The 202,589-nt window shown below is 37.6% G+C and overlaps 2 protein-coding genes and 2 pseudogenes across 2 annotated transcripts; 2 read left to right on the top strand and 2 right to left on the bottom strand.

Annotated features, from left to right (window-relative positions):
* Window positions 1-12,131: 12,131 nt before the first annotated feature.
* On the bottom strand, window positions 12,132-13,704 carry LOC124994968 (importin subunit alpha-1-like; annotated as a pseudogene).
* A 25,536-nt stretch (window positions 13,705-39,240) lies between these two features.
* Window positions 39,241-115,364, top strand: Wdr19 (WD repeat domain 19). Its single transcript, XM_047566150.1, is given in 38 exon segments — window positions 39,241-39,296; window positions 41,405-41,496; window positions 41,787-41,852; window positions 44,160-44,285; window positions 48,567-48,682; window positions 52,718-52,833; window positions 55,586-55,666; window positions 57,301-57,413; window positions 57,698-57,871; window positions 61,764-61,834; window positions 62,289-62,461; window positions 62,551-62,665; window positions 63,492-63,598; window positions 64,564-64,686; window positions 70,503-70,587; window positions 70,590-70,651; window positions 74,028-74,175; window positions 74,305-74,509; window positions 77,355-77,514; window positions 77,708-77,818; window positions 80,651-80,760; window positions 84,987-85,044; window positions 86,635-86,775; window positions 86,856-86,938; window positions 87,567-87,650; window positions 88,849-88,995; window positions 89,324-89,448; window positions 91,766-91,878; window positions 93,344-93,412; window positions 97,513-97,590; window positions 99,144-99,240; window positions 100,720-100,844; window positions 103,641-103,722; window positions 105,162-105,312; window positions 106,928-107,051; window positions 107,864-107,940; window positions 108,463-108,587; window positions 114,784-115,364. Coding segments are annotated over 37 exon segments (4,023 nt in total). The 5' UTR covers window positions 39,241-39,290; the 3' UTR covers window positions 108,572-108,587; window positions 114,784-115,364.
* A 1,351-nt stretch (window positions 115,365-116,715) lies between these two features.
* Window positions 116,716-187,345, bottom strand: Rfc1 (replication factor C subunit 1). The gene is given in 27 exon segments (XM_047566151.1): window positions 116,716-117,344; window positions 118,573-118,764; window positions 121,027-121,065; window positions 121,067-121,241; window positions 124,792-124,937; window positions 126,996-127,113; window positions 127,228-127,382; window positions 129,155-129,253; window positions 129,628-129,723; window positions 129,829-129,966; window positions 130,151-130,242; window positions 131,599-131,713; window positions 133,761-133,870; window positions 135,354-135,759; window positions 137,569-137,673; window positions 139,462-139,641; window positions 142,576-142,683; window positions 145,230-145,506; window positions 147,620-147,705; window positions 149,352-149,429; window positions 149,918-149,943; window positions 149,946-149,994; window positions 150,839-151,071; window positions 165,578-165,700; window positions 167,834-167,909; window positions 172,239-172,367; window positions 187,226-187,345. Coding segments are annotated over 27 exon segments (3,438 nt in total). The 5' UTR covers window positions 187,229-187,345; the 3' UTR covers window positions 116,716-117,260.
* Window positions 177,117-178,102, top strand: LOC124994804 (hsc70-interacting protein-like; annotated as a pseudogene).
* Window positions 187,346-202,589: the final 15,244 nt, after the last annotated feature.

Genomic DNA, 202,589 nt, shown 5'->3' with positions numbered 1-202,589 from the left:
AAAAATAAGCATTATTGCCAATAGATTAGATAACCTAGATGAAATGGACAAATTTCCTGAAACATCCAAATTATCAAACCTGATTTAAGAAGAAATTTTTTTAAAAAATCTGAACAGACATAACAAGAGCCTGAATCAGTAATCAAAAACCTCCAACAAAGAAAGTACAGGACCAGACGGGTTCACTGGTGAACTCTGCCAAACATATAAAGAACAATTGACACCAATCCTTAAACCCTTTGCAAAAATGGAAGAGGAGGGAATAATTTGTAACTCATTCTCTAGGGTCAGCATTACCTTGATACCAAAACCAGACAAAAACAACACAAGAAAACTGTGGACTAATATCCATATGAATATAGATGCAAAAAATTCAACAAAATACTCTCAGGCCAAATCCAACAGCACATTAAAAGTATTGTATGACCAAAGTAAGATTTGTCACAGGAATACAAGGATGGTTTAACATACAAAAATCAATGTAATATACCACATTAGTTTAAAAAAAAATAGAAAAAAAATCCTTCAATTGATAAGAAAAACACTTGACTAAATCCAATTTCATTTCATGGTATAAGCGGGCGGGGGGACTATGAAGAGATTGGGATTTCTTTAACCCGATAGAAGACTCTCAAGAAAATCCTGACAGCTAACAGCATACTCAGTGGTGAAAGACTAAAAGCTTTACTCCTGAGATAAAGAAAATGCTTTCTTCCCCAGTGGTGTTCAACACTAATCCAGAAGTTCTAGCTAGAGAATTAGGGCATGAAAAGAATTCTGCTTAGAAAGAAAGACGTAAAACTGTCTCTATTGGTAGACAATATAATCCTGCATATCCTAAAGATTCTACAAAAAAGCTAATTTCAGTAATGTTGAAGAATGCAAGATCAACACACAAAAGTTACATTTCTGTACACTAACAAAAATTAAAGTAGGAAATTAAAACAATTGCATTTACAAGAACATGAAAAATAATAAATGAAGGAGTAAAGTTAACTGAGAAGGCACAAGGCTTGCACACTGAAAATTACGAAACATTGGTGAAATAAGTAAGAACTAAATAAGTGGAAGACATCTATATTCACAAGTTGGAAGACTCAATGCCACTCCCAAAATTAGTCTATAGATTACATGCAATCCCCACAAAGATCCCAAAGGCCTTTTTGCAGAGTTAGGAAAGCTGATCCTAAAATTTATACGGAATTGCAAGGGACCCAAAAGGACCAAAACAGCCTTCAACAAGAATAGTCTGGGGACTCAAATTTCTAATTTCATAATTTCCTGCAAAACTACATTAATCAAAAAATTGTAGAATTGGTATAAAAAATAAACACACAGACCAACAGAATAGAATAGCAAGTCCCAGAAGTGAGCTTTGACCGATACTTTCTGGAGTGCCAAGACCACTTAATGAAGAAAGAACAGTCTCTTCAACAAACGGTGCTGGGACAACTAGTTATTCACAAACAAAAAGATGGACTTGAACCCTTACTTCACACCCTGTACAAAGATTGACTCAAAATTGATGAAAGGTTTAAATATAAAAGCTACAACCATAAAACTCTGAGAAGAAAACAGGCATAAATCTTAATTACATTGGATTTAGCAGTAATTTCTTGGATATAGTATCAAAACTCCGAGCAGCAACATACATAAATTAGACTTAATCACAATTAAAAGCTTAAGTGTATCAAAGGACACTATCATAAAAATAAAAAGCTAACTCACAGAATAGGAGAAAATATTTGTAAGTCACATAGCTGGTAAGGGACAGGTATTCAGAATATAAAAGGAACTCCTACATTTAACAACAAAAAGACAACCCACTTTTAAAATAGGGAAAGAACTTAAACATTTCTCTAGTGAAAATATACAAAGGGCCAAGAAGAACATGAAAAGATGTTCGGTGTCATTGCTCATTGTGAGAATCAACACCACAATGAGATACTACTTCAACTAAAATGACTATAAATTTAAAAATATAAGTGGTGAGCAAATTGGAACTTGAATTCATTGCTGGAAGGAATGTGAAATGGTGCAGCTGCCATAGAGAACAGTTTGGCAGTAACTCAGGAAGTTAAACAGAATTACTATATGACCCAGCAGTTCCTCTCCTGGCTGTGTAGCAAAATAAACTGAAAACGTGTTCAAACAAAAACTTGCACACAAATATGGTAACAGTAGGCAAAATAGCCAAAAGGTAAGAACAAACCAATGTCTGTGAGCTGATGAATGGATAAGTAAATGGTACATACACTCAATGGAATTTATTCAGCCAAAAAAGTGGAATGAAGTACTAACACCTACTACAAAGTGGCGAAGTCCATACAGAAAACAGATCAGGGGTTGTCAGAGAAAAGAGGAAGAGGGAGTGGAAGGTGACCACTTAATGAGTAAGGAGTTTCCTTTTGGGGCGATGGGAATGTTCTGGAACTAGGTTATTGTGATGGTTTTACAACATGGTGAAGGGAACTAAATGTTGCTAGTGGTAATTTTTATATTTTACCACAATTTTTAAAAAACTTGTATTAGATACACTACAAATTGTTTTTTTAAATGTAATGATTTAGCGTCCTATACACATCACTAGAATTAAAACTCTGGATTTATACGCATCCCAAAGGTTTTTTTTTTTTTTTTTCCAGTGTAATTTACAAATAAACAAATTTTTTAAATCTGACTGGAAGACTCTTTAATTCTAGTCTAAGAGAGTGAGAGATGGTGACAAACATAAGGGGGAAGTTGGACCGGGAGCTCTTCCCAATGCATGGCAAATGACAGGCATTTCAGAACTGTTTCTAAGTCAGATGATACCTTTCCGTAAACTGTATATTATTTGAAATTATTAATACATCTTAACTCTTAGAAACAAATATGCAATAAAATGACAGTTTTGTTGTGATTGGATTATACATTTTCTTGTGATATTTTTATTATATTTCATTTTGTAAATGGAGTAAAAAAATATACCATGAAGAATTAAAACCTATTTGGGATATTTTCATTCTTCTGGCTCTTAGACAACTTCTGTAGATTTATAGGAATGCACCAAGTCCTCCATCATAGCCTCTGTCCTCACTCCTAAGGCCTATGAAAGGCCATATTTGTTTCTGTGTCTCCTAGGTCTGAACAACTCCGACATCCTGTGAATCTCAGGAAATGCAGTACTGATTGATGTGGGCATTAGCATCATGACTGCATTTGACTGCCACCCTCCCTTCCCCCTAGCCCTGAGCAAGGGTTTTCCGGGGCTGGCTAGTGAGGGGAACTCTAAACAGCAAAACCAGGGGTGCTTGGGAAATAATCTGCTTTTTTTCCACCCTGTGGTGCTGGGATTGAACCAGGGCCTCTGGCTTGCTAGGCAAGTGCTCTTCCACTGAGCTACATCCCAATCCCAGGAAAGAAATGTAATGCCCTGGATCTTGGCCCAGGCTTAAGTTGGTTCCATTTGATTATCCACGGTTCTTTGTGAATAATAATTATATGTGAGGTATTTTAAGATAGTTTTATGTTGTTGAACTAATATTACTTGCATAATAATAGGCTTGTAAAAGTAGGTTGGGCAGGCAGATGACTCAGTGACCGTTCAGTTATGATGGTGAGTGGCAACATACTTGAAGTCATCCCCACAGCACCAGGTTTAAAAACTTGTCAGATTGTTTAATATCTATTTTTCTGAATAAATTCTCAGTAAAGGTCTGTTGCCATTTTTTCAGACAGTAAACACAGCTGAGTGCAACCTGGGAGGCTGAGGCAAGAGGATCCCAAGTTCAAGGTCAGCCTGGGCAACTTAGATCTTTCTCAAAATTAAAAATAAAAAGGATTGGGGATGTAGCTCAGTGGTAAAACACCCCCCGGTTCAATCCTCAGCACACACACCCCCAAAGTAAAAGCATTCCACTTGAGTTTAAGAACTAAACTAAATTTTAAAGACAATTTTCTCTAAAATTATGCATCTTTATAAATCTATATTATATGAAAAACTTCAAAAAAGATGGAGTACTGAGGTTAAGGAGAAACTGTCATTCAAAGAGCTGTCTGTGCAGTGACAAGAATAGCTATGTGAGAATGCTGAAGGAAGAAAATGCTGGGTAATAAGTTTGGCAAGAGTTGACCTACTTATTTGTCTGATTCAGTATCAGAAACTCAGTAGCAAAGCTGCAGAGAAGGACTGGGAAGTGAGTTAATCCAGCAGAAAGCTCTTTTTTCTCAGAAATGTTCTGATCAATAAGGCATTGAGCAAGACAGAGGGAGACTAAAATCTCTACATTAATAGGTGATAAAGGAGGAAAGAATGCTAGTTCCTTAAAGGATATACTGGAGTACACTTCATCCTTTTATTTGCCATGACGCTTTCTTTTTTCTTTTTTTTTTTTTTTTATTGTAAACAAATGGGATACATGTTGTTTCTCTGTCTGTACATGGCGTAAAGGCATACCATTTGTGTAATCATAAATTTACATAGGGTAATGTTGTTTGATTCATTCTGCCATTTTTTCCCTTCCCCCCTCCCCTCCCACCCTTCCCCTCCATTTATATAGTCCTTCCTTCCTCCATTCCTGCCCCCCTCCCTAAACCCAACTCCAACCCCAACACTAACCCTTCCCACCCCCCATTATGTGTCATCATCCACTTATTAGCGATATCATTCTTCCTTTGGTTTTTTGAGATTGGCTTATCTCACTTAGCATGATATTCTCCAGTTTCATCCATTTGCCTGCAAATGCCATAATTTTATCATTCTTTATGGCTGAGTAATATTCCATTGTATATATATACCACATTTTCTTTATCCATTCATCAATTGAAGGACATCTAGGTTGGTTCCACAATCTGGCTATTGTGAACTGAGCAGCTATGAACATTGATGTGGCTGTATCTCTGTAGTATGCTGATTTTAAGTCCTTTGGGTATAGGCCAAGGAGTGGGATAGCTGGGTCAAATGGTGTTTCCATTCCAAGATTTCTAAGGAATCTCCACACTGCTTTCCAGAGTGGCTGCACTAATTTGCAGCCCCACCAGCAATGTAAGAGTGTACCTTTCTCCCCACATCCTCGCCAACACCTGTTGTTGCTTGTATTCTTGATAATTGCCATTCTAATTGGGGTGAGATGGAATCTTAGGGTGGTTTTGATTTGCATTTCTCTTATTACTAGAGATGTTGAACATTTTTCCATATGTTTGTTGATTGCTTGTAGATCTTCTTCTGTGAAGTGTCTATTCATTTCCTTAGCCCATTTGTCAGTTGGATTATTTACATTCTTGGTGTAGAGTTTTTTGAGTTCTTTATAGATTCTGGAGATTAGCGCTCTATCTGAAGTATGATTGGCAAAGATTTTCTCCCACTCTGTAGGCTCTTTCTTCGCATTGCTGATAGTTTCCTTTGCTGAGAGAAAGCTTTTTAGTTTGAATCTATCCCAGTTGTTGATTCTTGCTTTTTTTTCTTGTGCTATGGGAGTCCTGTTGAGGAAGTCTGGTCCTAAGCCGACATGTTGAAGCTCTGGACCTACTTTTTCTTCTATAAGATGCAAGGTCTCTGGTCTGATTCCGAGATCCTTAATCCATTTTGAGTTTAGTTTCCTGCATGGTGAGAGATATGGGTTTAGTTTCATTCTGTTGCATATGGATTTCCAATTCTCCCAGCACCATTTGTTGAAGAGGCTATCTTTTTTCCATTGCATATTTTTGGCCCCTTTGTCTAGTATGAGAAAATTGTATTTATTTGGGTTTGTGTCCGTGTCCTCTATTCTGTACCATTGATCCACCTTTCTATTTTGGTACCAATACCATGCCATTTTTGTTACTATTGCTTTGTAGTAGAGTTGAAGATCTGGTATTGCGATACCCCCTGCTTCACTCTTTCTGCCAAGGATTGCTTTAGCTATTCTGGGTTTTTTATTCTTCCAGATGAATTTCATAATTGCTTGCTCTATTTCTGTAAGGTACATCATTGGGATTTTAATTGGAATTGCATTGAATCTGTATAGCACTTTTGGTAGTATGGCCATTTTGACAATATTAATTCTTCCTATCCAAGAACATGGGAGATCTTTCCATCTTCTAAGGTTTTCTAGAATTTCTTTCTTTAGTGTTCTGTAGTTCTCATTGTAGAGGTCTTTCACCTCTTTTGTGAGATTGATTCCCAAATACTTTATTTTTTTCGAAGCTATTGTGAATGGGGTAGTTTTCGTAATTTCTCTTTCTGAAGATTCATCGCTTATGTATAAAAATGCCTTAGATTTATGTGCATTGATCTTATATCCCGCTACTTTACTGAATTCACTTATGAGATCTAAAAGTTTTCTGGTGGAATTTCCTGGTTCCTGTAAGTATACCATCATATCATCAGCAAATAGGGATAGTTTGAGTTCTTCTTTTCCTATTCGTATCCCTTTAATTTCTTTGGTCTGTCTAATTGCTCTGGCTAGAGTTTCAAGGACGATATTGAATAGAAGTGGTGAAAGAGGGCATCCCTGCCTTGTTCCAGTTTTTAGAGGGAATGCTTTCAGTTTTTCACCATTTAGAATGATATTAGCCATTGGTTTAGCGTAGATGGCCTTTACAATGTTAAGGAATGTTCCCACTATCCCTATTTTTTCTAGTGTTTTGAGCATGAAGGGGTGCTGTATTTTATCAAATGCTTTTTCTGCATCTATCGAAATAATCATGTGATTCTTGACTTTAAGTCTATTGATATGGTGAATGACATTTATTGATTTCCTGATGTTGAACCAACCTTGCATCCCTGGGATGAAACCCACTTGATCATGGTGCACTATCTTTTTAATATGTTTTTGTATGCGATTTGCTAAAATTTTGTTTAGAATTTTTGCGTCAATGTTCATTAAGGATATTGGTCTGAAATTTTCTTTCCTCGATGTGTCTCTATCTGGTTTAGGAATCAGGGTAATATTGGCTTCATAGAATGAGTTTGGGAGAGTTCCCTCCTCTTCTGTTTTCTGGAATACTTTGAGAAGTATTGGAATGAGTTCTTCTTTAAAAGTTTTGTAGAACTCGGCTGAGAACCCATCTGGTCCTGGACTTTTCTTTGTTGGAAGGCTTTTGATGACTTCTTCTATTTCATTACTTGAAATTGGTCTATTTAAATTGTGTATGTCCTCCTCGTTCAGTTTAGGCAATTCATATGTCTCTAGAAACCTGTTGATGTCTTCAAAATTTTCTATTTTGTTGGAATATAGATTTTCAAAATAGCTTCTAATTATGTTTTGTATTTCGGTCGTGTCTGTTGTGATATTTCCTTGTTCATTCCGAATTTTAGTGATTTGGGTTTTCTCTCGTCTTCTCTTTGTTAGTGTGGCTAAAGGTTTATCAATTTTGTTTATTTTTTCGAAGAACCAACTATTTATTTTGTGAATTTTTTGAATTGTTTCTTTCGTTTCAATTTTGTTGATTTCAGCTCTCAGTTTAACTATTTCCTGTCTTCTACTACTTTTGGTGTTGGTCTGTTCTTCTTTTTCTAGGGCTTTGAGCTGTAGTGTTAGGTCATTTATTTTTGAGTTTTACTTCTTTTATTAAATGCGCTCCATGAAATAAATCTTCCTCTAAGTACTGCTTTCATAGTGTCCCAGAGATTTTGATATGTTGTTTCTTTGTTCTCGTTTACCTCTAAGAATTTTTTAATTTCCTTCCTAATATCTTCTGTTATCCATTCATCATATAGTAGCATATTGTTTAATCTCCAGGTGTTGGAGTAGTTTCTGTTTTTTACTCTTTCATTAATTTGTAACTTCAATCCATTATGATCTGATAGAATACAAGGTAGTGTCTCTATCTTCTTGTATTTGCTGACATTAGCTTTGTGGCATAATATATGGTCTATTTTAGAGAAGGATCCATGTGCTGCTGAGAAGAAAGTGTATTCGCTCTTGGTTGGATGGTATATTCTATAAATGTCTGTTAAGTCTAAATTATTGATTGTGTTATTGAGATCTATGGTTTCTTTGTTCAATTTTTGTTTGGAAGATCTGTCCAGTGGTGAAAGAGGCGTGTTAAAATCACCTAGTATTATTGTGTTATGGTCTGTTTGGTTTCTAAAATTGAGAAGGATTTGTTTAACATACATGGATGAGCCACTGTTTGGGGCATAGATGTTTATGATTGTTATATCTTGCTGATTTATGCTTCCCTTAAGCAGTATGAAATGTCCTTCTTTATCCCTTCTAACTAACATTGGCTTGAAGTCCACATTATCTGAAATGAGGATGGATACTCCAGCTTTTTTGCTGAGCCCATGTGCATGGTATGTTTTTCCCCATCCTTTCACCTTTAGTCTATGGGTATCTCTTTCTATGAGGTGAGTCTCTTGCAGGCAACATATTGTTGGATCTTTCTTTTTAATCCAATCTGCCAGTCTATGTCTTTTGATTGATGAATTCAGGCCATTAACATTCAGGGTTATTATTGAGATATGATTTGTATTCCCAGTCATTTCATTCATATTTAAAATTTTTGACACATCTTGGTTCCTCCTTTATTTGACAGTTCCTTTAGGATAATTCCTCCCTTTGCTGATTTGCTTCTTTGTTTTTTATCTCTTCCTCATGAAATATTTTGCTGAGAATGTTCTGTAATGCTGGCTTTCTTTTTGTAAATTCTTTTAGCTTTTGTTTATCATGGAATGATCTTATTTCATCGTCAAATTTGAAGGTAAGTTTTGCTGGGTATAAGATTCTTAGTTGGCATCCATTTTCTTTCAGAGCTTGAAAAATGTTGTTCCAGGCCCTTCTAGCTTTTAGGGTCTGGATTGAAAAATCTGCTGATATCCATATTGGCTTCCCCCTGAATGTAATTTGGTTCTTTTCTCTCACAGCCTTTAAAATTCTGTCTTTATTTTGTATGTTAGGTATTTTCATTATAATGTGCCTTGGTGTGGGTCTGTTGTAATTTTGTGTATTTGGAGTCCTATAAGCCTCTTGGACTTGATTTTCCATTTCATTCTTCAGATTTGGGAAATTTTCTGATATTATTTCTTCAAATAGATTGTTCATTCCTTTGGTTTGTTTCTCTAAGCCTTCCTCAATCCCAATAATTCTCAAATTTGGCCTTTTCATGATATCCCATAGTTCTTGGAGATTCTGTTCATGATTTCTCACCATCTTCTCTGTTTGTTCAACTTTGTTTTCGAGGTTAAATATTTTGTCTTCAATATCTGAAGTTCTGTCTTCCAGCTGTTCTATCCTATTGGTTATGCTTTCTATGGAGTTCTTAATTTGGTTTATTGTTTCCTTCATTTCAAGGATTTCTGTTTGTTTTTTTTTTTTCAATATCTCTAACTCTTTATTGAAATGATCTTTTGCTTCCTGAATTTGCTCTGTTAACTGTCGATTGGTGCGATCGTTCAATGCCTGCATTTGCTCTTTCATCTCATCGTTTGCTTCCCTAATCATTTTAATTTTGTACATTCTGAACTCCCTTTCTGTCATTTCTTCTGCCATGCTGTCGTTGGATTTTATTGATGTAACATCTAGATTTGTTTGGGGCATTTTCTTCCCTTGTTTTCTCATATTGTTCAGGAATCAGTGGGTCATTAAGATATTGCAGATTTCCTCTATCAACTTATAATGTCCCTGAAGATTGCTAGTATATCCCCTCTTATCCTTCAGTAGCCTGAAGTCTTGGAGGAGGTTGATAATGCGGAGCTCCACGAAGAAGCTGCCTCTCTAGGGGTGGTAACCCTCAGGTGGCGTATATTCCCTGCTAGTGGGCAGAGGTGCCTCCACTTGTTGACCAATGGTCATCCAATGGGGAACTAGACTGCGGGCTGAGGCAAGGCCTGTTTGTGCCTATGTCTCTGGCTTTACCATCCCTGTGGGAAAACCTCCCCCCGCCGGGAAGAGTCACTCGGTGGGGACGTCTCGCTGGTCAGTTGCCCTCCTAGAGGTTCCCCTCAATCTACAACTACCACCTGGGCTGGGCTGTCTTCCTCTGCAACGATCCCAGGGGCCTGGACCTACGTCCTGGGCCTGGGAGCCTCACACTTCGCAGGCGAGTCTCCTTAGGCTGTCTCTCCCAGAGAATCTGCCCGCCGCCCTGGAAACTTCGCTCCGCCCCTAGGCGTGTCTCTGTGCGGCTCTTCCAGCAAGAAGCCGGTCCTGGGACCCTGCTCTGCACCTAATCACCTGGCTATGTGGCCCCTCCTCTGAGCCGCCACCTGGAGCCCCATACAATAGCTCCGAGACCCAGAGACCCGCCACACACCTCCTCCTCCGGACAGCCACCCGGTTTCCGACACAGTCACTAGGAGTCCAAACAACTCACTTCGGGTCTCCTCCTCCCGCCAACCACCCGTAGCCCTAGGCAGTCACTCCAAGTCCAAGTGACCTGCCCTGTTCCTCCTCCTCCTCCTTGGGGTAGCCCCCCGGGTGTTCAGGAGCGGTGGCTCCGAGACCAAGTGACTCACCACGCTCCTCCTCCAGGCAGGCCACCGGTGTTCAGGAGCGGTCGCTTTTAGTCCAATCAACTCACCACTCATCTCCTCCTCTGGCAACCGCCTGTGGTTCTGATGCAGTCACTCCCAGACTAAGTGTCCCACCGCTCTCCTCCTCCAGGCAGGCCACCAGTGTTCTGGAGCAGCTGCTCCGAGTTCAAACAGCTCGCCACACAGCTCCTCCTCCGGCAACCGCCCGCGGCTCTGATGCAGTCACTCCCAGACCAAGCGTCCCGCCGCGCTCCCCCAATTCCCCCGGGCAGTCCCCCGGTGCTCAGGAGCGCCCACTCTGAGTTCAAACAGCTCACCATGCAGCTCCTCCTCTGGCAACCGCCCGCGGCTCTGATGCAGTCACTCCTAGACCAAGCGTCCCGCCGCGCTCCTCCTCTTCCTCCGGGCAACCCCCCGGTGTTCAGAAGCGGTCGTTCTGGGTCCAAACAGCTCGCCACGCAGCTCCTCCCCAGGCAGCCGCCCGGAGCCCCAGTTGCTGCTCGAGTGCAAGCGCTATGCTGAGCCGTCTCCTCTACGATGATCCCAGTTGTCCGTGTTTACCGCTCCAGCGGGGGAAGGGGCGTCTCGCCGAGCAACTCCACTTCACAAATTCCCTGCGTTCCGGGGCTACTGCCCCAACCGGAACGCCTCCCCAACAGGAGAGACTCACCCGGCAGCTTTGAGTTGGTCCCAAGTCTCTCACTATCTCCTCTTTTGAATCTTGCGTCCTGGAGCAGCGTGAAATGCAGCCGCCCTCTAGTCCGCCATCTTGGCCCGCCGCCATTACGCTTTCAATGAGCACTTACTAATCATTTGTTGAACATAAATATGAAGTAGACTTGCTTTAAGGTGAGCCACTTCCAAGTTGCTGGCATGTGAGTTAATGATATCATAGATTCTGAAACACAGTAGAGAAAGAACTCATGAGTGGTCCTTGTTTGGGTATCGGGGGTGGAGGCAGGTTAGGAAAGAAGTGGAAAGGTTGAGCCTGGAAGCAGGATACCAGGAAGGAGCACCCCAGGGTGACTGCACATTCGAGCATATACAGAAGAATGGTGAGAACTGCCAGCCGATTTTTAAAATAAATTTTGTAATGTTTCAAATTCAGGATGTCAATCATCCCTTCTATCTGTACATGACTCCAAAATATATGAAGACACTGCAAGCTGGTCGTAATGACTGCCAGAGATGCAGTGTGGCAGCAGGCTCACATTCACTCCGCCCACCTGTTCTTGCCTTCGAGCTTATTGAAATAGCCATTTGGACCACTGGCAGCTAAAATATATATTTGTTAATAGTTTTATTTTATCCCAGCAAGATTACAATGGACTTTCAAATGAACTGGCATTTTACTCAAAATTTGGGTTGTGGGGAAATTAACTTCTCTGTTACATAATGAATAAGTAATAGTCACATAAGAAATAGACTTTTTTTTTTAAAGAAGAAAAGGGTGGAATTTAATCTTTTACTTATAGGACACTGTAAGATATGAAATCCCACCTAGAAATAAGAAACCCATTTAGAAGACAAGTTTCATACAGTATGTACAGTTTGGAACTGTTCAAGTATAGTTTTGTTGTAAAAAGTGCTACAATAACAAACCACATTTTAAAAGAGCTCTTAGTAAATAAACAGTAAGATGAAATTATACCGAACATAGTACACAACAAACTTTATGCCTCAGTTGTACAGCCTAGAAGTTAAAGGTCCCAGGAGTCCCATCCTGAACTTGGAAGGTATAGCCTCAAAGGGAGTTTCTGGCACCACATTTTGTTCTTCCTCTTCCTTTACTGAAAAATACTTCTCAATCAAGTTTAATGAGGCCTTGTACTCAGACTCATTTTCATGGTTCTGTAGAGCTTCAGTTTTGTCCAAGCCTCCACATTCTTCAATCATTATACTCAGTTTCTCAGTTTCACCTAGTTTCTCAGCAACCTGAAAGATATTTGAAATGGCATCCAGAATAACCAGAATAATTTTGGTATCTTTCGCAGTTAAGAGGTTCATCAATGGTTCTATTATGCCACAATGAACAAGGTATACAATCTGTTCAACTGTCCCACCACTTGTATAATTGGTCACAGCCCATACAGCTTCCTTTTGTGTCTTAAAGTCTGCCTTAAAGAGAACACCAACGAGGAATGGGACTAATCCATGATTGACAAATTGCTGTATCCGGCCTTGTCGGCCAACTGTGATGTTTGACATTGTCCATGTAGCTTCCTTCTGAAAATTAGTTTTGGTGTTGGTTAGTTAGGCTGGGAAAGACTGTGAGTGCACCTGCATCTATCACAACCTGAGTCTGTTCATCTGTTCCAGTCACAATATTCCCGATGGCTTGTAGAGCAGGAGTCACGATTGGCAATTCAGAAGCTTCCAGAAGCTTTACAAGTTGGGGCACAACTCCTGTTTTCACAACCATTTCAATGCGTTTGTTTGGACCATCAGTAAGGTAGGAAATAGCCCAGCAGGTATCAGCTAGTACTTCTGTATCATCATGATGCAGGAGAGGAACTAAAGTGGGAAGAATTTGCTCAACATCATCTAATGGGGGTGCAGGATTCTTGTTGTGACAAAGATTTGAAAATGTCCAAGTGAGATTACATAAGTAACCACATGCTGAAGTTGACAGATCAGGAACTGCAAGAAGAGCCAGCAGTGGGTCCACTGTGGCATATTTGATAACCAAGTCTCGGGAAACTGAACCATCACCTGCAATGTTTCCTGGAGCCCATACAGCTTGTTTACTGATGTGAGCGTGCAGAGATGCCAAGAGAGAAATGAATGCTGGGATAGTACCTCCATCCACCACAGCCTCAGTCTGATGTCCCAGAAGCAAAGTTAGTGACAAACAGAATGGGACTACAATCAGTTTTGCCCAAAAAGGACACAAATTTCAGATCAAAACAGCCCGGATTCTGTTGTCTATGGGGGGGGGTGGGAGGCTGTTTTTCCCAAGAAAGCAATTTCCTAGCAGCTCGAGAAGCTTGGAGTTGGCTTTCCAGATTGTTGCTCTTTATGCCTTTGACAGTGTCATCAACAGACTGATTCACAGTGCCCTGGTTGTTGCGGTTTTCCTGTAGAGGTGAAGGAGCATCGTCAGGAAAGGAGCTTACACTTCTCCTTTTCAGCATCTGTCATCCTTCTTAGCCTTCCTCAGCTCCACGTCGTTAACTTCTATTGGGCGCTGCCTCATTTCTGTGCTGTCTTTTCCCTTGTTCTTGAATCTAGTGAGCTGGCAGATTAGCATTCTCATTGGTGGACATGGTTATGAGACAAAGGGAGAAAGCTGCAAGGCTGGCTCGGGCTTCCACAGGAGGCGGCTCGCAGGTTGCGCATCAGCTGCCCTGGAAATGTCCACCGCGGCTCAGCCCAGAGACAGGGTCAAGAAATAGTCTTTACAGAGATTACACCAAATGATCGCTCAGGTCCCTTCCAGGCTCCAGTATTCCAAAATGTAGGTTGTCTCTTGTGAGCCCAAACCACCATGACATCTTTGGATACCAGACCCAGCCAGAACGCAAATGCAATAGGAGTTCTCACCATATTGCTTTAAACTGCTGAGCTCAGTGACTCTGAACCGTGGTGTCACAGTTAGAGTTACTTGATGTGTTCTGAAGTTTGTAGATGCCTGGACTCCACTCCAGGGATGACATCTTGGGATGTGAATCCCAAACAGAACCCAGGCAACTCTAATGTGCAACCATGATTAAGAACTTAGCTCACCCCACACATGGGTGGGGTGACTATCTCGCTGGCTTACCACCTTCTTCAAATCAAGGCCCTCTGTGTTATTCCAAGAGCCAACTTTCCAAGCATCCTTGAGCACTTTACAGCACATACAGGGACACTGGAGCCTGAAAGGACTTGAGCAATCATTTAGTACAAACTTTGGAAAGACTATTTATTACTGTGATTATTTCTTATTCTTTTTTTTTTTTTTTTTTTTTTTGCGTTACTGGGAATCGAACTCAGGGCCTTGTGCTTGCAAGGCAAGCACTCTACCAGCTGAGCTATCTCCCCAACCCTATTTCTTATTCTTTATGTAACAGAGAAATTAATTTCCCCACTACCCAAATATTGAGTAAAATGTCAATACATTTGAAAATCTGTTGTACTATTGCTGAGAGAGTGCTTTGTTCACATAATTATAAGATTATAAATCATTATTATGTGCTTAAGTTCCCTGAGGGCCAATACAAGGAACTTGATTAGTTTCATTAAGCATGTGCGGGAAATACAACTTAATTTATTTTAAAACATCATACTCGTTAGAGTTGTCTACTAATTTAGATGTGTTTTCCCCAAGTTATACCGAATCAGGGAGGCTGAAAAATAATAGTAATTTGTAGAATAAATAGGTTACTTTTATCAAAGGTACTTAGGAGAATATTTATAATAGTTTAAAATGAGAACTAGATTTTTGAAACATGGACAACTCTGAGCGGACAACTGATTTTCAGATAAGATATTTGAGTAATTATTCAGATGAATCATCCTACTTAAAAATTCTGAATAAAATATTTATTTAAAGTATTAAATAACAGACAAAGTGTTCAGGATTATCAGGACAAATATCTTAATGAAAGGAGACAGACACATGGAAAGACTCACAGAGCACTGAAGCTGTTGCCCGAGGGCATTTACCAAACAAAATTCCCTTTTGGTTTGCTGACTTCCCAGAACAGGAATGAAGAAGCCAGAACTAGGACATGCGCAAGGTGGAAAGGCTTCACCTCTGTGAAGCTCAGACCTCTAAGTGCTACAGCTTCAGGGTAAGGAAACCAAAGGAACATCCCCTAACTCCCCACTGTCAGGAGACACACACACGCCCACACACACACACATGCCCACACACACATGTCAAAGTGACTGACAAGATGTGATCACATGCCAGTCATCCATAAAGTCACAGCCAGGATTTACATTACCTGGGGAAAAAAAAATAGACCTATAGTTATTTAAATAATATCTTCCCATAAAGAAACTAGATGTTTTTACTGGCAGTTTCTACCAGTCAGGAAGACAAACTTATTTGAAACTTATTTGAACAGAATAATAGATGCCCCAGAAATTAGATACAAGAAATATCATGAAGTAAGGCCATATCCACACAATTTCAATAAAACATTTCTGTAATTGTACCTTCACCAATGCTAAAACTTGTTTATTACAATATACTAAGCAATATGGTGAAGATCTTTTTTCCTCTAATTCCGTCAAGTGTTCTGTGGGAAGCCATCCTTATTTAGCAGAATCAGACTAGGTTGAGCCATGGGATGCAGAGGCCTGGCTTCCAAGAACTAACTGCAACAGAGGTCTGTCCCGGATTGCCAGGAAGCATGTGGTGCTGTGTGAGAGTGGTTCCCTGTCTCCTTCTAGAATATTCTCCCTAAGAGAATGACTCCCCTAACTCCACCCTATCCTGTCCATCACAGAAGAAGTTCCTCCCAGTCTTGCCCCCTTTACCTGTGTGTTATAAATAAAAGAGAGTTGGGCTACTCCATGTTGTTGTTGTTAGAGGCCAGAGCTGGTATGGCCAGATCCGTCACAGCTGCCCTCTAATAAAGAGTATTGGCTCTTGTGTTTTTATTGAGTAGATAAGTTCTTGCATAATAGATTAAAAATACAGCCAACATCATCCTCCAGCAATTAACCCTTTTCTCATCCATGCAGAACGTGGTTGAGAGACCCCAGCCACGGTCTTCTATGTTGCTCACTACATTGATTGCCATTACTGTTATATTATTTAATGTTTGAGCATTTTAGAAAATGTTGTAAAATCTATGAAGAGTCAAAAAGTAGTTTACTTACAAGAATCAAAATCACAGTACAGCATGACTGCAGAAAGATGACAAGTCCCTTGACTATAATAAAATAATGATTTAATTAATATTAACATTTTCATAGTTTTTCATCATTTAAAAACTAGTCTGTATTATTGGTAATAAAAATTATTCAAGTCCATTTTTCTTTGACTTACCCAATAGACATTTTAGATTACATCAAATTTTTAAAAATTGTGCCAATTCACCATTCCAGGTGTTTACTGATACATGTAGTTAATGCTATTTGCTACATGGTCCTTTCTTCCATTAATTACATTGCATTTTAAGATTGGAGCTAAGGAAATTTGCATAATTATCTACATGCATATTTATACTCTGTGCCTATAGAATCACAGGGAGCAGGTGGAACTATTCAATGAAGTATGTGACAAATGCTATTGGAGTAAGTAATATGTTTAAAACTAAGATTTTTACCTTGTAGCAAGGCAAAGTTCCCCAAATAAGTACATATTTGAAATGTCTCTTTTTGAAGACCAAAGTTGAAGCAAATGCCCAGTATAAGATTATATCTGAGCACTCTAAGTCAAAAAAAAAAAAGAAACTAAAGTCAGAGCTACTGCTATATGGAGGGAGTTTAAGCTGTCTTGATCACATAGGATGATGTACACTTGACGCCAAGGTCACCACACTGGCAGGGCATTTAAGTATTTCCTTTTCGTGGGTAATGACAGCCTGTATAGTTCTGCCTGTTATGTGTGTGAATGAATACACACTCACACACATACACACAGAGCCGTTAATAAGTGCCTTTCTATGGTGGAAGGACAAAAGAAGGACATTTTTTTAAAAGATGACATATTTAATGTCCTGGTTTCAAGAAAGAATTGTTTCTATCAATAGGACAAAGAGCAGGGATGCTAAGTAGAGCAACACTAAATGGAAATGGCAGAAAGAACCATTAGTAGTAAGTCATAAATCTATTGTTTTAAGTTTAATATAATATGAGGGAGGGAAATGGCTTCAAAATCCTAAAGAAGATGTACAGTTAAGTGAGAGAGATTATTCTGCTACTGCGATGTAACTAATAGTCGGGGACCAATCAGGAAACAGAAATCACACAGTATCTGAAGAGGGGAGCCTTAATAAAATGAATTATGTACTAAACAGAGAATTGGACTCACAAGGGATTGACTGGTTTTCAGAGTCTGAGATTTTATTTTCTCCTACTTAAGCTGATAAATTATCCTGTTATTATTTAATGGATGCTGACAGAAGACTTCCATGGATCAGAGACAAAGAATTTTATCACTTATGACCCAGAAAGCGATATAGGTATCATGTTTAGGTCAATTCTAGCCCCTCAAGTCCCACAGCAACAAGGCAGAGAATCCCAGGTGGGAACCCACTCCTTTGTAATCAGCAGTAGGTAACCCTGCTCTTTGTCTTCCAGGTGTCTTACTGTAAACACCACCCTGAGAAATGAGCCAGGTAAATAGTAGTGGCAGAGCCTCTTTCCTTCCTTCTGCAATTCCTCCAGCACCACCTACGACAATACACTGTGCCAGCTGCAGAGAAAAGGACCCACGTCCATGTTCACAGAGCAGGTGATCAAGGTTGGATTTAGAGATGAGAAGCAATAAATTGAGAACTGGAAGATAGGATTATCAGTAGTACCAGGCATAACTGAATTAAGATATTGTCTGAAAATATAGAACAAAAAGGAAGAATGATTCGATTCATTTTAACAAGGCTGTGTGTGTGTGTGTGTGTGTGTGTGTGTGTGTTGTGTGTGCATGCGCATGTGCATGCAGCTGCTGTGTTCTGAGAGTTAAAGTAACTAAAAGACATGGTCCCTAACTCATAAGAAACCTTAAAGAGCTCACAACCTGGGGCACAGAAAACTAATCATAAAATAATGTCTCAGGCAGTCTTTTACATCAATGATTTCCTTTCATACAAAAGGGGAAAATAAAGGGAAACACCTTAGAAAAAAAAGAAACGTGTTATGGATAAATTGCCCTACAAGAAGATAGGTAATAAATAAGATTATGAGGCATCAGGAGAATTCATCGAAAGAAATATGATAACTAAAATTTTAAAAATATGATTTTCTTCAATAATCAGTACACCCCCAAAAATAAGATTTATTATATAAGCTTAAACAGATTATGGATGGCAAGTATTTTCAGAAATTAGTTCAGTTGGGTTAAGTTCAGTGGTAGAGCGCTTGCCTAGCACGTGTGAGGCACTGAGTTCACCACTCAGCACCACATAAAAATAAACAAATTTATTTTAAAAAATAAATAGTTAAGTTTAATAAACATTTGTTGATGACCTAGAATATACCAATTAAAGAATGCAATAAATTTTGTTAAATAACTAACATTAATATGTAATCCTTTTCTCCTATATTTTCTGTTACTTATTGATCACCTCATCATATGGCAGCAAATTTCTAATATTTTCCACAGAAGGAACAGGTAGATAATTTACTTTCCTCTAGTATGACTGATCATAATTTATTATCAATAATTTTAGCTTCACAACTTGCTATTGATAATGTCTTATAAATTTTTAGAACTGTTACCAAATTGGGGGAAACATTCTTTTCACACTTAAGTGCTGTTTCTCCTCTGCTTTCCCTTACTGCTTTGCTGCCCTTACTTTTTTTAAAACAATTTTTTAGTTGTAGATGAACACGATATCTTTACTTTATTTATTTATTTTTATGTGTTGCTGAGAATCAAACCCAGTGCCTCACACATGCTAGGCGAGCACTCTACTACTGAGCCACAACCCCAGCCCTGCTTCGTTTACTTTTAAGATGTATTTCTATCATGATAACAACTCCTGCCCTGCACCTTCATTCCATTGCCTAAGTCAGTTCAATAGCAATAACTTCATCATACATGAAAGTCAGGGACTGACAAGGGACCAGTGGTTTTTGTCAATAGGCAGTTTCTATGAAGCAGAAACTGTTGTCTTGGTAAATGTCTGATGGTTGACTCTGGGGGGATAAAAAAAATCTACAGTTTGTACCATCTGCTAATTTTAATGGTATAAATACTCCCCCACTAGCTACCAACATGACTTCACTAAATGCAAAGTTAGGAAGTGACAGGCACAATCAACTGTCCTGAGCCAGCATGTATGGGCCCCAGCACACCAGGGAGTAGGAGGATCAGCTCACCATTGCTCTACACTGAATACATAGTGGAGAATGGTACTTTTCTCCAGGGAAAAATAATGAATCTAAAATCTGATGAGACTGTAATTTTATTGATTCTCTCTCTCTCTCTCTCTCTCTCCAACTTATTCATTTTTTTCTATTTATTCTTTTTAGATATACATGACAGTAGAGTGTATTTTGATGTATTATAAATACGTGGAGTAAAACTTGTTCTAATTAAGATCCCATTCTTGTGGTTGAACATGATATGGAGTTTCATGACTTATTTATTTTTAAAGCATCTAAAAAGCAGCTTAATTTTTTCCCTGTTAAGTCATGAGTTGTGGATGTTGTCAACAAAGCAAAAGGAATTTGAATGCTAAAAATTGTTTCATCCTTTAAAATGCAAAGCAGTCTTCTTATAGTCACAAAACCTGTGAAAGAAACATGCTGGACCTGATCATTTCCCTTACATTTCCAGAGAGTGCTAGTAGTTTCTGCCCCACTCTCATATTTGTCCAACTGAGTTGATACCTCACTGCATCAGAGAGTGAGTGAACTAATGCCACTGCCCACCCCCAGGGCATAAGAAAGCACCTCCTCATGATTTATGTGTAGAAACCTGCTTTAAAAATGGGCAAACACTTGAAAGCAATTTACAAAAAGGAATATCAAAATAGCCAATATAAATATGCAAAGGTACTCAAAATCATTCATCAGTAGGTAAATGCAAGTTAAATCTATTGACAGCACTGAACACCACACTAAAATAGATAAAATTTTAAAAGATTGGTAATACCAAGTATTGGTGAGAATAGAGCAATTAAAACTCTTATGCATTGTGGTGGGAAATTAAATCAACATAATCACTTGTCAGAACCTACTGATGCTAAATGTAGATATATCCTATATTCCCATAATTCCATTCTAGAATATACGCCAGTAATGGTTCATTTGAACTGTCAGCTTGATTGGATTAAGAGATGCCAATGATTAAGAGGCTTCTGGGTGTGTCAATGAGGGCATATGTAGGAATGATCGGAATGTGGGATAGCGAACTGAAGTGGAGACCCTCCCTAAGCATGCGCAGCACCACCTAATAGGATGGTGGCTTGGATGGAATAAGGGTTGGAAGGACAAGAAGCAGATGCAGATGAAAACTCGACTCTTTATGAACGGGTTCTTGATTACTGATTTGATCATCTGAGAATATCAGACTCTTCGCTTCTTCATTCTTCCAAAGCGGACTCTGCCAGTGATTTGGTAGTTTCCAGAAACCTTGGTCTTGAACTAGGGTAGCACTGTTGATCTTTCTTGTTCTGGGGCTTCTGCATCTTGGACTGTGCAGTTGCTGGTTCTTCCAGTTCTCCAACCTGCAGAAGGCCATTGTGGACTAGCCAGCTTCTGGTCATGGAAGCCAATCTAATAAATACCATTTTTATAATCATACTTCCTGTTGATTCTGTTCCTCTAGAGAACCCTGACTAATACAATGCCCGACCGAAATAAGTGTCCATCAAAAGACATGAACAAAAATGTTCATAGCAGCTTAATGTAGAAATGACCCCAGTGTCTATCAACAACAATAAAAAAGAATAAATAAATTGTGCTCTTTCTCCACTCCCAGTACTGGGGATTGAACCCAGGGCTTTATGCATGGTAGGCAAGCACTCTACCACTAAGCAACATCCCTGTTGGGGTCTTAAGCCCCCTTGCTCTTCTCAGTGGCAAGGGAAGGGGACACTCCCCAACAAGGCCAGTCCCAGAAAGGTAGGGCCAACTGACCACCCGCACCCAGTCCTCGGGTCGGAGGACAATCAGACAAGTCAGGGAGACCAGTCACAGCAGGAACTCATTTATTGAGGAAGTCACACAGCTTTTATGTAGCTGTGGGGGCTAGGCGGGAACCAATCAGCTTAAAGGTCAGCAAGTCACGGGGGTTCACGCAGGTGAGAGTCCCATAGGACTATATGGCAAGCATGAGCTGATCACGTTCACGGAACTGTTGTTAACCAATCCCTGACGGTGGTCCGATTTATCATCATTAACTATTGAAACCGCCTTTGAGGCCTTGATCTTGCTCGCTCTCCAGGGAGTAAGGAGTCAGCCTGAGTTAGTTAACGTGTCATTAGTCCCAACACATCCCCAGCTCTTTCTATTTTATTTTGAGACAGAGTCTTACTGTTTCCCAATCTGGCCTTGAACTTTCAATCCTCCTGCCTCAGCCTTTTGAGTAGCTCCCAAGGAATTATAGGCCTGTGCCACCACTCCAGGCTCTTAATTGTGGTATATTGATACAAAAATGAATCACTACCTATCCATAAAAAAGAACCAACTGCTAATTTGCACCAAAACATGATGACTCTCAAAGACATAATGCTCAATTAAAAAATAAATAACACAAAGGAGTATATGCTTATGTTTTTTAATGCTTCCATGGATATAAAATTCAACAGGAAGCAAAACTGACTTTTGCTATTGCAGAAGGGTGTTATAAATATGGAAAAGAAAAAACTAAAATGAACCCTGTGGTATTGAATTGGAATTAGCATAAACTCATGACTTTCAAGAAAGATAAATAGAAATAGAGAAATCAGTGTATTTATAAATGTGTGTGTGTGTGTGTGTGTGTGTGTGTGTGTGTGTGTGTGTAGACAGAAAGAGAGAGAGAGAGAGTAGATAGACAAGCAGATATGCCCTAGGTCTGTCTAGTGAGAGAACCTGGAAATAGCAATACCCACCCACACCTTATGTCCAGATCTTGGCTTCTAAATACCGTTTTCTACCAACAGGAAGAGCTTGGCAAAATGACTGACTCCAGAGCTGGGGCAGGAAAAATGAAAAACAAACATGGAACAACCTACTAAGTCCAAAAAGGAGGTCGGGCTCAACAAATGATAGGGACATGGCAGAAGGTCACAGGATCCTCTTGATGGGCTTCCACAGGTCCAGCTGGAGACAATATAAACAGAAAAAAATAGAGTAATGAATTATAACTATCTGAATAAGACAGGAATTCATACAGATTGAAAGTTTTCTGTGGACCGAGATGTTCACACATGTTTAAATATTCAAATCTTTATTCTAAAGATCAAAGAACAACTCTATTGTTGAGAAGACTAGGAGACTCCTTGTTAATCAAGTGATCAAAGTGAATTCATCACTTTGTAACAGGATAAATAAAAATCTTATGTCTAAGCTATGGAGACAGAAGAGCGATGTTTGAATGCTAGGGGTTGGGAGGGATAAACAGGTGGAGCACAAGGGATTTTTTTTTCTTTTTTTTTATTGTAAACAAATGGGATACATGTTGTTTCTCTGTACATGGAGTAAAGGCATACCATTTGTGTAATCATAAATTTACATAGGGTAATGTTGGTTGATTCATTGTTATTTTTTCCCTTCCCCCCCACCCCTCCCACCCCTCTTTTCCCTCTATACAGTCCTTCCTTCCTCCATTCTTGCCCCTCTCCCTAACCCTAACCCTAAACCTAACCCTAACCCTAACACTAACCCCTCCCACCCCCCATTATGTGTCATCATCCACTTATCAGCAAGATCATTCATCCTTTGGTTTTTTTGAGATTGGCTTATCTCACTTAGTATGATATTCTTCAGTTTCATCCATTTGCCTGCAAATGCCATAATTTTATCATTCTTTATGGCAGAGTAATATTCTATTGTATATATATACCACAGTTTCTTTATCCATTCATCAATTGAAGGACATCTAGGTTGGTTCCACAATCTGGCTATTGTGAATTGAGCAGCAATGAACATTGATGTGGCTGTATCTCCGTAGTATGCTGATTTTAAGTCCTTTGGGTATAGGCCAAGGAGTGGGATATCTGGGTCAAATGGTGGTTCCATTCCAAGCTTTCTGAGGAATCTCCATACTGCTTTCCAGAGTGGCTGCACTAATTTGCAACCCCCCAGCAATGTATGAGTGTACCTTTTTCCCCACAACCTTGCCAACACCTATCATTGCTTGTGTTCTTGATAATTGTCATTCTAATTGGAGTGAGATGGAATCTTAGGGTAGTTTTGATTTGCATTTCTCTTATTAATAGAGATGTTGAACATTTTTTCATATATCTGTTGATTGCTTGTAGATCTTCTGTGAAGTGTCTGTTCACTTCCTTAGCCCATTTGTTGATTGGATTATTTGTAGTCTTGGTGTAGAGTTTTTTGAGTTCTTTATATATTCTGGAAATTAGTGCTCTATCTGAAGTATGAGTGGCAAAGATTTTCTCCCACTCTGTAGGCTCTCTCTTCACATTACTGATAGTTTCCTTTGCTGAGAGAAAGCTTTTTAGTTTGAATCTATCCCAGTTATTGATTCTTGCTTTTATTTCTTCTGCTATGGGAGTCCTGTTGAGGAAGTCTAGTCCTAAGCCGACATGTTAAAGATTTGGACCTACTTTTTCTTCTATAAGATGAAGGGTCTCTGGTCTGATTCCGAGGTCCTTAATCCATTTTGAGTTGAGTTTGGTGCAGGGTGAGAGAAAGGGGTTTAATTTCATTCTGTTGCATATGGACTTCCAGTTTTCCCAGCACCATTTGTTGAAGAGGCTATCTTTTCTCCATTGCATATTTTTGGCACCTTTGTCTAATATGAGAAAATTGTATTTATTTGGGTTTGTGTCCATGTCCTCTATTCTGTACCATTGATCTACCTGTCTATTTTGGTACCAATACCATGCCATTTTTGTTACTATTGCTTTGTAGTAGAGTTGAAGATCTGGTATTGCGATACCTCCTGCTTCGGTCTTTCTGCTAAGGATTGCTTCTGTATGATATTAAAGCAGTAGATATAGTTGGGTTTTTGTTTTTGTTTTGTTGTAACATGTGTCCAAACTCACAGGATGTACCGACCAAGAGGAAGCTCTAATGTAAATTATGGACTGACTTCAGATGAAATTGATGTCAGTGTAGATTCATCAATGGTAACAAATATACCACTGTGGCCAGGGATGTGGTAATGAAGGATCTGCGAGCATGGGAGGCATTATAGAGACTCTCAGTAACTTCTGCTCAAATTTCCTGTCATCTCTAAAAATTATTGATTTTTTAAAAATCTCCTGCCACAGGGTAGGATGAATGCAAACACAGCAACACTTTCACGATATTCCTACCAAATGCACATGATCTGAATCTGATCATGAGAAAACATCAAACTAAAATGGAGTGTCATTCTACAAACCAACTGGCTTGGGATTTTCAAATGTGCAAAAAGGCATGTGAGTTGAGGAAAGACTGAAAAACCATTCCAGACAAAGAAAAGGAAGACAAAGGAAACTTGACAAGTTTAATGTAGCCAAGCCTTTCAATGGAACCCAGGGCCTCATGCATGCTCAGCAAGTTCTCATCCACTGAGCTACATCCCCAGCCCGTGGAACAAATGTCTTGCCTTCCTCAAGATGCACAGGAAACATTAGTGCGACTGAAAATCACCACAAGAATTGACCATTGAAAACTGCACATCCAGTCTCAGAATTGCCAATGTCAGCTTCTCTGCATATTACCCTCAAATCTTTATCCCAGGGAGAGGAGATATGAGTTTATGAAAATGATCCATATTTGAGATATTGCAAATGAAGCAGACAAAAGTCTAGTCTCCATTTTCTTCCTTTGGGAAATTCATAGAAGAAAATTGATACCCTTCCCTGCAGAAGAGATAAGCCAAGGTGAGCACAAGGTAAGAAGTGCTTGCTAGACATGTGGAATTATCATTTTTATGAGTTTGAGGAGGTGTTTGCATTAAAATATCTCACTAGTTAAGGGACAAATGAAGGGAAAGCTTATTTTTCAGATAGTTATGATTTCCAGGGCAGAGAAAATGTTCAAAGGAGTTGGGGTCAAAGGAGGTGAGAAGGTATATAGAACTTTTAAAGTTAAAACTTGAAGAAAAATCAAAAGACCAAGAAGAGGTTAATTTGTTCTGAATATTCTATTTCCCTAGCCTCTCGTCTACCTCATTCCATTTAAGTATGTCTCTATTCCTGACCTGCATTAAATATTCCCTCCTTGGCCTCACTTCTTAGCCTTTAGAGGGTGTTGATTGTGGGAGAAGCCATAATCTGCCTACGTGAAGTTTCACGCTACTGAATCATGAGAGCAATTTACATCTCATTTAGAATTTTGAGACCAAAATTCCATATTTATTGTCCTATAAATCTTTGAAAATATCGTTTTAATGATTCTTTGTGCCAAAGCATCTTATGAAATATTACTTTCATAATATTTTCAACCATTAACTACCCAACAACCATCTCTACTGTCTGTTTAGGAAACCCTAAGTTCACAAGTCACACACAAGTAGCCACTTTCTGACAACATCAAGATCATTTCAGAGCAAGTAGAGAAACAAATTATCTGAGTACAGTATTTCAAATCTACATTTTAAGAAAAAAAAACTCCTTTTCCCCTTTTCCTTAAAATTTTTACTTATTCGGGGAAACATGGGCAGTTTCTTTGAGAAATTCAATATTTCTTTTTTTTTTTTTTTTTTTTTGAGAAAGTCAATATTTCTGAAAGGGAATATTTTCTTCTCCTAAAAGTCTGTGTACACTGTGGAAAACTGTTTGATGGTTCCTTTCAAACCCAAAATGGATTACAATTCAGTCATGGCTTTTGTTGCCACTCATGGTGCCCCAGAGAAACGAAGATTTATTTCCATACAGAAACTTGTAAACAAGTGTTCATAGCAGCTTTATGGCCCAACACTGGACACACCTAAACGTCCTGCAATTAGTGAACGATGCAACAAACTGTGGTACGTCCATACCACGAACTATTACCCAGCAATAAAAAGGGACCAAGTCTTGGTACATGTAACAAACTGGATGAACCTCAAGGAAATTATGCAGAGTTAAAAAAAAAAAAAAAAAAACCAACCCAAAAGGATACATGTGACATGGTTCTATTTATGTAACTCCCCAAAAATAACATTATAGAAGTGAAGAACCATCAATTGCCAGAAGTTAGAGATGGTAGGGAGGGGAAATACGGCTATAAAGGGATGTCAGGGGAGAGTCCCATGCTGTTGACAGAGTAGAACACCTTGACGGTGGTCTTGGTCACACAAAGCTTTTTATATGATAAAATTGCATCAGGCTACCCATACATGCATGCACAAATGCATGTCACTGGTGAGACCTGTATAAACTGTATGACTTACATCAGTGTCAATCTCTTGGCTTTGATATTTTATTACAGTTAGATGATGCTACGTTGTAGGAGGCTGGGGGAAGAGTACATTTCTTTGCAAACTTCTATAAATCCATAATTATTTCAAAATTAAAAGCAACAAAAAAGTCAGAGTCCAAACATTAAATCTTTCAATTTAATGTGATTTCTTGGAAATACAAACACTAGCAGGGAACAGGAAGGGGATGGCTAGCTGGGAAGTGTGGTCATGCACTCATGCCATGTCGCCCTGGCAACATGGTAGCATTTCCTGTGTGTAGCATATTTTATACACATTAACCAGGAATATAAAAATGTGTTCTGTGTTTAGGTCTAACCTTAGGGTTTAAAAGACCCGATGTAACCTGGGTATGTTAGGGCCTCAGCTGTGTGTTCTACCTTCCATCTTCCTAAGGCTGTTGGGATTAACCATAACTCTAGGGACAGGTCTTGGAACTTCTGACTACTTGGCCACCATACGTCTGATCTTGTGTGTTTATGGCAGAATGTTGTCATTTATCAGTTCTGCTACTTGCCTATTTTTTTCACTCTTTGAGAAGATTGCTTATCAAATAGTAACAACATTTTCCTAGGTTCCGAATATATCTCATCACTTGGCATTTTTTAACAAACATTTTTAGTTGTAGATGGTCATAATACCTTTATTTATTTATTTATGTGGTGCTGAGAATCGAACCCAGTGCCCCACACATGCTGGGCAATTCTTCTACCACAGAGCCACAACCTCAGCCCAACTTGGCATTTTTTAATACCATAAAAGCATTGTTACATATGCATACGTGCGTACAATGTAACTATATGATTTGGTCAATGTCATTCCCCAGTATTTTTCCTAAATACTTGTGACATTTGCCTATCTCTCAACCTATCATGCTGTTTTTTTCTATTCTTTTCTTATTTCTTATTTTTTTCTACTCCCTTTGGGATGCTTCTCCTCTGTCCTTTTCCTTTTTTTTTTTTTTTTTGTTCTAATTAGGTATACATGACAGTAGCATGCATTTTGACACACTGTACACAAATGGAGCCTAACTTCTCATTCCTCTGGCTGTACATGGTGCTCAGTCACACCAGTAGTGTAGTCATATGTGTACATAGGGTAATCACATCTGTCTCATTCTACTGTCCTTCCCATACCCACCACCCCACCCATCCCCTCACACCCCTCTGCACAATCCAAAGTTCCTTCATTCTTCCCTACAATCCCCCACTATGGGTCAGCATACACTTATCAGAAAAAACATTCGGCCTTGGGTTTGGAGGGATTGGCTTATTTCACTTAGCGTGATATTCTCTAGTTCCATCCATTTACCTGCAAATGCCATAATTTCATTCTTCTTTAAGGCTGAGTCATATTCCATTGTGTATATGTACCACATTTTCTTTGTCCATTCATCTGTTAAAGGGCATCTAGGTTGGTTCCATAGTTTAGCTATTGTGAATTGAGCTGGCCTTTTCAAGAAGAGTATCTTTAATTTTTTTTTTTAGCCATAGAGGACAGGGTCAGAGGCTTTACAATTACTAACACAAATTGCTGGGACAAGGAATAGCATTTGGTCCCTGTGTGTTTTATAGAGAAGACAAAAGAGTTTCAAATAAATTCAATTTTCAGGTAAAGTATGTTTTTAGGTGTATTCAGAACTCAGGTAAGTCACAAATTCTACCTTAGGCTATTTATGAGACAAACAAAAAACTGGATCCCATAATTTTGATTGAATTTTCTGAAATGTGAGTTTAGTCAAGAAAATTGCACTAAATGTAAAATTGAATGTACATAGGTTTATTTTTAATTGAGGCAAAATTCATACAACATAAAGTTAACTATTTGAAAGTGAACAATTCAGTATTATTTAGTACATTAATAATGTTCAACCATCTCATCTATCTAGTCATCTGGCTCCAAAACATTTTCATCAATCACAAAGGAACATCCACACCCAGTAAGCAGTTACTCCCCATCCCTCCCCAACCCACCACACCTTCTAGAAATCACTATTCTACTTTCTATTTCTATAGATTTGCCTATTCTGAATATTTTTCATAAAGACAACTTCAGTCTTCTTTCACTTAGCATGATCTCAAGATTCATCTATGTTATAACATGTTTCAATGCTTCATTCCTTTTTTGTGACTGAACAATATTTCATTGTACATATATAACACAATTTGGCCATTCATGGACATTTGAGTTGCTTCCTTTTGGTTATTGTGAAGAGTGCTGCTATTGTATTTGTTTGAGTATCTATTTTCAATTCTTTGGGGTTTATATCCATGAATAGAATTGCTGGGTCATATGTTACTTCTAAACTTTTTTTTTTTTTAAGAAGCCTTCAAACTGGTTTCCAAGACACAGAGCTGTTTTACATTTCATGCACGGGTTTTTAAAGAAAAGTATGAATCTTCAAAACTGAAACACGTTTTCTATCTCCTTCCTTGGATTTGGCATACTCTAGAATAAATCAGTGGTTCTCAACTCTGGAACGACAGCACACAGAGTATAAAAGGAGGAGAAAAGGAGAAGGAAGAGGATGGGAGAAACAGGAGGAAAGGGAGAAGCCAGAAGAGGTAGTTGGTGGCCACCACCAGTCTCCAACTCTAGAAATACTAACGCAGGGCCTTACGCATGCTAGGCAAGCACTCTACCAACTGAGCTATATCGCAGCCTCCATCAGGTAATTCGGGTGGCAGTGGGGCTGAGGACTACAGCTGCTCTATATGAATTCAGGATGAGCAGTTCGACAATTTCCCCCTAGAGAATAGGAACCATTAAATTGTCAGGAAACCAGAATTTCAATTTCTTAATTTCCTTAGTTCTTGATTCATAGTCATGTAATGCATCTAGAATCTTGGTTGGCACATAACTGGGCAAAAATATTGGCTAATATTGAACATCCAATTTTATTTTAAGCTTAAAATTAATCAGTGTAACAGCAATCAATAATTGTTAAATGATATCAGTAATTTTCATCCCCAATATTAGGTAGGAAACCAGATGGAAAAGTGGAAATCTCCTGATCAGATAATATTTTTAGCACACTGTCTTTTGTTATTAATAGCTATTTTATTAGACTTTCTTTCTGTATAATATTGGGAGAAAATTATTTCCTCAGTCATCATTTTAAAGTATGAAAGGGTAAACAATAAGTTGAAGGCGAAAAATAAGATGATCAAACATTCACTGCACTTGTAGTGTACAGTCAAAAAGTTCCCTACATTTACATTTATTTATTTTTAAAATGTGAATTCTACCTATATTTTCCAGTTTTGTGCTCAGTATTAAATGTCATTATTTCCATCCCCAGTCTCACACAATTCTCTTTTCTCGTCAGCCTTGGAAATTCTCCTGATTTTTTCCGACTTGTAGCAAACTGTTACTGATATTTTCAGTATCTTTCTATTGAACTTCACGCAGTCCTTACCAGAGCAGATTCTGGCAAATACTTCTTTATGTTTTTACCAGACTGGGGCAAAGTGGAGATCTGCTTGAGTGGAAATATATTCTGACATGTTATATTAGTCAACTCTGTGTCATTGTCATGACCAAAATACCTGACCAGAAAAGTTAGAGGAGGAAAAGTTTATCTGGGGCTCTTACATAACTACAACACAGTTATGGGAATAAAGAAATCTAACACTGATACAAAACTATTTGGGGGGCAGTGAGGGACAGTTACTGGGAAGTGAATCTGGAAGGGAATAACCACTAAGCCACATCCCCAGCGCTTTTTAAATTTTATTTAGAGACAGGGTCTCGCTGAGTTGCTCAGGGCCTCACTAAGTTGCTAAGGCTGGCTCTGAACACACAATCCATCTGCCTCAGCCTCCCAAGCCACTGGGATTATAGGCATCTTGCCACCATGTCCAGTCAAAACTATTTTCTAATCAGTTGTCCATGTTTAAATTCCATCAATTACCCCTATAATGTTCTTTATAGGTGCCATTTTCACCTGGAGCAGGATCCAACCCAAGATTATACATTACATTCAGTTTTCAGGTTGCTTTAGTCTTTTTTTTTTTTTTTTAATTTTGAAACAGCTCCTGTGTTGATCAGCCTTGACATTTTTAAAGAAACCAAGTCAGTTCTGGGTTTTTGTTTCTTTTGTATTTTGGGGGGTGCTGGAGGTGGAACCCAGGGCCTTGTGTATGCTAGGCAAGTGCTATAACGCTGAGTTGCACCCCCAGCCTTTCTAAAAAATTTTATTTTGATACAGGATCTCACTAAGTGGCCCAGGCTGCCTTCAAACTCCTGAGCCTCCTGCTTCAGTGTCCTGAGTAGCTGGGATTACAGGGGTGCACCACCACGCCCAGCCTAGAAACTTAATGTGTTCGTTAACTTTTTTCTAAAACAAAGCATAAATTAGGGTCTTCTAGGGTCATGGGGGTAAAGGAGAGAGAAAAAACAGAGAAACTCTATGTAACAATAAATGCTATATGTGGGGGAAGGATACTGGCCAAATTATATTGTACATTGTGTGCCTGAATGAATATGTAACAACCAATCATTATGTGTAGTAACTATAATGAAACAACAAAAAATGTGGAGAGAAAAAAAATGAGGATCAAATGAAAAACAAAGTTGCCAAAGATAAAAAAATGCTACAAAAAGAGATTCTCTTATAAAAATGTTTCTACATGCCAGCAATATTTACTACCCCAAACATCTAATAAAGTAAAATATGTGGGGCAATATGTTTTAAGCTTCACATGCATAAAATTGTCTTAAGTGTTAAACTCATAATGATGATTTTACATACATGAGTAAATCATAAGAAAGTAATCCCTTCTTTTTAAAAAAAAAACAGGAGGCGCGCACATAAAGAAGAAAGGAGGGAAGGAAGGAATAAGAAAACAACCCAGAAAGCCTTTCTCAAAGCTGAACTATGAACTTACATAAAAGGTGCACAAGTTAGAAAAGTTGTCTTTCAAATGCTTTTCAGATAGAAGCAGAAAGAAAAAGCAATCGTTGCTATTTTATGTGACTTGCAGCATCCTGAAAAGAAACAGTCATTTAGCATGGTGGGCAGTGTAGCATTCTACTTCAATCCTGGGTCAAATTTTCTACCAGAAAATATCTTGAATTTGTTCGTATCTTTTAATTTTTACTGCCAATACTCTGATAGAGCCGATAAATTAGTTCTCATTTCAATGGGTTTTAGTAGCAGCCTAATTAGTCTGTCTCTGGTGTCTTCTCCATCCAATCCTTCCTTAACTTGCAATTGGTTGTGTTTCTGACATCTGTTACCTTGAATGTGGTAATGATTTCATGGGTGCGTGCATATGTCCAAACTCATCAAGTTGTATACATTAAAGAGTGCGTTTTATGACTTACCAACTATATCTCAATAAAGGTTTTTTTTTTTTTTTAAAGAAAATTATCCTTCTGAAAACACATATCCAATCACATCCTTCTCCTAATCAAAACCCTTTGATTGTGGAAATATACTCCAGATTCCTCACATGTCATTACAAGTTCCCCCCAACCCAAGTCCCCAAGGCCAACATATCAGAAAAGGTATCAATCCTCAAAACATGAGAACTTTCGTTTCACTATGCTTTGTTTAGATTGGTCTGTCTGGAATACCCATTCTAACCTCTTTTCTGTCTTCCAAGCCTTCCTCATTCTTCAATGCCCATGTGAAATGTTCTCAATGTTTTAAAGCTTTTCCTGAGTCCCTCCCCAAACCTGACTCCACTGAGATCAACACCTTCCTCCTATGCTTGGCATTTCCTTCATATTGAATTATGGGTAGCTGGAGAACAGGGCACTTAACAAGTGCTCAAAGAACCTCAAGTGTAGAATTGAATGGGATCATCAATTTAAAATAACTTTTATATATATATTTTAGTTGTTGATGGATCTTTATTTATTTATTTATATATGGTGCTGAGAATTGAACCCAGTGCCTCACACATGCCAGGCAAGTGCTCTACCCCTGAGCCACAACCCCAGCCCATAAATAACTTTTTAATTATAGAAACTTTCAAAATAGGTGAGACTAGATACAATGGTACTCTAATAAATTCCCACGTGACTATTCCCCATCTTTCTTTTTTTCTTTTTTTTATTAGAGCTTTACAGTTACAGCTATCCCATCTTTAAAAATTAACATTTTTCTGTTCAACTGCATAAGCCAGAAACCTGAGTCCTGACTGATTTACAATATTTCAATTTTTTTTTTAATTATCTGTGCAAGAGTGTAGTTTCTTGAAGACTGACGAGGTGTCCTTTGATCTCTGTACCTAGCCTGGTGTAGTGTCTGGTACACAAGAAGTTAAACACTTATTGACTGAAAAACAGTCATACACAAATATCAATGGGTCATTCCACTTCATTTTCAAACTGACTTCAGAGTCTAAAATTGCTTATCACTTGCAACATTCCACAACCCCCAAACTTAGAAAGAGTCCACTAGATTCTTGCCATTATTTTTTCAATTTTTTTTGTTTTATTTAAGTTGTAGGTGGACACAATACCTTTATTTTATTTTTATGTGGTGCTGGGGTTCGAACCCAGGCCTCATGATGCTGAGCGAGTGCTCTACCGCTGAGCCACAGCCACAGCCCCTCTTGACGTTATTCACTTTAGAGACCTTAGTGAACACACATTGAATGTCAACAGTTGTACAGGTTATGCATAATTTTTTTTCCACTTGAGAACTATTTACCACAAAGAAACAAATTGGATGCACTTATTAATTCATAATGATAACGCATGGAAAAAAACAAATTCCAATCAGGTTGCAAATGCCAGACAGAAAACTAAGCTCAGTCAATAGGTAAGTGACTTGGTGCCACACATCATCCTCAAAGTTTATGATGAAAATACCAAATTCAGCAAAATTACTTATTCCCATACTCGGGGGACTTTCAGAGTCATTTGCAAACAGCAGAGATTGCACATATTAGATCTATAATTGTTAATCAGGTAAGTTTTCTTACAGGTTAAAAGAAAACAAATGTACTATGCACAATAATGCATCAACTTTTCTGAATTCTTCATTGAAAAGACAATTATTTTACTCTGTCTTAACAACCATTGAAAATCAATTGGCCACAGATGTACAGTTTTTCTCTCAAATCCATTGATCCATGTATCTATCTTAATGCCAGCATGACACTGTAATAAGTTTGAAATGGGAGAATGTTAGTTCTTCAGATTTGTTCTTCTTTTTCAAGATTATTTTGCATGCCCTTGAAATTCCCTTTTAACCACAGTGATAATATTGGATACCACTGATGAGTCTACACTGACACATTTTTATCACTCAAAGTCCCTAGTTTGCCTCGGGATTCACTCTGGAGGTTGTACCTTTGATGGGTTTTGACAAATGTATAATGATACGTATTCACCATAGTAGGATTGTATAGAATAGTTTCACTGTCCTAAAAACCCTGTTCTCTGCCTTGCCTATTCATCTTTCCCTCCCCACTAACATCTGGCAACCCCCAATTTTAATCTCTGTAGCCTTATCTCTTCCAGAATGTCATATAGTTGGAGTCATATGGTATTTAGCTTTTTCAGACTGACTTCTTTCATTTAGCAATTTCCCTTTAAGACTCCCTCCACATTTGCATTATTTAATACCTCATTTCTTTTTAGCGCTGCATAATATTTCATTGTCTGGATATACTATGGATTATTTATCCATTCACCTACTGAAGGACATCTTGGTTTCCTCCAAGTTTTCACAATTATGAATAAAATTGCTATAAACGTCTATGTGCAAGTTTTTGTGTGGAGAGAAGTTTTCAGTTCATTTGGGTAAACACCAAGAAGCATGATTTCTGAATTGTGTGATAAGTGTGTGTGTAGTTGTGTAAGAAACTGACACACTACCTTCCAATGTAGCCGTACCACCCTGCATTTCCACCAACAATGAATGAGAGTTCCTCTAGTTCACATCCTCACCAGCATTTGGTGTTTTCAGTGTTTTGGATTTTGGTCATTCTAAAAGATGTGTAGTGGTAATGGTTATTTTAACTAATTATAATAATTAATTGCCAAATGACAACATTTTAAAAATATTTATTTGCCATCTGGATGTCTTCTTTAGTGAGATGGCTGTCCAGGTCTTTTACACATTTTTTAAATCAGGTTATTTATTTTCTTATTGCTGGTTTTAAGAGTTCTTTATATATTTTGGATTACAACCCTTTATCAAAGGTGTATTTTGCAATATTTGCTCCCAGGCTGCAGTTTGTCTTCCCATTCTCTTAACATTGTTTTTAGCAGAGTTTATGCTTTAATTTTAATGAAGTCCAGTTTATCATTATTCTTTTCTGGATCACGCTTTTGGTGTTGTATCTAAAAAGTCATCATCATACCCAAGATCATCTAGATTCTCTCCTATGTTATCTTCCAGGAGTTTTATAGTTTTGCATTTAACATTTAAGCCTGTGATCTATTTTGGGTTAATATTTGTAACAGATCTGTGTCTAGATTCATTATCTTGCTTGTAGATATCCAGTTGTTTGAGCACTATACATTAAAAAGACTATTAGATCAAGTAACTAAATTAATAAGGATCTTTTCTGGGCTATTATGTTCTATTTGTCTGTTATTTCACCCACACTTTCTTGATTACTGTGGCTTTACAGTCAGTCTTCCAACTTTACTCCTCTCCTTTAATACTGAGTTGGCTATTCTGAGCCTTTTGCCTCTCCCTATTACCTTTAGAATTAGTTTTGATAGAGATTGCACTGAATCTGTAGCTCAAGGTAGAGAAAGTGACATCTTACAATTCTGAGTCTTCCTTCTCATGAACATAAACTATTTAATTCTTTTATGTTTTTATCAGTTTTTTTTCCATTTTCTTCATATAGATCTTGCATATATTGTTAGATTTGTAGCTGTGTATTTCATTTCAGAGGTGCTAATTAAATAGTATTGCTTTAAAATTTCTTTTTTCAACTTCATTGATTTCTTCTTTAGCCTGATGATATGTATTATATCAATTGTTCTCCTTTATGGAATCAGTTTTGCACAACTGAGATAAATTCCACTAAATTATGGTATATAATACTTTTTACACATTGTTGGATTCAGCTTGCTTTTATTGAGAATTTTGCGTTTATGTTCACAAGAAATACTGGTCTGATTCAGGAATAGTGATACACACTTGTAATCCCAGCAACTCCGGTGACAGAGGCAGGAGAACTGCAAGTTCCAGGACAGCCTCAGCAACATAGCTAGACACTCAGCAACTTAGTGAGACTCTGTCTTGAAATAAAAATAAAAAGGACAGGGGATGTACTCAGTGGTAAAGCATTCTTCTGTTCAGTCCCCAGTGGTCCTATGTGTGTGTATTTCTTACAATAGTTTTTGGGTTTGAAATTAGTGTAATGCTGGTCTCTTGAATGAGTTTGAAAGAATCCCTTTATTTCTATTTTGTGACAGAGACTAGAAATCTGGTTAAATTCCCTACTTAAATATTGGCAGGATTCGCCTGTGAATTCTTTGGGGTCTGGTACTTTCTTTTTGGAAGGTTAATCATTGATTAGTTTTCTTTAATAGATATAGGCTATTCACATTATTTTTTTTATTGTAAACAAATGGGATACATGTTGTTTCTGTTTGTACATGGCATAAAGGCATACCATTTGTGTAATCATAAATTTACATAGGGTAATGTTGTTTGATTCATTCTGTTATTTTTTCCCTTCTCCCCACCCCCACCCCTCTTTTCCCTCTATACAGTCCTTCCTTCCTCCATTCTTGCCCTCCTCCCTAACCCTAACTCTAAACCTAACACTAACCCCTCCCACCCCCCATTTTGTGTCATCATCCACTTATCAGCGAGATCATTCGTCCTTTGGTTTTTTGAGATTGGCTTATCTCACTTAGCATGATATTCTCCAGTTTCATCCATTTGCCTGCAAATGCCATAATTTTATCATTCTTTATGGCTGAGTAATATTCCATTGTATATATATACCACAGTTTCTTTATCCATTCATCAATTGAAGGACATCTAGGTTAGTTCCACAATCTGGCTATTGTGAATTGAGCAGCTATGAACATTGATGTGGCTGTATCTCTGTAGTATGCTGACTTTAAGTCCTTTGGGTATAGGCCAAGGAGTGGGATAGCTGGGTCAAATGGTGGTTTCATTCCAAGTTTTCTAAGGGGTCTCCACACCGCATTCCAGAGTGGCTGCACTAATTTGCAGCCCCACCAGCAATGTATGAGTGTACCTTTCTCCCCACATCCTTGCCAACACCTGTTGTTGCTTGTATTCTTGATAATTGCCATTCTAATTGGGGTGAGATGGAATCTTAGGGTGGTTTTGATTTGCATTTCTCTTATTACTAGAGATGTTGAACATTTTTCCATATGTTTGTTGATTGCTTGTATATCTTCTTCTGTGAAGTGTCTATTCATTTCCTCAGCCCATTTGTCAGTTGGATTATTTACATTCTTGGTGTAGAGTTTTTTGAGTTCTTTATAGATTCTGGAGATTAGCGCTCTATCTGAAGTATGATTGGCAAAGATTTTCTCCCACTCTGTAGGCTCTTTCTTCGCATTACTGATAGTTTCCTTTGCTGAGAGAAAGCTATTTAGTTTGAATCTATCCCAGTTGTTGATTCTTGCTTTTATTTCTTGTGCTATGGGAGTCCTGTTGAGGAAGTCTGGTCCTAAGCCGACATGTTGAAGCTCTGGACCTACTTTTTCTTCTATAAGATGCAAGGTCTCTGGTCTGATTCAGAGGTCCTTAATCCATTTTGAGTTTAGTTTCCTGCATGGTGAGAGATATGGGTTTAGTTTCATTCTGTTGCATATGGTTTTCAGTTTTCCCAGCACCATTTGTTGAAGAGGCTATCTTTTCTCCATTGCATATTTTTGGCCCCTTTGTCTAGTATGAGAAAATTGTAATTATTTGGGTTTGTGTCCGTGTCCTCTATTCTGTACCATTGATCTACCTTTCTATTTTGGTACCAATACCATGCCATTTTTGTTACTATTGCTTTGCAGTAGTGTTGAAGATCTGGTATTGCGATACCCCTTGCTTCACTCTTTCTGCCAAGGATTGCTTTAGCTATTCTGGGTTTCTTATTCTTCCAGATGAATTTCATAATTGCTTGCTCTATTTCTGTAATGTACATCATTGGGATTTTAATTGGAATTGCATTAAATCTGTATAACACTTTTGGTAGTATGGCCATTTTGACAATATTAATTCTTCCTATCCAAGAACATGGGAGATCTTTCCATCTTCTAAGGTTTTCTTTAATTTCTTTTTTTAGTGTTCTGTAGTTCTCATTGTAGAGGTCTTTCACCTCTCACATTATTGATAATAGTAATTTGTGTCTTCTTTTATTCTTATCCTGGCTAGAGGTATCTCAATTTTATTGATCTTTTCAAAGAAACCAATTTTGGTCTTACTTTTTTCCTATTGATTTCCTTTTTCAATTTCATTGATTTCTGGTATAATTTTTCCTCATATCTTTTTCTTCTCTTACTTTGGATTTAATGTGCTTTTCTTTTTCTAGTTTCCTAAAATGGAAAATTAGATTGTTAATTTTAGCTCTTCTCTTCTAAAATATTACAGCAGTGCTAGAAATTTCCCTCCAAGTGCTGCTTTCACTTCACCCCATAAAATCTGATGCGTTTTCATTTTCATTTACTTCAAAACATTTTAAAATTTCTCCTGAGATTTCTTCTTGACCCATGTGTTATTTATAAGTAAACTGTTTAACCTCCAAATATTTGGAGCTCTCTTTCTGTCACTAATTTCTAGTTTAATTCCATATGGCCTGAGAACAGGAATTAACCAGGGCAGAGAAGTAGTACCCTACTTTAAAATCCACAAACATCCATCATTAATTATTTTAAATCATTATTTAATTTTCTCTAGGACAATCTGATTCCTAACTGATTGTAGAAGAAAATACTAGTTTCAACACTTTCATACTACAAGTATTGAAACATAAATACTATGGCAGGGCATACTACTTCGGGAAAGTCTACAGGGCTTAAATTTTAAAGGAAAGCTCATTTTCCCCTCCCACCTTAGGTGTCCAATTTAGTTGAAACTAAAAACAAACAAACAAACAAGCCCTACCTTAAGAGAAACTACCTCTTACATCTCATCTCTTCAAGCTCAGAAAGCTGAAGGGGGGGGGAAATGGGGGGCGGGGAATGACACATAAGCTCGTCCAAACTCTTTTGCATGGACTGCGTAGGAATATTTGGCCCATGAGACAACTTCCTCCTATTCGCCAACATTTTGTGTCTTCTTTTCTTTTCTTTCTTCCCCGACCCTACCCTACCCTGCCGGCTTTAACCTCTCTGCTCCCCCTCTGCCTATCGCCCGGCTCTTGGTCACCGGCGGTTCAAGATGTAGGAGCTTTTCAGGGTTCACAGATCCCGCCTCCCTGGGACGAGTCTCTGGGTTTCATCCAATCAGAGCCCAGGCAGGAAGATGAGGCACTGCAAGACCCCGCGTCGCCCAACTTCTCGGGGCTTCACTCCGCCCATGTCACGTGACCCAAGTCCACGTCTCCCACCTTTCCCGGGAGTGGTGGGCTCCTTCTAGGCACCGCCCCTCCAGGCACCGCCCTCGGATGGCGCTCGCGGATTGGTCGCTGCTCGCTCGGTCTCCTGGGTGACGGGAACGCGGTAGCCCTCTGGCAGGAGATCGGGTGCGCCTGCGCACTTACTAAATCGTGCGGCTGCTGGAGCTTTGAGATGAAGGTAAATAACTTACAAATCCTGGGGTTGGAAGGACGCGATCACTGGGCCTTCATCAGCCCGCTAAGCGTCCCTGTGAGGAGAGGGTCTGTGCCCGCTTCCCTTCTCTGGAGTTGTGGGGAGGACAGGCACGAAATGGAAGGAACCAGGGGAAAGAAAAGAAAATAGCAGAAAAGAAGGCGGAGAGGCCTCTTTTTGCCGGAACCGCGAACCGAGTAGAAGTGTGGGAAGAGGGAACCCCGCCACGGTTTGAAAGGAGCAGACTGGGTCTGAAGACACCCGAACTTCACGGCAGAAAGAAGGGGCCACGGTGAAGTTGACTCTGTCGGGTAGCATGATCCGCATCATTTCGAATCCCCTGACAAGCCGGGCAACTGCCCGGCGCCCTAAAAAGAACGAAAAGTCTCCGAAGGAATAGTCTTAAATTGCATTGCCGGTGACGGTCCAGACTGCCTGGTAGCGAGAGCACTTTATTCATCAACAAATCTGCTCCCGCACGCTCAAGTCTCATGCGCATCATCTTCTGCACGCAGGTTTTCTAGGCTTGGGCTTCTCGTGAACCCCACTCCCTGGTCACTGGGGAGGATTTACCTCAGCAATACCTCCCGTCCTCCTCTGTGAAGAACTGGAAAGCTCAATTTTAAAATTATTTTAGACTCTAACCCTTCTTTGTGGCTATATTAGCGTGGAAATTGGAATTGACAGATTAGTGATCATAACTCATATTTCTAAAGCTCTTCACAATTTATGAAGTATTAGAAGTAAGGAAGTATTCTCCATTTACAGTTGAGAATTCTATGCTTGAGGTAATTTAGTGACTTGCTTTAAAACCCTACAGTTAATAAGTGAGAAACAAAATTTAAATCTTGGTTTTCTGGGTATGAAGTTAGTACTTTTCCCTCTGCATTGTACTTGGAGCATTCTAGAGCTCCACAGAAGAAAAATAATATGTAAGATCACAGCCAGAGGCAGGTCTGCCATGAAGATAATAAAATTTAAGTTTAAGGGCTCCTCGCTTGCATAAAGGGTTTCCCACGTACAAAATTGCAAAAAGTAAGAGGCTTTATAAATACTTTTGTTTTCCCCCTCATGACTGTCTCCATGCTCTACTAAACCTAAGTGCATCTGTGATTATAGTACGTCTCTGCTTTCGATCACGATTATATCTCAACTGCTTGTTTGGATGAATTTTCCTTTGCCTTTGGTATATGAAATGCTCACGGTGTTTAATTTTGAACATTGGAAGTTTTGTGTTGCCGCTGATCAATGTTTCATGTAGTAGTAGTAGTAGTAGCTAAACTTCATATGACTAGATATGAGCATCATTGTTTAATCTGTAACTTAATATTAAAATCTAATTATTTTTCACTTGAGTTTGTTACAAGATCAGCACTGCTTGATATTAAGTATAATGTGAGTCAATCTAAATTCAAAATTTTAGTAGCCACATTAAAAATTATAAAGAAATGTATAAAACTAATTTTAGTAATATGTTTTATCTTGCCCAGTATATCCAAAATGTTATTTCAACATATAGTCAATATAAAAATTATTAAGATAGTTGCAACCTTTTTTTTCATAGTCTTTGATATCTGATTTTAAACTTATATCACATCTAAATGTGAATTGCCCATATTTCAAATCCTCAGTAGCCACATGTGGTTTGTGGCTTCCTTATAAAAAGTTATACATTTTTGTATAGTTAACATTTAGAAAAACAAAGGCCAGCCTGGAGCAGTGATGCACTCCTGTCATCAGGATGATCACAAACTTAAGGTCAACCTGGGCAATTTAGGAAAATCATCGCAAAAAAAAAAAAAAAGGAAGGAAAACAGTTTTATAATGAACACTTTCCTATATCTTGAGGTCCATACTGTATTAACCACTTCTGTTTGGTTGTGTTTTGGTTGGTTTGGTTTGGTTTATTTTATTGCCTTATTTATTTATTTATTTATTTATTTATTTATTTATTTATTTATTTTGGATAAGCACTAACATCAGACTTCACTAACCTGAATCCTACTATTCTCATGATCACAGTTTGACATTTTTTCTGACCAACACTTTTTTTTATATGTTTTAAAAATATAAAAATTGTGTTTATTTTTTAGCGTGTTTTCTCTCTGCTAGAAAAGACTTGGCTTGGCTCACCGATACAGTTTACCTGGCAAAAAACATCAGGAAACTACCTTGCAGCAACAGGGTAAGAACCAGCGAATGTTTTAAGTAATTGTATCATGCTCTTATAACCAAGCCACGTGTTCTACCACTTGAAGTTCTTATGTGACAGTAGTATGGTGGGAAATGAATATTCTCACTCCATTAACATCACAGTTCATAGAACCTTTTCCCTGGTAATAACTTTTTAGATACAAGTTATGAAAGTACCATGAAAGAATGCTGAAATTACTTGAGTGGCAGCCTAATTTTTTATATCTTTAGATAAATAAAAGAAGCAATTAAATCATGTCTTCATATTCTAATTGCTTCCAGAGCTGATCATACAGTGAAAATCTTTGATCGTCATGGGCAAAAAAGAAGTGAAATTAACTTACCTGGGTAAGTACAAGCTTTATTGCCTAAAAGATTTTTTTTTAATTTAATTTAATTTTATTTTGGGGGGGTACTGGGGATTGACTCAGAGGCACTCAACCACTGAGTCACATCCCAAATCCCCAGCCCTTTTTTGTATTTTATTTAGAGACAGGGTCTCACTGAATTGCTTAGTACCTCACTGTTGCTGAGGTTGGCTTTGAACTTGTCATCCTGTCTCAGCCTCCTGAGCCACTAGGATTACAGGCATGCGCCACCCATGCCCTGCCTAAAAGGTTTTTTTTTAAAGTTGCCTAAAAGATTTTTTAAAATAGTATTTTCTTAAAACTATAGTCAAACAAAATTACAACCTATATATATCCCTCATCTTTTGCCTTCTCCATTTACAGAGGAATTTGTTTTCTTCTAATTACCACATGCAAACTGATTATACAACTAGAGCTCCAAAAGGACTTACTTTCTTCATGACATAAGTAGTTAATGAATTATGTAGATGTATAGTGTATGAGTTAGTGTTTATATCTATAAACACACATAAATTCAAAGGGAGGCTTTACAGCAGAATCATAAATGAGTCCAAAATAAGGATTTTGAAATTAGAGATGCCCAACCTGCATCTATTTTAGTAATTTCTTCTCTAATAAGTTGAAAAATAGTTACTTTCCACATACATTTTAAAGAATGAAAACTTTATTTTATCCACTTTCATTAAACCAGTCTGGATTAAAATAAGTATAATTTAGGCACTTTTAATGATTTAGTGTAGTCATTACCTGTATTAGTTATTCTGCTGATAGTAGTTATTCTGCTGTCCCAGTAGTTAAGATGTGTAGAGACCTTCACCTAATTGGCCTTTTGCTGCAATGCTTTTAAAATTTGCATGTTTTCTGTGGTTTATTGACCATTTTTGCAAACCAGGTAGTTTTATTTCTCTTGGTCTCAGCCTTTCACACCCCCTGTTCTGCCCTACTCATAGTGCTACCATTTTGGAATTAACAATTCTCTCAATTGTCCCTTCTGATTTTTGTAATCTGGGAAACAAGAGGTCAGAGTAGTCCCATGGTCTTCATGTCTAAGATAAGACACTCAGTGAAAAACCAGTTTGAATAAATCATATGAGATTAATTGCCTAATCTCTAATATCAATATTGGTTACATAATGTCATCATTTCTTCTGAATTCTTTTGCTGTATTCATGATAGTCGAATTTGACCAAAAATGATCTCCAGATAAATAAATTGCTGTTATACATTAACTCTTTAATTGGCAGATGATTTTATCAACAATTTGAAAGCTTCCCTCTTCCATACTTCCAAGATTTATGAGGATATTATGGAAAATTAAGATCTTAAAGGGCTAGGGTTGTGGCTCAGAGGTAGGGCACTCGCCTAGCACATGTGAGGCACTGAGTTTGATCCTCAGCACCACATAAAATAAATAATAAATAAAATAATTATTTATTGTATTGTGTCTACCTGTAACTAAAAAAAAATTTAAATATCTTAAAACTTATTTTAAGTTTGAAGAATAAAAGAAGTAATTCCCAACTTAAATGTAAATCAAAACATGGCTTAGCCAATACCCAAGAGCAGAGTCTCAAGATGAAAAATAATAGCATTAGAGAGGAAGAGTTCTTAAGGATTTCAGAAATTTTAAAGTTTTAAAATTATAGCAGATATTCTGGAATAATCTTAAACAGTAAGAATCATGTTAAATAGTGCATTTACAGTTTAGAACTATGTTGTGACCTCAAGTGAATCTGTTCTTATTCTATCAAGATATAAAATGAAAATAACTTTTCTTACCACTTCAGAATTCAGTCGTCCCATTCTTTGTGATCTTACATCTACTTGACCTTGATCTACTTGATTTTCAGCTTATCTGGATATAACTTCATTTCTTATCGTTGCCTTCTTTACCTCTCTGTAAATCTGAAATGACCTTTCAAAACTTGATTGTAACAATTTACCTGTCGATTTTAGGTGCGATTTGATGAGTATGTTTTCCCAGAAGGCCAGGTTCTTCATAGGATGCAAGAAAATCTGTTAATTTATTAGATGTAATTATATTTAACATAGTACATTAAAATGGTATTAAAAATAGAATTAAAAAATTATCCCCTCAACAAAATATGAACTATTAGCTAAGCAGTGAATAGTGAGTTACATTTCTCATTTTAGAGTTTATGACCTATTCAAAATAGATTGAATAGTTTTGTGATAAACAAAAGTCACAAATAGGTATTTAAATTTCTTTCCCCCTACTTAAAAAAATGTACAGAAATGCTCTGCCCTCCTTTTTTTTTGTTTAAAGAAACTGTGTCGCTATGGATTGGGATAAAGATGGAGATATCCTAGCAATGATTGCTGAGAAATCCAGTTGCATTTATCTCTGGGATGCCAACACAAATAAAACCAGCCAGCTAGACAGTGGAATTAGGTAAGGATAATTTTATTTATTTATTTGTTTATTTATTTTTGTCAAGTGGTGATCTCAGTTCTTTGTTTTTACTTTATTTTTTGACTAACATCTATTCATTGTACATATTATTGGAGTATAGTATGAAATTTCAATACAAGCATACAGAATGCATGGACCAAATCAGAGTAATTAGGATTTCCCAACTTTTTAATTTTTTTAATCTTCATTTAGAAATTTGATTATTTGTAGGTTTGTGCCAGCAATACTTAATCTTAATTTTAAAGTACTTTAATTTTAAATATGACTTGAGTTTCCTTCTTATAAATGAAAAAGCTCATTTGTTATTATATTTATATATAATCCTAATCTAAGCCAGTTTATTAGAACAAAGTTGTTGTAATTATGAAATAGAAAGAGCTTCTAAAAAAGTCACTTTCAGTGAAACACTAAAAATCACAAAGATGGGTTCAGATATACATGGGAAAATCTGGAGATGGAGTTGGCTACAGCAATAGCTGTCTATAGGAGGTCTAATGTTGCAGTCCGGACACTCCATCTGTCCATCTCCTTTCTCTGATTGACTTCATTTTAAGTCAGACTCACTTTGGGTCCTGTTATTCTTCACAGCAAGTCATTTCAGAGAAAAGAGTAAGGCCCTTTACATTCAGAAGTTCTGTCTCTGAATGAAGCAGAAAAGTCCATGGGATTGTCGGTTCCACCCGGTGAAGGGTGGGGTAAAAGATTGGGTTGGGGGCTGGGGATATAGCTCAGTTGGTAGAGTGCTTGCCTTACATGCACAAGGCCCTGGGTTCAATCCCCAGCATGAAAAAAAAAAAAAAAGGTTGGACTGTTTTCAAGTGAAAAAACTCTAGGTCAGAGAGAATAAATCACACACGCTGCTAAAATAGAAAACATTTTTTACCATATGGAAAAGAAAAACTTACCAGTATTTGAACTAAAACTTCATCATATTGACCTGGGATAAGTTGCTTAATTTCTGTCTAAGCCTCAATTTCTTCATCTTTATGGAATGGGTAGTATATCTGCTTGATGGCTTCATGTGGCCTGCAGGTGGGCAGGAAGAGATCATATACACACTGTAAAAATAAATGATAAATTTAGTTACTAGGGATAAATTTATTTACTAAGGAATAACAGAACCCAGAGGAAACAAGGTGGCCTTGCCCAGCCAGACCAAACATAACTTCAGTGCAGTGTCCTTTGACCCTGCAAAGTGACTCTGGAGCCACAGAGCTGTAGAAGATACTGTCCGCCCAGTGCCAAGTCTCACTAGATCTAAGAACCTTCATCTCTTGCCCTGTCCTTTTTTGGGGGGAAGATGGGAAGGACTGGGGATTGAACTCAGGGGCACTCAACCACTGAGTCACATCCCCAGCCCTATTTTGTATTAGAGACAGGGTCTCACTGAGTTGCTTAGGGCCTCACTAAGTTGCTGAGGCTGGCTTTGAATTCAAGATCCTCCTGCCTCAAGCCGCTGGGATTACAGGCATGTGCCACCTTGCCATGGTTTGTCCTGTCCTTTTGCACTTGGGTTTGCATCACTTTTCAGAAAGATTTTACACACTCCACACAAGGGAATGTTCATAAACATTGAATACTGATTCCAGAACCAAATTCAGCAGCAGTGAAGTCATACCCTCTCACCCAGAGAATAATGTATAACTAATTACCAGGTGTTTCTAATTGATATGTCACCCAGCTGTCTCTCTTCCCACAGAGTCCATTTCCCCACGTCATCTAAGGGTTGTGATGTTTAAATGTGTGTTATGACCAGGCAGGAAATTAAGACCTGGGGAAATGGTATATGTTATTATAATTGTCATTAAGATAAAATTTAAGATGTTTTACTCTTGGTATTAATATTTAATGTCTAAAGATATTTGGTATATACAAATATATAGCTTCTACTTTTTGTTCTTTATGTAAAATTGAATCCTTTATGTAGGTATGTATGTTAAGGTGAAGCTATTAAGTTGGAATATCAATATTTTATAAATATTTTTATTTTTCCAACTTACATGCCCTTAAACATTTTAGATTCCATCTATAAATTTGATCTGAAATTATTCTTTTGAGGACTTCAAACACCTTAAAAAGTACACAAAACATATTCAAATAGAATTATTAGAAATTTACTATGATGCTACTTAACTAAAAAACTGCCTTAACATAGTAGGCTGAAATTATTTCTTCATTTTTGTCATCTGTATTTTTATATCTTCTTAGGATTTTACCAGTAATTACTCTGTTACTGGCTAGGCCTACAGCAGTAGTCAGTTAGGCAACTGAGATACAGCCATCTTTTCAGAGACAACCCTACATACAACATCTGGTTCATTAACCAACTCATTCTTGACTGGATCATGGCACATGGATGCCTCTCCCAGGGCAACACAGCCCTGACTACTTAATCATCCTGCTTAGTCTGTTTTTTGATTGATCCTCAGTTATCATATTAGTAAGACTCTTCTAAACCCACACCTTTCCTATAGGTTGCAGGTTTTTAATAGTCTGTGCATTTCTCTAGAATGAGCTGTTCTTTTTTTTTCCCCAATATTGGGGTACACATTTTAGCCAAGTGCTCTGCCACTAAGCTACATGCTCCACCCAAATATTTTCTTTGGAGTTTTACTTGACCATCGATAACTTAAGATTATCTACATTGGCGTGATCTGTTAATATTATTGGGAACTTTTGTGTCTTACTTTTTATAAATCGTAGGCCCCTTTAGAGATCTGATCTCCTAAAAGAAGGACAGAGGCTGTTCAGTCAGCTCTTCTTTTGAGGCTATTCCAGTTTCTTGATCTTCTTGTAACGCCCTACTTACCCTCTGTAGGTGGTGGGGGTGTGACCATTGTTACTGATAGACGGTTGAATAGCCCGGTGTTGCCTTATTCCTATCGAACATGAGCACTGGTGCTGATCAAACCTTGTTCTTGTTATACATGCCCTCTTTTCTCTGTTACTATTTAACTTGCTCACAATTCCTTTTATTCATGTGTTCTGAGAAGCAGATTCCAAGACAGAATTAACTGGATAAGAGATTTATTACAGGGAACGCCTAGAGGGGGAAAGAGAAGACATTGGAAGAGCTGTGAGATCCCAGTGCATGTCCAACCTTTGTGAAGGAGAGGAAAGGAAAGTTGAGGAGAGACATCTTAGACTGTAGCACAGTTCCAAGAAAGTTCAACTGGGCCTACGGGGAATCTCTGAGGCAAAGGAGTCCTGGGTCTCCAGGAATGGGCCTTGGAGTATCCCTGTCGTGTTCTGTCATTGTCTGAAAACAGTCCATGGGAAAACATAGCTCGCTCATGGAGGTGATGGATTCCAGTGCTGAGCCGCTGGGGCCCTAGGTCATTCTGCAGCTGGGGATCTGAGAGAGGCATTCTCATGGCTGCTACACCTGTTTAAATAGGTAGAGAAAAATGCTTGTTTATCTTTTATAAAACATTTCTAACAAGTTCCCAGGTGATGCTGCTGGTTCTGGGATTGGATTTTGAGAGCTGCTGTTCTAGACCCATTGTAATTTCTTTCCTCAATGTATGGGATGAACTATTTCCCAAACAGTCCTGATTCCCTTTCATAGGGAATTATATAAAAGTCCAATCCATGAGTCTTAGATTGTATGTTATAATCGTGGTAGGTAAAAGTGCTTTCTACCTGCTTCTGAGCTATTCTTAATAGTGACAGAGAAGGCAAAAAAATATATCCTTTTTAAAATTTTTTTTTTATTTTTAGTTGTAGATGGACACAATACCTTTATTTCATTTATTTATGTGGTGCTAAGGATCCTACCCAGTGTCTCACACATGTAAGATGCGTGCTCCACCACAGAGCCACAACCCCAGCCCAAAATACATCCTTTTTAAAATCACAAATTTCCAATGATTTTTCCATTTCAATACATTGTTATTTGAATACTACTTTTTGAAATCATGAAGTTTCATCATCCCCATTAAGATTTTTACTACAATTAGAGTAAACCCATCATTAGTAAAGTAATATCATGAGTCATTTCATGAAATTTGAAGTTGCATCATAACCTAATGGAAGTCTTTATTCATTATATATTTGTATTTTGAGTCTGACCCTAAGATCATCTTATAGCATCTGCATAATTTCTTTTAATACTTGCTTTTTGCCCTTAAGCATTAATTTATAATTTTGTGCTTCAGCTTCTAAGCAGAGGTTAAAATTATTTCATGAAGTACTTTTTGAAAGGATTATTTAGAGGTCATGATTGTGAATTGTTTAGTAATTTGTATCTTAATGTTACAGGGATCAAATGTCTTTCCTTCTTTGGTCAAAAATTGGAAGTTTCCTGGCTGTTGGAACTATTAAAGGAAATTTGCTTATTTATAATCATCAGACATCTCGAAAGATTCCTGTCCTTGGTAGGTTGTAGCTGCAAGCACTGCTAAATATTTGAGATGCTTTACCTAAATGTAAATTCTTTTGCCTTGGATTTCCTTGATATTACAAAGGAAATTTTATAATAGGAAGGTCCTCCCTGCTTCAGTCTCACAGCTAGTTAAACAGAAAGATCCCTCTTCACTGTTTATGAAGAATTTCCCAGGGCATATATAGTAGACCAGGTAAAGGTCAGTCTGTACCTTTGGGCATCAAGACTATAATGACATGGATTCCATTTGTCCCTTTCTCATCCAGCTTATACCTTTCAAGGTGACTGGTTCATATGCATGTAAACACATATTGATCTTATTTGTTCATTATTAATTTTAGTTAATTTAGTTGCATTATAATGTAATAATTTTAGTCTGTGTAGTAGGTGAACCAAAACACTTGGTGATTGCTTGAATAAAGTATCTCCAGATTTCTAATTCTGACCTCTTGCTATAGCCAAAAACCAATTAAATCTAGGTGTTGGGCTGAGTTCTTTTTTCTTAAATAATGTTATTGTATTTTTTATACCTTTATTTTAATTATTTATTTATCTTTTGTGGTGCTGAGGATCAAACCCAGTGCCTCACACATCCTAGGCAAGTGCTGTGCCACTGCCCGACAATTCCAGCCCCTGGGCTATGAGTTCTGTTTGCCTCAGGTGTGTGGCTAGTGGGTGCTTGTTTCTTGTCTGACCTTGCTTCAGGCTCTCTGCACCCTCTGAATATCCTAGAAGATTCCTAGAAGATTCTTTTCAGTCAACATCATGCTGATGAGTGGTAGAACTATTGGGCTTACTGCAGGTGGCCAGAAAAAAAGTATAACTTACTGCTAACAAAGGTGTTAAACTCAGAGGTAATGGCACCTACAGAATATTTGAGAACCTTTCCATTAAGGGTAGTTAATCATTTCAAATTGTCTTCACCTATATGTATCTCTTTAATACTAATTTTAATTCTGCAGCTAAACAGTAATGTCATTGACCTATTTGAAAGATTAAACTAAAATTTTTGAAGTTATCATATAAATTTATCATATAAATTGTCTGTTTGACTTCAGTAGGCATTTTCTGTTTCCCACTTCATCTGCAGGTGTATGCTATCAGCTAATTTATAAGCCCCAGAAATTGTGACACTTGAAGAAGAAAATAATTTGCCAGAACGTGATTATTTTTTAATAAGGCATTTGTCATATATACATTATTTTGCTCTTCAATTTAATATGAATATTGATGCTGCTCACTTCCTTATTTAATAACTTTATAAAATGGGCCTTAAGATATTCAGATTAATTACAGATTTTAGGTCCTTGAGCTAAATTTATGCCTGCCTCTCTCACAGGTTACTCTGACTTGTGGCTGCTTTTTTCCCTAACTTGCTTTCTAGAACAGCCATCCTGCTTCTGATAGCAGCTGATGGTTGCATGATCTGTCAGCACTTTGCAGTAACTAAGGATCTGTGACCTTGTCCCATGTTGCACTTACTTATTTCCTTGAACTAGACTAGATACAAGCAGTTCTTGCTTTGCCTGGTTCTACTATGCATGAATCCAAGTTAGAACAGTTTAACTAAATAATGCCAGTCTCCTGTAACACAGTTCCCATTTCAGTTACCATAGCGTGTTAACTGTTAATTAAATGAGTTAATATTAATTAAATGAGTCAATAATATTAAAGTGCCCCAGCACTACAAATGGAGACACAGGTTGGCTTTTATCATAAGGCTAACCTGAGTTCTGAGCACTGGAAGCAAAAGGACCTTTGGGTTTATAGGAAGAAAGAGGAAGACCTTCTTATCCCTTTCTTGGGTAGGAAAAAGAGTTCGTCTTGGCATATCTCTTTACATAGCTTTTTTTCCCTCCTACCTCCACTGTATACCCTAGTCCTTCAACAAAATCCTATTTCCCCAGTCTGTTCTCTGAATGTTCCCTTCACTTTAGTTCTGTGGTCTCCTGATTTGAAATACTCCCTGTACCCTGAAAACTCCTTAATTTATATCTCTTCCATACTGTACACTCACACATCCAGGTGCTTCCTCAGCAATCTTCCATGAGATGTCAAGTAAATGCTTCAAATTTAATATCTTGACCCACAGCTTCCCTCTTGCTGTTGATGACATTTCATTGTGAAGCCAAACTTTACGTCATCCTTGATCCTTTTCTTTCTCGTATTTCCATGTCTAATTTCTCAGAAACTCTCATAGGTTCTACCTCCAAATATTCCCAGACTCCAGCCTGTCTCATCACCTTATCTGCCGCCATCATGGGGTGGGCCTTGGTGTCTTCCACCTGAATTTCTGCAGTCTCCTCTTAATTAGTCTCCCTGCCTCAGCTCTTGCCCTGCCATAGAATACAGTTAGTCCTCCATATTGGGGGGTTCTACATCCTCAGGTTCACCCAGCCACAAATCAAATATATTTAGAAAAAAAATTCTATCTATACTGAGCATTTACATATTTTTCTTTTCATTATTCCATATATAATATGGTATAACAACTACATTGTATCAAATATTATAAGTAAAATAGAGGTGATTTAATATAGACATAATTTAATATAGAGGTGATTTAGCATATACAGGAGATCCTACACTCTTTTATATAACAGACTAAAGCATCCAGGGATTTTGGTATCTGTGGGGGGTCCTGGAACTGATCCTATTGTGGATGCCAAGGACTGCATGCTCAAGCTAGAGGCCAGAGGGAACCCTCTGCTTAGAATCCTTCAGTGGATCTCCCATGGATATCAGAGCCACTGTCCTTACAGTGGACAGCAAAACCCTCCAAGATCTGGCCTCTGCCATTCCTCTGATGTCATCTCACGTCTCATCCTCTGCTCCACACTGTGCTCCTTTCTGGGCTTGCTACACTCCAGGCAAACTCCTGAACCAGGATCTACTTGCTTAACCATTTATTTAACACCTGCTTTCTGCAAGGGTGCTATGCGGGTACAAAGAATAAAATAACATGGTTTCTGCTCTCAATAACAGCTAAAATAGCTCGCACTGGCACCACACTTAGCTTGTGCCTAGAACTCTCATTATTGCTTTAATTCATTTGCTCCTCAAGGAAATAGGTCCTATTACTAGCCCCCCACTTTATGAATGAGGTGACTAAAGACAGGTTAAGTAACTTACCCTTGGTTTTGCAGTAAGTAGTGCAGCCAATATTCAAAGCGAGGCAATCTGATTCTGGAGTCTGTATACTTAACAGACTCCAGAATTAATAGAATTAACCTTGGGACTCTTGAAGATTTCTCTATTTCAAGATCTTCATAAATGCCTACACCATCAAGCCTGTGAGTACCCCCCACCCCACCCCTGCCACCACCACACAAAAAAATAATAATAATGTAGTTCTTGTGCTGACTAGAAATCTCAGTGAGAAGAGTTTCTGATCCTTAGTGGTTATCTACTATTACTATCTAAGAGACTCACTTCTTAACTCAAATCTCACTAGGGTGCATTCATATTTGCAGCTCAGCATTACCATGAAGTGTCATGAGCAATTAAAACTGTGAGTGTTTTTCTGCTTCAAGGTTTACCACACCATGGAACTGATTATAAGTGAAGATGACGTCTCTGCTTTGGGATTTACTTAAGACATTGTCATTACAGGCTTTGTTATGTAGTAAACAAACAAAATTTGTCAGATCAGAATATCTTTTCTTATGTGCTGATATCCAGATAAAAAGTTGGAAAGAGCATTACCCATCTGTACCTTTTTCTTTTTTTTTTTTTTTTTTTTTTTTTTTTTTTTGCGGTACTGGGGATCAAACTCAGGGCCTTGTGCTTGCAAGGCAAGCACTCTATCAGCTGAGCTATCTCCCCAGCCCCCTTTTTCTTGATTTACAACTTAGTAATAAACTGTTTTAAATAAGGTTGTATAGATACTAACTGCTTGAATGGGATTCTGAATTCTTTGTTGTTTAATCCCATATCACTTACATTTTCAGACTGTCATCATAGATTTATTTATTTATTTATTTTGAGAACTCCATGTGGCTGTCCAAAAATCATCTCTTTTTTTCAGGAAAACATACTAAGAGAATAACATGTGGATGTTGGAATACAGAAAATCTGCTTGCTCTAGGTGGTGAAGACAAAATGATTACAGTTAGTAACCAGGAGGGTGATACAATAAGACAGGTAATACAGTAATGTCTCTATGGCTTGATATATTCAAATTTTTCCTCGAAATAGTTTGTCTATCAAACTAACCTACAAAATTTAAAAGTCTCTGTGTGGTTTATATATGCAATAATTTCATATTTTAAGTGTCAAAAACCTTTCTCTATGTAGTATTAGGACATTTTTCTTTAATATGAATACATTATCCAGATATTCTCCTTTGTATATTTCCCTGTTGTTTTAGCATAGATTATCTGCTGTGGTTATAGTAGTATGTTTGTGAAATAACTCATATTTGATATATGTATATTGACAATATAAATGTTAATAACTGGTAGATCCTAATCAGGCCTGCCTGATTCTAAGGTCCATATCTTTACCTGATATGTTAAATTACTTCCAAAGTAATCCTGATTACATTTAATTTCAAGATTAAATTTTACTGTTGTTCAAATTTCCCAAGATTGATTAGATTTTCAGAGGCTTCTTCCATGAGAGAATTTATGTTGCCAATAGCTACATAATCAATAGGAAATAACCAACAGGAAAATTTTTCTTTGGACAACTGTTTACAATTTAGTATTGCTAGAGTAATATTAGCTAACATCTTCTGTCAGGAATATAGCACTGCTATGTGTTGTAGAAGCAGTATGAAATATGACTGTTTTAGTCAGCTAATACTGCATAACAAATTAGTTCAAAAATGTAGTTGCTTAGATATCTGTTATTTCATAGTTTTTGTGGATGAGAAATCCAAATACAGCTTCTCTGGGTGCCTCTGTGTCAAGGTCTCTCACAAGGCTGCAAACATGTTGCCAGACATGGCTGTAGTCTCTTCTGAAGGCTTTATGGGCAGGTGGAATCTGCTTCTAACCTCATTCATGTGATTGTTGATAGAGTTCAGTTCCTTATGGGTTGTTAGACTTGGGGTCTTAGTTCCTCTCCAGCTATTCACTGGAAGCCTTCCTCATTTCCTTGCCACAATGGATCTCTACATGGAATGTGCTGTGGTTTAAATGTGGTTGGTCCCTCAAGGGGTCATGTGATAGAAGCTTGGTCCCCAGTGTGGCGATGTTGGAAGGTCGTGGAAGGCAATGGAGTCTCAGGGGACCAAAAGAAGTTAAAGTGGTTCTCAAGGGACCCTGGTTAGCCCTCATGAGAAGGTTGTTATAAAAGAGTTGCTCTCTGACTTCCTGTCCACCTAAAAGAGTTGCTCTCTGACTTCCTGTCTCACTGTGTGATTTCTCTTCCTCTCACACATTCCCTTCATGATGCCACAGGCTGCTGGCAGAAGGGCCCCACCCCAAGAAGACATTACTAATCATTCTAAAACATGCATGACCTTACATTATGAGTTATCAAATTTTGTGAAACAATTTGCAAGTCCTATAGCATTTAGGAGATGGGGGAAATCAATAAAAGTTGGATTGTGAATATTTAAGAGACAGAAGGCAATCTGAATCAGTCAGGGTATAGGCTAAAATGTTAACAGACCCCAAATTATACAGACTGTAAGAATATGACAGTTTGGGTGGTTTTTTTCCCCTCTCTCTCTTACTCATATAACAGTGGAGAGGTGGGCAGGTCGTTTAGGTCCACTGCTTCACAAAGTGATACAGAGTACCAGCTTCCTTCCGTCTTAGTTATCTGCCATTTTGTAGGATATCATGTTCTCTGTCAAAGTTGGTACACCAGGATTACATTTGCATTTCAGTCACAGAGAAGGGAGAAAGAGCAGAAGTGGAGTGCAAGAAATTTTTGAAGGGCTTAATGTGGAAGATACATGTTTTATTTGCATTCATATTATACATCTAGAACCTAGTTATATGGCCACACCTCACTGTTTCCTGGAAACCTGCAAATTTAGTCTACTGAGAACCACGTGCCCTGCTAAAACTTGTTTTAGTGAATAATGCAAAACATTTAGCAGTCTGTGTCATTCAGTCTAAGCAGACAACATGAACAGAGATAGGAGGGGACACTTATTGTAGTTTGTCCTAGTGTAACAGAAGGTGAGTTTTGACTGAGAGAGTAAGGCAGAAGAAAGTTGGTTCTGTATCTGGAAAGCTCAAAGTTGGATAGAAGTAAATCCTTCTATCATGCTGAGCATCACCATAGCATGTTTAAAATTGATCTTCAGGAAGATTAATCTAGCATAAAAGTTGTTTGTTATGACACAGTTTTTATAAATATTATAATTCTGATCATTCTGTTGGAATGCCTTTTAGACATAGAATGGTAGATATACAATACAAATGCCATAATGCCCCTTCCCCACCATGTACCCATACCAGACATCACCAATAAAGAACTGAATATTTTTCCTCCACTCACCCAACACATAACCTTAGAATATTTTTTCCACAGAGCATCCCAGTGATTCACTACAATTTAGCCATTATTCACACACAAGATAACTGTTTCCCATTTCTACTCCCTACGAAGTCACCTTCCAAAATTAGATATACTTCTTAAGTCATCACGTGGTAGGCATGCATACATTACAAGTATTGTTTCATCTGATTTGCCTTCAGAACTTTGGTATTCTGCATATCACTCCATCATTACTTGTATGAATTTCTTTTTATTTATCCAACATTAGAAATAAAAGCAAGCTACCTGTTTTGTTAACATTTTTACAGGTGGTATTTTGTTTTATGTTTTGGGGTTCTGGGAGTTGAACCCAGGGCCTTGTGCATAAGACCTAATTCTCCTAGAAAGAATTTGAATATCAGTTTTGTTCACGGTGTTGATATTTTTACTCTTGTAGACATCGGTGAGATCAGAGCCAAGTCACATACAATTTGCCACGATAAAGACCGATGACCGAAGTGTTGCTGCTGAAAACACAGTAAGAATTCCAGATCAAATCCATGCCCAAATCTCTGGTCATTTTGTAGAACATACTTACTCCCTCTTCTTGGATGGGGTTGATAAATAAATTATGTTTGTCACTTATTAATCCAAAGTATGGCTCAGTTTCTCAGGCCTGAAAATTGTTTTTGCCTCTGCTGACCTGGTATCAAAGAAAATGAGACTAGCTTCCTGTTAAGTTGGTGGTGTTGCTCTGTTCATTCGTGTGGTAGCAAAAAAGGGAAGATTAGTGATTTGTGTGACTTTTTTTTCTAAGATTGGGTGAACAGATCTCAGAAAGTTGTAATTTTTCATTCCTTAATACTTAGATACATTCTCCCTTCTACATTTTGACATTCCAAAATCCAGATGCTTTGCATAATCAGTATGCATATATTTAATGAAGAAATGCATCTTTATTTCCTCAAAGCAATTTTTATGTTGATGCTGACTTACTGTTGATAACATCTTAGAATCGGGGAAATTTTAAAAGTGTCACTCTTGATGAAACCAAATAAATAAACATGCTCTTTTCTCTCCCCAACACAAATATACCTTCCACTGAGAGTTATGTTAAGTATTAACTTGTGTCAGTAGAGGAATGCTAGTTTAGCCATGCTCACCTGCAAGTGATGGAAAGCAATGATATAAAAAGCCAGGTTATATAATTTGGTTGATATTTCACTATTTAATTTTTAAGAAACCTATTTTGCTAGTGTTTTATATGAGAAAGAATACTGCAGAAGTTAAACCTGTGTTGTATTTTTTCTGAGATGTTTTGTTTTTAGGTAACAACTACTGAGATACTTTTTGCTCAGTTTTTATATTCCAGATACAGAGAATTTATAGTGGTCCTAGCAACTTGCAAAAAGACCAAATGAGGGACTGGAGGGGAAGACACACCTTTGGGCTGGTGAGGTGGTGGCCTCAGTGTTGGTTGAAGTATGCTTTCATTTGACTACAGAACATTAAAGCACAAAACGTAAAAAAAAAAACAAAAAAAAAACAGGCTAGTGTATCCATAGAGGTATGGGGATCTGTAATCACAGTTGGTTCAAAAGCAGAGTGGCCTCTTAGAAGACTCTTTAAACTCTGAATATGAAATAACTACAGTGAAGCAATATCAGACTTAAATTCCCACATTGCACAGGGTTCCAATGAGAGATGTAGAGTTTAAGAGGCTATTCTAGCCAGGTGTGGTGGTGCACACCTGTAATCCTAGCAACTCAGGAGGCTGAGACAGGAGAATTGCAAGTTTGAGGCCAGCCTCAGCAAATTAGCAAGACCCTGCCTAAAAATAAACTCAGTGATTAAACACCCTTGGGCTCAAGCCCTGGCTCAAAATTAAATAAATAAATAAATAAATAAATAAAAATAAAAAAGAGTTATTCCACAAAGATATTTTAGTATACGTCACAGGGCATATTAAAGATGTATAAAGCCAAGGATGCTTACCAAAATATACCTCACTAGATTCATTTTTTTGTTAAATCACGTTATCATGCTAATTTAGCACATTGAAATTTGATTTATTGTTTTCCTAAATTAGGTTCAATTGTTTGGATTTGCTTATTGGTGTTTTCAAGAACTACTAAATAATTTATTTCACAATCTTCTGATCTTTTTTAACAGATAAGTGCAGTGATTGGCAAGAAAATTTTGTGTATTTTTAATATAAATGATCCAGATAGCCCAATTGATCTGGAATTTCAGCAGCGCTATGGCAGTATTGTCTGCTATAGTTGGTATGTACAAAGAGCTCATTATAGAAAGAAATCCATGTGTTTTCCCATGCTAATTATATGTACAAAGCTCTATCTGTAACATTCATTTCTCTCTATAGCATTTCTGAGTTACACTCTGTGATTTAGTATGTTAAACTACCTAGCATATGATCTGATATTTAGTTGGTCCTTGATAAATTATATTCTTTAAGGTACTTGCTGATTTTCCATATTGCCAGTAATATGTGAATCTCCTTTTTTAAAATTTGTTTTTCTTTACCTTATTATTGTCTTCGTTGCTGCAGGTTTGGTGATGGCTACATCATGATCGGTTTTTCACGTGGAGTTTTTGTGGCCATTTCTACTTTCGTTCAAGAAATTGGGCATGAGGTATTTCAGACTCGCAACCATAAAGATAATCTAACCAGTATCGCAATATCACAGACTCTTAACAAAGCTGCCACATGTGGAGATAACTGGTAAGTTACACCCTCCTATCACTAGAATAATTTATATAAGGAATACTCAAGAAAATCAACAAGACTTTGGTAACTGATACATGTCAGACATGCATACTTTCTTGGACTCTTAGAACATGTTTACAATTGCAGATTTCTAAAACACCTCACCCTCTGCTGCCTTGAATACTCAGGGCAAAAATATAAGATGGAATATACTAGAAAATCGATCTTAAAAATAATATAGGCAACCTCAGGTAACCCAAGTCAGCACACTGCACCCTGTCTCTCAGGCTGTACACAGCTGGGAGACCTGAACAGAATGATGGAGCAGCTATTTAAGGACTCTCAAAAGTAAATATTAGCAGGCAAATTAGAGAAGGCCAGAATTCACAGTACCACTGAACCAGCAATGAGGCTTCTATTTCTCCTCCAGTCTCTTGACAGGCAGCCCAAATCCTCGAAGTAGGTACCAGAGCACAGAGAGCTGTAGAACAAGCCCTCTGGTTTCTTGTTCAAGTTGCAGAAAAGGAAGGACCTGGTGGTCAGAGGTAGTTTGGGAAATCTCCTGATTTTTGAGTTTTCGTTCTTTTTTTTCTCTCATGCTCTGGCCACCAAGCAGCCTCACCATGACAGTGGCAGCAAAAGCATTGGCACCAAGGACCCAAAGGCACCTAAAACTCAGATGGAGGGTAACCTCCTTCATCTGTTGGGGGAGCCGTGGTCCCAAGAAGGTTGAACAAACCCTGTTGTTTATTTTTCTTTCTGCTCGCAGATGCTGGTGCAGTTGTAGGAACTACAACAGAGTATAGGGTATCTAGGTCCCCAGAGTTCCAGAAGGACCACCAAGGGAACCCCCAAGGAACCAGACAATGAAGAGGGAGGAACTCAAGAAAGCCATCTGAAATAGATGTTTATGAACCCCTAGGTTTACCCCTCAGCTTATTCTAACATTTACCAAAGACTTTGAGCATTGAACCCAGGTCTAATACTGACCACTGAGTGGGCCCTACAGGGACACATCTAATACTACTGCACAAGCTTGCAAAATAGAGCTGACACTGAAACCATAGCCCACAGAATACTGCTTGAAAGCTGTGGCCTGAACCCAAAGGGATTGATTGCCTGCTAAAACAAAGATATTAACCTTCTCCAGAGGAGTTAGGTTGGACACAGAATCTCAGAACATAATATTCAAAACTTCCAAAATATAACCCAAAATTACCTGGCTTCTGAAAAATCAGGAAAAGTTCAACTTACTTGGGAAAGGGCAATCGGGAGACACCAATGCCAAGAAGGTACAGATGGCAGCCAAGACTGAAATACTCCAAAAGGGCTAATAATCTAAAAATGGAAAGAGTGTCTAAGAAAAATAAATAGAACCTCTAAAGAAGAATCAAGTGGAAATTTTAGAACTTTAAAAAAAATGCAGTAAGTACAGTGGACTAAATAGCCAATGGAGATCAAGGTAAACAGTCAGTGAACTTAAAGATAGATCAACATAAAATGTCCAGTCTGAAAAAAAGGAAAGTGAAAAAAAAATAAATAAAGAGTGCTAGGGACTTGTGAGACAATACCAAAAAGTCTTACATTTGTGTTATCAGAATTCCAAAAATAATGACTGGAAACTTCTTTGTGGTAAAAAGCATAAACTAAATATTATAGAAGTTCAGCAGACCCCCAAAAGGATAAAAGCAAAGAAATAAATCTTGACAAAGAAAAAAATCATGAAAGGGCCAGAAAACATTTTAAATGACAGTGAGTTTCTCATCATAAGGCATGGAGGCCAGAAGGATCACAGTGTTCTTAAACTGATGAAATAACAGTACTATCCGTTGAAATTCTATGTCCAGTGAAATTATCTGTTTAGCAATGAAGATAAAAGCATTCTCAGAATAAGAAAAAAGAAGAGAATTTTTTACCAGGCAGCAGACTTCATCTAAAATATTTGCTGAAGGAAGTTCTTTAGAGAAAAGAGAATTGAAGACAGGAGGAAATTTGGGATGTTAAGAATGAAGGAAAAACCTAGTCCAGTAGTACAAACCTATAATCCCAGTAACTCAGGAGGCTGAGGCAAGAGGATTGCAAGTTTGAGACCAGCCTCAGCAACTTAGCAAGACCCTGTCTCAAAACAAACAAAACAAAACACAGAAGGAAGAATAGGCAAGGAATGTAATTTAGTGGTGGAGCACTTTCCCAACCTAGCATGTATGAGGTCCTGAAGTCTATCCCCAGCAACACGCACACAAAGGAAGACCAAATATCTGGGTGAATATAATGGATATTTTTTTCTTTAACATAAATGTGACTTTAAAAGCAAAAAATATAAAGCTGTTTGATAGGGCCTTCAGCGCATGAAGATGCAGTACACAGGACAACTGTAATACAAAAAGGAGAGACTAAAAGGTTACATATGTAATAAGATCTCTACATTCCACTGGTAAATGGCAAATGATAAAATATTGGTTCTAGGAAGATTATGAAAAATTAAATATATGCATTGTAATCTAGAGCAACCACTAAAAAATCTATTCAAAGATATTTATAAAAACACAATAGATAAATTAAAATGGAATACTAAAAATCAAATATAAATGAAGAAAATAAAAGGAGAACAGGAACAAAAGGCAGAGGAGACAAACAGAAAACAAATGTCATAGGCCTAAATTCAAACCTATCAAGAACTACATTAAATATAAATGAAGTTATTAGGCTGTTAGAATGGATTATTTAAATGACCATATTATATGCTGCCTGTAAGAAACTTACTTCAAATATAATGATATAACCAAGAAAAAGTAAAAGGATGAAACAAATTAGAACATTCAAATGCTAATAAAAAAAACTCCAGCAATATGAATATGTAACAGCAAATCCCACCGTTGTGTATTACTATAATGCACCAATGCAAAAAAGAAACCCCAGCAAAAGAAAGATGGGGCTGGGGTGGAAGGAGGCAGCATAAAAGATCCTGGAGTCATGAACTATGTGTGTCCTGATTGTTGTTGTGAACCTCAGGGATCTCACGTTAGAAAATTACACAGGACTAAACACAGTGCACACACTGGGTACCAGTAGAGCTGGGGACATCTGAATAAGGTTTGTGGATTATATCAATGTCAGTACCCAATTGCCATAGTATGCTGTAGTTTTCCAAGATGTCGCCACTGAGGGTAAGGGTATATGGAATCTCTTGGAATAACTTCTTACAGCTGCATGTAGATCTACCATTATCTCAAAATAAAAAGATTAATTAAATTAAAAGAACAGGGGATATATGTAAGGGGGAAACATTTGGAGGGAAGAGAAAGAGGAGACAAGGAGGGAAGAAACGTTACTCCTGTTGGGCTCCAGTGTTGGACTGTACAACTTTCATTTTCATTGACCTGCTTATTCTCCCCAGTAAGCTTTGGAAGTAGTATTAGGCCACCATTTGTATCAGAGCTTTCAATCTAGACCCTCAGATCCCAAAGCTACTGCTCTTTCTATTGTACCTCCCACTTTTTGTATGAGCCAGTTCTGGGCAGGGGAGAAGGGTGATGTGTTATAAAGAGAACCTGTGTCATCTTAACAATGATTAAACTGCTTAGAAGAATGTTCTTCTACTCGAACTTCATCAGAACCATTCGAACCTCCCTTTGCAGTAGCTATAGATCAGAGAATCAGTGGGGTACAGTTCTCCTTCCTGTGCCCACAAACACTCAAATAAGCAAATAAACCTAACCAGAAGGAAATTTCAAAGATAAATGAAATATAGAAATTTTAATATTTTCTTACTTTTAACCCAATAGATCATTCCTGTATGTCCTATCTGGGAGACCCTTGATCCACTCCGCAGTTTATAAATTTTTGTGTGAACTAAAACAATTTTTCATGAAGCTCATATATATTTAAAATATTCTCTTTTTTTCAGTATTAAAATCCATGACTTGGCAGAATTAAAAGACATGTATGCTATAGTCAACCTGGATGATGAAAATAAAGGTATTGATTTTTCTGAAGTAGTTGACATTTTGTCATTTCAATTACAGAGAGTAATGTTGTTTGTTGTTGTGTGATATGCATTCATTGTAGGAGGAATAAAATTAACACCCTTCATTAGAGTTCCCTAAAATAGTCTCCTTATTTTAGTAATTATGTTAAATCATACTACTTGACTAACAATATTCGTACACTCTAAACCAGAGATTTATAGTGAATTGTATCCTCATCCTAGTTGGAAAATGAATATATACTTTCCATTTGAGTCATATTGGATGAGTTTGCACTCATATCCTTATGCCCCTCTATGGCGAATTACCTAGTTTAAATAAAGACTATTTAGTAAAGAAAATATTTGAAGATTTTTTTAAGCCTTTGCTAGCTTAAGTGAAAGTATGCACTTGCTTGCCTGCAACAGTATATTGTTTTTGATTGTTTATGTTGTGGATTTTTTCAGGGTTGGGTACCTTGTCCTGGACAGATGATGGCCAGTTGCTTGCCTTATCTACCCAAAGGGGCTCACTCCATGTTTTCCTGACCAAGCTTCCCATACTGGGGGCCGCCTGCAGCACGAGGATTGCGTATCTCACCTCCCTCCTTGAGGTCACCGTAGCCAACCTGGTTGAAGGAGTATGAAAATGGTGTTATTTTTATTTTATTTATTAATAAATCAAAACAATTTTAACAGTTGATTCATCACTCTTGCATCTCTGTTACAGGAGACACCGATCACAGTCTCAGTTGATGTGGAGCCCAACTTTGTGGCAGTAGGTCTCTATCATCTGGCTGTGGGAATGAACAATCGAGCCTGGTTTTATGTTCTTGGAGAGAATGGCAAGTCGAAATCCATTTGCTGTATTGTTACCTAGCATATCATTTCTATATTATTTGGAAAGCACTGGAAGTTTCTCTTAAGATTAGGTCTTTCAGTCATTTTTATTCAAACATCTCTTTCTTAACTTGAGTGGCTTTATGAATCCTCCAAAAATTTTGTGTAATTTTTAGAAAGATTTTATTCTCTCCCTTTGAAGTGAACATAGCATGGTAGAGGGGTACATTGGTTCTGGGTTCTGGGTTCCATTTCCCCTTCTGCTTCAAGCAAGCTGGGTGAATTGTAGCCTACTTACTCTACCCCAAGAGCCTTAGTTTTCTCATCTGGAAAATGAGACTGCTACTGAACGCAAGGGATTGTGAGGCAGACCAAATGAAATCTCACTTTGCACGGTGGCTTTGTTAGGCACACCTAAGCCTGGTAGGTGCTCAATAAACCAAGGCTCCCTCTCCCCTTTTATTCTTTGAATAATGTCTAATAGCGTGTGAAGAAAAGCTTTCCTTCCTCTTCCTCTCCACCCTTTTCCCCACTTGTAGATCAGAAAACCTTCAGAAATAGGAAAAAACCTGCTAAGTAACCTGTTAAATAGAAAACCCCATTAAGCTTCTTGTTATTTAAGGTTTAATTCACTTATTTTCTATTGTGTCATATGAACCATTATGGAATTCCTGAAGGCAAATTTATTTGGCTACTATGATTTTCTTTAGAATAGCTAAAATAAGATTTAAGTTCAGAAGATTTTTTACACATTTAAAAATTACTTGCAAATACTTATATGAGGTAATTTTGCCTAATTTTAATGCGTTTAATTTTTTTACATTGCCACAGGTGTAAAGAAATTAAAAGACGTAGAATATCTTGGAACAGTAGCTAGCATTTGTCTTCACTCTGACTATGCTGCTGCACTTTTTGAAGGCAAAGTCCAGTTACATTTGGTAAGTATAATTCTGATGTCTTGGAAATCTGCCAATCTAAGTAGTGATAATGGATAACCTAGTGTCCCATTATCAAGAACCTTGGTCAGGTGGCAAGTGTGTACAGAGCCAGGTGTGGGTAAAGATGTACAAAACTCTTCCCATTCTGTATGAGATGTTCAAGTGACATTTTATACCTGTTCTCTAGAACCTTGATAAATATCAGCAGTGCACCCACCACATTGCTCATAGTAAAAACCATGCAGTTGATAAATTGCATCTAGAAGGAACTACAAGTAAACCATAAACTTCTGGCCTCTCTGCAATGCATTGACTCTTAGATTTGTGCATGTTACATGTGAGGGTATGTCCATTGACGTACCCTCAAAACTATATTGATATACCTCAAAACTGTATCCATTGACTCATTCAACAGATACTGGCACCTGTAATGATAGAGCGTCTAAACCAGGGCATCTGCCACATAAATAAATAAATAAATAGATAGATTTATCATTTTGAAAAAAATTTTTTTTTTTTTTTGTACTGGGGATAACCAGGGGCACTTAACCACTGAACCACATCCCCAGTCCTTTTTAAAATCTATTTTGTTTAAAAAAAAAAAAAAAAAAAGAAAAGAAAATATATTTTGTTTAGAGACAGAGTCTCACTGCGTTGTACAGGGCCTCACTAAGTTGCTGAGGCTGGCTTTGGACTTAAGAGCCTCCTGCCTCAGCCTCCCCAGCTGCTAGGATTATAGGTGTGCACCACCATGCCCAGCTCACATACATATCTTGACTCTTCACATCTGAGGAGCCAAAGAAATTATTGGGAACACCTAATGCTACCCTGCAGACCAGCTGTGGTTTCTGAGTAAGCAGGCCTAAGGTAGTCTTGAGATTGCAAATGTGTAGTTGAACTTGAGAAAAAGGACACTTTTCCCTGGATGTACTCTACATTTATGCAAACAAATCTTTACATTTTAGATAGAAAGTGAAACCTTGAATGCTCAAGAAGAACGTGAGACTCGACTCTTCCCAGCAGTGGATGATAAATGCCGTATTTTATGTCATGCCTTAACTGGTGATTTCCTCATCTATGGGACAGATGTATGTATTGTCTTTTTTTTCCTCTCTCTCTCTCTTTTTTACTGTAAACAAATGGGATACATGTTGTTTCTCTGTTTGTACATGGAGTAAAGGCATACCATTTGTGTAATCATAAATTTACATAGGGTAATGTTGTTTGATTCATTCTGTTGTATTGTCTTTTTTAATAGAGCATAGAGGACTTCTAATTTTTACTTTGTGACTTCGACTTTTTCCTACTAGTTTTTTTTCTATATTGAATTCAATATGAGGAACAAAGTTATCCATGATTAATCATATACACTTACGTAGAACATAGATGGCATGATCTGCTAGTATAAATGTTTTATAATTTTTAAGCAATTTCAATGGCATAGTGAAAGGGCAGACTCTGGACAGTGCCATACATCACTGAAAGCAGGTGAGAAACTGCTTCATGACAACTTCCCACAAGTCAGAGGTGAATGAGAATTGACTTGGGACAGCTCTTCTCCAGACTGCCTGCTCCGTCATGTCCCTGCCAAGATGAGGGTGAGACTAGGTTTGAGCCTCACCTCTGTGCCTGGGTGCATATTGCAACGTAGCCATGGTGTGATGATGGAGCTCTTCCCCACGAAGCCACCTGGGCCTGGACTTCTCTTTACAAAAAGATTTTAAACTACAAATTCAATGGTTTTAATAGGTAGCAAACTATCCAGGTTATCTGTTTTCTTCATTGGTGAGCTTGAATAGTTTGTGTCTTTGAAGGAATTTGTCCATGTAAGCTATGGAACGTTTAGGCATAAAATTATTCATAATATTCCTTATTTTTCTTTTAATATTTATAGAGTCTGTAACAATATCACCCATCTCATTTTTGATATTATAGTTTGTGTCTTTTCCCCCTGATTGATCTACCTAAAGGTTTATCAATTGTGTTGATCTTTTCAAGTAAGCGGCTTTATGTTTCATTGGTTTTTCTCTGTTGTTTTCCTGTTTCCTATTTCATTCCTCATTCTGCTCCATTCTTTATCCTGCTGATTCTGGTATTAATCTGTTCTTTTCTTAGTTGTTAGGGGAGAAGTTGATTTCATTTACTTGAGACCATTCTTTTCTAACCTAGTCCTTCTGTGCTAGGAAATTTCCTCTATGTCCTGCTTTAGCAGCATCCCCCAAATTTGGTATATTGTGTTTTTTTATTTTTATTCAGTCAAAATACCTTATAATTTCCCTTTTGATTTATTCTTTCATTCATGGATTTTCTTATACAGTGTTGGTAAATTTGCAAACAGTTGAGATTTTCCAGATATCTTTCTGCTACTGATTTCTGATTTCTTTCTATTATCATTAGGGAACATAATTTGTATGACAAATTCTTTTGAATTTGTGAGACTTATTTTATGATGCAGAAAGTGATCTATTTGGTAAATATTCCTTTTGTACCTGGAAGGAAAAAGTATGCTATTCTAGAGATCAAGTTGGTTGATAATATTCAAGACTTCTGTATTCTTTCTGATTTTATATTTTCTTATGTAATTGATCATTGAGAACAATTGTGAATTTCCCTTTCTGTCTCTTTGTCCCTGCTGTTCTCTAAGTGTTTTATGTATACTGAAGCTCTATTGTTAGGTACCTAATCATTCAGGATTTTTATATTTTCTCAACAAATTAGCCACTTTAGAATTTTGAAATGACCTTTTTAAATCTCTGGTAATAGTTTTGCTCTAAAATCTATTTTTCCTGATATTAACATAGACATTTCTGCCTTTTGGAATGTTATCCTGCTAGGTATTTTTTACATTTTTTTCTACTTTTAACTTATTTGTATCTTTACAATAATGTAAACTTTTCTCTTATAAGTAGCATATAATTGGATCTCACAATCAGACAATCTCTCTGCCTTTTAATTGGGGAATTTAGACTTTCAAGTATAATGGGCTTACCTCTCTGCTTAGTTTTGAGTCTGTCATCTTGCCATTTTCTACCTGTCCTATGTGTTCTTTATTGCTGTTTTCCTCCTCCTTCACCTTCTTTTGGACTGTGTATTTTTATCATTATATCTCATTTGTTGACTTATTAATTATAACCTTTATTTTGTAATTCCTGTCTGCATTCAAGTGATGACACACCATGTAATGCATTTGAACCTAGAATAGCATATGCCCGTTTCTCCCCTCCAACTTCAGTCCCAATGTCACACATCTTACTTTTACCATTGTTATAAACCCCTTTGTATGTTGTTGTTGGTTTCGTTTAAACAATCAACTATCCTTTAATGAGATTTAAGAAAGAAATATCTTAAATACTTGTTCCCGTAGTTGACATTTTTGGTGTTCTTCATTCCACTGTGGACCCATGTTTCCACCTGGTATCTTTTCCTTCTGCCTGAAGGTTTTCCTTTATCATTATTCACCATACTGGTTTCCTGTCAATGAATTCTTTTAGCTTTTGGTCTGAAAATGTCTTTATTTCGCCTTTCTTTTTTTTAAGATATTTTCACTAGGTATAGAATTCTAGGCTGACCACTTCTTTCTTCCAGTACTTTTTCTGCCCCTCTATCTTCTCACTTGCATTATTTCCAACAAGAAACCTATCATCTTTATCTCGTTCCTCTGCGTGCACTGTTTTTTTCCTCTGCTTTTAATATTTTATCTTTATATCTGGTTTTGAGCAATTTGATTGTCATGTGTCTTGATATCATTTTCTTCATTTTTCCTGTGCTTGAAGTTGTGGAGCTTCTTGAATCTGAGAGTTTATAATTTTAATAAAAATTAGACCTTTTTCAGCTATAATTTCTTTAAATCTATGCTACCACTCTCTAATTGCAGGGATTCTAATTACATGTATATCACAGTACTTAAAATGTCCCAAAGATGATACTCTTTAAATTTTTAAATTCTCTTTCTTCTTTTTCATTTGCAATAGTTTCTACTGCTGTATTTTCAAAATCACTAACCTCTGCTTTATCATGTCTGATCTGCCATTAATGCTATCTAATTTTTTAAAATTTTAGACATGGTAATTTTTAATTTTTCAAAGATCTATTTGGGTCTTTAAAATGTCTTCCGTGTCTCAAATTAACTTTTTTAAAAAATTTTTTTTAGTTGTTAATGGACCTTTATTTTATTTGTTTGTATGCAGTGCTGAGAATCAAATCCAATGCCTCACACATGCTAGGCAAGTGCTCTACCACTGAGCTGCAACCCCAGCCCTCCAATTAACTTTTTAAACACATGATGTACAGTTATAATAATATCTAATGACCGTATCTACTGATCCTAATATCTAGATCCATTCTAGGTCAGTTCTGATTAATTATTCTCATTATGGGTCATATTTTCCTGTATGCCTGGTAATTTTATCCTTCACGTTCGGGCTATATTTGTATTTCCAAAATATTGTTGAACTTTGATCTGAAATACAGTTAATTTTCTTGTGTCTTGCTTTTATCATTTGTTTTTGGCAGGTATGAAAGAGTGCTCATGTATAACCAATTATTTCCCCTCCTGCAGCATGGCTTTCCTGAGTACTCTACCCAAGACCCTGTGGGATTTAAGTTTTTAGAATGTGGCTGTTGGGAATAGTTTTCCGTGAGGCCAGTCACTGTCCACTCTGTTCCTTTTGGATGGTTCTTTCCTGGTCTCAGTAATTTCCTCATATGCGTGCACTGGTCAGTACCACCTGAGTCAAGGTGGACTCTCTGTAGATCTCCAAGTTCTCTCTCTCTGCAGCTTTGTCCTCTCTGGGACTCTACCCTGTCAACTCCAGCTACCTTCTCCCTCTGCTCTCAGCTCCATCTCCACAGCTTGGAATCTGCTCTACCTGCAGCCTCAACCCCCTTGTTATGGTTTGAAGTCTCTCTGAAAGCAACAAGCTGGGGCTGTCCTATGACTCCCTTGCTGACCGTCTCTCAGAGATCAGGTCCTTTGTTGCCTAATTTCAGCATCTTGAGAATGGTTGTCTCCTGCACTTTGTTTATTAAAAAAAAAAAAAAATACAAGTGGTTGTTTTGAATAGAAAAGGAAACACAGTGTCTTACTCCATCTTGGCCTAAATGAAGTCCAAGACGTTATCATATGTTTTTATTTCAATTAAACTTTTTTTTTAATTTGAGATCCTTACAAAATTACATGCAGTTGTAAGAAATAAGAGAGAGATCCATGTACCCTTCACCTAGGTTCCTAGGTTTGTATAATAGTGTACAATTATAGTCCAGCCTTACAACCAAGATATTGACATCCATAGTCAACACAGAAAATTTCATCAGCACAAGGATCCCTCCTGTTACTGCTTTATAGCCACACTCACTTCCCTCCCAACCCCACCCATCCTTAACCCCTGGTAACAAGTAATCCATTCTTCATTTCTATAATTTTACCATTTCCATAGAAATCATACACTATGCAGCCTTTTCAGATTGGCTCTTTAGCACTCCATGTACTTCCAGGAGGTTCAGCCAGGTTGCAGGTATCAGCCATTTGCCCTTTTTATTGCCAAGTAGCGTACCCTGGTATGGCTACACCAGTGTGTTCCACCTCTCACCCACTGAAGAGCTTCTGGCTTGACTTCTAAGTGAGGTTTCTTTTTCAGGTGATGAAATGTTTTAAGTTGATTAAAGTATTGCACAACTCTGTAAATATGCCAAAAGTCATAGCCTTTGAGAGGGTGAATTGCCCAGTATGTGAATTATATTTCCATAAAGCTACTGAAGAAAAAATAAAAGTGCAAGCACCTTCAAAACAGGAGCAAGAATCAGTTGAGCACATCCATGTCTATTTCTGGTTCCTCTGTTCCGTTCCATTGACCTGAGTGGCATCCCTCCATCTATGCAACACAGTCTGAATCATCCTAACTGTATGTTTTTTAAAAATCCTTGAAATTGGGCAGACTAATTCCCACTTTATTCTTTATTTTCAAACTTGGTTTAGCTCTTCTAATTGCTTTGCCATTCCATTATAAATTTTAGAATAATTTTGTATCTACAAAGAAATCTTATTGAGATTTTTATTGGGATGATGTTAAACCTGTATATCAGGTGGGAAAATTAACATTTCTACCATGGCGAGTCTTCTAATGCATTATGAGCATAATGCACCTCACTGTTTATTCAGATCTTTGGTTTCTTTCTTTAGTGTTTTCAGCATGAAAGTCCTATGCATGTTTTGTTAAATTTACACCCAGACATATAATTTTTGAGAAATTATAAATGTGGATTAGCCCTTAGTCAAAATTTTTGAGACCAGAAAAAAATGCTTCAGGTTTGGTTTGGTTTTGTTTGTTTTGTTTCAGATTTGGGGATATTTACATAGATATCACTAGTTGAGCATCCCTAATCTGAATCACTCTAACATTTGAAAACTTCTGAGTGTCACGTTGGCAAAAACACAAAAAGTTTCAGATTTCAGATTTTCAGGTTAGGAATGTTCAACCTGTATTGTTTTGAGATGCTCAAGTTCATTGCTAATATATAGAAAAACAATAGATTGTATCAGGTGAGATTTTTGTTTTGTTTTTATCTTAAAACTGATTTTCTAATTTATTAAGAGAAAAAAATTTGAAAAAACATAATTTGAAAGTTTCTCTTAAGGAGTAAGGGGATTTCAGCAAGTAAGAAATCCTATGAATCAATTATTTCACATCATTAAAAGCATATGAATTAAAAGAATATTGAATCACTTGTACATTCTCATTTCATTTATTTTCTTGAGTCTGTACACTTCACATATACTAAATATTCTCAGGTTCCTCCTTCATCAGAAATAATGACACTGTAAAAATTAGAAGGGTGTTTAACTTGAACACAGAAGTCAATATTTCCTTGACCACCTCTTATATTTTCATAACTGGGTTTTTTTTAGACTGGCATCATTCAATATTTCTATATTGAAGACTGGCAATTTGTTAATGATTATCGACATCCTGTTGGTGTGAAAAAGATTTTTCCCGACCCAATGGGACCAGATTAGTTTTCATCGATGAAAAAAGTGACGGATTTGTTTACTGCCCAGTAAGTCTGGAAAAATTTTAAATGCTTGTTTTTAAAAATATAAGAAAAAAAAGTGTTTTTAAAGTATACCTCACATAAAATTTTCTCTCTTACATGGTATCAAAGATTGTAGTACTTGCTATCACCTATCATGTTGTTATAGTTTATGGAATTTTTAGCCTTATTACTGCACAATGTAATCATTACAGCATACCTTCCTGCACATGAGCTTTCTCCCCAGATGTACAGGAAATCTCAGAGGCAGAGGCTATACTCTGCCCTTTCTGCCCACCTTAGTTGATTAAAAAGTTGTTTTATATTAAATGATTATTAAAAAACAGATAGAGGCTGGGCACAGTGGCACACACCTGTAATCCCATGGCTCAGGAGGCTGAGGCAGGAGGATCAGGAGTTCAAAGCCAACCTCAGCAATTTAGTGAGACCCTAAGCAACTCAGTGAGACCCTGTCTCTAAATAAAATACAAAAAGGGCTGGGGATGTGGCTCAGTGGTTAAGCGCCCCTGAGTTCAATCCCTAGTACCAAAAAACAAAAACAAAAACAAAAACAAAACAAAAAAACGCATGGACCTATCTAAAAAGTCAGTTACTCCTATTTTTGGACATCCTTAACTTTTATGAAAATAGATTTAGAAAGAGGAAGTGTGCTTTGTTATCATTACTTGGGTTTCTTATTTACTATTTTTAAAATTTTTTTTAGATGTTGATAGACCTTAATTTTATTCACTTATTTATGTGACTTTTGATGTCCCCTTAATGGTTTCATGTGCCTAGATCCCAGCTTGCAGGCCTGCAGCTGCTCCTGTACCGCCTATGGCCCCTCCCCGGGGTGTAGGTGTTCTCCTTAGTGTCTGCCCAGGGAAGCGGTTTTCCCTCACTGCCCTACTTGCCTTGATATGAAGATTTCATTCCTCCTTCCTCCCCCTTCCTTTCTTCCTTTCCTCTCCTCCTTTCTGTCCTCCTCCTCTTTCTTTTATTTTTCTTTCTTCGAAAAATATAACGGGATGCCTGGATCATTTAGGCCAGATTCCCATTGTGTACTTCCCACTTAACCCATCCTCTCCACACCACATAACAGAGGAGGAAGAAAAAATGTGAAGATGACATTGTATTCCTCCACTTGTGTGGCACAGGTTCCCCTGGTAACAGGGTGCCAATCCTAGCTGCCACCCCGCTTCCTGCCCCCATGGGTTTGCCTACTGCTTCGACAGGGCATGCACTTGTGGAGGGCGCTGTTGGGTGCCTGTCAGGAGGTCAGGTCAGTGTCTGGCCATGACTTCTGGGAAAGGGTGCAGAGTGAGACCAGCCCTAAACATGTGGATGCCATTGATCATTCTCCTTTCACAATTCTCTTTTCCTTGATCATTTCTGTGAAAAAGCTAGATGATTGGATTCCCGGTTTCCCTATCTTTCTAAATGGAGATATGTAGGGTCGTTGGATGAAAATTAAATGGGGTGATGTGTGTAGGTTTTTGTACATAACAGGTGCTCAACAAATGGCTACACATAAAAAAAAAAAAAGTTCGGTATCCTCCGCTTGCTGTGCTCATCCATACAAACTGAGCCTTAGTGTAACCTAGAGGTGAGAAGCTTGGACTGGAGCAGGCTGGGGTTTAAATCCTGTCTCTCCAACTAATTAGCTGTGTGACTTTGGGCTGATTTTTCTGTGCCTGAGTTTTCTCATCTGAAAAATGGGGCTAATTAAAGTACCTGTCTTGGAGAGAATAAGGTTACAATTAAATGAGGTTACACATATAGGAATATACTTATGCGTAAGTAATACAGTGCCTTTAAGTAAGGCTGTCAAATTGGAATTTAATGTGAACCACATAGGAAATGTTTAATTTTCTACCAGCCACATTTTTTAAAAAAGATACAAAGAAAGGGATTTTTTTTTTTTTTTTTGCAAAGCAGGGGATCAAAACATGAAGTTAGGAGCTGGGGTTGTAGCTCAGTGGCAGAGTACTTGCCTAACATGTGTGAAACACTGTGTTCAATCCTCAGCACCACATATAAATAAATAAAATAAAGGTTAAAAAACATGAAATTAATTTTCATGTATTTAATATGGCCCAATATTATCATTTCATTATGTAACTAAACATAAAAATTATTAATGAGATGCTTTACAATTGCTTTTTTTCTTTAAGATCTAGTGTATGTTGATTGGATTAGGTACATTTCAGTGCTCAATACCTGTATATGGATATGTTACCTGGGCCCAGGCCAGAGGCAACTTGAGTTCTGACTAACTGGTCTTAGTTTCCTGCCCACATCAGAGATAGGAGAAAATTATATAAAAAGGAAAAATGAATTAATTGCAGTTTGACCCAAAGTAGGAAGATAATCTGCCTTCCTTGTGCTACAGAAATGTCACAATTGGTAGGAACAAAAAGCCAGGAAATCTGCATATGTAGATTTACCCGGGCCATGCTAGCCAGTTAGGTTACAGTTCCAGTTTTGAGATTTTGTTGTCACCAGGGCTTTGGGGGTGGTTTCATCTCCCATTCTCAGCATGAGGTGATGGACGATAGAAAACTGGGATGAGGAAATCGTTTAACAGATTAGTAGGGAATGGAGAAGAAAACCAATTTGGAGCTTCTAATTTTAAATGGGTTCATTACAGATGTTATAAAGCAACTCCATATCATATGACACAACTCTGTAGTGTCAGTCATTATTTGCAGGGATCTTAAATATCATTCTCATTTTGAGAGAAGATGGAGTAGGAAGAACACATGGTTCTCCATTTAGGATGTAACCCTATCTGCTAAAGTTCACTGAAATTATATGGATTGATTTTTAAATAGTTTATATTATTATACTAGTATATTTATATTTGCTGGAATTTATTATAGAGAAGTTTTTTTTTAAATAAAGCATTCCCAGCATAATTTTTGGAAATTTCAAATCATATATGAATTCATTTCCATTTCTTAATACCCAGAATTATTGACTACCCATTATTATTAAAAAGTTCCTGGGGTGATAGCCTAGCATGTGTGAGGCCCTGAGTTCTCTCACCACCAACATATACACATGCACGTGTCCAGGAACTGGTGTGTTTGTAGTTTAAATTTCTGCCATCTTGAGCAGCTTCTATATGTTATTCTTAACCTGAATCCATTGTGTCTATAAATTCACCATATTTTAGATCAAAACCTTGATTTGCCACATAGCTGCAGCTTTTCCAAGTCTGAGGTGGTACAGGACTAGGAAGAGAAACTTCCCTTCCCGCTGTGGTTAGAGTAACATCAGAGTAACATTGGGTCTAAAGGGGATTGGGAAGCTCTGCCAGTTAAGGCTGTAGACAGGCTGTTCCTAAGGCAAATGATAATGATTTAAATGCAGATGTGAGTCTATAAACCCTATGTTGTAGGTTAATGATGCTACCTATGAGATTCCAGATTTCTCACCAACCATTAAAGGTGTTCTTTGGGAAAACTGGTTGATGGATAAAGGCGTATTTATTGCTTACGATGATGATAAGGCATACACTTATGTCTTCCACAAGGACACCATACAAGGTACTGAATCGCTTTTTTGTATATTTGTTGATAAACAAATTTCCATTGCAAAGACATTAAAAACCTTTCTTTCTGATGTTTATGCTAAGTATTGTCTTTCGGCATTAAGAAGTCTGCTTTATAATATAGGATCTAAGGTTATTTTGGCTGGTGGCACCAAAGTTCCCTTCTCTCATAAACCTTTGCTGTTATATAATGGTGAGTTGACCTGCCAGACAGAGAGTGGAAAAATAAACAACATCTTCCTCAGCACCCACGGCTTCCTCAACAGTTTCAAAGACAAGGCGCCGAACGAACTAAGACAAATGCTGGCCCAGACTTTAATGCTCAAAAGGTAGGGTTGAAACACTTCTTTTGGAGCTTCTCACTTGCTTTTGTGATTTTTCAAGGTCAAATTCAATTCAGTAAATGTGTATAACACCAATTGCTTATTTCACAAGGCTGTTGTGAGACTCAATAAAATAATGAATAGAAAAATGTATATAAATTCCAAAGGAAGTACCATTATCAGATGTTATAGTTAAAAGTATTTTATTGGGGCTGGGGTTGTGGCTCGGTGGTAGAGCACTCGCCTAGCATGCGTTGAGGCCCTGGGTTCAGTCCTCAGCACCACATAAAAATAAAATAAAGGTAATGTATCCATGACAACTAAAAAACAAAATTTTTTTTAAAAAAGTATATTATAAGAAAAATCCTTCAGAGTAAAAAGGTTTCTAAGCACCTACATAGCCCAGTTGTAAAATTCTAATAAACTGAATTTTTTCAACAATATCTTTGTGTGTGTGTTTTAGATGTTGATGGACATTTACTTTATTCATTTATTTATATGTGGTGCTGAGAATCGAACCCAGTGCCTCACACATGCTAGGCAAGTGCTCTACCACTGAACCACAACTCCATCCCTCGACAATATCTTGACTTTATCATAATGAAGTCTGACTTTGCCTTGCTCCAAGATTTCCTTTTCCTACTTTTTTCTCTTACATCTTAGGGCCACGGGGAATTCTTTGGTGGTTCTGATTCTTCTAACCATCTCTGAGGTGGAATGTTTCTCAGCATCCCCCATGAGCTCCTGTATTCTCTTCTCACTCTGTTTCTCCTGAGTGAATCTTCTCTCCTTCCTAGGCATCAATATGGTCCACATGAGGCTGACTTCAAAGTCTGTCTTCATCTTAAACCTGTTTACAACTGCCTTCCACTCATATGTTCTCGGAAGTCCATGAGCTCCTCAAGCTTGCCTGCCTAAAACTGAGCTTTCATCTTCCCCTGACCCGGGTCCCCGTCCTGATCGACTTGCCCAGGGCACACACAGCACCTCTACCCCGCGATCCTTTTCTCCTCTCATTTTCCTTTGTCTTAATTCAAGCACTGACTCGGAATGATGGGTAATATAAACACTTATCACTGGTCTCTTTCCAGATAGCCTCATGATGATCTGTTCTGTCTTCACACAGTTTTAAAAATATGAATCTGATCTTCTCATGGCCCTGTTTCAAGATCTTTCAGTGGGCCTGGCCGTGTAGCTTTGTGCCTTGTACACACAGAGGTCCCATGTTCAATTCCCAGCACCACATGAGAGAGAAAGAGTCAGGGGGCAGAGAGAGAGAGAGAGAGAGAGAGAGAGAGAGAGAGCGAGGAGAGACACTAAAATGGCAAACTTTTTTTTTTTTTTGATACTGGGTATTAAACCCAGGGGCACTTAACCTCTGAGCCACATCCCCAGACCTTTTTATATTTTATTTTGGAACAGAGTCTTGCTAAGTTGCTTAGGGCCTCTCTAAATTGCCAAAACTGGCTTTGAACTCACAATCCTCCTGCCTTAGCCTCCTGAGCAGCTGGGATTACAGGCATGTGCCACTGGGCCTGGCTAAAAGAAAAAAAAAATTTTTTCATTGACTTCCAGTTGCCTTTAGGAACTCATGAGAGATCCCAGTGTGACATACTCAGCACTGGATGATTTAATACCAGCTTCAACTGCCCCCACTCAGCCCTGTCTCTGCTCCGCAGGTGGCTTGGATTTTTTATTTTTCATGCTTCTTCCTGGAATGCCCTTCCCCTATCTCTGGAGGATAGAACTCCTCATTCTTTAGCCACCAGGAAACCTTCCCTGACTCCCCACCACCTCGCAGTCCCAGTCAGGGTCTTCCAGCATGTTGCCTCAGGGCCTGGATGAAGTGTGGGTCAGAACACGTCACTACTGACCTGTGTGACTTGGGCCAGTCTCCTAAGGTGTCTAAACCTCACTTCTCCATCAATAAATGAGAAATAATCACTTGTAGTGGGTAGAGTGGTCAGGGTAGTCAAATAGAATACTTGCAAACAGCACAAAGGTTCACATACCCAGAGCACCTGGTCACCTCTGTCCACCGTGGTTTGCTCATTTGCCACTTCCCTGTCTCTTCTGCCTTCCCCAGTGATCACTGCCCTGAGGACAGAGACTGTGTGTTTGACCTTGTATCTTGGTTCTATGCACAGAAGTGCTCAGTAAGCGTGTGTTGGATAGAAAAATGGACAGGTGAGCAGGTGGATGGCTGAGCAGCTGGGCGCCTGTGAGGTTTTCACTGAGGCAGAGGTTCTGTGAAGTTTAATTGGCATTTATGTTCATATTTTAAGCTGGTGGTCAGCAAACTTTTTCTGCTATGGACCAAATGGTATTTCAGGCTTAAGGGCCATAGGGTCTCAGCCAGAGCTGCTCCAGGTGACTCTTGGAGCACAGGATTATCCAGAGACAATCCATACAGGAGCAGACTGCCGAGCAGCCATGTTTCCCTCATACTTCACTACCAAAAACTAAGAGTGGATTGGATTTATCCTTTTGGCCAGTTTGCCGACCCATTTTAAACTTATAATTCATAGGACTTTATTAGACTTAAGTATGAACAAAAATAATTTTCACCTATGTGTGAAATAAAAATACAAAAAAAGAATTAATTGAGTTAATTGGGCAGAAGAGCTGCTTACAAAGAGTAGATGCAAATTAATGAAAAAAAATTCAAGGGAAAATGTTTATTGTTCAAAAAAGAAAGTTTATATATTTTCTCATTAACAAGTGACGATTATGAGTTTAAAAATGTTTTGCAAAATTTATTTAGGACATGATAATAGATTATATGTAGTCTGAAAATCGCAAATAGGTGGCAACAGAGCTCTCCAGTGAAGTGTATGTCCTCCAATACCAGGTTTTCTGATGCTTGGGAAGTATGCAAGATTCTGAATGACCATGCTGCCTGGAACGAGTTGGCCAAAGCTTGCCTGCATCACATGGAAGTGGAGTTTGCAATCCGTGTTTACCGGGCAATTGGAAATGTTGGCATAGTGATGTCCCTAGAAGAAATAAAGGTATACAGCATTTTATGAGAATTATCAGATTAAGATTTAAATGCTATCTCTTCAAATAATTTAATTTCTTCAGTTAATCTTACCTAACTCAGAAACAGGCACTTAAAATATTTCCACTTCCTACTGAGCAAAAGTCTTTTTAAAAATGGAGTTAAACCTTTGTATTTCTTCTCAAAACTGCTTTTCTTTGCAGGGAATAGAGGACTACAATCTTTTGGCAGGACATCTTGCTATGTTTATGAATGATTTCAACCTGGCTCAGGACCTGTACCTTGCATCCAGCTGTCCTGTGGCTGCCCTAGAGGTATGGCTGCAAATAAGGAGGGAAAGAATGTGCAGAGTGCCTTCCCCCACCTAAAATGTTAACACTTCAGCTGGAAGAATCCCCGAGTAGCCGGGCACAGTGATACATGCCTGTATTCTCAACAACTCGGGAGGCTGAGGCAGGAGTATCATAAATTGGAGGTCAACCTCAAGCAACTTAGCAAGGCCCTAAGCAACTTAGTGAGACTCTGTCTCAAAAAAAAAAAAAAAAAAAAGGACTGGGGATGTGACTAAGAGGTAAAGCACCTGTGGTTTCAATCCCCAGTTTAAAAAAAAAAAAAATCCTAAAGTACCATTAACTTGAAAATACTTTCATTCTTCACTTGAGAGCAGCATAAAAGGCATAATGTTGCAACATTACTAAATAATTTAAAGTCTAAATGTTCAAAGAAAACAGATTGTGTTACTTACAAATGCATTTGCAAAGAAAAATAGCTGCCATGTATTGAGGGCTCATATGTGCCAGGCACTTTGCTAAGCCCTTGACATTTATTAGCTCATTTAACTCTCACAAAATCTTGTAAGATGGTACTATTATTTCCTCTATTTTCCACATGGGAAAACTAAGGCACATTTATCTTTTTTCTATTTATGAAATTCTCTTATGTATTGAGAGTTATAGGAGAGGGACTAGAACAGAATGAAGGACCACATTCAAGGGCAGCGTAGAAGAAGACATGGCAATTAGAAAAGTGATTGAGAGCCCAGACTCGAGAGTTGGACACTTCGGGGCTCAAATTTCAGTTCTGTGTGACCTTGGATGAATTATTCAACCTTCTCAGCCCCGAGATCCCTCTTCTTTTTTAAAAATCATTTTAATATGTATATATTAAATTATATATAAATTTTAATATATATTAATATATATATATTTTTTTAGTTGGCAATGGACCTTTATTTTATTTATTTATTTGTTTGCAGTGCTGAGATTCGAACCTAGTGCTGTGCATGTGCTAGGCAAGTGCTCTACCCTCTACACTGAGCCACAACCCCAGCCCTCCCTCTTCTTTAGAGTTACAATAACAATATCTAGCCCACATGGGACTTGCAAATTTTTTCAAAGGGAATTAGACCTTTTAGCATAGTGACTGATCAGTAGACACAAAATAGTAGTTATTGTAATTATTAATGTTCTTCCAACCCAAACCAGCATTTCTATAAAAGGGATTGTTTTGAAAATATATTTGTTACTAATTTCACAACTTTTCTTTTTCATATTGTTCTACAGCAGATTTTCATTTTCTTTTCTGCGATGCTGGGATCAAACCCAGGGCCTCCTGCTGCTTGGCAGGCGCTTTACCACTGAGCCACATCCCCAGCCCTAAATTTTCTTTGCATTTTATGTTTATGTTTCATTTTCATTTTTACAGTGAATTTTAATTTTTGTTTTCGTTGTAAGTAAACTAAATTCATTTTAGGAAAAGAAAAACTAGATTATTTTACCATATTATTTGAGATAATAGGCGACACCCTGAGAAAGTCTCACAACTTGGATGGGTACTCACCAAAGCGGACTATGACTACAAAAAGTAAAGGCAATGACATCATCTTGGCTCTTCTGCATTTACCTGGTCCTGTGCCCCTCGCTTTGGAAAGGATTTGAGGGATGGCTTCCAAATGAGGGGTGGTTGCAGTTTGCTAGTCTTTAACCTCACTTGGAGTGTAAGTTAGCCAGGCAGAGAGGGCAGGGGCAGAGCCCTACTGCTGGCTCTGTTGTGAACTAGCTGTGTAGCCTTGTGCAAAATCTAGCCCCTCTCTGTCTCAGTATCTGGATCTCTAAAATGACAAGTTCATTACAAAAGGGTAGAATGAAAAGTAAAATCAGCCAATGCCCTAGACCAGTGTCTAGCAAAGAATAACACTTGGAAAATATTAGTTATTCTTAATTCTTTACAAAGTGTAAATAGGGTGAGGAACAAACTTAAAAGATTCTATAATGTTTAGTGTTTATTTGGAATTGCATAATGGACCACAGGAAGGACAGACGCTGGTAAAAGATCACAGGGAACAGGAAGAAGGAAACTTTATATTTTACTTATGTTTTCTATGTTTCTTATGTTCGTGTTGCCATGTAGCTTCAAAATGTCTGAGAGAATAACATTAATTCCTATAGTAAAGTGTTTCCCAACTTTTTTGTTATTGTCCCTCAAATGTGAAAAATGAAATTTAATTGATCACATTAATTTTTACTGGAACATTATGATTATACATAATAGTGGGTTTCATTATGCCATACTCAAACACATATATAGCATGATTTGATCAGTCTCATTCCTCAGTACCTTCCCTTTCCATCCCCTCCTCTCTCCCCTGATCCACATACTTTACTGATCTTCCTTCTATTATCATTTTTCAACTAGTGCATTATAATTATATATATTGATTATATTAATTTTAATTTACCCCTACTGAGAAAAGTTGAATACTAAGGAATAAGATTTCATTAGGGAATGGGGTTGTGGCTCAGTGGTAGAGCACTTGCCTGGCATGTGTAAGGCACTGGACTCGATCCTCAGCACCACATAAAAATAAACAAAATAAAAGTATCCATCTACAACTAAAAAAAAAATTTTTTTTTTAGAAGATTTCGTTAGGTAGGATTGGGTTTGGGGAGGGCCACAAACCACTGTAATAGCTAAATTTAGGGCTCTGTCACACCACTGAGAATGCAGGATTTAGTAGTTATCCTTGTAAATGCCAAGTTATACTGTTTAACAAAATTTTTTTTGTAATTAATTTTATTAAAACTGACACTATATGGTGACTTTGCAAAATAGTGTGCTCTTTTGAAATTAAGGTCTCTTCCTAACAGATGAGAAGGGATTTACAGCATTGGGATAGTGCTCTACAACTGGCAAAACGTTTGGCCCCAGACCAAATACCATTTATATCCAAAGAATATGCTATTCAGCTTGAATTCACGTAAGTCCTCCTTGTTACATTTTTTCTCTGTGTGTGTGTGTGTGTTGATACCAGGGATTAAACCCAGGGGCACTTAACCACATCCCCAGCCCTTTATTTTGTATTTTGAGACAGTGTCTCACTAAATTGCTTAGGGCCTCACTAAATTGCTGAGGCTGGCTTTGAACTTGCAATCTTCCTCCCTGAGCCTCCCAAGCCATCGGAATTTCAGGCATGCGCCATAATACCTGGCCATCATTATGTTTTCATGGGTAGCTAATTGCTACATATTTTCCATTTTAAACTGCATTTAATTATAAATACCTTGATTTAATAACTTTTTAAGAGAGAAAAAAATGATGTTTACTATACATTCAAAAAGCATTTTATCTAGCTGGGAACGGTGGTACACACCTGTAATCCTTGTGACTCCAGAGGCTGAAGCAGGAGGATCGCGAGTTCAAAGATAGCCTCAGCAATTTAGCGAGGCCCTAGCAACTTAGCAAGACCATGTCTCAAAATTTCAGAGCTGGGAATGTGGATCAGTGGTTAAGTACTCTGGGTTCAATCCCTGGTACAAATAAAAAAAGGTTTATCTGACTAATGATATCCTATCTGTACATTTATCCAATTTGATTTTCAACATCAAAATCTAAGTTTGGGTCTAAGCATTTTCCACATTTAGAGTGATACGCTTTCATAACCTGTGTGCATGACCCTGATCTCTTTTAACACTTTGAGGATTTGCAATGTAATTTCAAGGCAGAATGAAAAATACTGAAGTTTAGTCTATATCTTAGTCCATTTGTGCAGCTATAACAGAATACCTGAGACTGAGTAACTTATGAAGAACAGGAATTTATTTTTCACAGGTCTGGAGGCTGGGAAGTCCAAGATCAAAGGGAGTTCTCCCTCTGTCTTTGTAAAAATGTTCTGATGACTTAATCACCTCTTGAAGTCCCTGTCTCCCAGTACGATCACATTGGCAATTAAGTTTCAACATATGTATGCCATAGCAATCTGCATCTTCCATCAACTTAAAATCATAGATTTTTCTTTTCTAAATTGAATTGCGTATGGATGAAAAATAGTGTTGAAAGTCAAGACCGAAGCTTTTCAGAGTGATGCTCAGTGCTTGAATAGTAGTCCTTTATGGTGCATAAGTAGGCTTTGCAAATCTCTCCTACCTTAGGAAATTCCATAATCTATGCTGAAAAGTTTAGAATTTTCTTATACTCTTAATTGCTAGCCCATCTTATTTGCCATTAGTTTTGTTTGTCTGTTTGTTTGTTTGGTACTGGGGATTGAATCCAGGGGTGCTTTACCACTGAACTACATCCTCAGTTCTTTTTGTTCTGAGACATGGTCTCACTAAATTCCTGAAGCTGTTCACAAATTTAGGAAATTACTGCCTCAGCCTCCCGAGTTGTTGGGATTATAGGTGTGTGCCACCACGCCGTTGTCATAGTCTTAATCAACAGTCAATACATTTTTATTTCAGTGCTATATACACTGACATTCAGCTGTGGTTACTTCTACCAATGCAAATAGCTGCAAAGACTATAAATGAATAATTTATTTGCAAATATAAATTCACACAGTTCACATGTGTATGTGTGTATGCAATGACAACATCACAACTGTGTAATTTCTCTTGACATTTATGGTAAGATACATTCAAATTCCAAAAACATTAGAATGTAGAAAAATACTAGTCTTTGATGAACAAATAAAATATGGTTTTAACATTTGACTATTAAAAAACATTTTTATATAGTTGCACTTTGTTTTCATACAGATGTTTGAGAATGTTGACATACAAATTTTGGTTGTGGAAATTATTTAATCAAAAAGTACTCATTTCTGTTCAGGATACCTAATTTAAAATTTTCTGTTTTACAGTAAAAAAACTTCGTGGAGGTGTTATTTCTTCATAGTCAGTCTTGTTTAAATTTGCCATGTTTCTGTCCCTTAAGTTATTCCAAGGGCTGTGGGGGGGCCGGTGTAGCTCAGTGGTAGAGTCTATGCTTCAGCATGTATAAGGCCCTGGGTTTAATCCCCAGCACCACCACCCGTTAAAAAATCCATGTACCAAATGGACATATTAGAATCTTAGAATATAACACAAGAGACAAGGCCCTAGTACCTTGGCCCTCCATCTCCATCCTGAGAGTATATCTTAGAGTATAAAACTTCTGTGCTGAAAAGAAAAAAATGATCCAACATTTCCTGTCAGAGAACAAACAGAAGGCTTCCAGAAGCCCTCAGGGAAATTGATGCTTTTGGAGCAAATCCAAATTTTCAGATGTTCTTGGTGGTGGTAGTGGCAGTTACTTTAATCCTCACTGCTTGACAATTGAGAGCCACCAATTCTCAAAACTTTTACTGCTTTTTATACGCAGACCATTTGACTCTGGTCTTGTATATTCCAGCCCCCAACCATCAGAAGAGTTTCTCTTGTGGTAATAGTGACTTGCCACCTGGCATGGTGGTACATGCCTATAATCCCAGTGACTAAGACAGGAGAAGCCCAGAGGCTAAGGCTGAAGATAGCAAGTTTAAGGATAGCCTCAGCAATTTAGCAAGGCTCTAAGAACTTAGCAAGACCCTGTCTCAAAATAAAACAAACAAACAAACAAAAAGGGCTAAGGATGTGGCTCAGTGGTTAAGTGATCCTGGGTTCAATCCCCAGTATCAAAAAAAAAAAAAAAAAATCATGACTTGCCTAAGTGTGCCCTACCATCATGGGGTATCAACTACTGATTTTGATATCCACAGCCCAAGGCCTGCACTTAGTTCACAGTCTGTTTCATTGTGTATCCAAGACAGAGATTAGGTCAGAGCATGGCCAAATCTATCAAGTCTGGAAGAGATTTAGCTCTCCAGTGTGAGATTAGACTAATGAGCTAGATCCATGTGAGAATTCCATAATAAAATAATAAAGCAAGTGAACTAATATAACATAAAAATGAAATTAGAGTTCCAGAATCTCAATTTAGCATCTCCTAATTGAGCAGGCTCCCAAAAAGGAGTTATCATTTCTCTTGTCAGGAGACATCCCTGGGTGGGTTCATACAGTTGGACGCAAATTAGAAATTTCTACCTAAGAATATTGCTTATTGCGAAGCCCTGGGCTGACAATAGAAAGTTCTCAATCAGCAAAACAACTTAACTTCCCAACAGCAGTTGAGGGAACAGTGAGGCCTAGAGAGGTTGAACAACTTACCTAAACTGATGAAGTGGAACTAAGATAGATCCCAATGTCATTTTCAGAGCTGATTTTAGTAAAGGAGTTAGTTTCTCAAAGGAAGATGGATGTCACCAAAAAGGTCTTAAACAAATCATTGTCCTAAATAATGAAAATTGAGATAATAAATACAGCTTCTAGATTTGCAGATCTATGTTAGTGTTCATCATGGGAACAGAGCCTGTTATTAATTATTGATATGGTTAGGATCTTAAATGTCCCCAAAGGCCATGTAGTAAAAGGCTTAGTCACCAGCCTATAGTGCTATTAAGAGTTGGCAGAACTTTCAGGAGGTGAGGCCTAGTGAAAGGCCACTGGAGCATGCCCCTAAAGGGGATATTGGGGCCCCAAGGTCCTCTTCACTTGCTTCCTGGCTGCCATGAAGTGAGAGGCTTTGCTCCACTGCACATTCCCTGCCATGATGCTCTGCCTCGCCACAGGCCCAAAGCAAAGGGTCCAAGTGACCATGGACTGCTCTGATGTGAGCCAAAATAAACTTCCTCAAGGTTCTTTTTCTCAGATATTTTGTCACAGTGAAGGAAAACTGACTAAAACAATTATATCATGTATGATATGTTTTATTGGAGTAAGATCCAGGGTCCTCAATTCTGTAATATCAGGGTATTCTTCCATTTCTGTCTTTAAGAAACTAATGGTAACCATATTCTCGCTATACATATTTTTATAAATATTGGGTCTTTGGAAGAAAACATTAGTTTTTATGGTCCATGATTTGGAAATAATTAACCCAAGGTAGTTCATTAGGCCTACCAAATGCCTAGCATATCACATGGTAAGTACCTTACAGTGCAGTGTGATCCATTTTAATATTTTTGAAGTGACAAAATAATGATGGACTGCACTCTGAAATAATGCTTGCATCTATGTTGTTTATTACATCTTTTGTGAACTTAAGCAACTCAGAGATTATCTTTTAAGTTTTACACATATAAATAAAATACATAAATATGAATTAAATTCACTCTGATTTTTCTTTCAGGGGTGATTATGTAAATGCTTTGGCTCATTATGAAAAAGGAATAACAGGTGATAATAAGGTATTCTTAAATAAAGATCTTTATCCTGTTCTTATTTGCATTGTACTTATTCAATATCTAGTAGGTGATCCTGTTTTTCAGTTCATTCACAAATTTGCAAAAACATAGTTGAATTATTTTAAACACTTTTTAAACTCTTAAAAATTAAAGATGGCAATATTTTACCCATCTGAAAATAAATGTTTTCATTACATCCTAAATATGAGCTTCTAATTAAGACTGGAAGTTAAAAATTGGCCTGTAACTTTCCAATGCATAGGCCAATATAATTCAGTAAGAAAATGAATGAAAAAATTATGGTACATCCAAACAATGGAACATTAGAAGAGTATAACAGATTTATATGTTTTAACGTGGAAAGTCTCTGAGCAGACAAATGCTTTGCACAGAGCAGATACCAACTCAAGAAGCTCAATTTTGCAATAAAATGGGTCTTTTTAAGTTAGTTGGTGTTCTAAAGATTGAGAATCTTTTTTTTTCTGTTTATATCTAAGTTATTACAAAAGGAATGCAAGTTCATCATATTCAATTTTTTAAAATCACCCAAGGATATTAATGTGAAAAATGAGAGTCCAATATTCACTCCTCCATCTGTATAACCACCATGTTAATGATTTCATATGCTGACATCCAGAATCTTATGAAGCACACAAATATGTATGTCATATGGGATATTTGCTAAACATAAAATCACTTTTTCCGTTTCATTGAGCAAAGAGTAACTGGGTGTCCATTCTCTGCAAAGTAGCATTTTTGCTTGTTCCTGGCCTTTCCAATATATGAGTTTGTTTATTCTTTAAGAGAGCCTATGTTCCATTGCTTGGGTGTACCATAATATTTTCATCTACTCCATACTAAATAGGGTTTTCTTTCCCTGTTTTCAAAAATACTACAAACACTGCAATGAATATCCCACCCGGTACATATTTTTTAGCTACCAAAAATGGTATTTCTTTTTTTTTTTTAATGAAGGATATATTCTTGCAAGTAAAATTTCTAGGCCATAAAATGTTCTTTTAATTTTTGATATTGCTAAATTGCTCTCCAAAAGAAATTATAGTAATTCACAAACATATTGTTCATGTATGAGAGTGTCCATTTCCCCATATTCTCAACATTAATGAACCATTTACTCAATTTAACAAGCATATATATATATATATGCATATATATATATATATAAATTTTTATTTTATATGTATTTGACTGAGTGAAGTTGAGCATGTTTTTATTTGTTTATTAACCAGTTGTATTTTTTACTAATTGCCTGATCTTATCCTTTGCTAATTTATCTCTTGGGTTTTTTATATTTTCTTTGACTACTTCTGCTTTACATCATTCTTTATGTGCTCTATCAAGTACATTAACCACTAGCCACATGTAGCTGTTGAATTAATTATTTAATCTAAATAAAATTGAAAATTCAGTTCCTCTTTCATACTAGCCACATTTCACATGCCCAGGAGCCACTATTGGCTACCATGTTGAACAGGGCAGACACAGACTTCTAGCATCACAGAAAGTTCTACTATACATGCTGCTTTAGATAAAATAGGATCTGACTTGTTAGTCTTTGCCTCATCGTTGCAGGAGCATGATGAAGTGTGCCTGGCCGGGGTGGCCCAGATGTCCATAAGAATGGGAGACATACGCAGAGGGGTTAACCAAGCCCTCAAGCACCCCAGCAGGGTTCTTAAAAGAGACTGTGGAACCATATTGGAGAATATGAAGGTATTCTTTTCTCTGCACAAATGTCACGTGGTTCTTACACATAACAAATTTAGTATCTTAATGATCCTGTATTATTTTAGCAATTTTCAGAAGCAGCCCAACTGTATGAAAAAGGCCTGTACTATGACAAAGCAGCCTCTGTTTACATCCGCTGTAAGAACTGGTAAGGGCTGGTGATTTTTGATTTCCAAGCAGGTTTGGAAATTAATGTGTTGGGATTTCCCCACTTTTTTCCTTGCCAGTCTTCCTACCTGTCCACTCTGTTAATCCAACTGCGCCTGCCATCTTGTTTTTACTACTTAGATAAGTTCACATGAATAGTCTTTTCCTAAGAACAACACTTTCTGCTAATTTGATATGAGGATATCCCTAATTAGAAAAATTACTAGGAAAAAACAAACAAAACCCAAGAGAGTTAATGAACTAACCTTTATCTTCCCACCTAGGGAACTATCAGGAGGAAAAGCAATTAAGTTTACTTTTACCTATTGCAGCCAAGATTTTTGAAAAGTTCTGGATATTTTGGTTTTGTTTTTCACACCAACTATTAAACCCAGGGGCAGGGGTGTTCTACCACTGCATTATACCCCAACCCTTTTTATAAACCCAAGCTGGCCTTGAACTTTGCGAGCCTCCTGTCACAGCCTTCCAATTGACTGGTATTACAGGTATATGCCACTATGCCCAGCAGATAGTTGTTTTTTGAATCCTAAAAACTAGCATTTGTTTATATCCAGCTACTTGAGGAGGGAACACAGTACTGATATCATTCCTTGTGTCTACCTATCTAGGGCAAAAGTTGGCGAGCTTCTGCCTCATGTTTCCTCTCCTAAGATTCACTTGCAGTATGCCAAAGCTAAAGAAGCAGATGGAAGGTATGTATAATTTCTTAAATTTATACAACCCTAAAGAAGTAAGTTTGATAAGTTAATCATTAACATTTACAATGCTCTAAAAAAGATGGAAAATATCCTTTATATATAACCTTTGCTGGTCCAAAATGACAGTCTTCAACGTCTTCCTGTATCTCATACCTCATACCTTCCTTTATGTATTCAGATATAGACTATGCTATCTTTTTATTTGAGGGTTAAATGGAGGAAGTTGAAATTTGACCTAATGAGGCATAAAAATGGAACTAAGTGGTCATTTTATTAAGGAGGATAACTTAAGAGATAGAAGGAAATAAAAGTAAAGAACCATGAATTCCACACACATGGCTGCACTGTTTAAACCATAAAACAGTATGAAAAGATAGAAGTGAATAATTAATATTAAGTATGCCAAGATCTTCTCCAGCTTTAACATAGTGTAAGAAACTCAAAAACACTAATATTAGAAAAGAGGCTCAAGACAAGAAGGCAAGTCTCAGAGGAATAAATACAACTATGAAATTGCATTTGTGTAAACTTGAAGAATTTTCATCTCATGAATAGTAACAAAAGCATGCCACCATATTTGGAAAATGTATTTTAAACTAATGATGAAAACACATTTATTTTATATGAGTGATGAAAGTATAATTTTCACTTTGGAAGAATCTATTAAGAGACTTTTAAATGTTAGTGATACCCCTCACTTATAGAAAAGTAACCTTAGGAACTAGAGATAACTAATAGTCTTGTTGAAATGGAAAGAACCAGAGAATTAGTCCAAGCCAAAAAGAAGTCCTGAGCGCCATCTAGAGGTCAACACAAAGACTTTATATCTTTGTTAAGCATATGTAACTGAAAAATTCAGTTTTCTGTTTTATAAATAATCCTATATTGCTGTTATAATATTCCAACTCAAAAAGGAAAAACCAATAACATATAAAGAAATTCTATAACTTTGATTCCATTGAGAAAATAGAATTCAATGTTGGCCTTTTACTCTTAGTTTATCAACCCCTTAAAAAGAACATATTTTAGTAGGAGAATTCCTGCTATATTTTTTCTGATGAAAGAAAAGGAAGTTCAAGAAAAACAAGCAACTACTGTCAACACATTGGAAAGTGACCTGAACATTTACTGACATTTCCCTCCTAAACTGGCAGCGTTGGGAAAGTTAATCTCAACTAACTATTTCTTACAGATACAAAGAAGCTGTCCTGGCTTATGAGAATGCAAAGCAGTGGAACAGTGTGATCCGCATCTATCTGGATCACCTCAACAATCCTGAGAAGGCCGTCAGCATCGTCAGAGAGACCCAGTCTCTGGACGGGGCCAAGATGGTAGCCAGGTAGCTCAGTACATTAACATTTTTGGACTTCCAAAAACTAACTTTAAAAGAAGGGTCCCGCCTCCCCTCATCAAATGCATAAATTCAAAAAGGAATGTTTATTCTTTTTGATTTTTTAAAATCAGGTCTAGGTATTTAAATCCAAAGGCTGTTTGTTGTGGTCAGCATATGAGCGTTTGATTGTCTAGAGTAAGCATATACTATAGGACTACAGTTTATGTAATAAATTTCTATTTTTAAGTAGAAAATAGATTGAAAAAGATTTTATTTTGTAACTCACAGATTTATTTTATATGAGAGTCAAGCTAATTAAAGTACTTTATTTTAGGTTTTTTCTACAACTTGGTGACTATGGGTCTGCCATCCAGTTTCTTGTCATGTCCAAATGTAACAATGAAGCTTTTACCCTGGCTCAGCAACACAACAAAATGGAAATCTATGCAGACATTATTGGTAAATATCATTGTTTCCCTACATTCTCTAAAGGAGTCTTGAAATCTAGCAAGATTCCTACAACTTAAAGGTGAGGTGGTATTATAAAAAGGACTATTTTAAAAAATGAAGGTTTTTGCACCGTTCAACAAAGACCATATTTCCCACATCTTGCTATTTATCAACTAGTAGAGGTAAATTTGATTTCGCTATGAAATGATAAGAAATGCAGGATAATTTTAGAAATGTAAGTATTTTCATAAATTTAAAAAATTGAGTTACAAATTAAGAATATATGATTATTGCCAGGTGTGGTGGTGCACTCCTGAAATCCCAGAGGCTCAGGAGGCTGAGACAGGAGGATCACAAGTTCAAAGCCAGCCTCAGCAACTTAGTGAGGCCCTAAGCAACTCAGTGAGACCCTGTCTCAAAATAAAAGATAAAAAAAAAAGGGATGGGGATGTAGCGCCCTGGTGAAGCATCCCTGGGTTCAGTCCCTGGGATGTGATTACACAAGTTGGGCGCTGAAGGCCTGTAGTCCCAACTACTCAGGAGACTGAAGCAGAAGGACTATAAGTTCAAGGCCAGCCTCACCAACTTGGTGAAACCCTGTTTTAAAAAAGAAAGAAAGAAAAAAATATATATGAATGTATATATGATTATTTTTATGAAGAGTGATATTTTCTTGCCATGCTTTCCATTGTTCCTAGACACTACTGAAATAACTTTTAGATCCTAGTTTCATGAGCCACATATAATTTATTTGTTGTCTTGCTTTAGCCTTTTTTCATTGTGGTAAAAATATACCTAATACAAAATTTCCATTTAAAACTGTCCAGTTCTGGGACCAGGGATGTGACTCACTGGTAGAGCACTTGCCTTGTGCACACTGAGCACACATGTGCATTACCGCTGACCAAGCTGCAGTACCTCAACCTGAAATCTTCTCTCTCCACACCCTGTCCCTGTCTCCTTCACTCTTGTATGTGTGAGGCCTCGGGTTCAATTCCCAGCATTAAGTACATCCACATTGCAGTGCAATTGTCAACACCACCCACTTGCAGAACTTCTTCATCAGCCCACTCTAAAACTCTGTACCCATGTACTCTCTCCCCGTTCCCCTCCTGGCAAGCACTTTCTGTTTTCTGTCTTTATGAATTTGACTATTCATGGTACCTCATATAGGTGGATCAGAAAATATTTGCTCTTTTGTGTTATTTTCTTTTTTTAAAATTCACAAAATGACCCTAGGAATTGATAAGACTCATGAGAAAATTTCTGTCTCCATCTCCAAGAGAACATTTGTTGGGAAGTCATTAAAATAATCGGAGAAAATAAAGTGCTAAAGAGAAAAAAAGAAGTAGAGATAAAAGCAACTTTAGAACTGCCAGTGTTCAACTTGACAGATGTTTGTCCTAACTTACAAATCACCATTGCACTAAATCATCTAAGTTTTCACAGACAGATAGATAGATAAGTATCGTCTCATGGGGTACAGTGTCAAGTTACGCCTTTCTCTTCTAAACTCCATATCTGCCTTGGGCTGGACTTGTAGAGCTGTTGTTGAACTTGATCCCACTGAGCCGCCAGGGGAAATGTATAAAATGAGTTGGAACCACAGGGGATGTGGAGCTCATCCTTGTTTGTGCTTAATATACTTAAAAGCCCTAAACCAAAAGAAAACAGTAAGAGAAGAATATTAATGGCTGTAACTACCACCTACTGGCCATTTTGAATACCCACTTCCCTGCTGTCTGGCACACACAGAGACTTGCTCAAACCAGGCAGTGCCAGGAAAGGGAGGTGGGTCTCATCTGTGTTGGGTTGACTTGGACTCTGTTCTGAATCTTTTTTTTTTTTTTTTTTTTTTTTGCGGTGCTGGGGATTGAACCCAGGGCCTTGTGCTTGCGAGGCAGGCACTCTACCAACTGAGCTATATCCCCAGCCCTCTGTTCTGAATCTTTAGGCAGATTGAGGTTGTGGTCATAGTGGTCCTGGTACCTGTCGTTTAGGAAATGGGATTGCAAGACTCTAAGAATGACAAAAGATCAAAGGCTAATAATGAATCATAACCTGGATTCTTATAAAAGCTTCATTTTCTCTCCCAAGTCCTGTTTAGAGTGAAACAAAGATGGAACAGAGTTAATATCCAGGGTGATGTTGATGAATGTCTTAGGATGAAAACAGATACTAATAATAACATGGATGCTGGCTATTAAAAGTTTTTAGTCTGCAATTTTAACATCAGTCTTCTTAGATCTTTTTTTTTTTTTTAGGTTGGCAATAAAAGGTAAACAGGTTCTGCTCAGGTATTTTACTCAATCAACTTATGTTTTAGGTTCCGAAGACACGACTAACGAAGACTACCAAAGCATCGCCTTATACTTTGAAGGAGAAAAGAGACATTTTCAGGCTGGAAAATTCTTCTTGCTATGTGGCCAATATTCACGAGTTAGTATTTGCCAAGAACACATTCCTGGACTCCACAGGAATGATTATGGGAAATAGTTAAAATGCCAGTATGTTTCCAAACACCCAGATTTGGAATCTGTCCTCCTTTTCCTTTGTCCTTGACCCTGGGGATTGTACCCTTTACCATGAACTGAGCTGCAACTACAGCCACTCAACCTTGAAATCGTCTTTCTCCACACCCTGTCACTGCCTTCCTAAAATCTCTCACATCTGTCCCTTTCATGCTAACTGCATCAGCCCAGAGCCCAGATGTCCTTGCTTCTGATGATCCTGAGTTTCCTGTTTCCCTGTTTTTAGTTTCTCTGCCTGAAACTCCATCCTTCATTTCGTTCCCCTAAATAGGCCTTGCTTTGCCTAAGGCCTGGGGGACAGGTTCAAACAAGAGGCGTGCTAAGTTCAGCTGTGGGTGAAGCTGGGTGCTGACTGGGTCAGGCTGGCTGGCACGTACCTTGTCGGAAGGGGACAGCTGCTGCCCACCTCCAGCACGTGAGTGCCATTCAGGAGTCTGAGTCCAGTCGTGCCAGATCATATGATTTTCAAGAGAAACGGAAGTCTGGGTCTCCCAGTTTTAAAATATGGGTTCAAATATTTGCATAATACTTCACAGGCCAAAGAAAACACGTGTGCATGAATTTAGCCTACAGGCCACCAATTTACTGTTTCTGCCCTGTTAGAAAAAGGCCCAACTCTTCAGCTGGCACTCAAAAGGAATTTCCAGAATTCGACCAGCCAGCCTGAGCCTCCCAGTCTGGTTCCAGCTGTTTCCATGGAAGCATCACACTAGATTCTCACAGCTAGCCCTTTACAACCCTGCTCACCGTGGCTCCTCTTCACCACCCACCCAGACCCGTTCATCCTGTGGGCCTTTCCCCTGGTTTGTCCCCATCCGTAACCATCTTTGCTTCCTCAGAGCATCTATGTACCAAATGGCTATACCTGGTCTTTTCAACTTCTTAATTTTATTATGGGTTTGATGTTCAGGAATTAGGCAATTATGACTTAAAATAATTGGTTCCTTTTATTACCACATCTCACAGATCTTCCCGGTTAGATTGTATCTAACATAAGAAGGCCATACACACCAGGAGGGCCTTCCTGGTATTCGCAGGATCTAGCATAGCCCTGCATACAAAGTTATAGGTTATCAGTAAATATTTGTTGAAAGAATGAATGCAAGTCACTAATTCTTCCTACTAGAAGAGGGTATAGTTTGCATTTGCATTTCATCAGAAATCAGAATTAGATTTTTCAGAGGGTTAACTGGATCCTTCCATTTCTTTTAAACTTGACCCAGCCTTTGAAGTTTAAATGTAAGACCCAGCAGGCCCCTCGTTGAGATGAAGATTTTCTCACAAACTATAATTATTTTGTGTGTGGAAATTTTGTTTTTCCTGCTGTGAGCTCAGTCTAAAAATGTTTAGTTGCTGTACGTTTCTCATTTTAGGCCCTGAAACACTTTCTGAAATGCCCAAGCTCAGAAGATAATGTGGCAATAGAAATGGCAATTGAAACTGTAAGTAAACTCTACCATGAAACCTTCAAGAATGCCAGTGTTTTTAAAAAAAAAAAAAAAAACTTTTTGAAGAATTTCCAAATATATACAGAAGTAGACCAAACAGTATAGCAAACTCCCACACTTGACAGCTGCCCCCACACAGACGATATTATTTTATTCATGCCCCGCCCTCTTTCCTTGGATTATTTTAAAGCAAATCTCCATTATCATATCACTTCCATTCTGGATACAAATCTTTGTCTAAAAAATAAGAACCTGGGCTGGACAGGTAGCTCAGTGGTAGAGTGCTTGCCTAGCATGTGTGAGGCCCTGAATTTGATCCCCAGCACCACAAAAGATAAAGAAAGAACCTGTGGGTTTTCTTTAGCTGTAACTTGCATACAGTGAAGTTGACAGAGCCTAAGTATGCAACTTGATCAATATTTTAATACATGCATACCTGTGTAACCCTCACAGATCTTCCAGTTCTACAAAAGGCTCCCTCATGTCACCTCCCAGTCAGCACCCCCACCCAGGCTAGCAATCCTGACTCCTGCTCTTAGAGAGTAGTTTTACCTGTCGGTGAACTTCATACAAATGGAACCAGCACGTGTACCCTTTTCCGTCCAGTTTCTTTGAGTCAGTGTTATGTAGGGGAATGTGTCTCTTATTGCAGGTAGCAATGGGCCATTCTAATTCACTGCTGTGTAATATTCTACCATATGACTATGTCACAATATATTTATTCCTTATACTGTTAATGGGCATTTGGGTTATCTCTAGCTTGAGCTTATTATGAATAAAGCTGCTGCTGCCTTCAGTGGTTCATACCTTATGGTGAACATAAGCACTCAGTTTTATTAGATATACATCCAAGAGAACTAAAAGTTTATAGGGTATACATGTTTTTAGCCATAGTAGATACTGCCAGGCATTTATTTTTTCAAGGTGGTTGTTCTAGTCTACATCCTAGTAAGATGTTTAGTCACTCCTCATCTTTACCAACATTTATTGGTCTATTTCAGTTTAGCTCTCCTGATAGATGTGTAATGATATCTCATTCTGGCTTTCATTCATTTTTCTAATAACTGATGATTGATGATATCGAACACCTTCTCATGTTTATTGCCCATTTGAATATTCTCTCTTGTGAAGTGCTCTTCTGTCTTTTTTCCAATTTTGAATTATACCAATTTATCCTTACTGATTTGCAGGATTTTATTACATATCCTACATATCAGTCTTTTCATCATACACACACACACACACACACACAAAGAGTAAAACTCTCAAGATGTGGCTTATTTTAATTCTCTAGTGGTGTCTTGATGAACAGAAATTCTTGTTTTGATAAAGTCTAATTTGGCAATCTTTTGTAGTTAATGCTTGTTAGTTCAATTTAAGAAAACTTTGCCCACTCTTTGGTCATGAAGATATCTTCCTTATGTTTTAATGTACAAGTTTGATCATTTTAGCTTTCTCATTTAGGTCTATGCCTATCAAATTAATTTTGTGTATGGCATGAGGTAGGGGGGTCAGAAAACTTTCTTTTGCATATGATTATCCAGTTGACCTAGTACCACACTTATCAAAATGCCATCCTTTCCCCACTGAATTTCCACACAGTGTTTGTCATAGATGAAATGACCAACATGTATAAATCTGGTTTCTGTCTTTTTTTTTTTTTTTTTTAAATATATGGTGCTGGGCATTGAACCCAAGGCCTCATGCATGCAAGGCAAACACTTTACCAATTGAGCTATATCCCCAGCCCAAATCTGTTTTGTGATTCATAAGTCTCTTCCATTATTTTAGTTATCTGTCTTTTTACCACTACCACACTATCTTACTTATTATGTGTAGTGTATATTATAATCTACTTTAAATTTCTGTGGATTTGCCTATTCTAGACATTTCATATAAATGGAATCATACATGCAAAATGTGATCCTTGGTGTAATCTTTCATTTAGCATAATATTTTAAGGTTCATCCATGTTGTAGTATGTATCAGGACTCCATACCTTCTTATGGCTTAATGACATTCGATGGTATGACTGTACCACATTTTGTTTATGTTTATCAGTTGGAGATTTGGATTGCTTCCACTTTTGTGCTATTACAAATAATACTGATGTCACATTTGTGTGCAATTTTTTTGTGTGGACGTGTGTTTTCTTTTGGATGTACTACATAGAAGTGGAATTACTAGGCCATATGCAAACTGTTTAACATTTTGATGAACTGCACAGCTGTTTCCCAAAGCAGCTGCACCACTTTATATTCCCACTAGCACTGTATTGGGATCCCAATTTCTCCAACAATGATTTCTTGATAATGTCAAATACCCAGTTAGGGCTCAAATTTCCTAACTCTCACATAAATGCTTTTTTACAGTCGGTTAGTTCACATCTGTCTCCAGCAAGGTCCATGTGTTATGTTTGGTTTATATGTACCCTAATCCTCTTTTAATCTCCTTCCCCCTCCCTTCTTTTGCTCTATCTCCTACCCCTACCTCCTAGCCCCTGCCATCCAGTTGTTAAGAAAATGGGAAATTTTTCCTGAGGAATTTCTGACATTTAGATTTAGATGGTGTATCCTTGTGGTATAATTTTCCTGTATATCCTACTAAGTAGTAGTTAAATTTAGATACTTGATCAGACATAGATCTGACATATTTTGAAAAATGACTTCTTAGATGGTACGTGTACTTTCTATTTCATTGTATCAGTAGGCTCATGTCTTAAGTCTGGTTGGGTTGCTGTAGACTGAGAGCTTAAACAACAGAAATTCATTCCTCATAGTTCTAGAACCTGGGGAGTCCAAGATCGAGGTGCCTGTGATTTCATTCCTGTGTGAGGGCTCTCCTCCTGACTCGTGGACGCCCACCTTCGCACTGTATCCTCACATGGCTTTCCTCCACTTATTTACACAAAGGGAAAAGAGATGTCTCTCCCTTCCTCTTCTTTTAAAGTCACTAATATCATCATGTCTTCCAGTGTAACACATTGTTTTCCTGATCGATACCACTCACATGAGTGGATTCACTCTGACCTTTATGGAGATGATTTCTAAGAGATCTGTAAGCGACGGTCTTCGCCAGAACCCCATCCAAGTTTCCAGCTGCCTACCCTCTTCTGGGATCTGTGGCTACTCCATTACACAAAGCCGCCTGCAGAGGTGTCCTCAGGGAGCCACTGCAAGGGCAGGCACTCAGTACAATGATGTTGTGCAAGCTGAATATCCTTTATCCAACATGTTTGGAATAAGACTCTGATTTCAGAGTCTTTTGGATTTGGGAATATTTGCAGAGACTAATTAGCATACCAAAATCTGAAATGTTCCAAAATCCAAAACTCTATGAGTATCATGTTGTCCCTCAAAGTTTCAGAGTTCAGATTTTTTGATTAGAGAGCTCAACCTGTATAAGGCCCAGCTCTTGTGCTCAAGATAAGATACTTTTTGCAAGATATTGCAGTCACTGATCCTAAGGTTTTTTATTGAAACTTAAGAAGCATAATCTCTGTACAAAAGAAACAGCAGTTGAGAAAAGTTACAGTTTCTAAGGATAGATGTTTATTTTTTATTTTTTATTTGTTCTATTTTACATGACAGCAGAATGCATTTTGACAAATGGAGCACAACTTTTCATTTATCTGTCATAGACAATGTAGGGTCACACCATTTGTGCAATCATACATGTATGTAGGGTAATGATGTCTGTCTTGTTCCACCATCTTTCACCCCCTTCCTCCCTCCCCTCCCCTCATTACCCTCTGCGAAATCCAAAGTTCCTCCATTCTTCCCTTACCCCCAACCCCTGCTATGCATCAGCGTCCACTTATCAGAGAAAATATTTGGCCTCTGGTTTTTTGGGATTGGCTTATCTCGATTAACACGATATTCTCCAAATTCTAAAGATAGATTTTTTACTGAAGACTATAAACAAATGAAAAAAGACCCTGAGTCCATATTGTGTTTCAGGCACTTTACTATAGATACTTTCATGTACTCTTTCATTCCACATCCACAGTGAAAGTTTGTCTTTTTCCCCTCTTGTAGGTTTAAGATGCTGACTTTCTGAGGTTTTTTTTTGTTTTTTTTTTCCTTACAAAACAGGTTGGCCAGGCCAAAGATGAATTGCTGACCAATCAGCTGATAGACCACCTGATGGGGGAGAGTGATGGCCTGCCCAAGGTAGGTGGACTCTGCTTTGGGGGTGCTCATGTCTTCCTCATGGTTCTACTTGACTCCGTCCAGCTTTCACCTATCATGCTTTTTTGCAACATGGGCTTGAAAATTTGACTCTGAAATTAGCTGCAGATCATCTAGACAGACCCTGAGTGTTTTAGGATATTACATATATTCACTCTTTAAAGTTAGCATTCTACCTGTGAAATTGCTGCATCCCTCCAGAAAACAGTCCCCACTACCCATGACTTCTCTCAAATTTATAGTTTTGTTTAGCTAGGAATTATGAAACAATCATTGTCACTGACCACTGGTCCCTAAAAATCAGTGTGCTTTGCTCATAGTTCAAAAAAATTATGGACATTAACAAAAATCATATTGAGCATAAAAATAACCCACTTGAAAGTAGAAATTAATCGCAAAGGTTGTCTTTTCAAAATACATGACTGCCTGAAGGTTTCTGCAGAAACTGGTCTTCTCCCAGGACCGTCTAGCAAGCTTTTCAGAATGCCAGGAAGCAGATCTTCCTCTTCACTTTCATGTTCAAGGAATGCTGCTCATGGAAGAACGCAAGTCAGATACAAAGAGAAATACACACTTTCACAGCTGGAGAGGATGGTAGATGCCTGAGTCTATTTCCTTTATTTTGCAGATGAAGCCACTGAGACCCAGAGAGGCTAAATTGACTTGCCAAAGGACTCAGGTCCTGGACCCAATTCATACCACCTCCCACTGTGTCCACTTATTCCAATAAGAGTACTGGCCTAACGTGTGAGGTATGGGTTCAAATCCCAGCTGGAAAGCAGCATCACATACATGGTGAAATGCTCTCAGGCACAGGCCTATAATCCCAGCAGCTCGGGAGGCTGAGGCAGGAGGATCACAAGTTCAAAGCCAGCCTCAGCAACTTAGTGAGGCCCGAAGCAACTTAGTGAGACCCTGTCTTAAAATAAAAAATAAAAAACAGTCTGGGGGTATGGCTCAGTGGTTAAGTGCCCCTGGGTGCAATCCCTGATACCAAAAAAATTTTAAAAATTAAAGAAAGGAAAAAGAAAGAAAAGAAAAGAAAGTCTCAAATGAGGCTGGGAGTAAAGTGGTCAAAGACCAAAGAAAATGTTACAGAACAGAGAATTTATATAGACTTTTAAATTTTTTTTTTAATCTTGGAAAACTGGTATATTGTGTAAGAATGCATTTTTGCCCTAAGTACATGAAAGATCCTCTGTGAAGTAGGGTTGGGCACACAGACTCGGAATCCAGACCATGGTGGTCCAGACCCGTCTCTTCCTCCCTCCTGTTGTGTCAGTATCTCATCTGTGAAATTAGAATAATAATCATTTCTCCTGGAGGATTTAACAGAGTTATGATTCCTTAAGTACTTAGAGTGCTAGTGGGCACATATGAAACTCTGAACAAATTCCTTTACTGGGTTTTTAAGAACAACATCAATTCTCAGTTACTGGCAGATGAATGTGATTCTAACTAAAGTGCAGAATTACAGGTGTTCTTCCTCTTAGCTGATGGAGAAAGTGATGTTTCTTTAATGGTTTCTATGACAGGATGCCAAGTACCTGTTCCGCTTATACATGGCTCTAAAGCAATACCGAGAAGCTGCCCGGACCGCCATCATAATCGCCAGAGAAGAGCAGTCTGCTGGTAAGTCCCTACACATACATTTCTGTTTGGGCTTTTGTGGTGCTGGGATTTGAACCCAGGCCTCACACGTTAGGCCAATACTCTCACACTGAGCCACATCTCCTGCCCCAGGTCCCTAACATTTCTTTTTCTACCCAAATAGACGGTACAATCAAGCCCTAACCCTTTTTCTGGCAGAAAAAAGTTGCCAGATTCTAATCTGGGCTTGTTTTGAACCCAAAAGATTAAGGAAATAGCCATTTCTAGGTTTCAGAGAAAAAATGATTAACCATCGCAGAGGGACATGGAGTAACTGGACTGAGCCTTCCTCTGTGGGGCACTGTTTGCAGCCGTCCTTTGCCACCTTACAGTCCTGACTCTGGACTACTCCTCTGACCTTCCCAGCCCACAACCCTTCCTACAAACAGCATTACATGGCCTTGACCATGTAAGAGATACCAGATGGTGGAAGATATTTGTGCTGTATTCTGGTGGACCTGGCTCTTTGTAATCTGCAGGACTACTTATGGAAATTCCAGAATGTTCTATGGTTCCCTTATATGCTTCGTAAATAGTTATTGAATAAATCAGAATTCTTCACTAGTTTTTGCAAGGTGGTTCTCTTAGATACTCATCAATATGGAACACAACTCTAGGAAATATGTAATTAACTAGCACATTACTTTATTCATCTGATGTTGACCTAGCACCTACTATCTGTCAGATGTGTGCTAGGAGCTCAGGATGTAGGACCAGGCCACAGTTCTGCCCTCAAGGGTGCACAATTTGATGGAAGACAAAAAGTAAATTCAGAGTTGTTATTCAGGGTGACAAGTGCTAGACTAGAAAGAGAAATGTGATAAAAAAAGACTCAAGGAGAGGGGGGCCAGGGCATCCCAAAGGCTGGGGTGGTGACAGTTGCCAACAAGAGCTCCAGCTGAGTTTGAAAGGAGACAGTAGATGAGAAGGGGGGTGGGCTGGAGAGGGACAGCCAGGCTATCACATCTGCAGGCTGCAGCAGCAGGAAAAGGCTATGACAGGGTGGGGGCAGTTTTATGCAAGGGTGTGACCGGGAGGTGCTAGGCTTCTGGTGAGGCGTGAGGTTTGGAAAGGCTGTGACATCTGAATGAAGCTCAGGAGGAATGCTGGTGAGTCACTATGGCTGAGGAAGTTGAGGAGCACTCACAACAGGCATGGTGGGCACGAGGGAGGGAGGTGGAATTTGAAGGACTCGCATCTCAATGACCTAGTAGACTTTGGGGTCAGGTGATTGTGCTGAGGAAGAGTGAAACATCTGGAAGGGCAGCACCATCTTTTTCCAAAGAGACTGGCTGGATGTTAGTACTATGAAATAGGAAAAATTGCTCAGTGACTGTATGGAAGAAATGATTAAAATATTACTAAAAACAAAATCAGCGATTTCACTTATAGAATGAGGGCCCATAAAAGTCCTCAGATTTTATCCTTTGAAGTAATGTCATTTTTCCACTTTTTTCCAAGGAAACTATCGGAATGCACATGATGTTCTCTTCAGTATGTATGCAGAACTTAAATCCCAGAAGATCAAAATTCCCTCTGAGATGGCCACCAACCTCATGATCCTGCACAGTTATATACTGGTGAAGGTGAGGCCCTTGGAATGATAGAGTAATGCCACAACACACTGCCTCGTGTGCAGAGAGAAAGAACGTAGCTATTGCATAGCAGTGCAAAACAATGAGGGGCTTACTGAGGAGACTGGTAGAAACGGTTTGCTAAAGTTGCAGGGGTCACATGGTACCAAAGCCCAAGCGGCAGGGAGGGGAGAAAGGATCAGGCTTTGCCATGTGCGCCTCTCTATATTGTTTTAATTTGGAAGTATATAGATATATTAGCTGTGCCTAAAAACAAATTTGCTTAAAACATTTTTGTTTATCCAGTGGTCGTTAGTTCATTAATTCTAAGTTAGTGGATTTTACAAAATTCCAGTGTTTTTAATATTGTTTCATTTTTATCTACATAGAAAAAATATGCCTTAAGACAATTTTGAGGATATAGAAAGTATGATGGAAACAATCATTCATGCCTGAAGTCCTTCACCCAGATATTAAGTGTTAACATTATGTTGTGCATATCCTCTGTACTTCTTCAAATGCATGTACATACTTTTTAAAATGTTTTACCAAATTGGATTATATTTGTTTCCAGTTGTGCATTGTTTTTTAATCAGCAGTTTTCAATAGAAACAAAATAGATTATGCAAATCTCAAATACTTATTCATAAATATACATCAGTGTTATATGTTGCATGCGTGTGGGTGTCCATGTGGAGATACATATATATATATAGACATATAGACATGTTGACATATACATTCATATCTCTGTAAAGGTACAGACAGAATCCAGCTTATGTATTTTCCCAAATTTTCACTTATATGAAAGTACTTTTGTATATTAGTGATAAATTGGTTCTCTGGCCAGTCCACAGGAGCTCATGTAACCTTGAAGGTACTTAGTATATAGCGATCACATTACCAAAGATTTAAACCCTGATTGCTATGTCAGCACTGTCCAGTAGAACTTCTTGTGGTGATAGAATGTTCCATACCTGTGCTGTCCAGTACAACAGCTGCCAGCCTGTCTGTGGAGCACTTGAAATGTAGCTAGTCTAACTGCTAAAGTCAACTTTTACTTTCCTGTGATTTTAAAGTTTAAATTCCACATGTGGCCAATGGCTACCTCTCTTTGGTGCTGATTAATAGGAAAAGGCATTTAAAACGCCAACATGCATCCCCAGGGAGTCCACTTCCCTTCAGAGTAGCAGGCTCCTTCTTCCCTAGAGAAAGTGCTGAAGAGAGAGAGGTTTTTCTCAGCAGCCAACATGAGAGGTGACGCTAGTGTCCTGGGAACACAGATACAGCAAAATGGAACCTCAGGAGCGGAGGGAGGCTAGAAATGAGTCGGAGGGAGCTGAGGTGCAAAAAAATAGGAAGGGATTCCTCCTCCAGGCTGTCCACCACCATAAGCCATGGGATGCTTCTTGGGTCCTTTTCTTCTCCTCTGGCCCCAAGGACTGACCCATGGCTTCCATTTCAACTAGACATTGTCCTTCTTTCTCATGGAGAGCATCCTTGTGACTTCCCCTCAGCTCTAATCGCTCACCAAGCATATCCAAGGCTTTCTAAGATTTTGGACTGCTTGTGGTGTCTAAAGGAAATCACCAAACCCTCTGAAGGGAGAAGGAATTGATGCAAAAATGTCACAGGTATCTTTAACACACAGGACTGATTCATCCATACACATTTCAGGGGAAATCTGGACTTGACTTTGGAGCTGCTTTCTCCTCAGAGCCGGGACAGGGAGTGTGGCTTAATGGTGGCCTAGGACCGTCAGTGTGGGTGGCTGAGCCAGGCAGTGCTAAGGCCTGGAGTCAACAGAAGGTGGAGGAGGATAAGCAGCAAGGGCTTCCCTGGCGTCTGATAAGAGATTAACAATAACTCATAATAAAACAGAACATTTTTCTAGCAATATACTCTAATAAAAATTAGGTGAATGTGGTCTCTTAAGAGTAGACAAAATGTTCATATTTTTGGACCATGGTGGACTGCAGGTAACTAAAACTGTAGAACGCAAAGCCATGGATGAAGGGGACTGCTGCACTTCTCTCCGCCCCCACTGCCCCACTTTTGTGGGTCCCCTCACCTCACCACCGGGTGACTGTGGTGACTTTGTGGCCTGGTTTGCCAATTCTGCAGCTTCACCTCATCTTACCCACACCCCTCCACCTCAGAGCCTTCTACCTGCCATTGCCCTTTCCCCACCATGAGCATCACCCTCTACCTTTAGCAAATTCCTTCTACCTTCCCTCTCTTCCTCTCACCAACTTGGCAAAGTTGATATTACTAGTCCTCTGTTAATGGCCAGTAAGAGATGGACCAGGGATTTGAATTCATGTCCAGTGGTCTAGGGCAGATTAAAATGCAGAACACAGAACAGGTGAGGCCTGAGGTCATGGTGGCAGGCAGCAGCTGTTGAAGGAGATGTAAGGGAGAACTCACCAGTGGTATCAGCCAGGAGAGGCTGCAAGGATCTTATGATGGCCCCGTTCTGGGCCGCAATCAAGAAGTTGTTTGGGCTGGGCACGGTGGCACATGCCTGTAATCCCAGCAGCTCAGGAGGCTGAGGCAGGAGGACTATGGGTTCAAAGCCAGCCTCAGCAACTTAGAGAGGTGCTAAGCAACTCAGCAAGACCCTGTCTCTAAATAAAATATTAAAAAGGGGCTGGGAATGTGGCTCAGTGGTTAAGTGCCCCTGGGTTCAAAACGGGGTTTGGTATCCCTGGTACCAAAACAAAACCAAAAAAAAAAAATTGGGGAACAAAGCATGAATTTGGGTTAATGTAAGCCTATAAGAAGAATAACGTATGTCATTTATTTCAGATTCACGTGAAAAATGGAGATCACATGAAAGGGGCACGCATGCTTATTCGGGTGGCCAACAACATTAGCAAATTTCCATCACGTAAGTACTGCGTGAAAAGAGCTCATTACCCTCCTGCAGTTTGAGATCTAGACTCATGGACTCAGCCAGCCAGTGTTTTATTGGCAGCTGGTCACATAAGTAACCCCTGCCTGGCAGGTGCCAAATTTTCTGGCCCCCGGGAAGAAAATATCCAGCATAAACCACATTGTTTGGACAAAGATTTTTAGGCATATTGAGCCACTCATCAGTTCTGGACATGGTGGGAACTCTCCCCAAATCCAAGTTCCCAGTTGCAAGCCAAGGGCCAACCAGTCAAACAGGTCTAGTCTAAGGATAAAGTCTCAAACCTATGCATGTGGCTACTCTTCTGCACACGTGGGGACTATTGCTATTCTCCATATTTTAGAGATAAGCAAACTGGAGCGAAGGAAGTGAAGAGTAACATCTGTCTGCTCAAGATCACACTGTCAGTTAAAAAGTCTGATTCTGTGTTCTCAACCACAGTAGGACATGTTCTCTGAAAAAGGTTCTGTTATTCTAAAGGACATGTCATGATAATATTCTTAAGTGGATAAGACTTTGTACCATAATATGACAGATGTCAGCCCATTTTTTTCCATAAAGGATCACATGTTAAATGTTTCAGGTTTTGTGGGCCTCTGCCTCTCACAACTTTGATTCTGCCATTTTTGCTTTTAAATAATACATACATGAACAAGTGGGGTTAGTTTCCAACAGAACTATTTTTTGGACACAGAAATTGGAATCTTATATAATTTTAACATGCCACAAAATATTATTATTCTTTTGATCTTTTTTCAACCATTTAAAATGTAGAAACCATTCTTAGTTCATGAGTCATAAAGTCAAAGAGTCAGATTTGGCCTATGGGTCATAATTTCACCCATCCCTGCTCTCTAAATGTATTTTCGTTACAGAAAAGGACTTAATACCATTTGGCAAAGGGTGGGACAGAACAAACCCTCTCACGAATGCTGATGGGAGTGGAAGCTGATGTGGCCTTTCTAGGAAGCAATTTGTCCATTAGTAGTGAGTCATTTTTAAAAGGTCATGTTCTTTTGAGTCAGTAATTCTGGTTATCTATTCTGAAGGAAGAATTAGGTGCCTGCAGGAAGATTAGTGCATAAAGTTATTAATTTCCCAGACCCATTTATCAGCAATCCTGTCAGACACAAAAATCTCAGGTGTGGAAGGAGCCTCACGCCCATGTCACCTCCAGGGATATGGGTCCCGGTGTCACAGAGCAACACGTTAAATCAAGGGAAAGACATTTGAAGAGCAGTTAGCCTAACTACACAGTGGTGCCCTTTCCTTATTAAGCAGATCATGTCTGGGTCTTTGCAGAAATAGCTAAGCTTGGAGAAGTATGATTCTGTTTTTCTAGCAACCAGGGTTGGAGTCACGCCAGTGCCACTGAACACAGGCATGTGCTTTCTGCTGTCCCATTTGTATTGCAGACATTGTGCCCATCCTGACATCTACTGTGATTGAGTGTCACAGGGCAGGCCTGAAGAACTCTGCCTTCAGCTTTGCCGCTATGCTGATGAGGCCTGAGTACCGCAACAAAATAGATGCCAAATACAAAAAGAAGATCGAGGCAATGGTCAGGTAGGCAGAGACAGCCATTTCTACTCTCTAATCCCATTTCCCAGAGGCATTTTTCAAAATGGAGCTACTAATGCGCAGGCTCAATAAGAAAGTGAATAGCAGGTAACAGATTATATTCAACTACAAAGCATAGAAAATCCAACAATGTCTTGAACAAGTCAGGATTAATGTGACTCATACTGAAGGCATTATGGGTTGGTGCCACTGTGTCCTAATACCACCAAGCACAGATCCAGCTGTGCTATCCACAGGATGGAAGTTTCCTCCTCTTGGTTGCAAGATAGCTGCCACACCTACAGACATCACATTCCCATTCAAGGAAGGAAGAAATGGGGGAATTAAAGGAAAGGCCTTTGCCTTTTTATTCGAGAAGGCACCATACTCAGGACTTCCAGTTCACCTCCTTAGCCAGTATTTTGCTACACAGTACCTCTAGCTACAAAGCATACTGCTGAGTGGAAACAAAATTCTCTTACCAAAGAAGGAGAGAATGAATGGCTACTAGGTCAGCAGTAAGGAGTGTCTGTCCAAGAGAGATGAAAAAAATAGTGGATATCTCAGTGTGAGAAATTGTTTCAACAGCCCTTTGCCAGTAGAGTCTAAATCCTGTACATTTCCAAAGGTACATAAGGCATATCCTCGCTTCAGGAAGTGAGGTTTTCTGGAGAAAAACTAGGAAAAGTAGCAATAGCATCTAAAAAAGGAAAAATCGCAACCATGTAGCAGTTCTAAACAACTTGTTCAGAGTAGTGATGGCACTTAGGATACCTGTTAGTCACAGAGTGACCAGGGAACCAGCTATACTGGAAACGTGACCTAGGCCTCAGCCAAGGAAAATGGAAGCCAGTAACACAAGTTTCAGCTGGCCCTGGGACCATCCTCATGGCAGAAAACTTTTAAACTGGGTAGGACTACCCGAACACCCTTTTCCAAAAGCTAACAAATTTAATGGCTTCACACCAAATCAATCTGACCAGTACACCTGGAAGCATGGAAGGGTAGAACTGCAAAATGGAGGACGGCTTAGAACAGGCTGGCCAAGGCCCTGGCTCAGAGGAGATGGCATTCTCTCTTCAAGAACGGGTGGTCTACAGCTGTGTGGTCTAAAATGGCACCGACTACCACATATGGCTCTTTGAATTTAGATTAATTAAAATGGAAATAAACTTTGAAACTTAGTTCCTCACATATATCAAGTGTTCAAAAGCTACACGTGGCTGGTGGCCACACTGTTGGACAGCACAAAACTAGAACTCCCCTGTTGTCACCTGAAATCTGTTGGAACAGTGCTGGATAGCCTTTACAAAACCCTTGCACTACACTAAAAGGAAAGAGAAGGAAAATACCAACCTCAACACTCCAGAGACACAGCAAGACCTACCTTTGTTTTCCACCATTTAAGTGCTGTGAACTCCAACTCCTGAAGCTGGGTGATCCTAGGTTCTCTGCCTCTTCCCTGCAGCTGGATCAAGGGGGACAGGAAGCTGGGAAACATCTCAAATCTCAGAGTCTGCCTAAGAAGAAGCCAGTAGCTACATGGTCCTTTCCAAGTATGCTTTCTGCTATCCATGTTCCATGAAATGTGTTTCTAAATGCATGTGATGGTTCCTCACAGGAGACCTGATACATCTGAGACAGAAGAGGCCACGACCCCATGTCCATACTGTGAATTTCTTCTCCCAGAGTGTGAACTCCTCTGTCCCGGATGTAAAAACAACATCCCCTATTGCATTGCAACAGTAAGTTCCTTATAAGAATTTCCTTTTCATTTGAATACTTGCTGTATTTCTGCATTTTCTTCATTTCTGAAACAATCCTATCCCTCTATTTTCCTGCAACACTTAGCATACGATCTCATGGTCAGCAATGTTCAAAGCATATGTAAGCTAGGGCACTGTCCAGCAGGCACTGCAGGGCAGCAGGAAATGAGGATCAGATGGCTGTGGGCGCAAATCATTCTCCTGCCACTTAAGTGCATCTGTAGTAAGACCTTCCTACTGAGATCAACTAAACTGATGAGATCACATGTCCTCACAAGGTCTTAGGACAATACCTGGCATGCTACAGTTTATTTCATAAGTAGTAGGATTTTGTTTTGTTGTTGTTTTTTTAATAATGGTGCTTTTTTTTTTTTTAACCTTTATTTATTTATTTTTATGTGGTGCTGAGAATCAAACCCAGTGCCTCACACATGCTAGGCAAGTGCTCTACCACTGAGCCACAACCCCAGCCCAGTGGTAGTTTTTATTAAGATCAACTCTCAAAAATTATTTGTTGATCACTAGGCTAAGGTAAACTCTGTTTTAAAGGAAAATAAATTCAGAAAATGATGATTAAAAAATGAAGATTTTTCTGTATTTAAACAGGAATCTGGTAAGTAAAATTAGCTTTAGTACTTCTGATGCCATCTCTTTCTAGGCAAATATACACCTATGTGAAATAGCAATAACTGCATAATTTGGAGGCCTGGCTTTTTACTATAATTACTGTTATAATTTAATGGGATTTTTAAAATAAAGATGAATTTTATGCTTAAATGTACTGTTTCCAGGGCCGGCATATGTTGAAAGATGACTGGACAGTGTGTCCACATTGTGACTTTCCTGCACTATATTCAGAATTTAAGACGTAAGTGTGCATCCTTTCACAGTCACACAAATTTACACAAAAACAGACCTTTCATTTTTCACTCCTTTATTCTGAGTTCTTATTTTTTCATGTTCCTGAAGACCCCTAAAGACCCAAATTGTCTTCCTGAAAGAACCTTCTTTGACCTATGGACCATTATCCTTAAGAGGATCTTGTAATAGGCATGGTGTTGCCCACTCATAATCCCAGTGACTCAGAAGGCCAAGGCAGGAGGATTGCAAATTCAAAGCCAGTTTCAGTAACTAGGCAAGACCCTGTTCCAAAATAAAAAATAAAAAGGGCTGGGGATGTGGCTCAGTGGTTGAGTGCCCCTGAGTGCTATCCCCAGTACCAAACAAATAAAAAAAGAGGATCTTGCACGAGAAGAATTTCTAATTCTTAAATTACATGATGAACATGAGTTAAGAGGTATAGACAGAAAATAGTTTTTCACATAGAATAACCCAAAGGAAAAGAAATATTGTATATTTACCTTACTCTGCATTTCCCTCCCCAAAACAGCATGTTAAACAATGAAAGCACATGTCCTATGTGTTCAGAAAGATTAAACTCTGCTCAACTGAAAAGCATTTCAGACTGTACCAAATACCTGCGAACAGAGATGGAATAATGGGCAGCATGTGCAGGTAAGTGCACCGTCTTCTCACGTTCCAGAGCACACGCAGCTTATACTTGGTTTTGGTGTTGACTTCTTTTTGTGTATCATGTATTGTTAGATATGAACAATCTGACAATGATCCTCTGATGTATTTTTTAATGCTAAAATGCAGGCAATACAGTTTTCAGTGACAGAGGTTATTTTGCCAAGCAGAATCACAGAATGCAACTATTACTTATTTTATCAAGTCACATGGAATTCTTTCTAATCAGTCCATTAAAACTGTAGCCACCTAATGAAAATGGAGATTTCTGGGGGTTCTATGATATACTTCAGTAGAATACGCTATAAAAATTTTGGCTTCCAGAGATCTGAAAAAAAAAAAACATTTCATTTTCTTTCTGAGTCTGTTTTGTCAAGTGGAAGCTACACATACTTGTGTTGTGTTCCACTGACAAAGATTTACTCACATAGCTACATACTGCAGAGGGAGGAAGGAAAATGTAGTCTCTAGCTTGGAAGCCAAAAGCCCTACTAAAAATCATGAGCTCCGCTGTGTGAGATTCTTTTACTAAAGGAAAAGAGAATAATCTTTTATTATTACTGACATAGCACCTCAAACTTAACCTTAGGAGGAAACTCTAGGTTTCCGTCCGCAACCTGTTCTCTCCAAGTCTTCCCCACCTCTGTAAATGGCAGCTCCATCCAGTCATTTGGTCAGGATGTGAACTGGAGATGTGACCTTGATTAAGCTCTCCCTTACTGCCACCCCCATCCGTCTACCTCCGTCATATCTAGTTCCCTTTCTAAACCCGTCCATGGCTTTAGAAGAGCCTACAGGGTGGTGAGCTGGCCCCAGCCGCCACCTCCTGTCTCAGCTCAGATTACTCCTCTACCTCACGATGTTGCAGCCCCATTGACCTTTCTGCTGTTCTTGAACACTCCAGACTTTCCACAGGGGCTGCACCATCTTCCATTCCCATCAACAATGTATGAGGCTCTAGTTTCTCCACATCCTCCCCAATACCTGTTACCGTCAGCCCTTTTGATTACGATCATCCTGCTGGATGCAAAGTAATATTTCATTTAGATCTGGATTTGCATTTCTTTAAGGGCTAGTGATGTGGATCCTCTTTTCTTGTTTATTCCTTTGAAGATATACAAGTCCTTCGTCCATTTATTTTATTGTTAAGTTCTTTTATAATATGTTCAAGTCTTACCAGATACGATTTGCAAATATTTTCCTTCTGCTTTTTTTCCCCACTTCCTTGATATCTGAGCCACAAGTTTATTGTGGTGAATTCCAATTTACTTTTTTCTTTGACTGTGCTTTTGATGTCGTATCTAAAAAAGACTATTGCTTAATCCAAAGTCATGAAATTTACATTTATGTTTCCTTTTAAGAATCCATAATTACCACTCTTACATTTAGGTCTTTGACCCACTTCTGTACGTGGTGTGGATCCTCCTCCTCTTCCACGTACATAATCCAGTTGTCCCAGGCATTCATTGAGAAGACTATTCGGTCTCCACTGGCACTGGGTTTTCTTTCTTGTACCTTTTTATTATAGTGAAACAAAATGACATCTATAATCTTAGGGGTTGTTGTCTTTTTGAACTGTCAAAATTATTTTTTCTAGTCACAAGTTGTTCATTAAACATGTCTGAAAATATTTCCTCACACTCTGGCTTTCTGCTTCTGAATGAATGGGTTTTTGGATAGCAGACACTAATGAATTATTTTATCATTTCTTTAATTTCATAGTTATTCTGTGTCCTATCTTTATTTTTAATTGTTCACTGAAGTTAGGAAAGTATTTTCCTGTGTTCTTCTAGAAACTCTAGATCTGACTCATCTTGAAATAATGTTCATCTATAATGAGTTGAGGCTGCCTTCCTCGCCACCACGTAGATAGATTTGCGGTCTTCTAGCACCGTTTGTTAGAGGGCTTTCCTTTCCTCATTGAACTACTTGGGTGCTTTTACTGAAAATCAGTTAGGTTTTAAGTGTGGCTCTATTTCTGGATCCACTGATGGATTTGTTCATTATTTTAATACTGCATTGTCTTAATTATTTAGTTTTACAGTGGTACATTAAAGTCAAGTACTGTGAATGCTCCAACTTTTGTTGTTTTTTCCCCCAATATTTTGGCTATTCTTGGTCTTTTTATCTTTATGATAGCTTATAATCAGCTTGTCAAATTGTGGATTGGGATTTCCTTTGATTTTCTGCTGCTATATAGCATCTTAAAACAACACACTTATTATCTCAGTTTCTGTGTGCTAGTGTCTAAGCGTAGCTTAGCTGGGCCTTCTGCCCAGAGTCTCACAAGGTTACAGTCATGGTGTTGGCTCGAACTCATCTGTGGCTTGAAGTCCTCTTCCAGGTTCACCATTAGCAGAATTCTGTTCTTCATGGTTGGAGAACTGAAGCTCTCAGCACTTAGAGCTAGTTTCCTGACACATGAAATTATGCTTCAAAGCTCAGCATAGGAGCATCTCTCCAATGTACAACCTCCCTCCAGGCAAAGTCTAGACCTTCAAAGGGCTTATCTAATTAGGTCAGGTCACCCAGGTTAAACTCCTATTGATTAGTTCAGTCAGCTGACTGGGGATCTTAATTGCACCTACAGAATCCCACATCTTTGTTAAATAATGTAGACAAACACGGTTATTACCACAATCACAAGCCCTTCCCCACACTTAAAAGCCAAGTACCAGATAGGTAGGATGGGGTGGGAATCTTGAGGGTCATCTAGAATTGTTTGCCAAAACTACATTGATTCTGTAGATCATTTTGAGAACTGACATCTTTAACACATACACCAATCTATTAATATAGCTCTACATTTATTTCAATCTTTTGAAATTCCTTTTGACAATGTAATTTCCAGTATAAGAATCTTCCATGTCTTGTTAAATTATTCATAAGGGTGAGGCTTGGATATTAAATGGAATTTTTTCATTTTCCACTGGTATGGAAAAAATGCAACTGATTTTTGTATACTGACCTTGCATCCTGCAACCTTCCCCCACCCTCCTCCAGTACTAGGGATTGAATCTGGGGCATTCTACCACTGTATCCCCAGCCCTTTATATTTGGAGACAAGATCTTGCCTAGACTGGCCAGGCTGGCCTTGATCTAGCAATACCTGTGCATTAGACTCCCAAATCGTGTGATTACAGGCATGTGCCACCATGCCCGACTTTTTCTAAACTTACATTTTATGTCATATAGTCCTTCAGATTGTCTATGTAAATAATCATGTGAACAGAGAAAAAACTTTTCTTCCTTTCAAATATTTATGACTTTTACTTCTCTCTCTTCCCATATTGCATTAGCTAAGATCTCTAGGACAATTGTCGTATGAAAGTAGTAAAATCAACATCTTTGTCCTGTTGCTGGTATGGGGGGAAAGCATTCAGTATTTCACCCTTGTGATGATTAGTTGTATGGTTTTTGAGAGAGGCCTTATGTGGGGCTGGGTTGTGGCTCAGTGGTAGAGCACTTGCCTAGCATGTGTGAGGCACTGGGTTCAATTTTCAGCACCACATATAAATAAATAAAAAATAAAGGTCCATCAACAACTAAAAAATATTTGAGAGGCCTTCTATCTTAATTACAAAAGTTTCCTTTTATTTCTAGTTCACTGAGTTTTGAATTTTGTCAATGAATTTTCTGTATCAACTAAGATGATTATAAGGTTATCCCCCTTTATCCCTTTCATACAAATTATATTGATTTTTTAAAATTATTTTTACAGACTGCATTTTGATTCATTGTACACAAAGGGGGTACATCTTTTCATTTTATATTGATTTTTGAGTGTTAAAATCAACTTTTATTTAGGGGATAAATTCACTTGATCATGCTATATTTCCTTTATGTACTTCTGGGTTATTTTGCTTATACTGAGAATATTGTGTCTGTTTATGAAGGATACTGGTCTGTAATTTTTTGTTGTTCTGATTTCTTTTTCAAGTGTTATTATCAGGTTGAATTTAGGTATGCTGTTTAATTACTTTTGTCTTGCCTTCTATTCAGCTAATCCAATTTTTTTTAATATTTCACTTGAGTCTTCTGTTGACTTTTTACCTACATACCTTTGCAAAATTTTTTGTTTGGTCAATAGCCTATTTCACAAACATACATATATACACAGATGCACACGCGCGCGCACACACACATACACACACTATACCTTATTTTCCTTTGTGTCTTTTTAAGAAATTACAAGAAAAATATGGATATAGTCTTATACTTGCCCACCCATTTACCATTTCCATGATTTTCTTGCATTCCTGAATCCAGATTTCCATATGGTATTATTTGCTTTCAGTCTAAAGAATTTCCTATAATATTTCTTTCAGGTTCAGGTTTATTAGTGACTATTTGTCTTTATTTTCCTTCATTTTTGAAGGATATTTTCACTTGATAAGGAATTCTGGTTTGGGGGTTTTGTTGTTTATCTTTTAAGAGGATACTTGTCTCCAATGTCAAACATCATTGTTCCCTTGTGCATATCATTTTCTCTATGGCTGCATTCAAGACATTGTTGTAGTTTTTATAATTTGACTATTTGACTAGGAGTGTGTGTTTTTATTCACCTTGAGATTTTCTAGGCTTCTTGGATCTCTGTGTTTATTTTCATCAATTTGGAAATTCTGGGTCATTTCTTCAAATAGTTTTTCTATCCTTTTCTATCTATCTTCTCTTTCTTGGACTCCACTTGTATCTATATTTGACTATTCTTATCAAATATTTTTGATCTCTATTCAAGTTCACTGACTTTCTAGGTAAAAGCACTTCAAATTTGTATTTTCAGTTCTAAAATGTTGTTTTAGTTTTCATTTTTTGAGTTCTCACATCTGTCATTCCTTATGACATACATCTAAATAATATATTTTAAATGGTGTTTTAAAGTCTGTTATTTATTTATTTATTTTTTTTGCGGTGCTGAGGATCGAACCCAGGGCCTTGTGCATGCAAGGCAAGCACTCTACCAACTGAGCTATATCCCCAACCCTAAAGTCTGTTATTTTAACATCTGTGTGATCTCAGGATTATTTTCTATTTTCTTCTAGCTACCTGTCACATGTTCTAGTGTTTTTCTTACCATTCAGTAATATTTTATTGTATGTTGGACATTATGTAGATATTTTAGAACCCTGAGATTCTTTATTTACCCTTAGAGAATGATTATTGTTGTAACCAGCAGTTAAATTCAAATTCCAAACTCTGCCCAGCAGCAAAAACCTCCATTTAATTATTTCAGTTCTTGAGCTATTGCTTATCAGTGGGTTTTTTGAGAGGCTATATTTTAAACCTGTAAAACTTAAGGATTTGTGTGGAGTTTACAGATTTTGAGGCAACCCCATTTTTTGAACTCTTCCCCTCAGATTCCAGTAGCTCTGGCATCCACAGAATCTATTCTCTGACTCCAGGCTAATTTGAACAAGCCATTCCATGTCTCATGTACTTACCCTCAGGTAAAAAGCCATGCGAACATGACTCTTACCCAGCAACCTTCTCTTCTTTCAAGGATTGATACCTTTCCAAGTTCTGCCTGCTTCTGGTGGTTCTCCAGTGCCTTTGAATAGTTACTATATTTTGTCTCAAGTTTATAACTGTCATCAATAGGAAGACTGATCTGCATCTCTGCCACTTGTTTTAGTAAACCTTCACAGAATCTCTCCACTGTCCCTACATTAAATCTGATGATACTCTATAAAAACTTCGAGTCCTTAAACCATGCTAAGTCACAGCTCCTTGCAGTGAGGATCTTCAGTGAGTTATGATTGTACACTGTCTTTTGAAAAAGTCACTGTGTCTTTTAAACAATGAATATTGGTTGAAGCCATGGTTCGCTGGCTCCTTTAGATAAGCAACCCTTAACTGTTTAATTTCAGGAAAAAAAAGAAAAAGTATGTATGTTCTCTGCAGTTTGCTGAGGACTCACTCTGCATTTTCTCATTCTTCCCAGCATGGTGATCATCATCGTCATCATTCTCAATTTCTAATAAAGGCTCAGAAGCTTGCCACACAACATTAGTCAGTTGCAAGGCGAGTACTGAAACTCAACACCGACTACAGACTGGAAATTTCTAGCTTGAATGTAGTGTTCTTGCTCCACAGTTCAGAAATAAGCAGAAAACTTGGCTTGATTATTGAATGCTAGTAATCACCCGGAACCCTTCTGAAGGCACGTATTTGTCTTTTCTAGATACAGTGTTCCTGAGAAGATAGCAATTTTTTCACAGGAGACTGTTTCCACCCCAATGGACTTAAGAGATGGTTCTTCACAGACACAGAAAAAAGAAGCACAGGCGACCTCTCCAGGTCGGCACTAGAGTGGCAACAGTGACACATGTTGCTTACTACACTTTGTACATTTCCTCTTTAAAGTTTACACATTCTAAACTCTGCACTGTTAACAGTAACCTATAATTGTAAATATTTAGTTCTTTGATTACTTTTATATTTTGAAATATCTCCTTTAAAATAAAATAATTGACTATATATTTGTAATATTAGAGTTGGAGACAGAAAAAGAGATGATGAAAGTAGCTTTGAAGCACGTTGTGAAGTTTGGACAGGCATATATTAAGTGTAAAAAAATTTTGAAATATGTTCATACAAATCAAGGCTATTTTAGTAAAATCAGTCCCAGAATCAAAACATCAAAACACAGTAAAATCTTTTTTGTCTGCTGAGTCATTCTACTACACACTGTAGAATTTTTCACAAATCATTTGACTTCCCCTAAAAACACCCATTACTTGGAATCTTTCCCAAGGCTGAGTGACAGTTCCTTACTTGTATCATGCACACCACACAAGTTGAAGGGATCCATACTTTTCCTGCAACTTCAGCATATGCTTCCTTGCCATCCATAGCCAACATCACCAAAGTCTGAACAGCTAACAGAAATGAGTCACCTCTGAATAAATTACACAATTTTACATCTATGGCACTCATAAGCTGAGGCTAGGGCCCCAGGGCCAATAATATTTTATAGCATCTAAGCATCCCACCTATATGATGCTTCTGGCCTTATGACCTGTCCTTCCCTCCTAATGGCCAGCAGAACAAGCCAGAGGCCTTTGGCCTAAGTGGTACAATACAATTTATTTACATAAAACCCACCCATAAGCCCCCATTTATGAGGGCACCCAGGAACAATTAGACCTATACTGTCATCCTCATACGTGAAATAGTGTATTTATAATTTCCAAAAGAAATATTCTTGTATACATTTGTAGAATATTCATAATGAAAAACAAAAACATGATGAACAAGTAAAAGACACTTTTTTTCTGGCTCCAAAGAGGCCCTTTTCAGAGTGTACAAAATAACCGGGGAGACATGACTTGCATATTCAAAAAGAAAAGGAATGCAAGAATATGCATGAGAAAATCATCTTCACTCTACTGGTGAAAAAAACCTTCACTGAAACTGAAAAGTTTCAAGCCTGCTTTAACAAAGAAGGGCATGGCTCAGTGGGTAAGGCTTAAGGCAAATTTTTATTTTCATAATGAATTAATCTCCATGAAAGATATTTTTTCACACTGGTAAATACACTTTAAATGTCTCCAGAACTTTGTCCAATCTCCCGAACAAGATTATCAGTCCTTTTAACATATACCTCACAGAGGCAGCACACACCTCTGAGCATTTACTGACAAGATTAAAAAATAGCTAGAAAACTAAATTCCAGGTTAGATCCACAGCCTCAGAGCCACTGACAAGCAAATTTATAGATACAATCTGAAGTTCCAACAGATCCATCCCAGGACAGAACCCCATCTCCAGCCAGAGAGCCTAAGAAAATGGCCCAGCCTAAGCCCTACTGGTTTGAACCTAATGGGAATGCACAAGGACAGGCATGCCTGGCAATCCTCCTGTGGCCCCCACACCCTCTACTAGCAACAAAGAGGGCCTCTCCATGAGAGACGTGCAGGGACGTGCAGAGGGAGGAAAGCTGGAAATTCCAGCTCTGGCTCTTCAACTGCAAAAGTCGTGTTTCACACAACTGGTTAGTCAGGAATATGGTGAGCTTTTATCCACTCATCTGCAAACTAATAAGGAACAGTAATATACCAACATACTGTTTTGCTGTACAAGATGACAACCTCGAGAAAAATTTGTACACACATCACATGGAACATTTTTATTCCTAATTTATACTTTGTAAGATACTTGACAATGTACAAAGAATACCCAGGTTCTAGGTGGTGAATGTTTTGTATTGATTTATTTACAAAATTTCACCACATAATAAGAACTACCTTAAAAAAAAATACCGGTATTGGTCCTATAAAGGCCATTAGGATAAATTTTGAAGCCTACAAAAGACGCCTTCGTACCACTGCTCCCAGCTTTATCACTGTTAATGAAAATCTGGCACCAAAGCCCACATGTAGTTTCTATTCTAATTATACACAGTCATTCTGAAGCATGACCATCGAATTAGATTGGCAGGGGTCAGTGGAGGACCCAAGCAGTCCTATAGACCTCTATGAGAGGTGTGCACGAGCCTACCAGTTATATCCTTCTAGCTGTGCCGCCTTTGGAATGGGACCACCCATGTCATCCCATTACGCTAAACATGGTTCCCCTGGAAAAAACAAGGCTGGCCCTAGACCAGCTAGACTAGTCAGGAGGGTGGATAAAAAGTGGCTGTTGGTGAAAAAAATTGTTTCATTTCTTCAAACTTTTTCCTTTTCCTTTTTTGGACTCCTTATCTTTTTCTGGTTTTGAAGGCTTTGGAGATTTTGTCTTTTTCTGTTGGGGGGAAAAGATGCACAAAATAGTTAGCAGCTGTGTTCATGAGTAAATGAAACAAGTTTCTCTCTACAATAAACCTTATCTTTATCTGCAGCTTAATTTAAAAAGAGAGGCTGCAAACATCTAGGACTACTGCTACCCTGATGAGCTTGCTTCTAAGCAACAACTGGGCTAGTTACACCTTTCAAAGACAGCAGTAGAAACGGAAGCTATTTATCTAGAACTAAGATACACTCCCCATGTGAGGCAAAATAAGCAAGAATTAATTTACAAATAAGTTTTTTTGTTGGTTTTTTGTTTTGGTACCAGAGATTGAACCCAGGGGAATTTAATCACTGAGCCACATCCCCAGCTTTTTTTTTTTTTTTTTTTTTTTTTTTTTTTTTTGAGATAGGGCCTCACTAAGTTGCTGAGGCTGGCCTTGAACTTACAATCCTCCTGCCTCAGCCTCCCAAATCGCTGGGACTGCAGGCATGTACCACCACATCCAGCCTAATACGGCAATGTTTACATAAAGAATTTCCCTTTAGTTTCAGGCTGGAGATTTAAGCACATTCATTTTGTGAAGAGGGAAGAGGAATAAGGAAGACTACCTCTTTATGTCTACATAAGACAGAGCGAGATCCACTGGAAAGGGCAACCATTCCTATCTTGTATATACAACACAAAAATGAGGGGCAGGAGCATCTACACACATCAAAGGACAGAGAAGGACACAGACTAGATTCCTTTGCCTTGGTCGTTGTCAACTGAGCTGATACCCTGACTGATTTTAATCTTTCCTAGCAAATGACAAGGAAAGATGAAGTTTTGCTCTGAGAAAGTTCTGTAGGCAATTCAATCACTACAGCAAAACACAAATAACAGAAGGGCAAAATGGGTTTGTTAAAAATGTTTTTCCATCTGCTGCAAAAATGTGTGTCTGTGGATAAGAAAGCATATACCAAGGGCCGAATACATAAAAATCCTACTTTTTCCTTTGAGAATATATGACCATCCATATAATGGCCTATTTTCTTACCATTTGGCTCTTCCACTATTATAAGAAACTGTTTATAAAATGAAATCTATTCCTTCACCACCCTAAGCCACAATTAACAAGACATCAGAAGCATTTTTGACTTACTCTGCCACTTGCTGTATAGGCCTTAAATTTACAAGGTAAGTTACACAGAGAAAAGATCATCTATTTTGAGGTTCTCCCATCCATCGCTTAAAATACTACCTTGATCATTGCGTCAGTCTCTATAGCATCTTGGTCTTTCTCATCAGACTGAGAGTCATCTTCCTGTAACTCTTCGTTGTATTCAGAATCTAGTGCTGGGCCCGTGCTGGGTCTAGATGCCTTTATTACCTGCAGTGAGTACGGGGTGAGGTGGGCCTCCTTATTGTAAGCTCTTGTGAAGGCTGCTTTCACCTGCATAAAAGGAGCAGAGGGAGACTACTAAAACTCTATTGCCATTCCCTTAAAGCCTAAATGCTTGGAGAGGCATGGAAGCCCCTTGAAACTATCTGCAAAACATTTACACATACATGTGTAAATGAACTACATATGTATTTTTCCATGGAGAAATTCCATACTTTTCACAACATTCTTAGTAGAGCTCATGACTCGAAAGAGACTAGGAATCAGTATGGGAAACGTTAGGCATTAAAAGAGTCACTAGAAGTCATGTTTTAACTATTGAGCACTCTCACATTTCTACTAAGTCTGAAGCAAAGTCAGTCTGTGAATCAGTAAATCAAAAAAGGCTCATTATAAGGTTCAAGTTGACCTTTACTACAAAACATGTAAGTTTCCTTTAGCAGAATACTACAAATACTAGTGATTTAAACAGCCCTAACTTCAGGCTTCTAAACATGATTCCAAAATAAATCCATGAATTTAGTAATGACCCTTAAGTCAGATCAAAATTCTAGAGAAAACAAACTACAGAGAATATGTTCACTAAAACAGCATCAAATAAACAAAGGTGAGAACTAGACATTACATATTCATGTTATATCACTTTGAGGTTTTTTTTTGAAAAGAAAGGGGGTGTGGCAGAGTGGGCCTATAATCCCAGTGGCTGGGGAGGCTGAGACAGGAGGATCAAGAGTTCAAAGTCAACATCAGCAACTCAGCAAGACCCTGTCTCTAAATAAAATATAAAAAAGGGCTGTGGATGTGGCTCAGTGGTTAAACGCCCCTGCGTTCAATCCCCAGTACCAAAAAGAACAGAAAAGAAGGGGATATGTTTTTACATGGTATACTATCCAAGCAGAATAAATACAGAATCACAAATTAGGTAGGTTAAGAAAAAAGGAGGGTTGGGGAGATAGCTCAGTTGCTAGAGTGCTTGCCTTGCAAGAACAAGGCCCTGGGTTCAATTCCCAACACTGCAAAAAAAAAAAAAAAAAAAGAAAAGAAAAGAAAAGAAAAAGGAGGCCAGGCACAGTGGTGCACGCAGTAGCCCCAGCAACTCAGGAGGCTGAGGCAGGAGGATTGAGAGTTCAAAGCCAGCCTCAACAAAAGCAAAAAATAAGCAACTCAGTGAGATGTTGTCTCTAAATAAAATATAAAATAGGGCTGGGGATGTGGCTCGGTGATCAAGTGCCCCTGAGTTCAATCCGTGGTAACAAAGGAAGAAAAGAAAAAGAAAAAGGAAAATTATACAATCCTCAACCAGGAAACTCACCCTTCTTTTTCTTTTTTCTTTTTTGGTTCCAGGATTGAACCCAGGGATGCTTTCCTACTGAGCCACATCCCCAGTCCTTTTTATTTTTTGAGACAGGATCTCACTACATTGCATAGGGCCTTGCTAAGTTGTTGAGGCTGGCTTTGAACTTGCGGCCCTTATGCCTCGGCTTCCTGAGTCACTGGGATAACGGGCATGCACCACCGCAACCTTCTTTTTGTAACCTATTACTATGAAAGGATATGGAGAATAAAAATTCCCAAAATAATGAAACCTGGGGGCAGAAGGAGGAGTAAAAATGAAGGCCATGCTTTGACAGCTGTCATCTCCCAAGACAAATGTCCTCCAGATGCTGCTTGCAGGGAAAAGGATGTTTATCATCCTCAAAAGAAAACCTAGGAGGCCTTACCTCCTCCAAAGAAAATTCTTTCTGGCACTGTCCACAGACCTGGACCGAAAGGCCCACATTCCTGACTGTCTAAGCAAAACTCACATGTTCACTAGACCACCCCTTAAAATAACCTACATAAACACAGTCCTTTTCTTTGTTCGGGGGCTCACTTTCCACCAGGAAACTGAGTTCTACGACGCCATTTCACCCCTGCACCCCCGTTCCTGCATGAGACTTCGTTCCTGGATAAAAGAGCTGATCCGCGGAGTTCCACTCATAGTTTTGTTCTAACTACCACCACCTCACTTTTACTTCCTCCCTCTACTCTTATCAGGAATATGTTCATGTTTGCTCCTCAGATTTGACTTCTTGCTTTTCTGCTCAGCATGAAGCTAAGATAAAAAATACAAATTGCAAAGGTAAATCCAGAAGTCTTTTCTTATCATTGTACACAAATACTGCCTTTAGAAAGCACAGGCCTTAAGAGGCAATAAATTTTAAGAGGAAATAAAGTAAACCTTTTAAAAAGCACTTAAAACACCACTAAGTACTACCAGGGCAGACCCAGTCATTACAAAGTGATGAATAACCAGGAGGCTGCACAACTTACCTTGGGGTCCAGCTTGGAAAAGGGACTAGGCTTGCCCCCCCCAGCTGCTAATTTCCATGATATTCTCAAAGTCTTCTTTCATCAGATAATATGTGTCCATAAGTGCAACAACATCCTGTACTCCTTCTACCCCTTGTGAGGTCAAGGGTTGTACAAGTGCATCCCTTATGTGCGACAGATAATCCATGTTCACAGTCCTTTTGCTACAGTAAGTTCTAAAACCAAAACAAAAGACACAATTGAAGTTGATGGCAGGCTATCACCAATTCAAGTCATGTTATGCATATCAAAAGAGGCAATCAGGTGGAGCTTAATCCAAGTTTAATACTGCCTGGTGGAATGCCTACTATTTAAGAGTGGCAGGAAAGGCCTGGGGTTCCACACCAGGGAAATGGACAGGCATCACTGTGCTTAAAAGGCAGTTTTCTCCTTACTTGGACTAGTGACTAAAAACCAAACATGGGTTCCATTTGCAGCCTACTCTTAAGGTCCAGGCAGCAACAGTGTTTCTCTGTGTGCATTCTATTATTGCCATAAAGATTACTCATTCCAAGTTTCAACATACTAAAAGCATCAGTAAAAGGTGGTGAGACCTGAGATTCTATCTCAACTCTAGTCAGAATGGCAATTATCAAAAATACAAGTGGGGCGGGGTCATAGCCCAGTAGTACTACCAAGTACTACTTGCCTAGCATGTGATGTGTGAGGCACTGGGTTCAATTCTCAGAACCTCATAAAAAATAAAGGTACTGTGTGCATCTACAACTAAAAAAAATGTATTTAAAAAAAAAGAATACAAGTAACAATAAATGTTGGCAAGGATATTGGGAAAAGATACACTCATACATTCCTAATGGGACTACAAATTGGTGCAACCACTCTAGAAAGTAGTATGGAGATTTCTCAGAAAACTTGGAATGGAACCACCATTTGACCCAGTTATCCCGTTCCCAGTATATACCCAAAGGACAAAATCAGAATACTACAGTGACACAGCTACATCAATGTCTAAAGCTGCTTGATTCACAATAGCTAAGCTATGGAACCAACCTAGGTGCCCTTCAAAGGATGGTTAAAGAAAACGTGGTTATATATTCACAATGGAATATTACTCAGTCATAAAAAAAGAATGACGTTATGACTTTTGCCTGTAAACAGATGATCTTGGAGATTATCATGTTAAGTGAAATAAGCCAATTCCTAAACATCAAAGGCCGAACATTCTGATATGCAGATGCTAACACACAATAAGCGGAGAGCAAGAATAGAAGTTCAGTGGATTAGACAAAGGGGAATGAAAGAAAGGGAGGAGGGATGGAAATAGGAAAGAACAGAATGAATCAAACATAACTTTCCCATGTATGTAGACAAACATATATACTACATGAGTCAAAATACACTCACCCTACTGTCATGTGTATCTAAAAAGAACAACAAACAAAGGTGGTAAGACTTCCTCACTGCCACTCTCCACATGAGGGTGCTTAACACCTTTTGGTCTCTGATTATTACATTTGGAATTATATAAGAATGCCTCCCTTACACGCTTTGAAATCTTCAATTCTAGATCAGTGTTTTCAGGATTTTCCCCAAACCTCAGAAAACTGAAGAGAATATTCCTGCAGAATCAAAAAGTGATCCACATTTGCCAGTGGAAGATAAGGAACCAGTTCTCTGATCTGCTCAGAACTAGAATCAGGAAACGACTTTTTCCTTTTCTCTCAAATGCTATCACTTTTTTTATTTGTAAATGGACACATTACCTTTAGTTATTTATTTTTATGTGGTGCTGAGGATCGAACCCAGTGCCTCACACACGCCAGGCAGGTGCTGTACCACTGAGCCACAGAGCTACTGTCACTTCTTTAAAACAAAATAAATGAATGAAACAGTATTTCTGTTTTGTTTTGTTTTGTTTTGTTGGTGCTGGGGATCGAACCCAGGGCCCTGTGCTTGTAAGGCAAGCACTTTACCAACTGAGCTATCTCCCCAGCCCACAAAACAGTATTTCAAACGTCACCATCTTAAATCTTTTCAACCTAGATGCCTCTGTGTGCATACTTTAAAGCTATTAGTATGAGAGCCCACATGTTACTAGCTGGGGCGCGGCCTGAGGAAGTGGGTCACTGGGGGCGCCCAGCTGAGAGGCATGTTCTCCCCCAGGTCTCGCACTCGCTGGCCCCTTCCCTACAGCCACGAGGTGAACAGCTTCTGCCCTGGAGCCAGCCAACCATGGAATGAAAGCTCTGAAATCATACACCTAAATACATCCTTCCTCTCTGAAGTTGATTTTCTCAGGTATTTGTTACAGAGATGAAGCGCTGCCTAGCACTCATTAGAATTAGAAATGAATGTTATATCAGGGTCCTATTCCTGCCTTCACATAACTAACGTCTAAACCCCGAGAGGTCATGGAGGTCTTCCTCAATCAGAACTCCAGAAACTCACCCCTGTGACGGTTTGATTACTTAGGCAAAGAGCTCAAAACACTCTCCTGTTAATCTCGCCCATTTCCTGTAGATTTAGTCTTCTATAATTAAGGACACTAGTACCTGAGGAGAGGCACTGTGAGTCCCTAAGCCACAGACCCCAGGACCATGAAACATTTACAAAAGAACTATCTGGAGCTGTTGAACTGTCATCTTCTAATTGAATCAGAGAACGTTAAATCCAGAAAAGTCTAGAGATGATATCTATATACCTCAAATCAAGGATTCTTAACTTCAGGGATCTGTACTTCCCTATGATCGTATTATTTCAGCATCTGTGCACTTGAGGCAGGGGGTAAAGATCAAAGCTTTCAGATTCTCAAAGGTGCTTAGGAGCCCAAAAAATGTTAAGAACTAATAAGAAAATCACTCTTCCATTTTGTAAAGATAATGGGAAACTGAGGCCTCCAAGAGTTCAGTGACTTCATCAGGATTAAAAGGTTAAGTGGGAAAGTCTTCACCTAACCACAAATGTCCCTGCTGGTGACAATGCCCCACGTGTAAGCCACTCGGCAACACATGCTGAGGAGCAGGTTCAGTTCCTACCTCAAATGTCCAGTCTAAGTGGGGGAGGGACAGCCACAAAGCAACATGGAAGTCCAGGGCTCAAAACCCACTGGAGCAGGGTGGGAGCCTCAAGGAGGGACACCCCAGGGCAGAGTGACGTAGGCCTTAAAATTCACGGTTATAAATAAATCCTTCAAGTTTGCTTCATATTTGTTACGTGCACATTTTTTGTTTTTAAATTTTAAAAAAATTGTACCAAACACAAGTATTTTGAACTTCTTTAAACCTTCCAAGTATATTAATTTTCAATTACCTGAATGGCCTGCGCCTGTTACACACTAAACTGTGTTTTCTATCTCAAATGAGATCTGTTCACTATTAAAATAGGCAAAAACTAGTTCATTTCTCTGAATAGTTCAATTTTTTCCAATTAATCCTTCTGAAGCTGAGACACTATTCCCACTAGTAATAGGCATAATCACAATAAGAGCAGTACTACCTCAGATGTATATAGTTTTAAAAATGTATTTTTATGATCCATCTATCATCTGTATTATCAAAATGTCCTCTTAAGTGGTACAGCAAATGCTGTACTGGTTACAGATGATAAAACTCAGGCCCACAAAATATAAGGAACTTATCCATGATCATTTACAAAGTTAGCAATAATATCAAAACTAAAGCTCAAATCTTTAGACTCATCCTGTCTTACTAGATAAAGGCTAATCTCCTCACCAAAAAATTCCAGAAATGGAGTAATTCTGCTTACCTGAGACTCATATGCAATGCTAGGTCCTGAACAATACGATCGTGTTTGCCCGTAGATGAGTGTTTGCCCAGCCAGCTCGGAAAGGCGGGAAACTGGGTCATGTACCCCCTCATCAACTCCCCAGGAAGAACACTGGCATAAATGGCCTGAGAGGAGGGAAAAAAATCGATTGCAGTCCAAAAGTGAAATCAGTATGTTACTTCTTTAGTTGGCTTCCAAGCAGGGTACTCTGGTTCAGTTAGGACTTGGGTGTGTCCACCAAGCCTTCAAGAGTTAAAATCAAGTTCCCATTGTGAGGTATTAAGAGGGTAGAAACTTAAAGTATAGTTTTTAGAGGTGAGGCTCTGGAAAGCGATCTGGATAAAGCCATCAAGGTGAGGCCCCACCTTGATGAGAGAGAGATCAAACACACATGCACACGCATGCACACACACACAAGCATGTTCTCCATCTCTTGCCATGTGATGCCCTGTGCCACGTTGGGACTCTATCAGCAAGAAGGCCTCACGAGATGCCATCCCCTAAACCTCCATAACTGAGTTCACTAGACCTCTCTCCTCTAAGCTTACAAAATCTGTGGTATTGCATTACTAGTAACTGAAAATGGACTAATACACGGTCTCTAGAAAATGAAGCAGTATTGTCCCAGGTACCTAATTACAGGGCAGTAAGCCCCTTTCCCTGTCTCTAGGGAAACTTCTCCTAGAGAAAACAATGGATTGCAATCAATACCTTGTTCCAAAACATGTGATAGCTCTCAGAGAAAGCTTGCATCCTCAGCTAACTGACCTCACATACCTGTTACCTCATGGATGCTAAAGAAACAGCACAGAACTAGCTGACGAGGAATGTGATTATCTTTAACATAAGCAAATGATAGTACAGGTAGATTAATGTATGGAAAGTCTAATAATTAGAGAATTGATTAAACTGGCACTTGACCAAATCAAAAAGGGAACTCTACACATCTTTTATGGCCAGGGTTTTTTTTTGTTTCTTTGTTTTTTGTTTTTTGGTACCGGGGATTGAACTCAGGGGCACTTGACAAATGAGCCACATCCCCAACCCTATTTTGTATTTTATTTAGAGACAGGGTCTTGCTGAGGCTGGCTTTGAACTTGCCATCCTCCTGTCTCTGCCTCATGAGTCGCTGGGATTACAGGCATGTGCCACCACACCCAGTGGGTTTTGCTTTTTTAAAGGCTGGAATTATACTCCACATAAACTTTGTATCTTGCTTTATTCTAGTAATATTCTCTTGCTTTTTCATATTAGATAATCTCTACACATAATAAAGGGCACAAAATTTTTCATCAAGGGATTATCACAAATAATCCTTCTCTTATTTCTGGATATGAAGATTTTTCTCCCAGTTTCTGCTATCAGAACTAATACGTTAGGGAATATGTTTATACATTAAGCTTTTCCTGTGTTTAAAATTATTTCTTTAAGAGAAATTCTCAAAGGTACAATTATTAAGTAGGGGGAAAAAACACTTTTAAAACAAAAGATTCTGCATCTCCAGAATAAGTCTTTGTTTTCTCTGGCCAAGAAAGGTGGGTAGAATTAAAAGAAAGTGGGCCTTCAAGAAGTCCTTTGCTTATCATACAGGTCACTAAGGCTATAAAATACACAAAAGTCAAATAAGAACTAACAACACTCTTAAATAAAAATGTCTGCCAAATTCTGCTTTCACTTAAAGATATCAACTTAAATACAGTACCCAATATAAAGCTGCTTCTTTAGCAAAAAAGAAGGACATTGGACTTCCTGCATCACAGAGATGACTGCTGATTGGCATGGCTCATTCCTTCAGGGAGGAGTGACTCTCTAGGAGAGCCACCAGTAACAAAAAAAAAAAAAAAAAAAAAAGAATTTTTAAAGGCAGAACAGGGCAAACAAAATTTCTGATTCACATCTTTGGTTATAACCAATACCCACCCTTCCTATTTCCATGCATACACTTATATAAAAACATTTTTGAAACACTGAAAAATAAGGACAGATTAGTAGAGAGACAATAGTGATCAGAGTGTTTTCATCTTAACAGATTATGTTTTTGCCAGAAGAGCCATAATGTTCATCTGGTACCTTAAATAATTACAGGAGCCAAAAGCTATTTTGTTCTCTTTGGCTAAAGCAAAGTCCACTCTTTTGGTGGTGGTTGTTCAAAGTCCACTCTTGACGGAGAGCCCTACACTTACCTGTGTGGGCAGAAGACTCCAGTTCTGCTTACTCCGGATCTGACTGTCCACCAAGTCACCATCGCATATGCTGTCTGCTGCTCGGCTTAAAAGCATCAAGTGCTTTTTCATGTCACCCCTGCAGGAAAGAACCAGTCTGGATTACACCACTATCTACACCCTAGGTCACTCCTTCCCCCAAGTTTGTGGCCTTCACAGACTGTCCTAACCCTTCAGGAGTCTGAAAGCTCACCCTGCAGCTACAGGCTTCACATGTACGTAGTTCTCCTGGACAAAGAGGGGTGCTATTGAATAGTCATGAAAAAAGAGATCCGATTTGTCCATAAGCGACATGTGAGCAGTCTCTTCTCCAACTGCAAACACCTTCCGGGCAACATCAAATGGGCCCTGAAGAAAGAAAAGGACATACCTGTTAGAATGACCAAAATCTCAACAACTGAGCATAAAAAATGCAATGATACAGAGCAACAGGCACTCTCACTGGTTGCTGGTGGGGATGGTACAGCCACTTTGGAAGACAGTCTGGCAAATTCTTAGAAAACTAATCTGACTCTTACACCAGCAGTCATACTCCTTGGTATCTACCGAAATGAACTGAAAACTTCATCTACACAGAAACCTGCACACAGATTTTTACAGCAGTTTTATTCATAATTGCTGAAACCTGGAAGCAACCAAGATGTCTTCAGCATCTGGATAAACAAACTATGGTACATCCAGACAATGGAATATTACTCAACAAGTAAAAATAAAAAGAGTTTATCAAGTCATAAAAAAGACCTGAAGGGAATCTTAGGTGCATATTATTGTATGAAATAAGTCAACCTCAAGAGGCTGTACACTACACAATTGTAATTCCAACTATAGTACATTCTGCAGAAAGCACACTACGAAAACAGGAAAAAGTTTAGTGGTTATCAAGGCTTAAGTGGGGAAAAGGGATGAAGAAACAGAACACAGGACTTTTGGCACAACCAAAAAACTATAGAATGTACAACAATTTTACAGTTTAACATATGTACCACTTTGGAGGGGAAGCTGGCTGGGGAAAGGCTGTGGGTGTTGGGGAGGGTTAAGTGGCACAGGCATAGAAGAAATCTGTACCTTCCACTCAATTTTCTGTGAAACTAAACTGTTCCAAAAAATAAAGTATATTAACTAAAAAAAACAAACAAACACTTAAATTGTGGACAAAGGAAAAAAAAAAAGCATTAATCAATGTTCTAACATAATAATAAATTCTGACTAGTAAAATGAAGCACAGCTGTGTGCGGTGGCACATGCCTGTAACCCTAGCAGCTCAGGAGGCTGAGACAGGAGGATCACGAGTTCAAAGCCATCCTCAGCAATGGTGAGGTACTAAGCAACTCAGTGAGACTCTATCTCTAAATAAAATACAAAATAGGTTGGCAATGTGGCTCAGTGGTTGAATGCCCCTGAGCTTAATCCCTGGTACCCCAAAAAATAAAGTACAGAGGAAATTGATATAGACCTCTGGTTTCACAGAGATTAAACTAAACCACTTGAAACAGATTATTCCAACAGGTACAAAACCATACAAAACACAAAAGCTACCAGGCTTGGTGAAGCATACCGGTAATTGCATCTATCTGAGAGACTGAGGCAGGACAATCATAAAGTTCAGACCAGTCTCAGCAACTTAGTGAGACCCTGCCTCAAAATAAAAAATAAAAAGGGCTAGATATTAGCCAAATTAAAATTTATATTGTTATAAATTTATGTGCTTGTACAAATATGTAACAACAAATCCCATCAATATTTACAATTATAATGCACCGATAAAAAAATGGGGGGTGTAGAGGGCTGGGGATGTAGCTTAGTGGTAGGGTACCAAATTCAATCCCTAGTGTGAAAAAAGAAAAAATGAAAGCCATACATAAGGGACTCTGGAAAAGCTATTTTGTAACTGTTCAAGCATGAAAATAATTGAAACTTATCCCTTTCTTAAAATTTATCACAGATAATTTATCATTAATAATCCTTGAGGAAAAATGAATTTGAATTAGAAATACTTCTAGCCACTATGTCTTATTATAAATATCCACGGGTTGCATAGGAACAACACTACTATTAAGCTTGTACCTATGAACAAGAAGCGTTGACCTCGGGAAGAAACTAAGATATGGAAGGTATTTTACCAGTTTGATATCCTTCTTGGCTCTGTGAGAGTCGGCCTTGGCCTGGTCATAGGTTAGTGCCTTACTTCGTGCACACCACATACTCAGATTGTGCAAAACCTAAAAGAATCATAAATAAATGAAAGATGGGTGAACACTGCTGCTTCACCTTCCAGCAAGATAAACAGAACTGGAGAATATCACGCTAAGTGAAAGAAGCCAGTCCCAAAAAACAAAGGGGAATGAAGGGGAAAGGGAGGGGAATAGGAAAGACAGAATTAATTGGACATAACTCTCCTATCCTTGTACATGAAAACACAACCAGGGTAACTCCACAGCATGTACGACCTCAAGAACAGGATCCTGATTAGAATAAGTTATATTCCATGCATGTACAATATGTCAAAATATACTCTCATATAATCTAAAAAATAAAAAAGTGAAGGCATTAATGCAAAAGGATCAACAACTGTCATAAGATATATTTAATTTACCTGTCTGATATCTTGATTGGCTCCCAAAATTATTTCATTCATTGCAGGTGGGGGAATCTTTAAGCCCTCTTTAAATGCAATAGACATCATAGCACCCTGGAATTCAAAAGGAGGGAAGGTAATTTTAATGTTTTCTTTCTAAGAACTCAAAATCTAACTTAAATAAACAAGGTAGTGTGATTAAAAAAAAAAGAATCATACCTTAATCTGTTCAACCCGAGGTCTTTGAAAACGAAGATCAAAACAGTAATGAACCAAAGAGCGAATCTTGGGATGATTTCTATCATTACACATACAAATAATGGGGATTTTAGTATGTTTTATGAGGCTGATTAATTCCTATAAGGCAAATTTGCAAAACAAAAATAATTACTTAAACAATAAAGAATATCACACAATGTATTTTAGGTTTTAAAAATTTCCCTAACAATGCTTTGATTATTATAAATATCGATGAATAACAAATATTTTCTAAAAATCTAAAAATGAACAGTAAAACTCAAAAAGCACCGTCTTCCATTACCTGCACTCCCCCGCGGTCCTCACTGCCTGCCATGCCGTCTACTTCGTCCATGATGAGCGCGTGTTGCGTGCTTACGGAAGGGGCTGCTGCACCTGAGCCGGTGAGAAGCAACAGAATGGGACAAAAACGAACAACAATGTTCAAAAACTGCTATTTTACAGAAAATTACATAACACATTTTAAACTTCAAAAACTTTAAGAGTAAGCAGTACAAGTAAATTCTCACACCCCTTCTGCTGGGTTTCCCTTCCCAGAGGTAAATAATAGTCTCTTGAATACCCTTTCAGAGAAATTCTACACATGTTAATAATGTAAACCTTAGTTCTGTCATTTATATATTCTGGTGATGTTTTCCCTTGTCTGTAGATATAGAACACTTCCTTTGTTGATACTGGGATTAAAACCAGAGAGGCTTTACCACTGAACTACATCTCTGGCCCTTTTTATTCTGAGACAGTTGCTTAGGACCTCACTAAATCGCTGTGGCTAGCTTCAAACTTGTCATCCTCCTGCCTCAGCCTCTCAAATTGCTGGGATTACAGGTGTGCACTACTGCACACAACTAGAACACTTCATTTTTTCAAAGCTATTTAATATTCCATTTTAACAAAGGTATCATAATTTACTTAATCACTGTCTACCAATGAAACATTAAGATACTTCCAAGCTTTTACTATAAGTTATACTTAATACGCATGTCAGTCATTTTACACACAAACCAGTATAGCAATAGCTGAATTCCAGGAACTGGAATTTCTGGTTAGAGGGTGTATACAATTAAACTCTTGAGAAATACAACCAGGCTACTCTCTCCAGCCATGAACAAGAGTGACATTTCCTGAGCAACTTCTTTTAAACAAAGATTTTCTACCACTTAAAGCACCAAGAATTCAAGTGACCAGCAGTATACCACAGGTTCTAAACAGACAGTTTATTCCTTAAGTTGGCATCTTAATTCACCCATGAACTCTGTCCATTCAGGATCACCAACCACAGGCCTGAAATACAGTGGGCACTTTCACACTGTGTTTTTTCTTTTCTTCTACTACTTTTGCCTGAGATGACATCTTCTACCTCCAGAGAGATCTCTCTTTCTTCAAGACCTTTCAAATAAATAAATACCATCTTTTACAGCTCACTAGCTTAGCCAGTGCCCCAAACATGATCATTCCTCATCCACAGGCCTTATGACCTCACTCATCACATTGAATTATATTTATTTTCCTGTGAATCCTCTAAAATCATATGCAAAATGCCAAAATGTGCATTTACACATTTTTACCATAGTCTTAGAAATCTCTAAGCCTAAAGCAGGGTAATTTTTATCCCATAAGGGTTATATCAGAGGCCTTTCTTATTTTCTTGATAGCCCCAAGATTTAGCAGGGTGCCTGCTGCACAGCAGTACTCAATACTTGTTACAAAACAACAGTTCAAAAAGTCACATACTTGAATAAAAGCCTTTGATGCTGGTATTATTCAGTGATTCAGCAACAAGCGCCTTCAAATTGTTCTTACTCCGAGTGTCACTTGCATTTAGTTCCACGTAGCTGTATCCTAATTCCTAATCAAAATATCAGACATCATTACTATCACAATGCAAATTAAACAAAAGGGGAAGTTCATTAAGAAGAAAGAGAATGCAAAAATCACATAGAAAACCATAGGTAAAAATATCAAGTATGATACTAACAGGCAATGATTTTAACTATAATATGCCTCAAAATATTAGCCATTTTTTAAATATCACATGTAGACAGCACACCCATGTATAGAAACACATGGAAGTGTGATCTTCAAGCCTCAGCTAGTAAATCGCTAATCTGGAAGAATATACTTGAACAATTTTACAAAGTTTGATTCTTAAACCCCTAAAAAATTTAAATATAAAACCCCCAAGAATTCACTATCAGATAAAGAATTAATCTACTATAAAATAACAAAAAGTAATTTGTGCCTAAGATAAATTATAAAATTAGAAATTAAGTCATTCTTTCCAGACTATCCCAATATACAACTTTCCTCTTTAATCAGGAAAATTCAAGTTATTCTGATTCCAAAACTGATTTGCTTTAAAAATGCTTTATTTTTAATTACCAAAAAAAAAAAAAAAAAAAAAGCAATGATAACAAGGGAGAAAAAATAGTGCTCAAAATGTAGGCATCAGGAAAAAAATACATCGCTTTGCTGCTTTTCTTTTAATGTTTCTAAGTACAGTGAAAAATAGGTAAAAACTTATATTTAAATTTTATGTTCTGATCCATACAACAAAGACCAAAGAAATTACCAGCTTATGAGGCAGAGAACTAGGAATTCAGCAATAAATATATAGTCCTTCTTATTCTGATAACAACAAAGAACTCTGATATACTCTAGTGCCTCTCACTGTCTGGAGAGGCAGCAGCAATAGAGACAAGAAATCAGGTAGAATCACATGGTGGTGAAGAGCAGGAACCCAGAGTCAGACCACCCAGGTTCAGACAGTGCCACCTGTCTCCCTTCTCATGATTTATCTGTCACATGAGGATCATAAGAGGACATATATTGAATACACAGAATTGTTACAAAAGTATATGAGATATTTATATCTTTCAGGGTCTGTAACAGCTATTTACAGTACAGGTTGAGCACCCCTTGTCTGAAATGCTTGGGACCAGAAGTATTTCAGGTTTCAGGGTTTTTCAGATTTTGGAATAGTGACATAGATTTTATTGGGAGTAGCATTCTTAACTTGAAAATCTGAAATCCACAAATGTTCCAAAACCTGAAACTTTTTTTGAGTGTCTCATCAAAAAGTTTTGGGGTTTCAGAACATTTTGAATTTCAGATTTGCATATTAGGAAAGTTCAACCTGTATCTAAAAGATAATGTATCCAAGTGCCTTAATGATAGCATACTGACTGGCTCAAAAGTGAATTTTACTTATTTCATTAGCCACTTGCCCCAATCCACAGTTTTACTTTTTGAGATTTCAGTCACCCTTTGTCAACCATAATCTGAAAATATTAAGTGGAAAATTCTAGAAATAAATAATTGCTAAGTTTTAAATTGCATGCCATTCTGGGTAACATGTTGAAACCTCAGGCTGTCCTGCTCCATCCTGCTCAGGACATGAGTCAGCCCTTTGTGTGGCATTTCCCCTCTGTATGCACTACCTGCCCATTAGTCACTTAGAAACTGCCCTGTTTATTAGATCAAGTACCACAGTAAGGCAGTGCTTGTGTTCAAATAACCCTTATTTTACTTAATAATGGTCCAAAGAACAATAGTAGTGATGCAAAGAAGGTACCAGGGCAATAAAACTTGGAAGGACAGATTATTATGTGGCCATGCTCTGGGGCATATAGGAAAAAATAGTATACGTAGGATACAGTTCCATCTGAGGCTTCAGGCATCCACTAGGGGTCTTGGAATGTATCCCCCACAGATAATGAGCACTAGTATATTATCTCAAAAAGGATGAAAATAACAAATATTACCAGAACCAAAGTAAATTTTTAAAAGTTGGATTTTAGAAAAATATACACAGCAGGTTTATACATACATCACACACACAAGCATTAATTGACACGCAAGGTTATCTTTACAACCATACTAGATAGTGCACCCACCTGACACACCAGAGAAGCTGTGGTGGTTTTGCCAACACCTGGAGGGCCTGAGAGCAATGCTGCTTTAAAACTAGAGCCATCATCTTTGCCAGCAAATTTACCAAACTTTGCTGCCAGGGAAAAAGAAGTTCCAGAGTGTTAACCTGTATTACCAACAGAGATTCAGGAATGGCAGGATAGGTTGTTGTGAACTATCCACAGAAAGCATTCATCCAGGTTAGTTCTAAATTTGTTGAATAAAAATGAAAACTAATTTGCTTTCAAACTCTGGCATGAAACAATATTTTTTGAGCTTCCTTTCCTACAAAAACACAGACCATGGTGCTCAATGCCTGGTTTCAATCCTGATTCTACCCATCTCCAGTAACAGTGAAGTAGCTGGTACTGGTGATGTGAGGATCAAAGTGCTAAGCACAGAACCTGATCTGCCTCAATAAATGCCAACAACCAGAATCAGTTACATGAGCACAAAAAGAAATAATGAATTGAAGATGCTATGTCTAAAACTATCTTGCACAGTTCAAAGTTAGAACTTTCTTCCTACCCTTACTACATAAGTACTGGCACATATAGGGACTCAATGCATACTCAAAAACAGACAGATGGCTGCACCTGCTATTCATGAGCACAGAAAAAGAGATTATAGTTCATTTGTAGTCTTAAAGTCTTCTCCAGGCATACAAAATACTTGTTCCCCTTTTAAGGTAGGTTTTATATGGTTTCAGAAAACAAAAAATTAAAACTTAACTAAATCTTAAACTGAGTCATTAGAATTATATTACGAATAAAGTAATCTGGCACTGCCTGCAAAGTCTGGCAGCCATGTAGGTATTAATGACCCAGTTACACTTTGGGGATTTGCTAAGATCCTAAGGTTTGTCTTGTTATTTTTCACAAACTATCTACTAGGGCTATGGCTAAAACTTAACAAAACACTACCAACACTACTACATTGTAATCTGAAATCTCAGTTCCCAAAATACTTTGGACATTAAACATATATTTTGACTTTTCATTTTTCATGACGGTTACATGGTAAACAAGGACAGAAACTACAGAAGTGCAGGCCTATCAGGCTTACCAAAAGCAAGTCACATGCTACTGGGATTTTAGGTTGCCTGTTCTGTGTGCATGCCTCAGTTATTTACTCATACCTTTCACCCTAGTGCTTTGGGCATTCTGAGTTCCCGCTCTCTTTCCCACCCAAAATCCACCCACCCCTTTACCTGGCTATCTCCTACTTGGATTCCAAGCCTTAGAGAAGCCATCCATTCCTTCAGGGATGGGAGCACACATCTTCATCCCTGCCCCCACACTTCCACCCAGCAGCACCCTATACTTACCCCTCTAACAGTACTTGGCACAATGCATTTCAATGGCTGGTTCATATGTCTCCCCTACCACCTGTGAGCTCCTGAGGGGCTTTGTTCACAACAGCACCACCAGGTCTAATACAGCACCTGGGCTCAGAGCAAGCCTCAATAAGAGCTTGCTGACAGATGAATGAACCAACCATTAGCCTTTTGCATGTGTGTGCAACTGAGCAATTACATGTTGACAGACACAGAAAAATGAGTGAAGTTGTAAAATCACCATGTTTTTTCTCTTCAGGAGAACTCTTATGCCAATTTCGGAGCCAGCGCAGCAGTTTATTGGCACAGCTCTGGTCACCTTGCTGTCCAATTATGGTCTTGAGTGAAGTTGGCTTGTATTTATCCACCCAGAGCAAATTTTCCACTTTGCTTTCGCTGCTGTCAGTTAATTCCCTAGTCTTGCTATCACCCTGTGTGTCCTGGGCCACCTGCTCCTTAAAGTCCAGGCCTCTCCGAGGCACGTTTATATCCTCTGTCTCCTTTTTTACTGCTTTTATGGAACTGTCCCTTTTAGGAGTTAGCTTGCTCTTTTTAGATTCTGATTCCTTCTTGGTTGGACTACATTTTCTTTTTCCTTGGTTATTTTTTTGGGGTGTTCTCTCCAATTTGGATTTTTCTTTCTTCATCTTAAAAAGCGAAAAATGAGAGAAAAAGAAACCTGATGAGACACAGAAATTTTCAATTCTGTTAAATGTACTCTAAAGCAACCTGAGATACCCAAGTGAACTACTTAATCTGGGCCAGTCTTTTCATGATGGACCCTACAGTTTGTGAGAAGCAACACTTTCCAAACTAGATAAAAATTAACAACAAACACACTAAAGTAAAGAACATGCTGTTGTTGTTTTTTAAAGTAATAAGAACTCTAATTTAAATTTTGAAAAGAGTGCAATGATTTAAAAGATTTTTCTTTCAAAGTTTCCTGACTAGTTAAAAGTTAATGCCTTCACAAAAATTTGAATACAAATGTTCATAGCAACATTATATTATACAACACATATAATATAGCCAAAAAGATGGAAACAACTCAAATGTCCATCAACTGATAACTGGATAAACAAAATGCAGTCTATTTGACACAGAACATAATTCACCCATAAAAAGGAGTAAAGTACTAATATATGCTACAACATAGGTGAACACTGAAACCATTATGCTAAGTAAAAGGTCACATACTGTATGATTCTATTTACATGAAATGTCCAGAATAGGCAAGTCCACAGAAAGAGAAGGTAGATTAGTAATTGCCAGCTGGTAGGTATGATGAGTGACTGCAACTGAGCATCAGGTCTCTTTTTGGGGTAATGACAATGTTCTGGAATCAGTGGTGAAGGTTACACACTCATGTGACCGACTTACACAACTAAAAAAGGTTGACTTTTATAGTATGTACATAATATTTCAATTTCTAAAAATGTTAAGTGTCTTTATCAGTGATAAAGAATATTTAGCATAATCTTAAAGTATCTACCCAAGATAGTTATCAATTACAATGGGGAAAACAGTTTCTATACTAGAGCAGAAACCAGGCAGACATCATGTCAACCAACTAACTGAACAAGACATGCCAGCATCATGTACATATCATGCACTAAGAAGGGGGTACTCCTGCCAAACAAGTAACTCAATCTAATCAAGAGAAAACATCAAAGATACCAAAACTGAAAGATTCTCCAAAACAATGTTAATTTCCTGTTTTCAACAACTTACTAGAGTTACATAATCCAAATCATCCCCTCATATATTTCTAATATCTAATATGTAATAAACTGGATAGATAATCTTGCCACATTGGTGACAGTGCTAGGGATGTTAATCGTGTGATGGCAGACCTCTTTGCTCCTGCTTGTGAAAAAAGCAGCTATATATTGTTGGAATTAATGAGGCTAACACTAAGAGAAGCAGAAAGACAGAAAATGAAAGGGTTCTATAGTTCCTCCACGAGACCCACCCTGCTCTTAGCTCAGTTTAGCTATATGAGATGACCATTTTTTTGTTTTCTACTAAAACCAAGACAGGCTGAGTTTCTGTTAAAACAGAAAAAGCCCTAATAGTTCATTACTAACTAAGGATGAATCATGCTAATGCCTATAACATATCCTTTAAAGAACTCCTAAGCTGTATCTTTTGCAGTAAAGACAACGTAAGAATGTGAGATGCAAGGAAAGTTTAACAAGTTGATATATGCAATACACTGCCCTCTCTCCGCCTCTCTTATTCTACATATTCTTTTAAGAAAGGTAAGGAAATACACCATAGAAGACATCCTGAAGAGAGTCCTCCAGGTCAAAAGGAAATAAGGTTAAGTTCATTTGTGGTAAAAGGAACAGTTAATCTTCTAGTCAATGAACCTGTATCCACATAAGATATGTATCCTTTAAATAGGAAACATTTCTATGTTCTGACTTAAATAAATCAAGTTCATTTATACAAACCTCAGCTTCAACTGCTATTTCATACTTAGACTTCTTGCCTGGCATAGTTCGAATCAAATTCAATAGTCCATCTTCATCAATAATTTTTGTCCCCAAGGCTGCTGCCTGTTGATTAAAAATGAAAATCATCAAAACTGCATCCTAACCATTCATTTCTGAAACAAGGAAAGAAAAAAGAAAAAAAAAAAAAAAAAAGGATTCCAGAGCCTATTAGGAGGGGAATTGCCACATTTGTATTTGTAAATTAGGTAACACTAGAATTTTGGGGGGACAGTGGGTACTGAGGGTTGAACCAGGAACACTTTACCCCTGAGCTACATTCCCAATCCTTTTTTAAATTTTTTACTTTGAGGCAAGATCTCACTAAATTGCTTAAGGTCGTGCTAAATTGTTGATGCTGGCCTCAAACTTGTGATCCTCCTGCTTCGGCTTCCTGTGCCATTGAGATTACAGGTATGTGCCACTGCACCCAGCAACGCTAGGATTTTTAAAAAGCAAAACCATTCACTGAAAAAGCACCATTAAAAAGAAAGAAAGAAAATGCCAGGCACGGTATCACATGCCTGTAATCTCAGCAGCTAGGGAGGCTGAGGCAGGAGGATGGCTAGTTCAAAGCCAACCTCAGTAACTTAGTGAGGCACTTATTAGCAACTCAGCAAGATCCTATCTCTAATAAAATATAAAAAAGGGCTGGGGATGTGGCTCAGTAGTTAAGCAACCCTGGGTTCAATCCCCAGTACCAAAAAAAGAAAAGAGAGAGAGAGAAAATGATAGATATACTCCTTAAGAGTGATGTGCTAACAGCTGAAGTGTCACATTATTATTTCTTTTTTCTTTTTCTTTTTTTTTTTTTTTTTTTTTTTGAGGCAGGTTCTCACTAAATTGCTAAGGCTGGTTTAGAACTTGGAATCCTCCTGCCTCAGCCTCCCAAGTCATTAGGATTACAAGTGTGCACCATCATACCCAGCTAACAATACTACTTTTGTGAACTTTTTCTTCCAGAAAAGAGCAAAGACACCAGGATCTAAGTTCAGTTTCTTCACTCTCTCTCCTATGTTTGACTCATACAGTAGACATTTCCCACCACCTTCTTCTCTGCTAGCAAAACTCCAATGTGTCCATCCAAGTGATGGAGTACAGCTGTTCTAAGACAACCAGAGAACTCCTGCTCCTCCCCAACCTCACTTAGAGCTCTGAATGTCCACGTGACAGCTCTAGCCAATGAGACTGTGGTGGAACTCTACAGGAGGTGTTTCTGGGAAGATGTTTGTCAGACCATGCGCAGCTATTATGACATCTTGTCCCTGGGCCCTTTGTCCTGCCTTGATTGAGGCAACAGGCATGAGGACTGAGGAAAGATGGCAATGGAGGGTGGCAAGAGCCTGGCTACACTCCCCAGCTGCTAAGCCATCACAGCAACTGCTGACCTCTGAGATTCTTGTTAGGTGAGGAAAATAAGCAACAGTTTGTCTGAATCACAAACTGAGTTGGATATTCTGTTACTTGTAGCTAAAGACAATCCAAGCCAACAGACCTGAATCTTCCCTTAGAGATTCCAGTAAAAAAAATTTAGGATGGAATACACTGTGACCTATATAGGAATACTAACTGCACTTATTTCTATCTTGAAAAAAGTTTTGTTTTTGTTTTTGTTTTTTAAACTAGAAGACAGTAAGAAAGACAAAGAGGAACTACGCCTTCAATTAGAAAACCAAGAACCTGGGGTTGAAGCCACCAGCACTTACATAAAGAAGAAATAATAGAGATGAAATTACTTTTCCTGTTTTTCCCCTCATTTAATTCTAAATGTAAAGGGCATTACTACCCACGGTCACACCAAGAGCATACCAAGGAAGCAGCCTTCCACTGTACAGGGAGCACAGCAGGACCCACCTTATCACTCTTGGACTGTCCACTATCACGACCCATGACAAGGTAGTTTGTTTTCTTGCTGACATTTCCTGTTACTTTTCCCCCGTAACGTTCAATTAAAGACTTGGCTTCATCTCGTTCAATGGACTCCAGCACTCCTGTGATCACAAATATAAGGCCTTCCAAGCAATTTTCAGCTCCCTAAAAACCAAAATGTTCAAGCAGAGAAGAAATTACATGGTAGCTTTCCAAAGAAATATTTGGCAACAAAACTGCAGCAAGCTGATTTTTCTCATTTGACATCATAAGTAACCTTGGCATGAAAAATTGGCTGGAAATTTACAGCAAATAAGCAGAACCTGAAACTAAATCCTGAGAAATTCTTAGGTAGTTAACATTTTAAATTTTTTTAATAAGCTACAAGAAAAATAATTCTGTTAGCAAGCTTTTCCCATTCATACAATTTTTCCATTTTATTCTTTTCATATCTGTTAGATAACCAACTTGCATAACTTTAAACAACCAAATGAAATCCACCCATAGAATCTCTTGCTATTGTTAAAAAGGAAAATTTTAATTATGAAAATCTTATCTTAAGAAGTTGGAACCCTCTCCTTCTCTCTGCTGACTATGCTAGGACAGTAAATCCAACAACTGGCAGGAACTTAAAGGCAAGATCATATTATCCCTTGATTGGAAAGATAACTGATAATCTAAGAAACACTGGCCAAAGAAAGCTAAATGGAAAAAACATATAATCATAACTGCAACTATGTTATAAACTTTTATTTTAGAATTAGATCAACGAAATTACACAACCAAGCAAAGTGAAAATCATTCACAACATGAGAAATTACTATCACTCTTGTTTTATATGTTTGTTTTTAACCAGGGATTAAACCCAGTGGCACTTAAACACTGAACCACATCCCCAGTCCTTTTTTTATTTTGTATTTTGAGACAAGGAAAACAATTCTCACAAAGTTGCTTAGGGCCTCATTAAGTTGCTGGCTTTGAACCTGTAATCCTCCTGCCTCAGCATCCTGAGCGGTACCCAGATCCTATTACTCTGTGAATAGAGAACTGAGATCAACAGACTTAAAACAGACTTGAAAAGCAACTACACAAAATCCAAAGACTAACCCACCACAAGATCAATCCTTCCAATCCAGGACACAGTTCTAGGATTGAAATGACCCACTGCAATACTACAGGTACTTCCTCTTGACAGATTCAAAATAACCCTGGAACACTCCACATGGAAGCCCCCAAACTCAAACCCCAATCATCTGCTATTTCCCGAGCGCTCCACCACTATGGTTCTGAATATCTTTTTGCTTATCCAACCTCAGCACTTCCAGCCTCCTCACCCAATCCCTCCGTTCTAGAACTCCTCTGTAGGTCTTACTAGGAGCAGCAAATCTCTCCTCGACCTCTCTTCCAACATTTCCCCCCACACTCTTACCATCACTGAAACCCTGCTGTCCCCTAAGGACACCACTCTGCCTCAAGTCCTCTCAAGTAGTGGCTTATTTAGTCTTTCAGTGGTAACCTGGGCACTAGACTAACATCTTTCTGTAGCTTCCTGTACAATCCACAAGCCCCTCCAGGCCCACCCCTTTCCCCTTGCCACCCCACAGCTACACCATCCTCATCCTCTCTTTATTAGGGGAACTACTAATCTCCATTTATGGTTACATATACAAAACTACGTGTGCTGTCTCCATTTTGTCTCCCATACTCACTTCAGCCCACTTTCATCAGGCACTGCCTCTCTACATTCCACTGAAACTGCTCTAGCTAGGGTCACGAAGGACCTCTGTTCACACCACTAGATGATATGGACAATTTCCAGTCTCATTTTTCCTAGAATCTCAACATGACAGACTTAATCATGCTATCATTTTAAAAGTACTCTCTTGCCTTCGCTTCTGTGCCACCCTTAAAAGACTTTTCTCATATGTTAGTGGTTGCTTCTTCTTGATCTCCTTTTAGTTTTCACCCCCACTCCAACTTCACAAAGATATTGTGGACAAGGCCCTCTCCCATTTCCATTCATTACAACTTTATCAGATAATATCAATCCCTTCAAATATTATCTACATGCCAATAATGCCTAAGGTTACATCTAGTCTTGACTTTGAGTTCCATCCCTACATACACATTTGTCTACTCAGCATTTCCACATGACATTTAAAACATCTTTCCAAACTGGCTCTGCTCCAGCAGCATCAGTGTTCACCTAGTTACTCATAACCAGATCATCCTTGTGCTCACTCTTCCTCAGTTCCCTCTTCCAGTTATCACCAAGCCCTGCAGATTTACCTCTCACTGAAACCACCCCACGCCTACCGTCGCTGTTCCCCCAGACAAGCCTATCACTTCTTACCACATCTCCTCATTGATCTTCCTCTATTTATTTCTGCCTTGCCACAGCAGCCTAGACTCAGCAGTCAGTGCTAATTCAGATATGCAAATCTGGTCAAGTCAGCCCCCCACTTAAAACCCCTTTTCTTACACAGAAACCTGACATGAGGTCCCACAAGATATGGCCCCTTTCATTCCTTGGTCACTGCTGTATTGATATCAGTTTTCTTTTGGTTCCTCAAACATGCCATGCAAGATCCTTCTGCCTTCAAGCACATCCCACATGCTGATCCCTCTGCCCAGATCACCATGTCACCACAACTCCGTGACACCCCATAAATTCCTTTCATTTTTAAAGCCCCCATGTAAAAGTCATGTGTTCTTCATGTCCCATCCAGGCCCTAGTTCCTCTATTACATTAAGAGCACCCTGGATTTTTCCATCATGGACATATGATTACAATTAAATAATAATCTATTTAATCTTTTTCTTTAGGCTCTAAGTACATGAAGGCAAAGGGCATTTGTCTTGTCACCAGTATATTCTCAAAGCCTAGCCCTATTAGGACTATCTGTTATTTAAAGGAAATTTAAGTATCAAGCAGTGATTCATAATGTGAATAAACATCTCTAATTCATGAAGATGATGGCTTAGTGTTCTACTGTTAATTTTTAATTATTACTCTGCTCCTATAAGCATAGTGAATACACACACGGACCCATGAGGCAGAGGTCCTCAGAGAATGGCACACTCGCTCAGTACTCTTACCTTTGGTATTTCTTTGGAACCCAGAGCTTTGGGACCTTCTCGATTCAAGTAGCTTCGATAAGCTTGATAATTAGTGCGTTTCTTTTCAGAATCTTCTGGACTTAAAGACTTTGGGGAGCAGAAGAAGAAATTGAACAAAGTCATGTAAAATTAAAAATACATACCTAGAAATAAACATTAAAGACACTTCTATCCTTTTTGTCCTGAAAATATCAGCTTGAGTTATGCAAGTACGGCCCAGCTTCCAGGATACCTGACTTACAAAACCCTATACCAGCCTTCTCAAAGCATTCTACTCTCTCTAAAGGCACATACCTCAGAGATTCAGGGCATAAGCCAAGTTGCCAGCTCTAAGTAAGGAAATGGAAACTAATTTATTTTAGAAATTCATGTGGATTTTAAATTTTATTCCATGATAAATTCATGTTTATTTACAAGAAGAAAAATTCCTTCACAAGTCAATCTGATAACCCAAGAAGATATCATGTTTACCTATGGCCTTATTTATCCCTAGAACACACCAGTCTCAAATAAAGGGTAAGCTTCAATTCAAAGAGCACACAAATTCTATGTGCCACCATTATCCCTTCTGTGTTTACTCTCCTGTTCTAGCTCTCATAAGTATAGCTCAGAAAATTCTGAGGAAACTTTTCAAACTATATATTCTTAGACCCACTTCCGGGTTTCTGACTCAGAGATATGGGGTATGGCTAGGATATGTGTACTTGTGGGGAGAGGAGGGTCCTAGATACTGATTTAAGAACCATTACAAGATGGTCTCTATTGTTCTCTATTTTTTTTCTACTTCCTATTTTATATTATTTTTAACTTTATAAGCAATCCAAAATCCCTTTGAGAGTAGGAAAAAAAATACTTCTATATAAATGAGTAACTAATAAAATACTTAAACTGGTTTGGTTATGTTATGAGTTAAATAAGCCATTATGGCTGGTACTAGAACCTAACCTTACTTTTTGACAATGGCTCCACACATTGGTTATTAAAATATAGCTGCCCACACCACATGCCCTAGAAAACCATATTTTTAACAAGCTTCATAAGGGAATGTACAAATGAATGTTATTCATTTATAACACTAATTCAATGGGAAAAAAATCTGAAATATAAACAACTTATAAAATAACTTTGAAGCACATCCATTTACAAAGTTAGATTTATTTGAGATCAACTGAATTTACTAGACTTTGATGTTCCCAAAACTACTAAGTAAAAGTTCTGAGTTCTTTCTATTCTAACTTCTAAAAATACCATAAAGAATGTTTCAAAAAAAAAAAAAAAAGAGTAACATTATCATTAAAAATTACCTTTTATTTCCTAAAAATACACATCCTCTGTAAACTGAACATGTTAATGTGCCTGAAGAAAAACACTCATCTACCAGATAAGTATTTAGTGAAGAAAAATCTGAGACCAAAAGTTAATTGCTCCTTTAAGCATATTTATGAGCACTACCCACAAACAAAAGCATTTCAAAATCATCACCATTTCATGGTTCTGCACTAAAAAGCAATGATGATGAGCAGTTAAAATAGACAATATTCTGCTTTTAATGATAAGTGCCTAGCATGAAGGAACAATGGTTTCTCATTATGAATCTAAAGTGGTTCCAAATTGGAGATTCAAAAAGAACATTAGCTTCTTAAATATATAAGAAAATTTTTGAAAAGCATTCATTATTTCATCATTTTTTCCTTTGGAAATAATTTCAGTACCTCAACACAGTCATATGAGAGCAAAAAAGGAATAAATTCAGGACAAATCCAAACAAAAATTCTTGTAATAATACTAGCTAAAACTCACACAGCACTTAATGTCCTATGTACTAAGTGGTTTTACAGATTAAGTCATAAGGTACCATTATTCTCTCTAAGCATAAGATGGGAATCAACCAGACCAAGGACACACATCAGCTCGGTGGCAGGGCTGTGATTTGAAACTGGCTCCAGAGCCTGTGCTTGGAGCCACTATGTTGCACTGCTATTTTTGTCAAGAGTTCTCAAAAAGAGTTCTCTGCCTCTTACTACCTGGTTAATCTTAGAAAAGTTACTTAAATTCTTTCAGCCATTTCCTCTTTACAACTTGAAAAATAAAAGTAAATATCTCCCAGGGTTATTGTAAATATTATGATACCATGTATAACATATTAGGAAAATATCAGACACACATTAACAACAAATAATGGCTAACTTGACTATAATTATGTAATAGCTTTAAATAAGATAGTATTTTCTGGAGATCAAACTCAGGGCCTGGCACATGCTAGACAAGCACTCTACCACTGAGTTACACCCTCTACCCTTAAACAGTATCTTAAAAGAACTGTGATGATACAGAAAGTTAGAAATAAAACCTGAAAACAATCAAACTCAGATCAACACAAAGCCCCAAAATAAACCTTTTTTTGGTACTGGGGATTGAACCCAGAGGCACTTTACCACTGAGCTACATTCCCCAACCCTTTTTATTTTTATTTTGAGACAGGGTCTCACTAAGTTGCATAGGGTCTCACTAAATTGCTGAGGCTGGCCTCAAACTTGTGATCCTCCTGCCTCAGCTTCCCAAGTTGCTGGGATTACAGGTGTGCACCACTGTGCCCAGCTAGCCAAAATATATACTATTCAGAAAGTGCATACCTCTTTTTTAGCTGGAGAACTTTTGGTTTTCTTAGGAGTTTTCTTCTCTCCTTTTAATTCACTGGCATTGTCTTTTCTTTTTGAGGCCACAGGCTCTGTTTCTTTAAAGGAACTCTCTTCTTTTGTTTTCATAAGTGCCAACTTAGAACTGACCTTTGGAGAAGAGGATACTCCTGATGACTTGGAATGTTGCTGAGATTCTTTTGAGTTTTCACATTTAGTTGGCTTATTAGGACTGTAGCTCTTTCTTGTATTTGAAAATTGTTCTGTTTTTACTAGGAAGAAAAGATTATGATTGTTGTTTTTGGAAAACAACACCCAGTATCAACATTTTATCTGTTTGTTTGTTTGTTGTTTCTTTTCCAACTGAATGATCTAAGTAGTACACAGTATCACAAAGTGATTTTGAAACATTAATATTTAATTTCTTAGTTATAAAGCATATCTGTTTTTAAAAATTAAACATTTATATATTGTTTGCTTATATAATCAGTTCAAATTAAGAGATTTGTCTGTCATTTTAAATATAAACTACTCATTTTTGGCTATAAGACTGTAAACAACATTTAATGACATGGATCATCCCACAAATGTGCTCTAAATGTGCCCTGAAAACTTAATGACTAGAATATGCCATATAAAAATTCTTTTTTTGTAATACAGACTGCAAGACCAAAATCCTGAGGTGTGAAGACCAAAAGATACTGCATAAACAGACTTACTTATAGGATTCAGATCATCTAGGCAGTAAGTCCTCCACACCTGTGGGTCCCACATTCACGTATTCAATCAATCATAATCACAAAAATATTTTTTAAAACTGTGTCAATATCAGATGAACTAGAACTATGCTATATCTAATAAATGTAAACTTTTAAAAATTATGTCAATATTATGATATATGCATGTATAAATATATCACAGTGAATTCAACCTTTATGTATATCTATAAAACATCAATTAAAAATAGATAGGGCTGGGGTCATAGCTCAGTGGTAGAGCACTTGCCTAGCATGTATGAGGCACTGGGTTCAATTCTCAGTACCACATGTAATAAAGAAATAAAATAAAGGTCCATTAACAACTAAAAAAAATTGAAAATAAAATAAATAAATAAATAGATAGATAGATAGGGCTTGGGTTGTGGCTCAGTAGAAGAGCACTTGCCTAGCATGTGTGAGGCAATGGGTTTGATCCTCAGCACCACATACAAATAAATAAGGTTCATTAACAACTAAAAAAAAAAAGTTTTAAAAATAGATATTTAAATTAAAGGAAGACCAGTAGAATAAAGAAAGGGAAATGGAGGGAGGGAAGGAGGAGGGGAGGCAAGAGGAGGCAAAGGGGACTGAAATGGAGCAAATTAAATGTGTGTATGATTATATCAAAATGAACCCAACTATTATGTATAACTGTAATGCACTAATAAAAGCATTTTTTAAACAAACTTGTCTGTACAGAACACGTATAGATATTTTCTTGCAATTATTCTCTAAACAACACTCTACAACTATTTACGTAGCATTCCCCTTGTGTTAGGTATTTTAAGTAATCTAAAGATGATTGAAAGTATGTAAGAGGCTGTGCATAGGTCATATGCAAATTCTATTCCTTTATATATAAGGGACTTCAACCTTCACAGGTTTTGGTATCCCCCGGGGTCCTGAAACCAATCCTCCACTGATAAGGAAAGATGACTGTACTGGCAATTGGTTTGATACCAGGACCATTAAAAAATAAACCCAAAACAATCAGTAGAAGAGCTTCAGCTGACCTGGACAAATATAAGCCAACTCTGAAACTATCTCTAACATGAAAAGCTCAAAGGATTTAGTTGAAGTCAATATAATGAAACACACTTGGAAATTAACAAGAAGCCAAGAGCCATAACACATTTATCACAACAGTCTTAGGGCAGATGGGCATCCTCTACCAGCTAATATCCAAAGAGCCCTCAAAGTACAGATGATCCCTGATTTATGATGGTTCAACTGATTTTTTCAACATTATAATGATGCAAAAGCAATATGCATTCAGTAGAAAGTGTACTTCAAATTTTGAATTTTGAGCTTTCCCTGAGTTTAGAAATATGTAGTCTGATGCTCCCTCAAGATGCTGGGCAGTAGCTATAAAATACTCTACAGTATACTGTGTTGCTAAGCTATAACTTTTGGAAAACTGGTTGTATACATGGATGTTCAGGTTATGATATTTTCAACTTTTAAATTATTGGGATGTAACCCCATCATAAGTCCAGGAGCATCTGTAATAGTTTTATGAAATAATGTCTACTTAATACAATTATCAAATAGAATGTTTAAGAGAATTCTAAGAATTCTCTTCTACAAAGATAAGTACTTATCTTACTTTCTTCTGCTAGTATTATTACCTTATGAGGATATTTATGTTTTTCTGGTTTACTTAAATTGGCTCGGGCAGATGAAAATGTTTCTCTCTCTTCAGTGTTCTTTCGGGCCTAAACAAATTTAAAAGTGTCAAGTGACAAATAATAATACCACAAAATTCATTGTGAAATAAAGCTTTAATTTTAAGTTTAAGGGTCACCTTCTAAACTAGGAAGAGGCTACAGTATACTTTAATTCATTCAACTGCAAAATTTCTATAGCAAATGAAGCATATTTTACAACTTCATTTTACAGATAAAATAAAGATAAGGAAACAGATAAAAGATTATAAAATACATCTCTAAAACATTATTCCATTGCATAACAACCTGCTAAACCGGAAATGGAAGCCCATGTCTGCTTCTTTAATTTCAACTCTCAAACTGTATTATGCAGTTAAAAACTAAAATTGAAACCAAAAAAGACTAAAATAAAAACACACTAAAGCTTAAAGAAAATAAAAAAGCACTTTCTCAGAAAAAAAAAAATCCTATCTCTCCACTGCTTCCTCAAAATTTCATTTTATAAGAGGTTGCAAACTGGGGGTAACAGTATTTGTTATAATTTGAATATCTTTAGGCTTTTCTTTCTTTCTTTCTTTCTTTCTTTCTTTCTTTGGTACCAGGGATTGAGCCCAGGGCACTTAACCACTGAGTCACATCCCCAGTCCTTTTTATTTTGAGACAGAGTCTCATTAAATTACTTAAGACTAAGTTGCTTTGAACTTGCAATTCTCTGGCCTCAGCCTCCCAAGCCACTGGGATTACAGGCATGTTCCACTGCACCAGGGCAAATAAGGATTTTCAAAAAACAAGGTCCTTGGGGAGATAGCTCAGTTGGTAGAGTGCTTGCCTTGTAAGCACAAAGCCCTGGGTTCGATCCCCAGCACCGAAAAAAAAAAAAAAAACAAGGTCCTTATCACTCTGTGGTATGCCTTCCTGCTTCTGATAATACCTACGTTTACAACTTAGTTTAAAATCTTTTAAAATAGTCAGATATTGGTCCTGACAATTATATTGCAAAATGTGATTCATCAGAAATAAAGTTAATTTATTAAAGATCCAGTGCTTTAAAAAAAAAAAAAAAAAAACCCATGAAAGAAAACATCATCAGTAGTCCTAGCTACTCAGGAGGCTAAGGCAGGAGGATTGCGAGTTTGAGGCCAACATGGGCAACACAGCACTCTCTTACTTTATAAAAAATTGATGTCAAAAATATATTGAGGGGCTGGGGAGATAGCTCAGTTGGCAGAATGCTTGCCTGGTAAGCATAAGGCCCTGGGTTCAATCCCCAGCACCAAAAAAAAAAAAAAAAAAAAAAAAAAAAATTGATTATTTTTTGAGATTGTCCTAATATAGACCTTGAAGTCAGTTTAGAAATAGGAAAATTATGCTTGTTGTAAAGGCAGTGATTAAAATTAATTTATGTCCTATAAGCATTATTCCTGAACAAATACACAAAAGTCCCCTATAAAAAAGAGCAGGGAAAAGGTACACTTCATTGTTTTGTGAAGAAAGAATATGGGTTTTTGTGTCCTTGCACCCTTCTTTTAGGAAGAATAAGTTTTCCAATGAGTTTTTCCAGAAACATTTTTATAAATTATAATAATTAGCTTCCTTCTTAAAGTCACTCATGGCTACATCTCTAGAGCCTAGAATATACACAACACAGAGCTACAGTGTATATTCAGAACACAAACAGCCCATTATAATGCTACCTTTTTGGTCTTAGGTTCCTCATCCAACATGGCTAACGTTCTGGCAAACTCTTCATCTTCATGCAATTGCCTCTCCAGCTGTAAAAAGAATCAACACACTGAGATGCTTGTGTTCTTTTTGTATCTGAAAGCATGCAGTAAGTGCTCAGTAAATGCTTGCTGAATGAATAAAAGTGTTTTTGAGGTCAAAAGAGAACTCTGAACTGGAGACAGATTTAGGGGTCATCAGCACATACATAATAATTACAACCACAGGAATGGGTGAGATTGCTCATAGTGAAAACAGGAGATATGAGCAAATTAAGTTATTTTATATATATTAAAGGATCTTCCCATTAAAGAACTCTAAAAATAATCTTGGAGTAAAATTATCCCTTAGTGTCATAATTTATTTTTTGTGGATATTTAGAGTTTCATGTATTGGATTTTAACTTACTTTACACATAACTTCCAATAAGGCTCAATTCAAAATTAAACAACTAGAACTATCTTGACTGTTCGCCTGACTAAACTAAATTGCACATTGAAACATCAAGTTATTAATGACTTAAGTAAAATACCAATACCTCTGCATCTTCATCAAGTTGCAATGCTTGGCAATGGCTTCATCATTTAATTTGGAATCCTTTGTATTTTGTGACGGCTATATTTCAAGAAAATCAAATATCAGCATAAAGCAAGTTAAAATATGATGCTTTTTCTTGACAATAATAGCTAATTAAACACACCAATGAGAGATAAGTATATCAGTAATAGTCATAACTCACACCAGTCAGAATTTCAAGTTTATAGCTACTCCCCAACCACACCCAATTCTTAACAAGTAAACATCATACAAACAGATGGTTCTCACTCAGTCCTACTATATATTCAAAAAGCACTCCTCCCGCCAAAAAAAAAAAAGAAAGAAAAAAAGAGATGTCTTGCTTAAAAAGTAGTCTAGACACTGGCAAATCAACATGAGAATGATCACACTGTCTCAAGGAAGCACTAATGAAATCAACAAACACACATCACTGAGCAGGCTAATTTAACTCAGGGGGCTGCTTTCACTATACATTATACTTCCTATACAGCCAGAAAAAGATTAATCTAACACCAGTAAAGCAGAGAAGGTCAAATATAGCATGTTCATAAGAGATGTATTTATGGTCTCATTTGGGAACAAATTTATTGTCTAATTCTGTCTAATTTTGAAGTCAACAGTAATATGAGTTTGCATTATGAGAATTCAATTTAAATTCCAAGAATTACAACTTTTTATAATAATCTAACTTTCCTGTTTTCAAGTATAAAAAAACATTAAACATAGTATCTTATTTCCTTGTTCTCCAAAATGAGGGCAACACATTTTATTCTAATCACAGGAAAACTATCTTCATTAATAAGACATGTTGACCCACTTATAATATCCTAATTTCTCCACTTATTAAAAATCAGTGCATGGGCATCAACCTGAGCATTCTTGCCTGCATGTGAACACTCACCTCTTTTCTTTTGCTTGCCACCATCTTCTTATCTGATCTTTGGACACTACCAGTTCCAAAATAATCAAGCACTGAGGTTGGTGTAAGTTTTATTGGTGATAGAGGCTTATTCTTGATCTTAGTGTTCTCTTCATTCTTTTTCATGTTTGATGCACCAAGATAACTATTTGTAGATCTTCCATTCTCTTTTGATTTAGAGGCTGCTTTCTTACACATAAAGTCATCATCTTCATCTTACATGGAATATAACCAAATATTTTTTGGTAACATTAATTTCTAAATTATATAAAGCAACCCCTTCTACCAGTTTTATAAAAAGCGTTATAAAAGCTTTGGGATACTAATTTTTTTTAATTCCTATTTCCTGAATTCAACAGTACACAAATATTTACTTAGTACACAAATATTTACTGAGCACCTAGTATATGCCAGGTACGATGATACGGTAGTGAAGAAAAAGATAAAAACTCTGCCCTCATGCAACTTTAAGTCTACAAGCAAAAACAAATAACAAATACATACTGTTGAGTAATGTGTGCTATGAAGAAAAAAACAAAAATGAGAGAATTAAAGAGCAATGAAGGGCAAAAGGTGTAGATCAGTGGTAGAGTGCTTGCCTAGCTCATGTGAGGCCTTGGGTTCACTCCCTACCAGTGAAAAACATTGTAAATTAGAGAATGATCAGGGAAAGTCTCTTTGATAAGCAACATTTGCATGGAACCCTGAAATAAAGATACAGCCAGCAAGAAGGCTCAGACAATGAAAACTACAAGTACAAAAGCCTTAAAGTTAGTGTGCTTGGAGGTCAATATGACCACAGCACAATAAGGGGATATGCTGCAAGAATCCAGGTGAAAGAGGGAAAAGTGAAATCCTGCAGGATTTTCTAGGTCATATAAAGAATTTCAGATTTTACTGTAAAATGAGAATCGAATGGAGGAATTCCAAGCAGAGAATTCCAACTTAAGTCACATCCTTTGGAGAAGACACTGTATAGGGTTTAAGGGAAAACAAGGAGATAACTTAAGAAGCTACAGTAGCTCCAAACAAGACGCTGTCTAGGGTGGGTTTTGCAGAGGAGGTGATGAGTTGACAGATTGTAGAAAGGTGGACTATCTACCAATATCTAACCATTCATTTAAGACTTTAACATTAGATATGTTTTATCTTTTTTAAAAAAATTCCCATTACAAAATTGGTCTTAAATGTCTTTTTAGGACTGGGAATATAGCTCAGTGATTGAGCACTTGCTTAGCATACAAGACCAACCGGTTCCTTTCCTAGTACCACAAAAATCTTTACACGTTCATAAGGCTTAGATAACTAGAAACTAAAAATGTACTTCAAAAGGACCTCAAATTTTTGTTTGGTTCAGTGACTCATAAAAGAAAAGTCTTCTGAATTTGTCTATTAACAAAAGAAATTTTTAAAAAATGAAAAATCTAAAGATGACCATGATATTACATCAAGGGAAAGGTTCACTTTATGAACTTGGTATGTAAAACCACATGAGTGGTATTACTTCCTCTCAAAGGCTTACTCATTTGACTACCAATATTTGCTAAGGTCCCTATGTTCCAGAAGCTGGGCTATTCCTAATTGGTTCCCATCAAAAAATGAAAGTAATCAATTATTTTTTTAAAGGAAGGTTGTGGAGGGATTCAGCCTTACTTTTAATTATATTAATTGAAATTATAAATTTTACAACATGAACTTGCCGATCCTAGTTCTAATGTACCAAGTAACCCTCCATTAAAAGCAAGAGGAGATATCCCTGAGGATGCCCAGAGATATACCATTCACTATAAACTCACTTTCTCTAATAACTGACAGGTCGGTCACCCAACCCCTCAAGGACCTCCAATGAGCACAGATATGATTATTAGATGGCTCCAGATTCTTGGCTATGACCAACTAGACCAGCAGTGGGCACTTAACCAAGTGGGGCCCCTCGATCAGTTTGCTGAACTAATGTGTAAGGGTTTATTCCTGCATTCCTGAAACAGGTCAACAGCCTCCTAACAAATTGCCATTTTATTTACTCTAAGCTAGTTTTCTTTGTTGTTTTTTGGTTGTTTTTTTTTTTTTTTTTTTCCTTTAACCTGAAACCAAACAATTCTAATTAAAGCAAACTTGCTTGACTTTAAGTGAAGTCCTAACTACCTTTGGGCTTAAAAATTCATCATAAACCTTTCTAAAGCACATCCAGGGCTTGATACATTTAAATTTCAGTTCAACCATATGTTAACAAGAGTCAGCAGACAGGTCAGTCACTTATTATCTATTCTCCTTTTCTCTGCCTCTTTGCCAGGGGAAAGGGGTCTATTCACACAAGATTGGAAAGACTGGACAATATTATCACCATTCTACTTAAGTAAAATAGCCACATGAATCACACATGTCCTGATAACCACAGAGAACATAATCTAAAATACCTCTCATTTTCTCTAAATAACACAAGAATTATCATATTATAGAAATTCAAATATTTTATGATTTAGAGCTATTTTATGCTCCTACATTCAGTTAAGCTATAGCACAACCAAACCAGTAGCACACAACAACATATTACTCTCTACAGTTACATGTCCCTTAATACAGCAATATTTTCTGAGAAAGCATCATAGTTGATTGCACCAGGTTGTGCAAACATCCTAGGGCGTCCTTACACAAACCTAGATTATACAGCCTACTCTACACATAGGCTTGCAGAACACATATATATGGCATAGCCTATTGTTCCTGGAGCCATGATGAATAAAACAGTACAAGATTAAATAAAACATTAGATAAAATGATACAGTAGGAGATACAGTAAACAGAAATTCTGTTGTTGAAAATGTTACAATAACTTATTTTTGAAAGTGGAAGGAGTACATTTCTAAACTCACAATAAAATACAATAAAGATATAAAACCAGCAACACAGGTACTTAATAATAAGTATTCTGAACTAAACATATTGTATCTGCTATAGTTCTGTATGACTCAGTGCTTTAGGTTTGTTTATAGCACCATCACCACAAACATGGACAACACAGTGCACCATGACCTTACATCAATTTGCAATGTCACAAGGTAATAGAAATTTTTCAGTTCCATTCTAATCTATGGGGCCACTGTACATGTGTGGTCATCACTGAAACATGCTGTTATGTAGTATGAGGCTACATTCTATTTAGCAAGCCAAAAAAATATGCCAAAATAGCCTTTAATCAAAAGCAAGAAGAGCATTGCCTTATATCCTGGTTTTAATAAAGAAAGGAAAAAAAAAAGGAGGGAGGAAAAAGGAGGAGAGTGGGAGGAAAAACAAAAGGGGAAAGAGCAAGGGAAGGCAGACTAGAACCTTCCAAGTAAGAAAATCAATGCATCACCTTAGGCAATGATTGCCAAGTTAAAAGCATTGCCAGTGTATGTAAAATAAGACTTCTAATCTAATGTTAAGTTTAATCATGTTCATAAGGTTTTTTTTTTTTTTGTGGACGGGGGTGCTGGGAATCAAACCTAGGGCCTCATGCATGCTAGGCAAGCACTTTACCACTAAGCCACGTCCTCAGCCCATGTTATTTGCTTTAAGTTCAACAACCATACTGCCAGGCAGGAGGGAGTCCCTTAATGGAGAAAAAACAAAATTAAATTGTCTCTGTGAAATGACATGGCTCTTCTAGCTTTATACCCACACTAAAATGACCAAAAACAGTGGGGTTTGGCACACACCTATAATCCCAGATATTTGGGAGGCTGAGGCAGGAGGATTGCAAGTTCTAGGCCAGTCTCAGCCATTTAGCAAGACCCTGTTTCAAAATAAAATTTTAAAAAGGGATGGAGATATAGCCCAGGGAGAGCACCCATCTCTAGTACTAACAGCATCAATCTCCACTGCCACCCAAAAAACAAAACCCAAAATTCTAACATTCCGTTTCAACTACACCTCACCTTGCTCATAAGTAGTATGAGAAAACCCCAGAACTGAGAGGGTAAGGTCAACTACTATGGGAACAGACTATGGGCAAGAAAAGATAAAGAAATTAGGGGACTTATATAAGAGAGGCGAGCAAAATGGCCTCACTGTAATAAAGGCAGTAGAGATTGACGAGAGGAGTATATTTACAATATGGGAAAACAAATAGCCTAAATACCTATTCAGAAGTTCAATCATGTAATGGAATTCTGTGCTAGCAACAAAGGATCCTAATGTAGATCCAATTTACTGATATAAGGGCTGCTATGAGGGCTGAAGACATAGCATAGTGGTTAGAGCACTCACCTAACACAACTGGGGTCCTGGGTTCAAACTCCCCACATGGAGGTGGGGGGGACAGACTTCTCTATAATTTTGTGATCTGAACAGTCATATAGACTTTTATTTACGATTATACTCAATATTGATGAAAATATGAGATTTTGTAGTTGTAGTTTGTGGTGCTGAGAATTGAACCCAGTGCCTCACACATGCTAGGCAAGCGCTCTGCCACTGAGCTACAGCCCCAACCCTATGATGAGCTTTTAATAATACAAACATCATTATGGAAATGTAAATTAGTATTACTTCTAGAAAGCAACTTGGAAGAACATATCTAGAACCTTAAACTAGTTCATATCCTTTAGTGTAGTATTCTTGGAGATGTCAGAGGTTGCAGGAAAATATGTATATACAAACAGTCATCAGAGATGGAAACGTAGCTCAATGGTAGAGCATTTGCATAGCATGCACAAGTCTGGGTTTGATCCCTAGGCACACCGTTAGGAACATGAAAGTGTAGGCAATCAAAATATCAAAACTGGGGAAGGTTTAAATAAATTGTGGTCTAACCATTCAATGGACTCAGACAGCTGTTAAACATTAAGCAAAATTTCAAGGCCAAAAGACTGAAGAGAAAAAAAAAAAAAGCAGAATGCATCATTCTGTTTGTTTACATTAGTCCCAACATTATAGGTACTACTACATCACCCCTAAAAGGTGGGCTTCTTCATGAATCCTGCTAGTGACCTCTTGACAAGAGTGAAGAGCAAAGAGCCACTCTCTGAATATATGACATGGGTTTGAACTTAACAATGTCTTCAAGCTATAGATCCCCAAAAATGTCCGATCCTAACAGAAATAATTTATAAACATTTTCATAATTTCTGAATAAGAAAGTAAATCATAAATAGATCTTCAAGAAAAAATTATGAAGTGTCCTGCATGGAATTTCAACTATGTTTCACTATATTAAGCAAAAATTACATACAAGGCCCACAAATAAGTAGCTTTTCAGGTCCCTTGGAAAGAAGAGCAATTCTAGTGAGTTAAGTTACAAAAGAGGAGGAAAAGGACAATTCTCAAGGGCAACTCCCTTGCTTTGACACTTAGTGCCTCCTGATTTGTGCACTTTCCCACACTCCTTACAGTTTATGGCAGTAATTAACATGAAAAGGAAATTCATGATCCTAAGAAAAGTGATATTTCTGACAAATATAGGATTTCATACTACAATAGCCTCTAAGTCATGCATATCTGAAGGATCCTGTCATGGGGCTTTGATGAAACCAGAAAACCTGAAGAAAGCAGTCCTACTGTCTCTACAGGATGACTGTTGAACATGGTGGTCTTAAAGCCCTTTAGATCTCAGTATTTCAGAAGCTATACCAATACATCATGGAGAAAAAAGGCAGAAGAGGTCAAGGATGCAACCAGCTGCTTGCAAAGACGCAGTCATTTAACAGGTGTTGCTGTGACCCATCCTCAGATAAATAAATATTGACAATCCAACACATTGTGTAGAGATGAATGCTCCTCTTCTTTAACATTTGCTATTTGCTAACAAACCTAAATTTGTTTCTGCCTTGTAGAAGCCAAAGGCAAACTATGTTCTCTTCTCCCCAGAAACTTATAATAAAATAATAACAAATAGATCTAAGTCAAATTTTATGAGAACGAGTTTGAAAATCATGGGCAACTGAACACTTAAAATTTCCCTCCAGGATATCTGTCTCCTTATGAAAACACCATTTATTTTCATTAAGACAACCATAAACTCAAATGCGGGTAACAACGACCAAGTAAACTAGCATTATCCAACACACAGCGGAGGAACTGCCTGGAAGAGAAGATTGCTTTGCCACTCTGAGTTAGATACATTCATTATTTAAAAGGATAACAAATAAAAGAAAAAGAGAATAATGTGCAGGTCCATATGAAAATCTATTACGAGCCAAGAAGAAAAAAAATATATATAATCTGGAATTCATACTGCTCAAAGTATCCAAATGGATCTCTGAATATTCTAATTCTGACTTTGTTTTCCTTTGGTCTAGAACACATCAAAATCAAATTAATGGAGAGATCTCATTATAGAATTTAACAATTATTTTCTCAGCAACAACTGAAAAATTAAAAAGGGAACATTGATGTTTAACAGTTTGTTTTCTATGAAGTCCTTTTCAATACTTCCTTGAGTCAAAAACCTAAAATTGTCATTTTGGTTTTGGAGCAGAGAAAGGTTAATATATTTTATCAAGCCACCAGTACTGTATCACTAATTAAATAAAAGATGTTTATTTTTATGTAGTGAAACAAACCATTCTATACATATCACCATAATAAAACTTCTGAGATTGTTCATCTTTAATTAAGAAACCAGATCTCATGATTCATTACCAATGAATCCTCTTAGAATCAAATGGAATGCAGTATACTTTTTAAAAACTTTTATAATTTGTGGGGTCTTATAAAACTAGTTAAGGAATGATAACAGAAAAATTGAATAGGCTTGAAACATGATGTTATCCACCACATAGTATCAAACCCATTGGATCTCACAGAAAAAGGAAAAAGAGGGAACAGGCCTGGACAACTGGCCAAAGTGCATGACCCAGAACTTCTACATTCAAAGGCTTGAAACAGGCAACAGAAGGAAACCTTACTGGTCAGAGTTAAGGCAATGATCGAAAATGCAATTCCCACACAGAAGAAGACGAGGGAGGTCACAGTGTAGGCTCAGTATCAGGGTAAAGTACAAATCACCTACCTGCATGTTACTTGATAATGACAGCCAGGCACAGGCCTGTAATCCCAAGCAACTGGGGAGCAGAGACAGGAGGATCGCAACTTAACAAGGACCTAAGCAACTTACAAAGGTCCGTCTCAAAATAAAAATAAAAGGACAGGGATGTGGCTCAGTGGTAAAGTGCCCCTGGGTTTAATCTCCAGTACAAAAAAAAAAAAAAAACTCTGTCCCTTAAAAGCTTACCAATCTTGCCAATGATTCAGAAAGAAATAGGTAAGGTCTATCAAAATACAGAGGTGGTCTCAGGACATAGCTCATTAATAGAAAGCCTGCCTAGCATACTCAAGGCCCTGGATTCAATCCCCAGCATCACACACACAACAACAACAATAATACATGTAGAAGATGTGACATCAGATGACAGGAAAATATAAGTAGATGAGGGACATTCAAAGATCTACTAGATTCTTCCACTGGTGAAACTTTGTGCAACCTTAGATTAAAAGTTGCTTCTCAAAGAAAACATTTTCTCATAGCAGCCTTAATATTAGGTAGATTTGAAGAAGAAATGAGATAAATATGAAAAATTAGCTATACAATAAATAATTCTATTTTATTCCATGAAACCATTAAAAGTATTTGAAAAAAGTTATAGTAGTACACAGATAAATTTATCTTAATATCATTATAGATAGCAATATATAATATAAAATTCCCCCTGCCTTTCAGTCTGGAGACAGGAATTCCACCTAAAATAAGAGATTCCTATGTAAACATACTATAATTAAAATACAAGTAACAATCTAATCTGATACAAAGCTGTGAAAGTTTATGAAATGAAAATTTTAATTAGGCTTTCTTGTTGTCTTTTTTTCCTTTAGTTTTGATGGGCCTTTATTTTATTTCATTTATTTTTGTGTGGTACTGAGTGGAACCCAGTGCCTCACACATGCTAGGAGAGCACTCTACCACTGAGCACTCTACCACTGAGCTACAACCCCAGCCCCTTTAATTAGACTTTCAATAAGTGTAATAGAAAAAACTACAAAACAGAACTACTGATTTATAAACTATATATTCTTTCTAGTATATTACATAATAGATAAATTTTTCTGTCAAATCTTACCAAAACTTTTCACATTTAGCTCAAATCTCTCTCCTCCAGGAAATATTTCCTGAACTTCCACAATTTAAGTTACCTCTCTCATGCCTGAAATCCTTCTAAATATTTTTATCATTGTTAGTTTTTCCCCTATAATTTTTATGTAAAAGTATTATCTCCCAATAGACTTTATTAGTATAATTCAGTCCTGAATACAATTATGCATAGAGAGCACAACACTTTTGTTTAATCAGTAAGAATTTAATATTGTGAAATAAAAGCATTGATCATTCCACAGTGTGTACATTTACGTGTGTATATATAGCCAAATATCACAATGTACCTAATAAATAATTATTTGTCATTATTTTTAGAATTTAAAATTTTTGGAAAATATAGACAATATATTTAAAATTTAAATTTTTAAAAAATTTTAAGCATTGAAATGTAATATTAAAAAACAGATAACACAATAAGATTCAAACCTGGAATCAGCCAAGAACTAACAAGAATAAAAATGTAATACAGTTATTTTATTCCAGAAAAAATTTAAGGGGAAAAATAAAGATCCTTTTCTAGACTTGAAAACTGGAAAAAGAAAAAGTTAACTTAATAGTTGGCAACTTTTTTTGCTTGTTTTTTCAATTTGTTAGTGATGGTTTCACTTTTAAGATTAATGAGTCAAGTGGCTGGGGATATAGCTCAGTTGGTATAGTGCTGTCCTCAAAGCACAAGGCCCTGGGTTCAATCCCCAGCACCGCGAAAAAAAGACTAATAAGTCAGAAGGAAAAGGAAAATGCTGGGAGAGGAAGGACCCTAATAAAAAGCACGGTGCCCAGAGCCTGCGTCGTGAAACGGGGCCTGTGCTGTTTTCTCATATACAGTAGAAGAGCTACCCTCTTCCAAATGCTACTCAGCTTCAAGAAACACTATTCTTTTTAAAGTGATCATATTCTTCTCTTGAACTGCCCTATTCACAAAGCAATGTCACACAGACGACTCACACCAACAATACAATATCCAAAAAAAAAGAAAGAAAAATTGAATTCATACTAATAAATCCCATGCAGACATTTAAAAGAATGAGAGGGGGATCTTTTAAAAATCTCATGCAGCCTAAAAGGTAGCTGAGGAAGGGGAAGGAAGAACAGGAAAAGGGAGAAGGGAGAAAGGGAGGAAAGGAAGAAGGGCAGACTAAGACCATTAGTTATGAAAAAGCAAGGCTGCAGAAATCTTTATAGTAAGATACTACTCAAATATGCATATATACACACAGGTGAGTTTAACATAGCTATGTAAGGCAAAAGGGCTGCATGAGAAATACGGAACATTTGCCATGTTACCCCTAAATCATCTATCCTCAAAAATTCTAAGTTCACATTTCTTTTACACAGAATCTTAGTGTACAAATTAATATTAATATTTAGCAATGATCAAACAATATACAGTTCTTGGCTTTCTCTCACTTTAAGGAAATTTTTCTACCTCAGTCATTCTAGGTTTCCCTGAAAACATCTCTGAAAAGCTCCCTGTCATACACAGAATTTACGCCCATCTGTCTCATACACAAAACTATGTCTAAAAATTAGCAAAACAAATATTATACAAATCCCCAATAATATTTTCTGCTACTATTTCTCCAAGTTGCAGGTCACTGATATTATATGGTAACCCAGAAAACACACCCCAATTTTTTTTCCCATTTACACCCACCAAATAATTATAACTTAAGAGCACTAATTGCCTCTGAGCTCAATTAAAATTAGCAGTCATAAACAATTCTCGAGAGAAGAAAACTCCCACCTTTTTGGATCAAACAGTGGCCCCTGATGAAATTGCATCATGAAAGGTCATCTTTATCAAACAAAACTCAAGGCCTCTCACTTCATTAAACAGCTGAAAGTAAATATATTTACCCAGTACAACAAGTATTTGGGTTTTTACCAACCCAGGAAGAACATTTTAGTGGTCAATGGTTAGCTACGAAGAGATTTACAAGCAATTTTTTTCCTTTTCCCATAACATGGGAAATTAATGTAGTTAAATTAGTCTTTTAAATGTCAATAAATCCTAGAAGACAGATTTAATCAAAGTGATGATAAAAAATATATGTCATGAAGCTAATGATAAACCTAAATGTATGTATAATAATATGGCCTAAAAGGCTGTATATTATAAACAAAATATTTGAAATCTACATTATTCCTAATCTGTTTTGGTACTGTTTAGAAAAGTACTATGTAAAACAAACAAAAATGCAAGCCACTTGATTTTAATTGTCTCATGGCCACATTTAAAAATAAAAAGGTGACATTAATTTTACCAAAATTCTATTGACCAAATATATCAAATTGTTTTCATTTCAACATGTGATCAATACTAAAAAATTAGTAAGACAGTTTACCTTTTTGTATGAAGTCTTGAAATCTTTTTTAAATAAATTTTATTGCGCAGTATCAAGGTATAAAATATGTGTGATACATAAAGATAGTAAAAGATATTTCAGTGAAGCAAATTACTTTCTATCATCTTACATAGCCATTTTCTTTAATTTTTGTAGTAAGAATAACAAAAATCTACTCATTAAGCAGTAATCCCGAATACAATTTTATTAACTAGAGTCCTCTTTTATACATTAGATTTCTAGACTTTGTTCAGCTGAATATTCCACTGTACACATACATACAATTTCTCTATCTGTTATAGCATAATTTGTTTCCATATCTTGGCTATCACACATAATGCTGCAATGAACATGGGAGCACAGGTATCTTTACAAGGTGGTCATTTCATTCCCTTTAAGTATATGTCCAGAAGAATGACTGTGGGGCTACACAGTAGTAATATTTTTAATTCTTTAGGCACCTCCAAACTGTCTTCCATAACAACTATACCAATTTACATTGCCATCAATAATGTTCATGAGTTCCCTTTTCTACACACACCTGACATTTTTTAGTTCTTGACTTTTAGACAATATTTATCCTAACAGGTGTGAAATGATATCTCACAGTGGTTTTGATTTGCATTTCCCTAATGATTAATGTTCTTGAGCACCTTCATAATCTGTTGACCATCCTTAGATATTCTTTGGAGAACTGTCTAGTAAGGTCCTTTGCTCATTTTTTTAATTGGGTTATTTGCTGTTCTACTACTGAAATATATGAGTTCTTTATAAATTTTTGATATTTAACCCTTTATTAGTACATGGCTTGCAAACATTTTTTTACAATTAATTAAATTGGCCTTACATTTTGCTGATTACTTCCTTTTCTGAACAACATCTGTATTTTACTCTCACAACATACACAATTGAGGCTAATCACATTTCAAGTGATCAAGAGTCACATGTAACTAGTAGGTGCCATATTGAATAGTAACACATCTATAACAAAAGTGGGTCAAAGATAATTTCCAAAGTTCTAAAGCATAACTGGCATCATCAACAGAAATCACTAAGTACCTCAACAAAAGGAGAATCTGCCTCTAAGGCAGATATAGGCTTATCAATAGAGTCAAAACATAAGAATTACAGTCAATACTCAGAATTTATTATGTGTCAGACCCTATTCTTAAGTATTTTTCAGGTAATATGTCATTTGATATAAGGCCACTGATGTAGGTACTAGTAATATCTCCATTCTACATATCCGGAAACTAAGACAAAGATAAAATAGGTAGATTTAACCAAGGTAGCCCAATACTATGGCACACACCTATAATCCCAGCAGCTTGAGAGGCTGAGACAAGAGGATCACAAGTTCAAGGTCAGTCTCAGCAACTTAGTGATACCCTAAGCAACTTAGTGAGAACCGGTGTCTCAAAATAAAAAATAAAAAGGGCTGGAGATGTGGCTCAGTGGTAAATTGCCCCTGGGTTAAAACCCCAGTAACAAAAAAGAAAAGATTTAACCAAGGCTATGCTCTTAACTCCATATATGCTATACTACAAGAAAAAAGCCAAGATGAGGGTTTTTTAATCAGAATAAAGAAAATGAGCATAAAATGAAAGATATAGCATGGAATATTAAAGCAAAAACTATATTTTGGAACTAAATTTTTATTACTGAATTATGTCATGTAAAACTTCCTATAAGATGCTCCAAACTCTAAACAAATTGTTATTTTAGATTAGAATTTGCATTTTTAAGTTTTTATTACCACAAACATTTCATTAACCTTACACTGGTAATGTAAAATGAAAATGTTTATCACCAAGTATCGAAAATTATAGTTTAAAGAAAAAATAAAGAACTGTTTTAAGATCATGGATTTCAAGTAATATATTACCTCAAGAGCTGTACGTTCTTTTTTGAAACCCTGATTGTATTACGCTTTTTATTGTGGACTTTTTAATAGTCTAATTCTCTTTATGGAGGGAAGAGGGGCTTATCCTCATCCCATTTGCTTATCACTTCAAAGAATAAAAAGTACAAGAAGATAAAACAGGCAAGAATAGAGCTAGTTTCTTTCCTATATTTCAGTTCTAAGGAAAAAAACAGAAAGTTGCATATACTGAACATCACATTAGATGGGTGCACTGTACCCCAAAACTTTGCCCTATAAGGGGATAATGCTTACTCACAAATGACACAAACATTACCTAACGGTCCATAAAAGGCTCCAAAAAAAATGCTAGACATCTCTTCAGAAAACAACATTCAAAAATTCCTCTACTGAAATAAACAGTCCTTGTTGAAAAAAATCTCTGATCAACTCTAAACTGACCCCTTTTGTGTACTTAAATCACAAGATAACATTAGCCTGATCCACAGTTGAAGGCCACGGCTGTGGCTGTCTACACACTGCCGTTTTCAGGGTGCTACTGCAAAGCCTCATCACACCTTCAGTTACATAACAAACCCATGGCCATGGTTTCATTATCCTGCCCACAAACTCAAACCTTCACAAAAGTGGCCAGATCAGAAGGATGGTGGGAGGCTTAAAAAAAAAATAATAAATAAAAATTACTTCACTTGTACAATGTGTCTGAACAGATTTAGCAACAGGAAACAGTTTAAAGTGCCAATATGCCACTGTCGAAACAAAGAACATATCAGCTTACTAAAAATGTTCAAAAATGTGTTAACATTTACATTTGTCTTTGATCAATTTGAACAACTTCATCAATAATGCTTCATATAAATGAACTTCATAAAGTTCACCTGTAAGCTTTTTTTTTTTTTTTAGTTTTTGTTTCTCTTTTTTCGTTTTGACTTGCCTAGCAGTAAATGTGTCAGGTACTGTGTTTGGCTCTTACATATATATCATCCCATGTTATTCTGGCTATGGCCTCCTCTAGGAATTAACAATGCTAGAATCAAAATGACTTCACCACTAACTTATCTGAACAGCCCCCCACTAGGATGACAAATAATCAGAGATTCACACATAAAAGACCAACTATTTATACTATGAAACTTTAAGATTAGTACTCAATTATTTATAAATGTCTTTTGCTCTTTGATCACTCTTAAAACTGATCAAATAAATTTAAGCATTAAAAACAATTCTTTTTGTTATAATAATAAAATCTTTAATATCACCAGAGAGAGTTCAAATCATATCTATGCTAAACTATAAATAAGGCTGAACCCAGTAGTGCCTGCCTAAAATCCCAGTTACTCAGTCGGCTGAAGCAGGAGGATTTTAAGTTCAAGATCAGCCTAGGAACATAGTGAGACCTTGTCTCAAAAAATAAAAAACTCTGGGGCTGGGGCTGTAGCTCAGTGGTAGAGTGCTTGCCTCGAATGTGTGAGGCAGTTGGTTTGATCATTAGCACCACATAAAAACAAATAAATAAATAAATAAATAATTGTGCCCATCTATAACTAAAAAATATTTAAATAAATAAAAAATAAAAATAAATTATGGGGATGTAGCTCAGTGGTAGAGCACTTGAGAGGGGTTCAATCACCCACCAGTGCCACAATAAACAAACAGAATCAGGTGCTGTGGTGCATGCCTGTAATCCCAGCAGCTCAGAAGGCTCAGACATGAGGATTGCAACTTCAAAGCCAGCCTCAGCAATTTAGAGAGGCCCTAAGCAACTCAGTGAGAACCTTCCTCAAAATAAAAAAGGCCCAGTAGTAAACTGCTCCTGGGTTAAATCCTTAGTACCAAAAAAAAAAAAAACCACAAACCTGTATAATCACTATATTATTATGACTTTAGCATGCAAAAAAAAAAAAAAAACTTACATAAAAAAAATAGTTCTAGGGCTGGGTTGTGGCTCAGTGGTAAGAGAGTTTGCCTAGCACATGTGAGTACTGGGTTCAATTCTCGGCACCACATTAAAAAAAAATAATAAATAAAATAAAGGCACTGTGTCCATCTACAACTAAACAAAATTTTTTTTTAATTTTTAAAAAGTAGTTCTAAAATAACCCATTAATATTTTAACATATGATTCAAGGTAAATCTTCAACAAAAATAATTCAATATAAAGCATTTTTTAAAAATTGCCCTGTAATTGGCCCTTTAGCCCACAGAAAATGCCAAAGATGACCATTCCTCTGATAAATATAATTCAACAAAAAAGCACTAAAAATTCAATTCAAAAATGAAGGCAATACATTTAACATAAATGAAAAGCTCAAGAACATATCATTGCATCTCTCCAAAAAACTGAGCATATTTAGTACCCTTACCTGTTTCTGAAAGGTATGTAACAGGATCCTGTCGCAAAATTTTGCTAGGTTTAGAAGACAATGGCAATTTTTCTGATTGCTTTTTGGCATTTTTTACCTGTACTGTCTCCTCTGATTCCGAATCTATATGTGAAAGGAAAATAAAACTTTGAAAAGAAGTATTATAACATTCTTAAAGTTGTTATCGTAAATTAGTTCCTCAAGGTCCTTTTCAGGGCATATCTCTCTTGTAAATTGTCACAGGTGACTTTCACCCAGTGATAAGCCTATATATTAGTTTCCTATTGCTGCTATTACAAATCACCACAAACTCTGCAGCTTAAAACAACACAAATTTTATTATTTTCACAGTTCTGGAGGTTATGAGTCTGAAAATTGGTCTCATTGGTCAAAAAAATCAAGGTGTCACAAACTTAAAAAAACCGAGGTGCCAGCAGGGCTGTGTTCCTTGCTGGATCATTTGGGGAGAATCACTTTCCCTGTCTTTACCAGCTGCTAGTGGCTGCCAGAATTTCTTGGCTCATAACTACTTCTTCCATCATCAAACCCAGCAACACCAAGTACAGTCCTTCTCATTCTGTCACCTCTGATTCTCTGAACTTCCTCCCTAATCTCTCTCCTTGTGCCTTCCTACTCTTTGTGCACATCGAGTCCATCTCAATCCAGGATAATCTCCCTATTGTAAGGTCATCTGATTAGCCTCTGTAACTTTTATTTCCTTCTGTCACTTAACCTGACAGTTGCAGGTTGTAGGAATTAGGCTGTGGGTATCTTTGGGAGCCATTATTCTGCCCAACCACAGCCTAATTGCCCAGATCACTTAAATATAAATCAGGACATAATGTGAGCACCTAGCATAATGCCTCATATAAAACAGATGTTTCATAACCTGTTGTCCTCCCTCTTCCTCTGCACCATGTATTTATAAGTCCTGCCTCAGTCTGTCCTAAATTATATTAAACAATTATATTGCCACAGTTTTCCAAACAAAGGAAACTCCTAGAGAACGTGACACACAATTCTTGAAATTCCTTATAACACAGAGCAGTAAAAGGCACACAGTAAATACTGAATACTTTTAGAACTGAGTCAGTACAATTTCTATCACTGTCAAAATCATGACAGTCTGGGTGAAGTGACAAGCTCCTAGAATTCCACTAATCAAGAGATTGAGGCCAGGAGTTTGAGACTAGACTGAGCAACATAGTGAGACCCCATTTCAAAAGATACTACCTATTATAGTGGTATACACCTATAATCCCAGCTACAAGGGAGATTGAGGCAGGTGTATCACAAGTTCAAGGCCTTTTAAAATGTAAGCAAAAATGACTACATCTTTCAATCGATCACAAAAAATAAATTTTAGACCTCTGCTTGAAAAGCAATATTTAAGTTACTCCTTTTCAAATTCAATTTCCAAGAAACTCCCAGTCCAAAGAAAAAGTAATATGATTGTTTTTTAAAATATGGGCTGGGAATATAGCTGTATATTATGTATATAGTCCTGAATTTGATGCCCAGTACTGCAAATGAATGAATAAATAAACACACCAGAGGCAAAGTAAATCTGAGACAGGCTATATATTCTATCCCCATCTCAATAAGCTTCTACTACATTAATAATTTAAGTTCTAGGCTGGGGATATGTGAGGCCCTGGGATTGATCCTAGCACCACAGAACACACCCATATACCCACACACACATATATATTATATATACCTTCATGATCTGATAAATTCTGCAGTTAAATAAAATTGTTTTAGCTGGGCACAGTGTTGCATGCCTATAATCCCAGCACTCAGGAAGCTAAGGCACGAGGTTCAAGACCAGCCTGGGAAACATTGCAAGACCTCCATCTCAAAAAAAATTTTTTTAAAAATTGATTTAATTTACAAATTGTTTTAATAGCCAAAAACAGTGGTGCACACCTGTAATCCCAGCAACTCAGAAGGCTAAGGCAGAAGGACTGCAAGTTCATGGCCAGCCTCAGCAACTTAGCGAGACCCTGTCTCAAAATAAAATATAAAAAGAACTAAGGATGCAGCTCAATGGTAAAGTGCCTCGGGGTTCAATACCAGATACCAAAAAAAAAAAAAAAAAAAAAAAAAAAAATTACTTGCACAAACAGCCCTATTCTCACAGTGCCTATAAACATCACAGAAAACTAAGTGCCTCAGAGCATCAATTTGGAAAACACAGTTCAAAGAAATACAAAACAATTTTTAAACTTTAAAGGTCCTCATAAGAAATATTACCTGAATCGTAGATAATCCTCTTTCTCTTGTTTGGTTGCTTCTGTTTGGAGGCATCCTCTTTACAAGAGCTATTTACCTAAAAACATCATAGTACAATTAGAACACAAAAAGTTTGTCATATAACATCCTTTTTTTCCCCCTCTGATTAGTCATGGCCTTAGTGGTTCTCAAGGGTAATTTTGTCCTCAAGGAGACAGATGTCAATGTTGAGAGACATAATTGTTTATCACAACTGAGGTGGGAGAAGGGTATAGGACATCTAATGAGGAAATCAGAGATGCTACCAAACATCCTACAAAGCACAGGACAGTCCTCCACAACAGAGTTATCTAGCCCAAAATGTTAATAATGCTCTTACTGAACTAAAGAATAAGACAATAATTGTATCAGGATGGTAAAGAATTACAGAAAAAGCTGTATTATTATTCAGCCCCTCTTTCAACACTAACCAATGCATAACGAAGAATAAAAGGATGTCAGATATTACAAGACAAGGTGCTATAGTTTGAATCTTGAGTGTCCCCCAAAGGTCCATGTATTAAAGGCTTGGTTGCCAGGGTTGCACTATGTGAGACATGTGGGCCTAGTGGATTGGTGACAGGGAGTGGGGAGGGGGTCCCCAAAAGGGGATTGTGACCCTTTCTCTTTCTCTTTTGGCTACTGGCCATGAAGTATGAGGTGAACAGCTTTGTTCTGTAATATACTTCCACCAAGATGTACTTTCTCACTACAGTACCAAGGTGATGAGATGAATCAAACATGGACTGGAACCTCCAAAACTGTGAGCCAAAATAAACCTTTTCTCTGTTCTAGTTTAGAAATAAAATCTAATCTAGAAGCCCACTACTAGCCAATGCCTGTTGGAAAACTAAAACCAAGGCAAAAGGTATTATTTGTATTTTGTAATTAAACATCACATTTCTAACATATTCAAATTTTTCCAAAAAGCATCAAGAAAGCAGACAAAAAATAAAAACTGTAATCAATTAAAAGGTACAAATACATGCTATTTCTGTCCATAATGAAACTTCAAAAACATAAAATCAACTAGTTTGCAAGAAAATGGAACAAATGAACATTATAATTCAATATATACCATTAAATCAGAGAAAAGAGTTAGCAGCAACTACAATAATTCAAAAGTCAAAGAGAGCCACAGAAAGAGCATCTCAAATTCTACCTACTATAAATTTTACCCAATTTCTTGCTTTCTCCCATACTATCTGGAACACCTCCAAGGCTTAGCTAAAGTTAAAAGAATTGAACACAGATTTCAGCTGCTGCCCATCCCAGGGAGGCAAGAATTTGAAGCTTGAAATTCAGTCAAGTCAGCTGCATGATAAACCAAAAGAATCAATATTCTTTGAAGGAATATAACAGAATCCAAGTGCCTACACTATCCCATTCACAATCTCCATGATAAATCCAAAATAACTAGCCATGCAAAGAAAGAAGAAACATGACTGTGGTGATTGATTTTGTATATATATATATATATATATATATGTAAACTTGACTGGACCACAAGGTATGCCAAATATTTAGTCAAACATCACTTTAAGTGCTTCTGTGAGGGAGCTTTTGGATGAGTTTAATAAAAAGACAATCAATAACAGGCTAAGTTGGGGCTGGAGCTATAGCTCAGTGGTAGAGTGCTTGTCTAGTATGTATGAGGCACTGGGTATCATCCTCAGCACCACATAAAAATAAATAAATAAAATAAAAGCATTGTGTCCATTTACAACTAAAAAAAAAAAAAATTCTTTTTTTAAATAATAATAATGGGCAAAGTTAAGCAGATACCCTTTGTTTTAGTCAGCTTTTCATCACTGCGACCAAAATACCTGACAAGAACAATTTAAAGGAGGAAAAGTTTATTTTGATTCACTGTTTCAGAGATTCAATCCATGGTCAGCCGATTCCATAGCTCTGGGTCAGAGGTTATGCAGAACATCATAGTAGAAGGACATGGTGGAAGAATACAGCTCAGAACATGGCAACCAGGAAGCAGAGGGAGCTATGCTCACCAGGGAAAGCTACTACTTCCTCCAGGCACATGCCTACAGTTACTGTCTAGTTAACCCATTAGTGGATTAACCACAGATTAGGTCATGTCTCTCATTTCATAACTGAAAATCCTTTCATATCTGAAAATTCTTACATTGTCTCACACCATGAACTTTTAGGGGACACCTCATACCTAAACCATAATACTGTCCCTCATGTAACTGAGCCTCAACCAAGTAGTTGGAGGTCTAAAAAGAACAAAAGGCTGAATAAGATTTTTTGTGCCTGACTGCCTCCCAACTAGGACATCAGTTTTTTCGTGTCTTTGGACTATAACTGGAATGTCACCCTTCCTGGGTCTTAAGTCTGCCAGCCTTCAGATCACAGCCACACTGTTAGCTCTCCTGGTTCTCAGGTCTCAGACTTAACACTAGAACTACACCATTAGCTCTCCTAAGTCTCCAAGTTGCCAACTGCAAATCTTGAAACTTTTTAGCCTCTATAATCACATGAACCCATTCTTTAGAATAAATCTCTTTATATTCTATTGCTTCTGTTTCTCTGGAGACCCCTATCTAATACAAATTTTGATACTGAGAAATGTACTGCTATAAATATAATATACATATAAAATAAATATACAAAATAAATATTAAATAAATATATAGATATATAAAATACAGAAGCACCTGTGGAACTGGGTAATGAGTACAAGCTACAGGGGTTCTGAAGTACAAGCTAGAATAAACCTAGAATGCCATAATTGATAATGTGGACACTAAAGACAATTCCAGTAAGGGTAAGAGGAGAGTTTAAGGAGTACTATAGTAAAAACTTCTTTCATCTCAAGAGAATATATACTCATGAATATATATTCATGAACAGAATGAAGATAAAAATACAAATGTTAGGGCTTGGGATCTAGCTCAGTGGTAGTGTTTCCCCAGCATGCACAAGGCCCTGGATCTGATACCCAACACAAAGAAAGGAAGGAGTAAGAGGTGATTGGAAATTGGAGTAAAGAACCTGGCTGAGTTGTGTTCTAGTATTTGGTGAAAGATAGAACCTCTAAAGAAGGAAATTAGATATTAGCTGAGAAGATTTCAGAGCAAAATGTTGAAGGTATAGTCTGAGTCCTGCTGACTGCTTATGGTAAAATGAAGCAGAGAGAGATGAACTGAACAAGGATTGTTAAGCAAAAAGGAACCAGAACTTGGAAGACGTGAAAAATTCTCAGCCTGTTCATCCTGTAAAAAATGAGAAAGTTTGTTCTGAAGAGAACACCAACAGCGTAGTTGAATTAGCACTAACGAGATTATGGGATTACACAAGCACAAACACTGCCAGTTTGAACAGAAGGGGATGGAGACAGGACAAAGGAAGGCTGTGAGACTTCTTAGATTCTATAGGACAGGACAATAAGAATTACATTCTTCAGGGAGAATAACAGCAAAAGCAATTTAGAGGTCATTAGGACTGCCTCTCAGTTTCAACAGTGAGGACAACAGCTTGGTTTCAACAGACCAGACATCCTCTATCTGTAGCCTTGAAGGTGAGAGGTCCTGGAGAGCCACAGAGGCAAAACTGCTGCCCAGGGCTGCGGAGGTGGAACTACCACCTAATGGGTCTAAAAATTAGGGCATAAACCCCAAGAAACTACTCTTGAGCCTTAAAACATCATGTGCCTTGCGTGGTTTTAGACTTACTTGACACTCACTATCCCTTTCTTCCTTCTGATGACTCCCTTTTGGAAAGGGAATGTCTATTTTATGCCTATTCCACCATCATATTTGGTTTCAGAGAATCACAGCAAGAGAGGATGAATCATATTTCAACTCTCACCTATAGCTAATATAGATGACATTTAGATGAGACTTTGGACTTTAAGACAATGCTGGAATGAATTTAGACTTTTTGTGGCTACTGAGATGGAATGAATATACTTTGCATACAAGGACACAATTTCAGGTGACCATGGGTGAAATGTTAGGGACTAAATGATTTGTCTATTAAATCTGTATTTACTCAAGGCTCCCACTTCATCCTTGAAATACTAGCCAGAGCAATTAAACAGACCAAAGAAATTGAAGGGAGAAGAACAGGAAAAGAAGAAATCAAGCTGTCACTATTTGCTGATGACATGATTCTATATTTAGAGGATCCAAAAAACTCCACCAGAAAACTTCTAGACCTCATAAATGAATTCAGCAAAATAGCAGGATATAAAATCAACACACATAAATCTAAAGCATATTTATTCAATAAGTGATGAAATATCTGAAGGGAAATAAGGAAAACAACTACGTTCACAATAGCCTCAAGGCTCCCAGAATATCAAGTTTAGGAACTCAGTTTATATATATTTCACACAATAAAAAATTATATTTGGAAAACTGACCTTGATTTCCTCTATTCCTTTCTTTCCTTTTAAACTTTCTTCAACAGACTTTGTTTTCTCATTCTTCTTTACTGTTTCACTTACAAGTTTTTTTCCACTTGGTAGAACTCCAAAGAATTTCCGAATGTCCTAAAAGAGAAAACCAAGACTCATAAACAAACAGTAACTGTATAAAATTCTAAGTTCAACAATAAATGGGGTAGCTTTACTCACACATTGGTTTACCCTGAGTAATTTCTCCATATCGAGATGGTTCCATGTGTGCAGTGGCATCCTTTTTATGTACAAAAGCTACCTGATAGAATTACCTGAGGTAAAAACAATTTGCCAGGGCTGGGGATATGGCTCAGTGGTAGAGCGCCTGCCGGGCATGCACAGGCCTTGGGTATTTGTTGATCATGTATGCACAACATAAGCCAGCACAGGTGGGGAGAAAATAAAAAGTTGAAGAATATGATCTTTATCCATGGGATTTACTCTTCAATTTGAGGGAAGTGTAACTCTCTCAACCCCAATCATTCTTAGTAACTAGGAAAACTTGAAATTATTTTCTCCTTTATATGATTTTCCCAAATTTCTGCAGAAAAAATTGGGGTGCTCATTATAATATGTTCTTGTTACTCTATCCCATATTCAACTATAGAATTCAAATCAATCCAATGCAACTTTACAATTTATAATTAAAATTACTCATTTTTCTCATCCTTTCCATGTATTTTCCCTAGCTTTCAAGAATTTACTCTTTTTTTTTTTTTTTTTTGCGGTACTGGGGATCAAACTCAGGGCCTTGTGCTTGCAAGGCAAGCACTCTACCAGTTGAGCTATCTTCCCAGCCCAAGAATTTACTCTTGAAGAAACAATGGTATAGAGGAAATAGACCTTAGAATCAGAAAACCTTGGTTTGAATCTGTGCTCTAGAGCTTTCTATTTTGTGTGACAAGACAAGATACCTATCTGTGGACAAGCTGCTTTAACTTATCTGTTTTCTCATACACAAAGTGGAACTAATCATGGCTGTGCTTTGTGAAGATTAATTATGCATCTAAAACAATTGTGACTCAGTTAAAAGCTTCAGTTCACTTCACTGCTGAACTATCCCTTCACAACACCAAAACATCTCCATTTACAAATTATGCTTATAGGCAAGGGTGTAAGGAACACAAAACAATGAGAACTTAGAATCTTAATTCCAAAGAACTGGGTTCAAGAACCAGCTGTAGGGGCTGGGGCTGTAGCTCAGTGGCAGCATGTGTGAGGCACTGGGTTTGATCCTCAGCACCATATGAAAATAAACAAATAAAATAAAGGCATGCTGTCCACCTACAAAAGAAAAAAAAGAACCAGCTATACCATTTTAACTTTTTTCCTATCCTTCACGTTCATAATGTTTAATACTTTTTATCCCTCCAACGTCTCTTTATTCTTTGAGAGAAATGACTACAAAAGTACTTTTTAAGGTATAAGAAAAGATAGTAATTATTTTCTAGATCCTGTCATATTCTTACAATATCAAAAACCTCAAACTGTGTTTGTTCCAGACACAAATAGCTTTGGACTAAGTCAATAAACAAAGAAGACAAATGAGGCACAGAGGCATGTTAAAATGAGAGATGAGAGAGAGATTAAAGACTTCCCTTTTAAACCCTCTTGTGTAAATCTCCTAATAGAGAAAGTTATAAATCCATTAATTAAGTCCAAATCTAAAACATACTGCTTACAGAATGGATACCTCATCTATAAAACTGAGACACTTGAGTGAGGAGCTAAAAGCAAAGGACAAAAAAAAAAGTCTTCCTTGTAACTTCCAAAGAATCAAGTTTGAGGCTGACTACTTTATTGCTTCCGAAGGAAACGAGTTTCACATCAGTTTCCCTTTTTGAAATTACACAGTGATTCTTCACTAAAACACATACAAAGAAAGAGTTGCACCATAGAAATACCAAGACTTGAACCATCAGTGTACAGCAAGTTTTGGGACATCAAGTCTTTTTAACATCAGTGTACAGCCTGTTTTTGGATCTCAAATGCTTAAAACTCCAAAGAAAAAGAAAACAAAATAAAATTCAGAGAATAAAACTATCAGCAACACTGAACACTGATTTCATCTCTACTGCCACTCTTAACACTGTCACGCCCTTCCCTTCCTAATTCTTTCCACTCCCTCCTTGCCTTTTTCCTTCCCCCTTATTCTACCCACTCCCTTCCCCCATATCCCTGTACTATAACTGAAGCCTAAGAGCTAAAGAAATAAATGCATTCTGATCTCACTTAATATGTACTGAAAACCTAAACTTTTAGAAAAGAATTTTCATAGACAACTTCTTAGGACTCTTTCCAGTGTTAGCAGTTGTAGAATACAAACATGTAAGAGACAAAGGCCAGCAATTAGGCTAATTAATTTATACTGTGTGACTTTACCTTGCCCTTCCAATTAACATTCCCTTTCTAGTATTCTAGATCTTCAAAGATTTCATGAACTGCAGATCAATCCTAATAGCTAATTATACTACCAAATAATAGTTCAACACTTCCCTCACCTGCCAGAATAATATCCGATGCATAAAAAGGAAGAAAAAGGAAAAAATTTTAAATTTACTTTTATAATCTTGGCAAGGGGAAGGCCTTTTAAGCAGAAAATCAAAGCTATAAACCATCCATAAAGAGATTAGAGAATATCACACAAAAGATGTCATAAAGTTAAAATAGAGGTAACCAAGAATTGTCTACATCATTTGTAAATATATGTAGTATATAAATGGATTCCTACAATTCAACAAAAGATAAGCCAATATAACAATAAAAGCTAGTAATAGACAAGTTAAAAATGAAATGCAAACAACCAACACAACAGAAGATGCTCAACTTCACAAATAATAATCAGGTAAATTAAAATTCGATTGGTTTCCTCTAAGTTTTAAAAGATTGATAATGCTAAAAATTCATCAAGGACATGGGGAAACAGAAGCTCACACTGCTGAGAGAAGTAAAAACTGGCATAATCTTCCTGGAAGACAATCCCGCAATACTAATAAAAGTCATTTTTTTTAAATATTTTTAGTTATAGATGGATACAATATCTTTATTTATTTTTATATGGTGCTGAGTTTCAAACCCAGTGCCTCACATGTACTAGGCAAGTGCTCCACCACTAAGTCACAATCCTGCTTATCAAAATCTTAAATGTAGCCACGCATGTAGCAGCTACTAGGGAAGTAAAATTTTAAATGTGCCCACACCCTTTGTCTGGTAATTTCTTTGACCATTTCTTGGGAGCAGAAACAAAAAGAGAATAGTTGTTAACTATTCTTTCTTTCTAAATGATTAGGAACTGAACAAACAGGTCAGTTCGAGCAAGGCAAAAGATTCAGGCAAAGATCACATAAAAGTTAAAAAACAAATTTTAGCAGAGAAACTAAGTAAAATTCCATGCCCGACTTACAGTAACTGGATACAGATTTATATCTTTTGAAAATCCTCTGAGGTAAATGATGCAAACAAAATTAGAATACATTCCCACTTTATAAATAAATGAAATGAATAGTTAAGTCACACAAACAGAAGTTTTTCCACTTACTACGGGATATTTGGGATGAGTTACTTCATTTCTCTGTCCTTTTGTCTCCTCATAATGCCACCTGCCTCATAGGATCCCCATGAGGATTAGCGGTGGCACACCAAAAACCTCCAGAATGGAAACTGGTCCTCTCACTCCAGATCTCTATCCTAGTTTTCAACTTGACCATGGCTGCCTCCGCAGAGTGTTCTTGTAACTCTAAGGACTATGCAAAAGCAGACACAGGCCCCAATTAACAATGTGTGCTTTCCCCTCCTATCATTCGTGATACATTTGATCCTTTTAAGCTTATAGGCAGGCACTGTGCCAGGGACTTCGTATGCAAAAGTTGAGTGCTCCTTTATGAGAAAAATGCCCTCATGAAACATTCTGAAAGACAAATTGGTATATTAGGGCATAAAAACCTAAATACAATACAGTGCTGCAACAGAACTAAGCATAAGGCTACGAAAGCACTAGGAAACACTTAACACAGGACTGAAGAAGCAACACCTGAACTGCACCTTAACATGATCAGTAAGAAATACATCTGACACTCATAGAAAGCTAAGTTTGAAGACATCTGCTAGTTCTATACAGCAAGCTTGTCTATCTAGCACCATATCTCAAGTACAGGGTTAGTACCCACCAGACTAAGTAGAAGCTTGATTAATATTCAATGACTAGCCAGGCACAGTGGCACACACCTGTAATCGCAGTGGCTCGAGAGGCTGAGGCAGGAGGATCACAAGTTCAAAGCCAGTCTTAGCAAAAGCGAAGCACTAAGCAACTCAGTGAGACCCTGTCTCTAAATAAAATACAAAATAGGGCTGGGGATGTGGCTCAGTCAGTGGTCGAGTGTCCCCAAGTTCAATCACCAGTACCCAAAAAAAATAAAAATAAAAATTCAATGACTACTTGAATGGTTATTCCAAGCCTCATTCACCTTCACACCTGGGCTCAGAAAGAGAGGCTCTAGATTATGTAAAATGAAATTGTGGTAGATTTCTTTTCTGTTTTTGCAGTACCGGGGACTGAGCCCAGAGTCTCCCACATACCAGGCAAGCACTCTACCACTAAGCCTCATCTCCCCCTCCTTTTTATTTGGAGACACTGTCTCCCTAAATTGCTAAGGCTAACCTTGAATTTGTGATGCTCCTGCCTCAGCCTCCAGAGTTGCTGGGAGTGGATTAACTGAGTCTGTCTTAGATTTGTTTTTAATGCAGCCTCCTCAGCCAGGGCCTCTGCCTCCCACCTTCTCTCAACGATGAACGTCCAGCAAACTGAGGGAGTGAGCTTCAGGTCTTCCTGAAGAATGTGTGAGGATGGAACCATTCCACATGTGGAGGAAATACAAAATGCACTTCCTAAGGGAACGAGAGGAGAGCAGAGCAGGTAAAGGGCCACCTGCTACACATAAAGCTAAATCAGAAGAAAATATGGAAGAAGAAAAAAACATAAGAAGAAGGCAGAGAAAAACAGGCAGGAAAGTTATTGAGGGGAGTGATCCAGAAATTTTCAATGAAGGTGCCATTGAACCAGACACAGATGCCCCTCAAAAAATGGGAGATGGAAATGTAGCAAAAACTGAGGTGATGACAGATAAGGCAAGTGAGGAGAAAGGGGCTGTCACTGCAGCCCTAAATGACGGTGGACTACAGACAGCCGCTGACTTGTTCACCGATGCGATCAAGCCAAATCCTCAGGTGGCTATTCTGTATGCTAGAGAGTCAGCATTTTCAATTAGAGAAGCCAAATGCTGCCATCTGAGACTGTGACAGAGCCGTTCCAATAAATCCTGATTCAGCTCAACCTTCCAAGTGGCAAGGGAAAGTACACAGACTTCTGGGACACTGGGAAATAGCAGCCTATGATCTTGCCTTGCCTAGACTGCTAGAGCCAATGCTGAAAGAAATACAAGGGAGGGTCCAAAAACTTGCAGAACACAGAGAAAGTACAAGTAAAACCATGAAGATGAGAGGTCAATGAAAGAATAGAAAGGGTTAAGAAAGCTCAAGAAGAGAAGAGCATGAGCCAGAGAAAGCAGCCAGCTGACAATCAAAAGCTGGGAATGGCTCTTTTCCAGGTTGCTTTCCTGGAGGAATGCCTGGAATGGAGGGGGCATGCCTGGAATGGCAGGAATGCTGGGCTCAGTGAAATTCTTAGTGACACAAAGGTTCTTACAGCTATGCAGGAGCCAGGTGTTATGGTGGCCTTCCAGGACGTGGCCCAGCACCTGGCAAACATGTCAAAATACCTGAGCAACCCATTCATCAGTAAATTATCAGTCAAATTTGGAGGTAAAGCATAATGCCTTCCTGACAGCCCTTCCTGAAGGAAAAGCAACCTAGATCACCTAATGGATGCCACAATAACAGATCGGTGTACCTCTAAAGTCTCACCTCAAGACAGCTGGGTGCTTTGAAGCTAATCCCCACAGCTCTGCACCAAAGGAAGCTGAAGCTTTCTACAGTGGCTTGTCACTGGGGTATTCATTCAGGTCATGTTTTCCTACTAGAAATTACAAACTCAACACTTTTTAAACCTTATATTTAAAACAAAGTAAAAGCGTGTGTCGATTCCTAAGTTTAAAAATAAATTTGTATCAAAAGAATCTTTATTTGGAATTCATATTTTGCTATGACTTTACCTTTTTTAAGAATTTTTAAGATATTAGCACTCACTGTGCATTATTTCTGAGCTAAATTATTAAAGCCAACTTTATATTTGATCTTTATGTTACTCTCCTGTCATATTACAATACTGTGGCTAAAAAATTTTTTTTCACTTTTAATAGGATACTTCCTCTTCTTCAAAATTTGTTTTAATGAAACAAATTACTTCTTTAGAAATCAGAAACACCTCTACAAACAAAATTGGTGTTACTGATATAGCAAAGTCTACCACCTGCCTGAGGAATAATTCATGAGAGAAAAACAGAAGTGTGGTTTGAGAAACCTTTGAGCATTAACAGGCTCTAGCTAGATCCTACATCAACTTGCTTTATTCACTCACTCCTCTATTCATTCAAGAAATACTTACTTAACCCCAGTGGCTTGGAAGGCTGAGGCAGGAGGATTGCAAGTTCAAGGCCAGCCTCTGCAATTTAACGAAGCCCTAAGCAACTTAGAGACCTTGTCTTAAAATACAAAATAAAAAGGGCTAGGGATGTGGCTCAGTGGTTAAGCACCCTTTGGTTCAATCCCCAGCACCAAAAGGAAAAAAAAAAAAAAACTTATTGAAAGCCTTCTATGGGCCAAGAACTATTCTTAGTGCCTGGTATAAACAAAACAAGCAAAAATTTGTTCTCATGGAACTTAATGCTACTTTCTGCTCTCATCTTTCTGGCTTTAGAAAACAAAGCTAAGCATAAGAAATAAAAAACAGATGCAAGCACAGTACAGGACCAGAAATGGGGACTAGAAACCACTCTCCCAACACAGCCTAAAATCTACTGACCATCTGGGAGGATCCTTCCATGACAATGAAAAGATCCACTTCCATTCTTAGGTATGTGCAAGAGGAAGTCACAACCAGTATCATGGAGCAACAAGACTACTCTCTCAATTAAATACTACAGAGCAGAAGTTTTCAGGTACCTGATTCAAAAATACAAACCAACAATGACAAAATTCAACAGAAAATAGAAATAATTATCTAATTTGGGTTTAAAAACTAAGGTTTCCTTTCAAACTTGCATAACTGGGATAACTGAAGCATTTGAGAATGATTATGCCTAATCTAATGGTTTATTCCATAAGTTTAATATTTCATCTGGGCTAATGTCTGACTGTGGAAGTCAACTTTTTACAAATGAGTTCTGATCCAAAAAAAACAAATATAAACTACTGGAATGAATATAAAAATTCAGTTCAAACCAAAAACAGACCTACAACATAAAACAGCACAACAATGTAGTTCTCTCTAGGTTACCTTCTTCGTTGTCATGAAATGTTTGATAGCCATGCAGAAAGGGCTAAAGAAACTGTCTTCATACCAACAAAGTTTAACTTCTAGTTGATTTTTTTATTGGAGATACAAAGTTTATCTGCACTTATTCACTCATCAAACATTTACAGAAAATGTATCATGTAGCACACTATACAATAGTTCCCTATCCTTGTGGTCCCTCTTCTTGCAGAGCTTATATGCTACTGACAGGGGTTACCCACTTATTAAAATATGCCAAAACATGTGTCAAGGAAACAAAATGGTCTTTCACTAACAATAGTCTTTCAGTAATAATACAATGCACTTTTGTAAATCTGATGAAAGGTATGAATACATTCCCCAGAAATACACAAAAACAAACATGCACACTAAACTTTGTATGCTGGGTTAGGGGTATAGCTCAGAGGTCCAGCACTTGTCTTGTATGTGGGAAGCCCTGGGTTCCATACCCAGCACTGAGGGAGTGGGGAGGGACATGGAATGCAATTCTAGGGACGTTCCCAAAAGCTCATTAAGAAACCCAAGTTAAAAACTTTGGACCCACACTCATATTGTGTGAGCTAACACCCACCCACTTACCCTCCATACAACCTAAATACACAGTTACCACCCAATCTTCCCCTCCATGGCAAACCCCCTCTGAGCTCCATATTCATGTAGCTAACAGTCTGCTAGATACATCTCTGTCCAAATGCCTAAAGGTGCCTCCAACTCATAAAATTCAAAACTGAATTCATCTTTTGCTGGCACTTGCTTTTGTTCCTTTTTTTTTTTTTTTTTTGGGGGGGGGGGGGGTTTGCTGGGGATGGAACCCAGGGCCTTGTGCTTGCAAGGCAAGCACTCTACCGACTGAGCTATCTCCCCAGCCCCTGCTTTTGTCCCTTTATCCCCCATCTCCATACAAGGTACCTCCGTTCACCCAAGACAGAAACTTGGGCACCGTCTTTCCTCCTCATTCTGACCCTCCACCTACTCATCTCACCTAACCTGGCCCCCAAACACTGCTATATTTTCCCTTCCATTGCCACTGCCCTGATTCAGGAGCTCACTTATTTACTTATTTAACAAACTCTTATGTAGGATTCACTCTGTACCATGCAATGACTTAAATCCTTTAAAAACATCAACTTATTCAATACACATATCAACCCTATGAAGTTATTGTTAACCCCAATTCAAACATGAGAAAATTGAGAACACCAAGACATTCTCTAGTAAACATTTGGAAATTTAAGATGCACTGAAATATAAGCAAAGGCTACTTGCATTTTTCCAATTTAAGTATAACTAACAATCATACAACACTATTAGAGAGAAGCATTGCATATCAGGCAGCCCAAATACAAACTGAATATACATAGGGTAAAACAAAATATCTGATTTTGTCAAACACACACACACACACACACTCACACAAATAAGGCATTTTGTATGTCTTCAACCCATAGCAAGATGTTTCCTTCTTGGTTGGTTGGTTTCAAAACTATTAATAGGTAGAGATTGAAAAAAAACATTTTTGAAATAAGCCTCCTAAACCCAGAAATGAGTACCATAATGACCTTTTAGCTTTAGAAGGTCAAAGTACAAAAGTTGATATATATTTACTTTGAAGTATAACCAAATGAACTCTAATTACTGCTAATGGGCTTAACCAACATGCAAGTAATACTTCCCTATGAAAAATGTAAAGAGAAAACAAATTGTCACTGTGTTCACTTAAAGAGTACAGTATTTTATGCAAAATAAGTATCACAGTGCTCTCCACAGTGATTTCCAAAATACTGTATGTTGGTTTCACTTCTCTGTTTTGAGTGTATTGATTAAATATATTTCTGTGATATTTTTAAATAGCCATACAAATTCATTAGCAGAAAGTGTTTATAAATATACATCACCAAATCTATCCAAATATAAAAAAAAAATCTCTTATCCTGAACTAATCACTAAAATGCAAAACTTTAATACAATGATATAGCTGGTGGAAGCACAGTAAATAAAATTTATGATATATTTTAATAACAAACTATTTTAAATCATATTAAGATCTTGTACTTTGGAAGCAAAAAGTAAGCTCTAAGAAGACTTTCCTCCTAAGAAAAGGAAAAATTCAGGATGTCCACTTTTGCCATTTGTATTTAACACTGTGGAGGTTCTAGTAAAAGAATTGGCAAATGCCAGGCAGGGTGTTGCTTACCTACAATCCCAGCTACAAGAAAGACTAAGGCAAAAGGATCACAAAGTCTAGGTCAGTCTGGTCAATTTAATGAGACACTATGTCAAAATAAAATTAAGAAGAGCTGGGGGTGTGGCTCAATGGTACAGCTCTTGCCCAGCAAGGGGAAAGCCTGGGTTCAGTCCCCAGTACTGCAAAACACACAGAAACACACAAATAGACAAGGAAACAAAATAAAAGATACCTAGATTGGACAAGAAGTAAAACTCTTTTCACAGACCAAAAGAAAAAATCTTACATGTTGGGGTTTTGGGTATAGCTCAGTGGTACAGCACTTGCATAGCACACTTGAGGTGCTGAGTTTGATCCCCAGCACCACACACAATAAACAATATTGGTCTGTGGATGGGCTAAATCAGTCAGTCATGGGCCTATGAGCATTTCTCTGGGCAAAAATTTGCATACCATTCACATTTATCAAAGGGAACTGTGAATCAAACAGCAGTTACAAACTACTGTCCTATAATATAACTTGTACACAGGAGTTTAAAAAAAATTGTGGAATAGAATTTTAGTCTAGGGTTTTGCTAGATATTTTTGTACTGGAGACTGGAGGGCTTAACTAAATACCACAGAATGCAAAATTCCTTCTACATTCTAAAAACTTTTCCCATTAACAAAGAGTAAAACTGACCAACTTGACCTTTCTTTTCTACAAAAAGGATTGTTTTTCGTATTAAGTTTCTCAAATTTGTATCCAGCATGTTCCCCAGTTTCCTGAAATAAAGGGTTTGTTGCCAATCTGTAGCACTAGTGGGAGGTAGTGGAACTTTTAGGAGGTGGGGCCTAATGCGGGAATGGTAAGTCACTAGGAGTATGCCCTTGAAGGATACTGGGACTCCAATCTCTCCCCTTTCCTTGCTTCCAGTGGTCATGAGATAAGCAGCTTTGTTCCACCATGTACCCACCCACCATGATGTTCTGCTCTGCCACGGGCCCAAAAGCAATGGATCCAGTTAACTGTGGACTGAAGCCTCTAAAACCATGAACCAAAATAAATGTTTCCTCCTTAGAAGCTGATTATCTCAGGTATTTTGTCACAGTGATGGAAAGCTAACTAACACACTTACATAGAAAACCATAAGGAATCCACTATAAAATTATCAGAGTATATGAGTTTAGCAAGGATACAAGATCAATATACAAAATTCAATCCTATTTCTATACTCATGCAATGAACAATCCAAAACTGAAATTAAGAAAATAATTCCAAAGACTGGGAATATAGTTCAGTGGTACCACACTTGCCTAGCACATATAAGGTCCTCAAAATGAGGCCAAATCTCCAACTCTGCCACCTGCCCTCAAAAAAGAAAAAAAAATCATTTAAAATATTATCAAAAAAGATAAATTTCTTAGTAATACATTTAACAAAAGAAGTGTAAGCTGGGCACAGTAGTGAACAACTGTATTCCAGCAACCTGGGAGGTTGACACAGAAGGATTACAAGTTTGAGGCCAGCTTCAGCAATTTGGCAAGGCCCTAAGCAATTTAGCAAGACCCCATCTCAAAATTTAAAAATCAAAAGGGCTGGGGATATAGCTTCCCTGGGTTCAATCCCCAGTACATCCCTCCCCCCCAAAAAAGGAAGTGTAAAATTCAAAATATTATTTGAAAAAATTAAAGACCTAAACAAATAGGAGGACATTCCATGTTCATGGATCAGAAGACAATATTATTAAGATGGTAATATTCCCCAAACTGATCTACAATTTCAACACATTTCCTATCAAAATCCTAGCTATTCTTAGTCTAAAATGCATACAGAAATTCAAGAGACTGGAATAGCCAAAACAATCTTGAAAAACAAAAAAAGTTAGAGGACTCTTACTTCCAAATGATTTCAAGAATTATCACAAAGCGACATTAAGAAACATAGTGCTGGGCTGGGGAGATAGCTCAGTTGGTAGAGTGCTTGCCTTGCAAGCACAGGCCCTGGGTTCAATCCCCAGCACCACAAAAAAAAAAAAAAAAAAAAAAAAAAAAAAAAAAGAAACATAGTGCTTTGCAGCATTAGAATAGACAGAGACCAAAGGAATAGAATTCAAGAGTCCAACAAAAAAATCCTCACATTTATATTCAACTGATGATTTTTACCATGGGTGCCAAGATAATTCAATTGGAAATGAATAGCCCTTTCAAAATACGGTGCCAGAACAACCAAATATCCATGTGCCCAAGAATAAACTTGGACACCTCATATAAAACTGAGAGGTAAAATCAGAGAGGCAGGTAGGGGCCTCACAGACCAAGTACTAGGATACATGGGAAAATTGTATTACAACAGGATCTCAACACTATCCCAGGAGGGCAAGCAATTCACACAGTAAACAATGATGTGCAAGGTATTCACAAATGAAGCAGATGAGATTACAATGTATTTAAAGTGACCTGACAGTCCTTCAAAAATGCTGCCCCTTAAGTTTGATATGTGTTTAATTCAACCTATATTTTGTCATTATAATGACCAATTAATTACATATGCTGATGTTTTTATTTTTCTCTTCAGTACTGGGGAATTGAGTCCAGGGTCTCTCTACCACTGAGCCACATCCCAATATCTTTTCTTAAACTTTTACTTTAAGATACAGTCTCATGAAATTGCTGAGTCTGGTCTCCAATTTACAAATCTTCTGCCTCGGCCTCCTGAGTCACCGAGATTACAGGTTTGTGTTGCCATGCCTATATACTGATTTCTTAAAAGTAGCATCTCCTGGGTTTTATTCACATTTTGAGCAAACTATTAACTCTCATAGCAATCCAAATTGTTTACATGACTCCTTTCTTGTTCCTTTGATATATATTCACATGATTCAAAACACATAGCTTTCGGACACATACTTCCCATTGCTGACAACAATGAATCTTATCAGTTCCTTGCGTTCCTTTCCAGAGAAATTTATATCTTGGAGATTATATCAAGGTATAAAATTTTCTTATTTTTCTAATAGCTGAACAGAATTCCATTGTGTAGATACAGTGTTTTATACCTTTATTGGTAACTTCTGATTGGAAAATATCTGGGGGGAACAATGGAGCTCTCAGATTACCTTTTGTCTGTGGATGAGCTAAGATGGTACATTATGGGTCTATGTGTATTTCTCTGAAAAAAGTTGTATGACATTCACATTTACCAAAGGGAACTGTGACTCAAGTAGAATTTAAGAACTGCAGTCCTATAACATGTGCATAGACGTTTGAAACATGTGGATTAGAATTTTAGCCTAGGGTTTTGCTAGACTTTTTTTACTGAAGGTTGAAGAGTTAAACTAAAAAAACAATAAAACACAAAATTCTTACTACATTCTAGAACCTTTTCCCATTAACAAGCAGTAAAACTTGATCATTTCTGTTCTGCAAAGAGGTCTGTTTTTCAACTGCATCATGAACAGAAGTACTAAAGAAAGAAAAAAAATCAAATTTAAAAGTACCTGAATGATCAAAAGTTAACCATACAAGAGGTTGTTCATTGTTACTGACATCAGAAGCATCTACAATGCCTCTTAAAATCTTATATAACTTTCCAAGAGTCCCTTCTGAAAGAAACAAATTATTGGGAGTTAAAGAGTTGTATATTACCTACTACATGCCATGCTCCAGAATGGAAGCTTTACATATATTATCTTGTTTAATCCTCAAAAAAAATTATTATTGGGGCTGGGGAAGAGCGCATGCCTAGCATGTGTGAGGCACTGGGTTTGATTCTTACCACCCCATGTAAATAAATAAAGTTCCATCAACTAAAAAAAATTTTTTTTTAATTACTGGGGGGTTGGGGTTGTGGCTCACTGGAAGTGTTTGCCTAGCATGTGTGAGGCACTGGGTTCGATAGCACACATATAAATAAATTGACAACTAAAAAATATTTTTAAAAAATTATTGAAGGGGTAGCTATTATCCCACACACACACCCTTTTTTCATTTTTTAACAGAATAAGAAATAAAGACTAAAAGAGACTAAAGTTAAGTCACTTAACTGGCCCAAGACCATATAACTATAAACTACTAAACTAAAATATCATCTCATTCTTCACCTTTAAGACTTCAAACTCATCAATTTTCCACCCTGCCATGGTGACCCAACTCCCAAGTGTAATGATGATCACTTTAGGGAGATAATATAATGTAGTAGCCAGAAAGACCTAGGTTCTAATTCTAGTTCAACCATAGTTTAAAAGGTCCCTTTACCAGCTGTAAAACTGAATTGCTGTGAGTTAGGATGAAAAAAAAAAAAAGTATTTAAAAGCAAACAGTTCACATATTGACCTGAAGATGATGACTGGTCCAGGGTAGCTATTATCATTATTATTTTATCCTTTTATGAGAAAAAACACAAAGGGCTGCAAAGTTTCCTGATTTGGCATGAAACTTTTTTCCTTAGAATGCTAGTATTCTGACAAGCTGAAGAATGACTTTAAAAATTACATATGATTGTTCAGTATCTTCTGGCTTCATAGAACACCTTAATTTGTCCTTTAGAAACATTTCAAATACATAATCGTATCCTTGCCATACCATGATGAATGCCTCTTGCCAGCTGCTATTTTACTCTCAATTCATTTGAAATCCTTTATACAGAATTATGCACTGAAGTTTTGGGGGTTTAAGATTATTTTTTAACATCAGGTGATAAGGGATGACAGCTGTCAAATATATTACATTTGTTTCTATTCGTTGTAATTTTTTTTTTCCTGGTAAACTGTGCTATCGTTTAACTCCTATGAACATTTAAACAAAATAAAACATCTTCCCCCTGCCACTGGGTCTCAAAACGGCTGAGATGAGAGTTTCTGGGAGTTGCTCATCATGAAAGTTGCAGGCCTCAAGTAACTTATTCATAAGAAAGGAAGTTTGTTGCATTCTTCCTCAAGACCCAAAGCTTGAAATCAGCGCTCCAGGAAGCACTCAAACTGAGTTTGGGTGCAAGAGTAAACAGGAAATTAACTTTAACGCTTCGTCCCAAAATCATCATCATTCTTCCTTCTTCCCTTCCCCCAAGAGTTGAAAAACAGTGAAAGTGCCGCGTAGCACGAAAATCCCCGTGCATCAGTTGACTTGGAGAGCTGCAGCCCGCAGTCCAAGGGAAGCTTGCACCAGTACCGGGTGCGGGGCCCCTCCTGTGCCTCGGCTCCTCTGGGGAGCACCCACCGCCGTCCTCCCCCACCCTGCATACCAGGAGCGCCCCGTCCGCCCCCGGCCTGCAAAGGCTCCCAGGCCCCCGAGCTGCACGACTCCTCCCCAGGGGCTCACCATCGCAGCCCCAGGACCGAGGAGCAGACGAGCAGGCCGGCGGGCGGGGGAATCCGTTATCGGGACTCGGGATCCATTGGCGCCAACAACTTCTCCCGCGAAGTGGCAGAAGCGGAGGCAGCGGCGCGCGGCAATGACGTCAAGAGCGCGCGCTTCCCCTCAGCCCCGCCCCGAGGCGGGAGGTGCAACGTCGCCCAGGTGGCGCCCAGAGCCCGCGGGGCCTGCCATCGCGAGGGGTCACGGGGCCGTGGTCAGCTCGCGGGTTTGCGTGCGCGATTTTTGGCGGGGGCGCCGAGATGGGAGATACCGGATTGGTTTCCTCGCTATCCCGGGCACCCAGGTTCCTCCCGGTGACACCTCTGGAAGGTGCGCGGTTTTACAGTGTCTTTCAAAAGTTTGTACTACCACCGGTAGAAAGAAACTTTGGGCCGGCCAGGTGGCGCACGCCTCCAGTCCCGGCGACTCGGAGCCTGAGGCAGGAGGATCGCAAGTTCGAGCCCAGCCTCAGCAATTTACATCAGGGCGAGGCCCTACACAACTTAGTGAAACCTTGTCTCAAAATAAAAAATTGAAAGGGCTGGGAATGTGACAGTGGTAAAGCCCCTCCGGTTTAAAAACTGTGGGTGTATATCTCACATCTCATATGTAAATATCTACCCTAGCCCGAGGGCAATGACACCTCTACTCCTGACCAAAGGACAGAAATTTGCCAACTCAGACCCCGTCTCGAATTAAAAGGACTGAGAATGTAACTCAGTGGTAGAGCACCCTCTAGGTTCAATCCCCAGTACCGGGGTTGGAGGTAGGGGGGAAATGACATTTACTCTGGTCTTTTTCTTTGTTATAAGTTTGACTCATTAAATTGTGGGGTTTTGTTTGGGGTTTTGCCTACTGATAAGAGGACACCCACAGTTGAAGACCACCAGGCAAAAGGACAACCTTAATGTACATTTCAAGGGGCTGCGGTTGTTGCTCAGTAGTAGGGCGCTTGCCTAGCTCGTGCGCAGCACCGAGTTCAACCTCAGCACCCCATAAAAATAAATTAAATAAAGGTCTTAAAAATATATTGTACATTTCAAGACTTTGTAAAATCATCTAGTTTACACGCCTCACCCCGTTTTATAAATGAAAAATAGGAAGCTCAAACAAGTTAAGGGGTTTAACTGTTCCACAGTTACCAGACCTAGGAAATCTAGACCTTCTAATTCCAAACCTGCACTGCTCCTGCTATGCTGAATCCCCAAAGAGCAGTGGTGTGTATTAAGCCAGGGTATGCAAGGTGCATCCCCCTAGAAAAGCTATGATGGGAGAATTTTGACAGAAACCAGTTTTATATTCAGCACCAGAAAAGTGCTGAGTTGTGGAACAGAATGCAACATTTACATACGATTTTGAGAGAAAAAAAGGAGACCATCAGAGTGATTAGTGGGGTAAGCAATATCTCTGCTGCTGCCCCAGATTTTCAGATCTTTTTCCACCCACCCCTTGTTGGGTCTTGCACTTTATGACACCAATATCTCTGCAGTGAAAGTTAGCGAATTCCTCTGGAATACAAAAGCTGGTATATATTAAGCACCTATTATAATATTTGCCTAGTTTGTAGCTATGGACCAACCTCATTTAACTCATTTGTCCCCACTAACCACTACTATTCCCAATTTATAAACAAGTAAACTGTTAACCATGAACAGGGCTTCACTGCTTGCATTCCTCTGAAGCCAGTATGCTAGGTTCTCAGCTCCACTGTATGCTAGTTATGAGACCATAGACAAGTTCCTGTGCCTGAGTTCCTCATCTGTAAAATAAGGTAATAGGTACCACTCTGTAAAGTGTTACCGAACTGTTCTTGAAACAAAAGTAGGTAATAATTGTGTTTTTTAAGTCAGCAATTATTACCAAAATTGTTACATGATGGTAGGTGTTATAAAAGGATAAAGTTCCTGAAACAGACATCTGCTGCACAATTTTGCTTAAGGAAATACTTGGATTAGGGAGGAGGCCAATGTCATTAGATCCTTTGAGAAATCAATAAAAATGGATGCACCAACTTGCTAGAAAAATAAATATAGCACACACATCACACAATTTTTTTCCTATAATTTCTAGATCTAAACCAACTTACAATATTCATTGTCATTGTCACTTCTGAAAAAATACTTTGTGAATTTGTTAGATCATTTCTCTAGGAATGTTTCCTTGAAAATACTCTCAGAGATGTGCCAGATAAAAAATCACACTCCTCTTTTGAACCAGGAGTGACCCATGATTGATTTAACCAAATAATAAAGTGGAAGTGATGTTAAGCCAATTCCAGAACTAAGCTTTAAGAAAACTAGTAGTTCCTACCTTGCTCTCTTGAAGCCTTGAGCTGCCATATATAGTAGGAGGGGTGCAGCTGAACCCAACCTCATAGCCATTTCCACCAGGTATTACACCTGTGAAGGAAGCCATCTTGAACTAACCAGGTCAGTGACTGCTGGAATTCCACTAACACCAGTCAACAGCTCATAGAGCAGGAAAATATCCCCTAGTCCAGGCTCATTTAAATTTCCTGACCCAGAGGGGTGTGAGTACAATAAAACGATTACTCTTTTAAGGTACTCAGTATTAGGGTGATTTGTTGATAAAGCACTGCATAACCAGAATAGAAATTATTTTTTGAAATTTTTTATAAGATTTAAAAAATTTTTTTAGTTGTCATTGGACCTTTATTTTTTATTTATTTATATGTGGTGCTGAGAATCGAACCCAGTGCCTCAGGTGTGCTAGGCAAGTGCTCTACCACTGAGCCCCTATTTTTAGATATATTTTTAAAGACCCAAAATATAATTTTTAAAAAAGCATGAATGGAAAAATAAATGTTTTTTTTTCCACTGCAGTGATTCTTATTGGTGCATTCATTCAACAAATATTTTTTGAGCATCTACTATGTGTGAGCACTTTTTATTTACGTAGGGATACCCAGAGTAAATAAGACAGACAAACTCGGCTTTCCTAAAATTTATGTTTTTAAAGAAAAGAGAAAAGTAAGTAGACAAAAATAAATGGTATGCTTTTAGATGAGCCGATGTACTGTGAAGAAAATAAAGAAGCATAATGAGACAGAGGATAACTGGGCAGGAGAATGTGAAAGTATTGTAAATAAGTGATCAAAAGACCCTAAGGAGATACTGATCTGAGACATGAGCATTGAGACGGCAACAGCAAGTATAAAGCCCCTGATATGGGAATAAGTTAAAATATTCAAGGAACAAGTTTTATGACTAGGGACCAGTTAAGAGGGAGTGATAAGAGATTAGATTGGGCAGAAAGGAAGGGAGAGATTCTGCTGAGCCCTGGGTCCCAGCAAGGAAGCTTACTTTTTGTCTAAATGTATAATGAGGATGTTTTACAATTTTTTGGGGGGAGGGCAGGGATTGAACCCAGAGTGGGGGGTGCTTAACTACTGAACCACATCCTCTGCCCTTTTTTATATTTATGTTTAAACAGGGTCTCGCTGAGTTGCTTAGGGCCTCACTAAATTGCTGAGGCTACCTTTGAACTCATGATCCTCCTGCCTCAGCCTCCAGAGCCACTGGGTTTACAGTCATGTGCCACCATGCCTGGTGGTTTTACAAGATTTTAAACCAAGAGATTACTATGATCCCATCATTCTGATACTTTGTATCTTGTATCCAAAAAGAAAAAAGATTACTATGTGTTCTATGGTAAAATATAGTACCCACTTGTTCCCAATGGCAAAGAAATCCTTAAGAGTGCTAAAAATATTTCTAAATATTTTTTTTTTTTACTTGTCTATTAGGGAGCCGCTGAATCTCTTTATTAAGTTTTTTTCTAAATAAATAGCGGCATCTGGATTTTAACCTTTACTTGGCACTGTTTCATAATAGTGTCTAATTTGAATTTGTTCCAGGCAAAAGACTAACCAAAGACCAGCCTGGGTGCACCTTACATTTTTATGTGACCTTTCTTTGGCAATGAAAATAAAACTATAATAAATCATGACTGTTTTCATGTCTTAGTATTAACAGAAAAACTACAATTATGCATCTCCAGGAAATTGAAGATTCACAGAAAATACAACAGGCTAGGGCTGCTGATTTTTATATAGTTTTTCAGAGAGGCACAAAAAAGTCACTTATGGGTAATGTCAAACATTATCTAAAGATTCCTTGCCGTGACCAATGTGATCCTACAATACGTACGTTCAGAAAAATGAGAAATTACACTCCACTTATGTATTATTTATCAAAATGTATAAATGCATTCTACTGTCATGTGCAACTAATTAGAACAAATTTTAAATTTTTTTAAATAAAATAAAATTAAAATTAAAGATTACTTGCATGTTTTCTTTATTGTTTTAACCAAAAGTTTTTTCCTTGTGTTCCTTAGTCATCTGTTAAACTCTTATTAGTATAACTATTTCTCAAACAAGCTAATGAATAAATAGAACTGATCTTTCATTTATCGAGTCAATTTGTTAAAAGATAATAAAGTGACTGGATAAGCACTGAAGTTTCCAAAATTAAGAACCTCTATCCCAAAACTAAACTATTTCTTAAAATGTTTTTTCTTATAATAATGATTTGAAATCTAACATAGAAAAGACATTTTGAGGGAGGTATTATATATTGAATCTGATTACATAATACTCACTGGCCTTGTCTTAATCCTTAAAAGAAAGTGTTTCAGGGAAAACTTTATCTACACATCCAATTTTGAAACAGATCTATTCTTCCCCCACTCCTTCAGGAATATATCCCTGGTGGAAATATTGTTTACATCCATGAAAAACTCTGCCCCAAAAGTTAGAATATTGACATCAGCATCTTTGTTTGTATGTTTCTAAACTTGCAAATAGTTGAGTTGTACTTATAATAATTGGCTCTCTTTTCATAACATACAGAGAGAGAGAAATCACTGTCCTCCTGAAATGACGAAAACCTGTGTTTTACTAAGAAAATGCATGATCTGAATTTTGATCCTCCTTTATGGTCTAACTACTGCTGGTGTAAGTGAAAAACAAGTGAAATGGTCAAAATAAATTCTCCATGTCAACACCTCTGTCTTAGTTAACTTATCTAGGCAGTAGGATTAACTCTTTTCTTGAAGTAACTTTGAAATCATTTTCAGAAGCACAATAGTCACATTGTCCTTTACTAGACTTTTAAAAATCAACAGAAATCAATTGAATTTTCACTGTGCAACAACAAAAGTGACCTTCTGCCCCCTAGATAAATATTAGCATGTCCTGCTTTATCAGGGCTTATTGGAACATTTTCCTTATAGAAAATAGTCCATTAGGCAGCTTGTCCTTTTCTCTCTGGTAGCTGCAGATCCACACCAGTGATGTTGACCTTGTAATCCATTTAGGAACATAATCATTAAGTCATAATCTGTCACCATTAAAGTGTACATATTATAATTTAGGAAATCAGGCACTAACTGCCAGTTATCTTAATTCTTGGATGATGCTCCATTAATCTTCTTAATATCCTTATGTTTGAGTAATCTAGTTTTATATAAACTTGCCTGATGAATTTTTTTGGGGGGAGGGAGGTTACCAGGAATTGAACTCAGGGGTACTCAACCACTGAGCCACATCCCCAGCCCTATTTTGTATTTTATTTAGAGACAGGATCTCACTGAGATGCTTTTTGCCTCACTTTTGCTGAAGCTGGCTTTGAACTTGTGATCCTCCTGCCTCAGCCTCCCAAGCCTCTGGGATTACAGGCATGTGCCACCACACTGGGCACCCGATGATTTTTATATTCTACAAATAACAGAAAATGTCTACCAAGTAAATCAGTATCTTCACTTAGGTGCATTTACATTTAAAAGAAGGGCTGTTGGGCTGGAGTCCTAGCTCAGTGGTAGAGCACTTGCCTGGCACGTGTGAGGCCCTGCATATAAATAAGTATAGGTCCATTGACAACTAAAAATATATTAGAAAAAGAAAAATAAGGGGTGGGGTTGTGGCTCAGTGGTGGAGCACTTGCAGAGCATGTGTGAGGTGCTGGATTCAATCCTCAGCACCACATAAAAATAAATAAATAAATAAAGGTATTGTGTCCATCTACAACTAAAAAATATTTTTAAAAAAAGACATAACTTTACTATTGACATACACATTTGATTCCATCTATAATGTTTCTCAAATAGTGGACTCGTTACTTATGATATTCTTGGATAATTTTAAGGGTGCATATAAACAAATCAACAGTATTTGAATTCCAAATACTTTCAAAGTATTTTGAAGTGACAGTAGGTTTAATGATTTAGATAATCATTTTCTCCAAGTTCTATAAGTCAAAATAATTCTACAACTCTTATTGTTGTTTCAGAAAAATGTGAGGCACAGCAAATAAAAGAAACTAACACCACTTTTTTGAGAACCTACCATAGTAAGAATGACTACATACCTGGATATTCTTTACCCTTAGGACCCTTAAAAATCTGAAATTCAACTGGGTACAATGGCTATAGTCCCAGCAGCAGGGAAATTGAAACAGGACGATCCTTTGAGTCCAGGAATTGAAGACCATCCTGTGCAACATAGTGAGACCTACCTTCTCAAAAATAAAAGAAAAAGAATCTGAAATTTTATGATAAATTATGCCCAGAATAGTCATATTTCAGCAATGTTCGCATTAAAAAGAATTTATGAACTTCCATGAAAATGTCACAGTTCATCTGTCTTTTTTTTTTTTGCAGTGCTAGGGATTGAACCCAAGGCCTTGTGCTTCCAAGGCAAGCACTCTACCAACTGAGCTATATCCCCAGCCCAAGGTCATTTTTCTTGACATGAAGTTTAATTAGAATTAAATAGGATTTTCACTGTTTTCACAGAGTAGTATACATTAGAAGTTTGAAAATTTTTTGCAAATGGACACAAGTCAAAATAAAAACAGAAAAGGGAATTCTAATAAATTCACATCTTTCATAAAATACATGGCAAAAAACTAACTGAGATATAAGTCTGGTTCACTAACACAAAGAAGATATAAACAATACTTTTAATATATTCATTTAAACTACTGATTGTTATGAGAAGAGCTAATTTCGTTTAGGAAAATGAGGTGAATTGCTTTAGTCTCTACATTTTTAAATATTAGACCTGATTTTTTTTCTTGCTGTTTGTTATTCTTTATTTAAACTCCGGGTTCTCATTTTCCAGAAGAAAAGAGGAGTTGAAAGAGAGAGAGAGAGAGAGAGAGAGAGAGAGAGAGAGAGAGAGAGAGAGAGGTTTGTCTCATGGGAAGAGTCTCTGGGATTCCCTCCTATCCATGTTTTCCTCGTAGACCCCTTAGGAATCCCCCACTGTGAGACGAACAGATGTGTCCTACTGCAGGTTTGACATTTGACAGCGGTCCAGGAGAAAAACTTTCCACTTCTCCAACACCGTCACCTATTCACGCCATGCCACCTTCCTTTGCAGAAGGAAGGAGAGAGAGCCGAATGTCCTGGGATTCCAGGCCGGCTGAGAGAGGAGGATATCAAGTTCGATGTCAGCATGAGCAATTGTCTTTCTTCCCTATTTTAGGAAGATTTATCTGTCCTTGAGTATACACCCACCATAGGAACGAAGTAATTCAGATTTGGGGGATGGTCTCAGAGAATCTCAGAAGTGACCAACTCTCAAAGTAACCAGTGAATTACATCCCATGATTTGTTCAGGTTGGGACAACTGGTCGACCTCAGTCCTTTTTGCGAGTACTGGTCAACGTGTTTCACGATGAATTAGACCTGATTTGATGCCTTTATTTATCATTACCTCTGGGATGGTGGTAAGTACTGTAATTGATAAAGTAAATATAGTACATAAGAATTACCTGGGATTCCCTACACATTTTTAAATGTTTTTTTAGTTTTAAAGTGTAATTTGCAAAATTTAGCATTACTATATGTTGAAACTCACTGTTATAGTTGAATTTCACCTATTTTCCCTACTTCCACTGACCTGCTTTAAGTGCCAATAATAATTATTAAATTGTCTAAAATGAAGAAGTGAATTCACAGTTTTCAACAAATGAGATTTAAAGAAATCTTTTTCTTAAGCTTACCTTTTATTTAGAAGTTGTTATAATTTCCCCACATATATACTTCCTACATTGTAGGTTTATGTTTATTGCTATTAATATTTCCATTGGAGTCTCAAGCTTCAAAAATAAAATTATAGGGGCTGAGGATATAGCTCAGTTGGTAGAGTGCTTGCCTTGCAAGCACAAGGCCCTGGGTTCAATCCCCAGTACCGCAATAAATAAATAAATAAATAAATAAATAAATAAAATTATAGGTGGAGAGGTAATTATAAATAGAAATTATCAAACGTGTGTGTGTGTGTGTGTGTGTGTGGTGGTGGTGGTGGTAGGGATAAAACCCAGGGTCTTGCACAGGCTAGGCAAGCACTCTGTTACTGAACTACATTCCCAACCTATTCATAACTCTAAATATAATACACTAAAATAATTTATCTGTCAAATGCTAACTATGTCATTGCTATAAACATTATTGTTTTAAAATCTGTACAGTTTATTGTATTTCCTTGCTCATTGGCTTCTCTGGGTTTCCATATTTATTTCAATTTTGATCTTATAATTCCTTATAATGTCTTTTTTTTTTTTTTTTTTTTGGTACCAGGGATTGAACACAGGGACACTTAACCACTGAGCCACATCTCCAGCCCTTTTTTATTTTTTATTTTTTATTTTTTATTTTGAGACAGGGTTTCTCTAAGTTGCTTAGGGCCTTGCTACATTCCTGAGGCTGGCTTTAAACACTCAATCCTTCTGCCTCAGCTTCCCAAGCACTGAACACAGGAGTGTGCCACCATGCCTGGCCTATGTCACATCTTTAATGCTCTCGGAAGATTCTAAAATATTATAAACAAAGGGCTAGTTCCAGCTACTCCAGAGACTGAGGTAAGAGGATCCCTTGAGCCCAGGAGTTTGAGGCCAGCCAGGGCAATATAGCAAACCATATCTCAAAAATAGATATGGAACTAAACATAGATATGTGTGCATGCATGGATTAATACATATTCTTTATGTCTGTCCACTACAAGATTCTAGGAGCAATGATATCCCAGTAGCAATGAGCACACACCTAAAATCCAGACACTGGTTTCTAAATACCATTGTCCAATAAAAGGAACTTGGAGAAGAAGTCGATTCCATGGCTGGGAAAGGAAAAATACAAATTCGGCCGGAACATCTTGTAGTGCTAGAAAATAAGGAAGTGATCAAAAAAGAGATGGGGGCATGTACAAAGGACACAGTAACCTAACTAGAGGAGCCCTTATGGCTAAAACTAGAACCATTTGAACAACAAAATAACTACTGATAGTTAATGTGTGTGTGTGTGTGTGTGTGTGTGTGTGTAGATGTGTTTGTACCATAACCCATATAATAAAATCAATGTGAATTCATGGTGACATAAATAATAAAATAAATAAAATGCAATGAAGAGAATGCTTTTCTTTACAGAAGAATTTCAATTATTATATGTAGAAATGAGGAGGAAAATAAAAATTCATCATTAGAAATCACCACAGTAATAATGATTACAGGCAAGATCTGCCAATGGATGTTAAAAAACCAGTAGGTAAAGCCAAATGTGGTAGTCTACACCTGTAATCCCAGCAACTCCAGAGGCCAAAGCAGGAGGATCACAAGTTCAAGGCCAGCCTAGGCAACTCAGTGAGGCTCTAAGCAATTTAGTAAGACTGTTTCAAAATAAAAAACAAAAAGGACTGGGGATGTGTCTCAGTGGTAAAGCATGCTTGGGTTCAATTCCCAGTACAAAAAAAAAAAAAATTACTCTGGAGGTTGAGGCAGGAGGATCGAAAGTTCAAGGCCAGCCTCAGCAATTTAGCAAGACTGTCTCCAAAAATTATAATAATAAAAGAACTAGGATAGTAGCTCAGTGGCAAAGTTCCCCTGGGCTCAATTTCAGTACCTCAAAGACAAATAAATAAAATCTAATGATAAACAGCAGAAAAAACAATAGAGAGGCAGTCTACAATAATAACTGACTATAATTGATTGATAGTATCAAGGTCATGAAAAACAATGAAAGATTAACTCACAAATTAGAGAAGACTAAGAAGATACAATAATGACAAGCAATTCCTGAGCAGAAAAAGGACATTATTGGGGAAAGTGATAAAATTCCAATTAAGTCCTTACTTTAGTAAATGGTTTCATACCTCTATTTATATCCTGATTTTGATAATTATATGTGATTATGTAAATCATTAACATGAGACAAAATTAAGTGGAGACTACAGTATATATGAATTCTCTGTACTGCTTTTCAGCTTTTCTAAAAGACTTTAAGTTTTAAAAAAAAAGTTGATCCTAAGGAAGATGGTTGTGCAGTTGATCAAGCAGGATTGGAATTGCTTGAGTTTGTTTTTTAAAATTTTTTAGTTATATATGGACATGACATCTTTATTTAATTAATTTATTTTTTATGTGGTGCTGAGGATGGAACCCAGTGCCTCACATATGCTAAGCAAGTGCTTTAACCACTTAACTACAACCCTAGACCATGAGTTTATTTTTGAACACATTAAATCTGCAATGTCTGTTGGACTTGGGATAAAATAAGAGCAAAGAAATCAGAAATTTGTATTGTTGTATGCCTAATGTATAATATGACTGTGAAACTTAATGAAATATTTAAGAAAAATCCTTTGCAAAATGAAAAATTGCTTGAGGGTATAATTAATAGTTAATAACCTGGAACCTGCCGGGCATGTGGTGTACACCTGTAATCATAGCAACTCAGGAGGCTGAGGCAGGAGGATCACAAGATGGAGGCCAGCATGGGCAATTTAGTGAGGACGTATCTCAGGTTGTAACTCAGAAATAAATCACCCCTGGGCTCAATATCCACTACCAAGAAAAAAAAACCTGGAACCTGCATTGCTATGATTTCAGCAAAACACTTCTCCATGAGAAGTATTTCTTAATGAAATTCCTTCCCATTAAGTTTTGTGGACATTTCCAGTCTTTGGGTTTTCTTCCTTCTTCAGCAGTTACTTTTCAGATGCTTGCATTCATTGCTCCTGATTCTCCCATCTTCCTAATACTTGACCGCCCTAGGGCTCTTTTCTAGTCTCACTGCTTAGTGGTCTCATCCAATCTGATAGCATAAATACCATCTGAATACTGGCACTTTCAAAATATCAATGGATGACTTTTCTCATGAACTTTGGATTTCCATTTTCCAACTTCACATCTCCATGTGGCATATCCACAACTAAATTCTAAATTCCTGAACTTCTCTTACAAACCTGCATCTTAGATGATAGCACCTTTATTCTTCTGTTTGCTCAGACCCAAAACTGAAATGATCTCTTCTCTCCTCTCCTCTCCCCTCCATCCCCTGCCTCCTCTCTCTCTCTCTCTCTCTCTCTCTCTCTCTCTCTCTCACATACACACACACATACACACTTATATCCAAAAAATCAGCAAATTCTGTTGGTTCTACCTTCAAAACATAATCAAAACTACCACAATTCAGCAAATCCTCTACTGAGTATACATAAAAAGCAAAGGAAATCAATATGTCAAAGAGATAGCTGCAAGACTACATATATTGCAGCATTATTCACATTAGTAGGATATGGATCCAACATAGGAGTTCATGGTTAGATAAATGGATAAATAAAATGTAAAGCCGGGCTCAGAGGCACATGCCTGTAATACCAGAAACTCAGGAAGCTGAGGTGAGAGAATCTCAAGTTTAAGGCCAGCTGGGCAACTTAGCAAGACCTTGTCTCAAAATAAATTTTTAAAAAAGGACTAGAATATAGCTCAGTGTTAGAACACTTGCCTAGCATGCACAAGGTCCTGAGTTCAATCCCCAAAAGAAAAAAAAAGGAAAGAAAATGTGGTATATACTCATAATTGAATACTATTCAGTCATTAAAAAGAATGTAATTCTATTGTTTGCAGCAACGTAGATGAACCTGGAGGAAATTATTGTAAGTGAAATAAACCGGGAACAGAAAGATAAATACTGCATGTTTTCACTTACACCTGGAAGATAAATAAGTCACAGAAGTGGAGAGTGGAATATGGTTACGAGATACTGGGAAAGATGGGGAAATGAGAGAGAGAGGATGGTTATTATGTACAAAAATATAGTTAGGAGACATAAGTTTCAGTATTATATAGTACAGTAGGGTAACTATAATTAACAATAATTTGTCATATTTCAAAATAGCTAGAAGAAAGAATTTTGAATGGTCTCAACACAAAGAAATGATCAAGTTTGAGGTGATGATTATGCTAATTACCCTGATTTAATCCTTAGACATTGTATACATGTATTGAAATATATTATGTATACTTATAACCCATAAATACATATAATTATGTGTCAATTAAAATTTAATTTAATTTAATGAAAAAAACAGAATCCAATAATTTTCACCACATTCACTGCTACCATATTGGTCCAAGCTACCATCATCTATTATTTGGTTATTTTCTCTCTATTCATCACCCCGATTTTGTTTTCATTCCCTACAGTACACCTTGACAAGTGGTATCCAGAGGGATAATTTTAAAATGTGAGTTAAACTGTTTAAACTGTTTCTGCTGAAAACTCTCCAGTACTTCTGTTCTCACTAAAGGCAATAAAATAAATTCCTCCCCATCTCTATACCATGTGGTCCCATAAACTCTATGAATCTTATATATCAAACAAGAGGTTTCATGTAGATAGATATATAGATACATAGATAGATGATAGAGAATGCCTTCTAATTTGTTAGGAAAAGTCATCAAAAAAAGCAAAATAGATAACAGATTATAAGGCAACTCACAGCAGAAGAAATAAAAATATGAAAAGACATCAAACTCAACAGAGAAAACCCATATGAATATAAAAACGAAATGCCATTTTTCCTTACCATGTTGATTAAAACGAGAAGAACTGGTAAAATCCAATATTGGGAAGTGTAGCAGAACTGCCTTTTCTTGTACTAATAGTAGGAACTTAAATTGATACTACCTCTTTGTAGGGCAGTCAGGAAATAGCCATGAACACAGAAAATGTGCATGCCCTGTAACCCAGAAACTTCAATCTTGTCCATCTCTCATATGGGTAAAATGGGTAAAATAATAAGTTCAACAATGCTAATTGCTAATTGTTTGTAATAGAAGAAAATGGAAACCCAATTGTTAAATAAAATAATGCATCTGTACTATGGAATGTTATGCATCTTTTGAAAAAATGGCATTAGACCTATTAGCTCATAGTCCACAAATTCTTCAAAATAAATTATTAAAAGAAAAGGCATATTGTGGAACATTGTGTATGGTGTGATCACATTTATGTTTTTTAAAAAAAATTGTGTGTGTGTGTGTGTGTGTGTGTGTGTGTACATATAAGAATATACACCAAATGTTAACAAGGGGAACTTCGACTTTTTGTTTCATATTGTTTTATTTTCTCTCTTTTAAAGTTACCTCTTAACTTCTTACTTTGTATATTTTTTAAAATGTGAATTCTGAAAAACAAATACATCAGGTTTTGAATCTTCTGACTCAGTCTCTGGGGGTAGTAACATTATATATATATATAAATTTTTTTTAATTCAAGAGATGACTCTGGTACTATTCTGATATGAGACCATGGAAAACATATGGCAGTTCCTCAAACATTAAACATAGAATTAGCTCATGGTCTACTAATTCTATTTTTGAGTATATAACCCAAGAATTGAGATCAGTCTTTTTCCCCCCCTTATGGAACCACGATGGCACCCAGGACCTAATGCATGGTAGAAAAGCCCTCTATCACTCAACAACATCCCCAAGAATCAAAAGCAGGGACTCAAACCCATGTCAATGACAGCATTATGCATCATAGCCAACAGGTAAAAGTAATCCAAATATTCATCAGTGAATGAATGGATAAACAAAATATGGTAGATACCTACAATGGAATTTTATTCAGTCATAAAAAGGAATGAACAGGTGCAGTTTCATGCACCTGTCGTCTCAGCTACTCAGGAGGCTGAGGCAGGAAAGTAGCTTGAGCCCAAGAATTTAAGGACAAATGGGCAGCATAGTGAGATGCCATCTCAAACAAAAAATAAAAAACAAAAAAAGGAATGAAATTCTGACACATGCTACAAATAGAATCATAGGAATTTGTTCACTTGTCTGGTTTATTTCACTTGGCATTTTGTAGCATATGTCAGAATTTTTGGAGATATAAAGTAGAATGCTGGTTACCAGAGGCTTGGAAGAGGAGGGAGTGGGGAGTTATTGTTTAATGAGTATGGAATGTCAGCTTGGGATAAGAAACAAGGTTTAGAGATGGATGGTGGTGATTACTGACTAGGATTTTTATTGCGATTGTATTTAATCTATAGATCATGTTACAGAGAAAATCTGAATAATGTTTAGTTTTCCTATTCATGTATCTGAAATATCTCTCCATTTACTTAGATTTTTTTATGTCTTTTATCAGAGTTTTGTAGTTTTTCTCATATAGATCTTGTTCACATTTTGTCGGATTTATACCTAAGTATTTTTTATTTTGTTTTGTTTTTATTAAGATCCATCCATAGGGGAACAATGACAGGGAAATGATAATAGACTAATGTAACAAGCATTGTCTTTTTAATTTCAAATTTTAATTATTTATTGTTGGTATATAAGAAAGCAATTGACTTTGGTATACAAACTTTGTATCTAACAACCTTGCTATAGTTGCTTATTAATGCTACGACTTTTTGATTTGGGGAGACTTTCTCATAGACAATTATTATCATTTGTGAGCAGTTTTACTTTTGCTTCTCAGTTCATATGTTTTATTTCCTTTTCCTGTCATATTGCCTTAGCCAGGATTTCCAGTATGATGTTGAATAGGAGTGATAATAATAGACATCCTTGCCTTACTCCTAATCTTAGTGAGAGAGCATCTACTTTCTCATCAATAAACTTTTATATCTAATATTGACTTGTTGCTTTTTATGTTCATTTAGTTATTAAAAGTAAAAAATTGAAAATAAAAAGGACTGAGGATGTAACTCAGTAAGTACCCCTAGGTTCAACTCCCAGTACCAAAAAAAGTAAAAAATTAAAATTAAATATACACCAGAAGGAAAATTACTATAATCCATAGTTTGCCATTCAAACACAATATGGAAAAAATGGATATTTTCTTAAAATTTCATGTTGGCTACTGCTCTTATTATATCATTATAATAGTACTGATTATTCAATTTATTGTCCTGACTTTTTCTATTTTTCATTTTGTTTGTTTTCTGCAGTGCTGGGGATTGAACCAAGGGCCTTGTGCATGCTAGGCAAGCACTCTACCACTGAGCCACATC

Source organism: Sciurus carolinensis, chromosome 10 (genome assembly GCF_902686445.1).
Source record: "Sciurus carolinensis chromosome 10, mSciCar1.2, whole genome shotgun sequence".
NCBI lineage: Eukaryota > Metazoa > Chordata > Mammalia > Rodentia > Sciuridae > Sciurus > Sciurus carolinensis.
This window is presented reverse-complemented; position numbering and strand designations above follow the sequence as displayed.